Source organism: Argopecten irradians, chromosome 12, assembly GCF_041381155.1.
Source record: "Argopecten irradians isolate NY chromosome 12, Ai_NY, whole genome shotgun sequence".
Classification (NCBI taxonomy): domain Eukaryota; kingdom Metazoa; phylum Mollusca; class Bivalvia; order Pectinida; family Pectinidae; genus Argopecten; species Argopecten irradians.
Window position 1 is genome coordinate 17,615,874 of NC_091145.1, and position 269,186 is coordinate 17,885,059.

The following is a 269,186-nucleotide window of genomic DNA, read 5'->3' on the forward strand; positions in this document are numbered from 1 at the left end:
TGTTATATATCTAGTGTATGCGTGTTATATATCTAGTGTATCGCGTGTTATATATCTAGTGTATCACGTGTTATATATCTAGTGTATCACGTGTTATATATCTAGTGTATGCGTGTTATATATCTAGTGTATCCGTGTTATATATCTAGTGTATCACGTGTTATATATCTAGTGTATCCGTGTTATATATCTAGTGTATCACGTGTTATATATCTAGTGTATCACGTGTTATATATCTAGTGTATCACGTGTTATATATCTAGTGTATCCCGTGTTATATATCTAGTGTATCACGTGTTATATATCTAGTGTATCGCGTGCAATATATCTAGTGTATCGCGTGCAATATATCTAGTGTATCACGTGTTATATATCTAGAATATCACGTGTTATATATCTAGTGTATCACGTGTTATATATCTAGTGTATCACGTGTTATATATCTAGTGTATCACGTGTTATATATCTAGTGTATCACGTGTTATATATCTAGTGTATCACGTGTTATATATCTAGTGTATCACGTGTTATATATCTAGTGTATCACGTGTTATATATCTAGTGTATCACGTGTTATATATCTAGTGTATCGCGTGTTATATATCTAGTGTATCACGTGTTATATATCTAGTGTATCACGTGTTATATATCTAGTGTATCACGTGTTATATATCTAGTGTATCACGTGTTATATATCTAGTGTATCACGTGTTATATATCTAGTGTATCGCGTGTTATATATCTAGTGTATCACGTGTTATATATATCTAGTGTATCACGTGTTATATATCTAGTGTATCGCGTGTTATATATCTAGTGTATCACGTGTTATATATCTAGTGTATCGCGTGTTATATATCTAGTGTATTGCGTGTTATATATCTAGTGTATCACGTGTTATATATCTAGTGTATCACGTGTTTATATATCTAGTGTATCACGTGTTATATATCTAGTGTATCACGTGTGTTATATATCTAGTGTATATCCCGTGTTATATATCTAGTGTATCACGTGTTATATATCTAGTGTATCACGTGTTATATATCTAGTGTATCACGTGTTATATATCTAGTGTATCACGTGTTATATATCTAGTGTATCACGTGTTATATATCTAGTGTATCGCGTGCAATATATCTAGTGTATCACGTGTTATATATCTAGTGTATTGCGTGTTATATATCTAGTGTATCGCGTGCAATATATCTAGTGTATCACGTGTTATATATCTAGTGTATCACGTGTTATATATCTAGTGTATCACGTGTTATATATCTAGTGTATCGCGTGTTATATATCTAGTGTATCCCGTGTTATATATCTAGTGTATCGCGTGTTATATATCTAGTGTATCACGTGTTATATATCTAGTGTATCACGTGTTATATATCTAGTGTATCACGTTATATATATCTAGTGTATCGCGTGTTATATATCTAGAATATCACGTGTTATATATCTAGTGTATCACGTGTTATATATCTAGTGTATCACGTGCAATATATCTAGTGTATCGCGTGTTATATATCTAGTGTATCGTGATATTCTGTGTATCCGTGTTATATATCTAGTGTATCGGTTATATATCTAGTGTATCACGTGATATATCTAGTGTATCCGTGTTATATATCTAGTGTATCACGTGTTATATATTAGTGTATCTAGTGTATATCAGTGTATGTTATATATCTAGTGTATCACGTGTTATATATCTAGTGTATCGTGTATATATCTAATATAGTGTATCACGTGTTATATATTAGTGTATCGCGTGTTATATATCTAGTGTATCGCGTTTATATACTAGTGTATCCTTTTATATCTAGTGTATCGCTGTATATATTTATGTATCGTGTTTATTATAGTGTATCGCGTGTATGTACGTATATATTAGAGGTTATCACGTGCTTATATATCTAGTGTATCACGTTATTATATATCTAGTGTATCACGTGTTATATATCTAGTGTATCACGTGTTATATATCTAGTGTATACCGTGTTATATATCTAGTGTATCGCGTTATATATATCTAGTGTATTACGTGTTATATATCTAGTGTATCGCGTATATATCTAGTGTGTACCGCTTATATATCTAGTGAGTGTCGCGTTTATGTATGAGTGTATACGTGTTATATATCTAGTGAGTATCGTTATTATATAGTGAGTGTACCTGCTTAAATGTAGTGAGTGTACGCTTATTTATGTAGTGAGTGTACGCTTATTATTAGTGAGTGTACGCTTATTTATTAGTGAGTGTACGCTTATTATGTAGTGAGTGTACCGCTTATTTATGTAGTGAGTGTACGTTATTATATAGTGAGTGTACTGCTTATTAATTAGTGAGTTTACGTGTAGTGTACGTGTATTTATGTAGTGAGTGTACCGCTTATTTATGTAGTGAGTGTACCGCTTATTTATGTAGTGAGTGTATCGCTTATTTATATAGTGAGTGTACCGCTTATTTATGTAGTGAGTGTACCGCTTATTTATGTAGTGAGTGTACCGCTTATTTATGTAGTGAGTGTACCGCTTATTTATGTAGTGAGTGTACCGCTTATTTATGTAGTGAGTGTACCGCTTATTTATGTAGTGAGTGTACCGCTTATTTATGTAGTGAGTGTACCGCTTATTTATGTAGTGAGTGTACCGCTTATTTATGTAGTGAGTGTACCGCTTATTTATGTAGTGAGTGTACCGCTTATTTATGTAGTGAGTGTACTGCTTATTAATGTAGTGAGTGTACCGCTTATTTATGTAGTGAGTGTACCGCTTATTTATGTAGTGAGTGTACCGCTTATTTATGTAGTGAGTGTACCGCTTATTTATGTAGTGAGTGTACCGCTTATTTATATAGTGAGTGTACCGCTTATTTATGTAGTGAGTGTACCGCTTATTTATGTAGTGAGTGTACCGCTTATTTATGTAGTGAGTGTACCGCTTATTTATGTAGTGAGTGTACCGCTTATTTATGTAGTGAGTGTACCGCTTATTTATGTAGTGAGTGTACCGCTTATTTATATAGTGAGTGTACCGCTTATTTATGTAGTGAGTGTACCGCTTATCTTATGTAGTGAGTGTATCGCTTATTTATATAGTGAGTGTACCGCTTATTTATGTAGTGAGTGTACCGCTTATTTATGTAGTGAGTGTACCGCTTATTTTATATAGTGAATGTACCGCTTATTTTATATAGTGAGTGTACCGCTTATTTTATATAGTGAATGTACCGCTTATTTATGTATTGAATGTACCGCTTATTTATGTAGTGAGTGAACCGCTTATTTTATATAGTGAGTGTACCGCTTATTTGTGTATTGAGTGTACCGCTTATTTATGTAGTGAGTGTACTGCTTATCTTATGTAGTGAGTGTATCGCTTATTTTATATAGTGAGTGTACCGCTTTTTTATATAGTGAGTGTACCGCTTATTTATGTATTGAGTATACCGCTTATTTAACATAGTGAGTGTACCGCTTATTTATGTAGTGAGTGTACCGTTTATTTATGTAGTGAGAGTACAACTTAGTTGTATAACGAGTGTACCGTTAATTTTGTATAGTGAGTGTATTGCTTTGTATAGAGGGTGTATCTATTTAGCGCGCATTATGAAGATTGTCTGCAAAGCTCTGGCAACTATATAGACCAAAGATATCATAGGAAGATAGTTTAATGCTTATATTTACATTATCAACTCATTTTGGAGTCTCTGCATTAACATTGTTTAAACTAGACTAGGAAAACCGTTTACCAACGACGATTTAATCCAAAGATGGAACAGCCATTTTGACGGTGATCAGTTGACGTCACCACGTCAATATTAGTGACGTCATAATGGTCACGTTTTGGGTGTCAGTCATACCCTCATATTCTTCACTTTGCCTTGGTTAGTTTATATAGTAGAAGTGACAAGCAAATGTAAATATATAGCAAGTGTACCTCTTCTTTACCGCTTATTTTGTACATTGAGTGTACCTTATCGATTTACTGCTCAGTTTATACGTTTCGAGTGTATCGACGTGTTATATTGTTTTTTTATACTCTGGATAACTGTCAATAAAATTGATCTAAGTTGCTGCTAAATAACTGAAAATTATATTATTATTACTAAAAATGAAATTTTATTAGTCGTAGCATAAAAACTAAAGTAAACAACGTTGAGTTCGTTTTCGGAAAATGGCGTCAGGTTACCATGCATGGCATTAACAGATCGGGCGGGACGATGGATCCCCGTTATATCGAGGAGACAACCTGTACTATAGTAAGGTGAGCTATCTTATTATCGATTCCTTTTTACTACCTGTGACGCACTGGTGTTATTCTCCTCCGACTGTATCTACAGAGTTGTCAAAAAATAAAACACATATAAAAACATATCAATAAATTTTAAATTCCAAAATGTGAAACTGATCCAAACACTTGAAGAAAAAATGCACCAAGTAATATTTTTCTGTCGATATTTGTCTGATAATTGTAGTTTTCATTACGTAATCTTACTTCCGCGTGCGTAATTGCAGCATTACCAGAACGTGCAGCAGCAGATCGACTGACAGCGCGTGTAAACACTATCTGTGTAGGTATGTCCCGCCAAGATAAATGGAGAGAAGCCATGGTTTTAATTGGGTTATATTCATATAAAACATATTCTCTCAATGCGATAGTAATTGTAATACGTGGTTTTTAATTTCTTCACGTTATGAAATTTCAAACAATATTTTCCCCAAGAAAGGGGGTGGGTGTTTCCTCTTGAAAATATTTAAATGGGTGGCGATTAAAAAAGAGATAGATCAAAACGAAGGTAAAATTAAGATACCAATACACATCAGCTTATATCTCATAATTATTTACAGAATGGCCTCTTCATTTTAAAGAAACTTTGTTTTATTTATTCTGTACTTATGTTTTTAATTGACGGTGATACTTAAATAAAATATTTGAACTTCGAGCTTATCTTGCTTAACATAACTTTTGTTCCATAGAATAATATGTCAAGTGATCGTAAATATGGTACTGTGTTTATGATATTTTAGTTGTTTTGGAGAAAGATTAGAGAAGGCACACGATGTTTGAGTTTTGGAGAACGAATACGATGTTTTAGTTGGGTTGGAGAAGGAATATGATGTTTCGTAACAACCCCCCTCGGGCGCCCCGTACCCACAGGAGGTAATTGATATACTTTTTTTCATATATCATTACATATAATCATTTTACATATCTATAAACAGTGGTGTCGCTAACAGGAAATTATTGAATACGCAAATAAAGGGTATCCTCCTGGAAATATTATGATAAAGAACGACTGAGATGAGTTTTACGATGGAATTTGAGTTTTGGTGTATGGGGGGTCCGCGGGTCTTCCACGGGAAAGAAATACGATTTAGAATGGCAGAGATGAGTTTTACGGCGCATTTTGTTGAATTTGCGAGCGCCGAAGGCGCGGGATTTTGGTGTTTGGGGGGTCCGGGGGTCTGCCTTGGGAAAAATTACGATTTAGAATGGCAGAGATGAGTTTTACGACGCATTTTGAGATGAGTTTTATGATGTATTTGATGAATTTGTGAGTACCGAAGGCATGAGATTTTGTTGTTTTGGGGGTCTTGGGTTCTCCTCCGGGGACAAAAATTAAGATTTAGAATAGCTGAGATGAGCTTTACGATGTATTTTGATGAATCTGCGAGCTCCGAAGGCGCGAGATTTTGTTGTTTTGGGGGGTCCAGGGGTCTCCACCGAGAAAAAATATTACGATTTTTAATGGCTGTGATGAGTTTTATAATGTATTTTGCTGATTTTAAATCGTTCCTAACACGATAATTTTTCTATTTAAAGTTACCTGCATTTAGAAATTCGTCATATCATTATGCAACCCTGCTCGATCTGAACATACCGGATTCACACCATCGGCACATTGTTGTGTAACTCAAAGTAATGATGAATTGAAGACATATAAACAAATTAATCTTTTAAGAAGCATTTTTTTAAAATAGTATAATCCCTTGATGTACATTTTTAGTCTAGTTCGTGTGTTTTGAATTTTCATTATTAAAGGTTTGAACATTACGTGCTTGAACGTTTTAGGAAACGCACCGCGCAGCGGAAAATTTTCTAAAATTAAGTACAAAAATGTGCATGAGGACCCTTTTTTCTTTCAAATGTGCATTTTGAGGACATTTCACCCGGCGAAAATGGGGGGGGGGGGGGCAAAAAGACATGTTTGCCCCCCCCCCGTCCTGGGGAACGGGGGGCAATTGCCCCCCTGCCGCCCCTGGTTGGAATACGTTGAGAGCGGCTGGTGTCGCGTCATCCTCGATACTCCATAGGTTCTGATCAAATACGATCTCTACACCCCTGGGCTATCTCATAGTAAAACTGGAGGCAACCGAACAGAACAGGAAATGTCTTTTGATTTATATCAAAAGAGCGGTATAACGGTACACTGTGGTTGGCTGGGTGACTTTGAAGCTGAACGTCAGAAAATCTTTGCAGGCCTGTGATTGGTCAGATATTTTCTTTTACTACGAGATAGTCCAGGGGTGGATATAACGTCAGTTATATGGTAACCCCTGGAGTATCGAGGATGGTGTCGAGTAGGAATTTTATGCTTCTGGAAAATGTTTGGGTGTTCTATAGAAGGAGCGACTATGATTGAGATTGAATTGATGGTGTTGGAGTTTGTTTAAAGTATGTTGGCATTGGTTAAAATAGGCATATACACTTTTGATAGACAACGCGAGATAAGTATACATAAAGTGATATTGGGGATTGGTTCATTGAATGAAAACGTTACAACTGTGTTTCAGTGATATGAAGCATAAGGAGTGTTTTATTCAAACTACAAGTACAAGGAGTTTTCTCAGACCGGCAAAAAGTTCACATTGACGCAGTTCACAGCATCAACGCCAACATCATCCCAAGTAACTGTTAAATTGTCGGAGAAAATTAGGAATGATGTATGTAATGGTTTTATCTACCTGTTGGTTGCCTCTCCTAAATTCCCGTCCTCTGGGAGTGTGTTGCCTCCCGGGGTAACCGGGTCCATCTCATCCCAATTGTGACGCGACACACACACACGTTCGTCTGCCTTAGTCGTTAGATGTCGATGAATTTTGTCATGTGACTTTCTCTGTGCTTTTCACTATCACACTCACCTTGCGTTACAGATAACATATCAACAGAAAACAATATCGGCGACATGTTGTGACCCTCACTGTATACTTAGTGTATCTTCACTCCTCAGAGAAGTTACGAACCTTTAAAGACCCACTACCTTTCCGAAACGGGTTTTAATGTTTAAAATGGGAATGTAAAACGAAATTGGTAATTTTGTAGAGTCGCAAAAGTTATGAGCTTACCGTTAATACTACACTTATCATCACCTTCTAAACAATTTAATTACAATAAAATAAATGATGATTTTCATAACGCGGGTCGCAAGTTAGTTCACGATCACTGCGCCAGGCGAAAAAACAGTGGTATCTTTTCTGTTGTAACCTCAGGCCATTCATTTATATATTCTGATGTTTTTTATGATTTTTACAAAAAATTGTTTCGGAAAGGAAGTGGGCCTTTAAAGTTAAAACTAAAAATGTCAGTTTTTACCACAAGTAAAAACTTCAAAATGCAGAAAACGTACGAGACCATTTTGACAGGTAGCTCAAATGTACATAATTTAAAAACAAAATGATGATTTTGTAATGTGTTCTGATGACAAGCTATATTTGTCGATCTTAATCAGCATTGAGAGCAGATCTAGGTTATGTATATGAAGTCAAGGTTGTGGTCCACATAGATAACGGACAATCTAGGTTATGTATATGAAGTCAAGGTTGTGTCCACATAGATAAAAACGGCACACATAAGCCAGTATATAGAGGACCCAGTTTCATCAACTAAGAAAATTCCTAAATTTCCTTGATCTCAATTTCTTCAAAATATAGCATTACAGAAGACAACTTTTAAGGGTATTCTCTCCCAATTTCTTCAAAAGATAGCATTACCCTAATTAATTAAGAAATCTTAAGGACACAATTTCAGTAATAGCTTTCCTATGGAAAATTTTTAAGAAGTCAAAGTAAAGAATTTTGTGGAAACTGGGTCCTTAAAGTATTGTGTTATAGCTAGGAAATAAGATGATGAAACAAAAATCTTCAAACAAGTATAATAATAATAATACAGTATTTATTAGTTTTCTCAATATTTGATACAAGACTTTTTATGTACAAATAAAATATGATGTTTACAAACTGTAGTTATACTAGAGTATGTTCAACAGTTGTACACAGGGTTCAATAAGGAATCATTTTGACATAAAACAATATGACTAATCGATGGACCATGTACAGAAGGTGAATGATACGCGACTCATAACGACTACTGTACATGAATATTTATATATTACTTTTTCTAACAATGAAACAGGGGATGGCTGTAATAGAACTATGAACACAACAATTGAAACTTCATAAAGTATTTGTTTACAATATAACAAACATTTAAAACAACCACCCGACTGAATAATGATCAACACACGGACACAATGATGGGACACTTTAAGAGTTCACCTTCAACAAGACTAGATACAACACAGGCAAGTTTCTCTACTCCTCAAGTGACAAGGCTTCAGTTATTATGATTATCTTGTAATAATTTATTTGTAAGAAAAACTTTTTTTTATAATATAATGATTACGAAATAAAATATCATAGATATTCAAATTGATATTTAAATATTTGTACTCCATAGAAGTTACCAAAGTTATCAAAATATGCACTCAAAAATATTTGATTTATTCATTAATATCATATATTGATTTACAGCATCTAATTTCATAACGAAAGTAAGGTATGATAGAATAGAAAAATGACAATGAGATATTTGATAAATTCAATTTACCAATTCTCCATATACGAATAAATCAATATCGAAATTCATTTCATTCTTGGACAATTATGTTAAACAAAGATTTCACAATTTAAAAGTTTACTCTTAATACACCAATACTGTTGAATTCCTTTCAAAATAAGGTGAAAATATCTTTTTGAGATAAAATCTTTTTCAGAAAAGAAAATTCATATACATTGCATCAAGAAATATCTTCCTGAAAGATCTCCTGAAACAGCATAAATGTTTCAGTTAAAACAAGATCATCAATATGTGCTGACAAGAATTCTATTTCAATTATGCTACAGTAAAAATAAACCTTAATAATAACTTACAATTGATAAATAAATTAAGACCCTCCCCTGGTTTGTGTAACATTACATTCCTCAAACTCCTATATTTGTTATGAATTGTCAGACACAAGTTTGACCTTTTGACCTCAGATGACTGCTTCTTACTCAGCATTCAATGAGGATAGATGTGACGATTGACCGAGCATCACTACAGCATGAACATATTCAACTCATGATCTTGTGTTACATTTGAAGAAAATTTGATTGATTGAATTGACTCAATATATTCGCGGACAATATCTTGATTTGGTTCAGCAGATAATGACCACATTGCCAACAGAAATTATGTTCAACTTATGAATGTAACTTAACTCCAGAAACTGTTATATCGGAAAGGAGGAAGGGCCCTATCGCTAATCAGTTACAAGTCCTGGATGTACCTGACACAATGTTTGGTGAGAGGTTTCATAGTAGTTCTTTATCACAGAGGTCAGATACCGTACACCTGGATACAACATTGATACAACAGAAACATTCAAAACTTAATACAAAACATTCAATTCTAATAGCAACTTGGACAAGATTTTCCTTCAGGTAGAAGATGGTTAAATTAATTACCAGCTAATTTTAAAGATATTTAAATATCAGTTTTTGTTTTGACCAACCAGATTTTGTATTATGACATCCCATGGACAATTGATTATCATTCATCCTCTTTACATAGCCTTTTACACACAGACACAATCATAAACCTCACACCACCTTAAACTGGAATTCCAACATTAACTTAACATTCAACCTCTTAATTAAAATATTTAACAGTCATTTCATTACCACAAATCATACAGAGAAGAATTATATAATACATCAGTTCTTTATATGAATTTACTTCTCAGGAATAGTTAAAGTTTTATCTCTGTCAGTCCCCTGTTGAACAAGATTCTCAACAATGGATTAAATAAAAAGAGGATTTGTAATGTTCACATTGTCGAGATTGAATATAAAAATATAACAAATTCTGACAGTTTGTATCTGCACTATTCAGCAAGCTCTGCCATTTCCTCATTATCCGAGTCTCCAGAGAGTGGGTTTGGTTCGCCGGTCACACTGCAACGATGGAGGATGGCCTTCTCATAAGCCTTCTGTACTGCCTTTCGCACATTGGGCTTCCTGTTCTCCAGCAACTTGGCTTTGTCCAGGCCAGAGTCGACACCCAGAGGTTCTAGCTTGTTGCGAGGAAGCCATTGCCTATGAAAGAAAAGAAATATTTTCACATTGATTACATCTGACAGGACAAACAAACAGATTTTGTCAGGAATTGAACCTAGAATTCTACCTCGTACTTGCAATACATTGCATACAATTCACAAGAATAGATCTAGTTGACCGAATCAAGTGATGGTATACAATTTAAAATTTCAAAAATTTAAACAAGCAAACGAATGAAATGATGAAAATGATGACATGCTAAACACAATATGAGCAATAGCGGAAAAAGAAACTAACATATTTACGCTAACTTAAAACAAGTTTTGAAGAAAGTGATAGTAATACTGACCATGTGCGTTTTGTGTCGAAGAAGAGAATGAGATAGACTGGCTCGTCATATTTGCGCTGAAGGAGAAGAACATCCTCTGGCGGTACAGGGATGGGAACACCATTGTGAAAATACCCAGTCTTTGGCATCTTTGGATTGATGATCTGAAATCAAACAATAACATGGATCAGAAAACAGGTGTGGACTACAAATGCATTAAAAGTAGGTTTCGCCCAACCAAATAAATGTTCTTTTTGTAAAATCCGATAAACGGAAGAAAATGTGAAAAAAACATATCAAAAATACCTCAATTTAATTTCTTAATGCCTATGAGATGGAACAAATGTGTCTTGAATACAAAATTGAAGGAAATCCTTGATTTATCACGATCGTCAAGCTGACAGGATTATATGCAAATGAAGCTGCAATTGATTGTGTTGTCAAAGTTTAGCGCATGCGCATTGTTATGCACTATAAGTAAACAAAATGGCTGAACGAAAGCGTGTGAGAAAAAAATATATATCAGAATCGGCATCAAAGAGTAGGAAATTAGAATGGAATCGGTAGCACCCTAGGATATATATCTAGGGAATGAACCTCAGTGATAGCATGTAGCAATAGAAGAAACAGAAGCCACATCTCAAGCGGAACTCGCCCGGATTCTGTTTGGACTGTGTTGCACGTGGCGAGTTAAATTTCAACACATGTGCCAGCGCACATACAGCGACAGACTAACTACATGTATGTTTGATGTACTAAGCTAGCGAAAGTATGTAAGTAACTTGAAGTGTTATAGATTATATGACATATATAAAAAATCCATCGAACTTCGATTTGTTGGTTTTTTTTTTAACGATACATGCTGTGGCAAGACTGTCACTTCTATCTGACATTTTGTTGCACGATTTCGTTTGTTGATGCGGCCTCGTTTTGGAAAAAAATATGTCATGTTCAATGTAAAGCTTGACTTCGCTCTATTTTTAGAGGAGTATTTTCCTGGTCAAGCTAGGCAACTGACCACCAATATTGTTCACTGTATGCATCGAAAATGATCTGAAGATTATATTTATATACAGGATAAATTTCAATTTCGTAAACTTTATATTTCATTGGGCGAAGCCTACCTTTAAACAAATACTCTCATCTCCATATATCACATTATCTCTCTCCAACTGACCTAAATTTCCTATCAGGGGCATAGAAACCAAAATATGTTTATGACAAACACAATTACAACAAATCAATGGTCATAACATAGTATTTTCATGCCTGTCAATGTTCCCATAAATGTTTATGTGTATAACGATTTATGCTTATAGTGAATGAATTTTGATGGTCATCAGAGGGTCATTATAACTGCAGTAGTAAACTGATTAATAATTTCTTAATTTCAAATCCAAATGAAGTTTGAACACAGTGTTTATACCTACCAGAGCAGGATACCATGGGTAGCCTCTACATTTCGCCCATACAAGGTCTAATGGTTCTAAAGGAATCAATTCATCGGAGTCAACACTTGTACTTCGGTGAGCTCGTGCTGAAACAACAAATACATGTCCTTTTTATAAATTATTGAAAATAGAAAGCCTTCTTACTTGTAGATTTGGATAAATAAATGCTGAATATTACAATTCAACTTTCAATGAATTTACTGCATACAGTTTTACCTTCTACTATCGTTATTTCATTTATGTACTATTATTAACTCATTACTGTATTGTCTTTCATCAGCAAACTTCCAGTCTGAAATTAATATCATCATCAATATTGTTTCTTGTTTAAATCTTTGAATGTCAAACCATGTGTTGAATACAACATATGATTGAAAATCTGTTGTAAAGTAATGAAACTCAACTCAAAAACACAAGGCCAACTTGAAACAAACGGCCAGAAACAGTCAAAACAAAAACATACAAACACCACAAACCAACCAAGCCAACCGACAACAGGAACACGTCTTAATCAACAGTGTTGGATCATATCTACCTACTATCTGTTTCTTTAAGCCAGCGAAACGTTTCCCTTTTATAGCATCCTTGTAGACCTGCTTCCCTGAGCAGCCAGTAGCACTAGAGGCTTTAGATTCTGTACAACACTTGCTTTGTCCGACAGAGTCACAAGATCTCAAATGCCTGACAGATATTGATGGAGGTTTGACGACAGGAACAGTGTCAAGTCTCTTTTCTTCACCAATCGACAATCTCTTAGCCAAACTACGGGTAGCTATTTGGCTGCCACAAGTTTGCTTCTCATTTTGATTTAATACAATGTGTTGACTTTTTGTATCCTTTGATTTTACACTGACAATGTCAGGACGTTTACATTTCAGCTTTTTTGATTCGCGAAGGGTCCTACCGCCATTTAACTTATCAACTTGAGCAATAGCACTACCATCCACCTCATCAGAAAGGCAGAGCTCGTGAAAGTTTGCATCTTCAACAAGCAAAGCATGCAGAGAACTAGTAGAAGCATTATAGGCCTGGACGCTGTGGGAAGCTGTAGCGGGGTTACATGCAGGAGAAGTTGGGACACCAGTCGACATGCATGGCCTCGCATCAGTAACTGAAAGTCCATCACCAAGTATAGGTTTAATATAGCAACAGACAAGGAAAAACAAGATGAAACCTTAGACCTTCAACAACAACACAAGCATCAGTCATGTTTGTTAAAACATATAATTATAAGCAATGAATGGATTATGAAAATGATACATTAAAACCATCTGATTAAATGTAGAAGTTCATATATCAGCAGCATTTTCCTGCAAAAAAGCAGAAGTATAGTCTAATATAGTCTTAAATGTAAAATGTATAAAACTTACTTTCTTCCCCTCCCCCACCTTAAATATAATGAAATTTGAGTATCTAACAGTATCACAATTCATTTCATAACAAATCCATTCATGATTGAGGTATTGATTGGAATGTGCACAAAGGAGCAGTGATTTCCCCAGAATATGTTAACAATCAGCCAGCAAAAATGGGGGGAAATCTGTGAATGGAATAAGTTAAATGGCTCTGTATGCTGGGTCTGTCCAAAAAGGACATTGCAACATTATAAAAGTTCAAAAATTCAAATGTGGCAAAGTGTGGTCCACCTGTCTACAGCCGTCTACGAGAACCTGGGGAAAACACTGTAAAGAGAAGGAGACACAATCAGGTAACGCTGTCACCCCCACAATGGACCGGGCCGCGTACAGGCACAGCCCATTTAGGTCTGTGGAGGTGAAAGAATTAACCGCAAATACAATTGGTTGTGCCAGTACTGATACATCTCTACAGGGAGTGTACATATTCGGATAGAGCAGTGACAAGATCGAAGTGTGATATAACTCATCCACCCCTGTAGACACACTTGAGCTCTTCTCATTCCAAGGATGGAACAGTTCATTACAAATGTTCAGGGGTAAATGAGTTAAGCCAGAAGGTTATACACAATAAGTTACACACAGGATCAGGGATAGTGTATTAGTGAGAGGGACAGGAGCACAAGCTAGGGAGGGACAGAGTGTACATATAGCAGTGGTGCCTTACATCATGGTGGATGGGCGGAGCTTCTTAACAATACAACAGTTTCAAGATGGTAAAATGGTTTGAGTACAGTTTGTTCCACTTTCAGGTCATTATGATGTCATATTTTGGTGAGACTCTATGACATCATAAATACCAGAAGGTAGGACGTAATAATCATACTCAAACCATGTTTTTCACAATCTTAAAACTGTCATTTTTCATATGTCTTTATGGGAAAACCCAGCATTTAAAAGCATGTTATTTTCTAACACTAGTAAAATGATACTTTCTATCAAAGGATAATTACTAATACAAGTTATGATATATTACATTATTTCAATAAAAGTTGTAAAAACAAATTCTTTAAAAAATAGTTAACTTGTTGGAATTCTTATAAGTCCTAGAACCTCCCATACAACTGAAGTATTTTTCTTTTCAGCCGGTGGACAGAATACATCTGTAAGTTTCTGATTGACTTTTCTCTGGCTGCGACACTATGGTTGAATCCATCAATTTTACCTGCCCAAACTGAAGGACTGATTGATGCAGACATGGTTAGACCATCACAAGAAGTTCTTTTACAACTCAAGTTCACAACATCAATAATAATATTGAAACTGTTGATTTGATACACACTATTAAAGAACATACCATCTTTTAATTAGTACAATCCATTTAACTTAAGTGTAAAATATGAAGTGCAGATACAGACCGATTTTTAAGAATATGCAAGTGTTTTGAATTAAAACCCAAATAAAAAAGAATTACCAACTTGCAATCAATTAAAATGACATGGACGCACAAATCATATCACAGAAAAGAAAGTTTTTGCTATAGCAAGCTGACCTTATCAGAACTAGTAATGATTTGTCAACATAACAATACTACAGATATACCAGGTCAGAAGCAGGTGACGGTGTGAGTAAACGCAATTTGATCAGAAATACACATTGTATAGACATCCATGAAGAGCTTTTATTTGTGTGGATTTGCTAGTTTGGGCTTATATACATAAAATATGATTTATTTTTCAGTCCCATAGTCTGGAATGACTACTACAACACATCCACAATATCATTTTTCAGAATTTTTAAAATAAATGACTTCTATTTTCAACATATATAAAACCACATTTCTTTTTTTTTTAGTCTTGGTTTTTTCCTCCCAAAGATGCAAACATATTATTTCAATAGAATGAAACCTGACTTTACCGAGTGACAAGCATCGACCCACTCTCTGTTATAACAGTGGGACATGTTCTAGTCATCTGTAAATTCAGGTCTCATTGTATTGAGAGTTAATCATTAATCTTCTGTGATTAGTGTTTAAAGAATATCATCTGTTTAACAGCCGAACCCTACTTGAAGCATATAGCAGCAGATTTGTGAGTATTAGTTGAATGTCTGAGAGATGGTTGGGTGGGGGCCTTTTCCATACCTTTTTTCCTAGCGGTGCCATTGGAGCCCGGGGAGTCGGAGTACTCACTCCCTGTACCGTCTTCAGAAAGCTTTGGCATTCCGTTTGAATTTAACTCTACACACGAACAGCACACAGCAAGGCATGAAAGAAGCAGGCACCAAGCATAAGTTTAACATGCCACAAATGTGTTTATCAGGTATAAAGCAAGCTAACTGTCATCTTTTTAGCACAAATTACATATTAACATTGCTATTTCACAAGAAAGAAAAAAACAACCACAGTGAAAATGTGCAAAGAAGCAAAGAAGTATTTGCAACTAAAATGATTTGACATCATATCTTGGAACAACATTTACTAACATAGGTATTAATGGGAATAATATGCACAAGTATATTTCAAGTCAAAAGCCGTCTTTAATAAATGATGTAGAACAAAATGTGGTGACAGAAAATGAATCAAAATCAGCAGTCATGGGTCAAAAAGCAGTACACACACAAAACGTTAAAGGTTTCCCAAAACCAAAATATAACACAAGTTGAATTTTGTGACAAAATGAGACACATGCCATATTAATATTAAAATGTGCAAACACAGAGATATAGTTGAACATGTATATTATGGTGAGTACGTCTGTTTACTTTTCAGTGTTAACTAGGTGATAGTTTACCTGATCGACTGTTACTGCTGGAGGTGCCACTCGACGTCTCTGAGATGGAATCATCACTAGTACTGATCATAGAGGTGCTGTCCGTTTCTGAGGAACTGCCCAGGTTGTCTGGGCCCCTGTAGACCATGAAGCTGTCCCTTTTGGTCAGATCTGGTGGTTCAGCGAATTGTGACAGTGGTTCTGTCAGAGATGAGGTACGCTTGGGAGGCGATGGTCGACCCTCTCTATCTGGTGAAGTTATTGCACTATGGGATCTTTTCCTTACTGCTGGACTGCTTGGCCCGCGACTCCTTGTAGACGGACTCATTGGTTCCAGAACAGGTGGCTGTGGTGAGTCGGACTGTTCAATGACCTTCTGACGTGGAGGTCGGCCTGCTTTTCCTTGTTTTTTGGGCGGTGTACAGGGACTACTGGGGTTTGATGTATCCTGCTTACCACGGAACACCTTCTTACTAAACAACACAGCCGTCCGTCTGTTCACTCCACTGGTTGTTGGTTGGGATGAGTTACTATCCTCGTTTTTTGATGAAACTGATGATTCTGTGGTGCGAGAGCTGTCAGATGAACGTCTTTTGTCTACAATGGGACAACAATTACTGAATATTAATAATTCTTTTAACTAGATCTATTTCTTTATTAATTTTAACTATCTAAGCAGGAGAAACAAAGTTCAGCTTTCAAACACCAGATTTGCTTTTGGTTTCAATGATGTTTTCAAACTTTATTTTTTGTACAAGAAGTGTTTCAAAAATACACATTCATTCCAGTTGAGATCTTTTCAATTCTTCCTCAGTGTCTCAGCAAAGCCTTTGAAGGCAGAATCTAATTTTTTGAGGCAAGTATGTTTCAGACACATCACTCCATACATTAAATATAGGACAGGAGGAGTAGATTGTTCAACAGAAATGCACGATATCAATAAATTTACCATCTGAATGACACACCTAATTCCTTTCCTATGTGTTTAGGTAGCACCACTGCCTCCGACTCGGACTCACTCTTGCTGCGACTTGTAAGCCTGCCCCGCCCCCTTCCTCTACCACGGCCACGCCCCCGCCCCGAGGGCGTGTCTTTAGAGGCTTTACCAGCTGACTTGTCAACAGAAGGAGATTTTGAATTACGGAGGGGTGTTTCTTCTTTTGTGTCTTCTGCCATCGAGTCATCATTTTGTTCAGATACTGCAATAGATAATATCATTGAATTCTATCATTTTTCAAGGCAAATTGTCTAGATAAATTATTTACAGAAATGCTGCATAACTGTTAAAACTTATGGATTTCTTATCATTAATGATCTTTTTCAGATTTCTCATAATCATAAACAAAATATGAATAATTCTAGTAAAGAAATTGCATGCTCCACACGTTTGAAACTTCTTAAAATAATTTTAGCTTACCTGTACCTATGCTGTCATCAAGATCACTGTTCTGCAAACCCTCTCTCTGAATAGCAAGCTTCTTTCTGACTTTGATAATCTCTTTCTTAATTCTTTTGGCAAGGCTGGACTGACCTGTGGATATCAAATAACATGAGTTGACATTTCTTTCTGTCTTAACGTCATTCTCTGGGTACAATTAGGGTTACAAATAAATGATTTTCAATGTATTATTTATTTATGATTACAAAGAGTTGCTGTTGAAACAACAGAAGTTTAAACAAAACACACACTTTAGAGTAGTCAACATGATCCTTTTATTTTCAAATTGATAATCATTATTGATCATAATGCAACCATTTCAATCTTAAAGTGAATAGTCGGGCAAAGAAAACCAGTCTTAATGCCTTCATTGGCCTTCCAAAAGTTCTCATATATTAATACGACGGTCAAGTTCTGCTTAATTTCCCAGTTCTGACCATTAAAGTAAAGAAAAGTTGAAAGCATTGAAAGCGAGGCTGCATGGAAATGTAACCACGGACATAGTGAGCCGGGAGGATGTTTTAGAATTTTCATACTTTAAATTAATTTCTTCGCACGCAGACAGATTTTGACAAGAGATTTTATTTTTCCATTTCATAAGAAATTATACTGGATACATTCACACCATTTTTACCGACTTTAGCCATCCTTGCCCGACTGTTCACTTTAAAAACATTTATAGACTAAGATAGCTATTACAACCTTTTCATTGAATACAATTTATTGTATAACTAGAAATATGTCTGTTAGACATTAGGCACTCGCTAAATACTTCCTAACCTTAATTTCCGCTATGAAATCATCCTCTGCAACAGGTATACGTAGCACTTTCGCTCATTATCCTTGGGACTATTGCAAGGAGATGGTTTACGCCATTTGTGCTTTGTAATAAATACTTACCTTTACTTCATCAGAACTTTAAATGTGAAATTACTTTGAAGTTCTTTGTTACATAAAAGTGTGTTTATTATCATATTGATATTGATACAATACACTTGTTTCGCTGTTCAAAATAATCGTCCGCTAGAACACCGTCCAGTCTCTGTGCATGTGGTGACTTACCTGTGTCATGCTTGAACGTCTTTCTGGGGTACATTAGATCTAGAGCTCAGACACTCAGACTGATATTTTATAATGTTTTTTTTCTTTTTCTGTTTCTCTTTTGCAAAGCTGTGTAATTTTATAAATATAAATTAGAACTGCAGCAAATGTGGTCTATAGTCACAGGGTTTAGTAAGGTAACGTACACCTAGGACCTAGGATGATGTGAAATAAATTAAATATGTAGCCAGTACTAAAACTTATCCGTTTCGTCACTTTCTTTTATTGACTATATAAACCTGGATTGCATTGTATTGTTTGAGAAGTTTCCAAAGTCGATCAGATGCTTAGAATATCGTGACCGATCAAGAGTGTGTATGAAATGCCGCTTGAAGTTAACAAAAAACAAATGCGTTTAGCACTGTGTAATGTCATTTTGTTAATTCATAGTAGATTATCGCTGACAAGTATATCTAAATATATGTTTTTGAAAGTTTGGTGTCACTAAATCATGGTGAAATCTATTAAACGCTATAAGACACTGACTCCTGGTATCATGTGAGCAGTTGGAATCTGCGCATAACGGATGTTCACAGACTCTACACCTGACAAGGAAAATAATAGTACGAGTACACTCGCACTAAAAACAAGACCATTAAGTACCTTTTGTGTTGTTAGCCATGTCCATCTTGTCTAAAAGGATGCGTAATTGTTCATCTAGTGGAAAACTGTCTCTCTTCTCTTGGAAACTATCAACTGTAATAGAAACAAAGCAAACTTGTACAAAACTTTGTGGAAATTGACAAAACTGAATAGCTAACATTCACATTTCGACTACATTTATATAACAACCTGGGCAATTTTTTAGGAAACACTAAATATCTTTTATCTTCTCTCAGACAAAGGTTTAACACACAAGTAAAATACAACTTACAGTCCTCTAAAATGACTGGCTCTTTCTCCTGGGGAGGTTTCTCCAGGTGTAGGCCTGTGTCTGGATCATAGCCTACTCTCTCAGCCATTCTCCTGGACGCTCGAATCACCATACCGCCCTTTGATATATTGGACAACATTAATGCATATTCCTTAAATTTTTGATAATAAAGTTCTATATTTTTTATATTATATAACAAGATTAAATGCAGAAATGTGATTTGAAATTGGTAGTTTTCATTGGTCTGTCTTAATTTGTGTAATGAACTGGACGATACAGTCACAAATGTTCCATATTTTTGGAATATTATTCTTTTTCAATGACAACTATCAAAATGAATGAAAGTGGAGTGATTTATGTACATTAGCAATTCAAATTAACATCCATTCAATTCATGTTCTTATTTGAAATAGAAGTGTAGCCTGTATATAAAATGATGAGTTTAATATGTCCCATTTCATATTCAACAAGAGATCCCAGAGGGATCTTGGCGCCCACCAAAGATTGATCTATGTCTGACAAATGAAAGAGGGATCTTTTCTCTGCTTTTCAAACTTACAATTCTTTTTTCTGCTTTTCAAACTTTAAACTATCAAAATCCAAGATGGTGGTAGCAAAATGCAATAAGCAGAACTAGGGTCCTAGAGGAACCTACATATGATATTTGAGAACAATCCCTTCAATACTTTCTGAGAAATAGCGGTAACAAACCTTTAAAACTATCAAAATCCAAGATGGCCACCGGTCGGCCATCTTGTTGACGATCAGTCCAAAATGCAATATGCACAACTGGGGTCTAGGGGAACCTACATATGAAATTTGAGAAGATCCCTTCAGTGCTTTCTGAGAAATAGCGGTAACAAACTTTAACTATCAAAATCCAAGATGGCCACCGGTCGGCCATCTTGTTGACCGATCAGTCCCAAAATGCAATATGCACAACTGGGGTCCTAGGGGAACATATGAAATTTGAGAAAAATCCCTTCAGTACTTTCTGAGAAATGGGGTAACAAACTTTAACTATCAAAATCCAAGATGGCCACCGGTCGGCCATTCTTGTTGACCGATCACCCAAAACAATATGCACAACTGGGGTCCTAGGGAACCTACATATGAAATTTGAGAAAGATCCCTTCAGTGCTTTCTGAGAAATAGCGGTAACAAACTTTAACTATCAAAATCCAAGATGGCCACCTGGCGGCCATCTTGTTGACCGATCAGTCCCAAAAATGCAATATGCACAACTGGGGTCCTAGGGGAACCTACATATGAAATTTGAGAAAGATCCCTTCAGTACTTTCTGAGAAATTAGCGGGGTAACAAACTTTAACTATCAAAATCCAAGCTGGACGATACAGTCACAAATGTTCCATATTTTTGGAATATTATTCTTTTTCAATGACAACTATCAAAATGAATGAAAGTGGAGTGATTTATGTACATTAGCAATTCAAATTAACATCCATTCAATTCATGTTCTTATTTGAAATAGAAGTGTAGCCTGTATATAAAATGATGAGTTTAATATGTCCCATTTCATATTCAAAAACGGTGAGAAAAGGTAACTAATGTCAGATACATTTTATTACATTAATTTTGCTTAATATTTTAAGTAATTTTAGGACGGCCTGTTTGCAATGTGATACGTGTGGTGCTTGCTAACGGACGGACGGACGGACGGACGGGAGGACGGACGGATGCATTATGGAAGATGGTGGGTGAAAAGGTATGTGTACATTAAGGTTGCCTTATTGTAAGTTAAGGTTGCCTTATTGTAATAGTAGAAACATGTCCATTTTGTAGTGCTATCTTACCCACACATACAACCAAGCATCAAGATATTTTTTTAGTTTCTTACCGATTGAAAAAATGTACTAAACATTATCGTTTAATTGAGGTCATATATAATTGCTGGCACTCGAACATATCAGAAACTTACAATACTTACCAGTAATCATGACTTTACATATATATATCTTCAGTAAATATATACAATTACCAGATGTCAGATAACTTAATAACACATGTGCCCTAAATTCGCAAACAGGCCATGTATCATTGTTGTTTAGTTGTATTTTCATATCTAAAAGTAGAAAACAGCTGTTATTTTAGAATTAAAAAAAAAGTTTCCAGATACATTACCAATAACAACAATCACAGAAATGGTAAGTTTGTATTTGCTGGGAGTGCTATTTGTACTGTTGATAGGTACCTGATCCCGGAGTCGAGTGGCGGACCTGTAGAACATGGTGTCTTTGGCATTATACATAAGGCAGTTATTGATGATGTTTTCAAAGTCATGCTCAAATTCATCCATTGTTTTGTACTTGTGACTCTCCACTTTCTTCCTCATCGTCAGGAAATCCATCGGCGTCTGGATATACTCCAAGTAGTCTGGCACCTTCAAAATATGTTTTTTCCTGATCAGTACAGAAGTCATTGACGATTGCCTTTCAAAGAACAATAAAGCATGTTATCTACAAATTTAACTCACCTATAATATTCTTATATCATTTAAGTGATAAAGGTAAGGAAAGAAAAGTTTGTTTGTTTGTTTAGTTTTTTCCCCCCAAGAAATACTGGATGGAATAACAGTGGAACAGTTTCTACAATCAATAGTACATTGAAACACATGAACCCTGCATAACAAAAACTTGCAATCTAAAATAAACATGAATTGAAAACTTATCTGTCTGTACATGGCCCTATCATCATCAGCAGATGTTTCTGGAAGTCTGCATGGTGGGTTATGGTTTTTTTCTCTCCAGGATTCTGATTATACACCTGGTGGTGACTTACCTCTTCCAAAGACACAGGTTCAGCAAATATACTGGCAGTATCTCGTTCCTGCAGCTGGTCCAGTGTGTGTCGGAGTAGGACTGCAAATGGCTGCAGCTGGAGCTCCAGTGCCAGCTGGTGAACTTTGACCTTAACAAAACCACACAAAATCATACAACTGAAATGAAATCTTGTCTATAATCAACATCAACTTAAGTATTGGCTATCTTATCTGATTCACCTGTGTGAAGCTAGGGCCTTTTTGATAAATATGTAAGGAAATATAATTATAAATATCAGATGACATCGCTCTTGTGCAGCTGATTAAGAACAGTTTTCTATGAGGATACAACCACTTTTAGTACAGACAAATTCATGATCAATGCTACAGGTTTTAAAGTCATTAACAATGACCTTGCACTTATTCTTGTTCTAAATTGTTTTAGACATCATTTAACAGCTATTCATTTGATATGAAGCTTTATAATTTAGGCCAGATGAAAAAAGAAAGATCTAGAGCATAAAGTCATAAAATTTGAAGCCAAGTGATGGCATGTGGTCAACTTACTACTACATGTATAACTGCATGTGGAATACATTCTGACATGCAAACACATGTTCATTAACTCATATCACAATGCTATCTAGTCCACATTTGTTCACCAGGTGATGGAAAAAAGAGGAAAAGATATAAAAGGGTTTTAATGCCTAAAGTATATTGTTTCAAAGTTGTTTTTACATTTTCACAACAGCTTAGGTCAAATGAATTCACTGTCCAAGGTTAAAGTTGATTTATAGGTGATATGGATATACCTGTTCACGTTTTAATTTCTCCCGTTTCCTGATCAGCTCCACCAGTAAGCGAGCCTTCTCCAGATCTTGTCTCAATCGCTGCCAGTACTTCAGCTGCTCCTTAAGTGCATTGCTCTGCTTGTCATTTTTCACCTTGAAATTGAACTATGCCAATTACAAGAGGTAAAGGAAACATTAGTTTGGAATAAACAAACATACAAATAAAATAGAATGGTCTTCTATAGCAATATTGATAATTTCGAAAATAAATACTGTATTCAGACCAATTTGCCCCTTGTACCTATAATAAGCACCCCTTCCTCTTTGTGAGGGATAATTTCACTTACCTCGAATTAAATAAGGCTGATACTATGAAAACCATTTATTAAAGTTTCTCTACTGATTTCTTTTGCGATTTGAATCATAGTTTACTTTGTGCAATCATTTTATTTAAATGAAGAGCCACTTCTTTTTAATAAAATATTAATGCCTGGGCTCACATTAGGTGGAATATATGGTAGCTTGTTTTATTGTTGGTAAATTAAAATTATGATATAACGCCAAAAACATTTGCTAAATAAGTATATTGCATTCAACTAACCATTTTTCATAATACATACATGCCAAAACCTGACTTCTGAACTTTAAAGTCCTTTACGTTGTCGACCGATGATTATTTTCATTTTATGTAACTCGTTAGGTAATTCTTACCTGTTCTTTATTCCTGGTCATGTGATTAGATTGTAACCTGCGTAGAAGTGGTACCCCGTTCCGTGACTGTCGCTTCAAAGTCCAATAACTCAATAATCGTGACAAAAACAATTGCTTCTTTGGGAAGACAAACAACTGACCAATCTTGGTCAACCTGAAAGGACAAAACCAAATATAGGTTTCTTCTTTGACAGTTTAAGTAAAATTCTAATTTTATCTGCCAGGTCAAATTTCAATGACCTATGATATTCAAATTCTGAATAAATGACAAATGTTGATATGCAAATTTCGGATAAAAACACAGGAACACAGATTAACAGGATGTCCATCAACTACAAACAACGTAAGAAAATTATTATTTTGGTAATCTAATATATAAGCACTTAAAACTGCAAATTATAATAAAACAAAAACACATGGTATAAATGCATCAAATAAGAGCCCAATGCCATGTAATATCACTCGTTATATGAATTCCAACAATTTCCAGTTATTCATGTTTTTTTGTTTGTTATTTGACAGATTGAAATTTACATATAACAAAGAGAAAAAGAAAGTAAATAGAGCTTCTTCTACTATATATTTTTGTATCTGCCTATGTAATTTAACAATAGCACTGATAGCAGTCTATGATGTGATAAAACTACCAAATTCAGCTGGTTTCATCAGTTATATTTTAGGTCATGCACACTCATATATCATGAAGATGGCCAAAGATTCTAACTATAATTTCAGTTATAGTACAGTTTTAATATAAACTACATATCACTGATAACGTAATTTTTTCTTTTTTCTTTTTCTTTCAGAGGCTAGCCTTACTACAGTAATTTATGATAAATTCGCTATGTCTACATTTCCACAATTACAGTACGTTGCAGACATTTATTTTTAAATCATTTAAAAAAGAAACAACTCTAATTGTTGTGTTATAAAAATTTAAAACTTTTTTTCATGAACCATTTATGATTTATATTGAGTTTATATAGCATACATATGCATGCATTAGGGCTGAATCAATATATCGATATACCAATGACAAATCGGTTTTCAGAAGGCAGCGTATCGAATATCAATACACGAGCATGCTGTATATCGCTGTATAGTTTTAACAACTCAACCTACTGTTTTCATTATAGAAAGAGAAAATTCTGAACAAAATTTATTCTAAAACATCATACAAGTAAGAGCATTTCAATCAAAAGAAAGTGTTTAAAGCATATGTGTCACCTAGATGGATTAGAAATGTCTTTTCATAACTAAAAAATGAACTGACCGACATTAATCAACACAGATGATAAACCGAATGAAATGTTTGGTAGATTTTTGTCAGGTTATAGAATGTTTTATCAAAATTGTCTTTAATTATCACAATATTCAAAACACAATTGTCTACTAAATTTGAAAAAAGGGGTCCAGTGTATCGTCAATACATATCATGTATTGTTTTAGTGTATTGTCAATACGTATCGTATCATTAGAGACCCTCCAATACCCAGCCCTAGCATGCATACGATTAAGAACTTTGAAGAAAAAGAAGTTCTATGAGGAACAATTGTTAAACTATCGATCAATGTATAATGAACATGTACTGTATTTGTCCAAATAAGCACCCAGTCTAACACCAGCACCAACACTTGATTTATTAAAATGCAAGGATACACATCTACAGCTCTCCTTTTTAGCTGAATACCTGGGTAACAATTTCAAAACAAACACCCAAGAAATGTAAGGCTTCATAAATAAATTATGATTTAAATATCTGTTATTTTTTTAAATGCATTTCAAAGCTGTCAGATGTAAGAAAAAGCATTAAAATGAATTATTTTAATAAATTACACACAATACCAAGGACCAACAACTCTGATATATTTACAACATTGCAGCAACATCTCTATGTTCTAGAAACATTATCCCAATTTACACAGTACAGTGTACCTCTGATTGCCCTGCAGGTAAGGTGTTAGAATTGTACCTGCTGCCCCTATTGCATGATCGTAAAAGGCGACTAAATTTAGGACCTTGCTTCCCTTGGCACCGCCTCACTTTTGGCCTTGAGTTGAGCATTTCCCTGTGAGGAAGGCTCTGGGTTCTGTCCCCTGGCCGAGACACACCAAAGTCGTATTTTCTGTTCCTGCTTAGCGTTCAGCATTCAGGGAGTGGGACGACTGGTTCGCCTGTTGTCAGTATAATGTGACCGTGTGGGGTGTGTTGCTTGGTGTCTTCGGCGGCATACTTCGGTGATATAGCACTATAAAAAGGGCAACAGTTCCACTATACAAGAAGACACAACATGAATATACCGCAGTCTCCTAAGGCACGCACCTTGCACAACATACACGCAACACACCGCGTACATGGGAGGCCGTCCTTACATGACCATAGCTGTTAATAGGACGTTAATTAATCAAACAAACAAATGATTTTCCTTATCATCAAGCTACCAGCTGGGTACTTATTGGGTAGTACAGTGATGGATGTATGTATGGGAAATTAAATGCTATGTGGTAATGAAAAATTTGATGTTTAAAATTGAATATTTTCATCACTATGTTATAATCACATTCTAATATTATAGGTTTCATATTTTTTTTATATCATTCACAGTATCATTATCATCTACACATGTTATATTAGAATCTTTTACAAAATATCAGAAAAAATTGCAAGTTGTAAGCTAAAACCATTCAATGGACACGATATATATCAGAATTCTATATGCTATGGATTTATAATTGGTTTAATGTCAATGAAAATGTTACTCGAATTTTGAGTCTCGAAAACGCATTAAAATCGTTCGAGATTTACTTCAGAAGTTAGAATGTAAAACATCAATTCAGCGATATGTTGGTTAGTAAATGTGATATTCATAACTCGAGAGAAGTGTGTGGCAAGGAAAGACAGACAGAAGAAAGTAAAGAAGAAACTCAAATTTACATGGATTTGGATATTACTGTGTGGATCTTGACCTTTGACCTGGAGTAAATGGAGAAAAAAAATCATTTCTTAGAAAAATTCAACAAACTTGAAGATGATTTGAACAATGAAATTAAACAAATGAGGCAATATTGTCATACAATCATAAGGTTTGACTAAATTCCTTTTAAAAATACAAATGGTTGTTGTTAGAGCGGATTTCAAATTATGATGTATAATACAGTATATCTTTACTGCAAATCACTTGTCAAGAATGTGCTCGGAATATAAAACGGGACAGTTTTCACTTTTCTCATACAGTCTAAACAACACAAAACATGCAAATCTCAGGGATTTATTCAACACAAGAGAATTAGTTGTTTGCAGTAGTTGGAACTGAAGAACACTTGCATCTCCTCAGTTATGCTGTGGTACAATTAATTGAACTACTATAAGCAACATTTCATTTGAAGTAGAAATAATTTTAGTATAGAGAGGTACAGTGAATGTGCAAATAAATCCCTGTACAATATTCAAAGCTTACGTTGTAATTAACCTTAAAACCATCTAGACCCCCTTACCTTTGCTGAGGTATAATTGGAATTGATACAACTGGCATTGCGTTTCGTTTCTCAGCTAAGATTTTTCTTGCCTTCCTCATCTTAATACGGGACTTTTCCTTGGCTTTCTTCGCTGAGGCGGACTTGTCCTCTTCTGAACTGTCTGCAAGCATGGGCATGCAGTCGGAATCAGCTGGAGTGTGGACATCACAGTAGGCAGTTTTCCTTACTGTCAATGTTGGACTGCCGCTAGCACTTGGTTCTTTCACAGGTTCAATTTTCATGTACAGCCCAGCTTGTTGCGCACACGTTACATGAAAGGCTGTGTAACAGTTTGTTTTATGACATTGTATGCAGGCACCCGTACCACGCTGTTTGCATATGTAACAAGAAAGTTTCCACCGAGCTGGCGGTATATGGTCCATACTATCTACAGGTTCAAGGAAAACAGTATTTGCAAAACCTACTTCAGGAATCCAAAGGGCACAAACAACATGTGCCCACCTTCCATCGTCAGTCTGTTTGAAAGCACCACCTTTGTTAGGACACAGACAACAATCGACGGCCCTAGAAGGTGATTGAAGGCAACGTCTACATAACCACTGTCCTTCTGGAATGTACGGCACACCATAACACTCCTGATGGACCGCGAGATTGCACATATCACAAAATAAAATAACATTACTGTTTTGACATTCACCATCCATACAGATGGTGCACACAGCATCCTCATCTATAGGGGGACCTAGGTCCTTACCAGAAGTCTGACTTTGGAAAAATGCTTCTTTCTCAAACCGATCCATAAGCATTTCAAAATCCTCCTGTTTCACTGAACCTATGCCTTCATTCTTTCTTTTCTCATTGACCAATGTGAGCCATGAATGGTCCTGTAAAATAAAGCAAGAGAATGTTTGCATCAAAGTTGATCACAAATTTTAACCAGAAAATATAAAAGTCACTTCATTTGCCTTTTCAATTATTTGACACCATTTATCAACACTTACCCGACTATTCATAAAATGTTTTTTTTTTTTTTAAATTAAATGTATAAATCATTTGGGAAAAAAAATTAAGATTTCATTACTTAGGATCAACATTTTTTCTTCCATCTTTGTCTCTGGTAGTTTAGATATTAAAATGGTTTCCACGTAACAATTCAATTTTATAATCAAGTTTCAATTTCATGATCATACTTACTTCCTCATCCATGTCATATTCAACTTCATTGTCCAATTCTTCTACCGACTTTTCAATATATCTATAGTAAGAATTTGGTCTAGGTTGAATGTTAGAAGGCTTTATAAAGTCCTCAATAACCTTATACTGGGCTTCAGGAAGCTTTGCAGAAGAGTTTGTATGACTAGGGACATTAGGTTCTTTCCTTGTTTTCGAACCATCACTTGATTTTACATGTTTAACTGGAGTTTTCTCCGCTTTTTCTTCCTTTTCGGTGTTGTGGTGATTGTCAATTTCATCTTGAGAAATTATTTCTAATGGTTCATATATATTGATTCTATGAATTCTTCCTTCCAAGTCAACTTCAACAAGACGTTGAGACTCTGCATAAGTTAAAGTTTCTCTCCTTTGTGTCTGAGTGAATTCTGGTGGAGTAGGAGAGCGCCGGTTTTGTCTGTGGTGCCAATTTTTCTTTTTCTTGTTTGAAGGTTTCTTGGCAGGAGATGCATTATTTTCTGGATTATCATGATCATAATTATACATGTGAAACTGTATACCACAATAACTCTTGTAAACCTTGCCACATGACTTCACAGGACATTCGTATGGGGGCTTGGTTGCCTTCAAGTTCTGGCAAAAGGTTTTCACGTCAAAATCGTACACCATTTTGACCTCTTCCTTCCCATAACATGAGTTACCTGTCAAGAACAAACACAAACCTTAAATGCAAGCTTATAATTATTTCATTTCAGGAAATAATTATGTGAAAATGTTTCTCCTTAAATCAAATTGTACCCCATAGTACATCAAAAGAGTAAACTTCCAATCAGTCTAGATCTATGAGGCCTACATTTAAAGAAATCAACAACTATAATAAGATTTATGTGTTATGTGATAGTATAGATAAATATTCTTACATCAAATATTACATTTAGAGCCACTGTCTTGCTTATAAATTTATTATATGTACTAATTAAACTCTTTAATCAAATGTAACAAGATAGCTAGATAAAAATATAGTGGCCATGCAGATCTAGACCAGGAATTAAACTCCTGCTACATAAATATATTGCTTCGAAAAGTATAAGAAGCATTGAAATAGTTTCAATGGTACCAATTCAGTATTCAACTCTCGTGAAAAATTTGTAACAAATGTTAAAACAATAAAGTTCAACATAAACATGAAATAGATAACTTTTAACTTGGTGTTAAACAAGTAATAACAAATTTTCTGTCTTGTTAATAAATCGTATAACATGAAAGATAAAAGAAAATCTGCAAAAAAGGTTAAATGGGCAGGCCTAGTTTTTTTCCCTTTAATTCAAATGAGATAAAATGTGCCATACTGTAGCATTGTTATGGTCCAGCATGATTTCAAACATACAGTAATTTGAGTGAAGCCTAATTTTTATTCGCTGAATAAACTTTGTTACACAATATTATCTATCAGCACATCTTTCAATATGATATTTATTTCAATGAGTTCACGAAAACATAGATTGTAGACAAGTAAGAGTAAACAACCACACAGTAAAGGCAAGCATTCGTTCCTATTTTTAGAATCAAAACATGTCTTCCTCGATTTCCGATTCCGGTGTGCTTTCAATACACAGTCTACAGAAAAATCTAGATGTTTACACCATATCTAATACAGCAAATTCAAAACAGACGCACGCATGGTGAAAATTAATGCAATACATAATAGGCGAATGCATTACGAGGAAATAGTTCAACCCGGAACCTGTCTTAACACGATCTAAACAACACACTGGCTGCAGCGATCGCTAACCAGGACAATGAAAGACAAGGCGTCCCTAAAATTACAGAGCATTTCGCACAGATAATCGAAGTTTTGATCGTAAACATAACATTTGTATGAATCCTGAGTTTATCAACACTCATCTCGTGAAAGTTTTTGATAAACAGATATCTGAAAGCTGTTGAATTATCGAATTTTGCAACGGGCAAGCCCTACTCACCAGGCGTCTTCCATGATATCGGTAACACTGCGCATATTTCTGCGCATGAACAGCCGGTACGAACTATTTCCGGTTTTCTGGCGGGAATCGATCCACAGCTCGCAGTGCTGGGCGGACCAAGGTCATGTTGGCCTGCAGAATTCATTTCGTGCTGCCAACGCCAGACAGAAATGAACGCAGCTAGCTAGCAAACCGGGCTGAGTACATGGATAATGTGCTGGGTAAATTAAAGATAAACCTATACCGTTGTAAATAGACACTATTCACGGTGTCCTTTCATTGAACCAACGGCACGTGTTCACCGTGCTGCCGCATTTCAACAAAACCTGTTTGATGCGGCGCAAAATAAGTGCAACTTGTTGCCGTGTTGTTTATTCTGATGCGAAATATGGCTCTACATATCGAAGACAAAAATATGCTTTGAGCATTTTGCTTCGACAGTTCACACGGATCCTTGGGTTTCCTGAGCAACTTCGATCAAGAGACGTAAATCAGCCATACTTGTACAATCTACTGACAACGCTGTGCTGCATAACTCGAAACACCGATCAATGACGTAAACACGCATATTCATATAATAAATGACGCTTTTTACCGATAACAAGGACTAAGGCTGAGAGGTGCTTCCCTTGGCGTCTTGCTTGGCGTTTTAGTGATGGAAGTCGTATTTTCAGGGATTGCGGGAAGATCTAGTTGAAACATAATCTGGTGATCGATTTCTTTATGCGAACTATACGGTCGCGTAGGAAATTGGGAAAATGAGGCTGTGGATTCCCGAAAGATATTTTCAAGGCTTTAGAAATTAGGAAAGCAGTAGACCATATATTCTAGTCAACATTACATTTATCTCATTTATTTCCCCATTTTATCACATTGAAGCCGTCGTGATTAGAAACATGCATGTACTTATATCTTTCTGTTGCGATTCAGTGAATGTTCTCATTATTATTATATCGTGTGTATGCACGAAGTTATTATGGGTATGAGCCCGTAATAGAGAATATTCATGTGCATTTATACATACCACCTATACAAATGTTTCAACATACCACCTATACAAATGTTTCAACAGATATTTGAATAGTTAACATCGGCGAAGTCGCTCCCCGTAAACTGTCCACTGAACTGGACGAAGGTATTCTTTGTAAAATGCATTGGTTAAAATAAACAAATAAAAATATTGAAAATGCGTGTTGCATATTTGTACCATTTGAGATCTGATTTCAATGCATGACGTGATAGTATCATTCCGTCTGTCCGAGAGGACCGAACAGAAATTAATGATTGAGATACAGATGTTTTTACCAATTTTGTGACCTGTAAAATAAGACTATTTATAAGTCTATATTGCAGTTAGGCCTACTACACTATTCTATATTTGCATATTACAGAGTTTACTCCCTTGCCGTTAGGTATCCAGTGTGGCATCATTCACGTCGTTTTCTCCGAAAAAGTATGACGTTACGCTCGCAATCATATGACGTCACAATCAATACCCACCAACAAGGGCAGATAAGTATGTAATATGCAGATACAGAATATTGAGATATGTTGAGTAGGAATAGTTAGAGAGGTCTTCAAATAGACAATCGAGCTATTTGGTCACGGATAATTGACTCCTAAAATAAATCTCAACTATTCGCAATTTCAACATCACTAAAACGGCTTTTGAACCGAGAAAGGTAGTTTTGCTTCAATACGTGGTATTTTGTACACTAGTTATTTTATAAGTAGTTCGATCTTTACCGTTATGTTTGTTTGTAAAAATAATAAAGGAATTTAATGATTTCGATACAAAATGCAATTCATTTCACTCTAATGCATTTTTCATGTGCATAATCAGATAATTCTTAAGGAGACTGTTCATAACGGGTTTTGACTGATGTTTTTTGTAGATGTAAAAAATTGCACGTAGTTACTATTTTCTAGTCAAAGGATACCACGGCATCTGTTTTGATATCGGCTTTTCGCAATACAGATAGTTTTTCTTTATCTACATCTTCATAAAATGTTGCACGAGCATTTGGTCTAAATGTAACCCAGTCTGTCTGCCTGAAAAAAACCCAACCCTAGCGAGGATTTCATTGTCGCCGTTATTTTATACATAATTCCCAGACAGACAGTTCAAATATACCTGGTCCAATCCATCAATCAAAGGAAAAATTGATATCAAGTCGCATGGTTACCTCAAAGGTCAGACAAGTTCAAACGGACATAGACAAAACATTCATCAGACCTTGTTTACATCACGTGTCGGCTGCCAGGTCGCGCGGGACCGGTCGTGGACGCAAAACGAAAAGCCAAGTTCGTGTTTATGCAGTCAATGTCAATTTCCATCAAAGTCGTTTGTGGACAAAATGAATTATTTGTAGGTATTACAAGGCCTAGTTTATGTTAGGAGATAAGATAATATTTGTGAAGCGCGGTGATTGTAATGACGCGCTGGCTCATCATATGCAGGATACACGATATTGAATACTCCCGTGATTATCATTTGAACGTGCAGAGTGTATATATACCAGCGTTACTTGATGCACGTTGTGCATGATTAAAGGAATATTTAACAATCTAAGACCATGGGACATCGTAAGAAACACCTGATAATTGGCACAATCCTTAACCTGCGTCTATTAATTATAACTGATTTGTTTTGACATCACCAATCATATTGAAATTCAACTCGCCATATACATAAAACACATGATATAGGGCCACACTCTTTGCTGCACCCGTTGTGAAGTTACAAGATACAAATGACAGACAAGATATCGTCTATCTATAATGACTATGACCAGATATCGTCCATTTATGACCAGATATCGTCCATCAATAATTGGATATAGCCCATCTGTGATTATGACCATATATCGACTGTCTGACCAACTTTCATCAATCTATGACCATATTTCGCCCATATGTGACCAGATACCCATTTACGGTCAGATTTTGCTCATTTATGATCAGATATCTTCCATATGTGGTGACCAGATATCTCCCATATGTGGTGACCAGGTATCGCTCATTAGGACCAGATATCTCCCATATGTGGTGACCAGATATCGTCTATCTCTGACTATGACGAGATATTGTCCATCTATGACAAAATATCGCCTACCAATGACCAGTCAGATATCGTCCATTTATGACCATATATCGTCCATCTATGATCGCATATCGTCCATCTATGACCAGATATCGTCCATCTATGACAAGATATCGCCCATCTATAACCGGATATCATCCATCTATGATCAGATATCGTCGATCTATGACAATATATCGTCCATCAATGACAAGGTATCGTCCACCAATGACCAGTCAGATATCGTCCATTTATGACAGGATATCATCCAGTTATACCAGATATTGGCCAATATATTGTTCGTCTTTGGTTCACATTGCAGATATTTCAGATACGTTTTTCCAGCAATAAAAAGGATTTCAAAGAATGATAAGAGTGATTATTTTAATCGAGTGACTATATTGGCCCAAGGATTGATTTTATAGCTAAAATGAAAAAAACGATCAGCTAATATGGGTGCTACTTTCAGGTGTCGAACGAAATACCGAGAACATTCCTGTTGTAAGTAATTTGGCTGAGAATCTTGCATTTGTGTTAATGTAATGTTATATTAAATGAATTTGGATTGAATCTCAATAACTATAAAAGTTAGATGGCCTTTAATTCTTTATCGACTTGTAATTCAACCTTACTTTTAAAATCTGTATCGGAAGTCAAATTGTCCAATGTGTGAAATTCTATGTTGAGCGACGGCATGGTATCGACTCGTTTAAATTTCTATCATAGTCAGCAAATTATGTTTCAAGTTTGATATCACTCCCATTGGGAAAACAATACTAGAATTACAAGCATAGATTAAGAAGACTGCGATATTTGTTGCGAAGTGAGCAGGTAAGGTAGAACTTAAGAGATTTTAAGTTTAGGAGGACGTAAAATAAAAAAATGGCCGCGACATAGCCCTGGACAACGGAAGATTTCTGACAGATGGTCGTCTTCTGCCGTGAAGGGAGTGAAGGGAAGATATGGTTATTCATTCTAGTCCGCTCAGTATCGGATATTACATAAAGTTAACCACTAATTAATTTATTGCAAACGTTCTGTAGATATAAGTATTTACTATAGCTCTCTTTATGATATCCATAAAACACCGCCACTTCCGTCCTCGATTTCTAGGGGTTCGGTTATTTCCGGTCCCCGGGAATCGTGAATGACTGAATCCATGGAAATCGAGGATGCTTCACACCATAATATTTTTATTCTGAAAATTTCTCCACAAATGACGTGCGGTTTTTTTAACGAATGTGTATGTGCAATTTCCGCTGTTCCTACACGAAATCATTAGATTGTGTCCCAGAGGACCATGGTTCAGATTTAATGTACAATGAAGTAATTAAAACGTCGGGTAAAAGGGCAATACAGCCTTAATTGGTTAATTTGAAATACTAGAATTATTACTCATTAAAAAAATATTTTAGCGAATTTAAATAGACACTGGTTTCTTAGCATAGTTCGTCGTACCTGGTTGAAATTTTATCATATATCATATAGCGAATAATATAGTATTTGTCATGTTGGTGATCACCGTAATGGATGAAAAATCCCTTCGTGTGCACAGATATTTGTAGCTATTGGATTATTTTTAAGTGTGACAATGAAGGGGCGAATCCATAGTATATAGTGCGGTCTTACTGAAGCGTGCAACAAGGCGCCGTTCTCTGTCACGTTATGTAAGCGATTTAGATATAATTAACTATCTAAATACCTGGTTATATAACGTGTAAACACTAAACAGACTTTCTCATTTCCTTTGTTTTTAGAGCCGAGCAAGAACAGAAGCTGTTATTGTTGTTGAATTTCAGGTATTATTTTCTCGCAGGTTCTAACGTTTGATTGTGACCGAAACTTGGGGCATCAATAATTTAATACATTGGGGCACATCCGGAGAGGGAAACTAATTTTACAGAATAGCCTCACATGCTTTTGTGGGTTTAGGGATCGTTAGAAACTCCCATCCGTAATAATGGTTTGGCCATAACAATACTCTTTGATGGAATACGGGCAACGTGTGTATGCGCACAGAGCATGTACCTAATAACTCTCGCGCACTGTGACGTCATCACATAGTATTCTGCCACGTGCATGTTGGCACCAGTAGTGGAGCGATCAACAAGCGGCATTATAGTACGGGCATTCTGAGAGCGGCAAATGTTTACGGAAGTTGAATACTGTCTTTCGTCACAAACTACATGTAGGGGGTCTTGTAGTTCCGGCTAATGTGAATTAAAATCGTTAGGAACTAGTTGTCAATGGTTTTATATGGCCCATGACACCTTTTTGAGAGGTTATCGGGATGAGACGTCACTGGCATTTGCCAGTAGAGTGCCATAGTGTTGGTATTATGACGTCACGAGACGGGATTTATGGCCCTTAACCCAGATATATGAGGTACCGCACATTTCTAATCAATAATCCAGGATCATTCAGTACATCAATATTTCGTAAGTTGACATTCTACAAAATAATACAACGAAAGTGGCCGAATTCTTTACTTGAATTTGATTTAGCACTAGATGTTCGATTATGTGTTTTTCACTTTCATTTTTTTATAAATGTAATAAACGCTGCCTGAGACTCGAACCTAGAACCTCCAATTACTATAGACGGTTACACCAAACTTGCGGTGAGTCATTATACTGAGCAAACACTGATTTCGTTCCCAAAACCACATATCTCGGATCAGTTTTGTGAAAACCAAGAAACTACGCAAAGTTTTATAAATGGAATCGCGATTGATTCTGGAATTGCTAAACATATTTATTCTAATTAAGTGGCAAGCGTATTTGCGCTGTTCATTTTAACTTGTTTCTGTGATTTAATTTATATTCAATGTAGTATTACTTAGGTTGACGGTCATGTCACCGAAATGAAATACAAACGAGAAACGGACACGGTGACGGGCTAACGAGTAGGGGTTGTCTCCCCTGCCACACTTTGGAAAATGAGCGCATGCTGTTTCATGTGTATAAAGGTGGTTTATTAAAAACTTGCAAAATGCTGTTTTCAACTTTATTGCTGTTGCAGGAAAGTTTAGTTGTGATAAAATAATGTTAAAATGACATAGCGGTTTATTTTTCCTCGTTTTTGGACATCGGGTTGGTATTATGTTTGAACTTTTAATATATGGTACTGTACGTATAATTTACCGTGATAGCAGCAGTCACCGGTGTATATACATATATACTTATAGCAGGTTGTTGCTTACAAGTAGTTCTCTCTTTATAACAAAAAGGCTAATACACCGGGTTCGTGCTACATCGCGTGCTAGTACTACCACTACTGTCGTCTCGCGCCCCTCGTCTAGGCTACCTTACGACCGACCAATCAGCACCCGGTGGGCGTGGCTAGAAGTTTTCCAAACTAGGTATACTCAAAAAGATGGAAATTCGGATTGTAGTATGGGGTGTGTAGCGGGATGAACGACCAGGATTGACCATGTGCAATTACGATGGCTGTGTTTGTGCGGTCCAAGGTCCGTGTAAGCGTCCTTATAATGTTGACATTTTTACCTTTTGTGATACATTGTCGACCACAGACGGAGCAAGACTACCGGCAAAACCAAAACGGTAAGTACTAATTAGTTATATTAATTAGTTATTATTTAAGATATCCACAGCAAATTATATTTGCAATGCTTTGGTAGATTTACTTAATTTGTAGTAATTTGTAAATTAACAATTTGTTTTTATTTGTTACAGGTGCGAAAGTTAAAAGAGAAGTTGTGTACCCCGTCCGTTTGAATGCAGATAGTGTTAATGAACATGTCATTCATAAAAGGGATGTTAATTTTGATAATGCAGAAGACGAACATCACTACGAACAAAAAGTGCTGTATATGTTCCCCGCCTATGGAAGGCAATTTTTATTTGACTTAAGTTTTACCAAAGATTTCATATCGCCTGATAATGTTTTAGTTGAAAAACATGAAGGCAACTACACGTGGAGCGAGGAAGGATTCGCCGATGACAGTTTGGAGAACTGTTTTTATACAGGGATTGTAAACAATGACAGTTCATCTAGAGCTGTCTTTAGCCTGTGTGATGGCATGGTAAGTGTGAAACAGACTGTTTTAGCGTATTTGGTGGTAATTTCAGTCTCAACTGGGCCGCGTTTCGTTGACCGGTATTAGTACCAATTCGGTCTCGGAGGACACGACGTAAATCTATATGGATGTCATGTGTATGATGGTTTGGGCATAGGAGCTTTATCATAAATTATAAAGGTATTATAGTAACTATCAGATTGCAGGGACATGTCTCCAAAATATCGTCATAACTTTTACATATCTAATCTTAGCCAAGGATAAGAACGGGAACGTGTCTTATAAAGAGTGTTAAAAATTAAGCCGTAAAGTACTTTTCGTTTTATAAGCCGATATACATGTACGCTGAGCGGACCGCACATCAATGGTAAAATAAAACAGCATAGTAAAACAATAGCATAGTAAATCTATGACATGTATATATACAGGTACGCTATGAGTACACCGTCAATGCGACAGGAAGCATAATTCTGCTGATATTATTCTGTTGTAAAATGGCAGGCTTCTTGTAAAATTAAGAATAAAGATAATTTAACCTTGCTGATATTATAGTACAATCTGGTGTCTCAGCACTGTACTTGTAAATATCGGCCATAAACCACTCGAGTCCTGGCCAGGCTCTGTTCCATTTACACCTTTAACCGTCAGCCAGATGGTCCGGATTGACGAACTGACAAACCAGACAAATATAAAAACAACACAATAATATTCAGCATTTTCTCGGACTGTAATAAACCTTTCCTTGACCACCACCATCAAAATGACCACCATCCTTGTCGCGTGGTCAGTTGGTTCAGATTCCGTGACGTTTTATGCTTCTCCCCGTGCAACCGTAATTATGGTCTCTGATCGTAACAATCGGGACAGGAAGTACTAAAAAAGAGGGTCGTTTGACGTCCGAAATGGGAATTGTGTTGTCCCGGTACCGGGCCGAGTTGAAGTACCTCAAGGATTTGCCGGCGATATCCTCTCTTGTGTACGTTTCTGGCCTATCTACAATGTCAGCGATTAAAGACACGAACTTTGCCTTCATTGTGTATGAGGTAACATATTTTTATTTGTTTTCCGTAATCAGCTTTTTCTTGTGAAACAGTACATCAAACGGCCGGTATTATAGATTATCATCTTTAATCGCGGAGGCCGTGCATCCTCTGATATTAGCACTGATACGGCTGAGGTGACGCTCGGCTACTTGAGGCAACTAGAGAGGCCACGGGAATCTTTATCGAATACATAGATGTATTAAATAGTTAAGTAGTTATAGAACTCCGTAAAAATACGTCTGAGTCAGCACATCCATGGGGATTTCTCACAGACACAATATAAACAGGGTTCACTGATAGTCAGCATCCCCCTCTTACAAAACCACCGACTGACTCAAACGCGCGCGTACGCACGTGGGGGCAGGTGTATATACCAATATGTAGATGTATATATTATATGATGAATCGTGGATTACCTACATGCGTATAGGAAATGATAACTTTCTAATTTTAGTTTGTATATATATACTTTTTGGAAACCTAGAGCTGGTTTATATACGAGTGTAAAATACACATCGCTAGCCTTGCCCGGACGTATATATAGTAGTAAAGCAGTGACTATATTACGTTTGATATGAGCAAGGGTTACGCGAAATGTGCATCCCTGTTAGCGATATGTCTGCACGCGCGAGACCTGCGCGTGATGCACGGTAACGCCGAAATCTATACCCCTTTCTCCCACTGTCTTACCAAAGCCATTAATAAGTAACCTTGGTGATCAATTAGCAGGTTTTGGCTTATTAAACGACGGATCGACAACGGGGATAAAAAGTAACGACAGGCACGGCCAACGAATTATTATCATAGGCAATATCGTATAACGGGTGTCAGGTTTTGTGTAAAATTTGTTAAAGATTTACGGCTTGTATAAGATGTAAATTGGAAGATGATATTAAGATAGTTGTAAATGCGTGCATGTACTGTGTGATTTCTAATAGTTACTGAGTGTGTATTAATTGTTAGCGTTAGAAAAGTCGTTCGAATTTGACCATCTGTATTCGCTTGTTGTCTTCAACTCGTAGACATGGGCCGGGGTTGTTACTTCCTAAGTTGGACGTGTATACTTTACACATTGTACCCTTCCCGTAAGACAATGGCTAGGCACTTGAGACCAGCTGAGAGGGGGTTTTAGATGGTGGCAGCTTGTAAAAAGCAGCTTCTGTGAGGAGGCGCACCATCCGACAATTAAACTGTCAAGAAGGCAACAACCCCACTTGTCCTTACTCGGCGGTCGCGTCACTTTCTGTATAAGATTAGGCACGGTACAATATGTTCACGATATTCCAGCTAGGTCCATTCAGAAATATACGACAACAATCCAGCCTTCCACAGTCGCGACTGTGCACTAACTGTCAGGTCGAGTTGTGACGAAAATGTTGACCAAAAAACCCCGGGAAGAGCAATCCAGACTTGGCCGTGTAGTACAATGTGTTGGCAATGCACCTGTCAGTCAGTCGAGTATTTTGATACATTTCGTGTCAAAATAAATCTGGTGTGCAAGTTTGACAGTGAATACACAACAGATGTCACTGGGTCGGTCCGGACCGGACGTCCCGGGGAACCAAACTAGCGCTAGACGTTAACAAGTAGAAGACAAACGAGCTTGTCCTGTATGTGTAGGAGGAAAGGTGTAGGCCAAAACAGGTGACTGGACATCGGACATTAGTGTATTGGGTACTGGCTGGACATCGGGCTGGACACGTTTATTGGGTACTGACTTGAACATGGACTTTCTAGTGTATTGGACTCCGACTGGTCACTACTGTAGGCATGAGTACAGACTGGACACTGGTTAATATATATTGGGTACTGTCTTGACACTTGACATAAGTATATTAGATACAGATTGGATACTAGATTACAGACTGGACATCGGGTTTTAGTGGATTTAGTTCAGACTGGACACTGGTCATTAGTGTATAGGGTATTGCATTGTTTGACACTTGACATTAGTATATAATGATAGATCGTATACTGGGTTATTGGCTACCAACTGCACTAGGGTTTTTGTGTGTTTGATACCTGCTGGACACTGCTAGATACTAGGCAGTATCTGGGTATTAGGCTTTAATACGTTGGCTACTGGCGACTGGACATCCCAATGTTTCTTTGCATCGTTATTGAGAACTACGAAGTGTTTTCTTTTGGTGTAAACGACACATTGTCTACGAGCCACCGTCTTTTTCGCCACATTTTCATTACATGCACTTGTCTCGATCAGCTTTTGAAAAATCGGTCGTTAGCACATCGGCTTATAAACTTTACTTATAAAGTAACCTCGTTAGACGATTCAACAAAACAGACGTTTGCAACGAGTGAATGGCGTAGAAGAAGGGCTGTTTGGGAATAAATGGCCCTCTGCACCATCCCATTGCAAATCAATCTTATTTATTTTATCAGTAATGGATACAGATTTCATTATTGGTCAACTTTAGATCGCGAGCGCAAAAATCAGGGATTCCAATCGTATCTAACGGTTCAGATAGAGTTCGAATCGTACAATATATTGGCACTCTCGAGCTATAACCGATTTCTAACGAAAGGTGTAGCGCGTGATTCCTTAACTAATTACATGTCTGAGGTACATGGCTGGCGTTTGGGTTACGTCATATCGCGGAAGACTAGCAATCTCCCATAGCGATAGGGTATAAGCGTCAAGTCATAAAGCAAGCATTGTAAACAGATCTAGATGTGTCGTCACGGATAGCGGCCCATAAAGACTGCACTCGATGGGCACACTCACCTCGTCTCGGTCTGTACTTGTTTGTAAATAATTATGTAAGTGGCAGTGTTGGTAGGTGTACACTGTTATTTGTAATACCTATGATGACAAATTATTATCGGCAAGGTGTTACTCCAAACGTTCTTTGACTTGGCGACGAGCGGCGCAGCTCACGACTCCGGTAACGGACCTTGGCACGAGGTGTAAAAATCACAAATCTGTTGACGATATCTCTTGAAACCAGCTAGCTGACGGAGTCGGACGTCGCATCAACATGAATAGCTTGTTGTAAAACTTTCTGCAATTATTTGCGCAAGGGTTAATCCCGTTTCAGATTGCCACCTTGAAATGGCTGTCGAGCCACGCCGTAAAGTGGGCTGTTGGGATGAGAGTGATGTAATTGGTAATACAAACAGGTGTATAATCGTTAGCGTTAGCACCGACTTGCTGACCAAAACTGACCGATAAGGACACCCAACACATCGCCATGGGGTCAGTGTATAGTTAGTGACCAGTAGTGGACGCTGGCCATTAGGTAAAACTGCCGATAACGCAATCAGAGCGTGCGGTATTGTTGGTGGAAGCTGTCAAACGCCGATGGCATAGTATGATAGCACATGTTCCCGGCTCAGTGATGTAAACCCGGTGTTCTCGCTGAATACTGTCAAATTCACTAATGCTGTCGATGGTTATCTCGACACGTTTGTTTATTTGTGTGGTATGTATGTGTACAACAATACCGATGCCAATATCGGTATTGTGCCGAGGTCATTGGAACCGTCTGGTAGCAACCATTAGACGACTGTCGCCCGGCTTTATCAGTCTGGGTCCCTCTACACACTTAGGCTATAGCGTCTTACTCATCCCTCAGATATTTAAAGTGAGTTTCATTTCAGATTCGTTTACTGTGCACCCAGTACACATCACGTGCCCCCTTTTGTCAAAGACGTTATGACGTCATAAGGGTAATGGTTTAACGTAGCGCTGCAATGAATCAAGTTATAAGATAGCTTTACCTCTTCAGGACTTAGCTTTGTACTAATATACGTAAACCAAAAAAATATTAGGGAAGAAATATTGGCGTTTTGGCCTAGATTAGCAATTGGTTCAGTAGAGCAATGCAGTGTTGAGAGGTGAATCCTGCTAGTAGCCCAGCGTATCCTACTGGGGAGGGAGGGCCAGTCGGAAATCTAATGCAGAACAACCCAACGCTTGTTTACAATCTCCGTTTCATCAGCAGATTCTACACAATTGGGTCCAGATTTTTGGTTTTAATGTTGTAAATCGGCATCACAGCTAAATACCAGTTACCAAGATACATCAAAACTCTAAAGATTATTACCTGCAGTCCTGATTGATATTGGCTTGATATTGCTGAAGGGAAAAGTGAAATAGGGCTTTAGAGGTACTAGATCAATAGGGACATGACTTTCAAGTTAATACAAGTATACATATAACCCCCATATTGATAATGTCTCAAATCTTTGCTGAAACTGAAAACCAAGGAATGCTGAATGTTTTTTTCTTGGTGATATTATTAGTATCCTGCTATCTTCTGACAACTTTCTGCATTCAAATTGGCTGCTAATTTAGCTAAGATCAGAAAGAGAGGAAGAAGGACCCAAACTGATAAACAATCATTGCTACAAATATCCTTGGATCTTCTGGAGAGATTGTGGGTAATCAAAGGTCATGGCCTGTAATTGCAAATAGGTCATGACCTTTGACTGACTTTAAGTATCAATGACCTATCTTATTCTTAAGTACTTGTCCCCAAAAGTCATGACCTTTCACTAGGACTTTTGGATCTTAAAGGTCTCAATCTATCACTTCAGATTTTATGCAAGCAGTCACAAAAGCCAATCAGCAACTGTAAATACCTTAAGGTTATGGCCAATCAGAAACTCAGTACCAATTGAAAGACGTCATGGTTAATCAGAAACTTTGATTTTCCAAAAGATCCAATCCAATCCAAGAGATCAGACACAACGTGTCTGGGCATTTACCTTCACTGTATTATAGGTCATGACCTCCTGACCTTGACCTTGCAGAATAGACACTTATTATTACATTATCTATTGTATCTTTTGAAAATTTAAGATATCATGGTCTTATAGTTAGTCATTAGAAATCCAAGGTCATTACTCATATTTTAATAGTGTTAACAGCTTGTACTCCTTTTGTCTTTTGAGATTCTATTATTTTAAAATACTTTCTTCTGTGTTGCAGTCAGGTGTGTTTGACGTGCATGGCGAGAGGTACACATTGGAGCCTTGCTCCACAGATGAAGGAAGTGCTTATTCTGGGAATAAAAGTGACACCAAACCCCACTTCATCTATAAACATTCTTCTTCATTTAAAAAAGATGCTGATGAATCTCATTGTGGAGTTGAAGGTAGGTTAAGCATGACAGTTTGGACAAATAATGTAGAAAATGGTATCCAATCACATTACCGTGTAACAGCATACAGATTTACCAATCAGAATGGAGCTAATTGCTGTCCATGGAACAGCGACATACAATACAACCAATTACAACCAATCGGAATGCAGCTAATAACTTTCCAATGGAATAATGACATAGAATTCAACCAATCACAAAATGGCACACATATTGATTTTTCCACCAATTATGATATTACATACTAGAATAAGGCTACAGTTTTATGCTGTCACTTTTGTCAAGTGCCAACCCTTCTAAGCCCAAATGGAAAATAAGCAATTTACTGTCTCATAAAAGAGCTATTTTGATTTATTTGTAAAACAAGTGCATCTAAATTCCTAACATTGGTGTGGGATAAATCATTGAAGACTTGTTAAGTTCATGTATTCACCTGTAATGTTCCATCTGCGTTTTTATTAATAAATGGTATGAAAGGCATATTTTCTTCTGAAGAAATTAATATCTGCTAGCACCTATCGATTCATAGGTAAACTATTTCAAAATAATACTTTGATGTAAAACGAGATGGTTAGTATGCGTAGAAAACAATGCTAGTAGAAAGGTGTAGTGAAATAGGCTACAGGTGACGGAACAGATCCCTTTGTGCCCTTTTTGCTGCAGTTTTACATTTTCGGTGTCATGCAGTGAAAATATGTAATGTGAAGCTGAGTTTTTGTGTCAAACAATACAATGATTTACCCGAAATACTGATAAGTTTACGTGTACAACAAAACAAATTTAAGATCAAAAGAGATGGAATGATGGTATTTGATTTCTTTTGACAATATTTAATACAGTTTAATTGGATTTTGTAAAAAATATCATTAACATGCCGCAGTATGTTTTTTGGACCCATACAGATACCTTCCCCTGAAGCCTCCCCCATGTAAATGGTCTATGTGTTCCAATATGGATGTTTCCACAATACCTATCTTAATAGGGTAATACAAATCTCATAAACTGTGATTGTTTGGCGAATTAAAAGCCATTTTGATGGCTCACACAATGTCCTACACCACGGGGTGTGCGGCTAGGTACAGTGTAGTCAACCATGAATCGTTCAGGATATCTGATCATTAATGTGTTTGGCGTGAGTGTGATCTCTTATAGTCTTTGGCGTAAAAGTAAAAAGCGTCATAAATCATAAATACACTTAGGTTTATAACGTATTTCGAAATTTTATACAAATTGTCAATATTTTGTGTTTTCTTTTGAAAATATTGCTTGTATTTAATCAGTTTTCTTTGCAAAATGATGTAGAAATAGAGACCTTTCCTGAATTTATACTAATTATAATCCAAAAATAAAAAAATTAATTATTAAAAATGAACTGGGAAAAGGTCAACTGCCATTAATGTATTATGATGGAGATAAAATCTGTGACTAGCACGATTGGTCAGCTGTTCATTGCAGTGACTAGCACGATTGGTCAGCTGTACACTGCATCGACTTTTCTAAGCATGATTGGTCAGTTGTCCATTGCAGGATAAAAATCTGTTTACTAGCAATAAGTGATTCTAACACCATTTGTGAGAAGTGATGGCTGGTACTAGTCTGTACATGCCTCCATCATCTGCCCAAAGTCTGTCTCTATTAAAGTATTAAGTGGAACTGACCACATGGACAGACTCCATATTGTATCAGAACTGACCACACATACCTGTAGTCCTTGTGACAGACTCAGTTGTGTTAGAAATGACCACAGTGACCCAACGCACTAACAGGCACAGCACTTTGTCAGCGATTGACCACAGTTATTGGGTATCAACCACAAAATGGAGGTATTGGGCGAAATGTTTACCAAGTACTTCTCCAGCATTCACATCTTTGTCACCACATAATTCATCCATAGAATGTAGGAAAAACACATTTATGAACAAACCAATTGTAAGAGCTAACAGCTGTTTTAATATCCCAGGCTGTTCTTATAGCAGTATATGTGTATTTTAATCAAGTCACAAATTTTGTATTTTCCAACCTCATCAAATTTATCATGTTTATAAATTAGTAATTGGAAAATACAGCTAACAACGTCTGCATAAATATCAATATTAAATACATGTTATCAAGTTGTCAGACCATATTAGGAAGGTGCTCGTTCATCATTTTTAGCTAATTACTAGGTAGTGTTATCACTCTTATTAGGCCGTTAGATTTCCATTAGCATTATTTTACTGATGATTTTGTTATTGTAAATGCACTCTGTGTAACCCTTCAGCATATTCAGTATTAAGTTCAGTAAGTTTACGATTAGTGACCCATGGTAGATCGAACCTGGACGCTATCAGACTCCATTAAGAAACACAAACAGTTCATACCGTGGGACAGAAAAAAGGCACATAAATAATGAAATTGAAAAATTCTGGTCACAAAAAGATTTTTTATTTTTTCTTCCGTTTTCCAAACAGGCTCATTTGGTGACAAGAGAAAATTTGATTGATTCTGTTAATTTGACTTAAATCTAAAAGGTGAAAATGGTTAATTGGTAAAACAGAATTTTCTTTGATGTTTAGGTGCAAAATATTCATGAAGCAATTGCATTATCGCTGGAGAGTCCGAGTGAACTTTAAATACACCTTAGGTAGGAATTGATTGTGTTTGTAAGTCTATAATGTCGGGTCAGTGTCCCAGTTGTTGTGTGGTCTGAATTATAAAGATATTGACCACTGTCCACCAAGTGATTCACTGGACTTGGCTGGTCATTTACTTATTAGTTACAGTGGATATTGGTCAGTTTTGGCCACGAGATATAGGTCATTTTGAACCTATAGATAAATAATACACACAATATCGTGTATTTCCTGATCAGGTCAAATTACCCTCGACATTTACACATAGACTTTTAAAAACATATGTGTCATTGATTTTGTTTGATATCACCTAGAGGTATTCTCGACAGTTTAAGATCAAATCTGGGATATGTATCTAGTTCTGAGTAATTGATTTAAATCTTAAGGTGTTAAGTCACTTTAACCGACTAAGTTTCGCTGGGATTTGTCAAATTTAAGCAAGTCACAACATCATGTATTATAATGGATTGATGTGGAAGACTTATTCAGTTGATTCGTAAAATTAGGATATTGAAACACAATGATGTATTGATGAACTTTGTTATATAAAGATATACATTGTTCTTCATATTGTTTTGCATAAAATGTACATACTTATACTCAAATGTACATTGCTATACATTGTTGAACAATGTGCTCAGTAGATGTATATTGATCATCATGTACATCATCATGTTGTAAATATACATTGTTATACATAAATGTACTTTGTTGTACATTTGTTCTATGTAGATATCATTATTTAATATACATTGTTATATGTGGATGTGTTATACATAAATGTACTTTGTTGTACATTTGTTCTATGTAGATATCATTATTTAATATACATTGTTATATGTGGATGAACATTAATCAAAGTGTATATTACATCATTTTGTATACATGTACATCGTTATACATGGATGTACATTGTAATACTGTTTGTAGATATATAAATTGTATGTTTGTTGTAAGACATGTATACTATACATTGTTTCCTTTATATAACAAATGATGAGATTGCAGTACATGTACCGCTGGCTACATCACTGCAATACTATAGCACAGTGGGTGTTGTGCAAGTCAGGGTCACATTCGTACATAGTTGTATGTAACACGATGTTGATCAGACCAGTAATTACCTTAGACATTAACAATTACCAAGTCGGATAGAGGAGCCCTAACTCATAACTCCAGAATGTGGCTGGCCATGAGATCTACATATAGCTGTTGTGTTTCCCCGTCCATGGCGACAGTCGGGTCATCTCTGAAATCCAAACATTCTCTTCTCAATATCATATTATCTTGTCAGCACCCTGTAGAATGCATGAAGGTGTAAACGTAAGGTTACGTCTTTTAATTGACCACATTCCTTAGAAAGTTCTGATAAGACACATCTTTGGAGGATTTCAAATGAACATTTTCTTTGGACTGTGGTTAGTTTTATCGATGTCCAGTATCATAGTTAATTTTAAACTTTATGTTACAATGAAATGGTGATAAAAAGTTTCAGCGAATGACCTGTTAAAGATTGAGTGTCCTTAAAAGGTGGCTTGATTTTATAACAACATATTGGGTATTGAGAAGACATTTACAACCACTTTAAAGGTATAGTCGTGTGTAGCAGTATGGAGTGCGTGTGAGAGAGAAACATTCTGTAGACCTGGATATTTTTTATTGAGTCTGACAGAGTCTAAAGATTGATCTGAACAACTAAAGTATCAGCTTAGATTGAAGTCATCAATTAAACCCAAATTTATACCTTATCTCCATGACCAGCACACATACCCTATTGTCAGGGCAATCACGGATGATTTCATTTTGGGACATGTTCAAAAGAAATCTCGAGACATTTGTAGGTATTATTTGAGAAATGTATATGGAATGTTATGTGTGTTTAAGGGGATGAGTTCATTGTCTTTACTGCCTCGTCGACAAGGTGGCTGATCACTATGGGTAACTGCAGATGTTTGAAGTATAATACGCTGGAATGGTAGTCCGTCTCGAACATCAAACACAAGCCAATGACAACAAAAATGTCGAATGGTACAGGCACTTGTTTGTCGGGACTGCTGTTAACATTGAGACGCGGGCATACTCATTGAATGCTTCATTACATTACAATATTTTGGCTAAATCTATTGTAGAATTTCTCTGTGTTCATTGTATGGTGTTGTAGTGGCACTTGGTACTAAGATGTATTAGATAGGTTTCGAGACACTCTGAACCACTGACATACTCCGATTAGTACTCCATTATTCAGTTAGTGGCACATGTGTGTTAGAGGGTACCAGTTTGTGAGATGGGCGGGCCATGTTAAGGTGACCCGCTTGTTTCTGTCACATGCGGCCCCACATCCTATTGTCTTTGTCCACAGCTCTGTCTAACATCTTATCAGGCCCCACTAGTCCCCATAATAACCAATCAGCCCTAATTTAAATGATATCTTATGGCTCTGTTTTGCTGTCGACAGTTGTGGAATTTTAATCAGATATCAGGAGATTTATGGCGGCTCATTATGTCTGGCCATCAAAGTTTGATCCAGACATTTGACATCGTTTCCAGGTGGGTTTATTGTCTGTAACTCCCTCTCCTAAGGAGGAGAAATTAATTGACCTCCCAGCCTCCCTGCAGACCTCTCCCCTGGTGCTATGTACAGATATTATCAGTCCTATCAACAGCTCATTAGCATTCCATTATGTTAGGTCCCTGCTGTTATCTCTCCTGTTATCTAGTGGACCATGTAAGCCCTTGTAACTGGTCACAAATCAATTAAAAAATTGTTTGTATATGGATACTGTGTATACCTTTATCCAATTAATAATTGTTCAGTACATGTAATGATAGGCATGGTTAACAAACTTATCTGTGGTGTAATGTGTTTATGAGGAATTTCAGGACATAGATTTGTTCATCGCTCCATTGTTTCGTTGACTGTACATTGGCTTATCATTTGTATAAAGTCTTGGCCTTTGTACAGAAAATGTCATTACTTAAACAAGGTATGTCATTCTAAAAATCTCAAATTTTCTCCTCAAGATTTATATGTGTTTGTCAAGTATTTTAAGTTTTAGATCTGCTTGTCTAGTATTCCAAGTTTAGAGCTTCATTACCTAAGTATTCCAAGTTTAGAGCTTTGTTACCTAGTATTTTAAGTTTTAAATATGCTTGCCTATAGTGTTTCTTCATTTGCTGATAGAAACTTCCTACACATAAGTAAAAATCTCACTGGGAAATGCTTTCTTTTGAAAATATTTTCATTTAAGAAAGGAATATCAATGAGAATGGTATGCTGAAGATTCTCTATGTCCATGAAAATGTTTGCAAGCCTTATCTTGCTTCTATTGACTTACTGGACTGTTTAGCACTTTGACCTCCCCCCCCCCCCTTCCTTAGACCATACTGTTCTGTACAGATCCTATGATAATATAGTGTTACATGTACAAGGACAGATGCTGACCATTAACTGGTCATTACTGACCAATGTTCTACACCAGATGGTTCATGGCTATTGTTTGACCATAATGACCCTGGTATTGTCTCACGACTTCTGGCATTAGTTGGCTATTTACATGTTGGTAAGCTCATGATCTCATTGGACCCTGGAATTACAAGCCTTGAAATTACAGTGGCTGTAGATGTTACAGTAGCTGTAGATATTATAGTAGCTTTAGTTTACAGGCATTGATTTTACCCTGGCTCAGAGGGAGCCCTAGCTAGGAAGCCTTGATTGTAACTGTTACAGTGGCTGTAATTCAGCGTAGACTTGACCCTGACTCAGAGGGAGTCCTAACTAGGAAGCCTTGACTGTAACTGTTACAGTGGCTGTAATTCAGCTGACTTGACCCTGACTCAGAGGGAGTCCTAACTAGGAAGCCTTGACTGTACTGTTACAGTGGCTGTAATTCAGCATAGACTTGACCCTGATCAAGGGAGTCCTAACTAGAACACTGTTACAGTGGCTGTAATTCAGCATAGACTTGACCGACTCAGAGGGAGTCCTAACTAGGAAGCCTTGACTGTACTGTTACAGTGGCTGTAATTCAGCATAGACTTGACCCTGACTCAGAGGGAGTCCTAACTAGGAAGCCTTGACTGTAACTGTTACAGTGGCTGTAATTCAGCATAGACTTGACCCTGACTCAGAGGGAGTCCTAACTAGGAAGCCTTGACTGTAACTGTTACAGTGGCTGTAATTCAGCGTAGACTTGACCCTGACTCAGAGGGAGTCCTAACTAGGAAGCCTTGACTGTAACTGTTACAGTGGCTGTAATTCAGCATAGACTTGACCCTGACTCAGAGGGAGTCCTAACTAGGAAGCCTTGACTGTACTGTTACAGTGGCTGTAATTCAGCGTAGACTTGACCCTGACTCAGAGGGAGTCCTAACTAGGAAGCCTTGACTGTAACTGTTACAGTGGCTGTAATTCAGCATAGACTTGACCCTGACTCAGAGGGAGTCCTAACTAGGAAGCCTTGACTGTAACTGTTACAGCGGCTGTAATTTCAGCGTAGACTTGACCCTGACTCAGTGGGAGTCCTAACTAGGAAGCCTTGACTGTAACTGTTACAGTGGCTGTAATTTCAGCATAGACTTGACCCTGACTCAGTGGAGCCCATTTTACCTGGGATTACACAATAGGATCAAGGTTCTCTTGATTCAGCTTACTTATCAAAATTATCTTATACCCTGCTAATCATTAAAATTGAAAAGTTATTTGGAGGAATTAATTGAAATTTGAATGTGATAATACTTTTCTGTTTATACACATAGTTAATGATTTTCTCCATTTTACTTACGTTCATCTATAATAGATAGTGACATAATTTGTTATTGGGGAGGAGGGTGAGGGTAGAGTGGGGGCAACACATATAGAACCTTAGACTAACGTATATTTGTAATTTGTGGGGGGAGGGTGATAGGGAGGGGGCAACAGAACATCATAGGGCTGTAGACCAGAGAAAGTGACATACATAGGACTGTATGGTCTAGGCGTTACAGGGATACCAGACAGATCCCACAGAAAGGTGATGGGACCTGTCGGGCTGCAGATCTTGTCAGTGACATGTCTATCTGATCAGTATTAAATGGCTGCTATCTTCAGGGTCAATTACCGCTAATTATGCGAGATTATTGTTAATCCCTTTTTGAGTAGAAGATAGTGCAGGTTAGATGGAAGAGAGAGCCCACATGTGTCGGGAGGCAGAGACTGCCAGGCAGAACTTGGTCATTGTACTCATCTGTCGCTGTAGGTACACAAGGAGCTAGCTCTCTAGCTATCTCAGGTGGATCTCCAACCAAGAATGGCGAGATTATTACGAGAGATAAACTCGTTTTTCTCCACATGGGATGTGCAGTATGTCGATGCAGCTTTAAAAGAAATTAGATGTATCAGCATTTATTGGTGCCAACTTGAAGCTGGTTTTTATATGCGTTTATTTTTGTGACTTGATGATGAGAAAAATATTTCATTAATTGTACAAAGAGAGAGTTGCTATTTTTGCAGTGTTGGGAAGTGTATATTGTGGTAATTGAGGCGATGAGTAACGGCGGTGCATGGGAAACTGTTCAAGAGTAGTAATGAGTGGTTTGTTTATAGTAGCATATTGACCAGGACAGACCAAAATATATCTCCTCGAGCTGCTGCAGATCTCTGTAACGATAAAACTTTGATCCAAGTCTTTTTATAGAAATGTGAATTGAAACCATGAAGTATCAATTTGATGAAGGCAGAACTTTGTGAAGGATTTGGCAGAATAAAGAATGCTGAAAATGTTTAAATGGTGAGTTTCTGTGGTTGTAGACTGTTTACGGGATATTACGGTGTTGTTGTTTTGTATTTGAGGTAATGAGATCAAGAGAGGACCACTGACAATAATTGGTACCTAAAACTGCCACACCCTTCCTGGTGTAATTGAGTAACGTAGGCCCAGATCTCTCAAGGTCAGGGGTTTTAAAGGTTTTGGTTTAAACATGGTGATGACTGATATACCTTGAAAAGAAATCCCAATGCTTATTGCAAAAATTGCCATTTATGTCTAATGTTTTGTTGGAAATACACGTTAATTGTATATCAGTTGAAAAAGGTTACTTTGAAAAATTGTTGAATTTTGTATTCAACAGCTTATTGATATAGAAATTTCTTGGCCCAAAATAGTTGCAAAATGGTCCAATGTAAGGAGGGGGCTTAACTCATTCCCCCCTAATGACACATTTAGACTCTTCTAAATCAAAGACTAGACCAGTCCATTATGAAACTTCAGGGGTAAATGGATTAATACAAGACATGGCAAATCATGGGAGATGTAACTATGGTGTCAATAGGCTCAAAGAATGGGGAAGTAGACTCAGAGAGATGGCAAGGCTCAGGGAGACTGGAAAGCTGACATATTACTTCAGGAGTGGGAAAGTTGGTTAGGTAGACGTAAAAAAACCGGAAAAATTGGTTTGTTAAGGCTCAGGTAAAGAGGAATGAATTGTTTCAGTCTCAGGAAAAACAGAATGCAGTATCAGAAATAGTAGAAAAACCAAACTATTTTTGTGAACTGGGAAGGAGGGGTGTCTGTAATAATGTTAGAGTTTGAATGTAAGGAGGTTTACATGTAGAGTGGGGGTCATTTACAACCAGTGTAAACCTACACATACACAGGTCAGACAGGGGGCTAGGTATGGCCAACTGCCAACACTTTCAACTTATTTTATTACACAAACCATTGGGCACATCACACCTTGTAGTAGTCTCTCATTGGGGCTCGGAACATTTCCAGTCCAGGGTACGCTTCACACAGATCCTTATCCAAGTGTTCTTTACATTATTTGATAGAGTTTATGAAATACTACTTTTTTTACATCTTTTACACATCTGTCAGAATTGGAGCATGCATATATTTCAGCTTTCTTCCTGCGGTAATGATTTCTTTTTTCATATGTATGTTAAAGAAATTGACTTTGTCATTTGTTAGTGTTTTTTCAAAATTTTTTGGTAGAATTCTCGGCATTTTTGTCCTCGGGTGTTATTAGAGAATAATTGGGCAGTTGTGTGAGCTTTTTGCATACATTTTATGTAATTGTGTAGTCCGAGTGATTCAGCAGACTTGGTCGTGGTGGAGACTACATCCTATTTGGGGGGCCCCTCGGGTTGCATGTTCTTGTGTAGAGGTCATGACCTTTGTTGGGTGTACCTAAGGACAAGGTCATTATATTGCCATTAATACCAGTACATTGCATGATGTCATCCTTACCAGCAGATGAAGGAATTTTCCTCCCGGTGTTGAATTCCAGATTCGTATTTTTGTCTCCATTTCTTTTCCATGTAAGCTTGTTATGTCTGGCTCATTTTGTGCACCTTTCCTGTTTGACGGACACTTTGATGTAGCCTGAACTTGTCTTATCACGAGCTTTATAAAAAGTTCTGTCATCCAGATCAAAGTAGGGGTCGATATCAGTGTTAGGGTTGAAGAGTAATAGGGCACACTAGCCCTGTATTAAGGGGCGGGAGGGTGTCAGTACTCGAGCCTGGGTAGAACTAATAGGTGATGTGGGTGACACATTTGACAGGGAAGATGGTTTCCCAGCAGACACCTGAGCACGTTAAGTACACAACACAGTCTGATCCAGCGCTAGTGATATACAATTGTTGTTGTTCACTCTCTCACCAGTATTTACTTCTGTCCCATCTTTCTATTCTTATTTTCTTTTTATGTCAGTTTTGTCAGCACAGTGAAAAGCTCATCTCCCCGAGTGTCTTTGTTACAGTAGTCATCTTGTCATACAAACGCTATCCGAGACCTAACTGATATTTATGGCCCTAAGCTTCACCAAAGTCACTGCACAGCCGTTCACCATTGTCATATACCTGAATACATGCAAAAAAAGGTTGAACAATTTAGTAAAAATTACTAACAAAGAGGCAAAAATGAATTTTTTGTGTAATGTTAAAAACCGCTGATTACATTCTGGGTGGGATAAGAGGGTAAAGATGATGTTTGAAGTGATTATACACGTATCTAAGTGTAAGATCTCGTGTTCAGTGTCACACTTAATACTACAGCTAATTTATAGCTTATATTGTGATACTACAATATCACATCATAAATGGCATAGGCAATCGTCAGAGATGTTTAACCTGAGGTGTCGCAGTGAAAAATCACCCCAATTTTGATTATAATTTATTGTCAGTCTGAAGTTTAAAAGGTGAATCATTTTAATAGAAACTTATGCTGTTTGTTGGATAAGGGATAAGAAGTAAATGTGTTTTTTAAGAACTCATCAATTGTGTGTGTTTCCTATACATACCTGAAAATCTTCGTCAGATCTTTTTAGCATGTTTCTTACGGATAGCGCTAATCCCATCGACCTTAAACTTCTTATCAAGTATATAAAGTGCTTTGAAGTTTTAAAAAATGTCTCCATTTTATGGAACATAATCAAGTCTGAAAATGGTATTGTAGCTATGGAAAGTTCTTAGTGAAGTTTGTGTAATAGCTGTTTAATCTGTGATATCCAGAGGTAAGCAAAATGTCTAAAAATGGCATTGTAGCTGTAACCCTGGTCATTACTAGCCGCAATATATGCTCCGCTAGAGAAAACTTCTCTTTAGCTCAATCGGATGAACGTCAGAGTAGTAACCAGAGGTCCCAAGTTTGAAATCTGGCAGAGGCAGTTATTATGTTTATATCAAATCATCTCTGTTACATAGCTGTGGCGAGTTCTTAGTTAAGTTTGTGTGAAACTTCATTGTGTGATGTACAGAGATATAAAGCAAAAATTCATGTAATATTTTAATAACATTTGAATGAATTTTTAAAACACAGTAATATATAAATCACCATCTTCTGTATTGTCTGCTGTCTGTCACACCCAAATAATATGTAAAGATTACGTATAAATAACCTTGTAAGAATGGAAGGAAATCAAGGCCTGTCAAAACACGGCGATTATTGATAGCTGTGTTACTCAGGTACAATACACAGTGTGTAAATATAAAGATTAACATGGAATATCGTTTGGGACGTGTACGATAATATTTTTACTGATTTGATTGACTGTATTTCCCGATAGCAAATATCATTGAAAAACATTGATGTGGTAATTTGAATGGACTATATCAATATTGACCATACTCGAGGAACGGTAGTGTGTACAAGTAGTATATCTCACCTGTGTAGAGGACACCTGCGATACACTGGCCCTTTAACGAGATATGGTACAGGTAGATAGATAGGTATCACATACACCCGCTCACTTATCTGCGCCCTGGTCGTATAACTATATCGTACCTATATTTACAGGGGAGGGACAGGTAAGCTGATTAAATTTACCTGTAATCAGTTTACAGTTTCACCTGTAATTAACGGAATTCCGGATCAAGATGACCCCAGGATGATTTCCAGTGTCAGCTCGAGGGGGCTAAAGTGTGAAATATATGTTGTCTGGTCAGTTCCTAGTCAGTCAGTCTGTGGCTGGACGTAGCGCTCTATTAATGGTCAGTCTAGCTTGTGTGGCCGGCGTAATGGGTCATTTTGGGTCAGTAAGGTGATATAATAAACGACAATGTCTGTATTCTCTCATCTCTTGTCATCATTAATGCTAAAAAAATCCCTGTGTTGTATGTTTTTCTATGGTGGTCTGAAACGGTGCTATTGTACTGCTACACATCAAGGACAACTTCCCTGTCAAGTTACACGCAGTGTTGATAATTAGCTCAACTGATGAAAAAATAATCTTCTGCATATTTATCATTCAAACTTTTTAAGGATTTGACTTCAGCAAGTAAAATCAAATTTGATCAGGCTTACTTGTTTGAATTTACTGTTTGTAAAACAAGATTTTCCTGCCTCTTACGAATTTTGTTTAGATGCCCAGTAGTAAGTGGTGCTCACTTGGTAATATTACTTTTAGTCCATTCATGGATTAAATATTAATAATTGTATTTCATTGATATTTGATTATAGCAAGCCTGCATTATTTCTTTAAATGAAATTTATTTGCACATTTTTAGCGGATCTGGTCCTATGGCTGAGTGTGTAAGAGGTCTGACCATCTAACGCATGCACTCCACATTTAGATATTGTGTTTTTTAAGTCCATTTAGGGCAGGTTGCTATAGATACTGGTCATAGGGTGTTGGTTTTTTCTCGTGGCACTTTAAAAAGGACTAAAATGAAATTGAACCATCTTTAACTATAGTATTTAAGTATTTAAATTAGAGTTACTCATAGTGAAACCCCTGCCTGCTACGATCACTACATTTGGTTAGAAATTTTTGGGGACTTTTTATGTCAATTAACATACACGTTGGTCACTTTACATGAAACGGGAAGTTCTAAAGGGATCGGAATGCACGATACACGATTACAGGTCAATTAGTTCTTTATTAAGGTCAAGGTCAGACAAGGTCAAGTGAAATTCTTTACTATGAAGGCTCAGTTGTGTCCAGTACTTGTCAGAGCCAGGTGTGAAAAGGCCCCTAGGAGACTTTCGATGGTAAAATATGAAGCCAACTAGGGGCAGTGGTAGCACCTTAGGACCCACACAGGCAGTATCTGTCCCTTTAGGGCCACAGGAAGGTGTTTAGACAGATTAGGCCTAAACTGCCAAAAGGATGTGTTAAACACGATCAAATGGATGTTTAGTGTCAGTATGTCTATCATCACGGGGCAGTAGTATTAGCCCACACGGTGATAATGTAGATGACTACCTCCCAATCAGTCAGTGATATAACACAAGATAACTATAGGATAACTTGTGGATAACTTGTCTCTCACTGGCGGGAACAGGTGTAAACTTGGACGGCCTACAACTCGGCTGCAGCCAGGTGTACCATATGGACGAGAGCACATGTGTTTATATTAACCACTTTCTCAGACTGACCTACCATGGTCAGTGATAGGTTTCTGGCCTTCGCCAGACTGATGGTCAGTTTGTATGGCTAGAGTATCTCGAGCCACTATTTATATTCATGGCCTCAAACCAATTTATAAATATATATATGCTTGGTAATTAAATTCAGCTGACCACAGAGTATACTATAGGTACTCCATTGTATATACCTGGTACATGTATATAGGTTCACATATATATCAGTTCAAACCACACACACACATCAAACTACGTATACTTCATCTATCAAATGCATTGAATTTTACTATAGAAAAAGAGTGGTATATTTTTCTGTTGACAATATATTCCGGTTGACTAATATTTATGTTGATAAAAATGACATTATGGTGTTAAATTTATATATATATTTTTTTAACTGTCGGAAATATGATAAAAAATTTGACCAATTTCCAGGTTTAAGAAAAAATTGGTCTTTTTTTTTTGTTGAATGAATTTTTTTTATACAAGGGAACAAGCAGTGTTCAGTGTGAATATAAAGTTGTGTAGTTGTGGTTGTGATTACTGAAGCTTAGAACCACAAATTACTACACTAAGGTACACCTATACTTTTAACTTAAAAAAATATATTAATCATGACATGGATTAGTTTTGATGTATGACTCACTCTATTGACAAATACGGGCCATTATAAGGCTGTCACCCCCTTGGAGCTAGAATGGACCCCCTCCTAATCAATGGAGGAAGTGGCCACTACGGTTTAATTGCTAACAATCCCAACTGTGTTTCAATGTTTGACGGATGGGATATATTTTGGTTATGATTTTGACCATGAAATCTGGGTTAATTTGAACATGAAATATGTTTACAACCAATTACACTAACGTAAATAAAGAAAACAGTATGGCTTTAGTTAATGCTATATGGACCTAAATTATGGCCTGGAATATTGACTTAGTTCAGTGTCTATATAGCTACAAAACCATTGCTATATAGGCCTAAAATATTGCTATAGTTTGTTAAAGTCAATGTACTATATAGCTACATAGTGCTATATAGACCTGAAGTATTGCTATAGGTATTGCTATATAGCTATATAGACCTGAAGTATTGCTATAGGCAGTGCTATATAGCTATTTAGACCTGAAGTATTGCTATAGTTTGCTATAGCAATGTACTATATAGCTACATAGAGCTATATAGACCTGAAGTATTGCTATAGGTTGTGCTATATAGCTATATAGACCTGAAGTATTGCTATAGGCAGTGCTATATAGCTATATAGACCTGAAGTATTGCTATAGCAGTGCTATATAGCTATATAGACCTGAAGTATTGCTATAGGCAGTGCTATATAGCTATATAGACCTGAAGTATTGCTATAGGCAGTGCTATATAGCTATATAGACCTGAAGTATTGCTATAGGCAGTGCTATATAGCTATATAGACCTGAAGTATTGCTATAGCATGCTATATAGCTATATAGCTGAAGGCTATATAGCTATATAGACCTGAAGTATTGCTATAGGCAGTGCTATATAGCTATATAGCTAGACCTGAAGTATTGCTATAGGCAGTGCTATATAGCTATATAGACCTGAAGTATTGCTATAGGCAGTGCTATATAGCTATATAGACCTGAAGTATTGCTATAGGCAGTGCTATATAGCTATATAGACCTGAAGTATTGCTATAGGCAGTGCTATATAGCTATATAGAGACCTGAAGTATTGCTATAGGCAGTGCTATATAGCTATATAGACCTGAATAATTGCTATAGGCAGTGCTATATAGCTATATAGACCTGAAGTATTGCTATAGGCAGTGCTATATAGCTATATAGACCTGAAGTATTGCTATAGGCAGTGCTATATAGCTATATAGACCTGAAGTATTGCTATAGGCAGTGCTATATAGCTATATAGACCTGAAGTATTGCTATAGCTATGCATATTATAGCTATATAGACCTGAAGTATTGCTATAGGCAGTGCTATATAGCTATATAGACCTGAAGTATTGCTATAGGCATGCTATATAGCTATATAGACCTGAAGTATTGCTATAGGCAGTGCTATATAGCTATATAGCTATATAGACCTGAAGTATTGCTATAGTCAGTGCTATATAGCTATATAGACCTGAAGTATTGCTATAGGCAGTGCTATATAGCTATATAGACCTGAAGTATTGCTATAGACAGTGCTATATAGCTATATAGCTATATAGACCTGAAGTATTGCTATAGGCAGTGCTATATAGCTATATAGACCTGAAGTATTGCTATAGGCAGTGCTATATAGCTATATAGACCTGAAGTATTGCTATAGGCAGTGCTATATAGCTATATAGACCTGAAGTATTGCTATAGGCAGTGCTATATAGCTATATAGACCTGAAGTATTGCTATAGGCAGTGCTATATAGCTATATAGACCTGAAGTATTGCTATAGGCAGTGCTATATAGCTATATAGCTATATAGACCTGAAGTATTGCTATAGGCAGTGCTATATAGCTATATAGACCTGAAGTATTGCTATAGGCAGTGCTATATAGCTATATAGACCTGAAGTATTGCTATAGGCAGTGCTATATAGCTATATAGACCTGAAGTATTGCTATAGGCAGTGCTATATAGCTATATAGACCTGAAGTATTGCTATAGGCAGTGCTATATAGCTATATAGACCTGAAGTATTGCTATAGGCAGTGCTATATAGCTATATAGACCTAAAGTATTGCTATAAGCATTGCTTTATAGCTATATAGACCTGAAAGTATTGCTATAGGCAGTGCTATATAGCTATATAGACCTGAAGTATTGCTATAGGCAGTGCTATATAGCTATATAGACCTGAAGTATTGCTATAGACAGTGCTATATAGCTATATAGCTATATAGACCTGAAGTATTGCTATAGTCAGTGCTATATAGCTATATAGACCTGAAGTATTGCTATAGGCAGTGCTATATAGCTATATAGACCTGAAGTATTGCTATAGGCAGTGCTATATAGCTATATAGACCTGAAGTATTGCTATAGACAGTGCTATATAGCTATATAGACCTGAAGTATTGCTATAGGCAGTGCTATATAGCTATATAGACCTGAAGTATTGCTATAGGCAGTGCTATATAGCTATATAGACCTGAAGTATTGCTATAGACAGTGCTATATAGCTATATAGCTATATAGACCTGAAGTATTGCTATAGGCAGTGCTATATAGCTATATAGACCTGAAGTATTGCTATAGACAGTGCTATATAGCTATATAGACCTGAAGTATTGCTATAGGCAGTGCTATATAGCTATATAGACCTGAAGTATTGCTATAGCCAGTGTGCTATATAGCTACATAGTCAGTACATTACAGACCTTATAAGTATTGAGTTAAGTGTCAGAACATCAGAAGCGTATGATGAAAGGCTTCATTGCCCTAATACAGGTGTATCAATGAGTGGGTGAAACTCCTATATGAATATGAATTGATATGACCCAGATATTTTGTGAATTAATAACTTTGTTTGATGACGGCAACGGCTGATTTATGTCACTCAGACACTGCGTAGCATAAAAGTGGTAATTCTTGGGACAATGTACCACAGAGTGACATCAGGATGGGACCATGCACTTGAACAAATTTCATCGTACTTTTCTGTTAAAAATTGAAAAACTCTTCTCGTACTACAATTTGAAAACAGTTTCAGTATATCACTGTTTTGAATCTATACCTGGTAATTTGTAGCATGATAACTTTAATGGATTGAGAAGCATTTTCGTTGTATGACTATGCTGATCAACATCACACATGCACTTGATTGGGTATAGAGACAGAGCACTAGGTTCATGTATAGAAGAGGACATTATAATGATTATTACTCTCCCGTCGGATGTAAGGAGAAGGAAATGGACTGGAATCAGATTCTCCCATTTGTCTTTTCAATTTTTGTCCATTTGTATTCTGGAATGAAAAATAAGACCCTTACAAATAATGGAAATTTGCAAAACAGTTTGGTTTCAATAATTTCTTGTTATTAGATATGAATTGTGTTAAATATGGTCTCTGTTACTCAGTTGACAGAGAATACTTCTTCAGCTACGCCGGCTAAAGGCCATGGTTCTACAGATGATCTAGGTTTGAGTGTTAAATATGGTCTCTGTTACTCAGTTGATGGAGAATACTTCTTCAGCTACGTCGGCTAAAGGCCATGGTTCTACAGAAGATCTGGGTTTGAGTGCTAAATATGGTCTCTGTTACTCAGTTGACGGAGAATACTTCTTCAGCTACGTCGGCTAAAGGCCATGGTTCTACAGATGATCTAGGTTTGAGTGTTAAATATGGTCTCTGTTACTCAGTTGACGGAGAATACTTCTTCAGCTACGTCGGCTAAAGGCCATGGTTCTACAGAAGATCTGGGTTTGAGTGCTAAATATGGTCTCTGTTACTCAGTTGACGGAGAATACTTCTTCAGCTACGTCGGCTAAAGGCCATGGTTCTACAGATGATCTAGGGTTTGAGTGTTAAATATGGTCTCTGTTACTCAGTTGACGGAGAATACTTCTTCAGCTACGTCGGCTAAAGGCCATGGTTCTACTAAAGTTACAGATGATCTAGGTTTGAGTGTTAAATATGGTCTCTGTTACTCAGTTGACGGAGAATACTTCTTCAGCTACGTCGGCTAAAGGCCATGGTTCTACAGAAGATCTGGGTTTGAGTGCTAAATATGGTCTCTGTTACTCAGTTGACGGAGAATACTTCTTCAGCTACATCGGCTAAAGGCCATGGTTCTACAGGAGATCTGGGTTTGAGTGCTAAATATGGTCTCTGTTACTCAGTTGATGGAGAATACTTCTTCAGCTAAGTCGGCTAAGGGCTATGGTTCTACAGAAAATCTGGGTTTGATTCAGGTCAGAACAATAGACAGGAATTTGGACTAATTGATGCTCAAATCGGCCCCGTTAATGATTTCCTTATTTGACTTATGGGAAAGATATTTGATGTACGGCTACTTCAACTATATTTTCCAGAGAATAACTTCATCGACGAGTACATTCCACTGAATTAACGATCCTGTATAGTAATTTACTACCTTTACACTTCTCAGGTGTTCTGTTAATGTCCTAATAGATATTCATTTCTGATTGGCTGGTTTATAGATATCTATTATTTGATTGGTTGATTTAAATGTAAATAATTCCTGATAGGCTGAATTAGAAGTATAATGATCTATATTCCTCTGTAGAGGAATCTGATTGCTTTCAATGGGTTTGCAGTGCTATGAGAGCCATGCAATTTTTTTACAGGTGTTTTATCAATAAGAGTATAGGTATCGCTTATTGTGTAAATGTATTGATAATTCTTATCAGACTTGCAATCAGTTTTAATGTGATGAAGTCCTAGTGCATCCCGATCAGCTAATTCTTCTTTAATAGTGCTGGTAATCTGACACCTGTTCTAGGACCACCTGTGCATTGATGAGGTACAGGTAGGCTATCAATTACACTAGGGTTCAGGTAACCCACCTGTAGCGCTGGTATTACACCTATTAGTCTACACAAGTGCCTGGTAATAATTCGTAAATTTAGAGTAAAATAAAATGGTAATGATGTGAGTTTATTAATTGAAATTATTTATTTGTAGATTCTTATCAACGTTTACACGGGTATTGTAAATGATTCAGAGCAAACGTTGAATTTAAGGGTGACCAATCATCTATACGAAAAGTTGAATATGGATTTACGATTATTAACTAAGAAAATCATAAGGTTATCAGGAATTCATGAAGACTTTAGTGGGAATTCACTGATTTCGTGAATTCGAGGATATCTACCACTAGTAGCTATTGACCGTAGGGGTCGGGATATCAACCCCAGGGGTCAGGATATCTACCACTAGTAGCTATTGATTCTGGGATGACTGGGATATCTACTACTAAAGTAGCTGATAACCCTGGGGTCAGGATATTAACCCCGTGGGTCAAGATATCTACCACTATGGTAGCTGAAGATTCGGAGTGGGGGGATTGGGGGTTGGTTGGATATCCATACCACCATAGTCCCTTGTGATTTGCTTTCCATTTCCACAAATCTATCTCACAGATGTATTATTTAAATACTTTCGTTCCTACAGATGGGTTTTGCAGTATTGGCAGTGATGTGGAACCAGCTATATTTGAGAGGCCTATAAGTAGGGCTCTGTGTATACTGGACTGTTCTGTATCTCTGCTGTTTGAACAGTCTGCACATCTAAAACCAAACAATGCCCCCTCAAATGCATGTGCAGTTCTATTTTCTCTTAAGTCTTACATTGCTAACTCTTCACCTATTATCGACCTGCCAAAAAAGGTCGTTTGTTTAGTCTATATTCCATCGGGTTTGTGTGACTGCACTCAGTGTTTACTTTGATGTGATGGACAGTCATTTCCACATTATCAAGGCGCAGGCGAAAAGGCCAGGCAAAATAATAAATTGTTAGCGGGAATTTACAATAATCAAAAAGATAAATATTATCTAGCTGAACAACAATTTGACATTGATAGATCTAGTTGAAATGAGTTTTCTGTTTTTGCCCCGGCTCCTTTAATATTCTATTGGTTATAAGGTTCTTCAAAAACACATTATCTTTATTGACAAGGGCGATAACAACATTGTAAGAATTATGTGCACCATTAAATCATGGTCAAGGTCACAATAGTATTCCAAGGTCATGGTAGTTTGGTAGAGATTTCCTTGTTGAGGTTTGATGTATGAATACACTGTGGTAACAGACAAACAATATTAATATACGATACGTTTACTGAAACTGAAGGTCTTTACCAGTGGTGATTAAGGACGTCGCTCCGGTGGGATGCCTATTGGTTTTGCTCATTAAATGATGTCAGAGGAGGTTTTAAATTATAAAAAATCCTGTACCAATTGAGGAGGAATGCTATCCTAATTCCCGTAAAGTGTACACCCATTGCACAAACGTACTTTGAAGGTAGGAGTTGTAAGGCATGCTGTGTGTGTTGTATTACCAAATTGCACGATTCAAATTTTACGCTTAATGAAAGAGTTAGATATGTACTGAGCTAGTCGGCCCATTTGGTGGGCAGGAATTAACATCTTATTGTACTACATGTAAGGAATTGTCTGATTCCGTGTGCTGAGGCTTTAGTGGAGTGAGAGAAGGAAATGGCCAAAGAAAGCTGATGATAGCCTACAGGTGGCCTATCTAGCCTCCCTCTGAAATCAGCCCAGATGATAAATTAAAGAACTTCACTGCGATTATATATATCATACATTGGAGATGTTAAATGCATAATTTACTGTAATTATGGTTTCCTCCGCTGTATATCAGATGGGTTCTATCATCTAGAGCTCAGAACTGTCCACGATAGACTGCCCAAACTGTTTACATTAAAAAATACTTCTTCAGTTCTTGTCTGTTCCACCTTGAAAACAAAGGGTCCAACAGTTTTTATGTTCAACTGTGACTTAAACTTAATTTGATATATAAATACATTTAAATAACAAATGGAGTTAGTTGTGTACACTAGACACTTGTTCAGTGTTAAAACCTTTTGAAGTAGACTTTGTCATACTAGACATAGTACTTGAAGCTTTTTGTGGGAGTTGGAACTTTGATATCCCAAACTGAGAATGCTGTTATGAAAATTTTCTACTTTTATTCATTTATTTAAAATATCTAGAAATCTATGGTTATTACATGACATTTACAAAAACAAATGTCGAAAAACTTAATTTATCATTTGTTTTTACGTCTTCTTCCTAAATAATGGAGAATCAACTCTGAAGTTGAGTAATAATGTTTTAGAAAATTGGATCTTTTTTCTCCCACCATAATCCATAATGATCACAGAAGCTGTTAATGTATTAGTGAGGGTTAAGTGATGTCTATTTTGATAATTGATATAGTTTTACACTTTCTGCCATCAAGGAAATGTACAATCTAGACAGACTCAAGTACAAACGTAGGAAGTTCATTATCCTTGACACAGAAAGTTACAGAATGTGGGTGAGTTAAGTACAACCTCTGTTTGGGTGTAGAACTTTTACGTTAGCCTTCTCCGATTACGTTTTGCTTATTTCTGCGATAATGTGATGATTTGGATCTTCGTGTTGCGGTTGTATGTTAGGGCTGGATTATCTGTCGACTGGATTATCTGTTGGACAATTACACGCCAATCAGGACTACGCCTGGTCTGGGTTAAGCCAGATCCTCATCTAATGGTCATTACCACACTTGTCAGTCGACATGGAATTGTTCCAATTTCTAGGTCATGTGATTGTCAATGTCTGCGAGGTGCTGCAGACACAACAGCCAATCAGAGGCTTGGACACTGGCCAAGCCAATGGATAGCTTTGATGGTCAAACATCTTGGCAGGACGATCACTTAAGAGTCGGATTAACCTTTGCATGTACTTTAGTCTTTTGTCTTCACACGAAACAAAACAAATGTAAAAAAAAACATAAAAAGATGGTTGGATTTTCAAAGTCATTTGTCAAGGTCATTTAACAAGAAAAGTACATTTAGACTGAAGCAAAATCAGCAGTTTCAAAGTAACATTAGGTCATTTTGTGTTTACAGTGTTTTAACAGAAGAAATGTTTAAGTCATGATGTCAAGGTCGTTGATAACTGGGAACAAGTTCTTTGTGTGAAAATTGTAATTTGGATATGCAAGGAAAAACACTCAAGTAATGATATGAGATATTGCGGTAGGCCTATCACCAGGGTGTTGCTATGGTTACTGATGTGACAAACACAGATGGAACTGTCAGGTCAAAATAGGGCTTCATTATTGGGAATAAAGGGGATAGTAATGATAGAAGTCCTACTAGGTCTACAGAGAAAAGTCGGATGTTTGTCATCTGTTTGTTGATGAGCTGGGAAGTTGGGGTAGGGAAATGATTTGGGAGGGGGAGGGGAGGAGAAGGGAGGATGGACATAAAAACAGAGACAACAGAAAAAAGAATAAAAAGAGAGTAATAGATGCAAAATTAGCCCTTGAAATAAATTACATAATTTTTTCTCATTAATAATTTTCAATAGATAATCTTGTATCTGTTTCTGTTATATACACGAAAACATCTATAAAGTACCTCAGATAATCTTTAAAAACCCATGAAGATTAAAATCTGATTTTTTTATCATCTGCAAGTGTAAGTAACCTGGGTATAAAGTGTATGCTACAGTGACCAGCTGGGTCAGGATGAGTAGCCCGGACAGTCTGTAAACATTACCATGTTACTGGACAAGCTCCAAACTCCACACTGCTAATGAGAGGCAGAGGCAGCTAATATGCTCTCTCAGCACATTTGATTGTTTTTCATAAGAATACACCCTTTTTGTCTGTTTTATATAAGAAACGTAAGCTGTCTGTAAGTAAGAAGGTCAAAAGTATGAATATTTGTTAGTCAGATGTATCATCAGGTTCAATATAGTTAGACTTAAGTAAGTTAGGTCAAAGGTGAAAGGTAATATCAAAGTCTGCTGAGGTCATTGGTGTGATTGGATTCAAGTAGGGCCAGGGGTCAGAGGTTAAAGGTGTGATTGGACTGAATTTGGTTCAAAGGTCAATGTTGGGGTCAAACTTTAGGTATTAAGAGATGTGGTCATAATTGTTATAGGTCAGAGCTCACAGTTTAAATCGGAATCGCTATGGGTCGAATGTGGGATTAGCCTGATAAAGGTCAAGGTTAACAGATTGTGACTCCAACTTTGAGTTGAAATGTTTGATTAAAAATCTTCTCGCCATTGACAGGGTAGTATTTGACATGTTAAAGCTGGAGAGCATGACTTGGTATTTTTCTGCCTGGTGTATCATCCCTGTGTTCTATTTGAGACAGCATGTAATGGTTCACATTGCATGGGACTATATATATAACAATGTGATATGTCTGGCATGAGTCATCAATCATCTTGTGTTTATGTTTAAAAATAATGAAATTTTGATTCATAGAGAGATACAGGTTTGCATTATGTTGCCGGTGTCTGCGAAGAATTGAAAATCTCTCTGTGTTCTTGAAATCAAGAAATGGCTAAGACTATCAGTTGGTAGTCAATGCAGGGATATCATATTGAAAATTTAAGGTTTTGATATTTTTGATATCATGCTTGATACAATGTATAAAAAGATGGCTGACTAAGCATGTTGCACATTGGTGACCCCAAAGGCTTACACGTTACATGTACTTACAACCTTTCCTACGAGTTTCATGATCCCATTTCCACCCATGTGAAACAACGTTGCTGGCAAGATGATTTGCAACTTTGGTTTGACGTACATGCAGTGTTCCAACATCACCACTATATCAGCAATTCTAAAACAACTTATGGCAAACACATTACCAGTTGATACGGTTATGCTTGTGTGTTGAAATCTCGCTGTAGGTCGAGGGGAAAAAACTCGGTATTCAATGATATAATAACGACGCATTGTGTGATTGATTTTACCGGTTTTGACCTGTCAGGTTCACAGATTAAAAAACCTGGGGAATGTCGGACAGCATTAGTGAGGATAACTTCTCTATCGGACATAGATATCAACTGTAGATCTACCTCAGAAATTATATTAATATTCGAGATCAGAAATCTGTCTGGATTCATGATGAATTTGATAATTAAGATTTGCTGTATCAATAGAGTGATCAATTACATCAAGTTCATATCCTGTTCTGATTAGACTGAACACTCGCATTGACTTGTGCACTACCGCAAACCTCGCCTGATTTGCATGCTGAAGATGATATACTTCGCCTCAAATGAAGATACTCTGTAGACATTTACTGACATGCCTGAATTTAATTTGCATAGTAATTTTAAAAAGGTTAGATTATCATGTTCTCAATGTGGATTTTTATTGAATTTTTTCAAATTTTTTTTGATACCAGCTCGAGATAATTATGAATTGGATACGACCTTGATGGTTACATATGTCAGAGTTTATCTGTAGCTACATAGAGTACAGCTTATCCTTGTCACCCCAAACACTTTAAGTAAGACAATCCACAACCTTGTCTCCCCCTACACTTAAGACGATCCTGTTATTGTATCGAGCTGATTATTTGAAGGTTAATTAACCCACTATCAATTTGTTATCAGTCTTTAAATTTTAAAGATGTCTTCTGCTAGGTTTTATTGCCTGCTGAGCTGAATGAAAAGTTTTATTATTTAATGCCTTGTGAATATTCTAATGAATTTGAATAAATTATAATTACAGTTAAACAATTAACTGTATCTAGTTAATAATCAATGTGTTAAGTGTAATATGATTATTAAAAACATAGTTTTTGTAAGGCAATGCATGTCATAATGCTGATAAGATTTTAGAATTTTTTGATAGGATGATGGAGTTTTTCTGTAGACTTTTTTTGTACACACAGACACTGATGCTTAGGCTGATGAACTCCAGCTTGTGAAATTACTTGTAAGGTATTCTTACGATTATGAAATATCCCAGGTTGTGCAAATTAATCACCTTGAACAATTTTAGAATGGTGTTGGAAGATATATTTTTAATAACACAGTTGAAAACCTGTCTATATAAGACCACCCCAGGGCAGGAAATAAAAACCTGTCTAAAAAGACCACTCCTGGACAAAGAAACAGAAACCTGTCTATAAAAACCACTCCCAGGAGAAAGAAACAAAAACCTGTCTATAAAGACCATCCCAGGACAAAGAACCTATAGTCTTTATAGCCAAGTACATTCTGCTGAAACTGGCCATTTCTGACCACAAGAAAGTCTGGTCTTATTCAGCAGGTGGTCATTATACAAAGGTGATCTCAAGGGCAGGTTTGATTGTACAGAACTAAAATATCATGTGGTTATATCTAGACATTAGAGTTTGATCAATATAAACATGGGTATATATAAACTAAAGAGTATATACTACACATGGTATTATAAAGGGTATGATACTACCCAGTTATGTGTATTGGTCAGCACTGTGGTCAGTACCACTGGCTACTGGCCAGACATTATCAGGGTTAAATGACCTGTAAGCCGTGCAGGGTGGAGACTTACTCTCCATGTTTTTCTTATTTAGCTTGCAATTTATTAATCTGTTTATAAACATCAGAATAAATCACGCTCTCGTGAACACAGAGCTTCAATTCACTTGATTCCTTCCATCTTAGTCTTAAATCACGTCATTCCAACCCATGAACCTTATTGGTCACTTCAACCCTTGACCATACCTGGTCACTCTAAACTCCTGACCACATCGGTCATTCTAATCTCTGATAATACTGGTCACCCCAATTCTTAACAATACTGGTCAACTCTAGACCATACTGGTCACTCCATCCTCTGACCACACTGGTCACTCTGGCAACCCTTGACCACAATGGTCACTTCAGCTCTTGACCACACTGGTCATTCCAACCCTTGACTACACTGGTAACTCCAATCTCTGTCCTCAGTGGTCACTCTACCCTCTGACCATACTTTTTCTGCTGTCCCCCATACCCTATCAGTCCACCCTCATAATGTGAAAAAGTTGTATAGTATCTAATATTTCCTGTCCATTCCCAATGTTTCCATAGTTCAGCTTTTCCACCAACATTTTATCGGCCAGTTTGATCCAAATTCCACTGGGATTTACTCATCCATACAAAATGTAATAAAAAATATTTTGTAGATTATCTGGGGAGAGAATGAAATATGTCTTGTGTATTTTCCTGGTTTGCATGACTGGGTCGGTGATTGGAGTGAGTTATTGTTCTATAAAAAGTTATATCGCGTTTGATATGATCTGTCCCAGTTTGATATAAGGGTGATACTAGCGAGGCTCGGCCAGCACAAACCTATATTGGTTTTGATTTAGGGCACACATGGGTTTTTAGAGGTGCTAAGCAGAAGATTGAAACCATCACTAGGTTAATGGGTGACCCCAGCAATATGGACCGCGATTATCCTCGCCCAGCCTAACAAAAACACCTCCTACCCACTCATGCAAAGCTACACTAATAAGGATTTATGCTTAGTTTGGAGCTGGGGAAGTTAAAATTGTCTGGGAGGTCTGTCAAAATGGCTCTTCCTCAGCATGTTAAAGTAGGTTAGAAACCCCCCATGGGCAGTTCAAAATGCCACAGCAAATACAGTTGATGATGTATTTCCAGATTGGCCGACATACAAAAGCAGGAAAGGAGGTCACAAGCTAATATTGTTATAGAATGAAGGCTTACAGACATTAATTTATTAGGGGATTAGGGGTTAAAGGGTTGGGGCCCAGGATGATTGAGGCCTGCAGGCTAATTCATTAGGGTTCGGGGGAACAATGGCCGTTGGAGACACATCAGCGGTGTTGACTCAGACTTGTGTTTAGAGTATTGGATTTTGATATGGCTTTATATTGTTTTTTCAAACAAAACCATCTCGTTTGATTTATGGTGCAGTAATTTAAAGTTGTACTTTTGAATTCCAATATGGTTGATATGGGAAGGAGTCGGAAGGCCGGGGGATATCTCCGAGGTTTACGCAATACCAATTTTATAGAATAATCAAAGTGGGAATGTATTTTGTCCTCTGACCTGTCGATGTTTGATCGCTGAGCTCTGATGTGACTGTGACATGTCACTCGTCATTAGCGAGATTATTGGCCAATGTGTTGGACCAGATCTAATTAGGCAGAACGATCCACACAATGCAGGTTTTGCACTATTTAGAGTAGAATGGGTGTGTTGTTACACAAATATTACTTTTCTATTGATACAGGTTTTCTTCTTTACTTGCATTATAAGGGTCATATAGTTGACATTTTCATGGATACTTTGTCAGATCAACGTCAGCTTTAAAATGATACAATCAAATTCTACTACAAGTCATCGGGGTAGGGTGTCCACTCTTTGGAGAGTCAAGTGTGATTCAAAGTTCCGAGTCAATGTCGGAAAGGTACGACATTCAACCTTTTGTTTGTGTTCATGGTCGCAAGATCAGCGTAATCTTGTCAAACCTGTTCTATCAAAGACTATCAAAGCCTTCAGTAAAATAAAACACCAAACATGATTCTTTGTAAGGGAATTTACAAAGACATAATTATATAAAAAAAATTAATTTGACCTTTACTGTATTAGAGCAATATGATGCAATTGTATGAGAACCATAGAACAAAAAGCCAAAACAATATAGAAGCTAATCTAGATTTTAGGTAATATGACTGTATTAGAGCATCTGTAGGTCAGATTTGCCCATTCATAATAACGGTGTAAATATTGTCGTCACTGTACAGGAAATGATAAAGTGTCTCGTTTTAGGATTTGGATGGGTCTTGCAGGTTTAATGTAACAATTCAGACTTCAAATTTCAATCATGAAGATTTTTATTATCTAAGAAATTGTTATAGTAACAAACATTTCCTTAAATCAATATATGTGATTGGAAATTTCTCCATTTAAAAATTAGCTGATTTGAGTGTATCTCTGTAAAAATTGTTCAATGAGGGTTGTAAGTTGACCATGCCACGATAAGATTAGTTACTATTAATGTACTTCTGAATGTCCAGTCAGACTGTCCACTACTTATGAATGGGACAGGGTCACTGGGCGACTAAGTTATTTATATGATAAGCTTTGTATCCATGACGACCACAAAACCGCAAAGGTCACTCTGGTACATATAGTAAAGTTACACTAAAAAAATTTCATTGAGATTTTTTACATACACATACCATGTCGGAAGTACATTGTATTTCTGGAACCAATGAGACCGGTCAGCTTGAGTGATCAGCACACCTGTCTTTGACCAATACGAATGGTATTTCGGTCAACAGCTTAAAACTGACCACATGAATTTTTTACGGAAGTTCCCTAAAATTTTGTGAAACATTGAGATCCTCAAACATACCACCATTAGGACAAACAAGAATCATGTGTTGATATGAATTATTAGTTTAAGTTGTTGTTAAAGTTTGGTGGTTGCTGAAATAAAGTCTTTCTGCAGTTTTTTTAATCTTTAGCATAAAAGTAAGGGAAAAAAGAAAATTTCTTTTGGAATTTTTTTGAAGTAACGGATGAATATGAGTACGAAGATAGAAAGATAGCTTAGTTGTGGTTGAGAACAGAATCATATTTGGATAGAAAATATTGAGAAACAAAAAACCAAAGAAAAATGCAACTGTTGTATATCGGTTAATTACAAATATTTTGTCGATGGTTTGAATAATTGTACTTGTTTACCTTTCTACAAAATACGGTAAACAAACCTGATGCCCTCAGTACATTTACCAAAAATCAACCAAAGTCTACAGCATTGTAATATCCGTCTGGCATGTGTTTCTTCTATAAAACAAAGTCAAGTAATTTGATTCTGTGACAAATCATAGGCGTTCATCTCCCGGGGATCAGATATATAGCATTTCAATCTGTATTTCTCCTCTAAAATAGATCCTCACAGATTCTTCCGAAATTCTATTTGTTCAAATTAATTATGTTTGCAAACAATTTGTTTGTTAGATATTTCGTGAGCTAATTTGTACCATAAGTATTTCTGCCGAACAATACACTTGAGAGGCATTAGAAATTTTCGGGAAGGCTCTACAGGGAAATTTCATTGCTGACTTACAATGTAACTACCTAAAAATGCGGACATACAGCAGCATTTATGTCTGATGAAGGCTTGCACTGAAAACCTCGTAACACATTTTACGGAACAGTTAAACACTGAAACCAATGTTCCACTGCTAGACTCTGATTTGTGTACCACTTAACAGCCCCTATTAAGATGTCCTATAAGTCACCTAATGTCTTGTTTCGTCTGTTGGAACGACAATATTTCAAAAAAGAAGGTACTGTTCTGAAGACATGAACTCTGTAGGCTGCGAGCATTGGGACTCCAAACCCGCTGAAACCTGATCAGAATCTTACCACCAATGCACAGCGTTTCCTGACATAAATATACAAAGAGGTTGAATGTTATTACACATGTACAGGTCATTGTGTCTGTAATGTTAGAGGTAGATAGCTGGGTCTGAGGTTCGTAACCTCTAGCGCTGAGGCTTAGAGATTATTATTTGTAAGCTCTCTGAGGTTTCGTCATTCATTGCCTCATGATTTCCCTGATTACAAACTCCTGCGGGAGAGCGAATGATGGATGGAGGGGAGCAGGAATCTAACTTTTCATGTAACCCCAACTTAGCATTACATGATGACTTTTCCACATGTAGTGTGAATTTCTCGGGTTTTGAGGATTTCAACAGACGCCCCTAATGTTACTCTGTTAACAAGAGATCGCTATGTCTCCACACACTTATCTCATAGAGTTTCCATAATTTAAGAGTATTTGATCTACAGGGTGTATTTATCCCTCATATACCTTGCCCCGTCTTTGATAATTTGTGTTTATAGACAGTATTACGAAGGTCATGCTTGGCAAACCTGTATCATTTTGGCACCAGAAATTTACTTTTATTTCGTTTTCGTGTTGAAGAGGTGTGGCCTCAGGAAGACCTTGGTGTCGTAGATGTCACGTAGGCCAATTATTATAGACGTTATTATTAAGTCCTGTCCTTTCTAGGTCAGAAGTGAAAGTGTGAACAGAACAGCTAACTAGGGTCAAATATTAGCCAATCAAAATCATTAGGCTCGTCATTGATGATGTTCAAGCACACTTTAACAGCCATCAAGTGTCCAAGGACGTTAAGTCCAGTCAATCATTCAATCATTGGCCATCAATGGTCAATTTGAAGGTCAGAATAATTTCTGTTGAAGCCATGCTTGACCATTTATGATTAAAAGAACACTTGACCAGCCATCAATGGTCATTCTGAAGATCAGAATGATTGGTTACTGGACTGGTGTATAGAAGTTTTTCGAGACAATGCCCTTGAGGATGACCTTGACAATGACCTTGACAGTGGTACTGTTACAGACATGTTATTGTCTGGCCTTATCTAAAGCCCAATGCAACCTCTGTAGACCTTATCTCTGCTAAGTGTTTGGTGGCGAGGATAATGCTGTTGGATTGGGGTGTAACCAGAAAGTGATACTGATCTACAGGAAGCTACCCACTACAGCTCCCATTATTACATATGACAGGTCCGAGCATGGTAATGTTACAGCACTAGTCGGGAGTACTTGCCAGGTAGAACAAAGCCTTCTGACCTTTAGGGGGGGACCCCTGTGTTTCTCTGTCAGTGATGGCACACCATGACCTTAACAATGCCATCTGGCCAGGGATCTTCATTCATGAAAATCCGCCCTGGTTTTTCCTAGTAGATATCCAACACTAAGCTTGTATAGGTTGGAACTGAAGCCAAGTTCCATGCTACTTGTGCCAATGTATGAATTATGGAAATCTCACCGTTTCTTCACTATTCTAGGACAGCTTGGATAAGATAATTAAGACATATCCAAATGGATATCAGAGAATTATAATGCACTTTTAAAACTTTAATAGCTTGATTGATCACGATGTTGTATTTAATGTTATAGAACAATTTAATATAGATTGATTAATAAATTTACAAAGTTTTGTCAGGAAAAAATGATCACACATAGAACTTATACATTCCTATATGCAGCTCATCCTATCTCATTCAGGGTCCCTTTATGTTGCACAATGTCCTGCTTTGCTTTCCACAACTTTCATATGTGGGGGGGTTCGTTTTAGAGTAGATATGTTAAATCTGGCATAAACAAATATTAGGTATACATGACCTTGATAAAGGTCAATGGCTGAGTTGGACTAGGTCATTTAAATACAGACGGCTGCTGTGGCTGGCCACACTATAAATACATTTGGACTTTCAGCTGTCTAACTTTAGAAATGGAAGCAACACATAGATAATATGAGTTTTGTGTGTCAGTAGGCTAGTTCTTTCCGGGCAAAAGGTTAGATCTTGAGTCTTGTAATAGCCATATCTGGTCAGAAGGCTAATACTAGTCTTGTAATAGCCATATCTGGTCAGTAGGTTAGTTCTAGTCTTGTAATAGCCATATCTGGTCAGTAGGCTAGAAGTGGACTTATAATAACCATATCTGGTTAGTTTGTGAGTTCTAGTCTTAAATTGTGATGCCATGTCTTTCTGTCGTCATGATTTCCTGTCTTTAAATCTACCTGTCTTCATGACTTTCATTTAATGTTTTTCCTACCTGTCATCATAAGTTTACCTGTCGTTATATCTACCTGTTGTCATGTCTACTTGTCGTCATGTCTGTCATCTCTACCTGTCGTCATCTCTACCTGTCGTCATCTCTACCTGTCAGTCATCTCTACCTTTCGTCATTTCTACCTGTCATCAATTCTACCTGTCGACATCTCTACCTGTTATTATGTCTACCTGTCTGTTGTCTACCTGTCATCATCTTTACCTGTCGTCATCTCTACCTGTCGTTATATCTACCTGTCATCCTCTCTACGTGTTGTCATCTCATCTCTACCTGTAATCATCTCTACCTGTCGTCATCTCTACCTATAGTTATCTCTACCTGTCGTTATGTCTCTTATCTTGACCTATCTTTTCCACCCTCCCCCACCTGTGCTGTGATTTAGTGTTCATTAGCACTATGACTGACACCTGAACAGGTCAGTAGAGATCTGCTATATTTTACTACTGTATGTTAGTGTACACATCGTCAATGAAAGTGGGGGTGTGAATTAGTTTTCTGTGTCAGTAGTCAAAGGGTTGGGGCAAAAATCAACCTTAAGCTATGTGTATCGCTTTCCATAGTATCAAAATCCACATCAGGATTCTGGTGACTGGCACCATTGTATAGAGCCCTGCTGCTCTCGTCTGATGGCAGATTTCATTCATAAACAGATAATAATCCATTAAGAGTGACTGATTGTCCTTTGCAGAAGTCTCGTTTTACCTGGCGTTTATCTCGTGTTTACCTGTGTAACACCCAAGGAGAAGACCCTGTCTACGTTTTGAAGTCATTACACCTTACCATAGGCATTCATACCTTTCCCAACACAGTCTCTGTTTAATTGTACAAAATGGCTGACCACCACTTCATCTGATACCAAATCTGACAATTCTCCATCATCTCTGCCCGATAAGATCGGAATCATTTTTAACATCAAAGCTATCTACTTTTACAAGTCAAAAGGCGACTGACTCAGAGCCATAAAAGGAAGAAACTCCATCAGAATTCCTTACAAGTCAGTAGCTTTTTTCTTCTCCTGCACAAAAAACCCAGGTGTACAAATACTCCCAGGAGATAATATCTCAGAACTTAGCTGCATCGCCACAAAGTAAATCACAATGTTATACTTATCGTTACTTTTTTTTTATGATAACATATTTTTTTGTGGTGTTCAACTCCTAGTATTTTAAATTTGATCTTGTTGACTCAGTTATTAGATTTTCAACTGCTATTAACAGCCTGCAAATGGGAGTTACTTTGTACAGGAATGCAGGCATATGATTCATATACAGCTTTATGATGGTAACAATGTTTCAAAATTTCTAATATTGTATTTTATAATGGTTATAAGAATGTGAATAAATGCGTTACAAGTATCAGTTTCAACAAGTCCTGTGTAACTTGGTAAAAACCGATGAGATTTAGATGACAGGTGGTTTAGATACGACCGTCAGGGGTTAAATAGAGTGTATTTATGAATGAGTAAGTAGAAAAAGGTTAATTGCTAGGATCCAAATAAGAGATATGTATGAAAGTAAAGTTACTTCTTGTCATATTTGACAGATTACCAGAAAATATCATAAAACTGATTTGTGGAATAAAATCATTTAAGAATTCAGGACCAGTGAGTATTGATTATAAATAATATACTTGAAATACGAAACACAAAAGTCACTGACCCTTTTTGTGGAAAAAAAAGCGAATAAAAAATAGAATGAGAGTATTTTGGTATTCATGTGAAGTTAGGTTTCCTGTGATGTGTGGATATTGACGGTGTAGCGTTACCAACTCATTATTCATGGTCTTTTTAACACTCTTCGGAAAGGTCTTTTTGTCCTCGATGCTTGTTTGTCTTGGTCAGTGTAAGATTACAGCGTTTCAATTTACCTACGATAACGTCATTTGTGATGGACACAAATGTCCAGTGGAGGCTGTGACCGGGACACGAGGTCGATCCTCACGACAAGCCCTAACAAGACACTGACCGCCCGTGGACAGATAATCCTTGTCCACTATTGCAAACTGAGCTCTGTGAGTGACTGACCGCACCCCTAAGCCTCTTGTTTGCCAACAAAAAGTGATGTTTTTTGGTTAATATATTCTACATTTTGAAATGATTAAATGTCCATTTGTGTCGTGAGAACGAGTATAAGTTGAGATTTAGTGAGGGAGCATACGGATAAAAGCCGATCCCCAGGTACGATGTGCTAATCCACACAATCAGTACCACACGCATCTTCTGTCATTGAAAGGAAATGGAAATGCAGAATTGTAAATGTTTTTTGTGTCACAATCGGGATTGCCTATATAAGTGGAGATACCCAAGACTTACAAAGTAAAAAATGACGGGAGTTCTTTCACCTGTGATAGTACCGTGTCCAGGTGGTTCGGCTCAGGATTCTTGACCAGTCAAGCACCAGCTTACCTTCTCATTCAGGTGCTACAAAATTCCAGCCTGTCAAGCAAATTTTTAATTACAGCCACTTGATTTCAGTTAATCAAGGCATTACTTGTAAAGTATCGTCTAAAATCAGAAAACTAATTTATTTGTAAGGTTGTTCAATTTAAACAGTTTTGCTTTTGTAAAGGACATGCATATCTTACTTTCTATTCATCAGCTTTCGAATTGTAGTGTAATACAAATAGACAAGCCAGTTCAATTCTGGATATTTAAATTGTTCAAGTGTCATTAGATATATTGGTATTCATTGACAAAATAAAGTTATTTCCGATCACTTACATTTGAAAGTAGCCGTAGTCTTAAGGGTCTAAAATACCATGGAATAGTTGGCCCTTTTAAAAACCCCTGGGCTCCTTGTGTCTTATGTTTTGCTCTAGGCTAGTTTTGTCTTCTGATATGTACTTGGGTCTGCAGAAAGCCCAGAACAACTTGATGTCTAGTAACCGTCTTGGCAGATTGGGTCTTATGCTCTAGTTTGCTCGGCCCTGCTGAAATCTTCTGAACAGCCTGGTTCATTTGATGAACCTTGGATGATTGGTCTGTTGTAATGCTCTTGGTTGGTTGGGTCTTCTGAAGTGCCTAGTATGATTGTAATATTTTGAAATGCTCAGCAATGCTGGGATATATATAAAAATTCTCTGGAATAGTAAAATTATGTGACATAACCTTGAATGATTTGACTTTTTGAAATGTTCTGAAATTATAGGTTTTGTCTGTAAAATGCCAAGTAACAATTTTGTCTTTGAAATGCCCAGAAATGGTTTTTTTATGCGAAATACTTTTGGATCATTGGGTTGAGACTGTATGTAGACCACAGTGTCGCATTGTGTAGATGTTTGTGGTTGACATTCTTAGGGGATGAATTGTGACATATATACCGGTATAGCGGAAACAGTAGCCTGGTGCCAATAATAAGTCATATCAGTTTGTAGTGTTCATGATCTTATGACTGTCGCCTCAAATGGCTTGGAACTGGAGATACAAAAATCATAACTTTCACACTCTCACACTTTTCTTGTTCATTCACAAATACTATGAATGCAAAATTGCACACATTAGCAAATTGCTATGTAAATACCATTAAGCATGAATTTCAATATGAATGTAGAGTTATCAATAACTACCTCTGTGATTTTATCAATGATGGTAAGATACTTGGTATATTATACGTTAACTGATTTTTTTTTTAAAAAACATTACCCGAACTGAATCTTGAGATTTTTTTACTAGCCACGCCAAATTTGAAGCTCTCTCAAATACGCATCAAGGATGTTTATACTACTGTAACACCCAAAACAAATATGATGTTACATTGTATATGCCATTGTATTGGTGAAATGGATACAGGTATTCGGAGTGGACATTTGAGGGTGTTGGGTATAAACTGACCAGGGGTCATCAGATTGTATCAGTAGTGGACATAGAGCAGTGCTATTGAGTGCCTGGCCTTCATCAATCACTGTTAATAGGAGTTTAAATGTTACATTTCCATGACAAAAACATTGTTGACCCCTTTTATAGTCATTGCAGATGTTAACAAGAGCTAATGAAATTTTCGGCATTGTTAACGTAAAATAGAATATTTTCTCCAGACATTATTGTTGAAGTCAGGGACCATAAATCAAGTGGCTGGAGTAGAAATTGAGAGGTGGGAGTTGAGAGCATTCTTGTGCATGTTTGAATCGTTGTGACAGGAAATGTTGCCGCGTGTTTGACGATTGTGTTTGACGATCGTGTTTGACAGCCGTGTGTTCGACGGGCTGTAATAGTGTTAAGGTTAGGTTCGGTTAACACTGAAGGAGCCGTTGAATACCTGCTCTTTTTGACCCATGACTACATGCTCGTTGGACCCTGAACCACCTGATGTCGTCACTTCAACAAGTTTTAAAACACACTTAACAGATTCAGAAGCGTACCAAATGATACACTCCGACATTCCTCTGATCACAGTTCTGCCCCCTGAATTAAAACTTTTTGTAGAAATGACAAGATTAGTACCTTTTGACCCGTAATTTTTTTTTGTAAACTATGTAAAACAGATTTGCCACTCATGAGCAACCATATACCGATTAAAGTCATAATAAGTATGTAGGCCTACAAATCTCAGTGGAACACAATGCGGTGGGACGGACCAGGCTCACCCACAAGGGTGAAAGGTCAGATTGATTATAGAGCTATCGGGAGGGACATGCAACCAGGAGAAAGCAGTTGGCTGACCCTATTCAATTTAGCAGTGGGAATCTAATTCGTGTTTTTGTGGTCTGACATGGCTTGTTAGCAGTGAGTTTGAATCTCCGTTTTTAAGATCCAGAGTTATCTCCTTTTGAGGTTTTTCAGAAGGTGAATGTCCAGATGTATCACGCCACATTAATGATAATGATATTCCGGAATAATAAATCGTATTAATATTCTGTAGAATAATGTTCTTAACATCAATCAAATTTTCTCTCCGTTTTGGACAAATAATGCTGGATCAAGTAAAGCTCAGATGGGCTGATATCATCTCAATGAAAAATCCCTCAAATAGAAATTACATGAATAGATGCATATCTATGTTTTTGTGACATGAAGTTTATAAGTGTTTGATAATGATAGATCACTGCCTTTTTACTTTCTGTTTGTCGTATTTGATGAGTTACATGGTGGTATTTGGGTTTGTTTACCACAGATGTGCCCCACCGTCACTGTAAAATTCCTTGCCTTTGGTCACCGCGGACTGTCACCAGATGACTGGTCACAATCATATTTTTCTATGATGTTACAGTTTTGTTGATCTAATCAGTTAAAATTTACGAGGACATTTGTCTCTGGTGTAAAACATGTCACAAATATGATTGGTCAAATTTATCATCTCTCTAGCATGTTGAATATCAATTTCATTAAAAACAATTTGTTTTAACTAAAAAACGTGTTTATCAGTATGTCTGCAGGTTTGAAACACATTTCATATGACGCTAATATTGGTTTCCCATAGAATTAAACAGGTTCAAATTATAGATTTTGATTGGATGAAAAAAAAAAAAAAAGTTTGCTTAATTCAATGAGTATATTTGCATGGTTGATCGGCCTTATATTCAGCTGTTTAAAGCTCAATTACTTGAAATAACTTGGTACCTGAGTTATACAAGTTAACTGTTTGGCATTCTTTTCAAAAGCCAAAAAAAAAAAAATTGTGAAGACTATAGCAGTAGGTAAAAAACCTTTTATCAAGTTTCCTATCGGAGTTCTTTTCTCAGTGTTTGAATATTTTGAAAATTTTGATTTGAAGTTTTTATCAGTTTTCCTACAGTTCTAATGTGTTAAGAAGAGTTGATACATAGTTTTACAGAGTATACCGCACAGCTGATCACAACCAATAGCTATAACATGTTAACCTATCATGCGTGTGTCATCCCGGGGAAAAAACTCTTAATATTCCAAATTCTGGCAGTTACACTCTTACTAAAATCGACTTCCAGGTGATAATTTGGTGTGCTTTTCTTTACAATCAGCCTAGAAATTCTTGATTATTGATAAGGATAGATTTTGAAACTTGTCGACTAGCGCTAATGTTGGTGTCTGCGACGTGATAAGTTTGGTTTTGCTCTACGTGTTGTCTGGTTATTTGGTACTCGGCCATTGTAGTCTGGGTCGCTAGTGCACCCTCCACAAAACCGTTCCACCCAATCTGAGGCTGAAAGGAAACCTCTTATGGATGATTTTGGTTTTTTGTCCCCCTTTACAGACGGACCTAAACTTCCGACATTTGACACAGTTTAAGTGTACAGTCTACACATCCTTGTACATGTATAGTGGTATCTGTTCCTGATGAACTTGGTCGGGGAAAGCTGATAATATTCTGCTTCCTGTCTGCAGCAGTTTTTTTCTTTTAAATAAAACTTAGATACACATAGGTATGAATTTATAGATTCAGCAAAACTGGTGTTCTGTTCTCACGTGTGAGTTCCGTGGCTAAGGAGCCCTCACTTCTATGTCTTCTGCAACTCTAATCCTGAAAGCGCTGCAGGATTTTCAGCACTCGAGAGAGATCATTATTATAGCTCTGAAACTCAGTATTTACTCCCTGTAAGAGCTGATCCTATGAAGAGGTGCACAGACTTATCACTCGACTATAAAACATATATACATAATCTATCAAGATATATTACTTTCGCTACATGTAAATTTCAAGTGGCTTAATTTGAAAGTGAAATATTTGGAGATTTATGTGCTATCAAATCTGGAATTCAAATACATGTGAATGAACACATGTTAATTTATCTTGAATACAAAACTAAAGCTTTAAGTGTTAATATGTCTATAAAATATCACTTTTGTGGGAAGCAGTTAGCATTGGTGTAATGGCTGCTGCTGCCAGATAAAAGTTTTAGTTAGGCAAGGTTTCTGTGGTTTCTCTCCTGGAGAACGAATGATACATCAAAGTCTACATCCAACAGCTAGTCCTGTTTAATCCATAAGGACACCTGATCGAGATCGGCAGCGAGATATTGAATTATACATATTACACAGAAGGGGCCACAACACGATACTGTATTATACATATTATAGGCAGGGGCCTGAAACACCTGTAGGGTGTTAACTTGAGGAGTTTCGAGTTGATGTCAGGGAATCTAAGTCTATTAACGTTAATTGACAATTAATATCAAATATATAGCAGCTGTATCCATCTTTTCAGTCTAATTAATAATTAATATCCAGGATTTATATTTTGAACACTTTCTGTTGATGTGTGTGTTCTAAATAAAATTCATGTCATCTGTCAATCATTATACCATATTAACTCTAGCAAATACACATTTTAGAATGTAATTGATGTATTTCATGACCTAAATTTTAGTTTAAAACAAGGATATCAAATATGATATGAGAGAAACTGTTATAATGTCAATTTACAAATGTTAAGATTACTACTGTGTAACACAGAAATATCTTAAAGAAGCCCTGTGGGGAGGGGGGGGATCTGATGTTATTAAAATGTTTCTGGTAGATCAATTTGTAAGAACTGTGATTTTAAATATTATTTCCATTTTTGTCTTTTCAGAAAATTACAAGCATACCAGGAGGAAAGAGAATGGAGATTCTAAGTTAAATGACAGTACAGTGTTATATAGTAGTGTGAACAATCATCCGTTTCATCATATACATAGACGTTCTGCTTCGCTAAAACGCCATGTGGAGGTCATGGTCGCCGCCGACTACGAAATGTATCGGTACCATGGCCGTGGTTTAGAAAAATATATTTTAACATTAATGGCAATAGTAAGTATATTTTTATTGTATTGAATATTTTCAGTGTATAGTTAATGTATAAATGAAATAAAGTTTATGTGTCAGCCTCAGGAACAATACTGGCCTATTTAAGCAGGTAGTCTTTATATACAGCTAGTTGTTATACACAGGTTGTCTTGACCCTTAAGATACCCTTAATAGACAAGATGTCATACTAGACAGGTTGGATTGTGGACAGGTATAACTGCTTAGATAGCTGGGCTTTATAGACAGGTATTCTTTTAGACAGCTGGACTATATAGGCAGTTAGTCATGAGGCAAAGTCTAATTCATCATTTGTTAATTTAAGATTGTTACATTTCGTGGGATATAGAATTCTACACTTATCTGAGCTGTCTATACTCTCGATTTTAAAATAGATCTATGTATCCTGCTAGTATCAGTCTGTTTCACCTTAGCTTCGCCTGTCAGAAAAACTTTGATTCCGTGGCAGTGATGAAATTATAAAACTTTTCTCGTATGGAGATCAACCACAGATTTACACATCTGTCTCGACTTATAAAATGATCTCCGTGACATCTGCCTTTGTTAAAACGCATCTTCCTGTATGACTGGGGCCAGTTACCTTCTGATTAGGTTCTATCGTGATGATTGACTCTCGCGTAACACCAGCGTAACCCCATAGCGTATGAATGAATTAGATAATGATGCCAGGTATTCCATCTATTTCTCTGGTTATAACTAGATGTAGTTAACTTCAATCAAAATCCAACAGAAAATGGCAAAAGGACAATTTACATTGTAAGTAGACCTGTTTGTGAGCTAAGGGGGTGCTGACAAATGTCACGATAATTTGGGGGGTGTTGACGGGCTACATTGCTCCCTGTGTTCCGAGCAACTAAAGGACGTGTGATACCTCGTTCCTTAGAGATATATACCACACACTAAATTAACTAATAATAATACTTGCACTCATAACGCTACAACAGTGTATTGCCTGTGTCAGCTGTAATATAAAAAAATTGGCGTTATCTTAATGGGGGGTTATGATTTGGGTATATCTCGGGAGTGGATATGTTTGGTAGTAAAAACGCTCATTTTCATAGCTTGAGTGATGAGGTAAAAGACCGATGAATGTAGTGAAAACATAGCCCCATCTCATCCAAGGCATTCGTCACATTTTTGTGTATAAAAGAAAAGTTTTATATCGTAGTGAACTAGATGATATCTATATTTTTGGTATTTTTAAAGTACGAGAAATCTGCTGAATTCGGATAACAGTATAGATGATCAGTGTGTTGGATATACATCACGTCGGGTCATAGTTACTTCCTATTTATTCCTAATTGTCAGGTTTAAATATCATACATATGTATGTAAATAATCTCAAACACCAATATCAAATTTAAATATTTCACCATACGAAAAAAAAAAAAATCTGAGAGATCTGTCATTGATGTGTTGGTTATGATTGATCATTCAGATGTGATGTTTTGTAAAAGCTATTCGGAAATTTGAATAATTAACTGATTAATTGTGATGTCATACTATCAAGTTTTAAGTACTCATTAATTAGAAAACAAAAACTAGTTAGTTTGTAGATTACTTGCTATTGTTTAATAAATTCTGATTCGTTTTTAGACATTTGCATGTCTACAAAAAACAATTAATGATCTACATTCGTTAACATGTTATTACAGATACCGATTTCGTGTTAAATATTTATGATTTTGTTTGACGTAGGTTAATCAGGTTGTGATGCTCACACATTCTGATATCTCTAGACATTTGCAAATCTAGAAAAAACCGTATTTGATCTACATTATCAAATTTAAAAAACAATAGCTTCTCATGGACTATACATATATTTATCTTGTCAAAACCAGGCCTCATCTAATCCAGATCTCTATGTCTTCTGGCTGTAATTATATGGCATTTTCATGCTTAATTTACTTAGTAATTAAAACTACATTGTATTTCGTTTATCTTATGATTTACGGAATTCGCTGAGATCAGTCTTTGATTCATCATTTTCCTGTGGGACTTTTTGAGAACCTCTATATGTCTTTGTACTGGGACTCACTAAAATTTGAAAATAGTGATCTGAACTTGCATTAAAACATTCTATATGAATTGCTATTTAAAGCATTATTGTGATGTGTGTTTGTTGTCTCTTTCAGGTCAACAGTGTATATAAACATTCATCTATAGCAAACTTCATCAACATAGTAGTCGTGAAAATTGTTGTGTTTAAAAGTGTAGAGGTAAGTACATTGTGTATGTGTTAAGATATGCTGATGTTGTACATGTTTCAATGCTTTGTTTCAAATGTCCTTGGCTCATTTTATAGTGCATTTTGTTATATAGATTGTATTTCCAATTTTTCCTTGCGTTATCATGCCCCTGTCATAAAATGAGAGTTATACTCACAAAGTTATTTCCCTTTGTAATGATATTATTGCGATACGTAAACATGATATCTTGAAAACATATTCACTGATCTCAGCAACCTGCACGTACATATCAGAAAAGTTTTAACGAGGAAATTGACTTGCAGTTACATACAGAGTTATTGCCATTAGTAATGATAAAATTTTGTTTGACATTCTGAACCTTTGTATATAAAATTAACTTGAGTAGGTGCTTACTGTAAGCTCAGCTAGGAAGACTTCATATCTATTGCCTAACACCTTACCGATATAATAGTGAATCTCCAGTCTCAGATGAGCGATACAAGTCAGTGCCATTTACATGTAAATCTGTGAATACAAATCCATTACTCTTACAGTTGTTATTGATAAAAAAACATAATGCTTGTTGTTATATATAGGGACATCTGAGACACTTGCATAGATGTAAGAAAATAAACAACTCTCTTGTTTGGTCGGGTTCAGATATCCTTATTTCCAGGATGGCCACCACAGCTTCTGATTGGCTGAGATCCTATCCTGACTCGAATAGTTTTTCTATTTTATGGATTATGATATGATGTATTAGAATGGATAATATGAGAGCATGAGCACACATTTTAAAGGACAAACAACAACATCCAGGTATATTTAATAAATTTTAATGACATGAAATCAAGGTCTCTGATTTTTTGAAAGTTTGTGGAGTTCCACATCCATCCACACTCTGGTTTCTTTTTTGCAAAATTAATTAAATGTTCTAGGTTCTATAAACTGTTATATGATATGTGTGGTGTGTGCAGTAAATTCATCTGCTTTAAAAAGGCAAAAAGGGCCTGGGATTATGCTGATCTAATGTCCCTCATTTTCCTTAGTTTTTCATAGGAAGTAAACATCATATCAAAATGACCTTATAAAGACATAACCTAATAAGTTCTTTTGACATTTTGATATGCTGCAGCATACCATATTTGTCCGTTAATTAGGTCAGTACCCAAAATGACCAATGATATTAGGGTATATTCCTGTACTAGCTTGACCCCACTGGGATGAATTTCATTTAGATTTATGTTTTATGCATGAAACAAATCTACATTTTTCTCATTATCAATTTATGAGGAAATTGACCGCATGACAAAAAAGTGAGAAAAAAAGTATGACTCACCAGAGTTTTAGGTGCTGACCAATGAATAATAATGTGACCTATTTTTTGAGGTGACAACGACTTCTGAAACGCTACGATGACCGTGTAATGGTTGAGTGATTAGTGTTTGCTAAGTGGACAATGCATCATTTGGTTGTTATAATATCAACCACAAACGTAACAGTTTCAGCTTTGTTTTTAGCACCTACATAACAACCCTGTGGTCACACAGAACTTATATTAATGGACAGTTTATACAGAAAGTTGGTGGGAAGCGATGGGAAGCTACAGTTATAGATTTTATTTAGGAAAATTGTGTTTATGAATCATGAGAGCCTTTCATGTCCATTGTGAGATTTTATGCTAGATAAATTGCACCTCTACCATTGTTTGACATTTCTTTGGGTCATTGTCTTTGTGATCACCATTAAAGGCTGAAAGAGGTCACGGAGATAATAACGACTATTTAGCAACTATTAGTTAAGGACGCTACGTCAGCTCTATCAGAAAACATGATATCCTGATTCATAGTAAACATTTTCTTGCAATGAATAAGAGTTTTTGAAATGAACGCTACAATTAACAGAAGTTGGGAAAAAAAATCCAGGGGAGATAACTCATTTCAGAATATTGTCTTCTTTTTCTGGCCACTATCTTCCTTAAATTAAGCATATTGTTAAGCATTTATCACATAAATTTTATGTCAGAAATTCATTACTTTTTAGTACCTGTTCAGAACTTTTAAAAACTTTAATATCCGTTACGGATAATTAAAAAGGAAAATCTATTTTTAAATCATGATTCTTCTTGTACATGTAATGATTTCACACTTAGATGTATATGATATGAAGAGTATTTTTACATAATTTACCTTGAGGTTAACGACAAAACAGATGCTATTTAAGGATACGATACACCATGGGTGTTTAATTACATGTGTATACACATGCTAACAACTGGGAGTGTCTGTTTTGGTCAGTTTATCTATAAATCCAGCCTCTGTTTAATCACCACATTAGGATATTACCTGTGACAAGTGTCCAGCCCAGAATGACCACAACTGACCACAGTGGTAGAGCTCAGAATCCCTCTTCCTGTCCACACCACTGGACACTTGACCACAATATATGAAGTCTGTCCTCGCCATTCATCTATTTCCTACACACACCAGGTGAAAGAGACCAATTTATCTAATGTTTGGTCAACTTACAAGTGTCCCAACCGACCTACATCGTGTTTTACCCATATACTTATATGTTATGCTTCAACTAAGAAACTTCTCTATTATAGTTCAGGACAATCTCATCTCTAAGCCTACTGGTTAGTGGTAGTATAGTTACTGTGCTACTGTGATGACATCTCTAAATATCAATATTGTTGATAAAACAGAAAACTTGTGTACTTCATTGATGCAACAAATTATGCTTACATTGTCAATTATGACATAAAATGCTTACATTGTCTTTTGATAAAGCACAGCATCATCGAAAAAAAAAACATACATTATCCTGGGTGAAGCAGAGAGAGCTTACATTCTTACATTGGGATGTTTGCATTAGGACATAGAGAGTACTTGTTTTTGAAGAAGAATGTATACATTTTCATTGGTGACACAAAAGGTGCTTACATTGTCATTGGTAAAGGTGAAAGGGCTTACATTCTTATATAGTCATTGATGAAGTACAGAGAGCTTACATCCTTTTATTGCCATTTTGATGAAGTACGGAGGGCTTACATTCATACATTGTCATTGATGAAATAGGGAGGGCTAACATTCTTATATTGTTGTTGATGAAATTGGGAGGGCTTACATTCTTATATTGTCATTGACGAAATAGGGAGGGCTTACATTCTTACATTGTCATTGATGAAATAGGGAGGGCTAACATTCTTATATTGTTGTTGATGAAATTGGGAGGGCTTACATTCTTATATTGTCATTGACGAAATAGGGAGGGCTTACATTCTTATATTGTCATTGACGAAATAGGGAGGGCTTACATTCTTATATTGTCATTGATGAAATAGGGAGGGCTTAGATTCTTATATTGTCATTGATGAAATTGGGAGGGCTTACATTCTTATATTGTCATTGATGAAATAGGGAGGGCTTAGATTCATATATTGTCATTGATGAAATTGGGAGGGCTTACATTCTTATATTGTTGTTGATGAAATAGGGAGGGCTTAGATTCATATATTGTCATTGATGAAATAGGGAGGGCTTACATTCTTATATTGTCATTGATGAAATAGGGAGGGCTTAGATTCATATATTGTCATTGATGAAATTGGGAGGGCTTACATTCTTATATTGTCATTGATGAAATAGGGAGGGCTTAGATTCATATATTGTCATTGATGAAATAGGGAGGGCTAACATTCTTATATTGTTGTTGATGAAATAGGAAGGGCTTAGATTCATATATTGTCATTGATGAAATAGGGAGGGCTTACATTCTTATATTGTCATTGACGAAATAGGGAGGGCTTACATTCTTATATTGTTGTTGATGAAATTGGGAGGGCTTACATTCTTATATTGTCATTGATGAAATAGGGAGGGCTTACATTCTTACATTGTCATTGACGAAATAGGGAGGGCTTACATTCTTATATTGTTGTTGATGAAATTGGGAGGGCTTACATTCTTATATTGTCATTGACGAAATAGGGAGGGCTTACATTCTTATATTGTCATTGATGAAATAGGGAGGGCTTACATTCTTATATTGTCATTGACGAAATAGGGAGGGCTTACATTCTTATATTGTTGTTGATGAAATTGGGAGGGCTTACATTCTTATATTGTCATTGATGAAATAGGGAGGGCTTACATTCTTATATTGTCATTGATGAAATTAGGGAGGGCTTAGGGAGGGCTTTTATTTAATATATATTGTCATTGATGAAATAGGGAGGGCAATTTTCATGATGTAATACTTACCAAAATATCATTGATGCCCCAACAAAATTTGAGAATCCCGTCTCCCTGTACCTTACATCGGTGGTCTCCCTTCCACAAAAGTATGGAGCCACAGGGGCAAAATGGTGAGGAGGAAAGGGGAGGAAACAGAAGGGTAACTCCACAGGTAAGTATTACAATGTTTTTACTTGAAAAAACAATTTCATATTATCAGATAATCCGTTACCAATAACTTTAGATATATGCGAATTCGTCTATAACCTGTAAGTGGAGAGTCCCGAAGCCAGGCAGCCCAATCAAACGTCAAATCCAGGGAGACAAGCCCCAGTAGGGAGAATAAAAAAGGGTTCCAGGAACCCCCCGAAGGAAAGGGAGAAAAAATGTAATACCTCCCAGAGAAAAGAGGAGTACCATACGTGAGTGCCTGCCCGCAATACAGTTAAAACTAACCAAGAAAAAATACCATGTCTTGGGCGGAGGAAACAGTCACAGACTGAGCCGCCAACAACTGGACCCAAGGGAAAACAGTCCCTCAGAATGAGAGGACAGCGGACCTGAGGTATAAAGTCAGTGAAAAGTAAACTGACCACGCCTTAAATGCAGCAGACATGTATGTCCCTGGAAATGAGGAACCCATTTAGGAGAGCCAAAGAAGCGCAAGGGCTCTAACCTCATGAGCCTCACCTTTACATTTCGCCCGAGATAGATCATTAGATAGCTCATAAGCAATCTTGATCACCTGACATATCCATCTCGGAAATGGATTGGGAGGAGATATCCTGCTGACCCTGTTTAATGGGCAAGAATAGACGAGATCGAGTACCTCGCCCCCCCCCTAAGTTTTATCAAGGTAAAAACCTAAGTGCTCGACAGGGGCACAGCAACAGAATCATTCTCCCACAGACTCAACAGAGACTGTCAAGGAAGGAATCCCTAATGGGATCTGGGCGAAAAACCAGGAACCTGATTCTTTGCCAAAAAGGCAGGATCAGTGAGAAGGGTAACGGCAGAGCTATCTCTGGCCCAACGAAAGGCACGAAGAGTGAACAGACAAAGCATGGATATCACTCCTCCTACGGCCTGAGGCAAGGGCAAGCAGGAAGACAGTCTTAAAAGTTAAAAACTTTAGGGAGACAGACCCCAAAGGCTCATAAGGAGCCCCCTTCAGTGACTCTAACACAAGAGCTAGGTTCCACTGTGGAGCTAACTGCCGTACCCTAGGCCTGTCCAGACTGAAGCCCCTAATCAAAGCAGACAACGAGGTGGAAGAACCTACCTCTCGCCTATCATGAAAAGACAGTACACTGGCAATAGCCGTGCGGTATCCCGCAATAGTACCAGAGGCGAGATTCCGTTCCCTAAATAAATAGAGAAGGAAATCTGCAATCAGCTGGACAGAAGCCTTGATCGGATCAATCTTCCTGCCGATACACCAATCACAGAAGATCTTCCAGCGTGATGGTAGACGGCAGAAGAGGAAGACCTAATTGATCGGGCGATGCGGGCTGACACGTCCGAAGAAAAGCCTGCCTGAGCGAGGCCTCCTGAGATAGCTTCCACGCTGTGAAGGTGGAGGATCTCGGGACGTGAATGCATCGTCCCGTGACCGAGGCTGGCGCAGGAGATTGGATCTGAGTGGAAGAACCAGAGGAACATCCACCAGAAACGACAATAGCTCCGGAAACCATGGTTGTCTCGGCCACAGGGGCGCTATCAGAAGGAGGGAGCAATGATGCGTCCGAAACTTCTGTAGAAACCTGCCCACCAGGTTGAATGGAGGGAATGCATAAGCCTGCATCCCCTCCCAATCCAGAGATAGCGCGTCCACAGCCCAAGCCAATTGGTCTGGCACCGGAGAGACAAAGGTTGGCAGCTGATTGTTCAGGGAGGAAAGTGGCGAAAAGGTCTATATGAGGCCTGTCCCACACCTGACAAATGCCCTCGAAGATCGAGGGATTTAGTTGCCATTCTGTCAGAACCGGCTGGCGGCGCCTGGAGAGAGTATCCGCCAGAACATTCAACCTGCCCTGGAAGATGCTTGACTAGAATAGTCAACTGCATTTCCTGACAGAGAAGAAGAACACGGATAGCGAGGGCACAAAGGACGTTGGACCTTGTCCCCCCCCCCTGTCTCTCCAGATACGCGACAACTGTAGAGTTGTCCGTAGCCACACAAACCACCTTGGAATGCAGAATCTTTCGAAAAGCCTGCAAAGCCAACAGAACAGCCCCTCATCTCCAGCACATTGATGTGCTCGGAGAGCTGATCCCCAGACCATTCCCCCGACCGGCAATGGCCATCGAGGTAAGCCCCCCAACCTGTCATGGACGCGTCCGTGAACAAGGTCATGGTGGGAGCTGGCTTGGACAACGGAACCCCCTGTAGAACATTGTCTTTGAGAGTCCACCACCACCGTGCAAAACTCCTTCACGGACTGGTTGAGAGGAAGCCAAGCCTCCCATTCCCTGCTGGCAGGAACCCAGTTCGCGAGGAGAAACATCTGGAGAGGTCTGATGTGAAGTCTCCCAAGGGGGACTACATCTGCCAGGGAGTTGAGATAACCCAGAAAACTGAGAAACCAACGCACCTGGACGTGTGACCAACTGATGAAGGTCAGAGCAAGATCTCTGGCCTTCTCGAACTTCTCCAAAGGTGGAAAGGGCAAGATGCCCTGAACCGTGTTGAAACGGTTTACCCAGGAAGACAAAGTCTCGAGAAGGGGAGACCTCGAGGACTTCTTTCTGGGAAGGAATGAAGGAGGGGGAAGCCAGACCATTTGAGCAAAAGTAGTTCAGGGACCCAGACGGGTGTTCTGCCCACCAAAAGATTCCCGCCACTAGGTGGAGCATTTGAGGGAATCGTTCCGAAAATAGATGTGAACACTCTTTATTCCCCTGGAGTGCAGTTCACCCCACCGATCAACCTGCAGCAGCTTGGTGTGAAAACCAAAGGAGCTGGTCGTGAGCCCGAAAGGCATGGCCCGGAACATGAAAATCCTTCCCCGTTGGCAAGTAGAAACGGAGAGTATTTCCAGTGCCGACTTCTTGGATGGGAATGTGGGAAGTAGGCATTCCTAATCAGATCTATCTGAAGTAGCCCACTCATCACCTCTTGTCTCACCGAAGCAATGATGCTCCGTGGAGTTGACAGTCTCCATCTTGAAGTGACTGGAGAATCTACGTGCCTGTTGAAGGCACTTAAGTTCTATGATGGGACAGCCAAGCTCCGGACTTTTTCCGAACCAGAAACATTCTGGAAATAAAAGCCTGGAGTGCATTCCACCATAGGCACCTCCTCGAACGCGCCCTTTAAAAGAAATGGTCCTTACTTCCTCTGGATGGCAAGTGCCTTTTCTGGATCCCCCCGGGGAGGAGGAAGAGAAGATAGGTCATTGATGCCAAGGTCGGAACCCGCAAGAGGGGAATGCCCACCCCTCCTTGATCCTCAGACAAGGCCCATGTGTCCTCTGTGATTTCCTTTCACTCTGGGAGGAAGGAAGGGACAGACGACCTCCTACAGGAAGATCGGGACGAGGAAGATCGAGACCCTCCCAGGCGGGAGAATCGCTTCCTAACCGAAACTGAATCCTGCGGGAGAAGGACCGGAATCTAAAACTGGAGGAGCGGAGTCCTCCAGAACAGACCCCTCGTCTGGAATGGCCAAGGAGGGGGGAAGAAAAAGAGTCAGGAACTCTTCTTCTTACCCCCAGGAGGGTTTCTTGCCCTTTCTTACCCTTCCCCTTGTTGCCCTTGAAGTAAGGCTTCGACTTCGGCTGTGCAGTAGACTGAGGAGCTGAAGTTCTAGCCTTCTTCTTGGGAGGCACGGACCCTGCGAGGTACTGGCCTTCACGGTCTGCAATCTCTTCAAAAGAAGGGCAGAAGCGACCGAGTCCTCCTTCAAATCCTTCTGAACAGAAGGAAGAGTCCCTCCAAAAAAGTGGACCCAGAGAAGGGGGCAGTAAAACAATCGGGACCGGTAAGGTTCTTCGACCGGGCGGTTTTTCAACACAGAAAAACGCCTAGCCAACAAGACATTGGCGAGCAATGACACCTGTTAAAGACGCCAAGGCTCTCAATGCCCTGTTCAGGGCAGAGGTAACTCTGTCCTGAATGTCGGCCTGCTCTGTCTCAGATATCCGACTCTCAGGACACATCGGATACCCTATATAGACTAACCGTCAGAAAGTCTTTATAAGACAGAATTTGAATGGAAAGGCGCAGCAGCAGCTCTCCATCTTGTGGTGCTCCTTGGAGCCGAACACCACCTGGTCCACTGACTTGCCGGGCCAAGCTGCCAATGCTCTAGACTCCAGCTTAGCTGGATGAGAGGACAGCAGTCCATCGTGAATGGCATAATCAGAGGCCTGAACCTCTGATTAAATCACCAACACTGAGCTGCAACCCGGCAAACCCAGGCGTGCGAGATGAAGAAGAATTCTTCTCCATAACTCGAGACTGGGCAGTGGCCAGAGCTGAAGACACAATAGTGCCTTCTGGCAGTGAGCGATCTGACTGAGCAGATGCCCGTGGAGCCACCAAAGAACCAAAGGGTGGTGGACTCCGGGATGGATGATGCGGAAGGTAGGTGGGCAAAACCTCCGCCCCGAGAATCCGAGATACATCGGCCCTAAGGGCCCGCATCCCAGACAAAAACCTGCTGGGCATCCACCTCAGCAGCCTCGAGGTCACCCCTCCTCCTGGAAATCTTCAACCTGAGGATCTGCATCCGACAAACCAGATTGGTCAATATCGGAGCAGCCAGGGGGGAGAGATGAACAACATCATCATCCTCTGCCGAACCCACGACCTCACAGTCCATATCCTCCTCGTTGCCTGGACCCGAGGTCCCAACGGGGAGAAAAGGGCCAGCAAAAGAGACAGACTCAGGAAAACTCTCCTGAGCAGGCTCCAACAAGTGGCGTTTAGGAGCCGAACTCCTAACCACAGAAAGCTGAGGGCTTCGACCTAACGGTCGAAGCTCGGACCCTTGGACTCGGAGACAAACGGGACTGCACGAGAAGCAGAAGTCCTAAAGGTCCGGCGAACCTTTCTAGGACCGGCACCCGAAGCAGCAGTAGGTTGGGGGGGAGCAACGCCGAACCGCTGACAGGTCTCCGCGAGGGAGAGACCAAACCCCAAGGGTTCCAAGAGGAATAGCCATGGGGTTAAAAAACCGTATCCCTGAAAATACGGTAAAAGGTCCCGTGGGTTGGGAGTGACCTCCAGAACTGGCCAAACTGGCCTGCCTGAGACTGGGGCTGGGCCAACCTGACCCAAAGGACGAGGTTGGACCACCACTCCCTCCAAGTGGAAACCCGGACATGTATGGGCTAGGCCCCATACACTGCCGGGATTGCTGCTGAAACCCAAAACCATCCGCAGGCTTGGTTTGGGGGCCCCAAGGATGGTTGCCCGCAGGCACCCGTATACCCTAAGCCAGGGGGAAAAGGAGGCCGAAAATCGGACACCTGACCAACAAACCCAGGGACCCTGAGGATGACCCCTGGGAAAAACCGAGCCAGCACACTCAGGAGCGGACCTAATAGGACCGGGACCAGGTAATGGACGGGGGAGGGAAAGTTGGACCAGAATTGATTGCCGGGATTAGAGAGTGACGCATCACTAATCCCTGTGGAAACGGACAAACCCAGAAAGGAAGTCTGTAGTCCCTGAACCCAAACTCGGACGAATAGGTCCGGGCATCAAGACCGCCCCCAACAGCAACACCACCTGGAATGCCGGAGCCGCTGACAACGGTCAGAGACCGGCGGCTGGTAGTCCCTACCCGGAAAGGCAAGCATGGAAGCTTGACGAGCATTCCCAGCCAATTCGACCCTAGACCGAGAAACGTCAGGGTCAGGCTGCCCCTCCCCTACTCCAGGAAACATCCTGGACAGGAGGGGACCACCCCCTGATCTCGAGAAGAACCTGTAGAGACAGGAACTACCGAGACAGGAACAGAAACAAGAACTAGAAGCCTGCCTTCCTTCTCCTCCCGTAAAGATGAGGACGAATCCCTCTTACGGGGTGAGGCGAAGATCGCCTTGGTGTAATGCGGCTGGCCAAGAGCCTCTCCAACTGGGACAAAGTTCACAAGGAGATGGACTCATGACAAGGGCGACATAGGGGGACATGCATCATGTGGGTCCCGTTCCTCATAGAATGGGAACACCCATGAGCAGAACCCCTGACGCTGACCCTGAGCGGACATACCAGGCATTACCAACGACAAATTACGTAAACAAGGTAAAGAAAAATTACGTCAAAAACGTAAAATAAAAGCGACACACGCTTAAAAACCGTTAAAAAACAGTGTTAGGTGACATACAAATCTTACCTAATAACAACGCAACGAAGCCCTCAGCGCGATAAACGCAACAAAAACAAACGTAAACAATACCGGGAAACAGCGAAGACGTCACCAGTAATGACGGATCGCACGGAAAACACCGGCAAGACGTGGAACAGTCAAAAAAACGGCCGTCGAAAACAGGCACAAAAAACCCCCGAACTGACGTACAAAAGAAAAACAACACAGGGCCGATGGGTAAACCACAATGAATGTGTGAAATAAAAATTTTGGTTCAAATAAAATGGACCTAAACAGCGAAACGGACATAGACACAATGCAATTGCCGTCGAGCTGTGTAGCGCCATAAAGGAAAGAGGAAGTAGGGACCAGCTCTATGTTACTCTCGTCCGAGTACGAGGCAGGAGGTACGGCTTTATGGGAGACGGGATTCTCAATCTTAATGTTTTGTTGGGGTACAAGATGGGTGTACAACGGTAGCGTATTTGCATACTAAATTATGGTAAGTATTAATGAAATTAAATTTAATTTTATGAAAACTGAGAACTCTTACAAAGAATTGACGAACTATGTGTAATTGTTGATATTGAATCACTCTGTTTTGTATTTATTGCTGTGTTTTTATTTTGCTGATATTCTAATGGCTGGTATCCAGATTCTAATTAACATTGACACAATTATTTGATTTTTGTCTGATTCTAACCAATCCCCCCCAATACTGGACAAGAAAACAGGATGATAAAGTACTATTGAATTAAAACTTTTAATAAACAATCAAAGGTGTTTTGAAGGTGCGTTTGTTGATGTAATTTCTATCCGAATTGTGGTATAGCGAGGTTAAGTAAGATAGTTCGGTGGTCATCGGACCTGTAAACAACAATTACTTTTTAGTTTTGGTGACCTAGGTATAAATGTCACTTTTTAGGACGTTGACATGCTTAGCTTAAGGTCTCCAAGTACAAATAAAACAAATCTATTATGATAATACTGAAATGATTTATAAGGAGTTTTTCCCTTTCCGAAATTTATACAATATTTCTATGAAAGAGATTTGCTACAGCATTCTCCCTTTCTGTACTAGTTCCTACAGATATGGTATTTATCATGGAAATTAAAACAAATTATGAGTAATTTATCTTTTTTCACCTTCTGTATACAGACAGTTATAGGCATGTATGTCGTGTGTTCATGACACATGGGTCAAGGTCACCTCATTCTGTATCCGAGTTGTAACATGTGTCATTATAAAGGTCACTGATCTAACATGTCAAGGTCACCAGTCATGGTGAATCAAGAGTTGTGCAATGTGTCATTAGAAGGTAAAGGTCACAGATGTAAGAGGTCAAGGTCACTTTATTCTTTAGCAGATATGTCATTATGAAGGTCACAGATGTGTAACAAAAAGGTCAAGGGCACGATTTGTAATGTATTTGTAATGAAAAAATATGAAGCAAAAAAAGATTTAATAAAGCAATATAGAGATTATTGTTTTCGACAATATATATATATAACTTAAGAGAAAACAGTCATGGCTCTAAAAAGTGAATGCTGCATTTCAAATTTTTAAATAAAAGTTTAGGGTTGAACATGTGTAGAGGTTTCTGCTGATGTAGATGTTGGCAAATCTGATATGTAGGGTGTATTAGGGAAGTCAACCAAGGTCTTATTTACAGGCAGAGATCAATGAACTTAATCTAAATATATTTTTAGTTTCTGACATTGTGACTTCAAAGCCCGCATACAAACACATACACTATTGTTTTTATCGATTAGAGAAATGCGATACTCACAATTTTGGCTCAATTTCTGTAAGAAGCTTCTCATCTTTCAAGATTTGATTTGAAAATTTTGACTGTTTTTAGATTTAACTGGATGTATTTCGTGTTCGTCATAAACTACTTTGGTGTTCTGTGTCGATATAATTATACATATCGGTATATCTTATTTTTATTTTCATTTATCGTTTAATACCGCACTCAATTTTCCATTGAAATTTTTTGAAAAACTTTGAGATTTATCATGTAATATTTTAACTAATAACTTATGATAATATCCGGTGTGACACGACCCGATTAATAAATCAACTGACCAATCAGATTGCTGAGATATCGGTGAATTGATTACGGTGTGATTAGTACAGAATGGCTGTTTTGTTGTCCACTGACCGAGCCCCTAAGGTGTCGGGCACATTATTGTGGTTCATTAGGCTGTAAACACTTACAGGACAGATTATGTGTGCTCCAGTTGAGGTGTTAAAGAGACACACCTTACCCATTCTAAACCACTTTCTCTTACATTGACACATTTTGTATTTGTGCAGATATTATTCCCCATTTAGTTTTTATAATGTCACCAGGGGGGTAATTTTCACACATAAATTACCCCATAGATTTTTTTTCTCTGCATGATGTCAGATTCAATTTGAAATTCCACATTAAATATAAATTTCTAATAATGATTTATAAATGTAATTATATTTGTAAATCGAACATACATATTTGAACTGTATAGAAATTAGAAATTAGATTTAAAAGTGCATATATATAAGATATTACCAGAATAAGTATATGAAGTGTAACTTATGAGATATTAACTGTTCTGGTTGTAGTGAGAAGTCATCTCTGATCCTATTATAGAGGACTAGAAGCTATTACAGGGAACAATCACAATCACCTGTTGGGGAGCTGATTAGGCGATTTGGTCCCCTAATTGTCCTGAAATTTTTAACCATACACAGATGTGGAAATGACTGTAGATTAAGATTTAGACATGGAGTAAATGAGCCATTTCACACCGATTACGCTGATAACCAAATTTTTGTCACATAGCAGCACCTGGCCACTCTGACAGTGAACGATTGTTCCCTTTCATTTGGGGACCGTTACGACCTTAAGAATGATGAATAACACCGATTGGTGATTGATTCTCATTTAGATTTGATCAGAGGAAGTTGTCCAGGGGAGGTCCAAGCACCTTACACATGAAGCCATGTATGGCTATGATCAAGCCCTGTATTAGGGGTGTCCAATCTCTACATGGCATGTCCAAGCCCTGTATGACATGTCCAGTCTCTGTATGGCGTGTCAAAGCCATTTATGATATGTCCAAGTCTCTGTATGGCGTGTCCAAGCCCTATACATGTATATTATATATGGCGTGTCCAAGTCCCTGTATGGTGTGTCCAAATCATATATATTATATATGACGTGTCCATGCCCAATATGACATGCCCAAGCCCTGCATGACGTGTCCAAGCCTTATATGACATGTCCAATCCCTATATGATGTGTGCAAGCCCTATATATGACATGTCCAAGCCCTGTATGATATGTGCAAGCCCTATATATGACATTTCCAAGCCCTATATGATGTGTCCAAGCCCTGTATGATGTGTCCAATCCCGGTATATGACATGTCTAAGCCCAATAAGACATGTCCAAGCCCTGTATGACGTGTCCAAGCCTTATATATGACATGTCCAATCCCTGTATGATGTATGCAAGCCCTATATATGATGTGTCCAAGCCCTGTATATGACATGTCCAAGCCCTGTATGATGTGTCCAAGCCCTGTATATGACATGTCTAAGCCCTGTATGTCATGTCCAAGCCCTGTATGACATATCCGATCCCTATATATGACATGTCCATACCCTGTATGACGTGTCCAAGCCCTATATATGACATGTCCATACACTGTATGACGTGCCCATACCCTGTATGACGTGTCCAAGCCATATATATGACATGTCCAAACACTGTATGACATGTCCAAGCCCAATATGACGTGTCCAAGCCATATATATGACATGTCCATACCTTGTATGATGTGTCCAAGCCATATATATATGACATGTCCATACCTTATATGACGTGTCCAAGCCATATGTATGACATGTCCAAGCCAAGCTGGTAGTGGTGACAGAAGACCTTCAATCCCTATTTTGGTCTGATCATTTTGTGCCTATAAAAGTGGTGTTATAATAGTTGTTGTGGCATTGGTGTTCGTGATTTTTGTGATGATGGCGATGGTGGTGGTGGGGATGTCCCGAGTGCCTGATGTAGAGGTGACTCGGATGGTATGTAGGGAGGAACAGGTGCTTCATTTAAAATAGAGGTGTAGATTTGTATGTGAGAAATATTCCAACTTTGTTTACTTACATTTGCTGGGTGTATAGAATTGTGTGCATATTTCTTGGGGGGATTGTTATGTAAACCGGGTCATACTCAATTACAGAATTACATGTACACACACTGATACCCCCTAATCTACAGAAAATACCAGCAAAATGGAATGGAAGCCAGATATGTCCTTTATCTCGTCCCAAAGTTATGTGTCAGAAATTGTCCCGTCTGTGACGTGGGTTACACTTTAAAACTGTCTCCAGGCAAGCTTGTCCAGCCGGTTTAATTTCTTATTTCACATTGGTCACTTAGTGTAAGCAGGGTTTCACACTGCCATGCTATATAGAGGAAGACTGTCTTAGGAGCAGGGAATGGACCATTTCACATCGTTTCAAATTAGGACCACTGACAAAAATAAGCATTTGATTCAGTAATTTCAGTCTGAAATCTCCCAAATCATGCATTACATGATAAGGGGTAATGAGGTATGAAATTTATCAAAAAATTTATTATCATGAGAAATTTCGGTGTTTGAGGTTTTTATCAGGTTAGCCGAGACAGGATATGTATCGAGAGTAGGATATGGGGTGTGTCGAACAGTCCAGTCTGTACCGAGATCTGGGGTAATCGCGGACTACATATAGCCAAAAGTCTATGCAAACACACACACATACATTGTCTTAAGTACCTACAGCCAAACTTGTCCGCGTAAAAATCAAGCCGTTAATTTATTTTTCATCACAGCTCACAAACGGAGTTAAACATTAACATAGTTACCTATAATCGTGCACTTTTCTCGGTTTGTATTTTGGCACAAGATCAATTTTCGTTTGCCACCCTGTCTTGAACTTGTTAATTAGTTGATGAAACACCCACTGATAGGCAATATCAATAAACGTAAGTTAAAAAACTCTTCAAATTAATCTGCTGACTGCTTTTCTGTATCAGCAATTTGTACATACGTAGGTCACAATTACACAACGTCATAAAAATCATTAGAAAAGGCCGTAATCACGGAATTGCAGCGTAATGAATTCTGGTCTCGTTTACAGCAAACCTATTGATGCTCAGACGGATCTACGCACAAGGCATCTTGTTGCTAAGATTGTGGATAATTTTGTTTATTTTTTCTGAAGTAGCCGTTTCTCTGAGTCGGACTGAGCCGAATTCCACACCACACAGAAGTAATAGTATCCAATTGCTATTGTAGTAATGTTCACAAACTTCTTTCATTGGCAAATTACAGAGAGCCTGTGCTTCCTGTCTCTATGAAGCTCTTTGAAATACTACAGATGTGAGGTTTGTTTTTAATGCTATCCTGAGCATTGTTGATGGTGGGAGATATTCGGCCGTGTCTGTGGTAGGTTAGTCGACCTGGGTCGGTGAGCCCTCACCACTTTTACAGGTAGCTAATCGTCAGCAGAACATTGAAATGTAACAAAGTTTGAAGCTTTATGTACTCTGTGATCAGCTCCGAGTGCCATCGCTAATGATCCTGGTCGAGTGGATTAGGTTTTCTGATTGCAATCAAATACTTGGTGTGGGACAGACAGAGATTTTATCAATCTCCTTTTACATAAGCCAGCTTATCTTGGTTTTTGATTTGAAATACAATGCCCCTCTCACCTTGATTTCAGTCCCATGGTTTATCATTAGCTAAAAAACTTGTGTTTTTATTGATACTTGAAAGGGTCGCGTTGAACTTGATCACTCTGACCGTTCACAATAGTGACCAGTACACCTGGCCCGACCTGACCTTCTATAGGGGGAGGTAAATGGAGGATCTGACAGGTAAAATATGGGTCAATATAGGACTTTAGACAGGTAACTAAGACTAAGTTAATCTAGGATGGGTGGCAGGTAAATATGGGTAAATTCTGGACCTTGGACAGGTAATAAATGGTAGGTCAATTTAGGACACACAGCAGGTAATATAGGTCAATCTATGATCGGTGAGAGGTGAAATGTAGGTCAATCTATGATCAATGAGAGGTAAAATGTAGGTCAATCTATGATCAATGAGAGGTAAATGTAGGTCAATCTATGATCGATGAGAGGTAACATGTAGGTCAATCTGTGATCGGAAAGAGGTAAAATGTAGGTCAATCTATGATCAATGAGAGGTAAATGTAGGTCAATCTATGATCGATGAGAGGTAACATGTAGGTCAATCTGTGATCGGAAAGAGGTAAAATGTAGGTCAATCTAGGACCTGTGACAGGTAAAATGTAGATCCTAGGCCTGACCTTTAACACCTGTATGCTGATCTAGGACTTATTAACCTGTTCACCTTATATTGACCTAAAGACCTGACCTGTAACCCAGTAATAGGATGTAAGGACCCTAATTATCTGATTCACTTTAACAGGTGTTTCCAATAGATTATGTTTCACAATAATAGCAATCTCACTCTCTATAAGTTATTTTAAAAACGCTATTTCAATTGACAAAACATTAACAAAACCTTCTATACATATAGATTTGTCCTGCAGCCGATCTATAGGGGCCATCACCGGGGCCACCTGTGTCTGATCACCGTGGCTGGTGATCCATTTAACACATAATTACGCTACTTTCTGATTTTCAGTGATTACTTTTTGAAATATTTTCATCAGTTGGCATATAACTGCATCAGGATATGAGCGATAGCTGGAGAGGGATATTAGCTGGGGTGGCTACTGCAATGCCTTGTATAGCCTAAAGGCTACGTGGTATTAAAGGGCTTTTCAACGCTTTGTGCATATAACTGGATATTTATCATGAAGCGATTTATGGGACATCTCAATCTGGAGTAATTTAGCCCCTGCTGGGAACTTTATACATGATATTAGGGCTGCTGTAAGGTTGTAAGGCTCATAAGTGCATTTAGCCATGTGTTTATGACATTACAGAATACATGTTCAATTCCCTTTTATAGTTTCCCTGGACCCAGCTCTCCCTTGTTGGAGAGGATTATCTCCCTTTACGACTTGGTCCAACAGACCTTCCCCTGTGTGATTCCTTATAATGGTCAAATAAAATGTCACCTTGACCCCCTCCACCACCATATAAAACAAACATTATTACCAGTATATGTACAAGTTGCCATGGCACCAAAACTAGCAGAACTTCATGAATCACTCTGATTGACCTACAATGACCTTTTCATTGACCAACCATGACGTTTTGTCTGTTCTATTCTTCAGGAGGGTTGCTTAAATCAAAGGCTTGCCCTATATTGAACATTTGAATAAAATTATCCATATCCTATTAATATAGTAGGAACACATCAGACGAGAGAACTTAGTGGACATATATAGACAGCTACTGCAGCTAATTCTATCTCTGTTATACATTGGAGATAATTCCATTTTAATCAGTAACACAGGATTTTCTACATTCAGGACAAAATTTTACATGAATACGGATTGGAACCATCTGAAAACGGCCTGATCAGATAATCAATACAGACTCCCACCCCACACATTCTTCAGTGTTGGGATCCCACCCCACACATTCTTCAGTGTTGGGATCCCACCCCACACATTCTTCAGTGTTGGGATCCCACCCCACACATTCTTTAGTGTTGGGATCCCACCCCACACATTCTTCAGTGTTGGGATCCCACCCCACACATTCTTCAGTGTTGGGATCCCACCCCACACATTCTTTAGTGTTGGGATCCCACCCCACATTTTTAGCCCACTATCATCAGATGGTGGGATTTTCAAATCGTTTTTCGTCCGTGGTCCGTGGTCCGTTAACAATTCTTGTTACCGCTATTTCTCAGAAAGTACTGAAGGGATCTTTCTCATATTGCATATGTCAGTTTCCCTATGGTCCTAGTTGTGCATGTTGTATTTTGGGACCGGTCAGTCAACAAGATGGCCGACAGGGGCCATCTTGGATTTTGATAGTTAAAGTTTGTTACCGCTATTTCTCAAAAAGTGCTGAAGGGATCTTTCTCAAATTTCATATACAGGTTCCCCTAGGACCCTAGTTGTGCATATTGCATTTTGGGACCGATCGATGAACAAGATGGCCGACAGGCGGCATCTTGGATTTTGATAGTTAAAGTTTGTTACCGCTATTTCTCAAAAAGTGCTGAAGTGATCTTTCTCAAATTTCATATACAGGTTCCCTAGGACCCTAGTTGTGCATATTGCATTTTGGACGATCGATGAACAGGCGGCCATCTTGGATTTTGATAGTTAAAGTTTGTTACCGCTATTTCTCAAAAAGTTGAAGGGATCTTTCTCAATTTCATATACAGGTTCCCCTAGGTCCCTAGTTTGCATATTGCATTTTGGGACCGATCGATGAACAAGATGGCCGGCAGGCGGCCATCTTGGATTTTGATAGTTAAAGTTTGTTACCGCTATTTCTCAAAAAGTGCTGAAGGGATTTTTCTCAAATTTCATAAACAGGTTCCCCTAGGACCCTAGTTGTGCATATTGCATTTTGGGGACCGGTCAGTCAACAAGATGGCCGACAGGTGGCCATCTTAGATTTTGATAGTTTAAGTTTGTTATGGCTATTTCTCAAAAAGTACTGAAGGGATCTTTCTCAAATTTTATATACAGGTTCCCCTAGGACCCTAGTTGTGCATGTCGCATTTGGGACCGATCGGTGAATAAGATGGCCGACAGGACATCATCTTGGATTTTGCTAGTTGAAGCTTGTTACCGCTATTTCTTAGAAAGTACTGAAGGGATCTGTCTCAAATTTTATGTGCAGGTTCCTCTAGGTCCCTGGTTATGCATATTGCATTTTGGTAACGATCGATGAACACGATGGCCGACAGGTAGCAATCTTGGATTTGATAATTGAAGTTTGTTACTGTTAAATATCTCAGAAAGTAGTCAAAGAACCTTTCTCAAATTTCATGTGTAGTAATATGTAGTAAAAGCTTGAAAAGCAGAGAAAAGATTCCTCTTTCCTTTGTCAGACAAAGATCGTTCTTAGGTGGGCGCCAAGATCCCTCTGGGATCTCTTGTTTGTAGTGTGGGGATCATGGTTCCGCTGTTGTTTTGAGATCCCGCCCTATACATGCTGTAGTGTAGGGTTCAATACAGATCCTATCCCATACGTTCTGTATTGTAAGGATCTTGGTTTGAGGTACTTGCTACATGTCCTGTCCAACATATTCTATTCTGTGTGGGGATCCTGGTTGGACAATTACTACACATCCTGCCCACATGTTCTATAGTTTGGTATCCTCCCCACATGTTTATAGTGTATACATGTTCATAGGTTGGTATCCTGCCACATTTCTATCACATTTTAGGTTTGGTTCCTGCCCCACATGTTCTATAGTTTGGTATCTCTGTTTATAGTTGGTATCTGCCCCACATGTTCTATAGTTTTGGAGTCCGCCCACATGTCTATAGGTGGTTCTGCCCACATGTTCTAAGTTTGGTATCCTCCCCACATGTTCTATAATTGTATCCTGCTCACATGTTCGTTTATCCTGCCCACATGTTCTTAGGTTTGGTATCCTGCCCCACATGTTCTATAGGTTTGGTATCCTGCCCCACATGTTCTATAGGTTTGGTATCCTGCCCCACATGTTCTATAGGTTTGGTATCTGCCCCACATGTTCTATAGGTTTGGTATCCTGCCCCACATGTTCTATAGGTTTGGTATCCTGCCCCACATGTTCTATAGGTTTGGTATCCTGCCCCATGTTTTGGTTTGGTACCTGCCCCATGTTTTATAGGTTTGGTATCCTGCCCACATGTTCTATAGGTTTGGTATCCTGCCCCACATGTTTTATAGGTTTGGTATCCTGCCCCACATGTTCTACAGGTTTGGTATCCTGCCCCACATGTTCTATAGGTTTGGTATCCTGCCCCACATGTTTTATAGGTTTGGTATCTTGCCCCACATGTTCTATAGGTTTGGTATCCTGCCCCACATGTTCTATAGGTTTGGTATCCTGCCCCAATGTTCTATAGGTTTGGTATCCTGCCTCACATGTTCTATAGGTTTGGTATCTTCCCCACATGTATTTGCCCAGCTATAGGTTTGGTATCTTGCCCCACATGTTCTATAGGTTTGGTATCCTGCCCCACATGTTCTATAGGTTTGGTATCCTGCCCCACATGTTCTATAGGTTTGGTATCCTGCCCCACATGTTCTATAGGTTTGGTATCTTGCCCCACATGTTCTATAGGTTTGGTATCCTGCCCCACATGTTCTATAGTTTTGGTATCCTGCCCCACATGTTCTATAGTTTTGGTATCCTGCCCCACATGTTCCGTGGTATGAGGATCGTCCTACTAGCACACCGCCTGGTACCCTACCTGGACCCGAGGCCACCTTTCAACACCTGATATCATATCTAACTCAGCCACAGCTGATTCCCTCACTATCGGCCTATCTAGTGTGCATGTGTACAGAGCAGACTGTGGCCAAGCCAAGAGACATTTCTGGCTGTTCATCGCACTCCTCTACTGGTGTTCTTCTTAATAAAAAAAGAAAACATTTTAATTATCTGACATACTATCACAGGGAAGTGTTTCCACAGACTTAATTTACTAGTCTCTGATCTGTTGGTACGAGATACCTCGTCAGTATTTAGCTTGGCTGCCGTCTTACATTGAATGTTATAACAATACTGCCACCTACACTGATTGTTCTGATGTTGAAATTTCAAAGCTATTAAAGTTGTTCAGTCAGCTCCAATATAAATATTGTCTAAAAAAAAATCAATATAACAGCAATCAATCTGTCAATGTGAGTAACATTTTTTCACCATTGATTTTCAAAATCTATTGATTTTAGAGTTCATAAAATGTCATTAATTTTTATCAACATTTTTTTCTTGTTTGAAATTAAAAAAAAAATAAAAGAAAAACTTTGATATTAATAAAGATAAAACAAACAAATTAAGTAAGTTTTAGAATTTCAGTACTTTATTACCTGGTATCTGGTTTGATGAATGCTAATGAAATTTGGTTTAACTTAACTCCTATACCCCTGAAGAGACATTTGGACTCTTCTGTTTCAAAGCTGGAACGGTCCATAATGTAATTTCAGGGGTGAATGAGTGAATAATGGATATTTTTTATTGTTTTTCATACCAGGAGTTAGTGGGTGATTTGTATTGTGTTTTCTCAATGATTCTGTGTTTACATTGTAGTTATATTGATGGGTAGTATGTCGTCGTTCCTCACAGACTGACTACATGTGTATGGAACAGCTCCCTTATATTGGTCCATAAAGCTGAGATCGAGATTAATGAGGAGATAATCTATAAAAAACATTGCCGCCACTTCCTGTACCCAACAGGCGGCCGAACCGTCGCGTTACGTGCCCAAATCGTTGTTACGGTATTTCACCTGAACTTCTCTTAGAGCTCTTTGGCACACTATTTGTATATATACCTTTTACATTTACTTCATCAACCAAAATATGCTGACTTTTTGTAGAGAATGATTGGTAAAAGGACATTTCAAATTCTGACATTAAGTAGAGTTGGTTGGTTCATTTACATAGAATTACTCGGTTTTTGCACCTCAGAATTTTGGTATACACTCTGGCAATCGTCAGCCCTATTTCTTCTCCAAGTAATCAGGTTTTGTTTCCTATGAGTTTTTGTTTCCAAGCTAATTACGCCTGTTCTGGACTTCTGATCAATCCAGCAGATGATGAATATCACCGTTTTTATTCTACGTTTGATACTTATCACCAGATGGTTTAGTTCCAAACTAGATCCCTATATTTTTTGTTCCCGTTCATACTTTTTCATTCACCGCTAATTATATGATATTTTCTGGGATTCTCTGGTATCTGATGGTCCGAGCATATATATCAGATAGACTGCATGTTTCACACTGATAGGGAGCCTAAGCTGTCTCTCAGCTGCCTGCCGGGTGAGATGTGTAAAATAAATGTTTATCATTCGGCACAAACATAGACTGGTCGAGTCAGAACGATGGCATCGTGTGCTGGAGTAAACACTGTCACACTAAAACTGTTTGACGTCTAGGTGTTGCTTCGGTTTTGATTAGCGAGCTTGATTGATCGCCTCTGCAGTAAGGTTACACTATAGACTGTGTACAGCTACAGATTTTACGAGTCGAAGAAAACAAGTTATTCATAAAAACTGAAAGCAAAATAAGAAATCTCTCTTAAATTATGTCATTCATGCTGAGTTGTTGTCTGATTAAATGCCTCTAGTGTTTCAAATGCTGTTGATTTCTCAGGAAAAGTGTCTGATAAATCTAAAGAACATTTTTTGCCGACTATTAAATAGAGTTGACCAGAGTTGAATATTTCCCTGATGAACAGTCATTACCCAACTTTGCGGCATTTTATATGCCATGTTGGATGCTCTGATCGTGGTTACTATGTTATATGTGTATCGCGGTGAAGCTATTTCATTGACAGACATTTAGAAAAAAAACTGCATGGCCTTTTACTGTTGTAGTTTTATGTTTAGTCATGCTTTCGTTCTTTACGTACACTAAAAGGTCACTGTTTAAACATTTTTACATGTTTATCACCCATTCAAAAGTTATAAATTGACGACTGCACAATGTTGCACTCGATGGAATGTTTCCGTGGCGAGGTGATTGCTTGGAAGGGTAATACTAATTCACTGTACCAGACCACTAAACCCCGATAAAACACCAAAGCTTGACAATTCAACAATCAACTTCTGCATAATAAATTCACATCAAACTTTAGAACATAGAGCTTGATTTATGAAATGAAAAGGTTTTGTCACCTTCAGAACAATAGGGTTGCTATGATGAAGAATATTAATGTTTGACGTTCAAACATTGTTTTCACTTTTCTGACAGTATAATTGATATATCTATATATAATCACCATAGAATCAGGATTTGGTCAGCTAGCAACAGATAAATGCAGGGTTTAGACTCGTAAGAATGGCTTCCTAAATCTTCCTGTGTGGTTTCTTTGTTATGTGATAATGTTTTAACAAGTTTTTCGGTGTTGAGATTCGAGTGCAATACAAATGTACCTCAGATCACAGACAGACAAAAACCTTGTAACATATATATAGTAGGTTTATTTTAAAAATCTGATGTTTTCTTTGACTTTGTTCTCACAGAAAAAGAACTTGTACGAAAATAAATGTTCTATTCCTGTTTGAATGTCTATAATAGATTGTCGGTTGTGTCGCCAGCGTGCTGTACCCAGGGGTCGTAAGTCTAGTAAACCTTCCGATACCATCTCTTATACCAACTTGTGCTAGTTTACAACTTTTCATTGACTTTGGAATCAAGCATTGGATTCATGTTTGAGGTGAAAGACTCCTCTCAGTTGGTGCATTGACCGAAATAAGTTGAACTCATTCACCCCTGAAATTTCATAATGGACTAGTCTTGTCTTTGAGTTGGGAGAGCTTAAATGTGTCTTTGGGGGTGATTGAGTTAAAACAATGACGGTGGGAGTATTGATAGGACCTTATGTAGGTCTGTTGGGTACAGCTGTTCTCTTTATATACAAATCTATTCATGTTCTATTTTGACCTCATCAGAAACTTTCATTCACCGTTTTAAGGACATAAAAAACTTAAAAACAATATGTGCACCTGTCTGAACTATGTAGGAGTTCCTGTATCTTCCTTACCCTACAAATGTGAAATTGGTTAATTTGTTGGCTGTGTAAGGTATGTATTAAGCTGGTCAAACTCTTGTACTGAAGATAGGTATGACCTTTATAGACAGGTATGACCTTTATAGATAGATATGACCTTTATAGACAGGTATGATCTTTATAGACAGGTATGACTTTTATAGATATGTATGACCTTTATAGATATGTATGACCTTTATAGACAGGTATGACCTTTATAGATAGGTATGACCTTTATAGATAGGTATGACCTTTATAGACAGGTGTGTTATTTAAACATTTGTGGACAGGTGTAGAGTTAAAAGGCAGGTGTGTATTAAAGAAACATGTATGACCTTTTGTAGACAGGTGTGATGTTTATAGACAGGTTTGACCTTTATAGACATGTATGACCTTTATAGACATGTGTGATGTTTATAGACAGGTTTGACCTTTATAGACAGGTATGACCTTTATAGACATGTGTGATGTTTATAGACAGGTTTGACCTTTATAGACATGTGTGATGTTTATAGACAGGTTTGACCTTTATAGAAAGGTTTGACCTTTTTAGACATAAGTGACCTTTATAGACAAGTGTGACCTTTATAGACAGGTGTGATGTTTATAGACAGGTTTGACCTTTATAGACAGGTGTGATGTTTATAGACAGGTTTGACCTTTATAGACAGGTGTGATGTTTATATACAGGTTTGACCTTTATAGACAGGTGTGATGTTTATAGTCATATGTGACCTTTATAGAAAGGTTTGACCTTTATAGACATAAGTGACCTTTATAGACAGGCGTGACCTTTATACACAGGTGCGATTGTTTATAAACAAGTTTGACCTTTATAGACAGGTTTAAGTTCTATATACAGGCTTGACTTTTATAGACAGATGTGACCTTTATAGACAGGTGTGAGTTTGTGTGAGTTTTATAACAGTATGACATTTGTAGTTGGGTGTTACATGTTGATATTTACACACAGGTGCAGTGCAAATATATTATAGCTGTCGATTGATCAATTAAATATGAAAGTTTAAGCCCAATTAAGTTTTGTAATACAATTAATATGAAGTAATCAAAAGTTTATTCAATGATTACAGATGTTAATAATCTCAGGTGAAAGTGCAATTATGGTTATGACCTTGTACAGATGTAGGTATATAAGTATATAGGTTAGTGATAGTGGCTGTTATTATAGAAAAGTCATAACAGATCAGACCTATCAAAGTGCTCTTATTATAATATATCACCTGTCTTTCTTTATGAAATATTGGAACCATTGATGAAATGTTTCTGACACTTGACTTCCAAGTCATCAATTTATGAGCTGTACACCTGCAAATAATTTTCATTGAATTGGCTTTTTTCTTAAGAATGTTATTCTTTATGAAAACAAATCATTTCTATTCCACAAAATTTCTATTCCTCAAAAAAAATAAAGAATTGTTTCCAAATTTTCTAATCAATCGAAAGATTTCTCAAGGTTGACTTAGGTTTTGAATGTCAATTTGGTTGAACCAGGAGGGTGGTCAGTTGGACCAATGTCCAACAGCTGGTTGAATAAAGACATATTGTGAATGTATGTATTGTACAAATATTTTAAAAAAATCCTGTGTTATTGTGTGGACTTTAATCTGATAGACATGTTTTCAGATTCTCCTAGGAGGAGGTGTGTTTATACTTAGTATTTACATATATTTTCAGACACCATTAATCTGTTTTAGTTTCCATTTCTTCTCACTACATATAAAAGCACTCGGCTGTATAGGGGTGAAAGTTGTATTGTCCAGCTACAATAAGTGTCACAGAGGATACCAGTCGGTATCAGTTACGGAGCTTGACCACTGGTCATTTTGTGGTCGGGCTAATCATGTCCGAAGGGCCTGCTGACAGAGAAAGAGAAAACATGAGATTTACTGTACATTAACAACTGTAATCTACTCATAAAAACATCATTTTAAAATTGAATGGTTCATCAACAGATTGGACGACAAAATCGTGTGAATGAAGCAGATCCTTGAATGAACTTTTAAGTATCCACTGTGAATGAATGATCAGAAACCCAGACACAGCATTCATAATGTTGGAAAGAGCATTCATCTCTATCACAAGACCTTGGAATAAAGTCTTAATCATCTTGAGATTTGAAAAGAAAAAGAAAACATTTTGGACTTAAAACTATAATATGGACTTAAAATATTGAATTTTATTTTATATCCGTTGTCCTCTGTGTCACCCTGTCAGTCTGAAGGTGCTTTAAAGCTACTGATTCTGCAAAGAATGAGTAACAAATTTGATGTCATGCATGCATTTCATGTCAGTTGGCCAGACATTTTGGTCTGGTGATTTTTAACCTCTGTACAAGTCAGCAGAAGAAATCCCTTTAGAATCTCTGCATATCCTCAAAGGCTTTGAGACATCTCTACTAAATGTTCCCCAATGGTCAGTCGATTAAGTTGGCTGGTCGGTGGTGGATTTAGTGGTGATTAGCAGGCCTATCATTAGGACTGTGATAGCTGGGTACAGTAACAGATGGATTAAGAAATCTCCCGTGATTAATTAGACTATATCCATCATAATGTCATTAGTCCAACCACATGGCTGTGATAGCTTTCTATCTCAGAGTATCTCATACTATATCTTACTCTTTAGGCCAGTCACTATATGCATGTTCTATTTCTTTTTCTCTTTCCTGTTCTATCCTTCATTTCCTCTTCATTTTACTCTTTAGCCCACTCACTCCACTCGTGGACATATAGGTGGAGGGGTAGGATTGGAGGATTTTAAGGAGGGGAGGAGGAGTATTGGTGGGGGGAAGGGGGGAGGGAAGGATTGGTGGAGGGGAGGCATTTATTTTTATGTCTTAATTACTGTTGTTTCTAATTTTCACATCCCTTCTTATCTGTCCGTTCATGATCAGTTATCCAATCTATCTATCTTTTTCTCTATCTTCACCAAAGTTACAAATGTCTTTGGTAGCAATCTACCCATAACCTCACCGACTTCTATTTGTCTTAAATAAGATTGTTTATTTGATTGTGACCTGGTTTGCTGGACGTTTTAACGTGAAATGGACTGTGACATGTAGATGGCGAGATAGGTTACCATGACAATGATCTCCATTGTTACTCAACAATGTAATGATGACTTCTGTTAAAATCAGGTTCTGTATCGGTAGTTGTGTTTGTTCATCTAATGATAGGATAAAAGTGATTTTCATCACATTCATTGTGTAAAACTCAACTTTGTTCCCAATGTCTCTTAAACTGTTCAACAACTCAGCTAATTAATTTGTTTTGGTAAAGTTACTGAAAAGAGCATAGTTCATATGGTACGTTTTCTGATGTGGGTAGATTTGATCTCTGTCACACTTGAGTGTCACTATGCGTATAAAACGTATTGTTTAATGTCTTCTGAAGAGTTCTTTAATTGTTTGTAGGCCAAAGATGATGGTGTAGCATTTATGTCTGGGTACAATTGTGAGAGAATCTACAGAGAGTTATAGACTACCAATAAAATGATGACAATATAGATCTGGCTCCCCTCACACTGTCTTCTGGTCGGGCTGTATAAAATATCAGGGGGGAGGGGGGGGGGGGGACAAAAACAAGTAAATTAAGGTCAGGGGGTATCATTCTGTATTAACATATTACAGGGTTATCTTCCCTTGCAAATATGTATTAGTGATAGTTATATGTCATATTTTGTGAGCAATAAATCTTTTTCTGGAGAACGTATTGATATCTTAATTGATTCCTGTGCACAAGGGCAGATAACTCTTTAACTCATTCACCTCTAGAAAATCATAATGAACTGTTCCAATCTATGAATCAGAAGAGTTCAAATGTCTCCAAGGGTAAATGAGTTATTATACCAAGCATTGTGAAGGTACAAAAAGTGTGTATCAATTGGATAGTATTTGGTGTCCATTATAAATTTTCAGGGTAAATGAGTTAATTTTGTATCTGGAGGGAGTCATGGGATACGGGTAGACTGCACCAAACTCAAGTTATTAATAAGAATTCTAATACTAGATTATCTCCCCCTAGTTGGAAACTTAGGATTCTAGAAACTCTAGTATCGTCCATGTCATAGAGACAAAAATCATCAGCCAAATTTTAGTGATGGTTTTGATATTCTAGAGACTGGTAGCCAGTTTATCGATGCGACTAAGGTCAAGGTTTTTTATTTTATGTCGGTTAAGATTTCTGTGGTATTACAGACAGGCGGTCAATAGGCTAAGTTTCAGGACGGTTTTAGGAAAGGCTTATTGTGTTAATAGTGGACCTTGGTTCTAGCACAGAAGGATTTCACACCTCAACTTGTTATAAGTACTTTAAGTCTTTAATGATGTGAGATGAACTCAGGAAACAGATGTAACCTGTGTATCATTAGCAAATAATTCTCATAAAAAACCGCAATGGCTTTTTGAGTAATGGCCGTCTCCCTTTGCACTTTATGGTTATCCCGGATCTTAATACCAGAGGTTTTAGTAGCCTTGGTATCTATGGAGGACGGAATCTGCAAATCTCTCTTATAACGGGTTATAATTCAAACTAAATTGGTCATTTCCACTTATTCTGCGGTTTGTTTTGTAGAAAATAAATCAGGTTTCTTGGGGAAGGTTTGTTTTGATACAGCTGGTTTGTTGGGTGAGGGAGTATGGCACTCCAATACCTACACAAAGTACAAAACATTTCCTCACCTGCATTACAAGCTTGGTTTTAACAGAGATCTAGAGGAAGGTGAGGGGACATAGATCCAAATAACCTCTCAAAGTACAAAACATTGCCTCACCTGCATTACAAGCTTGGTTTTAACAGAGATCTAGAGGAAGGTGAGGGGACATAGATCCAAATAACCTCTCAAAGTACAAAACATTGCCTCACCTGCATTACAAGCTTGGTTTTAACAGAGATCTAGAGGAAGGTGAGGGGACATAGATCCAAATAACCTCTCAAAGTACAAAACATTGCCTCACCTGCATTACAAGCTTGGTTTTAACAGAGATCTAGAGGAAGGCGAGGGGACATGGATCCAAATAACCTCACAAAGTACAAAACATTTCCTCACCTGCATTACAAGCTTGGTTTTAACAGAGATCTAGAGGAAGGTGAGGGGACATAGATCCAAATAACCTCTCAAAGTACAAAACATTGCCTCACCTGCATTACAAGCTTGGTTTTAACAGAGATCTAGAGGAAGGCGAGGGGACATGGATCCAAATAACCTCACAAAGTACAAAACATTTCCTTACTAGCATTTTGATCTTTATTTCGACAAATATCTAAAGGATGACGAGGGGACACAGAACCCAAATACCCTCACAGAGTACAAAACATTTCCTTACCAGCATTACAAGCTTCCTTTTGACAAAGATCTATCAGAGCTAGATCGGTGATTTCACAAAAAATGGACACCATAGGCCAATCAGTACTATACAAGTGATCAGTTCTATTTGATACCTCTTTGATAAAAACAAAGGTCAGATGTTTCTAGAATAGGAGAGAAAATAAAAACAGGGGTCAGATGTTCCTAGATTGGGAAAGAGAATCGACAGAAATGAAGAATATTCATTGAGAAAATGTTGACGGGGGGCCTTCAGGGCATACCTATCCATCAGTGAATTTACTTGCTTCTGTTCATACGAAAGAAGCGGAAAATACAAAGAGAAGTTCAAATAAGATATCAATAACCTCGTACTGAACTGGAGTTTGTATCATGTCTTTGCTTTACTCCATTTCACAACACATTGGTAGAATAGTTTGAAAACTTTCAAGATAATCTCTATAAGCCATACAAAGTACACAACATTTGATGATTCGCGTAGATATGTACATTGTTTTGCTCGCCTTTTGAGTGGCCTACCTACAAAAGATGTACTACAAGAAATTGCCAATCTGAGGCAAATTATCTTTATTTTCCTCAGCAGTTGTTGCACGTAAAAACTACAATGCTCCAATCAGACTAGCGAAAGGTTAGAACAGGTCCTCCGGTAGTGGCACCAAACGGTCTCGTATGTAAACATTTTTTAACCAGTGGAGAAAAATGGAGGAGGTACATGCTCTCTATGAACCTGAGTTGTCTTATTTTAGCGAAAACAAAGAGTTAACTTTGCTTCTATTTTCGGTCATTAAAAAATAAAGGGAAAAAATTCTTCTTTCATTCATTCATCTTGCATCTCTTTGTGGCCACCGAGTAGATCTGCATGATATCATTTTGAAACTACAGCAGTTTCGTACTTAAATGAGGTGTAGGTGTATGAAAGAGTTTGTGCAGCAACAGCAAATTTAACGGAATGTCGGACATTGACGTAGAATTTGTACTGATGTGTGGTATAGTGGGTGAAGGTTTTTTGTACGGAGTGTGACCAACTGTATATATTTATTTATATAACGATGACCGAGTTTGATACACCTAAGTATGGAAGGGAGTCCTCCTACAGCCTCACAGCGATGTTTATATAACATGGTAGCTATGCATTCCATTAGGATTAACATGTAGGCCATTAAAGCTTAAAACATAGCCTTAATGTCCGAACTGCCATAAAACAAGGCATAAACTTGTTTTATTATCGTAAAAATTAGAGTTGGGTATCATTGTTAGCCGATGGTTATAACGTAGATTAGTCGGCCAACAGGTGGAAGCGATGGTAGACGAACCAGTTCGCAAAAAAACATTTATAAATACTGGCAGTAGAGATACAACAAACTGCTGTTGAGCCGTTACAAGAGGCAGCCAAAACCTCAGTTATTATTCTCCATATAACATTGGTATTTTAGCATTAGAGTTTGACATCCATTTTGAATTTGACTGCCATGGCGCTATAAGCATTTGGCCTGTGTGTAACAGGTGCTCTGATATGCTTCTTCACAGTGGTTGATACAGAACTGAGCTTCTTACACTGAAATTTCTAAGATTTCGATCAACACCAGAAAATAATCCAGAGAAACTATTGACTTGTTAGATTTTTATTGACTATCATTTCGAACAGCCTATTCAACAATATCTCAACTCTGAGGTGGCAAAGCATTCTGGGAGAAATATCTCTCATCTTGTCTGCCGATGTCAAATTAACATGCTTAAAATGATCCCATATATATATATATGATTAGCTTCAATAGGTAGAGCATAGGGAGATGAGCTTTAGCTGACTGGGTGGTTGGGGATGTGGGGTTCACAGCTGGCAAATACAGGGATTTACAATACAGCTGTTTATTAGGTCTCTTCATGGTCGTCCGATAAATTTGTACTAAGACATTGAATTTAAACTTTGTATTTCACCCAAATATTACTTCAGTTTCACATCACTTTTTAATCTGTAAAATTTTTGAGGTCGTTGCTACATCTGTGAAGGTCACTTTTAGCCATAAAGGTTATTGTGATTATATGGGGTTTTTTTTCCGGGTACTCTGGCTTTCCTCCACCAACAATGTTAAACTAACAAAACCAAAACAAGTGAAGGGTTAAAACTTAAGGTCATTGTTACACACGTGAAGGTCACAGTGATAACTTTCAAGGTCATTGCTACATATTTGAAGGTCACTTATCATAACTTTCAAGGTCATTGTTATATCTGTATCTATATATCTGTAAAAGTCCCAATATTATATGTGAAAAGGTTAATGTTAGCTCTGTGAAGGTCAAGTTCATTGCTATATCTATTTAGATTTTTATTTGCATGTGTAAATATTTTCATTCTTGTCTCTTTTCAGGATGGACCAAGAATAAATGAAAATGCAGCTCTCTCATTACAAGAGTTTTGTAAGTGGCAATATTCTCATAATGTTCATGATGACAACCACCCGCAGCATTATGATACTGCAGTATTGATGACTCGGTAAGTCTTATTTTATATCTTCTTAATACTAATATCATTCCTTTCTATAAAGAATCACATCATACCCTTATATAGACCATTGCCTTTATGTAAATCTACTCTGCGAGTTTCCCTATAAGAATCACATCATACCCTTAGACCATTGCCTTTCTGTAAATCTACTCTGGGAGTTTCCCTATAAGAATCACATCATACCCTTAGACCATTGCCTTTCTGTAAATCTACTTTGGGAGTTTCCCTATAAGAATCACATCATACTCTTATAGACCATTGCCTTTATGTAAATCTACTCTGAGAGTTCCCCTATAAGAATCACATCATACCCTTAGACCATTGCCTTTCTGTAAATCTACTCTGGGAGTTCCCCTATAAGAATCACATCATACCCTTAGACCATTGCCTTTCTGTAAATCTACTTTGGGAGTTTCCCTATAAGAATCACATCATACCCTTAGACCATTGCCTTTCTGTAAATCTACTCTGAGAGTTCCCCTATAAGAATCACATCATACCCTTAGACCATTGCCTTTCTGTAAATCTACTCTGCGAGTTCCCCTATAAGAATCACATCATACCCTTAGACCATTGCCTTTCTGTAAATCTACTCTGAGAGTTCCCCTATAAGAATCACATCATACCCTTAGACCATTGCCTTTCTGTAAATCTACTCTGCGAGTTTCCCTATAAGAATCACATCATACCCTTAGACCATTGCCTTTCTGTAAATCTACTTTGGGAGTTTCCCAATAAGAATCACATCATACCCTTAGACCATTGCCTTTCTGTAAATCTACTCTGAGAGTTCCCTATAAGAATCACATCATACCCTTAGACCATTGCCTTTCTGTAAATCTACTCTGGAGTTTCCCTATAAGAATTACATCATACCCTTAGACCATTGCTTCGTAATCTACTTGAGTTTCCCATATACATCATACTCATTGCCTTCTGATTTGGGAGTTTCCCTATAAGAATCACATCATACCCTTAGACATTGCCTTTGCCTTTCTGTAAATCTACTTTGGGAGTTTCCCTATAAGAATCACATCATACCCTTAACCATTGCCTTTCTGTAAATCTACTGTGGAGTTCCCTATAGAATACATCATACCCTTAGACCATTGCCTTTCTGTAAATCTACTTTGCGAGTTTCCCTATAAGAATCACATCATACCCTTAGACCATTGCCTTTCTGTAAATCTACTCTGCGAGTTTCCCTATAAGAATCACATCATACCCTTAGACCATTGCCTTTCTGTAAATCTACTTTGGGAGTTTCCCTATAAGAATCATCATATCCATAGACCATTGACATTGCCTTTCTGTAAATCTACTTTGGGAGTTTCCCTATAAGAATCACATCATACCCTATAGAAACATACTACATTGCCTTTCTGTAAATCTACTTTGGGAGTTTCCCTATAAGAATCACATCATACCCTTAGACCATTGCCTTTCTGTAAATCTACTTTGGAGTTTCCCTATAAGAATCACATCATACCCTTAGACCATTGCCTTTCTGTAAATCTACTTTGGGAGTTTCCCTATAAGAATCACATCATACCCTTAGACCATTGCCTTTCTGTAAATCTACTTTGGGAGTTTCCTAAAGTTTAGACCATTGCCTTCTGTAAATCTACTTTGGGAGTTTCCCTATAAGAATTACATCATACCCTTAGACCATTGCCTTTCTGTAAATCTACTTTGGGAGTTTCCCTATAAGAATCACATCATACCCTTAGACCATTGCCTTTCTGTAAATCTACTCTGCGAGTTTCCCTATAAGAATTACATCATACCCTTAGACCATTGCCTTTCTGTAAATCTACTTTGGGAGTTTCCCTATAAGAATTACATCATACCCTTAGACCATTGCCTTTCTGTAAATCTACTTTGGGAGTTTCCCTATAAGAATTACATCATACCCTTAGACCATTGCCTTTCTGTAAATCTACTTTGGGAGTTTCCCTATAAGAATTACATCATACCCTTAGACCATTGCCTTTCTGTAAATCCTACTTTGGGAGTTTCCCTATAAGAATTACACATCATACCCTTAGACCATTGCCTTTCTGTAAATCTACTTTGGGAGTTTCCCTATAAGAATCACATCATACCCTTAGACCATTGCCTTTCTGTAAATCTACTTTGGGAGTTTCCCTATAAGAATCACATCATACCCTTAGACCATTGCCTTTCTGTAAATCTACTTTGGGAGTTTCCCTATAAGAATCACATCATACCCTTAGACCATTGCCTTTCTGTAAATCTACTTTGGGAGTTTCCCAATAAGAATCACATCATACCCTTAGACCATTGCCTTTCTGTAAATCTACTTTGGGAGTTTCCCAATAAGAATCACATCATACTCTTAGACCATTGCCTTTCTGTAAATCTACTTTGGGAGTTTCCCAATAAGAATCACATCATACCCTTAGACCATTGCCTTTCTGTAAATCTACTTTGGGAGTTTCCCAATAAGAATCACATCATACTCTTAGACCATTGCCTTTCTGTAAATCTACTTTGGGAGTTTCCCTATAAGAATCACATCATACCCTTAGACCATTGCCTTTCTGTAAATCTACTTTGGGAGTTTCCCTATAAGAATTACATCATACCCTTAGACCATTGCCTTTCTGTAAATCTACTTTGGGAGTTTCCCTATAAGAATCACATCATACCCTTAGACCATTGCCTTTCTGTAAATCTACTTTGGGAGTTTCCCTATAAGAATCACATCATACCCTTAGACCATTGCCTTTCTGTAAATCTACTCTGCGAGTTTCCCTATAAGAATTACATCATACCCTTAGACCATTGCCTTTCTGTAAATCTACTTTGGGAGTTTCCCTATAAGAATCACATCATACCCTTAGACCATTGCCTTTCTGTAAATCTACTTTGGGAGTTTCCCTATAAGAATTACATCATACCCTTAGACCATTGCCTTTATGTAAATCTACTCTGCGAGTTTCCCTATAAGAATCACATCATACCCTTAGACCATTGCCTTTCTGTAAATCTACTTTGGGAGTTTCCCTATAAGAATTACATCATACCCTTAGACCATTGCCTTTCTGTAAATCTACTTTGGGAGTTTCCCTATAAGAATTACATCATACCCTTAGACCATTGCCTTTCTGTAAATCTACTCTGCGAGTTTCCCTATAAGAATCACATCATACCCTTAGACCATTGCCTTTCTGTAAATCTACTTTGGGAGTTTCCCTATAAGAATCACATCATACCCTTAGACCATTGCCTTTATGTAAATCTACTTTGGGAGTTTCCCTATAAGAATTACATCATACCCTTAGACCATTGCCTTTCTGTAAATCTACTTTGGGAGTTTCCCTATAAGAATTACATCATACCCTTAGACCATTGCCTTTCTGTAAATCTACTTTGGGAGTTTCCCTATAAGAATTACATCATACCCTTAGACCATTGCCTTTCTGTAAATCTACTTTGAGAGTTCCCCTATAAGAATTACACCATACCCTTAAACCATTGCCTTTCTGTAAATCTACTCATGAGAGTTCCACTTTGAGAACTATGCAGACATGATCCCTTAACCCATTTCTGTGCCATATCCACCTTTTTGACACCCTGTATTACATTTCCATTCCAAAACTTACTTCTTTACAACTTTCCCCAAACAGTTTTGCTAGCGTCCTTCAAATCTGATCTCCTTTAAAGTATAATTCTATCATCTTTGACCTATTCCCACTGCACTGTTATATTGAAGTATTATGCAATGACACTTTCACTCATGATAAATATTTGAAAACAGTTGTATCCAACACAAAAGTACTACCAACAATGTGTTCTAGATTACATTGGTCTCTGGCAGCATTCAGAGGGTTCTGAGTTCGAACCCCGGGCTTCTGTGCATTTTTCCGCTTTACTACATTGGGTACCTGTGACCAAAATCTATTAGAAGCATTAGTGGTGTATAGGTATATATATGTACTGTGAAATGTTCTCACACTGATGTATGTCCCCTTTAAATCTAGGTCAAATATTAATTTGATTATAGGAGATCAAAGTGACACTAAATACCTACAAGATATTTCTGGAACATGTTTAAAGGATCAACGCTGACCACAGTCATAATCCTCTGGAATTCTGGTACGGACGTAATGACCGCTCGTACACCTGGATAATACTACATCACGTTAATTACTAAATATATATACACTATTGCAGGTAAAAATACTACCTGTACAATGTTTTTTTACTGTTACGTGCTCTGTATTATATTATACTTACTTAATATATTTTATATAAGTTATACCTATTATTCAATACCAGGACAATACCAGGATTATCCGCTGCTCTGTGTATATCATGATAAAAATAAAACATGGTGTGGTTTCGTAATAAACATTATTTGTGTATATAATTCGGTAGTTTATTATCTCAAATAAGTTTTAAGATAAAAGCTTTGAAGTGTAGACATTTTCTTTACTGCCAAGAAAAAATAATTGAAATTTGTGGAGGTGAAGAAGTGCTTGTCCTCGGAGGATACATATTCCTTAGCATTTATATTCGTTTTCACCTGTTCGTGCGTGACCCCTGTGTGTAACCCCGGTAACCTTGAGAAGTGACCCTCCCAACAGCATAGGTGTAGTCAACCAGGATGTACTTTCCACCAAAGACTTCTGAGCCTTCTGATAAATGTGGTAATTTTGTCCCCTACATAAATCTGTATTCCTCAATTTCAAATTCTAGGATATATACAGCCTTAAAGGGACATAAATCTATCCCATAATGTTACCTCATCAGCAGCCATGGTCACAGCTGGCCGATTTTTTTCCTAATATGGTGGACACCAGCTTAAGGTCATGTACATCCTTTCCCTCCTCCCCCCCAACATCCCTGACAAAACAGCTGTTAGTTACACATGGTGTTAGAGGGCTGTGCACTTTTACCTCTGTTAATTAGTATAAAGGTAATTTAGGAAATTAATTTGAAAGCGACCGGTTTTATGGTTGACGCCCAGCCATTACAGTCGGTGTTGAAGATAAGTCTTATTGATGAAGAGGATTTGATAGTTTGTAGGAGCCTCTATGGTACAATAATAAGTATATAAAACTGTCTGGGTTTACACCTCATATCTACAGTTCATTCAGAATAAAATGTTTCAACTGAGTGCCGACAGGTCCCCTGTCAGTATCAGGTGTCCTTGGAATCCTCAATGAATTACACTTGTAACGATCACATCCTGAAGTTGACGGCTTCAAAGTGCCACCACAGGAAACTGGCCCCTCTACACTGGTCCTGTTTACAACTATTGAATAAAGATTGCATCTTTGTGAGGCTGTAATTTGAATTGTATGACATATGATGTGTTTTTTACCTGTGATTAACACCTGGAATCAGTGTGAGTGAGATGACGGGGGAGCACACGCTGATCGGACCCAATTGTATGTGCACTGTCACCTGTGGACGTCTAAAACTCTACAAACTTGACAGCTGATAACTTGTTTCTTAGTCTGACTGACGGGTAACATGTCTTAAACCAACACATTTTAAAGTGTGAATTGTCACTGAGGGATTTCTACGCACAACCCCACCCCCCTCAATGTGCACCTGAAGTAGGGGTTACAGGGGCTGGATAACTTATCACGACTCTGATATGATAGTCCTGTAAAGTTACTGTCATATGTAATCAAACTTTGAATACCCCTTTTTAGATTCACATTAGTAACAGTGAAGATTTAAAAAAAAAAATCCATTTGTCTAGATAATATTGGTAAATATTTAAGAAAAAGTTCCTATGGTCGAGAGTCAACTGCTTCTTGAAGTCGGCTATTAAGTGTCCTGCTTTCTGTCAAACTTGATGAAACTCTGAATACCCCTTATATAATGAGATTCATATTGATAATGATAAATATTTTTTTTTAAATCCAGTGGTAGAGATAGTAATGGTAACGATCTAAGAAAAATTCCGATCGTCAGATTTCTCCCTACAACTCTTTGGGCACTGATCCCTTTCATGACAAATCGGTAAGTTTACATACTATGCATACATATCTCCCAGTGGTTGGTTAGAGGCCCAGGTATTTCGTCACCTTCGTCAGCGGATATAGCGGAGAAGGTTAGGGTGGCCTGACTTTGACCAGAGCCTAACTCGGACATCTCGGATAAGCTGGTGTCGCTGAGGAGAAAAAAGTGATGATGTCTGGGAGGATGTACTGAGGCGTGGATCTATTATCATTGTGATCTAATATCACTTTGTTCCAGTCAGACACACTGGAATGTGCCTGATCTAAGCCATGTCCAGATAATATAGATCCTCCACTTGTGATCTTTATCTGCAGGAAGCAAGCCCAGGACATACCATTCCAATAAAATAAGTATTTGAACACTACACCATTAAGGCCATTTCACTGGAACGAGTTAACGGCTTAAACACACACCTGGTAGTAATCCATATTATATGTTTTCATATCAGTTGCAGTTATGACGTTTTTTTCCGTGCAAGATTCCAAGTGATCTGTTATATTCTTCATATGAACTTTGATGATAACTGAGAGATTCAATTAAAGGGTAATAAAGTTGGTGTTTAAATCCAGCCTTCCCATAATACCTTATCCACCTGCTTTCAGTACGCAAATCTGACGCACTCACTGCTCGCTTGATAGAACTTTGGCAAGTTTTTTTTGCGCACTGATATAAAACTGCCTTCGTTTGCACCGCCGCTGTTGGCTGCATTTATAAACCATTACGTTAAAGCATTTGATCACCTAGCCTGCTGGAGGGATCATTCTGTCGTTGAAGAGACAAATTTTACTTCCAGTACATCGTTAGAGATTTAATGAAACTTAAAATCGGCAATCAACTCTCGTCTTTAGCAGTGAGTTATGACCAAACACTTGGCACTCCCGACATAGCCATTTTTCAATTTGCTAATGTTAATGTACAATATCTGTTATTCGCTGCTGAACACTGGTAATTGTAATAATGTATACCAGATTATCAGGTTCATCCAGAGGAGCCCTGGGGTCGGCGTTTGCCAGTCGATGGGGTGGTTTTTGGAGAATGTTCAATTGTTTTTTGAGTGTGCTGCCTGTAGCTTTGCTAATTTTCCGTATGAAATGGGACGAACAGGTAGCACTCGACTGTAGTTAACATCTAAGTCCTGGCACGAGGCAAGCCTTTGAAGAAAAAAATTGCCAGAACCCGATATTGTCAAGGAAAGGACAGCCTTTCAATAATGTAATGACAAGGCCATGTAACACCTGCTTCTGTTTTGTTCTATGGGGTCAGTAATTGGTCGGAATGGGTTCTGTTTTGAGGAGAGTGTGGGTGCCCACTTTGTGTTTCACCCCACCATACCCTTACTGGGTCCTGTATCCAGCAGCCAGCTTTCACTTGTACTCACTGATTCTATAAATTCATTGCTACATGACTTGGGTTAAGACATTTTTTGGTGTCTTAATGTGTATTTAGGATCTGTTATATTGGCATTATTGACCCAATCATAAATGATGATATACTTTAGAGAGCATAGACTGCTTGTGTGAAACATACAAATCCTGAAGGTTTTATGAAGGAAATGCCTTTAGTCCTGTGTTGCCCTTATTGGCCTACCGTAACCATATTGCCTTGCAGGGTCCATAATGTCCTTGAGCGTCCACTTCGTTTGTGTCCATACTGTCCTTTTGTATCCATATTGTCCATGGGTGTCTATATATTATTCTGCAGTGTCCATATTGTCTTGCAATATCTTTTTTGCCTCTTGTATTGGTAAAGAGGACCAATTTTCACTTTGGAACAGTTAAATAGATGTCTGTATTACTATAAGGAATGTATTGAGGCAGACCAGAGATTTGAACTCTTTTACTTATCTGGTAATCTCTTTGCATATTCTTTATATCACATGTTCCTTCACTAGGAAATAAGGAGACCTGCTTCAACAAAACATAACAGGAAAACAATAAATCATAACTCAACCACATGCAGATATTTCTTACTTAGGTTAAGAGGTTTTCCTTAATGAATTGTGGGATTGGAGCCAGGTATTCTTGAGAAAGTACATGTCTGGTAGTCTATATCTTACCCTATATAACCCCCACGAACTTCCCACTGCGTGCGAGAGACACCAGAAATCACTCCCGACCTGGTGTACCTGGAGACTTTAGTATCCCCTGTGTGTTTCCCACTTCCTGGCCTGTTTTCACTCCTTTGGCCCGAGTTGCCATCTTGGAGACCAAAATGGCCGTGAGACAACAGCTTCCCCCTGGGTGTCTGGCAGGTCGCGGCAGCTCTGTGGAGCCTCACTTGTTTTCTTTGTGGAACTGTTTGCCAACAAAATGACGGCATGTATACGGCAGTGCCACATCCACACCTAATGGTAGAGGTATGAGGGCCATTGACTCTGTCAGTGCCTATTGGCAAAATATTAAATCATCGTACCTCTAAGCTTTTGAGAAATCATTGATATAAGCATGTTTGAAGATTATGCGGTGCTTGTTGAACATGGCTGATTTTCCCCAGTATCAGCTTAGGCCTGAACCTACCATTTCTATTGTAATGTGTAGCACCTGAACCTACCATTTCTATGGTAATGTGTAGCACCTGAACCTACCATTTCTATATGGTAATGTGTAGCTACCTGAACTACCATTTCTTGTAACCTGAACCTACCATTTCTATGGTAATGTGTAGCACCTGACTACCATTTCTATGGTATGTGTAACCTGACCTCATTTCTTGTAATGTGTAGCACCTGAACCTACCATTTCTATGGTAATATGTAGCACCTGAACCTACCATTTCTATGGTAATGTGTAGCACCTGAACCTACCATTTCTATGGTAATGTGTAGCACCTGAACCTACCATTTCTATGGTAATGTGTAGCACCTGAACCTACCATTTCTATTGTAATGTGTAGCACCTGAACCTATCATTTCTATTGTAATATGTTAAGCACAGTGATAGCAATCATTGTTTGATGGATACACTGGTTATCGGCTTACTCTTTAGTTGATTGGTACCTAATCAGGAGTAAGCTGTGAATTAGAAGAAATATCTCAATATCCTCGGTAATTTTGATGATAACCCTGTCATGAAAGGAAAAAGAATGTGGTTCATGTCCTTTCTTCCTTATCTTCCTTATCTCCCTTAGCATCCTTTCCTATTCTGTCCATTTCTGTAGCATCTCGTACCATAGCTTCACATCCAGATTTCATATTGAGGCATTTGTCCTACATATATTTTTAGTTTTAAGGTGAAATTAATTTGCATATTTCATTAAACAGATAAAAACAATTGAAAAAGAATTGTCAATATTGCAGCATCAGACAGGCACGATATACCATAATAAGTATCATAATTGAAATTGAAATGCCATATACCTGGGATAACACAGAATCACCAGAGACTTACTCAATTCCTATAGGTGCTGGGAATCGGTCGTCTGCTGAAAACCAGAACATAATCCTACCCAGAAGGCCACATTGTTTGGTTAGATGTACAGGAAACTTATCTTTTATTTAGAGGAGAACAGACAGGAGCACAAAGATCTTACGTCAGTGACAATAACTAATTCATATCTACAATAATGAAAAGCATATCCATTTAGAAATTTGATTTTCCAATAACTGATCTAGAAGTTGATAGTGGCGTAAGCTAAAGTTGGAACGGTTTGTGATGTGCGTAAGATCGGATTTGATAACAATGTATTAGTTTTACTTGTTGTATACATTCTGACAAAACCGATTGGGTTTTATTTTTATAGCATTGTACTGTGATCCCTGGGAAAGAGCAACAGCCCACAGGATCATTAATGTTTCAACCTTGCAAAAAAACCATAAAGGCAGGGTGAAGATTTTACACTGCTCGAGTTGCATGCATTTTGCAGTTTTGTCAATCTTTAGATGTATTTTTACGAAGATTGAATGGGTTTAAAATTTATCATTTCAAAGGCAAGCTATCCAGGAAATCTACCTACAGAGATTTTGTTTCCTCCATTCGTTACGTGATACGATATCGTCTCTTTGAGTTTTGAGACCTTGTCCAGGTTAACATGAGGTAGTTTATGCATTTCAAAACTAGAAAGGTTTTCTTTGGATATGTACAGACATTTATGAGGCCTGGGTGCTGTTTGAGGGTCGCGACCCCGCGAAGGTTGTGCAGGATCCTAACTCATATTACAAACTGTCATTCTGCATCAACCAATGACTGCCATTGTTACATTGTATATATATCTAAATCTACTACCTCTTTTGGTAAAAAATGATCTAGTGACGGAAAGTTGTAATTTTGTGTATTGGCTAAATAGACTATTATCATGGATGGCATTAGAATCATTTGATCCGCTCTTTAGTTTCAAAGTGAATGAATGTTGAATTAATTTGGCTGTCATTAACTAGGCCTCTACGTTCGATGTTTTTTATCACTCAAATTAAAACATCAAACATAGTAATGTCCTAATTTTTTTCTAACTGACAATGAATCAGAGCTCTTAGTTTACAAGCAGATAGCTGTCGTTAGGATAGATTTATTCATTATCTACATCGACATGAAACAAGGACCGCTTGTTTCTTGACATAGAAAATGTTGATGTAAGCATACTGTGATATAAAACTTTGTTCTATAGGATGTGGGATGAATATATAATGATAAATGCCTTTGAATGACAGTGGTCATGACGTTTGATTCAAACATAATCTACTCGACATATTTTTTTTGGGCTTTCATTGTACTTTTTCACATTGAGAAGGGCAAATAGAAAAAAAAAACTACTGTCAGTACTTTTCACATTGACAAGGGCAAACGGAAGGATAATTTCTGATTATCATTTCGAGGACAAGAAGCTAGCATAAAAAGGGAATTTGAAAATATCTTGAATACAATACTGAAGATTTAAAGTTGATGAAAAATGATAGAAACTACTACTTATGATTTACTGTAATAAAAGTTTGAATAATTTGGTAAGGTGATAAGATGAACTCATTTACCCCTTAAGACACATTTAGACTCTTCTAAATAAAAAACTAGACTAGTCCATTATGGAATTTCAGGGGTAAATGGGTTAAGATAGATTGAAATGTTTCGGTAATTTAGATGCATGGAAAATATAACTAAGACAGTCTTTTTTTTGGAGGGGGGGTGGATATACACTTGGGTGTAGATAGGAGAGAATAACATTGGATGATTCTTGGTCGATTCTTGGTCGAATCGAATCGCTGTAACAACTCTGAACATGATGTCTATAACCATTGGACTGTGTGGTCTGGATGTTACAGAGTAATTAGTGTAATCGTATTTGTTCCTGACAAACTTCTAACCCTCCCATGGGCTTCTGATAACTGTAATCAACCTGCCTTTGTCTGCTGAACCTCCACAGAGGTCTTGGTATGAATACGTTTAATAGCTTTCGACTTTTGAATACTCCCAAAGTTTCAGGTGTTTTGTTTCTATCTGGCACGGATTATTGTTACTGGTCAGAGAGAGATATTAAAGAAATAATTTGAATACAGAAGACATCTTTGTGGGTCGGCAATATTATTTGTAGGGCGGGTATAATGTCCTGGTCATATCATAGCACTGGTCAGGTAGTCCTCAGGTCAACTTCATTAGGTCTGACCTTCAAAAACCTAAAATGGACTTCTGCCATACGTTCAGATAAACCAGTACTGACTGCTCCATTAATCCTATTTCTGGAAAAGATGCCAGAACTAAGGAAAGGCAACACAATACATAATGTACCATCAAATTAATGCTGACTGCTCAAATTGAACCTGTCCCCTAAAAAGGGCCAGGAAAATCTTTGGTGACCAGTTGGATATTTGTTAATGACCTGTACTGGAATGAACCCTGGCCTTTGACCTGATATAGTTACCGACTGTAATATATCACAATTTGAGGGAGAGGCACAATCAACTGAGGATAACCTGTCAATGTTTGTAGAAAAAAAATGCCAATGAGTTTGACATGTCCTTTTAACATATGTCAGATTGTCCGTTCAGAATCCCTTAAACAGGCCATGCCGTGCTAATTGGTACTTCTCATTAGCTGGTTAACCCCTGAAAATTTCATATTGAACCCTCCCAGACTTTGAATCAGAAGAGTTCAAATGCGTTTTTAGGGATGAGTTAAAGCTTCAGTGGAAGGTTGTCAACCCATTCTCCCATCTCTGATAGGACGGACTTGACAGAAATGAAGCAATAAATCCAGTTTCTTTAATTGATACATGTACTAATGCCATGGGCCACTGATCAATGTAGCAGTGTTAATTAAGTTAGTGAATTCCTAAGGGGACACCAATCGGCCCTTCACAGGGGGCTGTCAAACTTCCCTCAGAAGGAGCATGATATGTTAGGGATGGTTTCTTTTTATGAGCTTGTAAAGGTTAGAGAGGAAGAGACTATCAAACACAAAGGTTGATCTCAGCAAACTGCAGGGTTAGCTTTGTTTTACACCTCAAACTGTCAACCCATCCCTGTCGGTTAGTATTAAATCGTTGTCTTAACTTTACACATCTGTGGTCCCCAATGTCAGGTGTTTGACCTGAGTTTTGTTTTACTGCCAGTAAACAGTCAGTCTCTCTTCATCAATGTCCAATATCCATAATGTTTAATGGCTTATAAATTGTTTTGATGTGCCTGATCAGAATACAATTAATTGATCCGATCGTAAAACTGATTTAGATTAACAATTAATGCATTGACAATTAATTTGAGTGTAATGGTTTCATATACACATTTCCCATTCAAATATCGGACATACTATTAATTAAATTGGTGATTAATTATGACAGATCTGTTCAGATCTGTTTGTCTCTGAATTATGTACGATTTGGTCTATGGTTATATATATATTTAGGCTTGTCAAACCTCAACTTTATCAGTGTTCTATCAATTGTGACATAATAGCGTAATTATGTAACAGAATTAAAACTTTAATTCAGACTGTTGAAGCACTGTTAGCTTAGTGGGGATTCCGTTACCATGCACCGTTGATATGTACATAACATGTGCCAGCTCCGAAATTGAGAGGGGAGGTTTTGTGGGTTTGTTACATGATCATGTCTGTGCTCTGTTCCATTCTGATTCCACATGGAAACAGACAATGTGCTATGAGACGTTTCTAGTTTAGTCTGAAGTTTTTGTTAGTCAGTCTTTAACTAGCTTCTTTAAGTCAATGATAGCTGTCAATGAGCGGTAAAACTCAAACAAACAAAATTAAAACCAAGATCATTAAGTTATTGCCTTCACTAAGTATTAAACAGACCTCCTACAACAACGAATATTTAATCATTTTTTTAAAAAATGAAATGATATAACAATTACAATGATTTAAAGAAAAAGTAAATTAGAAAAAAAGTCTGCTGCATGTCATTTTTGAAAAACGAAATGAAATAATAACCATTTCAATGGTTTTAAAGAAAAAGTGAAAAAGAAAAAAAAAATAGTCTGCATAATCCAAAGTGACTTAATGATGTGCTAAAGAGATTTTGACAAGCATTGCGGTGAAACAAGTGCACTTTGGAAAACACCAGGTCTGTGTGTGTATGGTTAGGAACAAAGTCTGCTATATCATTGATGCGTGATGATACCCGAATGTAGTCCAGACCCGGACATCTCGTAAAACATCACCTACAGAAGGCCTGTGAACCATCCTTAATAGCAATTAATTGTTACATGTACATATTGTCTGGTTTTAGAGTCGGTAACGCTTATTTTTTTTTGTTTTGGTAACGCCAGGCTATAGGAAGAGTGTGGCTGAGTGCTGAAGTTGTACTAGGTTAGTTACAATACTAAACATAAGCCTGGCTCGGAAACGCTTGTCGGTTTCCTGGTGAAGGAAAACTCTAGCACTTGAGATTTAGATAAGCTTCCAAGGCTGTTAAATTCCTTATTGGATTACTCCAAACAGGAGGAGTTAGCTCTCCCGATTTAATCACATTATCAGGTGATTATGTAAGTGTTGATCTGTTATTGGTTATAACGTATTAAGTGTTTGACCTGATAGGGGGATACTGGGGTTTAATCTCGCTGACTTTTTGTCTGAGCGTTTGACATGGTCAATATACTGTTACACCATAGATTTACTAATGTACATAGACCTCTCTATCCCACCAATACACTACAGTTGTACAATGACCAATACACAGCTGATTGGCTAACTCGGGTAATAACAGCTGATTGAGTAACATCGTATCTACAAGTCGGAGCCTACAAACGCTTTAGACTATTATAAGTATTACTACTAGTAAAACCACAGATGGTAGATTATGATACAAGTACACAGTGTCTGTAAATCTGACCCTAAGATCAAATACACCAAACCCTGCCTTAGCTACCACCTTTGTTTAAAGACCACTTTTAGGGGTCCTAAATGGCCAACTTCAACATGATTTGACCTCTGTATAAAGACCTCCTGTCTAAGATTAAGATAATTTGGTCATTTTACCTTAGGTGGTCGTTATAGACAGTTTTGGTGGTTTATTATGTTAGAAACAGAGTCCATGTTTAGACACCAAGGATTATCAGAATCTGAGCAATACCAATAGGCATTATTGTTGCCAAGCATCAACTATATATGAAAGCCATATTACCCTACATGAAGCTAAGTATCTTTGGTATCGGCACAACCATTTACCTCTGAAATAAGCTCAGTCATTGGGTTATAAATACACATTTTATTGCATAAACGTTGTGATATTGGTAGTTGAAGTTTTGGTACTTCTGGGTTCAGATCTGATCCGAAAGCTTGGGATTATCTGTGTGTTCTCATGAAGTATAGTGCCTTCCCTCACTTCATTGGAACTCCGTTTGTATCTTGTCATACACTAGGTTGAAGGCACTGCGGTTAAAAGTAACACATTTATCTTGAAATGTTCAGTAATGCATTTATTTCTGCTGACTGCATGCTTATAAAAGTGTCGATACTGTCTGCAGTATCATCTGGCCATCCATCTCGCTGACCTCCTCAATGACCACCCATCCCTGTAACATGGTTTTTAGCTTGTCCGTCTGACAGCACATCCATCTGTCCAGTCTGGCCCTTACCAAGGACTGGTCAAAACTGACCATTTGAAGTTTGAACATAGTTAATCTGGACCCCTGCTATATTAAACCGTTTGAAGATGGATGGCTGCTGAGGAATATGGCGATGATTTACATGTTAATCCTTCTGTCTTTTCTACAAAAAGCATGGTTAGCTTTTAACAAAGTCTTCAATATAGAAAAATTAATTTAAAATATAAATTGCTTTAAATAATCTAGAGGTTTGACAATTATTTTAACAATTGATAGATATTTCATCATAAAATAGTATAAAGAATGAATTTTTATCTGGTAACAATTAGAAATATTAGGGATTTTCCAAAGTTGTTATTTTTGTTCAAAGCTGACCAGGATTTGATGTTTTAGTGAGCTGGTCAGTAGAGGGCTAATCATCGCCCTATGGAGGCAACTGATCCTAACAAAACATAACTCTGATGGCCAAACAGATGAATACTCACAAATGTCTACACCCATTAAACTCAGATAAGTTATCTCCCTTTGAAAGAGAAATGTTTTGGAGGAAGGGAGGGGGATAGTAAATGATAAATAGGATGTACAGATATGGCAGTGGATGTATGGTGTTGAGTAGACCAAAGATGAGGGGTGGTGGAAGGGATGATATGGGTGAGGTGGGAAGGGGTGAGGAGGGGATGATATTGGGGGTGTAGGGAGGGGATGATATTGGTGGGGTAGGGAGGGGATGAGGTGGGGAAGGGGTGATAATGGTGGGGTGGGAAATGTTGTCAGGTGATAAGAGCTGGGTGGGAGGGGTGGGGATAGGGTGGGGGAACATGTGAAAATGCTGGGGTGGGGTAAAATGTCCAGTGACAGCTAGACCAAGAAAAGGATATTATTATTGGGTAGGGAAGGGGAGGGGTAGGCTGTTTAGTCGAGAAATAGGGGGATTAATATTGATTGGGTACAGGATAGAGTATAAGGAAGGGGTGGGGATGTTAACGAGGCAAGGAGAAGATAAAAGAATAGGAGGGAGGGTGATAGGGGGATCTATGACGTACATAAGAAAAGTAAGGTGAAAACAGTATTGCATTACGCTGTCAGAGCGGCTGGAGCAGATTGCATTGTAGGCTGTGTTTATTATGCTGGTGCTATTGTAGCTTTCATCTCATGTTAACAGTCCAACTCTATTTGATTCTGCACCACTGAACATTAAACCATTCTCTGTAAACAAAATACATCTCAGTGTCATGTAATCGGTAAATATAGTCGACATTGGCAGCCATGAGAAGGCTCCAAACTGTACCCGATGACCCTGGTCTGATATATCCAATGTTGGACAGCATTATAATGAATACCATATACCCTCACCAGGCATCTTACATTTGCGTTCAATACCAAGTTTTCAGTGGCTGATACCAGGTTTTTTAGTAACCGCATCTGACGTATCTGTTGGTGAAATTTACTTAATGTATTAATGTTTCTGATTGGACAAGAAAAAATCTGTCTGAGTGAATATGCTGATTCATGATAGGAAATCAGTGCTAATTAAGCGTAATAAAACTGATGTGTACTCTCTAGGTTTTGAGCTACATCTGCTTCCATGTCGAGAATAGATCTTCACAAATTCAGATTTACGGAAAGATTTAGTAATTCTACTGCCTATAATGTATATCAATCAGGCCTAAGATTTTCCCCTGAAGTTTCCTGAGCTTTTGGTCAAACCACAAATATTTATTTTTCACGGAAATGGAGATCAAACCAGAGAAAATCACACAGGGGTTTTGTATCTATCTTTTTCTTGGTCAGCCACAAATTGGGGAGTGAGGATTCCAGATGGAGGACAAGTTCAGGTCGACTGATTACACAGGCTTTGATAGTGCCATCACTCGCTGTGCTTTTGCAACCACAACCCATAATCTCTGTACAGCACCCTGAGCCGATGACACTAGTGTGTTTGTCTTCAGTTTATATTTGGTTGTTAGCTTATTCAGAAAGCTTAGGTTTCAGGATACATATTTTTTTTCATCCTAGGATACTGTAATTTTTGCATGCTTCATCATTTTTCTGTGTGATGTTTTTGTAATGACTTGTTTGTTTATGAGAGAGAAGTTGCTGTATCGCTAACTGATACATATAAACTGTGGTAGATATTGACCACAAGTAAGTACAGTTCTAATGCAACCAAAGCAACTCATACATGTACTGCATAACTTGATGATGTCATCACTTGTTGTGCTTTGTCATGTCCAAAACCACAATTCCTGATATGGAATGAAGAAATGGGGTTCCTCCCTGTATCTGGTTATGCTTTTGATGTCATCATTTGTTGTGCATTGTGATGTCAAAACCACAATTTCTGATATGGCAGATGAGAAATGGGTTCCTCCCAAAAATCTGGTAAACTGTTCTGATGATGTCATCGTTTGTTGTGTATTGTGATGTCCAAACTACAGTAACCTGGTAACTGATATGCCAGAAAGCAAGGCAATCTTTCCCTGAGGTCTGGTGCTCTTGTGTTGTACCAATTTTGATGATGTCATTGATTCCGTTGTGTTTTTCTCTTTGACAGCTTGGCATCATGACATCTAGAACAACAAACACAGACTCTGGTTTTAGAAGTCATCAACATACTGGCATATTGTTTACTGTTATGTTACACTCGAAACTGAAAGATACAAGAACAATACCTTGTACCACCAGCATTGTTTTATGTTGGGTGGCAAGGGGAAGTAACTCTGTTTGTGTGGTTTTTAAGTAATTAAGAAGGCTGTAAAAGATGAAGAAAACATTCCAATATCTTTCAACATCAGATCATCAAATGACTTAAGTTTTAGCCATAACTTAGGGTTATAGGTCATGATTGATTGTCTAACTAGGCAATTTGGGTCATGCTTAACTGACACAGCGTTGGCTGACAAATTGACAAACATTATACAATCACCGTGGCAACCATTAGGTACCATTTTTGGCACAGCCTATCAACCTTTCAATTACCCTCTAAAATGAGGGGAGAACTTGATTTGGAGTTATGTTGTTGTAAATGTGTGCAGATGTCAAGTATCTCGGCATAAAACAACTTAACTATCTCGAACAATGTCTATATCACCCCTATCACCCCTTCACACTGGGTACCCACAACTAAGGATAGGGGAGGGGGGAACGGAGTTAACTACACAAAGTGTACCTACATGGAACGATATGGGCGAGAGGGTCTTTAAAAAAGGGCTGAATTCTAGAGGAAAGAGGAGTTCTGGTTACAGAACAGAACCCTTCTAGACCTAGCAGATTGATCTGGTCCTTGTAATAAAAAGGATTCTACTGACTGTGGGACTGTCTGGTAGAGTTGGAGGGAGAGAAGGGACAGAATTACATATGATGATAAATTGCTAGAGTTGTTGTAATTTCATGTAATTGATAATCAGTGGAACAAATTGCCACACTTGTATATTATCAACAGTGGCCTATTACAAGCCACAGGAGAATTTACAAGTATCTGTCTGGTGAACTGAGTCACTCCTCGGAGGGCTGTTACACTGAGTCAAGGACCTGTTGACAATCAAACCTTCACACATCATTCCCCTGCCAACTTTGAGGCTGTATGAAGTTACCTCTCATTGTTCTGGTATAAGATTAATGTTACCGATCGTTGTAAAACTCTACCCTGATGCAGACTCCTGTTTTTATAAGAACTCTATCTTCCTTTTTTTCTTTCAAAATGCTGTTAGACACTGTTACAGAGTTCAGGTATGTTATGGTAACCATTCTGGCGTTTGTGTATTTCTGATCGAATTGAGAATGTGTCTGACGCAAATGAGCGAAATTTCTACATCATTCCTCGGGTTGATGCTTCCCCTGGTTTCTGTCTGAGTGAAAGAGAGTTTATTTAGTATTATGATTAGTGTTAAGATACAAATTTGGTGTAGTATATGAGTATAGGGTAAGGCTAGTCGGGGTGTAGGAGGTGAACTGATAGTATAGCGGTCTACTACCAAGTTATGTCGAGTGTTCACTCTGTATATACAATGTTATTGACCTCCTAGGCAAAATGTCAAGGATTCTTCACTAGAGTCCAAACATATGTCGGAACAAACTTTACACCATCAAAAAATATAGGGCAGACATTCCTTATTCTTTGATTGAATTTTGCAGCAGATTTGAAATGAAATTATTCATTTAAAGAATTTGATCAGAGACAAATTTTTCTTTGCTCAAAAAGGAATTATCACGAACCAATATTCCAGTTTCACAAATGAGAGAAAATTTTCAAACCAACTTTATTTACTACACATTTGATATATAAGAAACATGTGTGGCTTTATATTATCATTTTGTAGACAGACTGTGAATAAAACATTGTCAATAGTAAATAGTCAAAAATAAAAAAAGGAAAATCTTGTTGGACCTAATTTCCTACAGCTTGACTTTTCTAGTTGATATGAATGTCACTGCTTTGCACGCAAACATCATATTGCACAATAGACCAATACCTGTATGATACTTGCTAAATCATTTCTATAAGAAGTATTATAGAAAGAAGCAATTTGTGTGGGTTTTTTTCTACAATATATTACTTATCTTCATAAGCAATCAATTTGGTTAGTTTTAAGACAAGGTTGGAAATGCAGTTTTTATTGTTGTGTATACGTATCACTGATATCTAACAGGTGAACTGTACCTGAAGATCGTAGGGCAACTCCTTAAGGGTACCTTGACCTGAAGTATTGTAGCAATATACCTTTACCTTACCACCGTGAGTCATATAGACCCAAGTGTCAACCGACATTTCCATTAAAATTGTCAAGTACTTCACACCAGTAGGTTTTAATTCCATATTAGGTGGTAAGAGCTACAGTTATTCTCTCCCAGATCAACAAGACCTCTTTCTATAATTTATTTAACAAGGCATGTAAAACTAAAATGTATATCGCTGCTTTCACTGATGGTTACTTGATGGTCAACGTTATTTACTGGCGTCAGGCGATAGACTAATTTGAGAGGATATATAATGTTCAAGTTCCATTTAAATTTGTATGAGTGTGTTCACCTTTCCACTCCCCATTGAAAGTTATCCAACTTTTCTTTTTCTCTGCTGTTTTAATAGGCCTAGATTATATCTTCCGAGTAGGTATATGAATAGATATTTTATCACTAGAAAAATCGTTAGCTCCAATATCGAAAAGATTTCTCGTGTTAACATTAAATTGTTCAAATAGGAGATCTCACTCCATTGAAAGGAAATCTGTTTGATAGAATTGGTCCACCGTCACGAATGTTAGTGTTCAATAAATTTTAACGTATTCTGTTTCTTAATGAATCTTTTAGATATTAGAAATGGATGAAATATATGGAGATAACCTGAATAAAAAGAGAAAAAGAAATGAATAATGAATAAAATTGAAATTAAAAGTGTTTATTTGATATGTCTAGTGCATGCAGCTCGCCATCCTCAATGTGATTAGGATGGCGGGGAAAGTTGATCAACTCAGAATTGCTGACCTAGGAAATCTTGATACTCTTTGATCATGGTATCAGCGTTTGATTTTTTATAGAAAAGAATTTGAAATGAAATACACCTTAAAACCTGTACTACGGAGATTTTGCGATTCTTTAATGAATAATTCTGAGGAGAGCAATGCTTTGGTCAATTACTGCTGAAGTTACCAGGTTCGTTTCTATAGTGCACTCTTAAACAGGGCCAGCAGCTGGTCATGGGCTTGTTTCTCCTCGCACAAATATTTCAATGGAAGAAAATACATCTAATGTTGAACTGATCGACATGCGCCTAATGTTAGAAATAAGCTTCATAACAATATATATTTATATCCAGTATAGCAGTTGAGAGAAGGAGATGGTTGGATAATAGCAAGTTAATGTTCTATGTTTTTTAGCAATTTGTCTTTTGGATAAGCATCTTCGGCATTCTTTGGAGTGGATGATCGCGGGAGAGGCACCATAGGTGAAACAGTCCAATCTCTTTCACTGATGGACTTGGCACATAGCACGGATCGAGGTGCAGATCCTCGGAAACAACAATATTCCAAATCTTTATTTAACTAGACTAGATGAACAAAACACATTCTATCCATTCTGTTGTTTGATGAGAAAAAAATAAAGATGTGTTTTGGAGAAATGAAATGATGAACATGTAATATGTATCACAGCTACGGGTATAAGGTGAGTGAGTGAGAGTTTTAGCTGTTGTGGTTTAGCCAGGGTGTAGGTCGACCTGTTGGGGCGGTCAATCAGGGCCTCCGATGATTGACAGGTGGAAGAAACAGGTGTGTTAACGGTCAGTGTTACCCATCATTGCATCTGCAGTTGGTCATTCCAACAATAACTTCAGAGACCATTAGTATCTAAATGACCACTTGTCAACAGCTGTGTTAGGGAGATCAGCAGCAAACTATCCATCACAAGGCAAACTGTCCATCAGGATTCAAACTATCCATCAGAAGGCAAACTAGGCTTCAAATTGTCTATCTAAGGACAAACTAGGCTTCAAATTGTCTATCTAAGGACAAACTAGGCTTCAAATTGTCTATCTAAGGACAAACTAGGCTTCAAATTGTCTATCTGTTAATTGTTTTAAGGACAAATTGTCTAGCTCAATTGTCTATCTAAGGACAAACTGGCTTAATTGTCTATCTAAGACAATCAAATTGTCTATCCAAGGACAAACTAGGCTTCAAATTGTCTTATCAAAATGCAAATTAGTCTTCAAAACTGTCCACCAAGCTTCAAACTGTCCATCTTGCTTCAAATTTGCCATCAGGAATGATACAATCAGACTTCAAACCAATAAATAAGGAACTAATTTCTATCACAAATCAAAATGTGGATCAACTACCAAAGTGTAAAACATTTGCTCTGCTAAACTTCTTTTACAATTGAGACTTTCCATCATAAACTATCTTTGGGGAAACATGAATTCATCAAAAGTTTTATTTGATTGACCCAATTTACCAAGAATTAAGAAACAAAACTTCAATTTGAAGTCTTGTAAACGCAAAATAATGGAAAACTTTAATTAATGTGTAATCAAGACAAAAAAAATGTGCAAAAAACAAATATAGTTTATAGAATAATCCAGAAAAATATTATTAGTTACTAGTTATGAATATTTAACAAAATGATGGAAAATACCTCATGCATCATGTAACTTAGAAAACATTTTACTTGATACAGTACAGTGCGGCGATGTTCTTATAGTCCCGGTGCAATTATAACATTGATTTGAACTTTATTTTGACCTACATTTCATCATTTACAAATTGATATAAAAATCTTTATGAATGGAAGTTTTTGGTGGCTGGAGTTAGGTTAATGTGTGACTGGGAGAGATACAGACCGATAGCAACACAGGTGGTTTGTACATAAGCATACTTGGAATTGTACAAACGTTGCCTGCGTCAGAGTGCAGATGGGCATACGCTTTACACAAAGTCAGACTACTTTGTTTTTCTATGTTTTTCTAGCGTCCTGACAGACTCCTTCAGGAAATGCTTCTTTTTTAACCCTGGCTCTGTTTTGATTACTTTTCAGTATTGTACAGTTCAATCAGTAATAAAAAACAAAACCAGGAAACTGGGTTAATTGCTCTTAGAATTAATACAATTTTAATGTTTTTGATGAAAAAGTGTATCTTTGAAGATTTATCTGTATAACTGATGCTATCTTAGCTTTGTAGATGACCAGGTGTGGGATTAAATGCCAAACTTAATTTCAATTAGTAGAGCGATTAAACAATAATTTATAGGCTGCACAAATTTATCACCCGCTTGATACATTAAAGATAAGGACTCACCTAGTGGCTTCTGGCTTAAAAGTGCAAAAATTCAGATTCCTAAGGGAGATAATCTGTGATGGAAGGGGAGATAATCAGTATTGAGTGACATCATTATTCATAAGCTACTGGCCTCCTGGACTGCTGAGTCTATGATGTAACATTATCAGGTGTTGGGCCCCGACCAATATCTCCACATAAAACAGGTTTATCTGCCCCTTGCTGTACGCCCTAATACCCCCCCCCCTCCACCATGTTAGGTTTAAACTTATGTTTCTATGCATGCATAGCATATATTGCAAGGTGGCACAGTCTCTCGCTAGCACTGTGTTTTATTAGTATGGAGCATGAAACTTCGGCAATGACAACAGATCTAGGGCAGGGGCCATACTTCTCTAACCTATAAAAGCCAGATGGGCTGTAGTATTAATGGTGTATGGACCACCTGTAACATGTTAATTGTGCCATTGTATTTTTGGGTTCCTGGCTTGATAGTAATTTCTGGTTTAGTCCGCTGGTACTGCACACTCATGCAGATGTGAGTAGGATTGGTGGCAACACTTCCGTTGATATTGTACCTGTTACCAACACGTCTATTCGTGCCTGTTTCTTACTCGACTTTCTATCCTCGGTGAGGTAACAGACGAAAATAAACGCAGCTATTAGTCACACATACATGAAAGACATTCACACTCTTCTCTTAATTAGGATTATGTATTCTTAATGTCAGAATTTAATTTCTGCATCGTGTAAAGTGTGATTTGATCATAAAGAACCGCAGTAAATCACACTTAGTTACCACTTCTACATCACATCTTTGGTAACAGCATTACAAAACTTTTATTCTTTCAATCAAAAATGTAACATACCCATTTTACACCGTTATGACGTGTAAACTCTTTTGTTTAACAACAAGTCATTATCGATGATTTGATGGAAACCAAACTTCTGACAACGTATAAAAACTTAATTACTGGAATTTGTTGATAATTTTAGAATACTAAGAAATAGTATTTGTGTAATTAGGTATTAGTTGAACTATGAAATATTCCGCTCGGATCACTGGTTCTATAACCTAATTAGCCAGTGAGACGGATGACAGTATGTCCATCTGGCGATGACCTGAGTGTCACTGGTTGGGGCGTGTCAGGACACTTAATTTCACAAATACCTCCTATTTTGACACTAAAACTGTTATAATTATCATTTTTACTTGGTTGGATGAAACTGTTATAATTACAATTTTACTGAGTTCTATTAGGGTCTTCCCTGAAGCAAGTCTACTCAGAGATTTAACGAGTCAATAAGTGGGTTGCCGTGACAACGAGTGGGTTGCTGAGTCAATGAGTAGGTTGGGGACATTCAACCTCAATACAATTACTGAATGATTTCCGCCCATTACACACGATTTAATAAATCATCTGGAGATGAGCTTGGTAAAACAATGAGATGTGATCACACAGATAATGTCTTTATGTGATACACAATCACTTAGGCGATGTAAAACATGATCCATCCAAACTCGGTTACCATGGCAACATGAATGACCATCACCATGACAACATGCTACATCAATATTATAAGTTACAGTACATTGTTACATATTATGTATAATCACTTTCGTGATACACTTACAAATGATACATTAATTTGTCACCATAATAATGTTTTAAAAAATGTTGCCATGACAACTTTGACCTCAATCCAACAATGAATCTCAATCAAAACAATATATTATCGCCATGATAACATAATTCATAATAACCATCCATTTTTAATACACATATAGAAAAATCTCAATGAAAAGGCATGCTGCTTAATTCGGAATTTGAAAAATGTTAAACTTTAATTGAAAATTTGACATTTCAGAAGATGGAATTTCCTATGACACAATCAAGAATGTGTCCAGCTATAGTGATTTGATGATGTAACTACATTGGAAGGTTGACATTAGTAAAACACTGCACTCAGCACATTTACAAGATTTTACCAGGGGATATCAGTTACTGAACTGAATATGTGTTTAATAACATCTTTGTTTATTTTTGTGCTGTTTTTGTTTACAATTTTAAAAGGCTTCATTACATTATATAGACTGGCTGGTGTTGATAGTTTGGGCTTAAAGTGCCCTAGGTCAGGGTGCTAGGGTGACTAGCCAAATAGTCAATGCCTTCAGGGAGGGGGAGAAGTAGGTCATATTATAGTTTTGTTATAATATGGCGACAGGGAGGAGGAGAAATAAATCAGCTGTTCTAGAGAAGCAGTAGTTGGTCCTTTGGAGATATCTAGCCAATCCATGCAAGCGGTCATTGGTCCCAGAATTCCATGTTGATGCTGTTTCTCCCGGCTATGGAGAATAAATTTATCATGCCAGAGGTCACAGAAACACAATGCTAAGTGCTGAATGTCTCCAGGAGCCCATGGGTGTCTAAAGGAAGTCTTTGTAATGACATTGTAAGTCACTTGAGTTTTAAAACAAATGTGGTGGCAGCGGTGGGATAGTGATGAGTTCAACTCCTTCACACATTCTTGTGTGGTACTGTATCACAGCAGTTGTTTGTGTCTGTTAAGGGAAGAATGATGTCAGACCTGTCCCCTTAGACCACAGGGGCCTGATAACAGGGCCAGGGGCAGATAACTTTGGTGTCCCCATTGCACCACAGGGGCCAGGGCACTGGTCAGGGGCAGATAACTGTGTTTGGAGGAACAATAACCGTGGGTATATTGACCTGTGTTAGTACATTATTTATTGACAGATTTGACTGTGTTGTAAGTGGGGAGGGAGATAACATTGTTGGGAGGGACCTGACACGGACCCAGCGGGCGGGCTAAACTTCTTATGTGTTGGTGATCTAACTTCCCAGATATCGCACCGTGATTGATGTTTATAGTCTCCAAAACTTTATTTATTTATTCAATTTAACAAGTTTTACATCTGCTATTAGGCATCCAAAGTGTTTAAGCTGACAATCAAACCATGCTTCCTATAGACGTATGTACGGAGGCAATGATGTGATTTATGTGTTTTATTAACAGTTGATGTGTGAGGGGTTAAGGGCAGTATATATCCGCTGTTATGTTGATTGATAAATGTTGATAATAATTAAAGACAATCTAGACTGTAAAAAACGATGTAATTCTTTGCGTTGCTGACATTTACTGACAAAATTATCCTTTTTGTTGGGCTTTAAAATCTATTACATTATATACCACACATAGTTCATCATTTTGTACTGAATTAGACTGCCACACTGACTGATCCTTATAATTCTTTACTATTAATTCACCTATTAGTCTACACTGTTACAAGTGAATTACTTTACCAAATGGTTTACACTATAGAACAGTTATCTCCCCTCCTATTTTACAAAATGTGATGAAGTTATCTCCCAAGCTTGTATACATTATGAAAGATGAAGTTATATCACTTGGTTATGGATTTTATATTTGCCCATTAAGACCTCATGGGCCTCTTGGTTTCCTATTTGGATTGGTTAGTTGATGAAGTTATCTTACAATGACCCAGTAATTGACTATCATGTCTAAAAAATTACAAAGGTGACCTTTAAATATTTCTTTATTATCTTTGACATGTTGTGATAACCTAAGCTCACAAACTTTCAGTGACTTTGACCTTTCATGTAGAGATAACATGTGTTTTATACCAATTAGTATTTATCACATTCAATTAGCATCCAGCTATACTAATTGGCTCTATTTCTTCGTGAAGATTTTGTGAAATTCATTCAGTTATTTATTCCACTTGAGATGAAGACTAAATAAAATAAGCAGCATTTTGAATGTTGTTTGTACTAGATTAACAGAATGAGGTGGGATACGGTCTATTTTCACAAAAAGCTGCTTTCTAATCTCCTTCTGAGTTCTCTAAAGTTTTCCTAATGCATTGGAGAGACCTGGAAATTCCATTTAACATGCAGTGACTTCTATGGGTGTGACGTCTCCCACTGCTGCCAAGCTGTTTGATACATCGGTTTATAAAGAGGCTTATTTTCAGTTGAGTTTAAAACTGCAAGTAAAAGTGCTTTGATATGCAGATACCTGTTAGAACTACATACAGGTCATGCATGTTCGTGTCTGGCTGCAAATGCTCCCTGAAATTAGCTCACATGTTCAAAGATAGAAACGCGAAGATGAGACAAGGAAAGCAATGTAAGATGGTCATATTTTTGATTGAGTGTATGTAGAATAAGCGTTTGTTTGGCGTCTGTACACCAGAGTCAAGATGTGCATCATTGATGTCAACACTTCCCAGGAATCGGGGTTTTGTCTTATCTCAAATGTCCCTTGGATTATTTTTTTTCTATCTCCCAGAATTTATAATCACTGTTATGAGCTCCATATGTACTGGGTTGGGTGTCCATCGATGGCTGCATATTCACCCCTGAAGATTCATTTGAAATCTCCCAAAACTAAAGCTGGATCAGTTCAATATAAGATTCAGGGGTGAATGAGTTCAAGTGAGAACACTGGTGATGAGCCGCGCATTTTCATTGTTTCATGCCGTGACATACAACCTAGCAGAGATGCAATGCATTAGTGTGTATAGGATGGCTGCTGCAAATCCTCACTTTTTTACCGACAGATTAATTTCCAAGTTTCAGAAAAAAAATATTTTCAGGGCATCTGCTGAATTGCTGTATTTAAGTGCAGAAGATTAGTAATATCAGATAAAAAAATAGGAAGAATAGCATATGCTTCAAAAAAAAAAAAAAATTGTTAATTCATTGTAGGAAATGTTTTTGATTTTTTGTGGTAAAATTTGGCTTATAATATCTAAGAGGGTTTATCATGGATGTGTTTTAAGGATTTCGGATGAGTTTTTATCAGAGGTATACGTCTGTAAGATCTAAACATCAAAGATCTGATGCAACAGATAATGTAACACATTATCTATTAGAATCGTACTACACATTATTCTATAAATAAAAGAAATTTTAAAAAATAAAATAAAAACCGAAACTTTTTATCAGATTGAAAAATATCAACACTATATGCATATAATGACTTTGTAATGTTATAAAGATGTGCAGTTGATTAAAAGGCATGTTATCAGTCCGATAGCAGTTTGATCGAATGTGTCTCGTAATCAGAGCTTGTTCAGAGCCCATAATGATAGTTCTATTGATAGAAGCGTGTAGCTATATCGTGTACCTGACGCGTACCTACACAGGAACTGTCATCAATGTGCTGTCAGAGCATTGCTCCCCGTTGACACGCTGGTGCCCCGACTACTTGGATATATATCGCAGATAACCCACAGATACGTTTGTAAGGGGTATTACCTGATCAATGTTTTCTCTGTAGTTTTATCTTAAATCTCTTTTTAGAATAACATGTCTCTCCATTGAAAAAAGCAGTCATAAAAATGTACTCTAATTCGTGTTTCATTCATAGAATTTTAGGGTTGTTGACTACAGGTTATAAATAGTCAATGTTGTGAACAGGATTTTGTGTTTTGTACCGAGTTAAATCGTTTGATCGGGACATCGTGGTTAGAGAGGTCAGTGTGACTTTAATGGGATTCACTCCTGACAATATCTGGCTCGCGACCTGTAACGTCCTTATATAGTGTAATGTCATGTTAATGCTGCCCATCTTGGCAAGTCTCACATCAGCAAAATATCATTCAACATTCAAATCTCTTGACTTTTCTGAATTTCGTATTAAAATTTTGACATTTCTTCAGCGGTTGAATAGGAGATCTGGGATCTGGGTGGCAGATAATCTTTACCATTACAAAGATACCATCTAAGTAGGATGTCTTTCATGGCCCTGTGTTATTGTAACACCCGGCTGTTTTTTCAGATGGTAATATTGTGCCACCTCTAAGTGTTAGGATTTATGAATTTTAGACGACTTTCCACTCCCGTATGTAATCCATGAGATGTGTATTGAGTTTTTAGGGCTACAGTGTACCAAATGACACCACCTTTTACAATAGAAACTGTGACAGCGCATCAATATTCCGTGACTTTTTCTCTGGTCTCGGTCGCTGAAAAATCGGGATTCTGTCTTAGTGCTTCGGTCGTGTAGATTGTCAATCAATGAGATTTACAACAGTAGAAGTTTTTTTCTGCTCAATTCAATATCATAGAGTTCATCCACAACCAGGTCACGACAGCCATTGTATTGTCAGCATTTCACTGCTGCCAGCAAGCAGAAAATTTGTCTTATACATGTAGTGTTTGTATTGTCATCTGTCATTGGTTCATTGCTGGTTCTTTCAAGGTCACAGGGATAAGTTCTACTCAAATTTCACTATGAAATGTTTCCAAGATGTCTAGAAACTTGATATTACAAATGTAAATCTGCTGCTTGTTAAGGTAATCGAACTAACAAGTGAGTGACCTTCATCTAAGTATCATATTTGCTAAAATTTTAAGAAAAAAGATTTCTTTTTTAGAACTATTTCAGACCTAATATCCTGATAACTTTTCTAGCATGTTTAACTTGTTCATCCCGTAAGACTCATTTGGAATCTCCCAAAACTGTAGTTGGAACAGTTCATTGTAAAATTTCAGGGGTGAATTAGTTAAGTAAAAACAAAAGATGTATAAGTGATTTGGACATGTGATTCTCTGATATTTTGAGTTTACATCATTAATTGAGTCAAATTCTGTGACTTATAGATGAGATTTCATGAAATAACCAACTGCAACAGTTTATTAATGAATAGACCTGCAGGGAGCCTGTTGTTATTGTTTGGGGGTGCTGTTCTGGGCCAGTTCAAGAAGTTCGTCTCATAAACAAGCTAGTTTTTACCCCGGCCTGTCAGAATAACACACCTGGTCATTGTGAAGGTTTTATAGATTTTATGAATGAGATACTGACCATTCATGGCTAACTCAAGTTTTTAGTGTCCGGAAGCTTGACCTGAATATAGGGACACAATTCAAGTGGTTGGTCAGCGATTTCTGCTCACCTCACATTCATCTTGTCTGTTGATCACGGCAGAAACATACATTTATGTGTAATGTTGGAGAAGACATATGTGTCAATCAAATAACAATCATACATAATGTAGGATTAAAAAATTTTCAGCTGTTGATAATTCTGGTCCATTGTCCATATAACTTGGTGACACTATCCCTTCTGTCACTCTCCATCACTCTCCATTTGTCCTTTTCCATCCTAATCTGTTCCTTTCCATCAGTCATCATGTGCAGGATCTCTCTCTGTATCTCTCTCTTTCTCTCTCTATCTCTCTATCTTTCTGTATCTCTCTCTCTATCTCTCTATCTTTCTGTATCTCTCTCTCTCTCTCTCTCTCTTTATTTCTCTGTATCTCTCTGTATCTCTTTCTCTCTTCTTTTCTATCAATCCTCGATTATCCTCCGTTCCACCCTAAGTGATCCTCCCCTGTCCAGACCTCTCCATCCCTCGAGGCCCTCCCCCGATCCATCCCTTGTGATCCATACATCCCTACTCATCCCTCTGTATCAATACCACCCTACCGAGTCCACTTAACATTAAAACTCATACCTGCATCATAATCTGCAGTTGATTTTCACAAAACTAATAAAATATTACATAATATGTGCATGCAATGCAGGTTGATATACAAACAATATTTTTTTTTATATACATGCTTGATTTTGCAGTCTTATCTCTTTTCATGATGCTGAATAACATTTAATGTGTTAACACACAATTTGTATGATTTTGAATTTCTGGTTTATCACGGTTCCGATCATTGGAAATATATATGGTTTAGCTGCTTTTTGCCAATCAGTCTATAATCGTGAGGTTTTTTTGTGATAACCAGGACCTGACTTGGTAACCCCATTCATGTACACCTTGTGATACTATCATGTACCTCACAAATAACGGGATTTCTCGGTTTATTTTCAGACAGGATATCTGTAGATCGCCTCAAAAATGTGATACTTTAGGTAAGTAAAGCAGGGTATTTATTATCATTTCTTGATACAGATTTCTCAAAATAGATTGTCTAGATCAGCATAACACGTGTTTGTATAGGGGTAAATGCCTCTATGGAAATTTTATAACAAACTTTCAGTAAGCGAGTGTGGATTAGTGTTTCAGTAATTCTCCTTTGATCTGTTTTATTCTCTCCACAATTAAACATTAAGATTCCGATGTAGTATTGTGTTACTGTTGAGCTATGTTTAGGAGTAAATTTCTAATACATGCTGCACATCTGATTCAAATGTTTTGAATCACTGACCTCTGACCTTTTCATTCTCGACCTCTGACCTTTTCATTGAGAATGAATGTTTATTGTTTAGCTGACTTTGCTAGAAAAGGTCAAGTGGGGTGATGAAATGTAGCAATGTCTGTAGTCTGTCTACTTATCTTTTGCCATGCTACAACTTTTTATCTAAATCAACTTCTTCTCATTAAGTAAACAGACTTATATTACCAAAGATGAAGAGCTCTTTAAGTTTGTTGAAATGAATGACCTTGACCTGTGTTGACATTCACATTACCATGGCGACAGGCTTTGGACGCAATGATATATTGAGGTGTTGCATGTTTTTCCGAAACCTAAAACACCCTAAACTCCATCTTCTATATACAGATGCCCCCAGAATGAATTTTCTTTTGTATTGTTCAACTGAAACCTGACCAAATATCCAAATTGATTTGCTGAACTTAAATAATTTAAAATTTGGGTCTATGGCAAGAACAGCATGTAAGTCTATGATAAAAAAAGTCACCTGTTAGTGATAATGGTGTTTTTGACTATGATAATAGAAAAAGAAAATAAGTTATAACAGTGAATAATATTTCAGCTGCTGCCATTATGGAAACCTCTATCTCAATGAAATGATTATTTAATGTAGAAATCAGTCATTTTAACCCTGATATTTATAGCTAGTATTGTAGTCTTTTGTACTTATACAGCTAAATAGATAGCCAGTCTCACTATAGACCACCTGCCTTGAGGGATGATCTTTGACAGAAAAGGTGCTCGCTCCCGCCTCATATACAAACACAATGATTCAATGAAAGTTTTCAGGAATCACCAACTGGGTGGTACATAGATACTTTACAGGAGTATAGGATACAGGGTTGTTGTCATTCTGTGGTTTCTCCAGAGGAGAGTTCCTTAGATATTGCCATAGCTTGGCTCCGTATTTATTTTGATGCATCCTTGAGATGTACCTCTGAGCTCGGGTTTATTGTTTATCCTTGAATTGTACCTCAGATTTATTGTCTAGTGCTAATCCCCTCAGTCATGTATGGCAGGGCTAAGTACACTTCTTCATGAAATACTAATACCCGATATCACTGCTGACGTCATGTCTTTGGCCTGACGTAACATCTTTAAGACGATGCATCTGAAAAATGCTCGTAAAACAATTGACATTAAATACAGTTAATCTTCTTGTTTCTGAATGCCATTATCAGTCCAGGTTTCCTGGAGAATCTACTTCACACCGAACTGGTACAACCCAGACTGAGCACCCTGTATTCGTATCTAATCAAGATTTGACACTCACACTTGACCTTTGACCTTGAGCAGACCAGTATATCTCCCAACAGCCTCTCTTCATAGTCCAGATCTGAAGCCATAAAGACATTTAGTGTTACCTTAAAACTGTTACATTAAAAAACGGTTATCATTGGACGATTATGTCAGCAATATACCCCACTTTGGAATGATAAATTGCCGTTTGATTTTATCTTCAGAAGCAGTGTGGGGTACCTAAAATTACTTATTCTTCTTAAAATAGGGCAATCATATTTTATTGGAGCTAGATATCTTAACAAGATGACACAAATTTAATGCTTACTTCTGGCCTTTGTAAGTTGACTTGATGTAAGAGTCTACAGCTAATGGTCTAAATGTGTTATACATGCTGTGTTAAGTGTCCTGTTAAAAGAGAGTAAAATGCCTGTTGCCTTCATCTTATAATCTTAAAAACAAGCTGAACAAGGAGAGCAAGACCAAGTCTTGTTTTATACCTTTAGAAATGGTTCAAATACTTTTTGCCATTGCTTAGTTTAACTTTTTTCTATTTTGCCATTTCTTAGTTAAATTGAATTTCTTTTAGTCTCAGCTGTTTTGTCATTTGCTTTTAATGACTCTCAGCTGCTTTTGTCTTCATATTTTTAAAAGGTTGGCAACTCTTGTACAGGCAAACCTGTGTAGACAAGGGACAAGCGGTCTTTACTTATAGGTCATATTTCATTGGTCATTTGATTCCAAGTATGTGGTCTTATTAAACAGGTGGTCTGTATACAGAGGTGGTCTCTAAGGCAGGTTTTCCTGTTATATAGATTCCCCATGTATCCACCTCTTTCATTTTCTTTGAAGATTATTTTCCTTAGTTGCAGACTTTGTCTTGACCGAATGTTCAATACTTGATATTAACAATGGCAACTTTCACTCCCAATGTCAGCTGGACATGGCTAGCACCATCTGACCTTTCAGGGGTTTCGACAGGTGATCGGTCACTCTGTACCCTGCAAAGTTGCGGCGGTCATCATATGTCCAGTTGTTCTGTTGCTGTGTCCAGAAAAACAAAGCACCATTCAAGACCATCAGATGTAGAGGTGACAGCTTATACTTGTAGATATTCTTAGGATTTCAGTTCCTGTGAATAGATCTGACAGCATATTCATAAAAACATGAAAAGGTCAAGTGTTCAGGGTCAAAAAGTCCAAAATCAAAAAACTACGGTCAGATCTTTTGATACTGTATCTATTCTTCTTATCAAATCAAGTCCTCTACACTGGGATTTGTTATCGATGGGAGGGGATAGGGGCAGGAGGAAAGTAGGGAGAAATGGTGGTTTGGGTGTGGGTTGGGGTTGGGGGTTGGGGTTGGGGTGGAGCAATGGAAGGGAGAAATGGTGGTTTGGGTGTGGGTTGGGGTTGGGGGTTGGGGTTGGGGTGGAGCAATGGAGGGGGACGGATGGAATTCTGTACTAGTTTTATGTCTTTTTCAATGTAGTTAATTTTTATGAAATATGATTTATAATAATTTTTATTTTAAAAGAAAATGAATTTGTTTTAAAGACAGGATTCATTTCAAGGTCATAGAAAAGATAAGGAAATTGTTTTCAACTCCAGAATGTGTTTCAAGGTCATGTTTGATGTGAAGTATATGTATGTCACTATGGTCATTGGTTTCTACGACATTATTATGATATTTCATAAGAATGTTACATACGTACAGCTATGGACATCTGTTAGATTTAACGGAGCGTAGATGACGTACTAAATTCTTGATAGATGAAGTGTTTGTATGGGAGGTTTGTTTATTATCATAGCTTGTTAACTATCTGTGCTGTAACATGACGTAGCTGTAACGTAGCTGTAACTTTCGCTGCACATATCAGTTATAATTTGGCCATAGTTTTCTCCACCCCTGTTAGCGATAGTCTGCTATATTCCTCACATCCATAATAGTCTTAGTTTTCTATATCTCAGAATTTATAATGGGCTTTTAGTCTTCTATATCCATAGCAACCATATTTTCTACATCCCAGAATATTTAAGGGACTGTCTTCTATATCCCTAGTTTTCTACATCCCAGAATATTTAAGGGACTATCTTCTATAACCCTAGTTTTCTACATCCCAGAATATTTAAGGGGCTATCTTCTATATCCCTAGTTTTCTACATCCCAGAATATTTAAGGGGCTGTATTCTATATCCCTAGTTTTCTACATCCCAGAATATTTAAGGGACTGTCTTCCATATCCCTAGTTTTCTACATCCCAGAATATTTAAGAGGTTGTCTTATAAATTCCTAGCCACTATAACTTTCTACATCCCAGAATATTCTGAAGGGTTAAGGTCAGTGTTTGAGAGTACAGAATGAGAGAAATCTACTGATAATGAGTTGATGTACAGTCCACGAATACTTGCTTCTGTATATATTGGACAAGGGACTATCTGATAGAACTATAAGTGGTCAGTTAGAGGTATAGATCGGTCAGTGGTCAGTTAAAGGAGTATCTATTGGACATCAGGGACAGTATAGAGCGGTCAGTGTTCAGCTATTTGACTCTATAGTATGCGATGTCAAGGGTAGTTGTCCTCTACCGGCTACAGTTGTACAATAGAAGATTAATAATGAGTGAGACCATTTACCTGAGGAGACTAGCTATCATACAGGCCAACAGTCTACCCAATACATTGGCCCATACACAACCATGTTTACTTTAAAAACAGTTCTAGTCCCTCATCACACCTCACTGGCCCAGCAGTTGTTGACTTGGGTAACTGGACACTGGTCATCTAATGTTCAGAGCTGATACATCAAAATGTTTGTCATCAAAGCTCAGTTAACTTGTTATTTTTTTCGATTTCACAATATTCAATAATATTTTTAAAGAATATCTGTTTTATGAGAAATGTAGCAATAAAAATGACTAATCTATTAGTCTCCAATTCTATTGATATCTCTTACAATTGATACATATCACCAAGGCTGACCGTTACAGTGAACATCAAGATGACTGACTGCTACAATGGTTAGAGACTGTGACACCTGACAGTAGGTCAATAATATACACTTCTCTAGGTCATATGTGACCTTTGTCAAGGTCAAGGTGGAAAACCTGTTTCCAATGTCATCAGTCTCAATAGTATTGACCTATATTTTAATTTGTATATCCTCGCCATGAAATCAAGGGGCATAAAGCGTCCCACATCAGTCCCTACTCAACATGTCGTGTCGCGTCCCATCTGGTCGTCTCCCGCCGCAGAGTTATATGTAGTTTTTTTTTATATTTTTTAATAGTTTTGCCTTCAATGGTTTTGCTGCTGCTTTTGCTTGTATTTCAATGCATCAAAGATTATGTGAGATGTTCTTGCTTTGTTTCAGGTTTAGCAGAATTAGGAACAGTTTGTGATCCTTTAAGAAGCTGTTCCATTATAGAAGACAATGGTATTAGCGCAGCTTATACAATTGCTCATGAACTTGGACATGTGTAAGTATATAGGAGGTATGGTGTAGAAACCTAGACAACCGACTTGTTAAATGAAGACCTTTTTTTTTTTACTCAATGGTTGCCATGGCAACAGTTTTGGAACAATGACAGCATTATTGCACGTGTGAAAACCTAGCACTGTTGTTTAGGCCCTGTATGCGGTGCATATCAACACTATTACTGTATCTCGTGTTGGACATCACTCAGCTAATATTGCAGATCTGTTTCCATTATCTTCTCTATGGTCAGACAATCTACAGGCGGTTTCTCTCTGTCTTCAGGCCTAACAGTTTCACATAAAATGTGTTATTGTTATTTCATAGGGTAGGGTATATATATATATACTATGAGGGAAATCAGGAAAGGAACTGTCCTAAAAGAGAAGGGAAGTTTTTGGGATGTTGAAATCAGGAAAGGAACTGTGTCCAAAAAGGGAAGTATATATAGCCTTTGGGATGGGGAAATTAAGAAATAAACTGTTCTAAAAGAGAAGGGAATCCTTTAGGATAGGTGAATAAATAAAGGAATTATATGTCCTAAAAGATGGATCTTAGAGAGGGTTTCGTACTTATTGATTCTGGAGAGGTACTTTCTCTGTACTGTCACCACAGACTAGAGGTCTAGAGGGGATATAAAGGGGATCTTAATCAACAAGGTGAAGATTAGTACATGTCCACTGTCTGCTAATCTGTTCTCCTCGGGAGGTGATACAGAATTTTTGGTCGGTGATTCATAAGTCCATGGAAAATGGCCTTATCTTCTCTAGTGGCCTTAACCTGGTAATGCTTACATACCTGGCATAAGGTCACAGGTCTTCATCTGGCGTAAGGTCACAGGACTTTGTCTGATTTCTGTTATAATAACACCTCAGAAAATTTACTGGTCTGACCAGTAATTATAATCATTTATCAATGCCCAGAAAATTATTAATAATTTTTTGTTGTCCGGAATTATATGAAAACTATTTATTCATCGATGATAGTCTATAAAGCTGACAAATATTTGGTGTGAAAAATGTACTTGTGGCTATCGACATGTAATTGAATTAGCGGGTTATAATGATATTATTGTCATCTTTCTCTGTAGTTTACCTCGGGATATAAACCAGAGTCTTTACACTAGGTACCATTGTACTGGGCTTGTTGTATTTACTTCTATGGGCACACTACAGGGATCCCCCTTTGTCCCTATTTATTTTACTAATACAAGTCCTTGTTGACTTCCCCTGGGGTAAGAGCCATCACACACTACCACACGACCCCGCCCCGAGTCCTCCCTTCGTTGTTTGTCAATATGCCACCCATTATGACGGTCGGAATTCCTTCCCCTTCTCTTTGGACGGCACATATCTACACAATGTGGCAAACCTTTACGGAATGTTGTCCTTAATGAAAAAGGTTTAATATTAAATTTCTAAGGCGATCTAATACAAAGAAACATTTAAAGATATACTAAAACCCAATTAGAACGACAATGCTGATATTTCCAATTTAGACGACCTTTGAAATGATCGAAGCTGTAGTGTTATTGGATTCTAATGTTCTGTGGAACTCATTTGTCAACAATGTGTTTCATTGAAACAGATTAGCGGTACTGAAGAGCTTGGCCATTGCTTAATGATGCCTAACTTTTATACTATTGTCATAAATAATCAGAGATGTCTTTTTGATCATTTCTCTTTTATAATAATCCCTTCATCCTTTAAACCTTTCTGATATTAGTTTTTAAAGAGTACAAAGTTATTATATAAAATGTTTGTCCAAAAAATATTAAAAGTTTTTAATGAAATCTTATTTGACTTGACTGCCATTTTATTTAAATAACTTCTGCGGTTACATTTTTTTCTTATCTTTATTTTTCTTATGAAGATCAAACTTCAAAATATCTGTTGGATTGTTATTTTGATGAGCAACAGCTTCACAAAGGGATGGCTATTGAAGTATCGTATATCTGAAGTGTACTACGGATTAGACTTCAAGGTTATGTCATTTTTACCTACAGATTTAACTTACCTCATGATGATAATGCAAAATGCAAAGACTACCTGAAGGACAAAACTGACCATGTGATGTCCCCTACTCTTGACCATAACACCAGCGCGTGGTCATGGTCAAGGTGTAGCGCTGCCTTGCTCACACGCTTTATAGAGTAAGTATATAAGGCAGATTCTAATTGGATAAAATCATGTCATGTTCCTAGCTTCTGATTGGATCAAATACTGTCCAACATAGATTTCTTGTTTTGAGACTCGTCAATGTCATATAATGAACCTAGCTCATGATTGGATCAAATCAAATGATCATCATGCAGTATGTAGCCATGCACCATGCTCGCAGATGCATGTGTAACTCTTCAATGTCTTAGCTAGCAGACATCGTATGTAGCATACACAAAACAAAATACAAAGTCATGTGAGTTACCCAAGTGGTTTGGTTGACAGCCAGCGACCCATTTTTTGTGAAAAACATAGATGTTACATTTTAAACCTAGCCTCTTTTTTGAGCAAAGTCTTAAATGTTGAGATGGCATCTGGAATATAATTTACAAACCTAATTCTGATTGGAATAAATTTTGGCAAATATTTAAGCAATATTAATAACCTAACTCCTGCTTGGATTACATTCCCACCAATTGTATTATGAAGCCTGTTTCTGATTGGATCATATTTTGACAAAATGTAGAAGTAATACAGAGAAGCTCACCTATGATTTGACAGAATTTGTACAAAATTAGAGACAATATTTTTGTTGTCAGGAAAAAGGAAAAATGTGAACAATTTCTTCTTAAATTTGTATGTGTGTCACATATATTTAATTCTTTACATAGACCTAACAGTATTTCTTTTTTGATTGTGCAGTGCAGGTTCCGCGGAGTGTCTGCTGGACAGACCTCGACGGCGGAATCTCCGTCGCTTCTTTTTTTCTCGCGTTCAGGCCAACACTCCAGGCCAAATGTACGATATCAACACGCAATGTGAACTGATGTTTGGTCGTGGCTACAAAAAATGTCCCTATGATAAGGTGAGAAATCTACATCAGTATCTGATGTAAAATTATGTTTAACATTACTTAAAAAAATTCTATGAAAATGTGTACTTAAAGTAATGAACATGATAATCTTGACTACAATTTCGAAAAATAGCATGGTAATCTTGACTACAAGTTCGAAAAATAGCATGGTAATCTTGACTACAATTTCAAAAAATAGCAAGAACTTGCTTTCAAAAAGTATGCGTACAACCAAATAATCTTATGTTTGATGAATTTAAGTTTGTAACAAGCCTAAAATACAGATTTGGTAATTTTGAATACTTTGTGTATTCAACGCATCAACTATTATACTGTAGTTATCATATATCTAATATGTAAAATATATTTCCATTTAGCTTGAAACAGAATGTAAGAGGTTATGGTGCACAGACGGTAGGAACAAGAGGAAGGGATGTCGAACTCTACACATGCCCTGGGCAGACGGCACTTCTTGTGGAAACAATAAGGTGAGAGAGAAATATTGGCATGCTAAATGTCGACCAGTCACATTGTGATATTGTGTTAATGAAGTTTTTAAAGCAAAATTGAGGCAAAACCAAGGGTAAGAGGAATTTTGTTACTATGGATGAAACTATTACAAAGAATGTTTCAACAAATTAACGCTAATCTAGGGGAATGATTTTTAAAATTAAATCAAGTTGAATTGATAGCTGTGGAATTGAATGGTTTGAATTTAGCGACAGAATGAAACTGAGTGAACAAGTTGTGTACTTGCTGATTATAACTAAAGTTTGTTTTGCCATAAATACAATCAGCACCTGTCTCAATACCACTGAAGAAAATTTCACAGGTCACAATGGGCCATTTGAGGGCCCAGAGAATATAGTCTTATTAAGCAGATGGTCTTTATACAGAGATGGTCACTAATGGAGGCTTTCTGTAGTTCCAAGATGATAAAGGGAAAGGGTTATAGTGATAGATTCAGTATTCATTTTAATATACAGTATTCAACCCAATAAGCGCCCAGGGTGTTTAAACAATTGATAAAATGAAAAGGTGCTTAATAAGATGAAATCGTTGCAAACTCATAGTTTTGATATTTTTGGACTTATGCCTGGCCAATTGAAACGAGTCCTCAAAAAGGGGAGGGACGGTTATTGGGTCCAATACGGTTTATCTTATTCAACTGATAGCAACATGAGGAGTTTTGCTCATGCAATAGTGAAATAACTTTGTCTGTCCATTTACTTTATAAATGATGTGTAAAGTTTAACACGAGAAATTACAATCAAGTGATATAAACATTTGATAGTGAGAAGGAGGTGACAAGGTGACGAACATGATCTTCTGGGGTTGTAGGTGGAATAAATTAGTTTAATTAACTTGTGATTGATTAACGAGCTGAATATTGATGTGACGGAGCTTCGAGTGGGGATATTGACAGCTAAGCTGGTTTTATGGCCAGATCATGATGTTTGAAGGGGGAAAGAAAGTTTTGCAAGTTTTAATTGACAAGGTTTGAATACGTTGGTATTTGGTAGTTTGTTGAGAAGCCGGTGGTGACAGGTATGCGGAGAGCTGGATGGTTATCAGTACATATCAGCGAATTGTGTACACAGATTCTCCCATGCTAACATGTGCAACATGATTATCTATCGGGGGCTGACATTTCTACTGATAACTGTGACCACCCCCACCACATTACAACACAACTTTCTCTATACAGCTCAAACACAGAATAACTAAAAAAAAAATATATACCCTACAAAAAATAATCAATGTTCAGGTGGCAATCAACGAAAAACAATCAAAGTACAGGTGGCAATCAACAAAAACAATTAAAATATCACCTGTAATCAACAAAAAACAATTAATGTTCAGATGGTAATCCACCAAAAATAGTGGAGGTACAGGTGGTAGCAACAATCAGGCAAAAGCTGACCGAATTATACACTTAAACATTCCTCTGTCTTAAATCAAAATTACAGCTCTGATTATATAAAAAATTAGTCCAAGTGTTTCTTAACATTCCTGAATTAACTATTTAAGTTATCCAGAGAAAGCAGGCCTTCGATGGAAATGTATTTAAGAGAGGCAATTGAGACCAAAAAATGGAGTATTTTGTAAAGCAATTGTCTGGTATGCTTATGTTATTTCCCGACTGGATTGAAACCAGTCTATGATTGTTTTTGTTTATATGGCGTAATCTTTATTATCATTCTTTGTCAATGACCTTGAGAACGCAGCCCCTAAAAACAGCTTGGCAGATCATTAAATTTCTGTAAAACAATTGAATGTTCATTATATCATGAACTAAATGTTCCTTATATTATGAACAACAATTCGTTTGAACAAGAAAACTTAAACATATTTTGTATGTGGTCACTGTTAAAGCTGTTCGACATGCGAGTTGCTAGTTCTCAGATATAATCTGGATGTTTGGCTCCCGCTGGATGTATGAAGATGGCTATATGTATGGGTCACCGCTGGACGTATGGGTCCTCGTTGGACATGTTGGTCCTGGCTGGACGTATGTGTCCTCGTTGGACATGTTGGTCCTGGCTGGACGTGTGGGTCCTCGTTGGACATGTTGGTCCTGGCTGGACGTGTGGGTCTCCGGGTGTAAATACCGATCATTGTTGTCCCCTATCTTATCGGCGGTTTATCGGCTCTACACAGGGCACTATTGTTGTGTTAGGCCCCTATCTGTTTGTCTTCTCACCTCCATATCACTTAATACTGTTGATGATTTAGCGACGTTTGCATTGTTTTAATAAGGAATACCAATAAGAGGTCATAGGCTTACTTCTGAGATATGGTTTACTGTCAAAGTAAATATGACAGAACTCACCTTAAGTAAAGGGCATGTTGACCACTCATCGTTCTTTGTTTTGATCATAAATCATGCTGACCGCTCACTATTATTACAAGTTGTTTTGACCACAAATCATAAATAAAGGGCATTCTGACCGTTCATCATAGATACAAACTATCAACTACTATCAATACAAATAATAACCCATTCTAAGTACATACAAATTTTCCTGACTACTCACATACAACTTCATATTTTCTGACCACTTGCTTTTAGTTGTAATACATCTTGTACAAAAGTTTGTGGAATTCAATGTGAATGAACCTGTATTTTGAAGCAATCTCCCGATGAAATTAATTTTTTTTTTTAAAAACAGCCGTAACAACAGACCAATTGTTATGTGTTTCAGTGGTGTAGACATGGTGTGTGTCGAGCCGAGCGCTCCCTAGTGACCATCAACGGAGGCTGGGGCCGCTGGGAAGATTACGGAGAATGTTCCAGGACTTGTGCTGGCGGTGTCAAAAAAGGAATCCGACAGTGTAACAATCCAGTGTAAGTAGGTCATATCCCAGGTAAACTGTGTCACTTACAGTATAAGTAGGTCATATATCAGGGAATCTGTGTCACTTACAGTATAAGTAGGTCATATATCAGGGAATCTGTGTCACTTACAGTGTAAGTAGGTCATATACTAGGTAAATTGAGTCACTGATACATCTTCAATAATAAGGTCACTTACAGAATAAATAGGTCATAATTTCCTGATAAACTGACACTGGATCTCAGATAAATTAGGTCACTAGTTCAGTGTGAGTAGGTCATATATCCTGATTAACTGGGTCAGTGGTTCATCTTGAAAATATAGGTCACTGTTTTAATCCAAGTAGGATAAATACCAATTGAACTAGGTCACTGATATATTTTCAATAAATTAGGTCATTTATAGTGTAAGTAGGCCATATGTCTCAATCCATGTGCCCATGATACATTCCAAGATAATTAAGTCACTTTCAGGATACTGAGGTCACATTAAATGTTATAAACAGCATATATTCCAATAAACCTATTTGTCTACCAAAAAATAAATATTTTATCTCTTCAACAGCCCAGCCCACGGAGGCAAATACTGTACAGGAAGGAGGGTCCGCTACAGGTCATGTAATACCAAGGTAAGATCCTGTAGGGAGTTATGTAGTTAAAAGGTAAGATCTACAGAGATTGTGAGATAACGCTTGAAGATCTGGTAGAGGTCATGTGGTAATGAGGTGAGATATGTACAAATTTCATTCTGATTATGTTTTCTATTTTGACCTTTGACCTTCATGTTGCAGCCATGTGAACAGGACACTCCGGACTTCAGGGAAATTCAATGTTCTAAATTTGATAATACTCACAAACACCGAGGTCTTCCATCCAATGTCCGCTGGGTTCCCAAGTATGCTGGAAGTGAGTGGATTGATTTTGCATACAATATGTAACATCTTATTTTATTAAGACAAGGCAAGGAAGGTGTTATAAGTACATCATTTGAAAAAAGAACAACATTACTAATAATGGTTTAAATCATGATTCCTTCTGAAAATAAGTAATGTTGTCCTAACTATCAGGAATCTAGCACTTACTGATCATTATCTAATCTTTACTACTTACAACTATTTTGATATGTCATAATTTGGGATACGCTACGTTTTTGTGTTTTCAGTTCGTCTGAAGGATGCGTGTAAGTTGTACTGCCGACCGTCTGGAAGCAGTGCCTACTATCTCCTGGCCGACAAAGTACTGGACGGCACCAAGTGTGGACCAAAGACACACGATATATGTGTTAACGGCAAATGCAAGGTAAACATTACACACGAAACTTTGGTAACATAAAGTACCATGTGGGATAATTTAAAAACTTTGAGAATAACAAATTAATTTACATCTGAAAAGATATTATACAAGCATATGATGAAACATATAGAATCCTGCAAAAGCTCACTTATTACCATGCTATGTAGCTCCCCCACATAATAGCTCACTCACATAGTGGCTCACTCACACAATAGCTCACTTATTTAACTCATTATCCCCTGATGACACATTTAGACTCTTCTAAATCAAAGACTAGTGCAGTTCATTACAAAGTTTAAGGGACAAATGAGTTAATCCATCATTTTGACTGCAAATAAATGTAGACTTTCTGTAAAATCATTGGAAAGCAAAAAATGAATGACAGTGGGGTGAGGGGATTTCTCATTTTGATGACTGGAGATTTGTCTGATAATCTAAGATCTACATTGTGATATTGGAGTGATAAGGAAGGAATTCCCAAGGAATATTTAACCTTTTTTGAGCATTTGATTGACCCTCTAGGATATGGAGTAAGATTGAGGTCATATTAATCAAAAAACCCAATCATGTTGATTGCTTTTGTCCTTGAACTCCGGACAGAAAATCAATATTATGCAGAAGGCCTGTCAGTGGTACAGGTCATTATCCTGCCACTTCTGGAAAAGAAGTGAGACTTCAGAGATGGAAATGAATAAAGTGAACCGAGATGTAATCAAATATATAAAAGAAAAATGGCCACGTTTTTTTACCTATAAAATTTCAGTTCTTCATTGAAATTTTCTTTTGGTTTTGGCTGGTTTTCATTCAGAATAAAATTTATTTTGTTTATTCTACTTTTATGGATATATTGAGGCATTATGTATGATAATCTTTTGGGAAAAAATGAGTATATTATTACAGCTTACCAATATCTCTATTGACTTAGTGTAATATCTGATGTCATGATGACCTTTGACCTTGGTTTCAGAGCGCTGGCTGTGACAATCGACTCGGGTCACGGTTAAAAGTGGACAGATGTGGAATTTGTGGTGGTGACAATACTTCTTGTATATTCGAGGAAATAGTGAACCAGTTTAAACGCATCCCCAAATATGGTATGTTTAGTCTTCATCTAATTAAAATGAAATTAACAAAATACTCTTGCGAAATTTTTCACATTTCACCGTATTTTTTTCGCACCATGTTGTCGTATTAAGGCAACAATATTTAGGGTAGCCCCAGTAAAGACCAGTAATTACTTTCACTAATTACTGTAATTAATACTGAAAACGGGTGGTCATTTACCGCGTCATCCTGAGTGGAGTGACAGTTCAGAGTGTCTGATTATAATGGCGGGGTAGCGGGGACTTTAATGGCAGACATTTGACCTAGTCTGGACCCGTTTATTGGGCTGTAACTTGTACTGCTAACTCCCTATTAATGATCAGGTTGTCTCACTCTCTGTACCACACTGTTCCAGGGTACAACTTTGTGGCAGAGATACCGTCCGGAGCAAAGAACATCATGATACAGCAACGTGGATTTATGAACCTGAAGGAGGACGGAAACTACTTAGGTGAGGCATTTTGTAAAATATAAATACTAGACGATGTCGTCTGACTCGGGTTTCATCCCCTCAGGTAAAGTTTCGACAGTATCATCCTCCATTTACTTAATTAAATCATTGGGGTTCTAACATTACATGCCGGACTGTGGTGTAGGGATCGGGGACAGTCAGGGTAAGGGGAGACAACTCCTATACATGGTCCCCTTCATACAAGGTCAAATTTATCTTCATAATAGTATTTCATGATGCATCTGATGAACTATGAAACATATGTATAAGTTAGTTGTTTAGTAAAACATCATTAAACTAAAACCTGTCTTAACAACCACCTCTGTATAAAGACAATCAGCTTAAAAGACCTCTTCTCCTGGAGTCCCAAATGGATGATTACAATTTCAACATATCTTCACAACTGTATCAAGACCATTTTGTTGGTCCTTAAAAAAGGTTTGATTTTATTTAAATGATATAATAAAACATGAGAGACAGTTATTCATTCAGAAGAATATTTTTGAACACAGCTCTGCGCAACTCCAGCGGTCATTTCATTCTGAACGGAGATTTTGTGGTAAACACAGCGAGAAGGAAGATCAAGGTTAAAAGTGCTAACATCGACTACAGTGGATCTGATGCCGTCACAGAACGGATTAACTCCACCGGTCCCATTGGCGAAAACATCACCCTCATGGTTAGTGAAAATTCCATTAATCAATGTTAATATACATCTTTATCAATTGATACAGCACTATATAAAAGATGTTCTGTAGTGACCAAGTGGATAAGGTATTGTGACACATTACCACAAGTCCTCCACATTTGGGTTGCGATTTCGACTCCCACATGGAGCACTTTCCAGGTACTGAATGAGGGGTTTTCTCTGGGTACTCTGGCTTTCCTGTGTCTATGAAAACTGGCCTCCTGACTGTTTTACAATATACAAACAAACAAAGAAATCATGATGATAAGATTTTATATTAGTGTAACGAAAACGATCTCTATCTTTATCTTTATAGGTATTTTAATCCTAGCATTTGTTAATGTATACCTGTATAAGCGCTTTCATTTACATCTTTTTAAAATTAATAAACACAGATGTTATTATTTCAGATGTCAATTTTTGCATCCTTTGCATTCACATAACATTTCTCAAAGGTAGCATGAAATAAATGATAATAATAGTTAAGGTAAACAAAGTACATATTTCGTTACCATGCAACATCAAACCGACAGCAGAATCTTCAATACTGTAATAAAAAAGACTTAACCTGATTCAACTTGCTCAAGTTGTTGTTTCATTGATAATTTACGAGACTGCTGTTTACCAGGAAAGGTCAGAGGGTCGCCAGCAGGTGGCTCTACCTGTACAATGATTGACAGTTTTCAATGTTGACATACCGTCACAGGGATCCTCAGATTTATACACAACACAAGTTTTTAAATCATTGATTCCGACATTGTGTTGTCATCTAGCTCTATCAGGAATGTCAGCTACTGCTTTCAAGTGTGATGACAATCCTAGATCTGTCAAGACCTTTCAATCTCTATCACTTAGATTATACATAGGTTAACTGTAAAACGTGTGTGTGTCTGTGTCAAAACCAACAAGGATATTCATGAACATGTAGCAAATGAAATTTAAAAAAATTGACAGGTTTCCATTGAGAATTTAAAAAAAATATTTAGGAGATCAATAAACCACACACTCTGACAGAAGAATTTATTGATGGATTCCTTTAAGGATAACGATTCTGTGTATAATTTTGATGACCTTTACCTTTGTTACTTTGATATATATTGATATGACCCTTGTGACCTTAATAGGTCACTTTTATGACCTTTATGACATTATAACCTTTTTAAATTCTTCAGGTTCTATCAGTTGGAAAGCACTACCCTCCCAACTTAGAGTATTCCTACATGGTTTCCATAGAAACGCACTTCATTTGGAGCCAGCATCATGGTGATTGGTCGAAATGTAGCAGAATTTGTGAAGGTATGTTGGATTATATATACTTATCACTGCCCAGTAAATTATAATGGAATATTCTCTTTCCAAAAGAAGCCAGGAAATTACTGTTTTAACATGGCATTTTTACTAAGTTGTCTCAATAAAAATGACATCCATTTGATGACATGTCAGTTGTCATGATTACTATTGACCTTGATATGTGACCTTTGCTTAACAGGAGAGCAGTCCCGCCAGGTGGTATGTGTGAGTGACGATCGGGAGCGGACAATTGTATCGGACAGAAAGTGTGAGCGACTTCGTATCCCAAAACCGTCCCGACTCATACAAAGCTGCAACATGAACTGCAACCTCAGGTATGTATAGAGTCCTAGGGTCATAGGTCATTTAGTTAGTTATCATTGGAATAATTAGATGGCTTAACTTTGACAAACTATTTGGGGCTTCAATTAACCATATTGCTATTTTGACCCCAGGGTCACTTAACCATGGTTCAAAATGCTATACTGCTCCAGTATTCAAAGAAATTTGAGGATCTGTTTTGAAATGAGAATATTTTTATTTGCAATTGATGTTTATTGTTTTTCTATATGTAATCATTGTCTACAAACCTCTATATTTACTTCTTGACTGAATTATGTGGTAACATTTATTTGAGGTGAACTGTATATTGTAGATGGCATATAGAGGAGGAGGAGTGTTCGACCCGATGTGGGGAGGGTGTCGCTGTACAACACGTGGCCTGTGTCAAGAGGAACATTCTCGGAGTGGAGGAGGATCTACCTGACCGTGAATGTGATCATCTCGGTCCCCGCCCTGGGGATGTGGTGTCCTGTACAGGGAAATGTCTACCCACACACTGGCAGTATGCTAGCTGGTCAGAGGTAAAAATCATCACATGAACTTGTAAATATATCAACAGTCCTGTACATCTATAGATTTAAACTTTGAACTAAAGAATGATCCTATGTGATATTTCCTGTTGATAACACATCTTTAATTATCTCCCTTTATTTTACAGTGTACACAGACATGTGATGGTGGTGTACAACAGCGGAGAGCAACCTGTACTGACATCAGTCGTAATGAACTACCGGAGACCGAGTGTCACTCGGAGGAACGAATCATCACCCGTGCGTGTAATGAAGACCCTTGTCCTGACTGGCGCACGTTTCTCTGGACTGGGGTACGTGATCCTAAACTTTGCTGTGTCTACATTTGTTTTCGTGTTTGCTTCTCCATAATTAAGCTCCTGTCAAAAGGAGAAGGGGACACAAGTCAAACTTTAGCTTCAAAATTTTCAGTTTTATTCTCTCCTCCCTTAATTTTTTTATCGTCCATATGTATCGGCAAGTAATAGTACTCTCTTTATAACATGATGTAACTACTCATTTTCCAGTGTTCCCATACCTGTGGTTCAGGTACCAGACATCGTAAAGTCTACTGTTTCCATGGTGACAGAAAGGTGGATGACATGTACTGTCAGAATGAGCGTAAACCAGTCAGCACTGAGTTATGTAACCGCCAGAGGTGTCCCGAATGGAGGGAGCGAAGATGGGGAGATGTAAGTTTATTATTAATTGTCTTATGTGAAAATATTGACACAAAATTATCCCAAATAAAAGCATTTAGAGATTTATTGTTATGTTTTATAGTTTATCATTAGAAGTGTGTGCAATTTGAATTTCTAATTATCAAGACAAATGATTGAATAAAGCTAAGTATTTTTCATAAATGACCAAACACTTTTCAAAATGGAAAACCTCATGAAAAGTAATTAGTCAGTAACTGGTTTCCTGCTTTCATGACTCTGCCTGTTACTGTGAAAATCTATGAATACAGGTATGGTATGTACGCTCTCTGATAGCACCAGTACATAGGTCTACAGAGCGATATAACTTGGGAGACAATTTTACTTTACAGACATGAGTAATCGTACAAATCTATGCCTGGGCATTTTGCTGCAGATGTCAGTCTAACATTTTGTAAAATTTGATAATGAACATTTATTGGTTATAAGTCAATGAGAAACTGATCGTCAGACGAGATTGTACAGAAATATACCACTTGGTCACGGTGAAAGGAATCAGTTGATTAACCTGTCAATAAATCCATCAAGTTGTTTATACACGAATCCCATTTCACACATTCCTCGAGCGTTGTTAGGAACGGAAAGTGTGCACGGCTGATAACATCTGACTGTTGTCTGTTACTGATGGTGACGTCTAATCATATATATCACAGTTACGAGATTTTAGGATATTGAGCTGTAACGATAAGTGATTCAATACACAGACACGTTTCACGCCCCACTAACCGACTCAGCAGCCCGCGACCCTATACCGACCCAGCCACCCATGACCCTTAAGGACCCAGTCACCCGCGACCCTGTTAGGACCATTATGCTGTCTGGAGATGTTTAGATACCAGCCTGGGGTTGGAAATATCTACTAAATGTTGAATGCTTACAAAACTGCTATTATAGCCTCATATCACTTGGTATATAAAGTCTACTTATTCGGTAATATAGATCTATTTTTCAACATCAGTAGATTTTATTTACTGATTAAATATCTATGCGATTAGTTATACACTGACTTACTTATGCACTGTATTATAGAGTGTATTACCATTGAGTAATGCCTTTTTCTGAATCAGGTATCATTAAGTGCTTTATAGTGAATGTTTTCATAAAAGTTGAGTCTCATTAATGTAGTTATATTTCTATATGAATATTTATTCCCTGGGCAAAAAGTGGGAGGGCATTTAGTGTTTGTCACTTTGTGTCCCCTCCCTCCCCACCTCCTTGATATTAGGAGGCTGGCATTTTGTCGTATATACATGAATTTCTTCTTAAAACATACACATACATGTATTTCAAACTAGACTATCAACATTATGCATTGGTAATCAAATAAGATTTAAGGTAAATGGTTATGAGAAAAATTATTGTTTATAAGGTTACCAAATATTTGCAGAAGTTGATGAAAAGCTTGAATTGATATCAAATTTCATTCTAAATTATGTAGCCAATTGCAAAGTAAATGGAAAATACTTAAAAATACAAGCCTAACTTCTGGTTAATCATTTCCAATTTATTTTCAGTGTTCTGTTACCTGCGGCCATGGAGTAGCGAAGCGTCGTATTGACTGTCGTCATTACCACGGAGAGATCCTGCCAGAAGAACTCTGCGACCCGACTTCTAAGCCTTACGACACACGCAAATGTTACGCTGGATTATGCCCGACGACCACCACTACTACCACCACTACGGTAGCTACTACCACTACCACCGAACCAACAACTACCTCAACAACTACCATCCCACCAACGACACCCACTACTCAAACGACGAAACAAACTACGACAACACCGACTACCTCAACTACTACAACACCTACAACGACAACCACCCAGGTACCTCTGTCACCGACGGCGCCACTGACGACCACTAGGGCATCACCAAGGACAGCGGCCAGACTGGACGTTCATTGGAAGATTGGCGACTGGACATGGGTAGGTTTATTGAAAATCTGCTGGACAAAATAACACAATTTTTACATGGTATGAGATCAAAAAAACTTTTTGCCTGTTATTATTGCCTCTGTATTGATGTTCAGTCTTGATTTAATTTTTATTGTACTCTCTCTTGCTAACTGTTCCCTTCAAACACAATTTGTTACTTTAGAGCATAAAACAGTAAGAATTATCTCCCTTTTGCTTTATGCAATTGATATATTTTACAGTGAAAGCTCGTCTATAGATTGCCAAACTTGTTCACCCCTGAAGACAGACTTGAACTCTTCTGATTCAAAGGCTGGAAAAGTTCATTATGAATTTTCAGGGGTGAATGAGTTAAAGCAGATGACAAACTATAATTGTATTATATGTAATATTACAGTGTTCGGCGACCTGTGGCCAGGGAACAAGGTTTCGTTATGTCAGATGCGAGGACAGATTTGGCCGTATTCAAAGTGGTAGTCTCTGTAGGAACCTGGAAAAGCCAGTATCGCGAGAGCCTTGTGTGAGGGCAGCGTGTGGAATATGGCGGTCAGGGAACTGGGGAGAGGTACATCACTAGCAAATTAAAATAAAAATGATAAAATTTGAATTAAAAAGGGATTAAAGACCATTTATTTGAAGAAAAAAGATTGGAAATTTAAAATTAATGCTTAATGCTTGAAAGAGTTTGATCGTTATTCATTATTTTGTGTACCTCATTCTTGTAGATTTGTTATTCACAATTACCATATTTGACCCAATGAAAAGAAAGTGCGCTTAATAGAATTTCATAATAAAACATTGTACAAAGTAAGCCATCAATCAATTAGCAAAAGAAATCAAATTAAGAAACTGACACAATTTTCATATTTTCAGTTTGCATTTAATCCAAAGTAAGTGAAATTGATACCTCAAAAAGGGGTAGGGTTGCTTATAGGGATGGGGGCATTTATTGGGTCGAATATGGTAATATCATTTTTTAAGAAAGATGAAATTTAAACCAGAGGTTGTTTGTACCAACAGTGCAGTGCCTCATGTGGAGAAGGAGTCTCAACACGGCAAGTCGTCTGTTACCATGTCAACCGACGTCGAGTGGACGAAGGTCAGTGTGACCGGTCACGTCGTCCAGAGACAAGTCGAGTGTGTAATGGAGGAGATTGTCCGACAGTCGGTGAGGATGCCTACGAGACTGTCGTGATAACGTCCAACAATGTGGAGGGAACCACGCAATGGCGAGTCGGACCCTGGAGTCAGGTCTGTGTTTGTGATATTGTATAAAAATCATTTAGTTCACCAGGACATCAAGATTATTTCTAATGTTCTAATACTGTTTTGATGTCTCTGCCATTATGGGAATTTAGTCTCACCCAAGTCTGTTCCATCCTGAACAAGGCATGTTTGTTTTATTGTTGAACGAAAACAAAAAATTCTAAAATTTTCATACTGGATGTATTCTTGTTTCAGTGTTCCTCAACCTGCGGATCGGGCTGGAGACGGCGACAGGTGGTTTGTCAGGACGAACATGGAGCCAGTGACAAGTGTGACCTTGGACAGAAACCAGACGAGATCGAAAGATGTCAGGCAAAATCCTGTGGCACCTGGAATACGGGCATGTGGTCGCAGGTAAGATTTTTGTACTTAATTCATGATACAATGCTGATTCTCTAAATTACATGTATCTTATATTGAAAGTGACATCTGCTAATTTATCAATAATTTCCCTCATTAAGTTAGCAAGGATACCTTATTTTTCACTTTGTGTAGTTAAAGATCAGGTCCCGATTTCTCGAAACAAACTTAAGTCTCCAACTGACTTAAGTCTAAAGTTTTCATATAAGTTACATATGGAGAAAAACTTAACTTTTGACTTAAGTCTGCAATTTTGTTTTTCGAGAAATCGGCGCCAGGATTTGATCAACCAATAGATTTTCTTTTTGTACATGATAATAATATCATGATATGATGCACTGACAGTTAATATTGTTTTTCAGTGTTCTGTGACGTGTGGTAAGGATGGGGAACAAAGTCGCCGCGTCCTGTGTCTCCTTGACGACAGGACCGTTTCCAACTCCTTATGCAACATGACAAGCATGCCGCCCAATCGTCGCCTCTGTAACAACGGTCCGTGCAGCACTCGTCGCCGCTGGTACATAGCGCCTTGGTCACCGGTAAGACCCGACAATCCCTGGTACAAATATTACCTCCGCTATAATGCAATTAACCGCCGCCGTCGCCGACGGCAACGTCAAAGGCAACGCCAACGCCTTCTTAGACAAAGACAAAGGCAACGTCAGCGGGGTCAGTAGGTGCGCGTTGGCTTCCTTTGACGATTGTTGCCTGGGACATCAATCTTCTTACAATTCTCTAGTGTGTTCGAATGTGCATGATATGGTGAAGACATAGTGGTATAGGACTCTTTTCTCTCTTCTGGAACTCTCACCACATATATATCATATATACTGAGCTTTCTGATAAGCTTGGAGCACTTTAATGGGAAAAATATGTATAATACTATATATGCATATCTATTCTACCACTATTTTCTGAAAGCAGACCTAATGAAATCAAATTTATATACTCATCATTCACAAATTCTTTGCTGTTATATTTATTCTAGCAGATCTGTTAATACAATATTTATGCTTACTTCTTTAAACTCATAACTCATTAATTAGTAATTAGTAATTCTACCACTCCTTATTATGTAACCTGCAAACTAATGGCTGTGGTAGCACTTCTAACTGTAGCACTTGTATATTAAACATAAAAGCACACTTGCTAATGCAATAATTTGGTAATTACTCAAAATTGAGGACTCGTTTTCAATAGTGATTTTTTTGTAACATAGATTTGTTTTTACAGTAGGAAAGTAATAGAGTTTGGAAATTATTGCAAACTTTTTGAGAGCTGCTATTTTTGGTATATCTATAATACATATGATGCATTTTTAAGATCATTGGAAAGTTTATCATTTTTCTGTTCAATGATCAAGATATGTAATATAATAGTTCAGGCAAAGAGATGACTAAATTAGGATATTCAACACTCCCTACGCATTATGTTTGCAAGAATTTTTTTTTTTTTACTTCAAATATTTATTTGTCTAGTATTTTAACTATGCAAATCCATTGATAGACTATGCAATTGAGAATTGATGAGAACTTTATTTGAATGGTCACAAATCCATGAACAATATTTTGTGTGATTTGTTTATTAGGATCAAACCTTTGTGATATTGACGCATGAATGCTGCCATTTTGGATTTGAAGATTGTGGTTGTGACTTAATTTCTCAACAGGAACAATGCATTAACTTATTGTGGTTGGGGATATTTTTATCTCATGTTGTAATTAATTGTAAAAATGTCAGTTTTTTTGCTTTTGTGTCAAATGTTGCTTATTTGTTGTCGCTTCTTTATGTTGCTTATTATTTGTCGCTTAACTGTCGCTGTTGTTTGTCTGTGTGTCTATAATACGTAACAAAGATTTAGATTTCAGGATAAAAATGAACTTATATCCTGATGTAAATGATGCCTATCAGAGATATTTTATGAATTGTTTTTGGGACAAGATGGGAACAAGATTTACCTAGGACGGTTTAAAAATATTTCAGATTATCAGATTTTGAATTATTGTTTTGCTCTCAAATCTTTTATGATTAAAGTACTCTCAAAACCATACATGGCATTTTAATAGTAATATCAGTTTTTTTTTGTTTAATGTTTGCTGAAAAAAGTTTGGAAGATTTTTGATAGCTGACAAATTTTTAATGATAGCTAACAAATTTTCATTTGAGGGTATAAAATTCCTTAATGGTTACATTTAAAACTTATTTTTATCCGATTTCGAGGATGATACAAGCATATTTAGTGCTATTACAAAATGTTTATTATTTTCTCAAATTCTCAGAAACAGCAATCTCGGTGAATTTATTCATAAATGTGTAATAAAGTAGTTTTCTTATCCTCCAACAAAACTAGTGCTGTGTTCACGTTCAGTAGGAGGGACAGTGTGTTAAGTATCTACACTGCTGCATCTCTCTCACCTCATTCTATACGCAAGATAATGCTGTTTTTACGTGATGGAGGCGTAATTTTCATATTGAACAGTTTGAATCCTCAACTTTATGTTTCTGATAACACATGCTGGATCCGTGATTAGATTGTTCAAGTGCATGGAAGTCAGATTCTTACATTGGCCTATACTCAATAACCTTTCACTGTATTCTGAGATAGTCAAGTTTGACGCTCGGCACAGAATTTCACTTCATGTGCAGTTATCAGTCATACAAATTGCTAAAAAATATTTAACAAATTCTCAGATCTTTGCATCTTAGCTTGTGTCGAGGTATTTCAAATCCAGAATCATACATATTTCTTTTGCAGTATTACAGTTTTGCTATAGTATTATTTTGGTTTTATGGCGGTTTTCAGTTTTGGTTTGTTGTATTTTGGTGTCTTATTTCTCATCTAAGTTGTGTTGTATAATGGGGTTCTGTTGTGATTCTTTCATCAAGTTGTCTTTGGTATATTTTAGGCTCTGTGGTACACAGTATCTAGGTGTTGTTGTAAATTTTGGATTGTATGTTGTAAATATCTGGCCTAAAATGTAAGGTTTTGTTGTGATTTTGGTAACTTGGTCATCTTGTGGTATTAATTTTGTTGTGGTATTTTGAGTTGAATTGTGGTATTTTGAGTTGTGTTGTGGTATTTTGAGTTGTGTTGTAATATTTGAGTTGTGTTGTTGTATTTTGAGTTGTGTTGTTATATTTTGAGTTGTGTTGTTGTATTTTGAGTTGTGTTGTAATATTTGAGTTGTGTTGTTGTATTTTGAGTTATGTTGTTATATTTTGAGTTGTTTTGTAATATTTGAGTTGTGTTGTTGTATTTTGAGTTGTGTTGTAATATTTGAGTTGTGTTGTTGTATTTTGAGTTGTGTTGTAATATTTGAGTTGTGTTGTTGTATTTTGAGTTGTGTTGTTGTATTTTGAGTTGTGTTGTAATATCTGAGTTGTGTTGTGATAGAGTTGTGTTGGAGTTGTTTCTGAGCTACAGATGGTGATGATGGTGAGGCTCCCCTATACCTGTGATATGACAGTGATTCATTTAGAGTTATTGGTAAAATATGGTAATTAGGCTACAACTTTGTCAATGCAACAGAGTTTCTTATCATATGATAAGTATATATGCTGCTATTACCATTTGTTCTGGGGTTCTGTACCATATGATGTTTGGGGGACTTTGTATCTGGTGCTATGTGATAACAACTATGTATTATGTTGTTATGGTAACTATATTGTATATATGTTGCTAAGGACTACTTATTATATCGCGATGGCAACAGTTGTACATGCTATGTTGCCTTGTAAACAGCTGCACATGTTGCTATGGAAAAAAGCAGTTATTTGCAATTAGGAACAGTTGTGTATGTTGCTATGCTTACAATTGTACATGTTGCTATGGTAATTTTCTATTTGTCTGCTATGAGGATTTGTTGTTGAAAGTCGTGGGAACAAGAGTGTAAGGGTTTTTGTTTCAGGCTGTGTTTTAAATGTTGTCTCTATTACTTGAGAACATAACTTTGGTGGTTTCTTATTTCTGACAGTGGAAAGATTAGGTGATCGTTGATTGAACATAAAATGCCATTGTTTGAATCGTTCACCTGGAGTTTAATAGATAAATTGAACTTGCTTTAGGTTAATGCTCAAATTTATCAGTTTGAAATTTAATGTTGTGTTGACACATGTCTATTCAGTTTCTGGTTTAATTATGCTAGTACATTGTATGAGTGTTGTATCACGTGTAAGGTTTTACATATTCTGGTCTGAGGAGAGAGTTCTATGTTGGTATCATTTTGTTTTGTTTATTGATGATAACAATGGAGATTTTATAAAGTTTATCACTGTATTTCTGAAAAGAATCACTTTGTCTTTGTGAAGTTCATCATGTTGTCTTTAATATTCACTTTGTATGTCACAAAAGATTGCTCACTTTGTCTTAATGAAGTTCATAACTGTCTTTGTGAAGTTAGTCATTTTGTCTTTAAGTTCATCACTTTTTGTCTTTGTGAAGTTAGTCACTTTCTTTGTCTTTGAATTTAGTCATTTTATCTTTGTGAAGATCAACACTTTGTCTTTTTGAAGTTAGTATTTTTGTCTATGTCTTTAGGCTACTTGTTTACTGTATGTTAAATTAAATCACTTTGTTTTTGTGAAGTTTGTCATTTTGTCTTTGTGAAGTTCATCACTTTGTCTTTTTTGAGTTCATTACTTTTCCTTTTGAAGTTCATGACTTTGTCTTTGTGAAATTATTTCATTTTTTTTTATTTAAGTTAATCACTTTGTCTATTTCAATTGAAGTATATCACCTTGTCTTTGTGAAGTATAGTCACTTTGTCTTTGTGAAGTTCACCATTTGTCTTTGTAAGGTATAGTCACTTTGTCTTTGTGAAGTTCATCATTTGTCTTTGTGAAGTATAGTCACTTGTCTTTGTGAAGTTCACCATTTGTCTTTGTGAGGTATAGTCACTTTGTCTTTGTGAAGTTCACCATTTATCTTTGTGAAGTATAGTCACTTGTCTTTGTGAAGTTCACCATTTATCTTTGTGAAGTATAGTCACTTTGTCTTTGTGAAGTTCACCATTTTGTCTTTGTGAGGTATAGTCACTTTGTCTTTGTGAAGTTCACCATTTTGTCTTTGTGAGGTATAGCCACTTTGTCTTTGTGAAGTTCACCATTTATCTTTGTAAAGTATAGTCACTTGTCTTTGTGAAGTTCGCCATTTTGTCTTTGTGTAGCAATATTATCATTTACAAGGTTGTTATATATCAAAATGCTATTTATACAATTAACATGGTTTGTTATAAAATGTGACTTTGTTTTTACATACATTACCAGTTTTTGGTCTCATATGTTTTGAATCACAATTTCTGATATCACTGGATTCACATTTCACTCTAGATAATGTGAATCATATTCACGTAGGAAGCATGCAAGTCTATAAATATCGGTTGTTAAAAATTCACTGTACTTTGAATATAATCATGTAAACAGATTATTTTCTGAAAACACTTATTTTTGTTTTGATGATATCACATATTGTTTCATACAAATAAACCAAGAAATGTTAGACCTGCATGAAATTATTATTGAATATTTCTTTGATGGTGCTAAATTTCCTTGTATTTCTTTTATACCTTATTGCATTTTACCTATATCTTCAAATACCCTTTCTGGCCATTTTCAATTTATATATCAGTTTCATTTAAATGATCTTTTTACATGCTCTACATTTTTTTTCCCTCAACATTTTAAAAGTTTTCAAAATTTTAATAAATACAACTTTTCATTTCTTTAGAGTTAAGAATCAAGGGGGAAATTACCATTTTGTTAAATCCTTTAATATGATTATAAAGTTATGAAGTTCACACATAACATCATAGTCCCTACTCTAATTTATCTGTGATAAAAAGCTCGCTTTAATAAATGAACATTACCCTGCTTTACTTGACACTTTGTCATTGAAATGTTAAAAGGTCAACAATCAAGACATGTTACAAAAACTTTCAAAATGTAATGGTATGAATCTTTAAGTGTTTTTAATTGGTCTTGGGCGGATACTAATGAGAGAAATGTTTTTCTTTGTGGGAATTATTGTTACACGCACAGAGTTGTTGTATCAAATCAATTTTTAATGTTTTCATTCACATTTCGTTTTGATTTTCAATTTTTATTTGTCCTTTTTAAACTTCTGTCATTTTTTGATAACATTTTTATTATGACAAAACTTATAGTATTAATTTGTATTAAACATCTGTTTATGATCTCTTCTTTTTGTGTTTTTAATGTTTTGTTTGTCTTTTGCTTGCATGTTGATCCAATAAAACAAGGCTAAGAGAAATCGATCTGGGCACCTTTTCTGACTTTTGAGCATAATTTGTGTTTGTTACCATGGTAACAAAGGTGGTCAAGGGTAACTAAAACAATACATTTCCATAGAAACATGACAGTGGTTACCAGGTACACAGAATAATTGCCTGGAACCAAATCATTGCTATGGTTACCAGGGCCAGAATTAAGAGAAAGTGTTGTGTGATGTCGTCATGTATCTATGGTTTCCAAGACTTATGTAATGGTACCAACATTAAGCTGTTGTAACCATGGCAACATGTTCATCAGAGGGTTGTATCTTGGAGTTACATATGAGGGTAAAAATATTATCAATGTCTAAAAAAAAATTAAATGGACGTTTCAAATTATCAATTTGCCTCTCAAAATAACAAATCTTAACAGTGCAGTGAATGCAATGGCACACCTCACATTATATACACTTCAATGAAGCTAGTCTGGTTATCGTTAGAGATCTCCAAATACTATACTAAACTACCTTCATCTAATGACTTGTTGGAAGAAAACAAACATGTTAAATGCAACTTTCTTGTGTAAGCTTTGTGTCCTTCTGTAAACCAGAGAATTAATTTTATTTCACCTTCCCAGGCCTTATCTTAGGATGACCAGTAATGCAATGACCTAGCTGATCTTGCACTTTCACGTGATAGCCATACATTATCTGGTGGTCATACATTTATGTGATAACCATACTTCAATCTTGCACACATACATTGACCTATCAAAAAACAACCATACATTGACAAGTCAATTGTCCTTGGCCTTGAAAGGCCAACCATAACTTTCACTTTTAATTGGAAGCTTTGCAACCATACTTATAGCAATCCTATCCTTGACCTGACAACCATACTTTTGCCAGGTTAACATGACGTGACCTCACATTGACCTGACAAATTAACCTTGCAGCCGTACATTTACATGTTAACCATAACTGTAGGTTTGTGATTTTTCTATGAATACTCAGGCCTTATTCCACTTTCTAAACCTGGTAGGTCCTGTTAATGGGACATATTAAAACAAACAAAACTAAGCAGCCTTGCTAATCCTTAAGGACTAGAGACGAATTATAACTACAATCCAATGAATAGACCAGGCGTTGTGCTGGGTACTTATAACATGACAGATTACATTTCTGACAGAAAAACTTACATTGTCCATTACATAGATTTAGATAGCTTGATATTGTTTCAGAACAATTTATGATTCTTTCAATAAAACTTAGCCCATAATTAGTCATTTAAGTACCATAGAGCTGTGATAAGGTCTTTCTTGTGGTTTTTAAATCAGATCTGTTTTAACTCAAAATGCTGCGAGGAGTATCAAAATCTAATCTAAGTAGATATTTGGAATGGGCTATATTGTTAAGTCGAGAATCCTGTTTGGGTGTGGTGTTTTGCAAAGATAGCACTGTATATATACCTGTACTGATATATAAAACTCGTAAAAAACAGGAGATGAGGGCGCTGAAATTCATCGCAGATCATGAAATAAGCCGCAGATTTTATCTATCACTATTCAACACACTTGTACAATTTGCTGTAGAGTTTACAGGAGATGAAGTGAGCAGTGCCTGCAGTTAGGATACACCAGGTACAGCACAAGCTGTTAACTCATTTCAGGTTTCAATTTAGTTTTAAAGATGAAATTAAAAACAATTTTTTGCTTATGTAAATTATCCTAAATATTCAATTAAAAAGCCACCCTGTTCAGACACATTAGACTGGCTGACACACGGTGCTTTATACAACAGACAATATAAGTCAGCTAGCTCTGATAATCTTGTGCAGCTATTGTAATTTGTTTAGACTATTGTTTGGCCAATTTTTGCAAGGATGCTGATATTTCAAGTTCTGCTTGAGAAAGATCACTTCAATATCGCATTCCATATTCAAGTCTATACAGATCCAACAATATTTTTTGTGATATTAAAACCGACTTTTCCGTGGAGTGGGGATGGGTTGGGGGAGGTATCTAGCGTAGTGTGATATCAGTACTTAGTAGATTAAGACAGATTACGGACAGGTGGGTAGTAGACACGCATGTATTATAAGAATGACTGGACATGGTTGTCTATATTTGCTTACTCATGCATCTGTAGGTCTATTTGTTTGTTTGTCTGCCAGTGTGTCTGTCTTCCTCTCTGCTTGCTCATCAGTTTGTGTGTCTATTTGTCTGTCTGTCTATGTGGCTGTCTGCTCATCAGTTTGCTTGCCTGTATGTCAGCCTGTCTGTTAATTTGCTCATCTGTCTATGTGTCCGTCTGCTTGTTTGTCTGTTTGTTTGTCTGTTTGCATTTGCTTAAATTGTTTTATCTTTACATAAGTATGCTTGGCTATATTAGTATGATTGCCTGTATCAATTTTGATTTGATGGTTAATCTTGCAGTCTGCAATGTCTTTGTTGAATTTTGTAATGTTATTATCAGTGCATCAGGTTATAGTTCTAGATTCTGTAATCCAGTTAGTCAATTTTATACTTTAGGAATCTTCGTAACCCATTCTTGGCTGAATGAATTTATATCCCATCTAACATTTTGAAATTAATGGTATCTGTCACTAAATATATAGATTTAGTGTGTGCGTTGCAGAGTGTTTGATAGATTAGTAATAGGCTGTAATAGTTTCCGACATTTGTAGATATGAGTGACTGGCATGTTTGTATGAAATGTGACATCCATGGAAACATCAAATTAATGTAGAATTACCTTTAACATGAGTGATCCTGTTACTGAAAAACTTCATGTCAAAGTTAATTTAAGGGGGTTTGCTGGCTTTCCGTTATCTCCATCCCAAAAGAGTTCGGTAAGGGAAACATAAATCCTTCAAATAAAGCGATGTCTGTGTGATAAATTAAGTGATGATTTGGTTGAAAGGTACAGATGTTTGCAAACTGAAGAATAGTACACTGCTACTTTTGCTGTGGACAGGTACAAACTATATCTAAGGGAGATAACCACCCATACTACACAAAAAAAGTTTTTTTTATCTATCTAAGCGAGATAACTCAAACTGCATTATAAAATGCATGATAACTCAACCTGTAGGTGAAATGATGATTTTTTGTAGGTAATTTAATTTTGAATTTTATGTTATTTTTTATTTTTTGTTTTGTTTTTTTGTTTTTAGAATTTTGTTTTATTAATGCTAGCACAAACTTAATACTGTGAGCAACCATAGTATAGTTTACTAACCTATTTGACCTGGTGTTATTTCTAATCCTCAAGAAAATATTCTTTACAAAAAAACATGATTTAATGACAAAATTGTTAAGAGCTCATCTAAATTGATTAATTTTTGTCAAGAAATTCTTCCTTTAAAGAGCGATAAGAAACGTTCAATTTCAAACAATTTTATTGTCAAATGGGATTAGACAGCAGGCATTGCCTATTTAGGTCCTCTTCCTAAGAAAAGAAACCTACTGAGAGTCTGAGACTGCATGTTTAATTAGGCTTTCAGATTAATGTGATATGTAAAAGTTTGTTCGCCAATTTATTGATACAATATATTGAGCCATTTTCAGACTCCTCGCAGAATCATTAATCTTTTTTCGTTATTTTTCAGTGCTCTGCCACATGTGGCCGCGGCCACCAGCAGAGAGAGGTACTGTGTGTGGACGAGGAGGAGAACACTAGACCATCCAACGAATGTCGTGGCAAGAAACCTAGAAATACACGACGATGCAAGATGGGCAGATGTCCTAAATGGAAGGCAACCGAATGGACAAAGGTCAGTACCAATTGGACATTGATGAAGGATGGATTGAGATCATAAAGTTCAATTAAAGGCGTTTTAATGAAAACTTAAAAAAATAAATTGAAACTTTATTAGTATTGTATGGGACAGAAACCAGCTTACTAGTTATAAGGCAATGTCGTCAGATGTTGAAGTCGCTGATCAGTAATTAGGAAGGTTTATATTGACCTGTATACAGGATGTGTGTAACCTTCATCAGCTCGTACCGACAGAAGTAATGAAAGGGACCTTTGTAAAATTCAATTTTATTATGTAAAATAATGCTGATGACCGTATTCTGAACAGACCTTGATGTTGGTTCAGTATGGAAATTTATATTGCATATTGATTCAAAGAGACTGTTTAAACTTTGGATTTTACTCTTTGTAGTGTTCTGTTACTTGTGGAACTGGTATTCGAACCCGTAGCCTCAAGTGTAAGGCCAGACATCAGAGAACTGTTGATCCAGCATTATGTGCCAACAAGAAGAAGCCGAGACAGAGGGAGGAGTGTGAGAGGAAGCCCTGCTCCAACTTCTCCTGGCTGAAAGGGGACTGGACAGAGGTAGGTACAACCTAATAATCTAACCTTACTTTCTTCGTTCTTACTGACAGACAACTTCTCCTGGCTGAAAGGGGACTGGACAGAGGTAGGTACAACCTAATAATCTTACCTTACTTTCTTCGTTCTTACTGACAGACAATACATAAATTTGTCCCTCAGTTCAGCTAGGTTATCACAGCTAGATTAGCCCTGGTCCAACTTCTCCTGGCTGAAAGGGGACTGGTCTAATGTACTTTGCAGAACATTTGATATCATCATATTTAGATATTAGTTAACTCATCCACTCCCTGATGACACATTTAGGCTCTTCTAAATCAAAGCCTAGACCAGTCCATTATGAAATTTCAGAGGTGAATCAGTTAACTATAATTATTAGTCAATAAAGTAAGGGAGATAACTCTTAAAACAATTTTTGAATTTCCAGTGCTCAAAGACGTGTGGTTTCGGTTCAAAGACTCGAACAGTGACTTGTGTTAATTTGGATGGCGAGGAGGTAGAGGAATGGAACTGTGCTGGAGAAAAACGGCCAAAACCGAAACGTAGATGTAGTGAATTTCCGTGTCCATTTATCTGGAACACATCGCCCTGGACGGAGGTAAGCAACAATATTTTGTTTTGAAATAAAATACCATAAAATAGAATTCAATGAAAATGCACAGCACTATCACAAGGAGACACAAAACAAACATACCCCAGCCTCCCAAAATACACAATTAACTAAGCACCACATGCAACACATCGCATACAGGGGAGGACAAAATAAGTGTTAACAGATTTTAATTCTTTTTGTTGTTGTCCTAATACCTGTATATAAAACATGTCAAGAATCAAATATGCTAAAAAATGAAGAAAATTAAAAGAACATATTTTGTAACAATAACTCTGTAATATGCAAAGATGAAAGATGTTTTAAGTATAGCTAATGAAGCCATTCTATGTTATTCTACTTTATAGTGTAACAGTACTTGTGGGGCGGGAATACAGGAGAGAAAAGTGGTCTGCCAGGCCGTCACTAAGGAAGGTTGGATCCTCCCTGGGGAGGTTCCATTTACCTGCCAATCAACGATCAAACCTTCCGCCCAGAGAGTGTGTAACCGGGGGGAATGTGGAGCTCGTCATCATTGGGTGGTCGGACCTTGGGGGAAGGTAAGTGACATTACCGTTAAAAACTGGATCTCTTCATTAAATATAAAAAAAAGTGTTGGTATGGCAACAACAGTGATTAAATTGATTTTGTATGATAGATTATTAAAAAAAACCAATACAGTCAAACCATTCCTATCAAGATCAATTTATAGACAAAAACAATCACTTTAAAACCAAATGATCTATATATCTATGCAGAGACTAAATTATATTAAAATATGGGAAAGTGGTCTGATAAAGCAGTTGGTCCTTATACGGAGATGGTTGCTATGACAGCAGGTTTTACTGTACTTATACATGTCACGTTTTATTACAGTGTTCATCGCGATGTGGATGGGGACTTCTTCGTCGACAGGTTATATGTGTTGATGTCCTTGGCAGGAGGCGGTCCAAAAAACGCTGCCCTCAATCATTGAAGCCTGACAACAAGCAAGACTGTTACTCAGGGCCTTGTAAGTACACCAAGGGCAATAGTTAATCTACTGTAATACAGAATACAAAGTACAATATACATGGGGCTTTGGTTCTGTGCTGAATGTATCTTTAGTGTTAAAGGACATTTTATGTATTATCTTATAACCTGTTTAAGCCAGATTGTGCCAGATTATTAATGCCAACCTCACAAGTATTTGCTGAAGAATGATATATAATTTGATTAAATTTTAAATCATTTTCTGTAGTAATTGGTAAGAGTAATCTCCCATTATCTTCCAAACTTTTTACCAGTACAAATGTATAATATTAATCATATTCCTATGTAACAGGTTATGCCAAGTCCTGCCAGCAGCTGAGAGAGAAAACTTCGATACGTCAGGACGACACCTATAGTCTGCTTCTCAAAAACAGACTGATAAAGGTATTGATCAGATTTACTGTTAATCTTCCCTGATAGACGTCTATATTAAATGTACAGTATACCGGGTACTAAATCTTGTCTTGAATTTCTGTATCACATAAAATTTTGTTATAAAGGAACTTTTGTTATATTTGTGTACTATAAAACGATGAACTTAGAAAACTACCAATTTTGTTTTAGATTTAATTATCACTGTTACTCTATAATCAAATACTAAATGTAAAATTGAATAATTTCCTGTTGATTATTGAATTATTTGTTTTCTAGGTATACTGTAGAGATATGAGACAGAAAGAGCCCGCTGAGTACCTCAACCTTCCAGCAGGGGACGAGGAAAATTATTCTGAGGTCTATGACAAACGGTGAGTCTGCAAACATTGCCTAAACACTACAGTCAGTCCTGTGTATAGGGACTACAATGATAAACAAAGCAAAAATGGTCTTCATAGCCAAATGGTCTTTACTCTGTCAAATTTTGTTTGAAATTGAACATTTGGGACCCTAAAAAGTTAACTAAGGCAGGTTTCACTGTATATACATGTATTGTTTGTTACAATCAAGTTCATGATTTCAATAATCCTACTAATATACTGTGAACTTTAACTTTCTTCAGTATACCTATGGCCTCCTGGATTATTTTACCTGCTTTTTTAAGCGTAAAATTGCGTTTACCTGTATCATTTATGTGTATTTATGTGTACACTTGTTTTATGAAGATTACGTCGCTCTGGTCACTGCCCGTACAACGGGACACGAACAGATACCTGTACTAAGTGTCGTCGGACACCGTACAGAGAGGCAGGCAACACGTCCTTCTCCAAGGTCAGGATTGACCTGAATAATCTCCGCATCATGAGTAAGTACAACCAATCAAAAACTCTGTTACATACAACCAATCAAAAACTGTGTTTCACACAACCAATCAAAAACTCTGTTACGTACAACTAATAAAAAACTCTGTTATGGACAACCAATCAAAAACTTTTACTTTAGCTTACATTTCAATTTGTAGTCAACAAGCCATTGGTATATTATCAATTAAGTAAATCATAATTCAATATAGATATAATTCATTTAATGTTGATTTTTCTTTAAACAGCTACAGACACAACGTTCGCTACTTCTATTAGTGGTAAAATCATTCCATTTGGCACAGCTGGTGATTGTTACAGTTCTCAGACACAATGTCCTCAGGTAAATACACATTTCCATTAATTTTCACACACAAAAACGGAAAATATCAAATGGAGAATTTGAAAAAAATTCATTTTCAAATTAAAACCTACAATATACACTATAAAGCTATTGCCTTTATTTGATATGCTTTAAACTAGACTTTCTATCAGACCCTAAGTTGCTTATAAGACTTTCTCAGCAGAGTTTTTAACACTAGATTGTCTCCCCTAGTTTGAAACAACATATTGTAAAATCTGAAAAATAATTCAAACAAATTTTAGTGATGTGTTTAATATTCTAGAGACTAGTTTAGTTGTAGAAAAAAATGGATGTTTTTATCATGTCTCCTATTTGTTTTTCTATACTGGATTATAAAGTGATGACAGTGACTGTACTTGTTTTAACAGGGGAGATTTAGTATCAACCTGACTGGGACAGGGTTTGCTGTCTCCAGAAATACTACGTGGATTCTGCATGGTCGGCATTCCTCCAAAAAGATTCAAATCATGCAGGTAAGTCAATATGTATTATAAATACTTACTGATATAAAATGTGCAATAAAAATATCTTTATGAATCCATTTCAAGCGGATCAACGTAATGAAAAACTGAAAACAAAACAAAAACAAAAAACCAAATGTAAAGATGTGTGATGAAGGTTTTGAATTCTGAGTGATTTTGAGTGTAGTAATTTCGAAATTCTGTCAAAAAGATCTCTCAGAATTGGTAGATTTAAATATTTGTTTGAATTATAGCCCTTTGACTAACTTTGTTATTTGCATCTTCTATGCTGTCTGATTTCCTGACATATTTACTGGTCTAGAGTTATGGCCCTTTGACTAACTTGATGTTATTTGTTGTAGAATGGCGAGGTGGTTCAGGGTCTGTGTGGCGGTTACTGTGCCGTCTGCTCTCCAGATCTGTTTACTGGTCTACAACTTGAGGTTCTCCACTGACACTTGTGATAATGGTAAATATATCTCGCACATTCAAATCAAAATCTGGAGACCAATTCTCAATAGTATTTATTTAATTCACGATTCACTGAAGTTAATTGAGGATTGATGTTACTATTTCCTAATTTTATTGGGGCATGAAAATAATTGGTTTGCAAACTGTGTGAATCCGCTTACCCAGTATGATAACAGTATTAAAAGCATCATAAGACTTATGGTGAAACTCCATCATATGCATTGATGTTCTTTTACAATAAAGTATACCAAAATGTCAATTCACTCCCTGAAATATTAATTTTGGAACAAAATTGATTTTGAAGGGCTATGATGTTATTATTCAGGTTGTTCTAATAATTACTATGTATATAAAAGTTTTAAAGAATATTCAAAATATATTATCATATTTTGACAAAGAAATTTTAGCGAAATATGTTTATTCTGAAAAATATTGCAGTGCATTTTTGATTTAATTTTCTTTTTTGAATTTTAGGTTGCCATGGATACTATTTATGGTAATCATTGCCTCCTGATCAAACTTCAAATCATCCCATTAACTCATCGACTAATCTTCATCCTCACCATTGTCATGTTAACGTGTATAGTTTGAGTGTGTGTTGTATGTATATATGTGGAACACGTGTATTTATTTGCGATATATTGAAAGTTTCCGTCCGTGTAAATAGGAGATGTAACTGTGCAATAACGGGTGCAGATGTGAATACAAGAGGTCAGGTCGTGAATGCTGTAACATTTGTTCATTATGATAATTTGCATTTATATTTTATGCCTGTTGATATTTTTATTATTATGAATATTTGTTGAATTATCTCAATTTTTACTTACAAATGTGTCGACGTTTTTAACTGACGTTGATTCTATAATCCAGTCTTTTAAGATGTTTACAAAAAGTCAAGGTTGTACATTAGTCCTCAGTATCATTACAGGTGTTCTACTGTAGATATTTATTTACAAACAGAAAAAAAAAGTGAGAAAATAGCACCAGAACCAGTCTACCTATTCCTACAAAAATATGATTAGAATTTAGATAGATGTTGATACATGCAATTAATACCATCATGCAGATACATGACAAAATCGAGAAAAAACACATTTTGAAGCAAAAAGTTTTTGAAAACATTATTTCCATAGAGATAAGCTTTGATTAAGCCTAAATGTGATGGCATCTAATAACTTTTCCAGATATGTCTAGATTCATACCAGGAATATTACTGGTACTCAAAAAATGTATTTACAAGTTTTTTAAATAAATAAAATGGCCCATGTTATTCTTTTTGTTTTTTCAAAATTATATTTTTGAAAATTAATTACGAAAATGATATGATAGACATACACAGTAAACTAAACTTATATGAATGAAGTATCAATTTGTCCAAAACTTACATTTAGACCATTTAGATCACTTTCTGTCTTGGCTTTGATAGCCAGTACAATGAAGCTACAAATGGACAACATTGTCTATACGTATATATAAAGATACAGATCTTCTGCAGTGAAAATGACCAAGGGTACAATAAATTCTACAAAACTCTCATATACGGTTGTACATAATTGGCCAGTACATATATATGTGTATATATTATATATTTATAAAGTTTTAGGCATGTATACTTGCAATTTATACCTACTTTGTGTTTTATAAGTTTTTTAAGTTTTAATTATGGTAATGTGACCAAAAACTAGAACAATTGATTTACACTTTTGGTTATTCAGTATGTTTTTAATCTTGTGCATTATTTGTCTCCATATACCTAGATATTATTTATGTCTTCCAGTACATGCAGGTAGATAAGGAAAGATAGAGTTATCTTTCCTGGATAGAGTTATCTTTCCTTGCCAATAATAGGAATTTTCATCAAACACTTTGTACATTATGATATTTTGTACATATAATTTATGTATATTTATGTTAAAGCTATATATATTACCACATTATGTAAATAGAGTTTTTCTTCATATTTTTATGCATATCAACACATCCTGTAGCCAAAATTATATCATTTTTTTAAAAGATAAAAATGTTGACATATGTCGCATGTAAAATACTCAGATATGCTGTATGTGTTTTAACACCCTTGAAGCAAAGCAATGTTTGGCTTAGTTACTATAATTATGAATGATACAACAACATAAAAGCATTGTTTAATCACTCAAATTTATTGTCTAGCAATTAAAAGCAGTCCAATTTTGTTTTGTGCTAATAGGTAGGTTGTCATACCGCATATATATTTCATCTTCATGTGAAGTTGTTTTTCTGATCATAATGCTGTTTTTAAAGCATCACATGATTTTTGTCATATTGTCCGATAATGTTTGAATACATTGAAGCATCACTTGATGGATTGATTGAGTCTTTCCCTTACTAACTTACATTAACTGCTGCACGCACCGTACAACTTTTTCTCAGGATATTGATATAAATCACCCTCATTCTGGGGGATATAGCTTTAAAAATATTTGTTTTGTCACAGATATGGATTACCATCCATTTTTATAGATTTACAAACTACTTTTTAATACTTTGTTAGAATACATTATCTAGATTTAGTTGGTAATCAGTTTTATCAACCTCATTTAATCAAAATAATCTTTGAAATCTAATTCATGATTGAAAGTAAGAAACATCACCATTTCATTGAAATTATAGTGAAGCAAGTGTATCTTGACATTACGCAAAATTGATGTCATTTATTGCAATTTGTTCAGCTAAGAGACATTTAAAACTATGATCTTTGTATCAACTGATTTTGAGATGCAACATTTTACAAGATTTATCTTTAATCGTTGTGCGCAGCCGCAGAAGATATTGATGCTATATAAATGTACTGTTGTTGATATAATTTGCTTGTTAATCAATTAATTCACCATACACTTAAGTAGGGTAGGTTGTCACCATATGTATGCTACGTCAGTATTCTACAGGTATATTGACCCATATTAACCTCATTTAGAGCCGATCAAAACATGTTCATGCTAATTTATCATGATCATAAAAAAACACAGCATGTTTCTTTGGTTATTTGATAACCTTTAAGTAGATAACCTTAAAAAAATGTCATATTTTCATTGTTCACTGTGTTACGAAAAAAAAAAATGAAATACTATTGATGGTTTTGTGTAATTTATTATTGTTTCATTTAGCATTTACCGTATTTGACCCAATAAGTGCCCTGGGGGCTTAAAAATTGAAGCAAATAAGGGAGTGTTCAATAGAAACAAATTTGGACTAGCCGTTCATAAAATTATTCTACAAAGTAAGCCAGCAATCAGGAAACTTACACAGTTTTCATATTTTCAGTTAGCATTTAATTTGAAGTAAGTGATATTGAAGCCCTAAAAAGATGGAGGGGCGCTTATAGGGATGGGGCACTTATTGGATCGAATACGGTATTACATTTGATAATGTAATTTGCATGTTTTTGTATAACATGATGTCTGATTACGAATAACCCCTGCTATTTCTCAAAGTAAAACTCTTGAGCATAAATCAATTTTAAAGTGGCCAGTATTTCTGAGAAAAAAAACCCACATACCTTAAATTTACAATCTAGATTATTTTTTCTTTCATGACCTATAACTATGATTACTGATTAAATTCCATTTTTGTCTGAAGATATGTAAATAGTTGTGGAGAAACTAATTAATTGTTCATTGATATTGTTTTAGTGAGGGACATTTAAAGCTGGGTGGTTTTGAATTGTCAATTTGAAGAGGAATTTGAAGTCGAAAGAAAATTTGTTTTTAGATAGTATCTTTAAGCAAGTGTAGACTGGTTAAAGTATTCAAAAACCATAGAACCTCATAGTGAATTTCAGTTGTTTTAGTGGCTGCAGTTGAATAAGGTTATTCAATGTCTGCCACAATGTTTCGTACAGTAACATTGTAGCTTTCTCATCACGCACAAACACATGTGAAAGGGGTACCAAAAGGGTGTGTCAAACTTATGCTGCCAGAAATGCATTTATAAAATTATGCAATATTTCATTTTGTGTTGTATTTTATTTAATTGATATTCTTGCAAACTATTTTAATGCATTTAGAAAATAAATGTCAATGATGTTACCAGATGGTCTGGTCTGATACCCTGTGGGGTACCCCTCTCACAATCTGAAAGCTACACATGTATCTGGTTTAAGGATCTCACTGACAATATTGGTCGTATGGAATATGAACGTGAATCTGATTGATATTTAATGTTATGTTATGCATAAATTAATTATGCAATAACTGGCTAAGACATTTTAAATATATTTTCTCTTATGAAATCTATGAGTTTTTGTTTTTTGTTTATGATTTTCACATTGATTTTGATCTGATAACCCACTCTGAAACCTCAGCAAACTTTTCAGACACCGTATATTCTGTATATGCATATAACAGAGTTATCTGCCCTTGCAGGTAGGTATTGATTGTGACGTCATGTGTTACAGAGGGTAACGTCATACTTTTCAGAGAAAACTATGCGAGTTGCGCTCACAAAATAATGACGTCATAATGGATACTTAAAAAGGGAGGCAACTCTGTAATATGCAAAGACGGAATATTTACCTTATACCTAATTTACCATATTTGCGGAACAAACTTTTTGCAATTTTGACTTAAAAGGAGAAAATTGATATTTTAATGGTACAAATCTGCGATTTGGTTAAAACGTATATATATGATTTATCCATGTCTCAATATTTCACAGTTCAAATTTTTGTGAACATAGCGATGTCTCGCAAAATCGCAAAAAAACTGGCTATATGGTATAAGGTTTATAATTTTATTGTTATTGGAAAGATAGTCCTACTTTAACATTGAAGCAAAATTATGTATGGCAATGTTACGGAAAAGAATGGTTAACTTCATGCTGGCAAACAACTACATAAGTATCGCTAAACCGAAAGAAGGAGGTCCCACGTGTGTCAGGATTGTATATAACATCATTTGGTTTATTGGGCTTAACTTCGTAACAGCCAAACAGCTGGGGTCATCCAAGTATGGCTTCCCCTGTGTGCAATATGGTGTTTCGTGTGTGAAGGTCTGTATGTTTAGGGAGGCTGCTGTATATCCATGCTGTATCTCCTTGTGATAGCGGAACTCTTGGCTTTTTATAGTGCTATCTCACTGAAACATGTTGTCAAAGACGCAGAATAACTCCTCACACTGGTCACATTATTCCGTATTTGCACATTACAGAGTTATCTGCCCTTGTGGGTAGGTATTGATTGTGACGCCATGTGTTTGCGAGCGTAACGTCATGCGTTTCGGCGAAAACGTGGTGAATTGCGCTCACAAAATAATGACGTAACAATCGATACCTACCCGCAAGGGAGTTAACTCAGTAATATGCAAAGAACAAATACCGACATGTTGAAACATTCCAGCGTCCTGACGCAAATAATCTGAGAAGCAAAAGAGATGAAAGGGGACCTTACTGTCGTTTGGCTAGATTTAGGGTCCATACCACACAAGCTGGTCTAACATACACTGTAACAGTATCACTGGAGACACAACATCTACTGGAAAGCTGACATTAGCTTCCAGGACTACACATATCGTACAGTACCAATGACTCTGTTTTCTGCCGACCGGAAACGAGTGTGGAGAAAATGAGCATAAGACCATGGATAAGAACTGGAGTATGATCACCCCAGTCGGGACATTTATGGATTACAGAATGATCAACACAAAGATATTCATGGAGGCAAGAATTCATGGATTTTTTCAAGAAATGGAAGATATCATCGTATAAATTTGAGTCTGAATCAAGATCAACAAACATAGACCAATAGTTTGATACCAGATCAAGAAAAAGACAATCAAAACTGGTATAGAAACCATTTCAACATTTTCTGAGAAGATTGTGAAGTGCATGGATCAATCATTCACTGAATGACACCGGTAACGTGAACAACACAAGGAGGCAACTGGAAAACTGGGTAAATACCATGAAAAGTGTTGCTTACCATGAAAATACTTGTAAAAGACCAGGATGTTCCATCATAGGAGTACATGTATAACCAAGGTCCTTTCTTTCGAGGGGATGACTAGCAAGCAGGTACCTTTGGAGATGACTGTCCTTCCCACGATGCTTCAGCAGTATAGGGCATCATAGTTCTGGGAGTAATATGCAACTTCATTTGTCATCACTGATAGAGAGATTCAAGTTGACTAAGGTCAGGCAGCTAATAAAGTTTGAGGGACAGTCGGAATGTCAATGTTGGAGGCAAATTATACATGTACATTCAGATAGGATAAACGCTTCATGGGAGTTCATGTGACAACAAAAATAGTCTGAATATCGAAGGCTTATAAACTGGCAGACCAATTCGGAACATATGCTTTTTTGCTCAATAACTCTAGTAGATAGTAGGTCAATTTGACGCCACAACCAGTTTTCAGTTTTACTGATAGACACATTACAATAGGGGACATCAGAAAGAATAGAAGGGCTAATATTCACCAATTTCGTCAAATTCAGAAAAAGTGTAGTAAAGACAGGATGATTGGTACAGTCGGAGATTGACAGCTGATGGCAAGCTGGCCGAAGACAAGTTTCCATTAGATATAACGGTAAGCAATCGAAGATGAGACACCGCCATGTACACAGTCTATAATGTGTAATGCTTATCAAATTAATTTGCTTACCTACAATGTAGTTTATGATGCGTATTACTTAATTGTTTATCAGGTGAAGACATAGAATCTCTGTGAAATACCCTATACGATATTAGGTTGGACTAGTCGAATGCTGCTTTGTGTTCTTTTTGGATCCGTTGTCGAAATCAGACTCTTGTTTTTGAGGAGGTGTCGTGCCATTGAAGCGGAGATTGAATGTGCATATTCAAACTTCATGTGTTATCTTCGTCTTGAGTATTGTGGTTTGATGTCAGAATATTTTAGTGAGATAGAGCTTTTAATGGGAACAAGAACATACCGCAGCCTCCCAAACGTACGAACTCTCCACAAGTAACACATCACATACAGAGAGGAACATCCTTAATTGGCCTAATTGTGAACAGGCGTTAAAAATAATCAACTAACAAATCATTTTAAATTGTTAAATTATAAATTAAATATTTTAAATGTGTACTTGTTTAATCAAAGCATTTCAATTTCAATTTTACCGACGCGTCAGTATCCGTTATGAACCAGCTAGCTGATAAAATGCTTAAGCATATCAGTAAATTGTGGGTATTGCCGACGCAGTAGACTAAGGCTAAAACCTTTCACGCTTATCAACTGATCTTTTGGAGATTTTCTTCGTTAACCGAAAGGCATTTGGCGTCATAGCATTTTGGTAATAACGTCCGTATTGGTGATAATTATACATTACATATTTTACTGAATGTATAACGGCTTTTAACACATGGCTGGTTGGTTGGTTAGTTGGTTGGGCCTAACATCATGTTTACAGCTAAATTCATTGGAGGACGGCCTCCCATGTACACAACGTGGTGAAAGAGAAAATGTATGATAGCAAATTTAGTCGCCTTCTACGCGTGCAATTTGAACAGCAGGTACAATTCTCATTCTTTATAAATATTAAGGAAAAATTTAAAATTTCTTTATTGTTTTATTAGCATTGTATATTTATATCTTTGTTAACATATCAATATGCACAGTTTTAACATAAATTGCATTTTCATAATACAAAACTTTGGCACCATGTAAACATAGATATATAGCATTGAAATATTTGAGCATATACTATATTAATATATTTGTTCTTCAGAGAGATGCTGCAACATTTTAATTCACATAACAATAATACTAAAACATCTACAGTTATCACGTTACGGTAATTTTGACACTCACTGAACATCAAGACATACGAAATTCCAATTCTGAGAGATCTGTTTATGCTAGTTTAGAATCTAAAGCAAACTGTTACAGGATAAGGTATCCCGACATTTCATGTTAATCAATAAATCTCTAATTTCATGCATCGTTTTATACACCAATTAGCAATTCTATTTGACTAAAAATGTCCGAAAGATTTCGCGCACACAATGAGTATGTTGATATCAGACATCTGAAATGACATTTAACATTACATCAAACATCAAACATAAACGAAAATGACAATATCTGGACGAATGTAAAAATTGTCAATATTATACGGAATTGCTTATGATATACATGTACATTTCACCACAGTTTTGAGGACTTTGTACTATGGTCGATGTAACTTTGCACAAATTATCTTGCAAAAAGAAAACAAATCCTCTAACGTAATATTACTACCAAAATGTGAACGTTTACAATTATACAACATTAAGTTTATATAAAGCATGATTTTATATTTTGGCACCATTTTTTGCTTCTACGTTTCCTTAACCGTCTCTTTTACAGAGGTCAGTGGTTCTCTGTGTTTCATAGAACAAAGGACTGTGTATGGTTTGAAGCCTTTTTGGCCCTCAGAACCATCAAATTTTTAAGTCATTATTAAGTGCTTAAATTGATTTATTTTAGTACATCCGATTGAACTGTAATGACTCTTTTCTAATTTCGCAGCTATAGTTGTCATGGTGACCATCTAAAGTTTTTTTTGTCTAAGAAACCATAGAGCGCATCTTTGAACAAACTTTATATTTTTCAAAAAGATGTATCGGAAGTGCATACATATTCTTAGAAAATATAAATATAGTTTGTTAAATGATGCGCTCTATGGTTTCTTAGACAAAACACTTTAGATGGTCACCATGACAACTATAGCTGCAAAGTAAAACGTTGTAAAAATGGCCAAAATTGTCAAAATTTCGAGTTTTCGTTATATAAATGTATGCACATTTTGGATGGTAACAATGACAGCTAAAATGTGAAAATAGAAAACTTTCATTACAATTAGATCATGGATGTAATACATCGTTTGAACACAACAATTTAATTACTAAATGAAAAATTGGCGAATTCGGGGTCAAAAAGGGCCCAAACCATACATAATCCTTTATGATTTTTGTACTTCGATCCTTCTTAATACCTCTTTGAAACACTCTCTATTTTGTATAACACTACACCATTGATAGCTATTTTCAAGTTCAATTGCACAAACCCACAGTTTCTTCCATGAATACGCAATATTATTAATTTCTTAAAAATAACATATTCACATGAAAATGTATACAGATCCAGTTCAGGAGGTTGGTGAACATTTCGTTTCCAGAGTGTTTCAAAAATAAGAGTTGCTCTATGACAAGACACAAAAGAATGAAGTTATATGCTTAATTGATTTAGCTTTTCGAATGTCCAAATTTAATATCAGAAACACTGAGTACTCCAGATGTAGCAATTACTGAAATGATAGCTACATATTTACAAGGATATTTCTTACTATTTCGCAGAAGTATCAATTTTCTGCATGTCTTATATGGAGTATCCAGTTGAATCGTTAAAATAGTTGTGGATTTGATTTAAAATATCAAAACAAAGGAAGTAAAAATCGTAGAAACTCTGAAACATAACATGGTCGGCAGACACGCAATTACGGAACACTGGTTGCATTATAGGAACTCCTTTGTCAGCTCTAAGAAGCACTTTAAAACAAAACTGTATCATTTATCTTCCACTCTAAACAAATGTACGATATGGGGATGATAAGATTTCATAATCGGTAAATACCGATATTTAATCCTATGTAGCGCACCCGGTAGAGTTATGGAAATCTGGGTAAAGCAAATCTTTTACGTTTACATTAGAGTTTTTCTTATTTCAAAAAATAATCTAGTGATGCTAGATATATGAAATTTGGTCACGTGATGCTTTTTACATGGTAATCCGGTCACATGACACAACCTATATGGTGATTTCCTCCCCTGCGTCATCTTCGTCGAAGAAGGAAGGGGAGAGTTGCGAGGTGGAACCGCTTCCACTTGACGAATAAGACTTTCGTGGTACTGGCCGATGAATCCCAGCTGAAGGGGACAAAGTGGAAGGATTATGTCTATATTGTCTGGGACTATTATTGTTTTGTCCAGTTGTTGACACAGGAAGTGGTAAAGGGGCGTTACTCTGTTGTAGCCTGACTGATTGGCCAGGATTGACAGTATTTTGATTCCCTAAAACAACTTGTGATGTTGGGAATTGTCTCTGTGGTTGTGTTGTAGTTTCTGGAGATTCTCTAATGTAAGGATTCAAATTACTTTCTGTAAAGACACGAGGGACACCATTTTGGTCAAATAACACTATAGGAGCTGACTGAGGAGCATATCCTCCCTCGCGTATAACATTCATATTTCTTGGTGTCTGAACTGGATCTATATACAAGCAGGAATCACGGTTTTGATTGTTCGCCAACAGATATATACTCGGATTAGCGACTGTGCTATTAGTGTTGGAGGGATGACTTACAGGTATGAATTGATTAGATGGTGAGCATTTAGGTGCCTGGTCTTCTGGTAAAGGGTTCAGATACAATGTCTGAGTCTGATCTTTGGAAGGAGGATGAAGAGGCGGAGTTCGTAGCCGTGTATCCTGAGGCGCAACAAATCGAAGTTGTTCTGGTATAACGCCTGGTAGTGTGTGTGGCCGGTTAGGTTTGTACGCATTTACTGGATTGATCGACAGAGGCACACCTTCAGGCGGTAGATCAGTATTAGGATATCTTTCCTGCATCTGTCTCCTATGTAGTGTTGAATTCTGACTTGGTCTGACGTTTGCATCGACCGTCCCATTTACCTCCAAGTAGCTCGGCGGAGGAGCTGCTGTTTCCTCCTCGTCCACCAGAGCAAGTTCTCTGGCGGTTACATAGGTAAGATTATTCTGGTCTCCCATACTGGAGTGGCCAGAGGTATCAGACATTGTTTTATCGGTTGTACGGCTTCCTCTAGAAGGAACGCTACTGGAATCCCCACCGGAACCGGAAGCTGACGATGAAGCTGTCCTGGGAATATTTGGTTTTGTTAGATCAGGAAGACTCTGTACAACATCAGAATACTTAATCGAAGACTTTTTAGACATGTTGCCACTAGAATCCCCATACGATCCATTTGTGAAATCTCTGTTATGCATTTCGAAACTTTGATTTGAAATGCCGACTTCCATGTACATATTGTCCAAACTACGCGTACTTGTGTGGTGACTGTGTACTGAAAATATACGAAAACAAGTTGAAGTGGATGTAAATAATAAAGAGATAGCGACACACATGGAAATATTATAGACTGACAATAATATGATACTTTAATATGATACTTTCCACATTTCCCTTTCATGACACTAAACATCGTGATAGAATATTTTTAATAAGTGTTTACATAACAGAACATTATGTCTTATGACACGGTTCTATATTATTCTTCTAACACACAATAAAAACCTTTATTCAAAATCGAAAATACATATATTGGTTAAAGACTTACTAGAAGGTATTGGTGAGGTAATCTTCTTGCTAGTACTGTGTTGACGAAATAGCAGAATACTTAGTATAATCAGGGCGATTGACAACAGGCCAACAACAATACCCATGACTATGGCAACGCCACTGTCGCACTCGTCTGTAGAGGGAGGCACCGACGTGACAGGAATGTCTGTAACGGGAACTTTTGTTGTGTTGTTGACGGGAGGCGTGATCTGGCAGATTCCTCCGCATAGCACAGGTTTACATTGGGCTCCAACATTACTGGCAATTACTGGCTGCCCAAAGGAGTTGTAAAACTGGATTTGATCAAGTTCTAAATTGAGTTGTCCATCTTCATTATACGTCCCAACCTAAAACAAATACTGCATTCTTATAGCATGTGTAAGTCTACGGTCTACTTGGGACAGAGTGGTCATGCGAATATCATGTGTCAATCTGAACCAAACTACGGTCTATATATAGTTAGTGTAAAGAACCTGAACGTTGCAGTATTATAATGAAAATGACGCAATATCCACTTTTCGCATCCACTGTATATACAATGTTTTGGTTTATTTATTTTTACGTCCTATTAACAGCCAGGGTCATATAAGGACGTGCCAGGTTTGTTGGTGGGGGAAAGCCGGAGTACCCGGAGAAAAACCACCGACCAGCGGTCAGTACCTGGCAACTGCCCCACATGGGATTCGAACCCGCATCCCAGAGGTGGAGGGCTTGTGGTAATATGTCGGGACATCTTAACCACTCGGCCACCGCGGCCCCAAATATACAATGTAAATGATAGTTGTAATATGCTATAGACAGAACAATATACTTGTGGGACATGAAAATTACATAGTTCGTCTAAACAACATTCTACATATCATGTTGCTGTAAATATCCTTGATAGACATGTAAACAACGGATATAATTCAACTGAAGTCCACAATTGTTAACATATTTGAAATCAAAAACAAATATCATATCATATGAGTAATGTAAGTTAATGTTAGTGATTACCTTTTTATAGGAGAATTTAGTATCAAGTCCTTCCTGTATATTAAATATGGAGAGACCCATGTAGCCATTTCCGTCCTCTTTGAAGAGTTTGAAAGGAGTGCCATCCACTGTGGTCAATTTTGTATTTTTAATGGCGTCCGTCAACTGCTCGGCAAACTCTCTGTCCACAGTAGATCCCATGCATCTTGTCGAGGCACTGCACCCGGCCCAAATCGCCTTGACGGCATGACTTACGTGTACAACACGCTGGTAATCACTAAGGTGGGCAGCGAACGTTTCGTTGATCCTCTTACCCTCCTGCGTAGAGCAATCAGGGTTGTTCGTGTATCTCTTGTCAATGGACCATGGAAAGTCACATTCCAAGATGTCCTGCCACAATTGTTCAACCCATGGTAGACCAGTATCATTTCCCGGCGTTATGGTCGTTAAGTAGTTTTTAAAGGTATCGTCCGTATGATAGGTAGTGTCGGTCTGGAAGACAAGTGAGCCTCGACTCTGTGGTGTGATAAGATCCGGGTCCTTACCCCAAGCCTCGCTTGCGATAAATATATACGAGTTTGTGAAACTGTCTAACATCTCCTTAGCAACCGTTGAAATTCCATAAAATACAACCACATCCACCACGTTTTGCTCTAAGGTCTGTTCAATCTGTGAATACTTTTGGTAATTACTAGTGACCATTTGTTTGTCTACTATACATATCCCGTTTTTGTTTGCTTTATTTTCCACATCTAGTATACCATTATATCCATAAGCATCATCTAAATAAATACCACCAACGAATGTAAAATCCAGATGTTTCAGAACGTCAACGATGGCGTCCACTTGGAGCTTATCACTCGGAACAGTACGAAGGAAGTAAGGATACATACGCCTGTTGTCGAGAAAGGCCGAGGAGGCACCATACGATACCATAGGGATGTTCAGATGTGTCAGGAGATCTGCAACAACGAGTGTGACGTCACTAGATACAGCACCAACTACAAACCGAACTTTTGACATGTCTATGTACTGTTCGGATGTTGACATTTTAAATGTTAGCTTCCTTTTTCCACTGAACAAATCCGTTAAGAAATGAGAAGTGTTTAGCGAAGAATAACAATCGTCTAGAGCCAGTCCGCCGATACGCTTGCCGTCAATGGGGGGTAACTCTTTAACGGTCTGTATAAAAGCCAAGGCAGTGACTATAGCCTGATCGTCATCTCGGTAGGGACCACAACCGAAGTCGCCCTGAGATTCCCTTATCGAGAACAATCCTAGGATGATAATATCGCCGTCTACGTACGCATACTGGACATCTTCCTCCTGGACACACGGACCACACACATCTTTACATATAGAGAAATCATGACTTGATCCTGGATTTAACATCTGCAAAAACATAAAAGTGAAGAGATATCAAAGACAAAGATACTACAATATATTCAATTATATGCCAATTTGATTTATTATTTAGACAAGCAAATGTTTTTTGTAACGGTTTCCAAAGAAGATAAACACGTTTAATTAAATTATAATGCAAATGTTTTGCATTATTATGGTAATATCTTGAATTAGACAGAATCTGCTTTTAGCTTTTACAACACTCAATTAGACCTAATGGTGATTAGCCCTTCAACCACACAATTTACCTTATCAAATATCACTCTGGTGCTGCCACTGTTATACTTGAAGAAGTTGACCATTTCTGTCCCGTCCATGTGAAAATGTTTATCCACTATATCGATAGACGTATCCAAAGTAGATAGTTCCTGTGGCAGATGCGTTGAGTTCGAGTTAAGCTGTACAGTTGTTAAAGCCAATCTATCCTTGACCAGTTTGTATAACGCTGACTTACTTTGAAGAGCTGGGCAAATGCCAATCTCGTTGCCACAGTTCTCAAGCTGAACGTTCTTCACCGCCGAAGCCAGTGCAAGCACTGCTACCACTGCACTGACTGAGTTGATGTCTTGTTGATATCCTTGCTCCAGAGACTGTCGATCGCATGTCGGCCAACATTCAGAGTATACCTTGGCCATATACTTATCAAACCAAGGCCTGTATTTTTCATTTGGATCACCGCTTTGTAATGTATCGATGAAGTAGTCCTTAAATGTGTTCAAATTGACGTAATCATGAGGTGACACTGCAACAAGAAATATGTCCAGTTTATCGTCTCTCGCTGCGGATGTCTCTATCATGGAAATCACATCAGAGTCCGTTTTGATGTTTGCCAACATGATCCACTGAAGATTCCTAGCCTGTGTACTCTTCTCGTCGATGATGCTCTGAATGATATACCTGGCCGCAATTGTTCCTCCTAGGTAAACAACGCCCATCTTTTCATTTAGAGTATGACTTTGCTCATTTTCCAGATAATTGATTAATTTTTTGACATCAGATTTGACTTTATCAACATCCTCTGTATATTTAAATACGATTTCTTTAATTCCTCCTATGCATATTTTTGTTTCTTTCCGTTGTAATTCAAACTCCTCAAGGTAGTGCTTCCCTATCTCTTCATCTGTGTATACAATTATCATGTAATACCATTTCAGCGTTCGCATCAGTTGGTAAGCTGCCTGAAATGTTAAAAAAAATTGATTTACTTATAATACAGTACATGGCATGAATAACAAGATAAATTATATTCAATATTTAATATCGCGGCGTCAAATCGTCAGAAGTCGGGTTGCATGGAATAGTAAAGGCTCAATTACGTAGGAACGGAAATGTTTGATATCGACTATTTTTGCAGTTTTTCCACCTATTGGTTAGTTCATACATAAAAAAAAAAAACAAAATTATTCACATTGATAAAACGTACGATTGCAAATCTTTAAAATGGGTTTATGTATTACATGAAATGCATGAAAGTAGACAGCGATTTCAAACTCGTGTATTATAATAGAACCATTTGTAACCCTACATATTATGGGACACATTACCATAAGTCAATGTCTATCACTTGGCAAGGACATATTAACAAAATATGTAGATTTAGGGAGAGTATTGGAGGAAAAGCTCCGCGTGTTTTGCAAGGGTTTTCTGCATCACCGATGAGAGCATTTTATGGATATCTAGGTTAAAGGTCAGGTAATGTAACAATCTCAATACAAATGTAGATGGAGACAACGGCAGTCAGGGCCTCTTAAACGCTAATCTGGCCCCTGTTTCACGAACAGTCCTTAACTAAAGGAATTCCTTAACTTAAACTGTCCCGTAGAAAAGCTTTATAAAAGTTAAGGAACACATCTAGGTTAAGAAACTTTTAACGTCTATAACGCTTTCCTATGGGATACTTTAAGTTAAAGAGTTGCTTTGATTAAAGGCATGTTAGTGAACCATGTACCGATCGCCAGGTTTAACATAGCCACGTCTCGTGCTACCCGCAAACACACATTAAATGTCGGAGCTAACATTGTAGCATACACATTACAAAATGCATAGTCACGCGCGGAGAAGAAATGGCGATATGTGTTGGATGATGCATATTACTCATAATTAATTTCATCTGTCATGCATGTGATATTTACGATAATTTGTTGCCTTGACATAACACAAAGCACTGTATAAAATGAAATTTCGTGGTTAGCAAAAGAAACGGTGATAATAATAAACATTTACATTTCGTTTATAAATAATCACTTACAAATAAACCTATGAAATGGGTATATGTATAGTAAATACGGACATATTTAAATATCTTTTTGCTTGGAGTGTACTATGTACAATTTGTCTGCATGTTAAAGGTAAAATAAAAGCCCAAGTGAACTTTACAAGATAGTTTTAAACATAATTAATAGGTTCCGCATGATTGATAGTATGTTTAACTCACGCATCACCTATTAAATCATGCCTGAAGCGTTTGTGCAATTTATATAATAAAATATACTTGTGTTGACATATAAAACTCAAAATAATGTTTAAAGATGCTCCACCGCCGACAGAGCATAAATGATATTCATCACTTGAACAATAATGAGTATTTAATAGTGTATATATATGTCTAATTAACAGAAAAAGTAATATAAAATAATGTATTTTGCTTTTGGTGCATGCGCAATCAGTACTTCATTCCATATAGGATATAGTGCCGCGGAATTTTTTCGGGATGCAATTAATTATTTTTTTGTAATTTTAACTTGAAGTAAAATTAGAAGCTCAAACTTTTTAAAGGTTATAATGGTGTAAAGTAAGTAACTTTTGTTACTGAAGAAAAATACTAAATCGCCTGCTCCTGTTTTTGATAGTGAAAATACACCATTTGTCAGCGGTGGAGCATCTTTAATATACTCGAAACAGTCAACAATCGCGTGTGTATATCTATATATGTAATTCTCCATTTTATTATAGGTTGAAGGTTAGGTTTGCGTAGATTTATTTTTTAATATGATACACCACTGACAAATGATATTTTTCTCTACCAAAAACAGTAACAGACAAATTAGTATTTTACTTCCGTTACAAAAGTTACTTTCTTTATACCATTACCACTATTGAAAAGTTTGAGCTTCTAACTTTACTTCATATTAAAAGTATCAAAAATGATTACTTGCGCCTCTAACAAATCCCATAGCACTATATTTTATGTGGAATGAAGTAATTGCACCAAAAGTGAAATATATTATTTAACATTTTTTGTGTGTTAATTAATTAAACGTATTATACATGATTTAATACTAATTACTATTCACATTACATCACAAATTATCGTTTATGCTCTGTCGGAGGTGGATCATCTTCAAGGAAAATGCTCTAATTCACCTGCAATTATTTAGAAAAAGTGTTGACTACAGAAATGTCTGATTTTAAATCTTTCAAACCGGATTTAAATGCTATATGAATAAGCACGTTGCTTTAGCCATTTGAGGAATTCCAATAAATTGAGACGTCATTAATTATACCTTTACAAATTATTATTTATTGATTTTTTGTTGTTGTTTTAGTGTGTATGCATATTCATAAATAACAAATCATTTAAATATATGTTTTTGAAATTCCGCTTAAAGGAGGAGAGTCAATTTGAGCTCTCTGACACAATGTTCTTTGCCTAAGTTTGTAGTATGCAAATATATTGCTGAATGCAATTAAATATAATATATTTAGCATTTTTCCTGGTATATTATGGCACCAGATGGACTTAATTCTTGAATAATTGGAATTTAACAGAATAAGGTCACTGTGACCTACTTTTTGACACTAAGTTATATTTTCCAAAATATTTTGTTTTTAACATTTAAATGCATTATAATTCATGAAAAATCTTTCAAAGATATAATTTGAATATTTTTGTTTGTGTTTTTTTTTATATATATATATTTTTCTAAATGAGAGCTCAAATCAAGCATGATCGATTAGTTTTGATCTGTGTTGTGCGGTATAGATGGGACTGGTTATGTTAGGTATAAAATTTTTGGAAAATCCTTTTAATATTGCTGGGATAGGTTTTTATTGCATCCTTGCATTCTTTCAAAGAATGGGCTACAATATATTTGACGTCAAACATTCTTTACGATGCAAGGCTATCTATTAATTGGCGTCAGTCATCCACATCAAAGGTTTTACATTACAACCAGTAAGTATATCTGTACCTTGACTTCTTCTGTTATGGACGGAACGGTAAACAGGATGTTATCTTTCTTTTCTAAGGTCGGAGACCGGGCAATCCCGCTTATAAAGGGAACGTCCGGTTCTACAATATCCGAAATTGCAAGGGTAGCTTCCAGGCTTGTCATAGCGATGATTCCTGGAAAACATAAGTAAAGTATATTAGTCTAAACGTTATAAAAACAGACAAAGTATCGATTGTTGCTTATTAACCGAAGTTGATCAAAACTAATAAGCTATTGTGTATTTTCTGTTACGTTTTAAAATACTTTTTAGCATCTTTAACTATTCCCCCATCATACAATTTGTATAAAAGTCGCTCACAGCATTGTAGTGGCATGCAAAGGATATCTAAACACACGAAATAAAGAAATCATTATCTCTTATACGAAATTAAAAACTTACATTACGGTAAGTCATTTATATCATATATTTGGTTATAAAAATAATGTTATCCAATGACTTTACAACATAGAAATGACTGACTACCTTGTTAATTAATTGACATCGTCAAACAATTTATTGCAAACAAGAGTATATAATCAGATATTACTTTGATAAATTTCACACATCGGATACCATTCCTTTCATATATGACCATTTACAATAACGAAATTGCCTTGTTCATTTGAGTTTTATATCCATTCTTGATAACCATTTCGTTTACCAAGAGCACAAGATATCCTGGTAGTCACCTAAAACAGCGTTTGACCTGACGTTCCATCACTACACCTGAACACATACGATAGTTTGACATACCTGCAGGTTTTTTTATTTGTTTGGCGCGACATCACCAAACACAGACACAATAGCAGGCAACTATTTGACCTATATGCTGACACCCACCTGTAAATGTTGAATTGGTTGACGTGACGTCACAGGTCAGAAGATCATCAGGTTTTCCGCCAGGAAGAACATCGATGATGGCATCAGTGGCCAGAGATGGCAGCCCGCAGTCATCGTAGATGTCAAAACCTGTAACCAAGGAAAGTAACTGAGAAACGGACTTCAATGAAAGACACAATTTCCATTTTACTCACATGTATCGTTAAACATTGTCATTCTAAAATTCAATAAAACACTAAGAAAATTCGAGATATCGGGATTTATTCCAAATATCCTTAAAGGTACTGCTCGTACGAAGGTTTTCGAGTAGTGTCAACCAAAGTTGAAGATAACACTACATGAATGGATATATACCATCCGCGTGTAAGAATTTGTTTTTTCCATTATTTTCCACGTGCATTGTAGTTGCCATAATCCACATTAATGGTCTTCAATTGCGTGAATTTGGACAGTTCAGAGGTAAACCACTGATAAAGATGTTTGTAAGGAAACGTGCCGAAATAAAACTAGCTCAGGTAGTGATCGAGTCTGTGGAACAAACTGCATTGTTAAACTAACAACGTACATTCGGCAAAAACAAAACATCAGTGACAATATTTTCGGCAGTCTTACTTAAATTTATTTGTCAGCAATGACTTTGTTGAAAATAAGAGTCAGTCTCGCATAATAGATTTCTTTCAAAAATGACAATAACGTGTTAGACATAGGCCTAACGGAAACAGACTGCAGTCTGGCAGTATCGAGAAATCCAGTACTGCAGTAGAGTACAAATGTTGAATGAAATCAACTTTATAAAAAATAATTCACATATGTAAATTAAATTAAATGATTACATAATTTGTTTTTTAAACTAAAATCTTATTTTAATTTTCTTGTTGTTGTTAATGTCTGGATAGATTTGCGGCTATCAAGGGAAGTAACTTGAGATGTAATACAAAAATGCTAACCCGGTTATATTGAAACCCACTTATTATGAACAAATTCATAGGGTCCTCTGGATTTCATTATATCTGAGTTAGACTGTGCATTTATGCTAAGATATTTAGAAAATACTCAGTCTTACACGTAGAGCGTTAGATTTTAATTCCCGCTATCACCACTGCATGGTCGTAAAAGGCGACTAAATTTGGGGTATTATCTTTTTTATTCTTTCTAACTGACTTTCTTCTCCCTAATGTCACCTCACGTTTTGCCAAGTGGGTGAGGGATTGATGAGGAAGCCTCGTATACACAATAGTTTTTTTTAAATGGTAGATTTGGCTTCTGCTTAGCACTCAGTATAACGAGAGTGGGACGACTGCTTTCCCGTTGTCAGTATAGTGTGACCGGGTGAGATGTGATTGTTCTGTGTCTATGGCTGGCAGTGAGATAGCACTATCAAAAGGCCAAAAGCTCCACTCTTACATAGAAGCACAACACGAACATACTGCAGTATCTCAGAACACGCACGTACTTCACACGCGAATCACACCGCCTACACGGGGGCGCTTCCTTTAATGAACCTGGCTGTTAATAGGACAATATAATCAACCAACCAAAGAAAACCACCAGGTAACATTCCTATGAAATTTATGAAATTATCTCTATGTCCTTAATATAAAACAAATACTTTTTACCTACCTGTTATATAAGCACAATACGCAGTATAGACAAACGCAATTTTTGACATTTACAATAAACCATTAACCGAGACTTGCAATCTGTCAAGGTATTCAGGAATGAATGGGGAAATGATAAATGCATATAATAAAAACCACGGTCCTTAATAAACATGGCAAACATGGAAGATTTTGTAGCAAACAAAAAGGCTCACTTACACTCCTCAACTTTGTATGATTAGACAACAATAATGAACTTAATGCTATCACACTCCGTGAAATTTTATGTAACAACAACAGTGAACAAATGCATATTGATGTATATCATCTTCACAAAAAGGCTTAAGTGTTAAAAATCATATGTATATTCTTCTTTAAAATTATTCTTTAGCTCTAAGTCTAGAAGATAAAACGTCTTTCAACAAATATCCATACATGATACAAATAAAAAGGTAACAAATCTTCCATGAAAATATTCCAGATTTTTAACTGCGAGAATAAATTAGGTCTTCTCTTTGAACCACATCAGTGTGGAAGATAAAAAAATGTGTAAGAGTCATCTTGTTAGACTAATTACTCATTTTCCGGTTAATTGCAAATGTTTTACATATTATGTGAAACATTTAAACTATTTAGCCAAACTATTTCTATTTTGATAAAATTAGCATATTGTAAGTATATAGGTCGTGTACCTTCCGTGGGTACCCGGTATAATGCTATTCAAGGTGACCTCTACCTATGGTCATAACCTACTTAATACAGGTATGTATTACCTAGACTTACTTCACATTGTTGTCGTAAAGTTGACATTGAAAACGTTTAACATCTCATACCACGAAAAAGAACAGATGGGCTTCCGTGGGTTTGCACCATTTTTCGTTCTCCTAGAATACCTTCTTTATTTCATTGATTATTTTTTCTGCTTACTTATCTTTTGTATTTGCCTATTTTTTGGTTTTTTTGGGTTTTTTCCCCCAAGGATTGAGTTATGTTACGAATAGTTAATAATGAATTAGACATGTCCCTTTAATGTACAAGCTACGGTTTGACCTATATCGGACGTAGTCGAAGTAGAAGAGGATGGCTAATAATTTGGAGAGGATGATTCTATTCTTTTCCTTAATACGGTCATCGTACAAATATTTACGTTGTCCATATTCACCCTTGCTAGTTTGGAGAAAAACATGTTCTAGTTGTTTATGGTAAGGAGTTGATAATTTTTCTTTGAAATAAAAAGAAATAAATTGAATATTTTTTCATCATAATTTAAGAAACCAAGCAAATGTCCTGGGTCAGAATCATTATGACACCTGAAAGCATGGAATTTGATGCAAATATATCACCCTTTCAAAATGACAAGTTTGTGTCTGTTTTTAAACGTTTTTGTCCATTATTTCAATTTTTGTCATATAACCTTTTGTTAGAAAACATATATTCATATTCTTTCTCTTTCTTTGCAGTCAGATATGGTACCACAAAACTTTGATCTCTATCCATTGACTATTATGATAAATGATGCCATTATGGATGAGATATGCCACCAAAAGTGTTGTGGCTTTGTTTACAAAACATCAATTATCCATTATGTTTATCAATAAAACTTATTGTATCGTAAAAGATGTATAAATTCAAGATTCAAATGATTAATGTAAGTGTTGTCAAAACTATTAACTGTTAGCAGAATACATCAATGACCGTATTTATAAATCATTACTCTTTACATCATTTAAGGCATTTATATATAGATTCAAAAATTCATTAAAATGCGTATGCGGTTTAAAAATCATTTAAAACAGACAAAAACATCCATCTAACATTCTGACTATGATAAAGACAATAGGAATGTGTCTTCATTCCTTGTTACACAACATCTTAAAACAGGTTTGCGTAAAACTATAAATTACACCTAATTAATTCTACTTCACGTTTAAATGAAAGACTATAATTGGGCATCTAGCGAACACATATCGGGAAATTAGATGTACAGCAAGACATGCGCTTTAACGTGCACATCTGTATAAAGAAGTTTAATAATCTACTTATTAAGATCACCTGTCTAGAGTCCCAAATAACTAATTCCAACACAATTCGACCTGTGTATAAAGACCATTTTGCTATAAAGACGATTTTAGTCTACCCCTTGGGTGGTTTGACTGTCAATGCTCTCAGTTTCTCGTCAAAATTCCTTTAAAAACTTAATTTAAAATTCTCCAAAGGAATCCATTCAAGAAGTTAGAAAAAGCTCAGTAGATTTCCTTAATTATTTATAAGTTATGCAATATGTATAAAGGTTAAGAATAATGATGAAACTTGATTTGAGGATCTGGACATAACAAATATAATAAGTAGTATGTGGTACAAACATGAAAATGACTTCGATGAACTTAAATTAAGGGGGACATATAGAGTAAAAGAAAACTTCATTCTAAACAAAAACAGTGCACAGTTGCCTCAACATTACTTAACTTAAAATCCAGAGGAAAACAGAAGTTTAAAAGCTTTCCCTAACGTCTGCAATGCTTTCCAATGGATATGTTAAGGAATTCCTTATAGTTATGGAATGCTGATGAAACTGGAACCAGAAATAATAACAAGGAAAGAGGAAAAAAAATGAAACCAAGATGATGTCATCAAGTCTTTGTAATTAATACACACACAACAGTTACCGTTGATTACAAGGAGGATGTGAAGTCTGGGATAACCAGTTTCGTTGTTGTCTTTATAACTATTTATGTTATAATCCTTATTGTCTAGATTTAAGTTTTATTATACCTTCATATTTAGCTAGTTGAAACAACACTACATACACAGGTTATCTCTGCTCTGTTTTGTTCGGCATAACATATAAATAACTCAAAAATGTTCAATATACTTTTCACTAATCTTTACGTTTCAGTGTGACATCAAGATTTGCCCGTGACTAAATAGCAACATAGCGGTTACAAACTGGACAAAGTTCACCTTGGTGAGGGTCAAGTGCGAAGGAAAGATGAGATTTTTATTTAAATCAAGAGGTCATTCTTATAGCCTGTGTCCTATTTCCTCTTCTGTATCATCTTCTCACAGTTATAAATGTGTTTTGACTGGCTTCTTCAAGAGTTTTTCATGTGACATTTGTTAGATGTGATAAATAGTATACTACCATGGTCTTTTCGATGATATCATAATGTTTCTCTTTAAGCTTAAACCTCATCTATTTTAAGTAACGATACTATTTTGATGACATTGTCGTTTACATTTATATTTTTTCATCCTGTTTAAATATTAGGCGTTTAATTAGAAGAATCGTCCGGAGACAAAAATATACCCACTGTTCTACATAGGAATACTATTGTTTTGTTTTAAGAAGATTACCTTAATTTTTTCTCTGTTATTTTTCGTCTGTTAGGTTGAAAAGAAGAGATGTAAGTACTTTTTATTTCAAGACCTGTGTCCCAATTCTTTTTGACAAGAACATAAAGACTTATTTTTACAAAAAAGTAGTTGCTATTAAGATTTGAAAAAAAAAAATGAAAAAAATTGGATAACTTTGGATACTTTTTCTTGGAGTTTTTTTTTTAGTTTTTGTTTATTTGTTTTGGGGAAAATTTTATTTTAGTCATGATATACATAAATAATATACAACTTACCGAGTAGTGATTAAAACATATTCTTAACATATTTTGAGTCTCACGCTATTGTGATGTTATCGTAAACCCTATAATGAGTAGGATTGTAGAAACTAAAATAAAAATAGTCATGTGGATCAGAAGTTTTATTTTTGTTTCAGTAATTATGTACATGCATAACCTAACGTGCAGTGGTTAAAATGAAACATATTCTGAACGTTTCTCTCACGTTTTCATGACGTCAGTATAACGTCATTTTAAATCTTATACCATCATGTTACACCTACACATATACCACGTTAATTTATATTATGTTTTATTTGCATGACATACACGTATTTGTTATCTTTAAAAGACAGGTAAAGATGGTACGCCACCAGATATAGTTCCGTGATCGTGTGCATTTCTCGGAATACTTGTCATGCTTCAGTAAACAGTCGCAGTGGGTTAGAGCTATTAAAAATGTCAAGTTCGTACAGATGTAATTAATAATTATGTAACTACCAAGCGTACAGAAAACTGTTCACGCAGATTATATTCTTTATATTTGAGGCTACCTGCTGTTGTCGTCATGATCAAATTATCATGTATTTCTGTAAATTATATTAATCATATTGATGTGTCCTTGTTGTAGCAAATTAAAGAGTCATATTTTCACTGCCACCAACCATGAAATTAGTAATCAAATGATTATAAAAATATCTTTTATTGTGATATGTTACGTGTTTCTATTCAGTATCATTATTGCACCTTATTTCACATGTTCTATTTATGTAAAATAGGATTCAATTTGAATAATTTTATAGGAATTTCTGGATATTGTGATTAGCAAGGTTTAATTTTGTATGTTTAAATCAAAAGTGCGACGTTTTCGCCCATGAAAATAAATGTACCATATGAAGAGGTTCCTTTTCATACGTTGAATTACAGGTTAGATAGTGATATAAAAATGATAAAACATATCAACGATAAGGGATTCTTTACATTTGGTATGTTATTATTTTTGTTTTTAAACCTGAATTATCGACCTTGGTAGATGCACTTGTTACCTTTACAATATTACTTCATACAGTAAAATAACAATAGCACACATGAAAGTTATGTAATTATGAGTATAACATAGTTTTTAAACGTTTTAGTCTTTCGTACAATTCTTTGAAAGTCCATGTGCAAGCATTGAGAATTATATTGCGGATCGCTAGGCCTAGACCAAAACGCTTCGACAATCAGTCTTATTTGTACTGCAGCATACTTTATATATCTTTATATTTATATGTCTTTTGTACACTCCCTATTTTATGTAATAGAATGCATTTTCAAGGACGTCGCATATGAAAACAAGAAACGTCTTTTACAGAATAATTGAAGCGTGACCAGTAACTCTGAATCATTGACATTCTCACCATTATCGCGTTAATATCTACTTCCTGGTTCTACATGTTTACTTGTTTTTCATTCAATATACACACTGTTTAACTTTTATCAACTTTACTTATACGATTACAGGAACTCATTGTGAAATGTTTCTATCTATGCTTATTTAGGTTAATTTTCCATTCTCACTTTGGCTTTTTATGTATATATTTAGCAATTAAAAGCTTCAATTGCTAATGTTTGCAAAGTTAACATGCTTAACACAAAAATGATTTTTTTGTTTTTGCATTTAGGTATACTATTTACTATTGCATAAATTTTTCTTTTTTCCATGAAGAATTTTGCCAAAAATTATTTTTAATAAACAATTAAGAAACTTGTATAAATATAATTTCAAACTGTAATTCATAATCATAATCAACTAAATCTTTGGCAATTAACCATCCCATGTCACAACACCACAAGTAAAAAAGCCAAAATAAAATAAAGCAAAATGACATGTACACAGTATAACTTCCCGATCGTTTCGTTTCAACCACTTCTCTCGAAAAACTTCTCTTTATGATATGTATGTTTTTCTTTGGTGATATATTAGTTTGGTTTGAATTGATCTGATTAATTCATCGACCGTCCTATTAAAAGTCATAGTCAATGTAAGGAAGTATCTGGTTAAGATTGTCATGAAAGTCTGGGTACCCGGAGAAATCCACAGAGCAGCGGTTAGTATCCGGCAATTGTCCTACATGGGATTCACGACCGAGAGGTGAATGATTTGTGGTAATATGTCATGATGTCTTAGCCACTCCGCCACTGCGACCCATTTTGTGATGATATTTTTTCATCTATATTTGCACTTGTCATTGTAAAATTGATTTTAGTGTTGATTACAGTTTTGATATTATATTGATAATAACATGAGATGAATCGATAGAATGTACTAAAATTTTCATGCTTTAGAAATATGATAATAATACCAATATCTAGTCTAAAGTTAAGCATTTGGACATGGATAAAAAATTCTACTTAAAAAAAATCTTTATTGATGATATATCTTATTCACGAAAAATTAATAAATTAATAACAATTTGTCGTCGAAATTCATTGAGCACCAAGGATTTATAGAGCACATTGTTGAGCATTTTGTGTTACGTTCCAATGATCATATCTCCCGAATAACCACAATGACTAGCTCCTCTATAAACAATTTCAGTAGGTGTCTTTGTGGTATTCTAGATTAAATGTCAGCTACCGTACGAAACGTTCATATAAATGACAATCATATTATATCATATTCATACGTGTGCAGGCAACAATGTATAGCATAACAAAAAGCGAGACATTCTCGGACGAGTCCTACGTCGGTACTGAATATATCATAAACCATTACGGCTAAAGAGCGCAGGATGTTTATGAGGGAAAGTGCAGGACAGTCTTAGTTAAACGTGATCGTCTGCCAAAATAACATGAAAAGAAATTCTATATTTAAATATCTAGCGCTCAAGCAATACAGCCATGCAGTATTTATTGAACATACAAGTCTTAGTGCTAAAACAGGAACTTGAAATATAATTTTGTCTGGGCTAAAGCAAACACAGTAAAGCAGTTTGCTTTGATTATGTTTATGTTAGACATTTATATTACGCCATCAACGTAGACAAGTACGTTTTAATAAGCTGCTTTTCAACCGTTATAAATCTATCATGTTTGATATAATGAAAACGTGTCGTACACTGTGAGTATGTTTCTGATGTACCTTGTTATAAATGAAGATAAATTTTAATGAAGCTGCGCGCCCTCTTTACAAAAAGCACAAACAAATATATATGCAGTGATCAATCATAGATGTGTATAGATAGCACATGTAGACATCTTCAGTTACTGATTATTGTTGTAATTGTTTATTTACGATGGGATTACAAAGTAGAAACACTACCAATAATGTATATCTTATACGAAACCTGGATGCCTCCCGGTGTGTTGCTATAATTAGGGTGTAGTCATGCGTGTTATATAGAGTGATTGGGTGGGGTGATGGCTTACCCAGAACTATCCCTGGTATGTAACTCCTTAGCAGATCTGTAATCCATTCTATTGCTATAGCCGTTTGGAAGCCCTGGGTCGAAATCCCACCGCAATATTTCCCAGAGGAAGTCTCGTGCAAATTAGCGATGACCGCAAAATTAAGGGTTCCATTAGAAGAGATGGTTTTATCCTCACAGTGTCCTCCTGTGAGAGCACAGTGTTGGCTGGCAGAACACACAAGGATACATGTCCAGATGTAAACAAACCAGTTCAGCCAATACATGATGGGTAAAAGGCGTGACCAGTGGTCCTAGTGCTGCTAATGATACGGTCCACAAGGACCAATAATGGTCATTTCACACTTATTGGACGTCTTGTGTACAATTTGTGTGGCTATCCTCCAGTCAGGTTTAAACGTAAATTTCTGGTACATCACGTGGCTCCAGGTGTATCATTTGTCAGGTAGGACACCATGACGAAGGTGAAACGTTCTGGCAGTTACATATCAGATATAACACCGCGTCACAACCGTCCGTCTGTCCAGACTGTACACCTTACCTGGTATTAGGTAACTGCTTCAGTAAAAATCTCTATTTAACACATTGGACTGACACTTCCTATTACCAATATTAATCGCAATAATACATTTTTTACACAAGTAAGTCAAGGTCGACTGCCTACGCACTACTGTCATAAGTAAGCACAGGTAAGCCTTAAAGAAAACTAGGTGTGTAAACATGTGTCCACTGAAGCGAGACGAGTTATCATAGCAGGATAATTTGCACTGGACAGTGAAATATATATTTAGTAATCACAGGTGTATATTTGTATATTTTGATTAATTCTTAAATGCCGTGGGGGATTACCATGTTTTTCTGATTCTAAAGACCACCTCTTGTCAATGTGATATAGTCATTATTAAACGATTTTGTATATATGTCTGTAGAGGAGTAATAAGGAATAGGAAAGTAAGTAAGTAAGATTAATTGGTATAAAATAAATTCTATTCAATGAAAATAATAAAATGAATTTTATGCGGAGGAAAGAAATGCTACTGTACTTCTGCTTAGTTCTTCTCATGCAATAAAACTATTTTATAATACATGTGCATTTTTACGTAGCATATAAATATATCATAATTGTAGTAAGTTTCATTGTTTTGAATATATGTTTTATTCGATGATGTCATGTACAACATTACAAGAAAATATTAAAATGAATATAAGGAGGAATCAATTCAAATTCAAATTCTTTATTTGCATTAAGTTTTTCAACTTATTTGCTTTTTACAAAGAATAATATCAAAATACAATAAGCATGCATACAGGATAAGTGGAGAATGGACAAAGCATTACATTAATGACTTTCTCAAAATAGTTGCATTATAAATATATTTACTAAGTAGATTTAGTTCTTTTATATTTGCAGTACTCAAAAGTTTGGTTAATTTAAATACAGATGGTACTGATAGTACTGTAAACCACTAAAACTTTTTTAATTTTTACTCCCGACTCTTTTTCTGTATGTTTACTTATACTATAGATAAATCAATTAGTGTAAAATTTCTTTTAAAATATATTTCAATCAATAAAGACTTATACAACAATATCAGCGATACTGACTAACATGGATGTGAAGATGAAGAAACGAGTGCTAGTGTACTTATACAAAGGCCTTCTCATCAAGTAATAAAACTTGCTGACAATACATTTGTAATATTTTTACGTAGTCTATAGATAAACTAATTGTAGTAAGCTTCATTAACTTGTATATGACCTAATGTTAATTAAAAACAGGAAACCTGGAGTTTATGATCCAAACAAATATCGCTAGATGATACGTCATATAAAAATGTTTTCTCTCGTCACCAATCATATGTATTATCAAATATATTGTCTCATTTTTTTTGTTGAAAAAATTTTATAAACTATTCTAATTATTATTTTAGTTTTCTTATTTTGCTTATTGTTATAATTACTGGTTTGTTATATTGTTTATTTTCCTGATTACTTTGCTATACAGTGTACCACTCATGTAAACGAAGAAACTGCCAAGAAGCCATTTGTGTCAATTGATCTTTTATATCTTTATATCAGCAAATAGGCTAAAAAGCCTTTGTGCAAAACAAATACAGACATGACAATGGTAAACAGACTTTTCTGGAAAAAGGATTTACACTTTATATATATAAATAAAAAAAGAAATCAGCGAAAGGATGCACATATCAATTATCAAATAATATTGAATTTCCAACTTCATTAGCTCTGTGAACAAAAATAGCTAAATTTTTATCAATGCTAATATTTTCTGAAGTCAAGAGATCTATAAATTTAGTCATATTAGGCCCAAACCAAAATATCTTTTTTAACAGTTTTGATCTAATAATATCTACATAAATAAGACATATATATTCATCTTAAATTTTTGCACAATTAAAACAATATCTCAAATCGACTGGAATTCAGATATTTTCTGATCAAAAACTAATGAATTTCAAAAATTAGAAAAACTTTTAATTAAAAAAAACACCATTTATTATAAAACATTCTTGTATCTCAGACTAAATATCTGTACAGAATATATAGTGTATTGGAATCCTTTTAAAATCGGCAAACTTTCAGGAAAGATATAAAGCAATGCAAAACAATCATCGGCGGTTACTCAAGCAATAACAGCACATACTATATGAACTGGGCGAATGACAACAACTGTTCAAAAAGGGAATATCATTCCTTTACGTGAAAACATATATGTTCAGCTCATGTAGTGTAAAAATATACAAGTTTCGAAAACAACACTTTCGCTTGCCAAAGGTGTTATATACAGTACTCTCCTGTTCTAGAAGAAGATGCCGGATTGTAACTCATGGTAGACCAAGATACTGAAACAAATGCATGGAAATGTTCCTTGTCGCTTTAGTTAGTCGCGTTCAAAAAGAGGAATCCATCTGAATAAACCCACAAACCGGCTGGGAAAGAGAAATCAGCGGATCTATCCACAGTGACATTCACCTAGGAAGAAGAGAAGATACATTTCGAAAGTTTATAAAGTATCTTATTTTGGAGAAAAAAATGTCCGTATACTTCATGCAAATTTTATTCTGTAAAATACTCTGCTTAATCTTGTCAATATCACAAATTCCATGTGCAAAACTGGGCCCAGTTTTAAGAACAGTCTTTAAATTTAAGGAATCCCTTAACGTAACATTCTCCATAGGAAAACATCACAGATTTTAAGGGAGGTCTCTTAAATTAAGATTTTAATTATAAATTAAGAAATTTCAGTTAATGGATTCCTTAATGTTAAGGAATGTTCATGAAACTGGGCCCTGATACTACATTTTTTCAAAATATAGAATAGGTATTTGATTCTGAACTTGATTGGGGCAAAGAACAGCTAGGAAATGTTTTGAACTACATACCGGGTCAATATTTTTGAACTATATACCAGTTCAATGTTTTCGAACCACATACCATTCAATGTTTTTAACTAAATACCAGTTCAATGTTTTTGAACCACATACCAATTCCATGTGGTTGAACCACATACCTTTCAATGTTTTTGAACTACATACCGTTCAATGTTTTTGAACTACATACCAGTTCAACGTGCCATAAAGGCTCAAATCCAGAACCATCATGCCAAATCTTGATCTGGCTCAGATTTCCTAGATCTGGATAAACACCCTGTAACAGGACGGAATACAGATAAAAAAGGTGAACAATACACCGTCTAGAACAATAGAAAGGAATTTTTAGTACACGGGCAAAATATTTTCAGCTTAATTTGAGAAAAAAAAATCCGGAAATTGATGTGAATTTATGTAATGGATAATTTCCGAAAACCTGTCCATTATTAGAGAGAATGGATAGTACCGAGCCCGCAGGGCGAGGTACAATCCATTCTCTCTAATAATGGACAGTTTGAGGAATTTATCCTACTTAAAACCCATCATACCACTACTCACTACCTTGCGTACCCTGTTTGAGAAATGGGACATCCCATTTCAGGAATTGCACAGGTGTTCACTCACCTGTGACAAATAATGGACTAACAATGTTGAGATGCATGCACAGTCATTTAGTTTTACACCTTTGGAGGTACAACAGTGTTTTTGAACATGTCGGATAGTGATATTTTCCTTACTCGGCCATCATTTACATGTAGGGATGTACGCAGCTGTGATTCAGATTGTTTGCCTGTTTGAAGTGACCTATTTATTCGCACAAGGACAGGTGCATTGTCTAACTTTACATCAAATACATACAAGCAAGGTGAGTTTTCGCTACAATTTAAACATAACTGTTTTTCCTAAAAAAAATCTACCATACGCATGTTATAGATATGATAAAAAAAACCCATATCTGATTGCTATGATAGCATTGCACTGGAATACAATGAAACCTGTCTAATCCGACACCACGTGGGTGTTTGGTCAGATTATTCAGGGTGTAGGAAAGTCAGATACTGTTGTATACTATTGTTGCTATTGTTGAATACGGAACAGTTACAGATAGGATAGGGAAAGCAGGTGTCAGATTAGACAGGTTTCGCTCTTAAGTATATTATGTTTAACCATAATCATCAGATTATATGTTATAAGGGTTGTGAGATATCTGATCTAAAAGACTGCATATTATCCCACCTCAGTCAAGAATCTAGAGTTCCTATTCCTCGTCAATTACAAGTTTTAAAAAGATATAACAAATAATAATGCAAGAATCTAATTATGTTTTTTTTTTTATTTTCAGAACAGTAACAGCTAGGAAGGGGAAGTAATAATTTCGATGGAGGAGTGAACTTAAATGTAAAATTTTGGATAGTCAAATAAACATGTTTAGTTTTCCATACAGCAGCGTTTTTTTTCCTTTGTTCAAAATAGACTGTCCATTATTTTGGGGAATAATGGACAGGGGCCCTATAATAATGGACAGTGAGTTACATAATGGACTCCTAGGTGTCCATTATGTAATATAATGGTCATATACAACAAAGGAAACTTTACTAGCTGGGTTTTAACTGAAGACATTTTCTCCCGAGAGTGGCGTAACAATTTAAAAATACACACGTGTTTTGATAATGCAAAATAATGTTCCATGAAATTAGGTGCCATAGAATGTATGTTCAAGACCCGGATGGGGCCACAAGCTATTTGTAAAATTATATTCATTCATCACTTGTGTTTTTGAGATATATAAATACATTGTAATTTCATATTCATATTAAAGATGCTCCACCGCCGACAGAACATAAACGAGACCATCATTTCAACAATAACTTATGTATAATTGTGTTTATACGTGTCTTATTAACACAAAAAGCATACAAAATCATTTATTTTGCTTTTGGTGCATGCACAATAAGTACTTATTTCCATATAGGGCATAGCGCCATGGGACGCAATTATTTTTGTTGTAATATTTTTATCATACAGTGTAAATTGAAATAAGAAATTCAAACTTTTCAATGGTGATAATGGTGTTAAGTAACTTTTGTAACTGAAGAAAAATACTAATGCGTCTGCTTCTGTTTTTGACAGAGTAAAATACCATTCGTCGGCGGTGGAGAATCTTTTACTGACATATTGTATCTAATTACGTAATATAGGGTAGCTTCACCACGGTGGAAGTCCATTTTGTCAGGGAAATTTACTATAAAGTCTCCATATTCCCCAAACACCTTGAAACACACGGCAGCTGCTGTACCAGCGTACGTCACATTTGATGTCACAATGGTGAAGTGATAGCCTACATCCCTTAGTTTACCTGACAAGATATTAACAGAACGCTGGATATGAAATATATAGAATCACTGTCTCAGATGCTAGGGATCGAAAACGGGACCACTGGCTTACTTGTCTTACGCTCAACCGATCGAGAGAATATCTCTAGCTGAGGTATATATATAGCGGCTAGTATTCATCAGGTTTACCGATAAATTTTTAGGAAGAAACATCAACAAATAAAATACATTGAAGGTAAACAATGTGGTAAACAATGCAAAAATGTACAATTATATAAAAAAAATTATAATTACTATTAAATGGTAAAATAATATGGACCTACAGTAGGCCTATTTAAGACGAATATTGCTGTTCTACCTTTTCAACGCATACAAAAACATTATTTCGATCGACACAATTATTTAAATTATATCCCTCCTTCTCCAATGCGATATACGTATTTTATACTTTACTATGTTTAAAAGACAATCGCTTACATACAAAAGAAAAAAAGACAAGGGTGTATCGCGTCTATTTTTGTGGTCGATCATCAATTACTCTGGCCTACAAAGGTATTCCATCACACCGTTGCTATGTAATCAAACGATTATGTTACCTGTGATTTTATTGGCTCCTATGAAAGTCCCGTTTCCAATGACAAGACTCCTTGTAAAAAGGTGACACAGTCCTCCTAGTTCGTCAAATACGATTGAGGCACATTGGGACCCACGTTCCATACAGAGGGCCGCACATCTCATCGTAGTTGTGACATCAGTGGCACATACAGGCATTTTGTCTAAATAATCCTCTACAGTTATATTGGTAACAGTTCGGAAATATCTAGAAACAATGACTCCTTTTCCAGCTCCTATAACAAAACATCATGTACACCTAATAGTGATTTTTAACAGAAAAAATACGGTTCAAACACGAGGCCCAGAGGTTCGGTATCACTCACTTGGTATTGTAATGCCAAGTGATGTTCTGAATAAAGGATAAGTGTTTCTTTTCTGAAATAATTTACAGACTTACCTCTAATATTCCTGGCCAAATTTGGTTTCAATCTAAAGCATACAGATCTTTTATGAAGTCTTAAATAGCAGCAATGTAAAGGATGTTCTTCTATTTCCCCTATTTGGCCCTGGCCAAATTATACCCTTATCCTCTGCCCCCGGGAGTCAAAATTTATACAATCATTATTCCAAATTTATCCAAACTCTGTTCCCCTTCCCCCAAGGATGTTTCTGTCAAAATTTGCTTACATTCCATGCAGAGCTCTATGAAAAGTAGCGATTTAAGTGAAATGTTGACGGACAGTCGACTGACGCCGGACGCCGGACGCCGGACGCTGCGGTATCGCATAATTCTTCGGACCAGGTGAGCTAATAAAACCTAAATTCACTGTTTTTGGTTGGGTGGTTTAGAAACCACAAAACAAGGAATGTTTCCACACAGAGAATCAGTAGATGCTATATAGATTATAGCCAGCTGTTTTCAGAGAACATAGTACTTGCTATATTTCTCACAACACTGACATGGTCATGGGAATTGATCCCTGAAATGATCATCAATGAGGTAATTATGCTAAACATAATGTTTATTTATCTTATTTGGGTTGTTTCTTCTTTTTCCCCCTCATTTTAGTGAATATTCCTCAAATTCTGACACATTGACCATACAGTAACTAAATCAGTGACCAAATCATTTATTAATATTCAGATGGCCATGTGGTTTTGGTTATCATTAACAGATCCATAAGATATAAATACCTGTAAATTTATAAATATCAGGCTGTTTACGTGATCCTAAGGTTTTTTTCTCTCCAGATTACTCAAATCATAAACAATACACTTGGTTTTTTGGGAGTTTGTTGGTGATTATTTTTTTCTTCTTTTTGGTTACTTTTTTTTTTTTTTTTTTTTTATAATTTTATATTTGAGAAATCATGTCATTGTCCATCGTAAGGAGCACAAGGAGTTTTGCCATGTGTACAATTAAAAACTTTGACTCTGCAAAATGCTGCATCAAAATGTTTTAGGAGATATGTACAGTATGAAACAATTGGATTATTACCAAGCTCTGTTCAGCGATTACAAAAAAAAAATAAGTACATGGGAAAACAAATTTGTCGGAAACTTTAAATGTAAGTTAATTTTTCGTAAAATTGATTCCATCTGCGCTTTCAATTGATAAAATGAAAATATATCAATACCAATGCATAATTTGTTGATATAAAGGTTCATGAGAAGTTAAAACTTTTCCTTACAATACGAAGTTGCTATCATAAAATAATTAATTGAAATGATAATTAATTTGATGTACATTTGAATAAATATAATTTTCTTAATGCATTGTATTTAAAAAAAAATCTTGTCAGCATTGGTTAGTTGGTCTATTGATTAATTTAATCATTAGAACAAGATGAGTGATGATTATCCCCCTCCCTTCTAAAGCATTTGTTACCATGGTTGACTGCACACATGTACAATCCCTTTCATGGTGATGTAATAATCCTGTTTGGCCATGAATGGGGGATTCAGCCCCTTTCATGGTCAAGTAATCCTGATTGGTCATGAAAGGGGGTTATTGTGGAGTCAACTGTGGTAGCAAGACATTGATTGGCCACACTTTTCCTCTGTGAGAGGTTGGAAGTATGCAGTAAGAAATTCTGGACCTGAGAATAGGTTACTGACTGCATATATAGCTATACACACCTCCCCTATACACCCCACTCCCCATTGTTCTCCCTCTACCTATTGTGCCCGTGAGTACTTTTCAGTACCTGGGTTCTAGGCCCAGTAAAGGACTTACCTGTAGCTCTATACTTGTGAGTACTTTTCTGTGTTAGTCTGCCATTATCCATTGTAAGAAGTACACGGATTTTTGTTATGGGAAAACATGAGTTGACTGTATGACCCAATTGTTTCATTATGGAGCTCTGTACAACGATTGGAAGTGTAAAATGAGCCGGGGGTAAGCAAATGTGCAAAGAAATTGTCTGAAACTTAATTAGCACCACCCTCACTTCATTGCCACTATCCAAACCCTTGTCTCACCACCTCTGGAATTTTGTTTCACTTTTATGTTGACAGTCTATAAAACTTCATTAATTTCCAACTGTCATTTTTTGATATATTCCTGAAGAATTGATACTTTTCCTTACAATACTTTAAGTTGCCTTTCAGCTACCATATGATATTTTAACCAAATTGTCATTAATTAATGAAGCTTTTTGATGTTCGTTTATAATACAAATTCAGTATTTCATTGCATTGCCTTTTTAAACAAGAGGTCCAGGGGCCTGAACGATTACCCCTTGGGTATTAACAAGAAGTTGATTAAATATTTTAACTTATTTGACCCCTGTGACATTGAATGAAGGTCAAGGTCTACATTTGAACACATTTTAAAGCCCAGTCTACCAGTCTATAAGTGCAGACACCACAGAACCCGTAAACAATGTGACGTCATCGAAATGTGTCACATTGAACATCGTAGATATACACAACCCTTATGCAAAGTAACTGACAAACCATTTCCATATTCAAACTCATCCAAAATATTATAGATGTTGGCTAGAACTGGGACTAGGGAGCGGGGTGGGGAGGATATAATAATTATCGATTGATTGAGTTGATAGGCAAATTTAGCTTTTGCAATACTATTGCTATTTTTAATGGTCATGGAATCCTGATCGGCCATCGGAATTAAGCCCCATTTATGGCAACCTAATCCCAATTGGCTAGCTAATACAGACTACAATTGCAATAATACTGCATTCTGAATTCTACTTAATTCCAGTCTATGAATTGGGCGTCATGTCGTATATCTGGTGCAATGTTCGTTTAGAGTTACTTCCCTTTGCTGTGTCAGTGACAATTCACCATCAAACACACTGACAATTGCGATTAAGAACAATGTCAGTGTTTGTTTTTGATTGAATAGCATGGGGAAAAAGTGACTTTTGATAACGACTGTCAGTCTGTTATCGTATTAAACCTCTGTGAGTACTTCATTTTAGTCCAGTGTACCGTATTTCAGGTCCTCGTAACTGGTATTCTCCAGGGCTTTCAGGGTTACGATGACACTTGAGGGAGGAAAAAACTGATGGGATCTTTACTTATGCAGATTACTATTGCAATAGCATTCCCTGTCGTGACATTCAGGTTGCAAGTGTCAACTTCCCTTTGCTATGGTCAAATCATGCGTTTGGATAGGAGGCAATAGTCCCCACACAACATGTCAGGTATCATTCCCAGAATAGAACAGGTAATTTAGTATTAGTTTTTGATGTACATCAAAAGAGCCTTTGATAACGGTTACACTGTGGTCGACTGTGTCTGCTGTAGACTTGTTAGTCCACTTCAGTTCTCTCTCTGTTAGTCTTCAAATTGCAATAATCTTTTAGCAATATTGGGATAGTTTAATAATGGTCACAATTACAATGTATTTTCATTCTGAATGCCTTTAATTTCACTATGAATTGAACGTACATGTCGTACAACAGGTGCAGTGTCCGTTTAGAGTTAACTTCCCTTTGCTAGTTGTCAGTGACAATGGGACTAAATCACGTTACCACGTGATACCCGATAATGGCGTTGAAAATGACGTTAGCACAGGGGATTTCATCTAAGTGATCGTTCATTCCATCGCTAATGGAAACAAGTGCAGTCAACTTTTCACACAAGGTACTTTGTAACTGGTAAGTCAACATTGGGCTATCGCACTGAAATTAATTTTAGTGTTTGTTTTTGCAGCAATACTGATTTTGTAACAAGATGCAGAATTTATAATAAAACCAATAACTGCCTCTGCCCTGGATTACTAGTCAGACGCTTCGAGCAGCGGAGTGTTGTGTTTTGCTATTGCGATTGCGAGGGGAAAAACTATTGGGATAGTTTAACTAATGCAGATTACTATTGCAATAGCATTCTATTCGGAATTCTATTTAATTCAGACTATGAATTGGACGTTATGTCGTACATCTGGTGCAGTGTCCGTTTAGAGTTACTTCCCTTTGCTAGTGTCAGTGACAATGGGACTAATTCACGTACCACGTGATACCCGATAATGGCGTTGAAATGACGTTAGCACAGGATTTCATCTTTTAACGTCATTCCATCGCTAATGGAAACAATAGTCCCGCACACACCTTGTCAGGTATCACATGGTCCATGAATTGAAAAGTCCCATTCATGATCAAACACACTGACATTGAGAACAATGTCAGTGTTTGTTTTTGATTGAATAGCATGGGAAAAGTGACTTTTGATAACGACAGTTAGTCTGTTATCGTATCAAACCTCTGCGAGTACTTCATTTAAGTCCAGTTCAGTTCGTTTCTGGTTATCCTGACTGGCGTTCAATGTTAGGATTACTATTGCAATACTGTAACTATTGAACAATATTGGGATAGTTTAACTAATGTAGACTACAATTACAATAGTATTGCATTCTGAATTATATTTAATTCAGACTATGAATTGAACGTCATGTCGTACAACTGGTGCAGTGTCCGTTTAGAGTTACTTCCCTTTGCTAGTGTCAGTGACAATGGGACTAATTCACGTACCACGTGATACTCGATAATGACTTTGAAATGACGTTAGTACAGTATATTCTCTTTTGACGTCATTCCATCACCAACAGAAACAATAGTTTCGCACACACATTGTCATGTATCACATGGTACATGAATTGAAAAGTCCCATTCATGATCAAACACACTGACATTGAGAACAATGTCAGTGTTTGTTTTTGATTGAATAGCATGGGGGAGTTACCTTTAATTGATAATCTGTTATCGTATCAAATCTCTGTGAGTACTTCATTTTAGTCCAGTTCAGCAGTTTCTGGTAATCCTGACTGGCGTTCAATGGTAGGATTATTATTGCAATACTATAACTATTGAACAATATTGGGATAGTTTAACTAATATAGACTACAATTACAATAGGATTGCATTCTGAATTATATTTAATTCAGACTATGAATTGGACGTTATGTCGTACAACTGGTGCAGTGTCCGTTTAGAGTTACTTCCCTTTGCTAGTGTCAGTGACAATGGGACTAATTCACGTACCACGTGATATCCGATAATGGGGTTGAAATGACGTTAGCACAGGATTTCATCTTTTAACGTCATTCCATCGCTAATGGAAACAATAGTCCCGCACACACCTTGTCAGGTATCACATGGTCCATGAATTGAAAAGTCCCATTCATGATCAAACACACTGACATTGAGAACAATGTCAGTGTTTGTTTTTGATTGAATAGCATGGGAAAAGTGACTTTTGATAACGACAGTTAGTCTATTATCGTATCAAACCTCTGCGAGTACTTCATTTAAGTCCAGTTCAGTTCGTTTCTGGTTATCCTGACTGGCGTTCCATGTTAGGATTACTATTGCAATACTGTAACTATTGAACAATATTGGGATAGTTTAACTAATGTAGACTACAATTACAATAGGATTGCATTCTGAGTTATATTTAATTCAGTTAATGAATTGAACGTCATGTCGTACAACTGGTGCAGTGTCCGTTTAGAGTTACTTCCCTTTGCTAGTGTCAGTGACAATGGGACTAATTCACGTACCACGTGATACTCGATAATGACTTTGAAATGACGTTAGTACAGTATATTCTCTTTTGACGTCATTCCATCACCAACAGAAACAATAGTTTCGCACACACATTGTCATGTATCACATGGTACATGAATTGAAAAGTCCCATTCATGATCAAACACACTGACATTGAGAACAATGTCAGTGTTTGTTTTTGATTGAATAGCATGGGGGAGTTACCTTTAATTGATAATCTGTTATCGTATCAAATCTCTGTGAGTACTTCATTTTAGTCCAGTTCAGCAGTTTCTGGTAATCCTGACTGGCGTTCAATGAGACACTATTGGGATAGTTTAACTAATGCAGACTACTATTGCAATAGTATTGCATCCTGAATTCTATTAAATTCAGTCTTCATTTCGTATATCTGGAGCAGTTTTGGTTTAGAGGTACTTCCCTTTGCTAGTGTCAGTGACAATGGAACTAATTGACGTAGCACGTGATACCTGTTAACATTTGTGCGGGACTAGTATCTCTAGTGGTAAATGAACGTAACTCTTTGTAATCTTCCCGATGAAATATCGTTAGCGTAAGATATCATCTTTTGGCGTCATTCCATCACCAATAGAAACATAAGTCCCCCACAAACGTTTAAAATCAGGTTTCACGTGGTATGTGAATTAATCCCATTCATTATAAAACACACTGACATTTAGAACAATGTCAGTGTTTGTTTTTGATTGAATAGCATTGGGGGAAAGTGACTTGATAACAACTGTTAGTCTGTTATCATATCAAACCTCTGCGAGTATTTCATTTTAGTCCAGTTTCTACAATTTTAACTAATGCAATACTATTTTTATTGGGGGAAACACTATTGGGATAGTTTGAATATGCAGTCTACAATTGCAATAGTATTGTAATGGTATTTCATTCAGAATAATATTCAATTCCAGTCGAAGAATCGGTCGCCATGTTGGTTTAGAGTTCTTCAACGACCACGTATCTTATAGAAGTGTTTCTATTTTTTTTTGTATTTGACACTATTTGATATATTCTCTAACGAGCTGAAACTTTGTATGCAAGCATACATTGGCAAGATCTTTGACAAGTTCGAAAATCGGACTTATAATAACTTATTACCCTTTGCAATAATAATGGTTATTAGAACTTGTGAACTAAAGTAAATATTTTCTGAGCTTAATGAAACTGTGTATTTAGAAAGATAACGAACGATTTCGAAAATCAGAATAATCGGACAGTAAATTTTGAATTATTGCCCCTTGTATAACCACTATTGAGCCTTGTGAACACTATAACTTTTGTAAATATTCACGATAATGAATACAAGATCACCTTTTTTTGTAATTATCACAAATGCTCTTACATTTAGAAAAAAATAGCAAAATTGACCCCAAGATTTGTTTAATTCTGAATCCAAACAATATAACGATGCTATAGATATATACCATACAACTATGAATGATATCCAATACATAGTTTCAGAGAGGAAGTAATTTATACTTGAAAATAGTAGCTTAATTGACCCTTTTGGCCCTGCGCCTCAGGCCCAGTAGGGATAAGTCCCATATCATTTGTTCAATTTTAAGCCCCCTTCCTACAAGAATGCTACCATTGCATAATAAGTGTTATTTCATGCTTAGTTTCGGAGAAGAAGTTGTTTATAAGGAAATAGCCAAATTCACATTTTGGCCCCGACTCTCAGGCCCCTGGGGATCAGCCCCACCATTTGTATAATTTTGAATCCATTCCCTATAAGGATGCTACCATTGAATTATAAGTGTTATCCCATTCTTAGTTTCAGAGAAGATGTCATTTATATGAAAATAGTCTAATATGACCCCGCCCCTCAGGCCACCCGGATGGGGTCAGCCTCATTATTTCTATGATTTTTAATCCCCACCCTATAAGAATACTACCATTGCATAATGAGTATTATTATACCTCACTTTTATTTAGAATGTTCTGATTGGATTAAACTTGATCACATGACATTGAATAAGTTAGATGTTTCCCCGGAATTGGAAGGCGAGGGAAATAACTCCAGGGAAATAACCCCGAGGGAAATAACCCCAGGGAAATAACCCCCGAGGGAAATAACCCCAGGGAAATAACCCATTGGAAGCTCCGCACGTGACCGGAAGTTGACGTCATCTGCAACGTCAACCAACAATGGCAACGCTGTTGTTTATATTTTTGTAGCCCAAACGAATTTAACAACGTGTGTTGTTGGGAAATATCTTCATGGATTCTTTTAACAGAGATTTTTTTTCTTTTGATTTTGTTCGGTATAATAAAATAATTATGTCCCTATGTGTCGGGATACATCTAGAATTGTCTCCCTGGAAAGAGTTATTTTCTCTCGGGCTTCGCCCTCGACAAAATAACTCTTTCCAGGGAGACAATTCTAGATGTATCCCTCCACAGAGGGCCATAATTGTATATTATCCCATGCTTAGTTTCAAAGAAGTCGTTATATATCACACAGTTAAATCGACACTTTTGGCCCTGCCCCTCAGGTCCCCAGGGGGTCAGTCCTAACATTTTTATAATTTTGAATCTCCACCCTATAAGGATGCTACCATTGCATTATGAGTGCTATCCCATACTTTGTTTCAGAGAAGTCGTTTACATGGAAATAGCCAGATTGACACCTTTTGACCCCGCCCCTCAGGTTTCCGTGGAGTCAGCCCATACTTTGTACAATTTTCAATCCCCATCCTATAAGGCTGCTACCAATGCATTATGAGTGCTATCCCATGCTTAGTTTCAGAGAAGTTGTTTGTATGGAAATAGCCAAGTTGACCCCATTTTGACCCCGCTCCTCAGGCCCCACGTGGAGGGGTCAGCCCCTTTGTTTGTACAATTTTGAATCTACACTCTATAAGGATGTTACTATTGCATTATGAGTGCTATCCCATGATTAGTTTCAGAGAAAAAGTCCTTTAAGCGGAAATAGTCAAAATTTACCCCTTTTGGCCCCGCCCCTCAGGCCCCCGAGGGATGAACCCGACCATTTGTACAATTTTCAGTCAGTACCCCATAAGGATTCTACCAGTCAAATTTTGTTAGATTCCGACCAGCGGTTATGGAGAAGACTCGATTGTCGACGGACGGACGCCGGGCCAGGTGAGCTAAAAATCGCAATATTGGGATTAAATTTTAAATACTCGAGACTCAGAACTTTGTGATATGACTATAAGAGTCCACATAACTTTTATATTTATCTTTTATTTCATGGATGAATTTTTTCGCCTGTAAAAATTACTTGTTATACCAGAGACGTATATACATAGAGATTGGAAGCACCTTCTGTGTCTTTGTTGACGACAGAGTGACCTCCGGTTTTTAGGCATTTTTTATATTCAATTCAATTCAATTCAGTTATTTGCATTTTTACACCCACAAACAAGGATCGATAGCAAATTACAAAGATAACATTACATGAATAACAGAATAATAATAAAACAAGAACAACTTATGCATTCAGCAAGCCCGCTTTCCTCTGTTCAAACGACTTTTTAATGAAGAGGCCCAAATCCTGCAGAAGTTGTGGTTCATTAGATGACAATAACTTTATTAAATTTTCATAGTCTGTGAACATAGAATTAATTTTGTATTTAGATAAAAAAATTTTTCTTTCAGTAGAATTTACTGTACACTTGAGGATGAAGTGAGCTTAACTCACCTCGTATCCGCGTTATTGCGTATCCGAAGTTTTGCCAACAAATTTTCGATATTCAAAATTTTGGAAAGAAAGATAATATTCCTCTTTATAGTTTTGTTTAAGTTTACTTTATAGAAATAGCTTATTACTACAATCTAAAAGTTGCATTTTGTTTGAGAAAATAATGTCAAATCTGCCATGTTTGAATCTTTTTAATGACCGTTTTAATCTGGCTTGTTCCTTCCTACTGAAGTTTCTCCTTTTAATGTCAAATGTGATGTTACTTTCGTTGATAATACTTGATACGTATGAATAACACGAATATGATCCACTTTCATGAATATTTTACTGACCTTCAAAGGTTCTTTTACAAGATTATTAATGTCATCTTGTGATTTTCTAGCCAAATAACACAATGCTTGAGTATTAATGAAACAGTCTAGTGTATACTGTCCTAATTCAGCCCTGGAAGCAACATTTACTGCATATTTTCCAACCCTCAAGGGCCATTTTGCAAAATTTTAAATTTATTTGTTCAAATGGCGTTTTATCTGTTATTGAAAATTCGTCAAATGTTGAATTATTCACACGCGCTCTTTTATTTGCATTTGCAATTTTATTGTAAAAGTCGGCATACCATATTTCAGAATTATATGTTAAGACTGGTGTGACTATGACCAATTTTTTTATCAATATGATATAATATGATTTTTGAAAGCATGAAAATAAACAATTTTATCTGATTTCTCGAAAATCGAAAATCGTACACAAACCATCTGAAAATTACTGACCTTTTGTTACATATCAAAACCATCCTACTAATTATTTAGGAATATATCTAGAAACCCCTAGGCACATACAGAGGTACATGTACATCTACCGATCGTAAAAAATATGTTTCTGGTTATACGGTAGTTTAATATGGATATTGCAACTGTCTCATCATCAAACTTTACACAAACGGTAGGATGAAAGTAACCGGGAAAGAGTACCAGTATTAACCTATTATAGAATATAAACATATCCAATATCTTCGAAGAGAGAACCAATGTATTCCAAAAACGACATATTCACAAAAGGCATCCATATCAATACAAATGGAAATAATTTCTTTGGTGTTTTAACACTGTCAAAGATATGCCATATAATAAGTTAGCTTATACTTTTTATATATTTGACGTAAAGTAAATGCGACAGGAAAGATGAGATACACAACCATTGTCACAGATATTAATTTTGAAAATGAATAGGAATTATTCTTACCTGTTCCAATTGATAGGAGACAGAGAACCTGAAGGAATATCACCTGCTTTGTCTTGGCCATTTTCATAAATAGCAGTTGCTCCAGACGTGCATTCCATTATGTATCAACCCTTACCTGTGGTACAATAGAGACGTTATATAATATCTCCCAAGGAAAAGGATCGATTGCAATTTAGGAATACCAGTTAGGGGTTTGATGTAGCGTAGTTAATATCTATTTTATGTCAACAACTCTAACAGAAAACAAACAAAATTGATTTATACTCATTTTAACGGATGCAATTACTTATAGAGAAAAATGACACCAATTTCATCTAAAGATGACAGTTTGCATACTTTTTAACCTCAAATGTCCTCAGACGACCTACGAATCTATTAGTCATCGTAATAAAACACTAATGAGACATATTTTTGAAATGCTTATTAAAAAGGAAATACATTTTGCAGCTCCAGAAGAGCAACCGTCCTCTATTTCAACCACGACACATGTCAAAATCAGAGCTATGGTAGTCACAGACTACGACAACATGTAAAATATGTAATCGAGGTATTGAATGTCACTTTATTCAAGGCCCAACTTTTTTGAACTCTAACTCTTCGGAACAGAACAGAATAGACGTAAAGCTGGTAACTGTTGGTAAACAAGGATTAGTGGTACTTCAACACCATAGTTGTGGTATTCAGGTCAGTGGTAAACCAAATCGGACTCCTCGTTTTGATACATTTACATACAATATTGATAATAAAAATATGAATTAAAAATTGTCCCTTTTTAATACATTGAGATACAATATCGATTAGAGGTTTATAATGTAAAAAAGGAATATCGGGATCTTTTGATCAATACATTGGGATAAGAGTGATAAGAAAATTACAAATAAAAAAATACAGTTTTGGGTTCCTTTTAGTATAAGTGCAATGGAGTGTGTTTACATGGCCGTTTAATCAAATCCATTGTTTAAATATGCCCCGAATGTAGTTGTACGACAATGATCGTTTTATAATTGTTTAATCGATTATTTGACAATAATAATGTAGCAAAACTGTTTTTTATCCTCACTATTGACATTTATAATACTTTAGACAGAAATAAAATTGCATCCAACCGTAGTTCAATTGATTCAATTCAATTCAAAATATTTTCTTGGCATATTAACAGAATAATTGAATAGATACTTTAGTGCGTATTTGCTATGCCAGTCCATCAAATAAACAAAATGCATTCAATACATGTATTTGTTTGTATGCTTTGATCCAAGTGTGTATTACACAATGAAATTTTACTTTAACATGTAACTGTATTTTATTACGAATCAGTTAGAATGTGCCATGAAAAATTTACTGTGTGCCAATATTGCATATCTATAGTTTATATTAAGATTTAAGTATTTTTTTACGATGTAAATAGAAAATATATTTTTTTTATTTTTATTCCACAGAGGATTTTTGCACGTAAGTGATAAATGATATCAAATTTCATATGCTCATTTTAAAGTATAAAACATGTCTTTCAAAAATGGAGATTTTTTTACTAAAATGGGAAATTACAGTTTGTAAGAATTTAAGGTAAAAAATGAATAAATGAAGATGAACAACTGCTCCACATTAAAGATGCATATATTTCAGATTTGTTGCACATAATTAGTTATGTAGCGACCAGCTGTATTCCGTCTTTGCATATTACAGAGTAAGCTCCCTTGCGGGTAGGTATCGATTGCGATGTCATTATTTTGTGAGCACAATTATCTTCGTTTTTCTCCGAAAATTATGACGTTACGCTCTCAAATACATGACATCACTACCAATACCTACCCACAAGGGCAGAATTTTTTGTATTGTGCAAATATAGAATACCATTCCCAATAAAGTAGCAAAATACCTTCATGAGTAAAATGTCAGGTTGCAAGACTATTACTATTATTTTCTTTTATCCCTTATCGAATAACGTTTTATAATATCATAGTTAAATTGATTTTAACTATACATCAATATATACTTGTTTTTTTTTATTTTCTGACGTAACGGTTCCTTAATTAGAGACCATTTTACAGTGTGCATATATTACCATGACCATACAATTCGAAAACGTATGGATATGTTTTTTAAGGCTTTCGAATGACATTATTTTCATGATATTTTTTCTATAATTAATTTTTTCTTTGTTTTCATACCAAATCTGGCTTTCTGATTGGCCAATATTTTTTTTGCATACCACTATGAAAAAAAATCCGAGAATGGCACGAAACCCCGACGTTATCGTGACGCCACAATAGAGACATTGACGTCGCGTATTGATTCGGAAAAAAAGAATCCCTTGAAAAACCACTATAATGATACATTTAAACATACTTCATTTTATCAAATAGAGTATAAAATTAATTATAAGTATTGATGTCACTATTTTTGAATTTTTATTGGGTTATGAAAAAAAAATTGTTTGCAAACTTTATGAGAATCCGCTACGCTGATTCACCCAGTTTGCAAACATTTTTTTTTTCATACCCCGATAAAATTAAAAAAAAATAGTGACATCAATGCTTAAATGAATTCGTAATTTTGTATTATACACATGTTGTTATTTCTACAGCGTTCCACTATAAGTAGCGTCGTGGAGAGAATAAGAACAACGTGTTTATTGTCAAACTTTACAATTCCCATAGGTGTTTTATTATTATTGTGTAAATTGCTTTCCAAATAACGTTTTACAAAGAAACAAAGGGTCAGTTCAGTGGTTAGGTAACATGAATAAAATATACCATGTAAGTGCATGTACAATAAATGCCCAAATTCTAATGAATTCAATTCAAGCAGTCGTGGTTAGTGTTGTCTTTATATTTGTAAAGTGCACGCGTTTTTTTCTGGCCCATATCGTTGACAAATGAATCGGAGCATGACAAGTAGGTCATGGTAAATATCGTTGACTAGACAATGTGTACCACATGCTATTCAATAAAATTGCACAAAAAATGACATCTTTGAACACAATAAATCTAAAATTGTGACCAACAAGTGTTTCGTGAATCTATCTCGTGAGAGATTAATGAATTCTGTATAAGTTAATTAAGTATTGGACAGACATGGTTCCATGGGTCAATGATAAATAGATTGTCGTACACCACAGGATTGAAAGCAATTTGGAAATAATTTTCATCAAGTATATGTAATAAGTATATTATCATTCTTGTAATGTTGATTTTGATTATACAAATTGACGAGGGCATTATTGACGATTTAATTACATTTTTTTCTACATTGAGCTACACCTGTATACATTTGATATACATTGTAAAATAAAATCGATATCGTAACGGTGTGTCGATTTATTACTGACAAAGTGATACACAATTAGATTTTGTATTAATGTTATAATGAACTTAAAACTACAAAGAAAAAAAATACAAACAGCCCAACAAAATCAATTTTATTGATATAAAAAGGTAGAATATGCAATATGTAGGTATGTTAAAAGTGTTTTCATATCTAATGTAAACAACAAATAATACAACATAAACAACATCAGGAAATAAGAAATTCCTAGAAATAGTCATAGAATTAACAATAGATAGTTTGATTATAAACGTAAAAACTACAGCTTCGTTTATCAATTTTAAATCAAAGAATGAATGTTTAAGATGTATGTTGTTATCAAAATAATTGCTTGGTTTTACAATCGATACCATGACCATATTAGGGAATAGATTATTTATTCGTGCGATATGTGGCCTAAATGTTTCTCGAAATTATAGCATATTTATTACGGTGTGTCTAATGAATGAAACATCGGTTTTAATTTCTCGGAACATTTTGCTCTATTATCCTTGTACACTCTATCAATACAAATCTATGGTCCTTTATATGTTGCCCTAGTTTTAATTTGTTTTGAATTTGAATTGCTATTTTCGTCTAACGCAGGTATCCATAATTTCGATTAACAGTATCGATTTCACGTCGATAATCACCTCCCTTTATTTATAATTGATTTACAATGCTGTTATTATTTTCATATTATTTGTTTAAACTAAGATCCACAACAAAAAGCACATACGAGCATTTAATGACGTATACCATTCAACCAGTAGCATTGGAAGACGGAGTTCCGTATGCTTCTTGAAAAGTTTAATTTGCAAACGAGCCAAAGAAAAACATGACAATGGTAAACACTCTATTCAACAAACTAATGATTTATTCTGAGCGAACCGGACACTTTTCCGGCCAAATTATAGACTAGAGTCAAATGAGTAACTTCTAACATGGAATAGTCAGTATAACAAATACAAGATCGAAATAAATGTCTACTGTTAAAATCCTCTGTAATTTATAATTATCTTTCTTATATTATATTGGCAACACATAAGATTCTATGTATCAAGCAACAAAATATATTGGACTGTAATTTTAAAATACATCTTTATTTATTTTAGCTTTTATGACAAGAGATATTTTGAGCTGAATTTTTATTATGCTTCTGTAAAATTATTTACGCAAACAATATAATTTCTACAAAGTATGACAAAACAAGCGATATAAACATTAACCATTACAATTGAAAAACATGAAGCAGTCAGCAAATCGTTTCCTCAATCAAACTTGCATACCTAAATCTTTATATACATCTAAATTAATAAAGAAAGACATTTCAGAAGAGACAACTTGTAGTCAATGCTGATATTATCAATAGAACAGACAGGTTTCAAACAGCCAAACCCTAATTACATAAAAAAAAGAACAAGAAAAAAAGAGAATAAGGAAAAAAGAACACAGGCCTTCTTTATTAGGAATCCCATTCGGTGGTGTAACAGTACGCCACATACAGTATGCAATGCAAATGCATTCGCCGCTTTACTTATTGAACTTTGACTCGGACTATGTCAAATTCAGTAATAAACACATATAGTGTAAATAATTTTCACTATCCTGTTTATCTTATCTCCGCTGCATTTCTTACAATACCAGACATAGAGATAGACGGCATATGCTTTTATTAAACATGAAATATTTGCCATGGGCCCAGCTTCACGAATATTCTTTTACATTAGCGATGCTCCACCACAGACAAATACAGTAAACCCCCTTTAACTCGAACTGCAGGGGGCCAGGTCCATAGTTTGAGGAATGCAGGGTATTCAACTCATCCGAGGTTGGCCATCGGTACTCAGAAGTAGGCCACAGTCTGTGACGAACCTTGCATGTCAATAATGTTTGAAGTATTGTTTTCCAGCATTTAAAATATTTATAAGGGCGATATTCAATCGTAATGTTAATAAAATGTGTATTTTATAAAATTGCACGTTGTGAAATGCTGAAAATTTCCACAGTCTGTGACAAACCTTGTATGTCAATAACGTAAAAAGTATTGTTTTCTAGCATTTAAAATATCCATAACGGTTATTTTCAATCGTAATGTTAATAAAATGTGTATTTTATAAAATTGCACGTTGTGAAATGCTGAAAATTGCCACAGTCTATGACAAACCTTCTATGTCAATAACGAATTCAGTATTGTTTTCCAGCATTTGAAATATTTATAACGGTGATTTTCAATCGTAATGTTAATAAAATGTGTATTTCTTTTAAATGCACGTTGTGAAGTGCTGAAGAGAATTTGAAGTGCAAATGAGGCATGGTGAATGTCAAGTGCAGCATATTGATAAAAATTCGCCAATTCGCTGTTGATTAAATGATTTAAAAATAATGCATTAGCACTGTAAAAATTGCTAATGATGGATGAGCTCTGTCCTTTCAACCTTAACTTAAACTAAAACATTAAATAGGTTAGCAACAGTAGGATTGGAATTGAATACCGAAAACATAACGAAATACGGAGCCGTGCCTCGTTAGGACAAATTCGCATTTTCTATTAAAATCCAATTGACAACTTACTCATCCATACGATAGAAGCATTGTTTAAATGCATGTTTTGAGATACTGGTATGCAATTTAAATTACTAACAACAAATTAACGACAACTGCAGATAGGTGTTGCTGTTACCGTTCATCCATTAATACCCAAGGGCTTGACACAACACCTGTATAAACACGGACCGTGATATATACCCTTGATTGGTGAAGTCGTTTGCGACACATGTATTTATAAAACAATTCAAGGGCCGAATATCTGTTCAACGAATAGATGGTTTCTTTACTATGCATTTGACAGGAAGGGAATATATTTCTGTTCGAGGAATGAGGGGTATTCGACGAATAGCAGGTCGAGCTATCCGGGGTTTTATTACATAGATTATATCAGGGCACGGTCGGGACCATGCGATCAGTTCGACGAATGGGGGTATTTGAGGAATGCAAGTTCAAATAAGAGGGGTAATACTGTTAGTATTTTTTCTCAATAAAAACAGGAGCAGACGAATAAGTATTTTTCTTCAGTTAAAAGTTACTTACTTTACACTATTACCTCCATTGAAAAATTTTAGCTTCAAATTTTACTTCAAATTAAAAATATCAAAAATAATTGGCGTTCCGAAAAAATTACATCGCATTATGTCCTATATGGAATGAAATACTGATGGCGCATGCACAAAAGGCAAAATAAATCATTTTATATTATTATTGTGTTAAAAAAATTAGACATACATTTACGTGATGAAACACCAGTTATTGTTCAAGTGATGAGTATCGTTTATGTTCTGTCGGCGGTGGAGCATCTTTAAGGAAAGCACTGCAGATTTTAAGGAAGTTTCCATAACTTAGAATTTCACTTTACAACAACGGTGCTTTCATATGGAGGGGGGATCCTTTAAAGTTGAAAAATGTTCATGAAACTGGGCCATGATATATGTATTTCAGAAAATAATGAGACACTTTTTTACCGTAATTGATAAAATACCCGGTATACTCTAAGACTGAGTGAAACCTAGAACATGACTTATCGTCAGGAGAAATTGTTCAGTTCTCTTAGAATTCGTCCTCACACGTATACAGTGATTTGTAGTCCAGGTGTTTCTATCCACGCATTGGGGTTAAAGGTGTAAGTCCCAATTCCCTCCATGGATATGGTCAACTGAAATACACACAATAATATCAAAGTTTATAGGCGATAATCAATTCCAGTTTAAAACAAAAATGTAGACGAAATATGAACAGAAGTTCGTTTGTTCTTTATGAAATAAAAACACACATCAAAAGAACTAATGTTTATCCTATTATTATCATAATATATTTTACTTTGTTTTTGGTTTGGTTTTGATTGGCGTAACTTCTAAGATTAGTTATGGATGTGCTAGTACCCAGAGACAAAAAACCGTCCATCGGTCAGTACATGGTAACTGCATCCAACGGTGATGACCCAGAGGTGAAGGGCTTGTGGCAATATGTCGTATCCGCTAATGGTTAGCATAAATGAAAGGATGCTTGCCAAGGAATCAGAACGGTTTTCATCGAGTTATATTTCCAAATAATCATATGTACGCATATTACGTGTAGATGTGTTTTACTCCTACATTTTCTCTTGTGGGCATCAGTTTGGTTGGTTTATATTAGTAAAACGTCCTGTTAACAGCCAAGGTCATTAACGACGTACCAGGTTTGTTGGTGGAGGAAAGCCGGAGTCAGTACCTTGCAACTGACCCAAATGAATTTGAACTCGCAACCCTGAGGTGGAGGGTTTGTGGTAATATGTCGGGACATTATAACCACACGGCCAGTGCATCAGATTGAACAAATAATAGTGTTAATGATACGTACCACTAGCATGTTTACTTAAAAATTTCGACACTCAGGGAACATGGACTTATAATGTTTATTCATAAGTATCGATTGGCTTTCAGCTTAGTTATTGAACATTTGTGATTCATTATTATAGAGGAGATAAGTCAGGATTAACGTAAACATGAGACGGGTCATTGTTTCATTTCTCATAACTGTTAATTACCGTTTGTAACTTCCATCCAGGACTTGCTCCGCCATTGTCGTTGACCTATGTCGACTCTGGTCAGGGGTCCAACATCGTTCCAGTTCATCTGTAAACATTTTAAACATAGTTAAATTAATCAAATAAATATGTCAAGGCAATTTGCCAACTAATTATCTTTACAAACAGTGATAACTAAACAATATAACCTAATTACTAATATCTAGGCAAGACATGTAGTAAATACAGCAAGGACATTAAATGAATTCTCTAAACATTAATTATTCCGATTGGACAAATTATTAAAACACAGTAAGGCGATTGGACAAATAATCTAACCTTGTCAATGCGATGGGCCGACTACATGAAACATAGCAATGGACATTGATTGAGCCAGACAATATCACAGCTAGGTTGTAAATTCTATAAAAACACATGTAGTTTATATTCTGACGAATTAAATGAACAAAGTAATGCGATGGGGCAACCAATAGACATAGAAAGGTGACTGACGAGTTACACAAAGAAACGAAACTTTGCGTCTCTGCAACAATATCTCTTATTGGAAATACTGAGTTGGAATCAATCAGAAAAATAAAATAAAAGGAAGTTAATTTACCCAATTCGATTCCGATATTCCTACTTCAAACTGCATACTGGTTGGCATAGTTACTTGTTCTGTCCCGTAGGCTCCATACATTCGCACCCAGACTGTTGCATCCGTACCAGCAAAGAAAACATCGGATGTGGTCCAGTAAAACGTGTACCGGATGATTATAGGTTTACCTGGAAATGAAATCATAAACTTTCATATGTGGATATTAAGGATTGGGATATTTTACCCGAGGGTCACAAAAGGTAGTAAAACCAGAGGCTTGCCGAGGGTTTTACAATATTTTGTGATCCCGAGAGTGGAATATCTCTTTCTCTTACTCCAGACAGGGACATCCGTAATTTTATCAATTTGCACTTGAGATACAAAGTGGTACACAGGGTAAGAGAATCCTTCACTCTCTAAGGGGGATGACAGAAGATCTCAAAGTCTCGTGTTTGACAACTCAAGAATATCTTACCCCTCCGGTTGATATTCTCTTGTATCATTCTCAAAGAGGTGAATATTCTATTAATCCTTCATATACACATATAACAATGTTTTTCGCTCATATCTTGACGTTTTTATTTTCAATTTCGCGATTACAATGTTCCCCCATTCCGAAATCTGCAACTGTACATAAAGTACAGCCTCAGACAACATAGGTGTATTGAATGGGATAAATCAGTATTTCACCGATAGGTATGAAAGATACATAAAAGCTACTTCTGATGTCAACTTTGTTAAGAAAGAACTGATAAGTAAGGATTTTCATTCAATTATATAAAATCACCAAATATCAATGGATTTCCTAGGAAAACGATCCAAAGAAATTCACCAGTTTGCAAACAATATAAAGGCATATGAGGAAGGCAAGTTGCATTATAGTAAAAGGCGACCAAATGCGGGATCCTTACTTCTGTTTTTCGTATATAAGTACAACTTTTGATTTTTCATTTCTACATGTGTTAGGCTGATTGTGTTTGGCGATTGAATACCCATTGCTAAAAGAAAACCTGAGTCAATGGAGAAGGACAAAAGAGATACAAAGTCAAGGGAAACGTCAGGAGACAGAAGTCATTTTTCAGGAAGAATAGAAATTCACTTTCTCAGCCTTCTGTGGCCTTGCAATTTGAGGCAGTATAATTCTAATGCACTACTACAGAACCGTAACGATAATTTATGTCAGTAGCCAATAAATATGTGAAATAACTGGTGGACACTTACATATCATATCAATGGTCCCTAACCACGTGCCTCCTAAGAGACAGTTAAGCGTGTCGACATTTCCTCCCCTGTTGATGTAGTCTGCCACACAGGTATACGTGGCAACACCGCCTACTTGGAGAGTCGTCACACTAGGGTTACCAAAGTCAAGTAGTGGCGGGGTCGGACATGCTGGAAGAGAAAAATAAGGTTGATAATCAAACATTTATATAGCATATAACTTGCTACAACATTTTGCAATCTACGACTACAAAAAAAGTAAATATTTGCTGATTTTTGATAGGTTGTCATTCGTCTATTAAAATAAGAAAAAAACGTCATTACACATATCAAGTAAGCAAGAATCTATATAATAACCATAATCCATAGGAACTCAAAAAAAAAAAAATTCACGCGAAAGGACAATTAATAAATGAGCGCCGCCGCCAACAATATCAATAAATACAACAGCAGCAACATCAACAACCCTTGCCCCACGCCTCGCTATAAAATATATAAAATGATGTTTTAAAAAGAGAAAATAAATATTTATTTTAATCTGTTACCAGCTAAACTTAGTGCCGTACATTGCATTATTCTGAAGTATAAAGGTACACTGAAGTGGTTTGTTAAACCTTTAATGGAATTCCATAGCCGAGTCTGCGAATTAAAACACATTTTGTAAATTGATGGATATATCACGATGTCAAGTACATAACATTTAATCAAAATTGTATATTGAATAGAGATAATGCAATGTTTAATTACTTATCAATATTTCCACAGCTTTTAATAATTGCTCCCATATTAAATCCAAAGTTGAAAGATATTGATTTCAATCCTTCTTATTCTGGGGACATGATCACGTGAGTATGTGACCGACAATTCATTGATAAAACATCCATAATATAAAAGAATATCAATGTATTTTATATAATCACCGAGAAAAATAATTTCTATTGGTCATTCTTACATTATACATATGTCACCAAAAGAAAAAATCATTTAAGTAATGATCTTTAATTAATGGTAACAACAAGACGTCTTTGTTATAGGTATTAGAATATCGTTCCTGCTGTCAATGGAATACATTAAATATTTGTGTCCAGTATTTAGTACAAGGTCACCAAGGACTAAACTCGCATAAATACAGATATAAGGCCTAAATGACGTCATATAAAAATTGCTCTACAAAAGTTTCAATATATAGGTGTTCTGGTCCTGGCTCAAATTGATCGTCGGCGACCAGGTATAATCGCCAGCTAGTGTTTGGAGGTCCAGGGTTCAATTCCCGGTCTTCTTGTCTCGCATTTCCCTCACTCATATCGCAAACTTTGTTTTAGGTGAGGTAAATTCTTTACATGGGGACACTCGAGCTCTGGATATGTGTCAAAGGTAACTGTTCTTTCAGGTAGCTCAATCGGTAAACACCCGGCTAGTGTTCGGTTGTCCCGAATTGGAACACTGGTCTAGCCGTGCATTTTCTAGATCCTATTTCTTGAGTACTAAATGTCATACTCGCATACATTAGCAGAAGTAGAAGTCGATGATCCCAAATTCAATAAACACATATGTTTCAGCACAAAACAACAAAACAAGAAGCTGGTCACGATCTCACTAAAACACGGGTACTTCATTGCCACTTCAGAGTATTTCAGCACAGCAGAAATTACTGGGGCCCAGGTATCTTTCGGTTGTATTTCCTTTCTTCGTATTTCAACACAATATAATTTGCTGGGTGCCTAGGTCTCTTTCAGTTGTTATTGCTTACGAATTCTCGCAGAGACAGTAGAAACTACGTAGTTGGGCCCAGTTCTCTTCCAACTGATATTACATATATAATTCTGTAGCGGGATTAGACTGGGTCGATCATCGGTGACCAGGTAGCTCAGTCGGTAGAGCACTCAGCTAGTGTTCGAATGAGCCCATGTTCGAATCCCGGTCTGGCCGCTACATTTTCTTCTCTCCTGTTACACTTCTCTATTTCAGTATAGTAATACCATGTTTCATGCCTTTTCAGTCAACAGCCAAAGCTCTTTCCAAAGATGTTGGGACCAACCCTATAAACTGTTTCCCGAGGCCGGAGTTCATCGGGTTGGTCCTAACACCTCGGGAAAGAGTTTTGACTGTTGACTGTAAAGACATGAATCAATTGTGTATTGTTAGAAGTTGTTGGTAGCCCCATATATTTTTGGTTGTTATTACATATTTCAGCAAAGAATAATTTACTTCTTCAATTGATATTGTCTACTCATTTCAGTACAGTGGAAATTACTACCTTCCCTCTTCCAAGACTTTCTCGGTTGTTATTACTTACGTATTTCAGCACAGTGGAAGTTGCTGGGCGTCCAGGTCTCATTTGACTGACATGTTAGGACATTGTAGTCAGTAGCGTTGTAGCCAAAATCACACTCATATGTGGCGTTACACCCGGTATAATCAGTTATGACGGAATGTTGTATGATTTGTGGTGTCACACAATCTAGTTTAAAAAAAATCATCAATATTTCGGTCTTATTGCAAAATGATATTTTTCAGAGCAAATACACTTGGATGAAGATAACCTTCATGAAAATATGAATTTATAAATTAATAAAGGCATAATACTTTTGTACACAATTAAGTAGTAACCTTATTTCAACTTTTATGCGTCATCTTTTTTTTGTTCTGAATTTTTTGTTTGGAGCAATAAATCAATCAAAACTATTTTTTACAAGCTGGTCTGCTCATTTATATCATAAATATACTAGCAGGTTGTTCGTGAAAAAAGTTTTGTCTGAATAACAAGAGAAATGTTTAATGTACCTGTGAGTTTATTTGCACCTTTGCTAGACCCGCCTCCGCTATTCAGTATCTTTGTAAACATGGAACAGGTACCGGTCACGCTATCGTAGGTGAAGGACGCGCAATCACATGCGCTCGCCACGCACAGAGAAGCGCACCTCATCTGGTTCCGGATCAGTGGTTCTTCTCGTATCCAGGAATTAGTATGAGCAATGATGTCTACATTATTTACAACTTTGAAATAAGTTGATACCAATTCATCCTGCCCGGTCACTGGAACTAAATACAATTAATGTTAGAACAGAAGACCCCACACCATGTGTAGTAAAATAAACTAACTTGCTTTCACGATTACTAATTTTTGCGATTTACATTTCAAAATAAGTGCGCAGAGAAAACATTTTGCCGAGTAAAAGTTGAACTTAATTGTGATTTTTTTCTGACCAATTTTTCGCGATTTGTGTTTCAAAATAAATTCATGGAGATAAATTTTGAATGAATGAAAGTTTAATAAAATTGTGAACTTTTTCTCAATAAATTGTTCGCGAGATTCGTACGGGAAAGAAAGATGGTGTACAGTTATGTAATTAAAAATGATCTTAGAAAATGAAATTAGATCGGCTACGATAACTCACGATTTACACACCCGAATCACTTGTTATATCTTGATCATCTTGATATGATAAATAAGACACTTTTAAACCAATACCATGTGAATTTAGGTAAAAATGTTTTTAAAATGTGGAAATATTTTAAAATGACAATCTTTGTTTGTTATATAGTTTTCTGGCCCATCGACATATAAAGCCATTCAGGGCCGAATTATTATCTTAAAAATGCAGGAACAAAATAATGAATATCAAAATGATAATTTTGAGATAAAATGTAAATAAAATAATAAGATTCAACTTTAGATTCAAATATCCTGTTGCTCTTAGCCTACCATATTTTATTATTTCGCGTTTCCAATTTCCGCGGCGTTGTGCCGTGAATTCGCGAAAATATACAATTCGACAATTTCTCTTCTATGACTTAAAGATCGTTGCGGCATATATAAGAAAGTATTTACCAAATATAATTTTCCAAATTTGTTTACCTCGATAAACGAGGTCTATTTGTTACACCATTGAATAAAATACAAGACTGGCAAACTTAATTTACAAAGGCTGATAAGCATGAGGCATGTTAATGTAGTGATCAATCATTCGCCTGAATTTTGTAAAATTGTTTTTCTTTTTTTTTTTTCAATCAGAGTAAATTATTTTAAATTACAAAATGTAAACTACTAGTATGTTTATTTGGTCAGTTACTAAAATATAAAAATATCTTCATCACATTTTATTCTTTGGAATAAAAAAAGGAAAATCCAAACAACCTTAATATATATATTGATATTTTTTTTAAATATATTTTTACTAGATATATAGATATATATTCAGCTCTATGAACATTAGTCATATACTAATAAAAGTAATAGTAACTTACCGGTAACACTAATAGATATCCCAATAAGAATTGAGAAGAGTCGAGAGCTGTACAAACGATCCGACATGTTACAGTCTCGTTAGAAGAACATATTGATGGTATTTCAACATATAATACACAGGTCCATTGGTCTCTCCATTGTAACAGACACAAGACACGATATTAGTTGTGAAAGCTTTGTTGAAATATCAACGAACCAATCGATAGCATTACTACTCTCACAAAGATCGTACGAGTATATCAATAACTAACGTATATTATTTACGTAGCTGCACACAGCTCAATTAATTTAGGAATACAAGCACGATAAATATATAAAAATAAATTAAAAAAAAAAAAAAAAAAAAAGAAAAAAATAATAATAACAAATAAAAGAAAGCAAAAAAGCAAAAAAGCAAAATGACAGAATGAAAATAATTAAAAGACGACAAAATAAATAAGATTAAAAGAAAATTCATGACAGGGTGTTTCTTAAAACCTAGAAGGGCCGTGAGAACAAGCGTTCACAACAGCAATCATGACGCGAGTGAATCGTAGTCAAGGGATGGTAACTGAAAGTACATTTAAAATGATCAATTACAGTTCTAGACCAAACTAAACTACAATTTCCTGTGTTCTCCATTGTTGTAGAAGTTATAAACTTTACACCAAAGTTGTTACAAGGTAATTATTGTGGGTTTAGTGTAATTAAACTATTATCTTCCATTACTTATGCTTCTAGTAATTTGATAAAGTTGGTATTGACGTAAATCTCGTTACAACCAAGGAAAGAATTTAAAAATGAAGTCGGAGAATGAGCGCAAATACACATGTACAGGACTCTTCTAACTTTTTTGAGCATCAACAATCAGGCAAACAAAGTATTTCCTAATAAGATCTTATTATATAGGGGAGCTACAGAACTTAGTTGTAAAAGTTAATTATTCAAACAGATGTCACTTCATGAACGATGAGGCCCGTAGCACACATTTTCTTTCATCTATGAACAAAGGAACTCCAAAAAAACGTATTATCTCTCCCCCCAAAAACATGCTTTTGTATTTATCTAACTACATCTTGAGGTTGTTGAGGCATCATGGTCCCGTCATCAGGTGGATCTCCTTCCTCGATTGTTTTGGAGCTGTACACTAGTCTCTAGAGGTGCGTCGACTGAGGTGATCAAGACCTACCCGAGACCACTCAGCTATCCGCCAATCTAGGATCGTTGCAACACATTAGGTATGTTCCTTAGTAATGTTCATACATAATAGGTCCTACTTATGTTACTCTTTCCACATCTTTCCACAGTCACAATGAAACTATTTCTGCTTTTCTGCACAGAGATACTGTCAACACCCAACTCTCTGATCCAGTTATACCGATGATTCGTAGGGCCCTCCACATCCACTGCCTCACAACACTCCGGCATCCCAAGTCCAGTTGAAGGCACCATACTTTCCATCTTCTCTGCTACCAGATACTCCTGTCCCGCTTCCTTTCTTTGGCGCCATCCACCCGTTCTTCCCGCGTTATTGTCCACTCAACCAAAATAACTTTTTGGAAGACAAAGACTATAGAACAATATCTGGCCTTTGGTTTGTTGCCGTTATCTCTTGTGGAAACTGCATACGACCTCTAAGATATGCTCGGAACTGCCAATTCTCAGCCGTACTAAGTAGTTTACTATCTTCCACATTGCCTTTTGTACTCTGCTTTACTTCTTTGACAAAACTGATAATTTTTGCCCCTCCCCTCCACTGTCCTTCTTTGGCCTTTTACTGTTTACTCTACTGCATCTGCAAGGATAGATAATACTTTGTTGTAGCGCCCATCTGTCAACACATTTGAGCATAAAGACAGAATATGCTTTACATTTGCTGGTTATCACAAAGTCTGCAATTGGGCACATCTGTCATCCCACATGCTACTAAGTTTGTTGCTGAAGGTAATACGGCACACACTGATTTCAGCTAGATTACAGTCTCTGTGCATCCATGAACCAGATATCGCTCCATGTAGGCTTCTTTCAAGCATACACTTTCTGTGTATAGCGATATGATTTCAGATACAGCAGGTTAAACTCTTCCTCGGAAGAGCTATGGAAAACTGTCAACGTCATCTTAAACCATCAAAATTAGCCAAAAACCGAAACTTACAGATTTCGTCGGCATCCATCTTTGATGACCGTAATACATATTACGGTCACCAGTGTGTGCACAGTGTTCTTTTAGTAAACTGCCCTGCTTCTTCATGCTGTTTGTCAGGACTGTTCCTGCTTGTTCTTCCATCAGGAGTACTTCCTTCTGTATTAACCTTCTCTTCTCCTCATTCGTAGCAGTTCATGCCTTGGCCTTGTTGTTATATTTAGTTTGCTTCATTCTCAGTCCTCTTCTCCATTTTCTCCCAAATCTTATGTCCACCTTTGCTTCTTTCACCTTAATTAGCAGCTTTGCTGGCTCAACGCATAACTAACTCTTTTCTTGATGACCTTGTGATTTTCTGTCATTGACGTCGGAAGAAGTTGATCCGTGGTAGTATCCGATGTTGATAAATCCAGGTCTTGTATTTCCCGCGCACACCATTTCTGTCTATAGTGCCCATCCACTTCTTCACTTACACATCCTTGGTGCAATATAAGGAGCCTTTGAAGAAGTTATCAAGACTTTTTCACTGGTTTCTCAGACACAATTGGAATAGTCTTCTCCAAACTCAAATGTATGATTGACAACTATCGCTTCGTCAGCCGTCTTCGTGCTGACTCGTGTCATCCATGAAAGCTCTGATTAAAGGTTACCACATACCGTACATGTACCTGCTTTCATCCATGTCCTGCTACTCGTCGTTTCCACATATTTCACCATCATATTCATTGCCACGGAGAAAAAGATCACTAACACCGTACTTCTTGTGATTAAATGTATAGACGGGGCACTGTTAACCTCAGTTGAAGTCAAAATAGTTCCCTAGCATGTAGGGCATCTTCTCCTGCACATGGTACCTCTCCAACGCTAAGTCAAAGCTTATTTGGCATAGAACCATAGAAATTGGCAGGCCGACAGGTCAGCATATACCGGGGTATGTGGTCTTTTCCTGGTTCAAGGGTCACTCGATATTGGACATGGTTCATGCCAAAATTAAGGGGGTTACCAATTTTTAACATTTTTAAATCGATCTTCATTTAAAGTCTCAGGAATCAAACCTCAAAATGGTTATTCTCATGTAGGGACAGATCCAGTGAACTGTTAATTGGCTTGTTTATATGAATGACGTTGGCCTTCATTCAAAGTCAAAATGGTGGAATAAACTCAAATCTTTGAACATCATCTCCTTAATTAGAGTCTTAATTAGACCTGATAATTTGTCTGTAGCACGCTAAGCACTACCAAGTTTCTTAAAATAAAATGACTGTAATTACTTATCAGATAAGGCCAAAAAAATATGTTTGTTTTGGGTTACATTGGCAAAAAAAATAGGGTCGGTCGGTCGGTCGGGAGGATTTTTTTTGTGTTTTCCACTCTAAAATGATGGCCGGAACCGGAGTCCGAGATCAAAATCCCGACTTTTTAATATTTTTTCGTAGAAAGTGGAAAAAAATTAGGGTCAGGGGTAAAAAATTTAGGGTCGGTCGGCAGAGTAACCCTATACAGACATTTTTTTGGCCTAATGTAGTAAACAAAGAGATTTGGAGAACTTAGATCAGATGTAAAATGTACAAACAGCAAGCAGTTAAAAGGTGGGACAAATAATTAACTTTGGTTTTAATAATTTAGAACTCTGGTGACCAATAATGTGCATGGATCTCTTGTTGTTTCCCTTCTTTTATCACACTGTACTGTAACAATTGGAGTTGTACTGACATGGGGTGAAGAAACTGAGCACCATATATTTACTATATCCTGTTTACAAGGCTAAAAAATAATAAAACAATTACAAGATACTGTATACAATTTTAATACAATGGTATACATGATAATTTATCATCAAGAAGTTCATTTTACTTTTTACCTAAAAGTGAAACTTCATAGTAAATAAAATGAGAAAATATCTAAACTATAAAATAATAACAAATTGTAATTCAATAAATACGAATGAACACAATCAGACTTTCCTTCTAATTTCCTGTGAAAGGATAGCACAATGTAGGAAAAACTCAATGATTCCATAAGAAAACATTTATTAAGAATTAAATTATCTTCTTAACAATATAATTGCATGATTGAAAAGTAAATATAATGTAATTATCTAACTTGTTTAGTGTTGATGCCTGGAACACCAATCTGAGCAGGTTTAATAGCTAAAGTTTCTTTTGACTCATACACCAGACCTAGACATTTTAACAGATGGCTGTCTACAGACAGAAACTTCCGTTTTTACATACTGCAGAGTTGTCTCCCTTGTTGGTAGGTATGCATTGTAATATCTTTACTGTGGGAGTAAAAAATTATATTGTTTTCTCTGAAATATTATCTTACACTCCTAAATACATGGCCTAACAATCAGTTTCAACACACAAGGGCAGATAACTCTGTAATATACAAGAATATGCATGTTTGTTGATATTTTAAAGAAGCTTTCGTAGACTCATAACTTAACACCTGGTAATTCATATGTACTTAGTAGTTTAATGAAAGAAATTGATTAAATTTAGGAAATGAACTTCAATGTGGTTTAACATCAGAAATTTACATCTGAATCAAAGTAATTAAATGTTAAACATAATGTAAAAGTAATTAAAATAGTGCAAGAAATGTACTACAAGAGTAATTTAATAGAAGAAATGTACCACAAAATTTATAGAAACAGACTTTTCAATATGAAAAACAGCTGCCATATACATGTAATAAATACCAACAATGGGAAACATACAAGCAAATCATTCGGTAAAATTCATACAGGTTGAATTTTTTTGGGGGAAAAATAAATTCACTGGATGGGGGCATTTCAAAATGGATATTGAGGTTTCCTGGTAGGAATTCCAACAAAGCATCACCATTCTGAATCTATGTTACATGTGCCTGTTACTCATGAATTAGAATTCTAGATAAATTGATCCTTTGGATTTTTAGTAAATTGTAAACAAAACTAATTTTATTTTATATCGATCCATGCTAAATATGCACCTTGTTATTTCTTCTTGCATCTTTACATGCACCAAAAGCCTTATATAAATCAAAATCGGCATTATCCATAACATCAATGTATTACACTATACTATAGTGTTGAGTCATCAATTATAGTTATTTTGTAGTTGAGCACCATCCCGTTTAAATTCTACTAAAATATTTTCCGTGTTTAAAATTAAATTCTACATCAATATTCCATCATGCCTTTTGGTTTTGATAATTAAATGATAGCAACATGTCCCCTCGAGTCCTATAACATCAGTCTTTGAGAGATTTTTTCCTGCCTCGACCTCTTCCTCTGCCACGCCCACTGCCCCGCCCACGTTTGGAAGGTTTCCTTGTAGGGGCTACACACTTGTTACAATACCAACTGTCTTCTTCTGGTTCCTTGTTAATCCCGATACATTCCCTACAAAGGAAGAAACATCCATCAACATTACATATTCCCTATAAGAAACAACCCTTTAATTCAGAATTTTATTCTTATTTGAGGAATTAACAAAACACAATAAAAGCAAAACAATTGATCGGTTCTATAACAATGACAATAATGAAAGAAAATGAAGATATACTTGAATCAGAGCAAAAAAATGAGTTTTGTTGTTTTAATCATTGGGTCATATTTTCACTATTTAAGATGTTATTTAAGTTATCTCTTACCAATGATACCAGTCGTCACAGATATCACAACCAACCATCGGACTGCCATCGTCTTGTCGTTTACAAGCGGGACAGATCCAGATCTTTTCTCCTGATGAGGCATCCTGAAATGATACATTTAATAGATTAACTTGAATCAGGTGACAAAACCCACACACCAATGTACATGTAGTGGAGAAAGTGTGATGTTACTCAGATAATTATTTCATCAGTAATATGTAGTAGTAACTGATTAACTGAACTATTATCACCATGTTAGCAAATTTTCTTTCCACAGAGACAAAAACTTTATCATACTTATCCTAAAATGGTGAAACTATGAAAAAAAAAGACTTTATTTGTTTTTATCTCCTACATTTTACCAATCTGATTAAAACACAGATCCTTATAACCACTCTGTTCAATAGAGAATCTGACAATATCCCATAAGGGGTCACGTCCAGGTGACCTTTATACCATGTGTACTTCAGAGCACATGCAGTTTCTACACCTTACAACATCAATTGAAATCGTCTTTTCGTCCCAGTAAACATATGCAATTAGCTTTGTTGTGCACTTCGGGCGAGATGACTACATACACGAAAATAATTTAGACAGCTTTTTCAAACTCTTTCGTCCCCAGTCAAGATTCTGGCAGTGCCAATTTGATTGGCCATTTCAAAAGGTCATCTTGACGTGACCCCTAATGGGATGTTCTCAGATCCTCTTATCAAAGGTAGTGATAATAAGGATCTGTATTTTAATCAGATTGACATTTTACATTTATGAAATATGTTTGACCAGAAGGATAACTTACGATGAAGCTTCCAATTGTCTCTGATGTGACAGTTCTTTGCAGGGCTGTCTTGGCAGACACAGCGGCCTGTGATGCAGTTCCAATGGATGGTGGTGGCATCGGTGGGATAACAGGGGCTTCCTTGATGACCAGAGGACCCGGAGAAGGAGAGTGTGCTGGTGTGGGAGTAGGGGATGGTGTTGGCGGCTTCGTAGGTGTTGGAGATGGTGAGGGCTGATGTATTGGTGACGGAGGAAGTGAAGGAATTGGGGAAGGTGTACGGGTCCGAGAAGGTGAAGGCGTCTTCACCGGAGAGGATGACATTGACTTGGAGGTGAAGGCTGAAGTGGGTGGGGAGTTAACCCTGGGCGGGGAAGGGGAGTATTCACGCCTGCTTGGTGATGGGGAATGTTTAGGACTAGGAACGGGAGAAGATTTAATGGTAGGAACTCTAGGTGGAGTTGGATTCCGGGCAGGAGGTGGTGTTGGAGTCTGGTGGCGGCGGGGAGAGGGTTGTGGTGTCAACACTGGTGGTTCCTCAATCATCTCCATTTTGAGGACAGGTGGCCCTTCATAAGAACTTCGCTCAGGTGAATCTGAACCTACAAATTTCGGTACAGTTATAGCAGATTTTGGTGTTGGAACAGGAGTTGCGGGTTTTGGAGGAGGTACTGGAGAAGGTTCACGTTTTATGGGAACAGGTGAAGGAGTCTTCTTTACAGGTGAGGGTGTTTTGGCCGCGACTGGTGCTGGGGATGGTGTTCTGGCTATGGCTGGTGGAGTTGGAGGTAACTTTTCTGGCACTGCCTCCTTCTTTACCACAATATGGCTAACATCCTTTTTGGATTTACCCTCTTTTTTACTGGATTTACTGCTGCTAGATGACTTTGGCGAGTCAGATCCCTTCTCCTGACTCGATGGAAGAGGAGGCATAGGTTTGATAACCCTACAAAAACAGAGTACATTACAAACAATAAAATTACTTTTTTCAATTTGGATATTGTGTATCTAATTACAGCACAAATATAACATCAATTTCAAAAGTGTGAAAAAACTCAAGTTTCCTTTTTAGCTCGCCTATTTGAAGAATAGGGGGAGCTAAAGTTGTCGTCCCGGCGTCGGCGTCAGCGTCGGCGTCCCATTTCACGTTAAAGTTTTTGAGCAAGTTTCTGTTTCGTCAATTGTTTAAGCTTAAGTCATCATAAATGTTTATGATTTTATTTTCCTAATGTGTATGGATGCTGAACGTGATAATACAACCAATTTGGGGCCCTTTAGGTTTTTTTTTGAGTCTGTTAATTTGTCATATTTCCATGTTAAAGTTTTTGAGCAAGTTTCTATTTTGTCTATTGTTTAAGCTCAAGTCATCATAAATGTTTATGATTTTATTTTCCTAATGTGTATGGATGCTGAACGTGATAATACAACCAATTTGGGGCCCTTTAGGTTTTTTTTGAGTCTGTTAATTTGTCATATTTCCATGTTAAAGTTTTTGAGCAAGTTTCTATTTTGTCTATTGTTTAAGCATAAGTCATCATAAATGTTTATGATTTTATTTTCCTAATGTGTATGGATGCTGAACGTGATAATACAACCAATTTGGGGCCCTTTAGGTTTTTTTTGAGTCTGTTAATTTGTCATATTTCCATGTTTAAATAGTAAATACTTGAACATCAACTTCTTCTGAAAAGGCGAGCTTTGCTGTTCTCCAACAGCTCTTGTTTATTATAAAATCCATTCACTTTTTATTTGGTAGCAACTCAAATAGTATAAGGTAGTAAAATAGGAAGCTATAGGCTAAACTGAATATTGAATGTAGAAACAATTTTCTCATGGATACTATTGTTGGAATATTTGTATTAGCAATCTGATTAAAATATTATCGTGTTACACAGAGGATTTGATATGTCCCATTACAGATCATGTTCTGGTAACCTTTACTCCCTATACTCCCTGTGACCTTTATACTTTCTGTGACCTTTCTACATCCTGTGACCTTTATACTCCCAGTAACCTGTAAACTCCCTGTGACCTGTATACTCCCTGTGACCTTTATACACCATGTGCTCTTTATACTCTCTGTGACCTTTATACTCCCTGTGACCTGTTTACTCCCTGTTACATTTACATTCCCTGTGACCTTTATACACCTTGTGACCTTTATATTCCCTGTGACCTTTATACTCCCTGTGATCTGTTTACTTCCTGTGACTTTTATACACCCTGTGACCTTTATACACCCTGTGAGTTATACTCCCTGTGACCTTTATACTCCCCTGTGACTTTTATACACCCTGTGACCTTTATAGGAAGCTATAGGCTAAACTGAATATTGAATGTAGAAACAATTTTCTCATGGATACTATTGTTGGAATATTTGTATTAGCAATCTGATTAAAATATTATCGTGTTACACAGAGGATTTGATATGTCCCATTACAGATCATGTTCTGGTAACCTTTACTCCCTATACTCCCTGTGACCTTTATACTTTCTGTGACCTTTCTACATCCTGTGACCTTTATACTCCCAGTAACCTGTAAACTCCCTGTGACCTGTATACTCCCTGTGACCTTTATACACCATGTGCTCTTTATACTCTCTGTGACCTTTATACTCCCTGTGACCTGTTTACTCCCTGTTACATTTACATTCCCTGTGACCTTTATACACCTTGTGACCTTTATATTCCCTGTGACCTTTATACTCCCTGTGATCTGTTTACTTCCTGTGACTTTTATACACCCTGTGACCTTTATACACCCTGTGACTTATACTCCCTGTGACCTTTATACTCCCTGTGACTTTTATACACCCTGTGACCTTTATACTCCATGTGACCTGTTTACTCCCCGTGAAATTTATACTCCCTAAGACCTTTATATACTCCCTGTGACCTTTATATACTCCCTGTGATTGTGACCTTTTTATTCCCTGTGACCTTTATACCCCCCTGTGATTGTGACCTTTTTATTCCCTGTGACCTTTATACTCCCTGTGATTGTGACCTTTATATTCCCTGTGACCTTTATACTCCCTGTGGTTGTGACCTTTATACTCCCTGTGACCTTTATACTCCCTGTGATTGTGACCTTTATATTCCCTGTGACCTTTATACTCCCTGTGGTTGTGACCTTTATACTCCCTGTGACCTTTATACTCCCTGTGGTTGTGACCTTTATATTCCCTGTGACCTTTATACTCCCTGTGGTTGTGACCTTTATACTCCCTGTTACCTGTTTACTCCAGTGAAATTTATACTCCATGTGATCTTTATACTCCCTGTGGTTGTGACCTTTATACTCCCTGTGTTTGCTTATTTCCTGTGACCTTTATACTCCCTGTGACTTATACTCCCTGTGGTTGTGACCTTTATATTCCTGTGCCTTAATCCCTGTGATTGTGACCTTTATATTCCCTGTGACCTTTATACTCCCTGTGATTGTGACCTTTATATTCCCTGTGACCTTTATACTCCCTGTGATTGTGACCTTTATATTCCCTGTGACCTTTATACTCCCTGTGGTTGTGACCTTTATATTCCCTGTGACCTTTATACTCCCTGTGATTGTGACCTTTATACTCCCTGTGACCTTTATACTCCCTGTGGTTGTGACCTTTATATTCCCTGTGACCTTTATACTCCCTGTGATTGTGACCTTTATACTCCCTGTGACCTTTATACTCCCTGTGGTTGTGACCTTTATACTCCCTGTAACCTGTTTACTCCCAGTGAAATTTATACTCCATGTGACCTTTAATTTATACTCCCTGTGGTTGTGACCTTTATATTCCCTGTGACCTTTATACTCCCTGTACATCAGTTCAAATACACTTTCACCGCCTAGCTACATCAACTGAATACAAAATTTTATCACAGCATGCATATACATGTATCTATGTTGTACACTTTGGTCAAGATGACTACAGCTCTTTCAAACTATTTTGTCCTTGTTAACAAGAAATTTTGAGGTAGTAATTTGATTGATCAACCTGAAAGGTCATCAGAATGCAGGGCTTTTTCTCACTGCTTTGGGAATGGGGCCTGTGGCTTTGAATTTGGAAAAATAAGCGACAAAACCAGGATTTGGGAAAAATTATGGAATATGAAATAAAGCATAACAAAGAAGATTTGTTTTCATTTCCAATGTAGTTTATGTACTTTTCTGAAGGCTATTCACAAATAGTTTAGGTCTTAACCAACTAAGTTCATGCAATATATTTGGATAGTTTTCAAGAAATTTTGATTTTGAGAAATTTAATAGGGAAAAATTTAGAGGTTTTGCCATGGGGAATGGGGCCAATTTTCGGCCCAAAATCATGTTGAAAAAAAGCCCTGGAATGTGACCCGTATCAGAATGTTGTCAGATAGATCCTCTATGATACAAAGTGATAATAAGGGTCTGTATTTCAATCAGATTGTTTGTGTTGCATTATTACTTCAAATGTGACTCACAGTTTGGGTATCTCTGGCCTCTGTGCTGGTGAACCAGATGGAGATCTATCCTTGGCTTCTGAACTGTATGTCACAGTTGAAGAGAAAGGTGAACTACCCAGACGGATCTTCAGTTTCGTCAAACCAGCAGGGAAAGTGCTGGGTGACTGAAATAAAATAGAGAAGGTTAAAATGACAAATCAAGAATGAATGCTATAGCAACACAAACACTTATACTGATCTCATCCGTATGCACATTAGAATACAGTGTACAGTTTGTTGAGAAATCAGAATCCCAGGAATTGTAATAATTCAGACAAATATCCATAACTCAAAGAACTGATCTGAAAAAAAAGAACTTAATTACATGGGTACATTTAAGCCTATTGGCCTTGGGGGTATTAACATTATCAAAACAGGTTATTTGCACCAAAACCTTAACCTGGTATTTTTGGCCCACTTGGCCTCTTGAAATTTTCAAAATCCATCATTTTCATCCTTAAAATGATTGTTCATACCTGTCACAACACTTCTAATCCTATATCAATGAAGAAATCAATATTGCCTTTTACAGATAACGCTTCTTATACACAACTTGTTCCAAAACCTTAATTACCGCTGGTGTCAATGCCAGGGTGATTCCATAAGCCCCCTTCTCTTCGATAGCTAATTTATGGCTAATTAATTGTGTTGTCAGGAATGATTTGACCATAAAGATACCTTGCTACTCTTGTCTTTGTGTTTACTTCTCTCTTTGTCCCGATCCTTATCTTTGTTCTTTTTCTTCTTTTCTTTGTCCTTTTTCTTCTCCTTCTTTTCTTTTTTATGCTCCTGAAAAATTATGAAAGTAAATATTGACCACAATGACCTATAGATCGCAATTATTTGAATAAGTGATAATTTAGGGGGCGGTAGCTTTTGAACTGGAAAAATAGCACATTTTTCATCCTTAAAATACCAGTACTGTTTGTTTAAAAGACTTTAAAATTAAAAAAAAAATGTTGACATAAAATTCTGACAATATACACGTATCAAGTAATTTTTTAAGGAAGGCCCCATATGCACCCATCAAAACGATAGTATTCTTTCAGAAATACCAATAATGTTACACATTAGGTTAAATACTGGAAACTCAACATAACTTGAAATGAAAGAGTAACATGGGTACCTTATATCAAATAAATTTTCATCCTACCTTATCATTTTTGATTGGATAATAAAATATAAACTTAAATGAGAAGATCGAAGTTTGCACAATCTTGCACATTAAATAGATTGTGGAAATCAAATTTTCACTGATGTGCAAGTATTAACCTGGAAAGTAAAAAGACTGAGTCTCTATAGCGACAGATAAAAGTTTCAATCTTATCAGAAACATTCAGTTGAAACCTCACCTTGGACTTATGCTTCTCCTTTTCTTTGCTGTGACTTTTTTCTGGTGTTGGTGTCACTTGAGCAGTGTCATCGACCTCAACTTTGACGAGCGATTCTTCTGCTGGCGGTGGATGTGGTTCCTCTGGCACCACCGGAGCAGACTCAACCACAGGCGGAGGTGGACTAGGACTTCTAGGAGTTACCACAGGTGGTGGCGCAGCTGGTGGGGCCACAGTAGGTTTTGAAATAGATCGCATCGGTGGACTCTCCGGAAAGTCAAACACTGCAAACTTTTCGTCTTTCGGAGACCTGGGCTCCACAGGTGGTATTTGTTCTGCCACCACAGGTGGTGCAAAAGGTGGTGTCCCAGGTTTTTTGTTTCCTTTTGATTTCTTTTTAGGTGGTCTCCCTTTTTTACGAGGAGACGTTTGTGACCCTGGTGTTGTGACGACTGGTGGTGATGGAAGATCAGGAGGTGATATGATAGCACTAGAATCCACCGCATCCTCTTTCAATGATACAGGGGTAGTTGGTGTATCTGTTCTATCTACTGATCCTATCACAGCGTTTATAGTATCGTCTATAGACGAACTAGTACTAAACTCCTTCAATTTATCTACTGGCTTAGAGCCTTCTTCTACTTTCACTTTTTCCGTTATTCTAGGTTCTTCTATATCTTCCTCCATTTCTAATGGAGCAAACATCTTGTCTGAGATATCGGGATCACACTCTGGTGCACTTAATGCTGATTTCCTTAAAACACTATCAATAGAACTCTGAATAGCATCAAGTCGACGTTTCTTCTCCTCTAGGTCAGTAGGCTTGCTAACCTTTTTAAAACTCAAGTCCAGTGGAGTAGACCTAGGTGAATCCTTATTCTTATTAGAAGAAATCACCATGTTCAGCGGCTCATCTTTATTCTTGATGACAGGAGAACTAGCCCTAACTTTGTCTGGTCCTTTCTGTCTCTCTAACATAATAGTCTCTGAGAAGAGCCCAGCACCACTATCGCTCGGCACCTTATTCTGTCCCTTCTTATTCCCCCCACCCTTCGGACTTTTAGCCCTAGCGGGAGATTTTGATCTAGACCTGGACCTTGGTTTCGGAGTTAGTAAGTTCTTTTTAACTTTACTATTCTTCTTGGATATATCCTTCTTTTCCGATCCATTATTAGATTTTTTCTTTACTCCACTCTTTTTTGAAGATGAATTTGAATAACTTTTATCCTTGTCTTTTTTCTGGGAGCCTTCATTTGAATCCTTTTTACTATTTAGCTCACTAAGGATATCTCTGGCAACGGATAACAAAGGTGCTGATTTGGAAGACGAACCACGAGTATTGTCCTTTGGAAACCTTTTTGGAAAGCCCTGAGGTGGTGTTTTGGCATCAGGAAGTTTGCCAATATAGCCTCCTGTCGGCATCACTTCACCAGCGACATTCATGGCCATGCTCTTCATCTCATACTGAGAATGGGCAGCCTCTTCTGGTAGATTGGTCAGTCTGAAGAGAGATAATATTTAGCAAGTGTTCATAATCAAAATGAATAGAAAAGGGGATCAGTGGCATATTCTGAATTTGCACATTAGAGTTATCTGCCCTTGTGGTTAGGAATTGATTCAGGTGTTTGCAAGTGTTACATCATACAATTGATACCTACTTGCAAGGGAGGTAACTATGTAATATGTAAGATGGAACAGACAAATAAGTACACTATTAACAGCCATGGCCATGGAACCATCTACAAGTGAATCCATTATATAAAATGGTGTGCAGTGGTTTTCTCCTCTTGACTTACATATAACATATTTTAATCAGTCTGGAAAGACATTCTTTAAATTTGGAAACATCTTATTGACAAAAAGTCACACAATTACATTTATAAGTAATCTTTTAAGAGTAACCACACAAAACACATTCAGTGATACAGTTAAACCAGGTCAAACGACAGCCTGTGTATAATGACCACCTGTCAATAACGACCAGTTTGTATGAAAAAACCCAAAGATTGGTCAATTCTCCCTGCCACCAAAACCTGACAACACTTCAGATTGTCACATTGTTAGAAAGAGATGTAAAATACATCACAACCCTGCTTACCTGATCCTTTTGGATGGCGGTCCCCCTGATGGAGGACTGGTCAGCAGACGTTTGTCGGACAGCCCTGGACTAACAGCGGGTCCGTCCACCTGTATATCTGAGGGCGAGGCCGCCATGGGCGTGGTAGGAGGGGGTGCCAGCAAACCATTGTCAGCAGGCTGCACATGTGGGGTAGGGGAGTGGGCTGGCTCAATCTCTTCTGAAACATCAGTGTTATATGTGGTATAAAATCATTACCAATTTTTTTTTTTGCGGCTATCAAATTTTATGTTTTCCATTACAAAGTAAATTGGTGTAAATCTACTTTCCCATATTTAGAAATTAATGGAAATACATTATAGTGTATTTAGGGAGATATCTATTTGCAGAGTCAGACTTTCACACATTTATTTTTATCATGAAGGAAAGTTTGAAAGTTTGTTTAATGTAAAGTACATGATTACACATGTACAGTCAAACCTCGGTGTATCGAAGTTCAAGGGACCGTCAGAAAAACTTCTAAACATCTAGACTTCGAATTATTCATGGTCGAAATTAGACCGATGTTTTTTTTACCATGACCAACTTTGTGTACATAACGTCTCCGTTCCGTAAACAATTTATAATCATTGTATTTACCACAAGCAAAACAAAATAAAAACGAAGTATGCAATTAATCACATGTATTGCTATCGTTAGCAATACATATGTATATTATAAACAAGACTTATGTGTACAAGGCCTAACCCATGTACATGTGTTCGTTTGGTGACTATTTAAGCGATGGTTAATATTACGGAATGAATATAAAAACGAAAACACGTTGTAAAAACGAAACTTAAAAGGAGGAACCGAAAGCGCTACAACACCTACAAAATACTTCGATTTAGAATGATCGATTTGCTCCAGTATTTATGCCAAAGTTTTGCAATGTAACAGTTTTGGTTATGAGTAACTAAGAATGTGGCTCGCTATTTATGTTCCGTAAATTATACAAACCGCTACCAATGGTGGTGGCGAACATCAAAAACGACAAACTGTATCTTTGCCGTACTAATGATTTAATAAATCAGCTTGAAAAAACAAAGCACAGGGTATCGGCCTGATCAGTGACATTAATTATCTTGATGATATCAAGTAAGCAACACAAGCTGTTATAATCCCTATTGTCCGGCGAAGGGCCGTCGCGAGACAGCAACATAGGTAACATAGGTGTGACAGCATGCCGCGGGGTATCGGCGAACACCTGATCTGTACAGGTAAATTTTTATTCGAATCATCGAGTGTCAGTTACCTATGATTCTATAACAAATGGTCCATGAAAAAAGTTCGATACGTCGAGAACTTCGATTCATACATGGGTTAGTTAGTAATGTTATATAGTGAAGAAATTCGGGACCAGACATAAAGTTCAATACAGCGAGAAATTTGATTCATCCGAGTTCGAATCATCAAGGTTTGACTGTACTTATTATTGAAAAAGTTTTGTTTTGGGAATAATTCTGGCGACAGTCAAAATACTTTAATACCGCAAACAAGTACCATTATATCATATTCAAATAAATGTAGTCCCTTGTAAAATTACCGTATGACTAGCTCCCCCATCCCCCACACATGTACTTATCATTGAAAAGGTTTTTTTTTGGGAACAATTCTCACGTCAGTCAAAATGTCAAAATACTCAAAAAACTTCTTGTGTCAGATTTATATGCCATTGACTTTATGACTCTGGAAAGCTGAAGTGTTACTAGGATAAGTTTAAAACAGGAAGAAAGCTTCAGATTTATTTATATTGGTATATTAATGATTGGAGCTATTATCTTTTATCACCTGATGACATGTTTGTTTAACACATATTTTTTACTCTCTTAAAAATGTTCTTCTTTCTTTTTTTTATTCTTTTAAACAGATTGATTATAATGACATTTCTTCACATCATATGACATTTTAATTATTAACAATACTGTATTACAATTTTGGTACAAACCAGGAAACATAGGAGGGAGGTGCTCAGGCACATGTTCTTCTCTCTGTAGCACTTCTCTGCTATCCGCTCTGGGAAACCGAAGATTGTTTCTCTTTGGAGCAGGAAAGGACACAACGTCCTGAGCGAAAGGCAACGGGTCCACATGTTGAACGTAGTCTTCTAATTCTCCAAGCTGTACCCCAAGGTGTCTGAACGCTAAACCTAAGTCATCCAAGTTCGGATCAGTTCTACCAACTGTGATAAAAATTTAAACAAAAGTGCATGTCACTCTTCATCACTTTTTCAGATAAACATGAAATTTTCACTATTACATTGTTCCTACACACATATAAATCTCTATTACAATTCAAACCTTCTTTGTAATATCACATAACATGACTATCCATGAATCATGCATTAAACACAACAAGAGGCCCATGGGCCTTAGCGGTCACCCGAGTTCGGATACAGAATGAAACAAAGACACAAAAACACTATCTATTGGCCCACCAGGCCCTTGAAACCAGTCAGTGATTTTATAACTGACTTTTCAATCTATGAAGAGTATCTGGTTCCATCAAATCTGTAAATTCAGAAGATTTTTTTCCCCTTATTTTAGTCATTTTGACCCCTTTTGGCCCCGCCCATCTACCCCTGGAGGTTGGCCAGGACCAATATGGATATGATGCTAAAATGCTATCACAGGGTAATAATTCTAACCAAGTTTGACCTATTGAAAATTAAGCAAATAATGCTCATAAATGTATTTTTCCAATATCAATTAAAATAGATTTGACCCCTAATCAGTCTGAGATGCCAGGGCCATGAAATTCACAATTTTTGTAAAGGGCCTTAAAAAGACCTTCCAATCTATTAAGAGTATTTGGATCCATCAAATTTGTAAATTCAGAAGGAGACTTTTGATATTTCAGCCATTTTGACCAATTTTGGCCCCACCCTCTGGCCCCTGGGGGTCAGCCAGGACCAATATGGATATGATGTTAAAATACTATCTCAGGCTAATAATTCTAACAAAGTTTGACTCATTTCCTATTACACATGACCAAATAATGCTCAAAAACATGTTTTCCCTATATAAACTATAGTAAACTTGACCCCCTTCCCCAGGGGGGAACGTGAGACCCCAGGGTCTTATAATTCACAATTTTTGTAAAAGACCTCAAGACCTTTCAATCTATGAAGAGTATTTGATTCTGCCATTTCTGGAATTTCAGAAGAAGATTTTTGAAGTTTTAGCCTATTTGACCCCTTTTGGCCCAACCTCTCAGGCCCCTGGGGGTCAGTCGTGGAAAAATTGTTAATAGGATTCAATGGCCTTCTCATACTGATAATTCTGACAACATTTGACTTATTTCCTATTACAAATGACCAAATAATACTCAAAAATGTGTTTTCCCTATATAAACTATGGCAAACTTGACCCCCTCCCTAGGGGGGAACGTGAAACCCCAGGGTCATATAATTCACAATTTTTGTAAAGGACCTCAAGACCTTTTAATCTATGAAGAGTATTTGATTCTACCATTTCTGGAATTTCAGAAGAAGATTTTTGAAGTTTTAGCCTATTTGACCCCTTTTGGCCCCACCCCTCAGGCCCCTGGGGGGCTGGGAGCATATAATTCACAATTTTAGTTGACCTTTGGCTATGGAAGGTTTCTGCAAAATTTCAACAAATTTGGTTCTGTAGTTTTGGAGAAGAAGTCGAAAAAGTAAATTGTTTATCGCCATACGACGGACGACGACGGACAAAAGGCGATTAGAATAGGTCACTTGAGACTTCGTCACAGGTGACCTAAAAATAGCAGGAATCTAGCAAAAGCCTCCGGGAAATTATTTAGATATTGAACTGTGATCTGAAAATTTTCCTGCTCTCCACAGTATATAAAAGGTAATATTTTGTTTTTATTATATATTTTGCTGCAATAATCAAACTAAATTATTATTAACAATCTGCCAATATCAACTTAATGTTAAAACACTTGTAATTGTTTCTAAAAGTAAAAGGCTAAAGGGCAAATGATTCTCTCAAATCTATAATGAAATTACTACAAGCAAAAAAAGTCTTTACATTGTTCAGAATAACGATGGGTGACCTTGGCAACTTCTAGAAGATATCGCTCCAAAACATCTGTTAGTAGTTCCAGAGGTGTAGCCTGGGCAGCATTCCATCCCAAATTTTGACAAATTTGAGCAAGACTGACTCGCAACACACTCCGGCAATATTCGTCTGCCATTTTCTAAGAGGATGGTCAAAAATAGTTTCAAATTAATTGTATAATTTTATACATGTGTATTTACTTAAATTCTATTTATAATAATTGTAACAAAAGAGTTGAAAATGTAAAAACCAGATTTAACTATACATGTAGTACTAGGTTCATATAGGAAACTCTTGAATTCAAGACAGAGACTCTACCAATTTAGCTAGCTATAATTATAATGGCTATCAGATTGCACATCATTAAAAACTATCGATGATTAATTATGCTACGGAATTGGTATCATAAGAATCTGCTTGGGAAACTTGCTTAACATATTAAAGACAGCTTGACAAGAAACAAGCACATCCTTTAGTTCCAAGTTTCTTTTCCATGTTAAGGCCGGGGAAAAACACTAACTTAGGTATTATATGCAAACCAGTCTATTATTTTTACAGTTGTTTACCCCTTAATTACTCAAACAATGTTAGAGGTATAGCAAGATGATACACTTTTGATCATTACGTTGTGACTAACCTCTAACAATCGAGGCAAGATTCATACGGTACAGAAACGGGCTCGATATAAATTCAAAATTTCAAGTTGTGTTCACATCTTGAATGAATTATCCAAAAAAATGCCAAATCCAAATCATAATTTTTAGAATACCTTACAACTGATCCAAGACTCTATGTTTCTGTGGGGGAAAACATCAAATTCTGTTGTCTAACTTTATTAATTGTTGTAAGATGACAATTTAGGTGCTCTCCATTGACTACAGTGTATAGCCATCAGGGAAATTCAGTGCAAATGTAATGATTGAATGAGTTTTACCTGTGTTCTATTTTTAGCACCATAGTAAGCAATCAATAGAGGTGATTTAGTTTGTGACTTTTACCAAATTAAAATCGAGACAATAAAGTTTGTCACATTTTGATTAATAATGTACTAAGTTATGTCAGTTTAAATGGTGCCATGTCAAAATTGTAACGCCCTTTTTTGATAAAAAAGTTTAAACTACTTCATGCATTTTTCTTACACAGAACTCCTCATTTGGGTAACTTATTAATTACTCAAACAGGTACTCCCATAACATGAGAGTCGGCTGGTCAGCTGTTTTATTATCGGACGTTATTTTGCTGACTCTCGACTCTCATTTCCGAAGGCCTAATTTCTTTGATGCAGCTTCCGACGTCAGATGAAAGCAGAAGGAAAAGTGCAATAAACATCAATATATCTTGCACTAAGTGATTACATTGATGTGTACTTACAGTTTTGGTATTAATTATCCCATTTATCTAGGAAAACCATAACTTGAGGCCTCATAAAATAGTATTTTAGCGGATTAGATATGATGAATCCCTTCCTTAACATTTTGACCTAGTTTTAAATATGGCAGCTGGTTACTACAAAAAACCGAACGTGAATTCAAGTGGGCAGAATGCAAGTAAAAGTAAAGGCAGATCAAGCGTATTGGGGACTGCGATTCGTTTTTTTCTATTTACCGGCCGGATTGCTTTCATCATGAAGTTTTGTCTGGGTCATGAAAGTTTACGTTAGGAGATGTAAATATTTGTTTTAAATGGATTTTACGACTGATTTTGTCAAAATACTTGTTGATTTATGAAAAAGAGGTAGGTATTTGACATTGATGACGATTTAAATATGATTTAAACGTTTTATATTGTCACAATCCAAACTTTGAAAATGTTACCCTCAGCATCGGGTAAATGGCCAATCGGAAGTTAGAGGTTAGACACGACGTAATGTTCCAAAGGTGTCTCGTCGTGCTATACCTCTAACATTGTTGGAGTATCAAACAGGTAACTATTACTCAAATGGGTAACTGTTACCGATATGCAGGGTTGTGCCCAACCTGTTAATTTTTGTTGCTGTTTAAAATGAAATGCATGGATGTTGTTATTATTTGAAATTAAATGGTAGGACGGAAGGTAAAATAATTATTAAGGCACACTTGCTTTATGTTTTTGATGATGAGACAGCTGCAATGTTAATTCTTACCCAAACAGTTTACACATAAAACAATTCACGGGTTGCATATAAGTAAACATCATACATTTTGATACTTCCTTTAAAGAGGATGTTTAAGCTTCATTGTGGATAGCTCTTATATAAGAAGGTGGCTTGAAATCAAACTTCAAATGCACAAACATTGCGGTCTCCATTTTCATGTAACTCTGCGTCGAATTAGAACTTGTAAGTAGTGTACAAAATAGATTCCATTAAAGCGCATTGAAGACATGGCATTTTCAAAACAGGGGCTTATGGGAAATATTTTCATGGAGTCCTCAACGACGACATGCTAGTGCAGGTGAAGCGAACATTTATTGAGTAGAACCTGATTTCAAGCCTTATTTGTTTACTGCCACTCATGTGACGAATGTAAAGGCGAAGGAATATTTCGTAGAGTGGATTCGTTTCATGATTATTCAAAGCTGACGACATTGGACCCGCACCCATAATTTGTTTGCAGCTCCCGCAGTAAGACTCACTTTTATCACAAGATGGGATTTTTTTCATCGTTGGCAAATTTTCTGGGACTTAAGAAGAAAGAAGCGAAACTGCTTGTGATAGGATTGGACAACAGTGGTAAAACAACGATTTTAGAGCAGCTGAAGCCAGAGGAAAAACGGACTGGCGATGTGGCACCCACTGTTGGTTTCAATGTAGAGAAGTTCAAGAGCAAGTCCCTACAGTTCACGGCTTTCGATATGTCGGGACAGGGGAGGTACAGGAATATATGGGAGCACTATTTCAAGGACTGTGACGGAATCATTTTTGTGATTGATAGTTGTGATAAATTGAGAATGACTGTGGCAAAGGATGAGCTGGATCACGTTTTAAAAAGTCCAGATATCAAGAGCAAGCGCATACCGATTCTCTTCTTTGCAAACAAGATGGACATGCGAGACGCCTTGTCAAGTGTCAAATGTTCGAATTTAATGGGTTTGGAGAAGATACAAGACCAAGCGTGGCACATATGTGCCAGTAATGCTTTAACTGGAGAAGGTTTGGACTCTGGATTTGACTGGCTGACAGATCAATTGAAAAGTAAACTGTCAGAGTCTAACAAAAAATGAAATACTTTCATGGCCTGTTTCCATGATTCTTGATATGACAGTGAAAAATTGATTTGAGGGAACTTAGATGAGACAGTAAATTGGAGACTTGTCAAATTTCATTTGAAATAAGCTCATGACCACAAAACAAACAAATCATTACTACAATAACATGTACATGTAATTAACTACTGCATTAAAAAGATTTGGTTGTAAATATTGATGGGAAAATGCTCTTCATTTTGTTAACAGATTTTTGAGATTGATTTAGGTTTAATTTGGTATCTATTGATTGTGTCATCTTGTGTTGATGGCACATCCTCTATACTCCAGGGGTTTCAATCACTTGCAATCTCTACATCCCTGGAGTATCTCATAGTAAAATTAGAGGCAACAGAATATGTAATTTAGTCCTTTGATGTAAAAGAGCTATATAGAGGTAATAAGATAAGATTTATAAGAGCGTGTAGTTTTGAAGTAGGGCATTTGCTCAAAGTCTTCAAAGGCATGTGATTGGTTCAGATTTGTTCCCCAGAGCTGCCTTTTCATTTTTACTATTAGATAGTCCAGGGGTGTAGAGATCATATGTGATCGGAACTCTATGAGATAGTCCAGGGGTGTAGAGATTGTATGTGATCTGAACTTCTTGAGTAGTGAGGATGTATGAAGGGATGGTTATCTTAGTATCAATATTAAAAGTGAGAGAAAAAATCTAATTAAATACCCAATAATTTGCGGTAAAGTATAAATGATTCATAGATTTGAAGAAATTAGAAACCATCATTTGTACATTCACATTGTTCATGTTTCATAACTGCAGGATTATGAGGCTTGATGGAGATCTAGAGGATTTCTAATTTAGTAAAATTACCTGTCTTTTTCATATCAAACTACATGTACTGGTATATATATGGCTACCTTTTCACAGTCAAAGCTTAACCTATCATCTTGTGTCTTAATTTTGCCCCCCCTCCCCCCCCCCCCCACCACCACCATATTCTTCATCTCCAGCAGTTTATTATTATTAATATATAATAATGTATTAAGCTAAAAGTACAGCTTGCCTGCCAGGTGTATCAAGATATTTAGATATACATCGGTAGATGGTAATTGTGATGCATGAAATGACCTTTAGATGTCTATTTTTGTACAATCTGTATATATATGTATAATGTTAAATGCTTGTAGATACAAACATTTACTGGTTTGTTTTTGTCTTTTGTATTGCGTATATTTTTGGCTAAATTCTCAATGGCAAAGTTTCTCGTTTTCTCTGACTTCTGCGTTTAAGTTTCCAAAATGTGATATTGTGTGCTTAATAAAGATAAAAACACTATAGTAAGATCTCTAAATCTTAGTTGGAAAGACCACATTACATTATTGAAGTGTTTGAAATTACATGGTAATTGATCTGTTAAGTCATGTGATCTCAATGACATTTTTTCTTTTTTTATTGTGTCTCCGATATCGGTGTGTCCATCCAGGAGACTGCATGTTGATTGAGAGTGTATATGATAAACCTTAATTCATTAAAATTAATGAAATGAGATTCACAATTTGATTGAGTTGAAGAGACATGCATGCATCTGTTTGACATAGCCTAATTTTTTTATTAATCTTTCTGATAAAATATTACCTGACTTAAACATGACTTCTGAAATTGCCAAAAGTCAAGACTCCGGTAAACTGGATGCCTTATGTGTACATCCGTCCATTCATTGCTTTTAATATCAAAAGATATTGTATGGACCACCCTCTATACTCTAAGGGTTACTATCACTGACATTATATATATATATATATATTCATCTCTGGACTGTTTCAGAGTAAAACTGGAGGGAATATGACAAGTAATTTGATTCTTTGATGTACATCAAAGGAATTGAGTAAGGGTACACTGTGTTTGACTGTTGCTTTGAAGTTAGACGGGGCTCTCTCGGTAATCTTCAAAGGAAGTCTCTATGGGCCGGTGATTGGTCATTTTTTTCTCATGAGTTGCCTCCAGTTTTACTTTGAGATAGGGTTGATATTACATTTATTTAGTGATAGTAGCCCTTGAACTTTAGAGAATGTGGTATGAACATACACAGTGATAACATTCAAATCTTTTTAATATAAAAAACACTCTTGTTACAACATTAAGTTTAGATATAAAACTGCCATAGTTATCCTGATTACTCATGCATACTAATTTGTTATCATTCATTTATCCACAATTTTTAATTGATTTAATTTGCTAAAGATTAAATGTTACAGAAAATACTTTTTACAGTATTTTAATTTAAAGTTTTGTTTTTAAGTTTTTATTCTCTCTCATACTAACTTGAATAGTACCAGTAAATGTACAAAAGATCGGTTAGCTGTCACCAATGGTGTCTAAGATATAGAGTTATGTCCCTTTCAGCTTCAGTTGTGACAGTGTTGTTGAAAAAGTGCCCAAAGTTCCTGAACAAGTTAGGCAGTTAGGGTCATCTTTGTTGCATTTGCCAAGGCATATACATATATATGTATACATGTACATAATTACAAACATATCTGATTGTACCTTCTTCGTTGGAATCTCGATCGATACCCCACTGTTATTTTGATTTATGTATTCAGCGAAAAAAGCTATTTTAACGAAAGAAAAAAAAAGTTTTGTTTTCTTATTTGATATTCTATCTGCATCCTTTGTTTCCTAGTTAAGGCTAGTGTGTACTGTATTCGTTGTAATAAGCGCCCCTACCCTTTTCTCGAGAAGGCGTTGAAGTTGTTTGTTTTTCAAAATGTGATGTCTCTAACATCAGCATTGTATCCCACATTATATGAACTTGAGAGTCTTTTACATGTGAATCAAGGCATAATGATGTGTCTCAAAGGTTAAAAGGAATACTCATGTTTAGATTAATGTGTCACGAGAACAGGAAGAGTTAAAGTATGGCAGACTTGTCAACAATTTAATTTTGTTCACAGAGAAGCGTCCCTTTCGTTACAATTTTTTAAGTGCCCTGGGCACTAATTACAGCAAATACAGTATACTCATCTCATCACAGGTTTACAACTCCACTTAGCAGAGTACCACCAAAGTAATGGTGATGAAAGTCAATGCTTTTCATTAGTATATTTTAACCATCTAATATCTGGTCTTTGGAATTGTTATTGACCCTTTTGACGAAAACTCTCGGGATTTTAATTTTATGTATATCTATACCAGAAGTTAACCAAATTACAGAACTTACACACAGGCTTTCAGCTCTATAGAGATACATACACCTCTGTATAGGTGTAATACTGTGTCAAAGTCTGTGATTTTAGCAGAAAAAAGATGCTTTCTCTGTTCTCAAAGTTTTCTTGTCCAAGAGTTGAATCTGTGGTTTTGTACTCCAGTATAGATATGTATGAGTTGTGTTTTTTTCTTCCTATCTTTAGTTTATTATAGTATAATTATGTATTGGTTATCTTGTTAATATCTGTAATTGTTATTTATTATTTTACAACTGATATCAATTTCAGTCATTGTAAAAAGTGTTACTTTTGAAACTTGATTGTTCTGATTATATGATCTATATAGTATAATTTTGAGAAATTCAAGTGAAATTGTGCACCTCTTATAATAAACATCACAAATCATACCCGACTGTTTTTTTATTTCTAAGGATGTGCTTTTGTATTGTCATTTATCAAGCAAAACACCAATTTGCAATGTTGTAAAACAAAATGAGAAAACAGTTATTTTCTTCTGTGTATATAAATTTTACATAGGTTCTGTCTTCTTCACCAATTATCACCAACTTCAATAAGGTGGGGATACAGTGGCCATGTGATGTCCCGTCATATTACCAAAAGCCCTCCACCTCTGGGCTCCAAGTTCAAATCCCATGTGGGGCAGTTACCAGGTACTGACTGCTGGTTGGTGGTTTTTTCTCAGGGTGATCCTACTTTCCTCCACCAACAAACCTGGCACATCCTTACATGACCTTGGCTATTAATAGGACGTTAAACTAATAAAACCAAACCAAAACCAAGCCCAACCAGGTCTAGGTTGAGGACACCAAATCTGTTCTTGTTGGCAAACCAGCATCACACTACCTCAATACCATAAAATTCTGGAATTACATTTATAGGAATCTTTCGTTGAACACGCTCATTACAGTTGAACCTAAAACCATAGAAATTATACTTGTATGTATTTTATACCATACTGATAGTCTCTACCAGAGGTTAAACCGTTGCCCTGACAGGGCACTTTGTTCGGTGAGCCAAGTCTAGTAATAGGTGGAGTCATGAAGGTAATAAACCAGTAAGTAACTAGTCTCGGTTTATATGGTCCTAGACAGAAATCTGTTCCTGTATAGAACCAGCAGCTTTTTCTTGGATGATGGTCCCAGATGAGCTAGGACAAAAGTATATAATTATAATCTGTTACCAATTCCGTATTTAGTCACCAGTATGTTCCTAAGGTAAAGGTCCCAATTAGGTCTCGGAGACAAAAATTTGTTTCTAGGTCATTGAACTACAATACATTCCTAGAGGATTCCAACACATTACTGTAAACCTGCATAAATTCCTGGCAACTTAATTTCGTTTTTTAAACCTAAGGACGATTTAATTACAAAGTACATGATCTAGACTTCTGGAGTCCTACCAAAGGGTCTGGATGACCTATAGTCATTATGCTTCATCCGTCACTGTGCATAAACCTTTCCTTCAAGCGACTTCTCCTGAGAAATGGAAAAGCCCAGGGTACTCAAATTGGGCATTTATCATGCATAGATAAATTGCTACCAAGTGTAGTAAAATGAATAACCTTAACC

At 36.6% G+C, this 269,186-nt stretch overlaps 5 protein-coding genes and 1 long non-coding RNA gene across 14 annotated transcripts; 3 read left to right on the forward strand and 3 right to left on the reverse strand.

The window, feature by feature from the left end:
- Window positions 1–8,162: 8,162 nt before the first annotated feature.
- LOC138304676 (peregrin-like) lies at window positions 8,163–30,771 on the reverse strand. Of its 8 annotated transcripts, none has more exons than XM_069244876.1 (18): window positions 30,612–30,771; window positions 28,654–29,330; window positions 27,478–28,343; window positions 26,918–26,956; window positions 23,984–24,137; window positions 23,294–23,425; window positions 22,502–22,630; window positions 21,915–22,103; window positions 19,703–19,820; window positions 19,432–19,524; window positions 17,707–17,820; window positions 17,255–17,488; window positions 16,311–16,886; window positions 15,662–15,757; window positions 12,699–13,274; window positions 12,143–12,249; window positions 10,734–10,876; window positions 8,163–10,423 (listed from the first exon to the last, which is right to left on the reverse strand). In XM_069244876.1, exons 1-18 carry the CDS (start codon window positions 30,754–30,756, stop codon window positions 10,213–10,215), a joined length of 4,599 nt encoding a protein of 1,532 aa, XP_069100977.1. In that variant the 5' UTR covers window positions 30,757–30,771; the 3' UTR covers window positions 8,163–10,212. The 8 variants fall into 8 exon arrangements, 7 of the variants coding, with proteins under 7 accessions (XP_069100977.1, XP_069100976.1, XP_069100979.1 ...); XM_069244875.1 differs by having other exon boundaries at window positions 23,294–23,437; XM_069244878.1 differs by lacking the exon at window positions 26,918–26,956.
- Window positions 30,772–36,975: 6,204 nt separating this feature from the next.
- On the forward strand, window positions 36,976–188,416 carry LOC138304716 (A disintegrin and metalloproteinase with thrombospondin motifs 9-like). Its single transcript, XM_069244956.1, has 40 exons — window positions 36,976–37,256; window positions 37,389–37,738; window positions 43,727–43,892; window positions 82,930–83,147; window positions 85,298–85,381; window positions 117,324–117,448; window positions 148,090–148,130; window positions 153,044–153,149; window positions 155,151–155,297; window positions 156,007–156,169; window positions 156,535–156,645; window positions 159,364–159,506; window positions 160,060–160,123; window positions 160,286–160,400; window positions 160,657–160,793; window positions 161,755–161,881; window positions 162,247–162,342; window positions 162,855–163,021; window positions 164,203–164,326; window positions 164,520–164,655; window positions 164,976–165,183; window positions 165,321–165,485; window positions 165,699–165,863; window positions 167,405–167,815; window positions 168,201–168,368; window positions 168,824–169,054; window positions 169,265–169,423; window positions 169,792–169,968; window positions 179,266–179,430; window positions 179,827–180,000; window positions 180,425–180,595; window positions 180,955–181,146; window positions 181,463–181,598; window positions 181,911–182,002; window positions 182,270–182,364; window positions 182,719–182,858; window positions 183,102–183,196; window positions 183,586–183,690; window positions 184,041–184,147; window positions 184,624–188,416. Exons 1-39 carry the CDS (start codon window positions 37,139–37,141, stop codon window positions 184,131–184,133), a joined length of 5,880 nt encoding a protein of 1,959 aa, XP_069101057.1. The 5' UTR covers window positions 36,976–37,138; the 3' UTR covers window positions 184,134–184,147; window positions 184,624–188,416.
- A 3,306-nt stretch (window positions 188,417–191,722) lies between these two features.
- On the reverse strand, window positions 191,723–212,211 carry LOC138335901 (uncharacterized). Its single transcript, XM_069285084.1, has 7 exons — window positions 211,550–212,211; window positions 202,930–203,058; window positions 202,068–202,222; window positions 198,126–199,055; window positions 196,495–197,865; window positions 195,497–195,845; window positions 191,723–195,223 (listed from the first exon to the last, which is right to left on the reverse strand). The coding sequence occupies exons 1-7, from the start codon at window positions 211,812–211,814 to the stop codon at window positions 193,932–193,934; spliced, it is 4,491 nt and encodes a 1,496-aa protein (XP_069141185.1). The 5' UTR covers window positions 211,815–212,211; the 3' UTR covers window positions 191,723–193,931.
- Window positions 212,212–215,343: 3,132 nt separating this feature from the next.
- Window positions 215,344–216,381, forward strand: LOC138336444 (uncharacterized). The gene is made up of 2 exons (XR_011210426.1): window positions 215,344–215,805; window positions 216,283–216,381. It is a non-coding gene; the product is annotated as an uncharacterized lncRNA (long non-coding RNA).
- A 30,461-nt stretch (window positions 216,382–246,842) lies between these two features.
- On the reverse strand, window positions 246,843–263,547 carry LOC138304730 (transcription initiation factor TFIID subunit 3-like). Of its 2 annotated transcripts, none has more exons than XM_069244976.1 (10): window positions 263,391–263,547; window positions 261,184–261,352; window positions 259,116–259,349; window positions 257,150–257,348; window positions 255,073–256,552; window positions 254,399–254,509; window positions 253,700–253,845; window positions 249,265–250,189; window positions 248,469–248,572; window positions 246,843–248,217 (listed from the first exon to the last, which is right to left on the reverse strand). In XM_069244976.1, exons 2-10 carry the CDS (start codon window positions 261,347–261,349, stop codon window positions 248,067–248,069), a joined length of 3,516 nt encoding a protein of 1,171 aa, XP_069101077.1. In that variant the 5' UTR covers window positions 261,350–261,352; window positions 263,391–263,547; the 3' UTR covers window positions 246,843–248,066. The 2 variants fall into 2 exon arrangements, with proteins under 2 accessions (XP_069101077.1, XP_069101078.1); XM_069244977.1 differs by having other exon boundaries at window positions 263,336–263,530.
- Window positions 263,548–263,595: 48 nt separating this feature from the next.
- Window positions 263,596–268,004, forward strand: LOC138304732 (ADP-ribosylation factor-like protein 6). The gene is made up of 2 exons (XM_069244979.1): window positions 263,596–264,489; window positions 264,568–268,004. Exon 1 carries the CDS (start codon window positions 263,839–263,841, stop codon window positions 264,412–264,414), a length of 576 nt encoding a protein of 191 aa, XP_069101080.1. The 5' UTR covers window positions 263,596–263,838; the 3' UTR covers window positions 264,415–264,489; window positions 264,568–268,004.
- The last annotated feature ends 1,182 nt before the right edge of the window (window positions 268,005–269,186 follow it).

Bases quoted from the DNA above. Each gene is read 5' to 3' on its own strand.
- LOC138335901 (XM_069285084.1), bottom strand. From the start codon at position 211,814: ATGTATTGGCTGAACTGGTTTGTTTACATCTGGACATGTATCCTTGTG. The intron at 197,866-198,125 runs GTAAATTGTGTG...ATGTTTTTGCAG, and splicing joins CCAGAGTGATATTTGATAAG to ATGTTAAATCCAGGATCAAG. The intron at 195,224-195,496 runs GTAAGTCTTTAA...GTATATTTTCAG, and splicing joins TACCTCACCAATACCTTCTA to TACACAGTCACCACACAAGT.
- LOC138304716 (XM_069244956.1), top strand. From the start codon at position 37,139: ATGGCTGTGTTTGTGCGGTCCAAGGTCCGTGTAAGCGTCCTTATAATG. The intron at 37,739-43,726 runs GTAAGTGTGAAA...TCTGTGTTGCAG, and splicing joins TTAGCCTGTGTGATGGCATG to TCAGGTGTGTTTGACGTGCA. The intron at 169,055-169,264 runs GTCTGTGTTTGT...TTCTTGTTTCAG, and splicing joins GAGTCGGACCCTGGAGTCAG to TGTTCCTCAACCTGCGGATC.
- LOC138304676 (XM_069244875.1), bottom strand. From the start codon at position 30,756: ATGAATTCTGCAGGCCAACATGACCTTGGTCCGCCCAGCACTGCGAGC. The intron at 19,821-21,914 runs GTACCTATCAAC...AATATATCAAAG, and splicing joins CCACTCGACTCCGGGATCAG to GGCGGTATGGTGATTCGAGC. The intron at 16,887-17,254 runs GTGTGTCATTCA...GTCCCATTGTAG, and splicing joins ACACATAGGAAAGGAATTAG to ACAAAAGACGTTCATCTGAC.
- LOC138304732 (XM_069244979.1), top strand. From the start codon at position 263,839: ATGGGATTTTTTTCATCGTTGGCAAATTTTCTGGGACTTAAGAAGAAA.
- LOC138304730 (XM_069244976.1), bottom strand. From the start codon at position 261,349: ATGGCAGACGAATATTGCCGGAGTGTGTTGCGAGTCAGTCTTGCTCAA. The intron at 250,190-253,699 runs GTGAGTCACATT...CTGTTTTTGTAG, and splicing joins AGGCCAGAGATACCCAAACT to GGTTATCAAACCTATGCCTC. The intron at 248,573-249,264 runs GTAAGTTATCCT...GTATCATTTCAG, and splicing joins AGACAATTGGAAGCTTCATC to GATGCCTCATCAGGAGAAAA.